Source organism: Manduca sexta, chromosome 3, assembly GCF_014839805.1.
Source record: "Manduca sexta isolate Smith_Timp_Sample1 chromosome 3, JHU_Msex_v1.0, whole genome shotgun sequence".
In the NCBI taxonomy this organism is placed as follows: Eukaryota; Metazoa; Arthropoda; class Insecta; order Lepidoptera; family Sphingidae; genus Manduca; species Manduca sexta.
The window spans coordinates 8,475,958-8,705,405 of record NC_051117.1 but is presented as its reverse complement, the minus strand read 5'-3'; the positions used below and the strand labels follow the sequence as shown (position 1 = coordinate 8,705,405).

The window sequence follows — 229,448 nt, the reverse complement described above, 5'->3', positions numbered from 1 at the left end:
ATCCCAGTGATACGTGCCGATGGCTCCTAAGTAAACTGTCGTATCTGGTAAAGTTGCTATGTTGACTTTTTAGCATTATCAAGGTATTGTTTACTACCAAACCCATTTAATTCAAGTCGTATCGTATCAGCCTACAAGTATAATGTGCCACTGTTGGGCAAATGCCTCCCCAAGATCCTTCCATGAATCACGAGTATCGTATCAGCCTATAATGTCCCAATCTTGTGCAAAGACCTCCTCAAAATCCATCCATGAATCACGGTCCTGCGATATGGTGAACCAGTTAATACAAAAGAAACGAAAAAAAGAATTTTATAAAAAAATATTTACTAATTTTTTTAATGGGTTTGGTAGTAAACAGTATCTAGATAATAAAAGTAAAAAAGTGAATATAGCTATATCAGATACGACGGTTTATTTTTTATTCCAGATATGATAGTTTACGTAGGCGCCATCGATATTTCTTCATTAGAAGCCAGTATAGTTATAGCGACTGCACACTTTCGTTGTCATTGATTTTTCAGCACAAAACATTTCCTTTGCCTTCAAAATCTTATAGAGCACAAATGAATTGATAGAATAACATGTTCCTATAATATACATATCTTGTAATGTTTAATGTTATTGGATACAAAGATTTTAACATTCGACTGTTTATTCCGTCGATATAAACTTGACGGAAGCGATCTGCACACTCCGAAATTCCTAAAACCTAATATATCATATGGCCGGACAATAATATATAATACAAGTCCTAAATAAACTCAGGTGTTTATTCTCATGTATTTTTTATCATAAACATCAGGGAATGAGAGTCATGACGTGTATTGTAATGATGTTTCTAAACATCCATTTGGATCTTTGACAGTAGACCCCTTAAATAGATTTCTCTAGTTATGAACGTCTTATGAATGTAATGTACGAATACCTTTGGCAGTGTGTCGTATCTGTTTTAGCAAAGAAATATTTAATTTGCTTTTTATTATCCAAGAGGTCGTTGGATGCAGGCCGCTTCCAATAGGTCGATCTGGAAGTCTTTGCAGGTGGCCCATTCTCAATGGATATCCTGTGGCTAATGATGATGATATTACCTTATGGCATATCACATTTTTATGTCATGTCCTGATTTATTTCGGGTTAATTTAGAACACATTCGTCTCTGGCTGGAATAGAGAAATATTAATGGCATTTAGTCCTTTTTTATACGTGACCGCACTGAATCTGATGGTTAGTAGATTAGTTTCAAATAGAAAGTCGACTGACGAGAGATGATTAAACCTCGGCAGTTGACACAATTATGCCGGCCTTTTGGAATTAGATATACACAAGCTGCTCTCAGAACGCAACACACTTACGTGGGCCACTGTGGGGGGTTTTGACACCTTGTGTACGGTGGTCGCTAACCGGGCGGATATAAAATATATCCTACCACCAACAAAGTGTCTAAAAGCGTAATTCATGCAATTATCAAAGATCGAAAGATTGTATCTTTTCTTAAAATTAGGATTTTTTGAGTTATACTATTTCCTGTCAAAATGGACACGCCATATTGCCTCTATTGTAATGTTATATAGATAGTTGAATTTATGTGGTAATAGTTTACTTAATAGTTATAAGTTACGTGTATTTGTAGTTATAATGTACTGGTGCATTGGATGCGAGTTAGCAGTTCGAACTTTCGTTCATTAGAAGGGAATTTGATGTTAAAAAAAATAATAAATCTTCCACAATAATGCCACGATTTAAACGTATAAATTAAGGGAATGTTGTGGTGTTTCGAGTGTATTGATCATGAGTGAAGAGCTGTGTGACTGATATTTTGGTAAAAATCAAGTGTAGGCATCATTCAAGTTGCGACTAATTAAATACAATTGAAACCTACATACTTGCTTCATTGTGTCTATTATACATCCATCATTTTCATGATTGTGAATTTTAGATAAACTTGATTTTTATAAAAATCTCGGTTATGCAACTTTGCGGCTCATGGCCTGTTTTCAAGTCGGTTATGTGATCGATTTGAGATTTAAATTTGTTTATCGTCCTGTTAAATGTAGAATTTGATTAACTTGCCACAATTTAACCGTTTAAGTGTTTGTGTGAATGATTTCAGCAGAAATAAGGCGAATTCAGAGTCTATGAGATCGAAAAAATAAATCAAAATATTTTTCGATGGATTGTGTTATGTATTGTGGTAATTTAAACCAAATATTTTTCCGTTTGTTTCCAAAATTTGACTCAAAAAGGTCAGCAGGTCTTTTCCAGTAAATAGGGATTTTTTTTATTCTTTTACCTTTACGACTATCAAATCTGTCTTTCGATTTGAAGACTTCTAATTGCTTACCGACGGATCCGCCTTCGTAGAGGGAATAGATCTGACCATACTTTTAAAAATGGGAACGATGTTTTTGGACTATGGCATTTTGGATTAGTCCTTGAGAATATAGAGAGGTCAAATTACATCTTGAAACTTCTGAATTCATCATATCACTGCAATTGGTATCGAATTTGTGATTTGTAAATATGTATGTTATTAATGAATTTATGTGAGTTTGCCCTGATTGTATTATGATTTGATGGTTTGAGATAATGTGAATTAAGAAAAATATCGATTATTGCAAAACTTATTAGGGTTGTCAATGAAGAATAAAGGTTAAATATAACACCAGTAATTATTAAAAATGTTTATCATATCAAACACCTGATGGTGCAGTGTCGTATTAACCTAGGGGAGTCTGCTAACTGAACACAATAAAATTGGCTTAACATGGTGTTTATTTAACGATTTAACTTTGAAGTTGACTCAGTGTTTAAAACTGTCTGCTAATCAATATTTAAATCGGATTAGGGTTGTCACGAATTCTCGCTTGATGAATATCCGCAAGACGTTTTATATATTTTTTGTGACGTGATATCCGTTTGACCTCTGCGTTCTACGTCTGTAGTATTGTATCCGAAAAATACCAAGGTTAAGATTTTTTTTTATCTTTTCATTCTAACAAGCAAAATCTGCAGTTTTGCTTGTAGTTTTAACTAAATGGTATTCCATATATTTATCAACTATTCGAACCAGTCTAAAAATGACAGGAAGTACGTGGTTAAGAATATTTAGGCCGGTTACAAGACACGTTTCCTTAATTTGTTTATTTCAGTGTCAATTTCATTTATTATATTACCTAGACTACGAATATGTTTTTGTATGAGAGGTCCGTGGATTCAAGCCCCAATAAGGCAATTGTTTAATACATAATCTATATGGCGCGTATCCAAAAATATCCGACACACGTGACAATCCTAAATTATTTTGTATTTAAATATTATAATACCTATTATCCCAATCGGATGTGGTGCCCAACTAGGTATCCCAGTTTGGGACCAGTGCTATTGGTAAAAAGGTATGAAAGGAACGTGTTTATTGTAAATTTTGATGTAATAGATGCCTGTGATTGTGATGGCTGTATAATTGTTTTATTTAATTTCTATTTTATTTTTGTAAAAATATATTTCTTAAATATTTTTATTGTAAAGTGGAAGTGTTAATATTATTTATATACTGTTATGTTTTCGATTTATGCTGCAAAGCGGCCAGTGTTTTCAAGTTCGGATATGATTTCCCAAATGTAATAGGATTAATCCTAAATATGAAAAATCTGAAATAAAAAGGCGAACTCATACAGATTCGGATATAATATCCCAATTTATATGAAAGTGTCTTTCACTCAAAATTATCTGGAAATTAAAAATGTCAAAGATGACATGAAAGTACTAAACAATGGTCATTTTCACACAGATCTTTTCTAGCCCTTGTTGAATTATACTAAATATTTTTTTTACTAAAAATATTTGGAAATTTAGCACTTCTACTTCCTTATATAAATGACAGAAAAATTTGGACAGTACATAAAGACGAATTAATAGTTACTTCAGAAAACATAAAAAATTACATTACAGCCATATTTTTTTATTGTAAGAAAAATTTGTCAAATTCAGCGGTTTTAAGAGATGATTTGATCCGGTTTTCGGCATTAGTGATTCGAGTCCTGAGCAAATCTTTCTGTCATGCTTACGTTGGTTACATTTGCATAAATGTTGAGATATCATCTGCCACCAAGTACAGCATCAGTATTAAAAGTATTTGTTTCGGTTTGAAGGATACTAACCAGTTTATTGGCATTATGGAGCCCAATTTATGTTTCAGAGTAACAAGCATAGGATAGCCTCTATTTTCATTCAGGCCCGGCTAAGTGACACTTCTGCAATTAATGGTAAATGGTAGTGTCAACGAGAGGTGATTACCCTTCAACAGTCGACATAATTGTGCCGGCCTGTTGGAAGATATACACAGGCTGACCCCGGAATGTAACGTAGAGGGCTATGGCGGGTTTGATAATTTGTACCGTGGTCGCAATCCGGGCGAATACAAATATGCTACCACCAGCAAGTACTTTGCGATTTCGCTTACCTATATCTTTGCTACTGTATTCTGGTAGGCGTAGGTTTATCAACGGGCCTTCTTTTGGAAGGAAAGTGGGTTATTAATATTACTAAGCCTTAGCGATGTGATCATGGATCAGTTTGCATGAGTTTGAAGATATGTGGCATTGTTTGTATTTATTTATTAAACAAAAAACAGTTTACTTTCGTGTATGCATCGTATGATAAAACAAAAAATAATTGCTAGACGATAATTATTATAATCAAAGACACGTGTTGCAGAAAGTATTAACTAAGAAAAAGGTACAGATTAGGTTAGCATTTATAATAGTTTTGAGTCAGGTGTGATCGCATCGTTCCTGCATCAGGCGAGTTGGCTTATTAAGTTTAAATGATATTTTGTCCTAATACTGAAAGAATATAGTTTAATGATCAGTTAAATGCTCAACCACCACGAAGTTCTAATACATTCGTAGGATCTCCATCATTCATACAAGTGCACCAACGTAAGTTCTTTATAATTTTGTATCCAAGAATGTAAGATATAATTTGTTATTTTAAGTAAAAAATGTACTTACTTTATGTTAAACGAATGTAAATTAATTTTTAAAATTAAATAACGTTATCGATTTTGAAAGTGTTAGATCATGTTTGTATAGAGGTAAAGGAATAAAATTTTCATTCTAATTCGTCAAAAAATTTACATTTTGAATAAATATTAATGTATAATGACAATTTTTAAATTGTGACGTTGGAGTAACTAGGAATTTCCCAGCACCTGTACAACCTGGGAAGGGCCGAGGCGTATCTCTTGTACCTAAGATCTTAGACCATAATGGGAATTGATCCTAAAATTGTCCTAGTTGCACCAATGTGTTGGGAATAATGCTCAAAAGTATTTAAAACGTCCTATATGTTTTTTTGGTGTGACTGTCTACCTATGTGGAGCGAGTCGTGATGGCTAACACTTTCGCATACCGTAGCTAGGGATGCGGGCAAAGTATAGAGAACACTGGATGTTATGGGAAACGCACATTAATTGATAATGGTACTGTGAAATATAATAGTGAAAGAAATCCTGCAAAGCTTAGGAAAGATGCTGTGTACGCACTGACGTATGGGAATATTACTATAATGGGAAATGACTGTAAAGTATGGGAACATTATTGCAAAATGTGGGAACAGCATTGTAAATTACCGCGACACTAAATTAAGGGTAAACATATTTAAGACCGGAAAATTGGACGGGAAATGTGCCGTATTATTGTTAGTATTGAAACCAATATAAAGTGTAACAATGTTGGGTATTTCCCAACATGGGCGCCCCGTAATCAGTATGGACTGACGATGATTTTGGCCCCAAAATGATAAACTTGGACCCTGGCTGCGGCTCGATATATGATCCTTTCTGTGTTCCTTAGGCTATGAAGTGAAAATACTTTCTCTGAAACGTTAGTGTTGTGAAACGTATCGACAAACGTAGGACCAACCTGGGATCTTCGTGTCGTCTAGGTACTAGTGGTGTGCGTGCGACTTATCGATATTAGTTTATAATTGTTTTTAATAGTTATCGATAAAAAATGTTTTAAGGTCCTCGGTTTTGAACCTTTAGCTTAATTCTTTGTTATTTTGAAAAGAAGAAAGAATAATAAACATTATTGTAAATATCATTGTGTTGTATTATTTCTAGAACTCCGATTCAAAGATTATATGCTACTAGTATGCTCATCAAATACATGCTACCAATGAGCATATATTTATTTATTAAAAGGAACAAGTCACAAAACATACATGGATGCCTGATAAATATAGAAAAAAATAGCTAAATGTTGTTTCAATCACGAGTCGTCACAGCATGCACACAATACAAAATAAATGAAAGAATAAAACAGGGTAAAAAGTGGGGCAGGGGGTGATTAGATAATTATAATAACAATGCTAATTAATAGGACGTTCGTAATATTAATATTTAACAGTATTGTAGCATGTGTAATTTATAATATCAGCCCTGTATTGTACACTGTTCCACTGCTAGGCATGGCCCTCCTCTACTACTGACAGATTAAGCCTTAGTCGACCACGCTGGCCTAGTGCGGGTTGGTAGACTTCACACACCTTCAAAATTCCTAAAGAAAACTTCTCAGGTATGCAGGTTTCGTCAAGATGTTTTTCTTCACCGTTCAAGCAAGTGATAATTCACAAAGAATACACACATCATTTTAGAAAAGTCAGAAGTGTGTGCTTTTTGGTTTTACAGTGTGTTATGTAAAACTCATAAAATCTTAAAAAGAAAGTAACATCTCGCTGGCTCACTATTATTAAGTTCTATGTTGTATTTAATCTGCAAATTGAATTATACATATTATCATATTATTCTTTTTCAGTGAAAATTTTAAAAACGAAGACAAATAAACGGGAACCATGACTTATCGTCTTTTCTAATATATTTTTTTGGTAGATAAGTTTGTTATAGTTATACACCGCCATCTCGTAAAAATCACTGGAATTACGAGTTGAAGTTGACAACTAAAAGACCGACGCTTATTCATCAGTGATCGAAGTATATTGTAATAATTGTGGTGATAATGCAAACAATCATACTAGATGGCCATAGTCGATTCCTAGTCGCGATAGCAACATTCAGGCATTTTTTTTTCCAAATAGGAACCGTCGGAGGGCCGCGACCGGTCAGCCACATTATCTGTCTGATAAATATTCCCCTTCATAAGAAAGCAACCATTTCCTCGAGAGTAACGATTTACCTGTACGTCGGAACAACAAGTAAAAACTAACATAGGACCTAGTAATAATGAGCTAGCGATATATATCTTCGTTTTTATAAAAAAATTGATTTCACAAAAAGTAAACCATTTTAAAAAATGCATGTAGAGTAACGCCATCTGTTAACTAATGTTAACAATAGAGTACATTCTGGTGGACTGACATAGTGACATCTATTAAAACTTATTCAAATCAGATAGACTTATTTGAGAAGTATGATTGTAACAACAAATATGAGAGATGACGCTGTATTCTGTCCTATTTTGTATAATTACGATTTTTGTCAAAAGTATGATGTTATTTCTTGGACATTTCACTAATATTATACTTAATATTTATAAAACAAAAATTATCCTAACTCATAATTTATAAAATGGTTTTAAGTCAATACAAGCAGTGTTGAGATCCGGTTGTATCAATATTAGATTAATTACAATAATTTTAATAACTAGAAGGGTAACATCGGACACTATTAAAAACTAAAAGAGGTTTTGAAACCCTTAAGTAAGCCCATAATAGTGCTCATAGAATGTCTTTAATTATGGACATATTTATATAAAGAAAACATTTACCCCTATTTAAGCACTTGCACACACGGAAGAGTGAATAATATTCATATAGAGGTTTACGGAAAAATCAAATTTATAAATAATATGAGTTACAAATACAAATTCGACAGTCGAATTTCTATCACTGAGTGACCATTAGTATCAAAGTGAAGAGCATATGAAACTAGCATTATTTACTAAACAACTCTACATTATGCGGGGCGTAAATATACTAACATAAAAACGAATAACATTGCAAAAATTGAACTATGCTATAATTAATATCTACGTGTGGCTATATAAATAGCAATAAAATATGATTGCGTATTATAATGTATTTGCTAAGACTGCACTGACCTGAAGAGTGCTGACATATATTAAAAATCAATAGTACTCTATCTTTTTTATTCGTCCATGGCAGAGTAACGCCATTGCACCTGATGGTAAGTGGTGTGTGGTCCAATATAATGTCGAATGACGAGAGATGATTATCCCTAGGCAGTCGACACAATTATGCCGGCCTGTTGGATATAGATGTACACAGGCTGATCCCGGAACGCGGCACGTACGTGGGCCCTATGGCGGATTTTAACACCTTGTGTATGGTGGTTGCTATCCGGGCGGATATAAAATATACCAACAATTTTGAGAAATATTCATTTTCGTCACAAAAATAAAAGGCATTTAGGTTATTTACTTCACATAAAGTTCAAAATATTTTAATTAAACAGATATAGGTGATTTGAAGCCTTGAATTTGTTTAATTATCTTCCATACTCCATACATGTGCTCATTTAATGTACACAACTGTTAAATTCATTGAAAATAAAACTATCACTCAAATGGCAAAAGGAACAGGTCTGGTTATATTGGTCAGGCTGTTACTAAGCGCCCACTCCCGGCCGCTAGCCCACTACTGCCCGATACGGGGACTTTTGGCTGCTGGGTTTCCCCCCTGGCCCGGTTCGCCCCTCCTTAGTGAACCTGCATCCCCCGGACTCCTCCAGGGGATCCATATTAATACCAGGCTTAGTGCGGACGTCCAGTCAACATGGGCCACTCAGCACCAGTGGATCCCGACCTCAAACCATCCTCTGAGCCAGACCTCCGAGTAGCCGGATTACAGGAGACGCCACGCTCCCAGTCGAAAGACATGTCGAAATTATTATTCAAGTGCTGTTAAATACTGTGAGTTCAAATCATAAACAATTTCAAAAAAGGTATTTAAATTTAGAACATAAAAACTACTTTTTAATTTATTTTGAAAAAATTTTGAATATTGTGGAGATTTATGTTAATAAAAAAAAAATAGTTTTCGAAAAAAGTATTAACGCTTTGCACGCCATCTGTATTAGAACTTTAGAACCTTGATGCCAATAACAAGAATGGTGATTTTTATTACTTACGGGTTATTAAGAACCTAAAAAAATATGACGAATTAGTAACCGTTTAAAGTAGGTTAATAAAATTGCAATCCACATTGCTATTTGTGTTATTACGATTGAAAAATACATTTTTAGTAAGTTACCGTCATAATATTGACTGACAACGGAGACTTGGAAATCTTCGCACATAGTTCAAAGAATGTAGGTAAGTATACTAACCTTTTGAAAATTCATCTCTTAAATTGGCTACTATGAGAGTAAAAAATCCTATAAGGCACCTGATTCAACTAATAAAAAATAATATAGTTCGCAAAGAACTCTATATTTACCCAATGTACTCAGTATTTATATAATCGAAGTTAAGTGGTTGTGCATCCGAAAAAAATATTACTCATTCGTTAATTCACCAGTAAAATTGTCGAACGATGATTTTCCGGCAAGCTAAGTACAAAGAGTATGTTTGCAGATAGGTAAGTTCATTTACTTTGTACTATATAAGTTAAACGGGCGAAAAGTTCTGGAGTGGAGACTACGAACCGTAAGACGCAGCGTAGGTAGGCCCCCCACGAGATGGACCGACGACCTGGTGAGGGTCGCCGCAGTCCAATTGATGAGGGTGGCCCAGAACCGGACCCTGTGGCGCTCAATGGGGGAGGCCTATGTCTAGCAGTGGACGATTCCCGACTGAAAAATTACGATATTAATTAAATTATATTGAGTTTGTTTGAGATGTTGGGTTTTACTAACTAACAGGTAAACTTACTAAAAATGTATTTTGAAATGTAATAACCCGAATGGCGATCTAGATTACAATTTTATTAACCTAGTTTAAACGGTTACTCAATTCGTCATATTTTTTTAGGTTCTTAATAATCCGTAAGTAACAAAAATCACCATTCTTGTTATTGGCATTAAGGTTCTTAAGTTCTAGTACAGATGGCGCGCAAGGCGTTAATACTTTTTACGAAAACTATATTTTTCTAATAATTATAAATCTACACATACTAACTTTGTATAAAATAGTTTAAAAAGTAATTTTTATGTTCTTTTAAGGAAATAGTATTTTGAAATTGCTTATGATTCGAACTCACGGTATTTAACGGCACTTGAACAATAATTTCAACATGTCTTTCGACGGGGAGCGTGGCGTCTCCTGTAATCCGGCTACTCGGAGGTCTGGCTCAGAGGATGGTTTGAGGTCGGGATCCACTGGTGCTGAGTGGCCCATGTTGACTGGACGTCCGCACTAAGCCTGGTATTAATATGGATCCCCTGGAGGAGTCCGGGGATGCAGGTTCACTAAGGAGGGGCGAACCGGGCCAGGGGGGAAACCCAGCAGCCAAAAGTCCCCGTATCGGGCAGTAGTGGGATAGCGGCCGGGAGTGGGCGCTTAGTAACAGCCTGACCAATATAACCAGACCTGTTCCTTTTGCCATTTGAGTGAAAGTTTTATTTTCAATGAATTTAACAGTTGTGTACATTAAACGAGCAACATGTATGGAGCATGGAAGATAATTAAACAAATTCAAGGCTTCAAATCACCTATATCTGTTTAATTAAAACATTTTGAACTTTATGTGAAGTAAATAACCTAAATGCCTTTTATTTTTGTGACGAAAATGAATATTTTTCAAACCACAACATTATAAATTCGTTCAGCTTATATGAGTGACTGTACAGCACGCGTAAATACAGTTATGTTGGTATATTTTATATCCGCCCGGATAGCGACCACCATACACAAGGTGTTAAAACCCGCCATAGGGCCCACGTACGTGCCGCGTTCCGGGATCAGCCTGTGTACATCTATATCCAACAGGCCGGCATAATTGTGTCGACTGCCTAGGGATAATCATCTCTCGTCATTCGACATTATATTGGACCACACACCACTTACCATCAGGTGCAATGGCGTTACTCTGCCATGGACGAATAAAAAAGATAGAGTACTATTGATTTTTAATATATGTCAGCACTCTTCAGGCCAGTGCAGTCTCGGCAAATATATATACACAATCATATTTTATAACTCTTTATATAGCGATACACGTAGATATTGATTATTGCATAGTCGCATTTTTGCAATGTTATTTGTTTTGATGTTAGTATATTCATGCCCTGCACTATGTAGAGTCGTTGAGTAAATAATGCTAGTTTCATTTGCTTGTTTACTTTGATACTAATGGTCGTTCCGTGATCAAATTCTATGGTCGAATTTATATTTATAACATATAATATATAAAGATTATTGCGTAATCCTTCGCTATATGAATATTATTCACACTTCCGTGCCTGCAAAGTGCTTAAAGAGGGGTAAATGTTTTCTTTATATCAATATGTCGATTATTAAAGACTTTCTATGAACATTATAGATTACAATAATAAAAAATATACCACAGCTTTAAAAGCTTTATCGTAGTGTTGTCTGTTGGAAAACCTAATTAACACTAAATATATTAAATATAATAAATTTTGTTATGTTTTATTTAGTGATTTTTTTAATGTAAATTTTGTTAATAATAAAAAAGCTATAAGACCATTTTTCAGTAATGATACAAAGATTAAAATTTTTATTTTCAACCGACGTTTCGAAGACTTATAGCCCTCATGATCACGGGGCAGACTGAGATATGTATGTCTTCCGAAAAGTCAACGTTACAATATCTACCTATACTTAACAGTATACTTCTTTTTTAAAATAGTTACTGCCGGTCCCATTTACGCAGAATGAACTGCGACTAGGCAACGCTTCAAGACATTGTGAGCAAGTGATAAGTCAGATGAAACGTCAGGAGAAATTTAGCATAAAAAAATCCGCTATAAAATTCAATAACTAGTTTTATTTCGAGGTATCTAGTTGCAATCATTCCTCTCTGTCCACTTAATCTTTGACAGCAAGTCGGAAGCGGTAGGATGTTAATGGCTGCCAATTGCATAGTAATGCGCTGCTTTGCCGGCCCACTGCGCCGCGGTGCAAAAACCACTGTAATATCTCATGATGGACGGGCTCGCCTGTCGCAGGATTCTTTGGAACATCACGCGCACTAAGGAGTGGACATCTGATGAAACAGCAGTCCAACTTTACAAGATTTCTCTTAGAGGCTATCATTCTCACACCCGCAATTGGTATTTCAAGCTGGTACTAATGGCACACAGTTAATAAAACCGAACGGTGTGGCTCAGGCGTATATACAATGAGTTTGATATTGAGTAAATAAATGAAACTATATGCTGGTCTTCTTGAATTTAATACTTTATCATGATGTCTTATGTTAAATGAATGTTAAACATAGAAAAAAAAAACTTTATGTGTATTTTGATTTTTTTTAATATATTTTATATATAAAAAAAAACATATCGATTAATTAAAAAATATATAATTGTAAATTTTAGATAGATCCGCTTCGTGGCCATGAAGGGTGCAGTCTTCTAAACGTTGGGAGAAAATTATAATATAAAAACCGCGATAAATCCTGCAAAATAGTTCAATTTCAGAATTTGACATTGCATAACTTAACAGCATATCCGAATTGAGAGAACGAAGTTTCTAGTTTAATATTAATGAACCTAATGTTTCGCGAAATATAATCCACTTTGGCTTTAATACTACTCAATGGATTTTTCCAAAAATCAGTACACGGGTAGACCATCTCCTGTCTTATCCAGGAAATGAAATATTTAATAACTTTAATACTTCATAAGTAAAATTTTTTCGTCGGATTTTTTTTCTCGCCTTCCAAGCAGCTGACAACACCTATATTATAATGTATACATGTAATTATAAATAATGATATATCTATGGTGTATTGCGGAAGCATTTCTCCGCCAGTTCATTCTACATATGGTCATCGTGTTTTAATAGTGGGCGATGGACCGTATAGTGCTGGGTTCAATTTCCTGGTCAGGCTTTTTTGTGACATTTATATAAATAAATTTAATATTATTATTATTAGCCCTGTATTACATACTGTCCCACTGCTGGGCTTGAGTTATACTACTAAGAGGGATTAGGTCTTAGTCCATCAAACTGGTCTATTGCTAATTGGCAATCCTCAAAATTACTGTAGAGAAATTTTCAGTTATGCAGGTTTCCTCACGAAGTTTTCCTTAACCGTTAAAGCAAGCGATAATTCACTAAGAAGACACATAGCTTTAGAAAAGTCAGAGGTGCGTTTGGGTTTTGAACCTGCGGACATTCGTCTCGGCAGTCCGTTCCATTTCTAATTAGGCTATCGGCACTTTACCTTATTACACTTGGGTATAGCAAACTTCTTATAGATTGGTGTTAGGTCTCTCGTATGCGAAGCTCCATCTGGATTGGTACCACCACAATCTCTATCTACCTCCAAACAGCTGAATCCATGCACTATTATAGTTTGGAGGTCATTGTAGGCAGTGTAACTACTGGACATAATGAGCCTTAACATCTCATGTCTCAGGATGGCGAGCGCAGTGGAATACCAAACAATACTTTGTAATTCGAGGTGTTGGATGGTATTTCTACTGTTTATGGGCGGTCATATCGCTTACCATCAGGCGATCGGGATGCGTGTCATGTTATTCAAGGCAATAAAAAAGTCTTGTATATATAGAAATTAACTTCATCTTTCTCCATCTCCTGGTGGTGGCATAATTATAGTTTTATGTATTTTATATGATCTTTAATAGGTTGGTAAATACTGAAAACTATTTAATCACAGTATAATGCAAATATAATATTGAAAACATAGAAACTCAATGTCTCAATGGTCGGTTTGGTTGTAATTATTATACCGGCCAGAATAATTGTTTTGAGGTAAAACAAACACCGCCGTACACAATTTAATGATATATTAAAATTGCAATACATAAATGGTATATTGACTTGATGCTGATTAAATTAAGATTCTCCAGAAATTCTGAGCTAACTGACAGAAAGTGGGCACCAGAGAAGGTCAATGGCAGAAAATCATATTCCAAAGGAAAATCGATCACTCTTGGTAGCTCTCACCAACCATGAACTATTCTTGACCAGAGAAATTACGCTGAAAATCTCCGGGGAGGAAAAGGCCAGTATTCTCTAGCAATCTCATTTATTATAACTTGACCAGGAAAATAAAAAACTATCCTTTTAAAGTTATAATGTCAGTACAAGAAAACGTGGCTAGGTTTTTTATTTTCCTATCTCGGCTTTACATCTATTCCTCCTTACTTAGTATTAGCTTAATCCCAGGTCATCGCCCGAGCACTGGGTTCAGTGTTTACAGAGATTTAAAAATCTTCACCACGATCTGAGTATGTAACCGCGGACAGTTAACTACACTCACACATGTATGCAGACGAACACATACTTACCGTAATTGTGGAGAGAATAAAAAAATTGCGCTAAGTGTGCCTTACTTGCTCGCGCCGAGGCGGGTACGCGGGCTGGGGAGTTTGGAACGAGATGGAAAGGTTATTTTTTAATATTCTTACTGTTTTTTCTTATCCTACTAATATTATTAATGCGAAAGTTTGAGAGGATGGATGTATGTATGTTTTTTCCTCTTTCACGAAAAGATTGCTGGACGGATTTGGATACAACTTTACAGTAATATTGGTTATACATAAGAATAACACATAAACTACAATTTATCATGATTTTGTGTAATTTTGTCATAATATAACGACACATATCAAGTAAGTTGGAAAAAATATCCCGGAAAATTCCTTCACCCGGGCAAAGCCGCGAGCAAAAGCTTGTATATAATAAACATATCCACAAAAGAAGCTTAACAAACGAAAATCTTTAAAATCTTTTAGATAAAGATAAATAATATAGTCGTAAGTAGACTCTGATGTTACTTAAGAAAAACGAGTGTTGCTAAAGCCACACAAAATAAGGTGATTTGAAATTTTGCATTTATTCAGCTACATATACACAGTCATGCTTTTTATCTCTGTAGAGCTAGAGAAAGGCTTAAATCGCGCACCCACTTTTCGCATTGTATGTTCCGTCCCATGACGTTGAAAGGGGTGAATCTATCGCCATTTCGGGCATAAATTCCTTACGTAGTGGTGTATAGGGTCGTACATATATACACACTGTCCGATATTAAGAGTGTCAATCACAGCAATACTAGAAGATCAGTGGATTTCTGAAAATCTTACTTATGTATATGAAACAACAATATATCGCTTCATTTGGTCGACTCATATATACAGTGGACGTATATATCTACATTATGAACAATATATATGTTACTACAATGGTTGAGTAACTTCAAACTCTACGTTTACGGTCCCAACTCATCTGCATAATGTCTTTATTTATTCTTTACTAATAGACCCGTAGACGTTGTTCCGCCACAGCACCCTCCTACATACACTACATTTTATGTCAACTATCTTTCATCTTCTCTACTACAACAGCCCCAAAAAATATCTTTTAATTTAAAACTTATAAAAACAATCCCAAAAATTTCATTGAAATCGGTTAAGCGGTGTCGGAGATCAGCATGTACTAAAAAAATACAAATTTCAAAGTTTTACTGTCTTTTTCCGTTGATTTCCTAAATTATTTTTTGATATAAACCTTATTCTGATAAGAAGGAACACAACAAAAAACGAATCAGTCAAGCCCGTCGAGCCGTTATCAAATGTTGCTATTACATATGATTTCTAATATTAAATAGAGTAATTCGGTTTAAATCCAGCGGTAATTCGGATTAAACGCAGTCCGAGCGTTTCAAACTAGTTTTAACTGTACGTCAACGTGAAAGTACATCATATTCCACTTTTAGTAGTTTACTTGGAGTTCCAAGTTCCCCGCTCGCTGTACATAGCGGGCGCCGTTCCGACTGGCCACAGTTGGCCGACAGAGCGAAAAGTTCAAATCTCCACCGCTGGTAATTGATAAATAAATACGGCACGTGCCTTCAGGTCATCCAACTTGTACGGGAAAATCCGGGACTTCTCGTATGTTAATAATATCGCTTGCAAAACATATGTTGGACACTGATTGATTCCATCTTGACCGAATTTCTGCTACAGCGGCCAATCTTAACGGAGATCAGCCAAGTACACAAGTATGTGCGTAATGCGCAGGTGTATTCTCTGTTCCTTCACTTTCATAGTTCGGTGAGACGGCAATCCAACATGGCTGGAGAGAAATCAGGCGCAGGATCAATTGATTTATGTGCCTCCCGAGACACGGGGGTAGAGAGCAGGCGTAGGACCAACGACTCTACATGTTTATAGAGGCACGGGGGTATCACACCGCCAACTTCCTGACTCCAAGCTGCCATAGTAATTTTTAAGGTGAAAAAACCCAGTCACATGTATTTTGGCCCAACCAGAGACTAAAACCCAGGTCCTCAGCGTGGTAGTTGTACTCAGACCGTGTACAATTACAACTACGCTACCAAGGCAGTCAAGACTGGAGAATTTGTAATTTTTTCAACAGCATTTATCCGTTCCCTTATTTCTACGAGAAATTCGTAGGTAAATGGTATAGCCATTCCAATCTAGACGTGACACACACACCATCACGAATTTTATCCCCGAAGGGGTATGCAGAGGTGCAACCAGGGCACCCACTTTTCGCCAAGTGTGTTCCGGCCCATGATGTGATAGGGGGTGAGCCTATCGCCATATCGGGCACAAATTCCAGACTCCGGGCTGATATTGAGCAGAAAAACCCAATTATCACTTTGCCCGACCCGGAATTCGAATCCAGGACCTCAGAGCGCTGCCGTACCGCGTATGCAGTACAACTACGCCACCGAGGCAGTCCAGTCAGTAAGATAAATTGCATATTAAAAAAAAAACATTGGGTGCCCTCGTTGCACCTCTGCCTACTCTCATAGAGATAGAGGCGTGATATGTGTGTTTTGTAAATAAAATTGAATGTTATGCTAACTTTGGGTGGTCACTGAAAACGAACGCTGTGTTGTGTTCACATCGCAACACACCATTGTGCTGAGCTGGTCACCTAATAGTCACATCACTGGCGTGTAGTGCTGCACTTCTATTATGAATTGCATGCACCAGATATGACAATAAACCTCTTTTCTTTCTTCTTTAGTAAAGAGGTAGCTCGTACACATAATATTAAACAACAAATTACCTATCTTAGATTTCGTGCAGATTTTCGCGAGGCTTTGGTAGGTATTAAAGAAGAAAAGCAATGCTGTAGTACATTTAACCTCATCAAGAACATGGTGGGTCTATCTTAACGCTACGAGGCCGTCCCGTATAGGCTGAAGAAGACCATCTTGCTTGGTATGCCGGTGTAGGGTATACAGAGGTTAGGGACTCGGTCCAACGCTCGCTCGGATGATGTTATACTCCCGAGTGTCGACATTGGTCCGTAAGACCGGTGAAATCAACATAACCGTTCTACTCACCCGCAAGTTGTGGTAGCGATAACGCGCTTTTTCCCACAAAAAAGCATCCAATATGAAATAAATACATATCGAACTGATAACCTCCTCTTTTTTGAAGTCGGTTAAAAATAGTGTCTACTGCTCAGTCACAGAAACCCAGTGTAGTTGCAGCTTACTGTTTGGTATACTAAAGAATTCCTAAAGTGTCATAAAATGCGTTTCGCTGATCCTGGCTTACAGGAGTTGCAGTGGTGGGTGTGTGGGCAAGAGTCTTGTAACCTTGTGGCTGGGAATGAGTTTTACGAGTGCAATATTTAGTTTTACAAGCGGCGATATCCTAGTTGGTTGTAGAACGGACTGCCGAGACGAATGTCCGCAGGTTTAAATCCCAAGGGCACACACAGAGGTGTGTGCCCTTGGGAGAATACACACATCATTTTTTAGAAAAGTCAGAGGACTTTTCTAAAAAATGATGTGTGTATTCTTTGTGAATTATCGTTCGCTTTAACGGTGAAGCAAAACGTCGTGAGGAAACCTGCGTACTCGAGAAATTCTCTATAGGAATTTTCGAGGGTATGTGAAGTCTACCAATCCGCACTAGGCCAGCGTGGTGGATTAAAGCCTAATCCCTCTCAGTAGTAGAGGAGGCCCGTGGCCAACAGTGGGACAGTGTACAGTACAGGGCTGATATTATATATTTAGTCTACTGTAGGGTGTATAACCCAATTCATCTCCAAACGTTGAAAAACCACGTAATTGCCATTTTATCCGTTCAAGATCACAATCAACTCTTCATAAATGTCAAACATTAATCATATGTACTAGAAATTTCCGTTAACACTAACACATTCGTGTGTGTATGGGTTTGTACATAGTGTGTGGATAAGTCTTGACTCACACGAAGTTATAGCTATATTTAAAAATTTGTTCTTACTTGAGGCTGTTCACGATTGAAACATCTTTCCCAAAATCTATCTGTATGGGTAAATTTATAACGTTTACTAACTCATCTCTGCGTTTACTTATAACTTCAACTAACCATCGATTTGTTGCGTGAATCTATCGCTATGGCGAGCACAAATTATAAGTTTGGCTTACCTGTATTTTTCGTATCGAAAATCGTAAGTTTTGAGATACTTCATCTGGAAATCGAATTAAGATTTCCAAGATTTACATCTTAGTTCGTTGGAAATCAATAATGCGTTTCATTCCGTACATATGTATAATATATTAAGTCCTTTGAAGCTCATTGGTATTTTTGATCACAATTCCAAATTATAGGCTAATACTGAGCTAAAAATCCTATTTTCATTTTACCCGACCTGGGTATCAAACCTCACATCTCAACGCGGTAGTCGTACGAGTATGCACCACTACGCAAATGAGGTAGAATCTACATTATAAAAATAAATGTATATGTTCTTTATGTCTATAGATTTTTATGTTTTTTTTTATTGCTTTGAATGACGAGACGAGCTTGCCATTCGCCTGATGGTAAGTAGTTGCACTGGCTACAATGCCCTTCAAACCGGAACACAGCTGTGACTAAATACTACAGCTTGGCAGTAGAAATAGACATTGCGGTAACCTACCCAGACGGTAAATTGGTAGTCTAGTAGCCCAGCGAGTGATCCTGTGCAGTTTAGTACCGATCAGACCTCCAATACAAATCTGGTTATAGATTATAGTCCTATTCAAAGCCGGGGCGGATCGCTAGTCATTTAATAAAATGCTGTAAAAATAGGTACAGGATATATAACATGCTACGTCTGTACCAGGCCTTATAAGAACCGGCGCGGCGTGTGCGCATATTCACATGTGTGGGTGAAATAAAAAGGCGCGTGCTTACTACATAACGTGTGCCGTCTCTCTCGCACTCGTGGTGCGCTATTTCTCTCCTTTTCTAGCGGTTAGACGTAATTACCGCCGTGCATTACCCGTTCGTGATGCCTTCAGTGAGCGTGTTTTAAAACTTTGTGGGGGCGTTCAGATAGTATGTTTTTGGGTTTGGAGTTGGTAGGATGCTGTGTTTAGATGTATTTGTAGTTATGTAAGTCTGGTAATAACTTATCCAAATACATTTAGAGCATTTAAAAAAATAATTGAATTGATAAAAAGAAATCATTTAAACTTAGATATACATAGGCAGGTCCATCGCTAGAATTATTTCTTCCAGACAAATTTTGTGTGGAAAAGATCCGAAGTCCTAATTAACATTCTTGCCTTTTGATGTAGCGTCCAATGTTACTCCATATATCAATGCATGAAAAAAACTTTGTACCCCTTTTTAAGACATTGCGCGCACGGAAAGATGTGATATTTCGTAATTAAAATTTACATAGAGGAATATAGAAAATAAATCTATGTATTTATATGTTATAACTATATTCAATTCAATGCTCGAATTTCGACCACTAGATGACCACTTTTTATTGTTAACTGTACTTAGGCGACCACTTATTATTGGCTGACCCAATTAACAGCTTACCACGCTATAAACCCAAAATGAACGAATTTGATTATTGGATCAGACCTTTATTTATATGCTATCAAGGTCTGTTATATATTGAGGAAGTTAATATGGGTCTGTTGTATTATTAAATATATTAAAAGCCTTATATTCTTAGCCATAAAGACACGAGGTTACCAAAATTGACGGAATGACGACTATCGTCCTATAATAATGAAGAATGAATTAATCGTAGACGCAAACTAATATTTTATTGATAAAATACAGTTCAATTGAGAACCTCCTCCTTTTTTTGAAGTCGGTTAATAAAACAGTTATACGAATTTTATCGCGGTTTTTATATTATAATTTTCTTTCGACATTTTGAATATTTTGTAGCTTTTATAGTCACGGGGGGACCGAGGTGTTGGTTGTCCGAAAAGTCAAAGTTATTATACCCATCTACCTACATTTTATAATCGTGAATAATTTTATCCGTAAACTAGTTTTATTTCAATGCGTGATATTCGCGTAACATGAGAAAACAATAATATTTTAACTTTATATATTTGGATTTCGTCAATGCAATATTTAAATTATTCTGTACTATTAGGTATAACCAAGAAAAAACTCATAAATAATTTCCCAGTAACAACACCTATTTAATTCAGTTTGCTAGATTATTTTCTAGAAACCAATTTAATTTATGATGCCTCGTTAGATCTCTACAGATTTTAAAAGATGCTACGGTTTTTGCCGGCTTTCATTTTAGTTAACATCGGCTTCAATTAGAAAAAAAAATGGAAAAAAGATAATTATAAAAAGCTGTTGAATTCTTTAGATTTGGCACTTTTTAGTCCTTTGTGATATCGATTGAAGTATTTTGTATTTGTTACATTAAATAACCGACAAAATGTTTTTGTATATGTGCACGATAAAGTGACCCCACTCCACCTGGTGGTAAGTGGAGTGGGGTCCAATAGAATGTCGACTGACGAGAGATGATTACCCCTCAACAGTCGTCACAATTATGACGGCCAGTTGGAACAAGATATACACAAACTGATCCCGAAACGCGACACACTTACGCCACTATGGTGGGTTTTAACACCTTGTGTGCGGTGGTCGCTATCCGGGGGAATATAAAATATATCCTACCACCAGCAGTATGTGCAGTGGTAGTAGATTAATGTTGTATATTGGATGATAATATTCTAAAATAAAATAAAGCTTTGATGGAGTTTCCTAGTGGCGCTACTGATTTTATATTCTAGTTCTAAATGATATTATTAAGATTTTTTTATGAAACACAACAGTATCTTTACATTATAATAAAACTATTTACGGATTTTATGAGGGTTATTCATTATGATCATTCTTTTTATTTGAATGTGTTTTATATTTATACATATATATTCTTTAATAAAAAAACATGCTTATAAAAATATAAAAAATGAATGACCCTCCGATGGCGAAGCTCAAGACTTATGGCGGTTATTTATATTATTATTTTCTCCCGATATTTCAAAGGCTTTGCAGCCTTCATGGTCATGGGGTGGACTGAGGTGTTAGTGGTCCGCAAGTTACAATATCTACCCAGTAACACCAGTATCTTTATACTATTGCGTGAAGTGAGATTAGACATCATATTTGTGCTTATCTAGATGGACTCGCATACGAAGTACTTCTGGTCGGTTATGACTGACCATCAGGCGACAAATTCGTGTTATTATTTACTTTTAAATAGAATATGAATGTAACCTGTTTGTCATTAACAAGTTCTTTCCGTACTTAACGTCCGGAGATAAGAATCGTAACCTTTATTTAATTCGTTTTTTTATAATTTAAGTACAATATGAATATATTCGAAAAAAATTTCATGTATACGTATTAAACATAAAAAATGATTTTAACCTTCTAAAAGCGGCAATAGCTTAGTTGGGAGGGGAACGGACTGACGAGACGAATGTCCGCAGGTTCAAAATCAAGGGCACACACCTCTGACTTTTCTAAAATTGTGTATATTCTTTGTGAATAATCGCTTGCTTTAACGGTAAAGAAAAACATCGTGAGGAAACCTGCATATATGAGAAGTTCTCTATAGAAATTTTGAGGGTGTGTTAAGTCTACCAACCCGCACTAGGCTAGCGTGGTGGACTACGGCCTAATCTCTCAGTAGCAGAGAAGGCCCATGCCCAGCAGTGGGACAGTATATAATACAGGGCTGATATATAATAATTTAATCTTCGTATTTTTTTATATTTAAAGAGCTTTGTCGTAATTCAACGACTATGTTGCTGTACGCCTTCTTTCCCGGTGTTCACTCAATTCCATGATTAGATATCGATGCTGCCGAGGGTCAGACAATATCGTGAGCTGTAGGCAAGCAGTGGATGAGGGTTGCAAAGAACCGGAAAGAGTAATGTAATACAGGAGACCTATACCAGTGGGTGGAGACGGTTTTTTTTAATTGATTTAAATGACGAGATGAGCTTGCCGTTCGCCTAATGGTAAGCGATACGACCGCCTATAAGTAGAAATATCATCCAACATCCGTATTCTACTGCGCTCGCCATCCTGAGACATGAGATGTTAAGTCTTATTATGTCCAGTAGTTACATTGACTACAAAGTTCTCCAAACCGGAACACAACAGTGACTACACAAGCTTGGCAGCAGAATTAGACATTGCGGTAATACCTATCCAGACAGACTCTCACATATGAGAAACGTACCACCAATAGGTAGAATAGCCAGATAGGTAAATTAGTAGATTCATATTGAACCTAACTGGCGAAGTTGTTACTCTGCCTACCCTTAAAAGTGCTGCGTATAACGCTATTGTGTCTAACGTAAATAGGCTACCGTGGGACGTCGACATTATTTTTTAAGTGCTTGTCCGTTGTTACTTTAGGGCGACATAATAATAATATCTTCCAGGCTAGTGAGGGGAAGACGCCGCACAATTATCGTACTTCCGTTCCAGGATGTTAGGGATGTGTGTCTGCTGTTGTCGATATCGATAATATAGTTTATAAGTCAACCGTTTTGTTGATTTATGTCGTATCTTGTCGGTGTAGTTAAAAGATTTTAGGAGTTGGAATCAAAAGCATATATAGTGGTATACCACTAGCAATCGGACCTACTTATGATACTACTGAGTAAATCATAAAATGAGAGAACGGATATTCGTTTATTGATCAATAAGGCGGTTGAGCGTATACCCCACCTCGCAAAATCGCACATTTACATACTACCACAATTTTTGTATCATTTATACATATCACGCCTCTATCATAGGGGTAGGCAGAGACTATGGACACTTTGCACGATTCTAGCAAACTTCCTGTTTCCTCTATCTTCATCAATCTTTTCATGCATTCCCACCGGTTCTGGTTATATGTCTAATATTATACCTGCTTGCCCCATACTCACAGGTTTATCTGATTCTCTATGAAAAATTAATGATACTCATTTGAACCAAGCGGGCTGTTGACTTCAATACTACTCTTAAAAATAACATATTAGGCAATTAGAAACTAACGCAATTAAAACATAAAAAAGTTCGTATAACTTTAATTAGGCGCAAATTATATTTATATTATGTTAATTTTAAAGACGGAATTAAGAAAAAAATTTAATATTGTTCACGGAAATATTCTATAGTCATAAACTTGAAAGAGCTATAAAATATATAAATTGTAACAATTATTACTGGCTATAACGGTGAAGGAAAACGTTCCAAAGAAACTTACATACATCATATTTTCAATTATGTTTGCCTAAATCCTATCAGTAGTATAGCCGGTATTAGTACATTATTATAAATAGGACTTTAAAGCATATAAAAATAGAGTCAATTATTGTCTACCTTCCACAAAACTCGACAACTTATGTAAAGTATCGATACGGGCACAACCCTAGCGTCCAGCCCCGGTGTTGCGCGCGGCGGACCGAGACGAAGAAAGTACCACGTAACCGCCAGTGGCAACAGTTTGAAGTCCTTAGTAAGGTGTTGAGACAGGCCGGCATAATTCTTGCGATTGATGATACACGCTGTTTTTACATTTAACGATAAGTATTCTTTACAGTAGCTTTCTCTTACGCTGGGTAGCTATCACATTGTATATTTTTGCCAAGCAATGTGTGCAAACATTGCTCATGAAGGGTATTTATTTATTTATTGTTTCGGATTACCAGTAGATAATGCAGAGTAAAAAACAAAAACACAAAAAAAATACACATACAACATTAGCTAAATTCTGTGCTCTTCAAGTAGGCAACCACAGCTTATATGTATTAACTTACACCACTAAATAGTTTACAAATTTTATAGGAAAACGTTCCGTTAGAGTGTATTACATAGGACTGAAATTCAATAATTAGGTATAGAAACTATTAGGAAGTATTACTATAATACAAAGTGAGAATTCATTTTGTTCTTAAATGCATGGAGTTTTTCGTGAAATATATCTATATTAAGTCTATTCCGGGTATAATAGGCAAAGATATTTCAAGTATTAGTGAGGTGAGAAGATTTTTTAATCTTTATTATGTCCGTCAAACTGGTTACAAACATTTAACATTCGTAAAATTCAGCTATACAGTACAACCTTTAAGATGTTTACGATTTGATTTGACAACCTTTAAGATTTGATTTTTATTTTAGATACAAAAAAAGAATATTTATATTGTTCTAAGTTTTGAATTTGTGCGGCTACTTTAACGACTGACTTTATATCGTACAGTCAATAAGACATCCAGCATATCATTATGAATGCGAAAGTGGGAAAATCTCTAGATATTTGTTAGAAGTTAACGCAGGAATAGCAGAATTTAGATGTGTACTACACATATTGATCGTGTCTTGAACTAATATAATAGTTTTTAATACGATTTAGGACTTTCAGGTAAGTACTATAACTTAGAGTCTGTGTCACAAGTTTCAAGTTTATATTTTACAGTTATTGTATTTAAAAAAAAATGTGTGTATTCTTTGTGAATTATTGCTTGCTTTAACGGTGAAGGAAAACATCGCGAGGAAACCTGCATACCTGAAAAGTTTCTGTAGGAATTTTGAGGGTGTGTGAAGTCTAATAATCCGCACTAGGCCAGTGTGGTGGACTAAGGCCTAATCCCTCTCAGTAGTAGAGGAGGCCCGTGCCCAGCAGTGGGACAGTATGTAATACAAGGCTGATATTATATATAGTACTAGACAATGTAGATACTCATTTTATTACTATTTATTTGGAAGCGTTGATTAGAGTGCGACTTGTTTTTCGTTGGCTTATACATTTGTGTGACGAGTAGCTTTTATTAATGGTGAAATAGACCTTCAGTTAATAAGATTAATTTATTATGTCGTTTATATATGAGTTTCATTGTGTATTAACAATATCTATTATTGATCGAAATTCGACCATCGGATTTATTTTTTTAAGGTTCTCCAACAGTACCTACATATATTTGTTGTTTATTATATAAAGTACTAAAGTCACATTCTGATGTGTGTAACAATTAAAGTATTACACAATACTCACAAAAATTGTATGTATTTATAACACAAATACACTTGCTATTGGTAGGATATGTTTTAAATCCGTCCGGATAGCGATCACCGTACAAAGTGTCAAAACTCGCCATAGTGGCCCACGTAAGTTTCGCGTTCCGGGATCAGCCTGTGTATATCCAGTCCAAACAGGCCGTCAAAATTGTATCAACTAACGAGGGATAATCATCTCTCGTCAATCACATTCTTTTGAACTCCACTTCACTTACCATCAGGTGCAGTAGGATCACAATACAGTACCCATATCTTCTACACTCCCCCATAACCTGACATTCTTCCGTGCTCACAATCAAACAAGGGGTACCAAGTTTTCTCTACATGTATTAATATATAGATTTATGCTTCCAAGCTGCAATGTGAAGCACCGTTGCACATGTTTCTAACCAGTCATGATGCTGCATCAGGAGAGAGGCTTGGTATTTCGTAATTTATATAAAAATACCTCTGTAACATGCCCTTCAAGAAATATGGTTAGCACACAGATTTCAGTTCGTTTCATCACTTCTTATTAAGATGGGGGCAGTTTGGTGAAACGGCGCGGCGCGTGCGTCGCCCGGCTCTTTGTTATGAGGCTACGGTGCTAAAACTTTCGCAAAAGTATTTTAACATAACATATGGAAAGATTTTTTATTTTAAAACTTTAATCTTGAGGACACATCCCATTGTGTAATGCGTATGAAAATTTGTGTCGGAAGAAAATTGTGTCTTAAGTCAATAGACTTAAGCGACATTTTTTTTGACACCGCCTTTTTAGCCTTTCAATCGTCGATATATATTCTTATCTTAATTTAGGAGGTTAGTCGTAAATTCACGATCATGTAGCTCCAAATGACTATAAATTAAACCTTTAGAAACACTAAGATGTTAAACAATGGAAAATTACATTAATTTATTTACGCCTTGGAATCTAACACTGGTTCTCGGCTTAAGATAGTGAAATAACATTTTCATCATATGTGATATGACGCAAAAACCATAGCTTTACATATTATAAAGCAAAATTTCAAAACATGTCTTTGTGTATGTGATCGATTTTCTCAAAATCTACTGAACGGATATTTATGAAATATGGTATGGAGATAGTTTAAGGCCCTGGGAAGGTTATAGGCTACTTTCTGGCCCAGGAAAATATATAGTGGTACTTTTATTTCGGAAGACTTCGTCATGCGGGCGAAGCCGCGAACAAAAGCTATAAATTATAATGTCGATTGAAATGTTATTTTTAAAATAAACAACATTAAGTAAATAGCCTTGAAATTGTAGACGGTGTCGAGGGTAAAACATTTACTTGTTTTTGCTTCTTTATAAAAACATTTGTGTTATTTATATTATTTATTCAAACTATGTTTTTACTAACTCGAATTATAATAAAGTCTTGTTTAAATCAACAATAACAGGTATAATAAAATCTTTATATAACAGTCTTTCGGGGAGGCCCATGTTCAGCAGTGGACATCCTGCGGCTAATGATGATGATGACGTCATCATGTTATCATTAACAATCATATAGTCGTGAGGACGGAATGACATAGAACATAGAAGAATGTACATAAGCCTCCTGAAAGGATTTCTAGAGTGATCTATTGAATGCGTACAGCATCTATTATTGTCGAGAACCCTTTTAAACAATAATAAAAAGAAAAAAAAACGTATTATTTTTCTCTATATCATGCACTGTAGTTTATACCTTAAACTGATTTATAAAGAGCAACACCAGAGTTTTTGCCATTCTATCGTGAGAACTGCTTTCCGAACTGATGATAGAGTTAATATTGACGGAATCTAAATAATGTATAATATTTTACAGGTTTAAATAAATTATATCCTTTCATTTCATTTAGTGACTCCCTGCTACCTTTGCATAAAAAACTATATTTACTTACGTAGATATTATTTTATTTTTTGGGTTCTTAACTATACCAGGACCTATATACACAACTAACCCCAAATATATATTTGTTTCAATATGGGAAACAACCCACAATCATAATCAACATCACAGCTATCAATAAAAGTATAATCACCAAATGTTGAACACCGCTGCCACACAAAAGTCAGTTACGACGAGCGGCCGTTACAGTTTATCCATCAAAGCCGCCTTCCGGTCGAACAGGACGGGTATACAACACCGCCGTGAGTGCGAGCGAGACAGCAGATCCACCTGTCTCTACGGCTTTTTAGTTTTGTTCTATTCCGCTTTTTTAGTTTCTAATTACGATTGTAATTCAATGGTGTAATATAGTTTACTTTATTGTATATTGCTGTATACATTGTATTTCGAATGGGGTATATAAGCATTGCTTATCGATGTATTTTTAGATATATATCCAGTCATTTTGATATTACTATAATAAATGAAAACACATAGTAGTTTGTTTCTGCTAACATTATGCCTAAAATCATTCATAAATAACAATATTTTTTTAAAGTCACAATTTTACTTTTCTGATTATTTTGTTGCTTAGTGCGAATATGGTGTGTGAGCGTATATTTCTAACTGAAAATGTGTTGTGGCTGCGACGAATTTTCTTATAGTAGTAGTAGTGGCATTAGGTTGTGTAACATTAAAATCACTTTTTATTGATATTTATTTTCTTCGAAACTCACTTTTTTTTATTTTACATCTACAGTTCGAGTAACTTTTGTAAAGTGTTATATTCAAGAATATGGTTTCATTGAGTAACGTAATTTGATAATTAACCTTAACGGTATACTGGTATCTTAGTAAATGACACATATCAGAATTAACTCAGTTGTTTTTATAATTACTAAACATGAATAAGCGCTGCAAGTATGCATTGATGATTAATGCGAACGCGTTGATGTCATTTACAAAGAAAGTCTGGAAGTACTGTGAAAGATAGAATGTTTTTATCTGTTTGTAACACTATATTTTGATCGTCTTTTGGTCTAGCTTAATTTTTTTTAATGTTGCTTACTGTTATAGAATAGTTAGAATCAATGCAGTGATTGTTGCCATACAAAGACTAAACGATTTATTTGGACCCACTTACAACTTAATAAATTGATGAAAAGCATTTGAATCCTGTGATATTTAGAAATGGAAAGAAAGAGTTTTTCTTTTATATTATAAGTTCCGAAGAGTTTGCAGCCTTCATGATCACGCGAGGAGTAAATGATCGTGAATTTATCCATCATGAACATGACGAATTAACTCTGTCTACCCCAAAGCGTGAAGGCGCTACAAATCCACAATTTTCATACACAACGTGTTTTCCATTAACCATTAATTTAAATTTTTAATTGTGAAACTTAATTATTCGAATTAATTAAAACTGAAGGTTGGTTGTATAATTTTCTCGTTTTTTGCGTATTAAGTTAATGTGGCACCGTGATATACTTTGGCGTCTGACTTTGTGTTTTTATATTACTGACTACGAAACGAACAATTTGCTGGTAGTAGGATATATTTTATATCCGCCCCGATAGCAACCGTACACAAGGTGTTAAAACCCGCCATAGTGGCCCACAATTGTGTCGCGTTCCAGGATCAACTTGTGTAGAGTCGGTTCCAACAGGCCGGCATAATTGTGTCGACTGTCGAGGGGTAATCATCTTTTATCAATCGACATACTATTGGACCCCACTCTAATTACCATCAGGTGCAGTGGAGTCGCTTTGCCGAGAAAAAAAAAATCGTTTGATGTTTTCTTATAATATAGTAATTACACTACAATGTATTACAAAATGATGCTTCACGGCAGAATTAAACATCGCTTTTACTCTAAATGATCATATTTGTTCCATGCAAAATAAGGTCTGTAAATTAAGGAGCTCTAAATTCGAACCCAGGAATAGGCAAGTATATTTTTATTTATAAAACTCTACGTAATCATTATTTTGTAGAATTACAAACAAGAATTGTTTTAAACACTTGATTTGGCTTTAATATCCTCGATTAAACACAGTTGGTGACAATAATGTTTCGGCTCTGCCTATCCTTAGAGTGGTGATGGAATAGCGGATATTTAATTTATTAACGCAAGGATTGTTGAGTATTGTCTTCCTTTTTAAGTGTTCAGCCTATATTTTATAGCCATGAAATACGTATAAGCAAAAAAAAAAATTCAGAAATTTTGATTTTTTTTTCATTATAATTAAATGAACGTCTACATTTTCAATATTAATACTTGTAGTGATATGCCTATAAAAACATACAAATAGACCAAGTGACAAAACGTTATATATATTTCTAAAAAACAAATTAAACTGAGTAGATCATAGTTGTTTACCATACAGCACCAGATCACGTGATAAATTCAAGTGTTTTGACGTCACGCTACTTATTATATAAAGCTATTTTTCATGGATGGAAATATGTTCATCCTTATGTACGTGGAGGGTAGATTTGTGCGCAATAAAGTCATATTACCGTTCGATAACTATAATTTCACATACTCTGTAGTCTAAAGGCAGTGTAAATGAATATTGGCCTTGTAGGTCGTAGATTCGATTTCCAGGTTGCGCAACACTACTATCCCGATTTTTTATACCGGAACGAAAAAATAACTTTTCTACACCTAATGATAAGTAGAGTAAGGTTCAGGTACATCGTTCAATTACGAAAGATGACTATCCCTCGCTAATTGATACAATTATGCCGGCCTGTCCGAAACCGGATATAAATATGCTGATTCTACATACACAGTATAAGGCCTCTGTCCCATAGGTTTAGATAGGGACTATGAATTGCCACTTTCTTTTTATTCTAGAACGCGAAAATCTTACCGTAGGAACCTAAAGTTGAAGTAAGAAGATCCACTTAAAACTGCCTTTGAGAACTCAATCCGTTCAATTCTGTTAGAAAACCCACATAAAGTATTTATTAAACAAACCTGGGATATTCTTGGTTGGATTTATACGCACTAAACAAATATCAATTCATTAAGAATTTATCACATGTCGCTTTAACGGTGAAGGAAAACATCCTGAGGAAAGCTACATACCTGTGAATTCTCCATGAGAAATTTGAAGGTATGTGAAGTCCGCAGAAGGCAAGCGTGGCATCCTAAGGCCTAAAACTCTTAGGACTTGGAGTTTCTAAAACCCTCTTAGTAGAAACACCTCATGTTAGCAGTGGACATATTAGAATATAGGGCTGGTATTATTGTATGACCAAGGATACAACATCTCCTCAACCTGTTGATAAAAATGTATTAATGAATTTATATTTTATATTTATGTACGTTAATGACTTTTTTAACTAATTAGAATCTTATTAGATTTATTAGTGATTAAAACAAAAAGCATAACAAAAGAGTAGCTCGGGTGATGGTACGCGCTTCGCTAGTTAATTTCATTTATCACCTAAAAACACAGAACTTGGTATTAAATATCTACAGTATATTCATAATGGTGGCCAACAAAAGCTATATTCCCCGATGATCGCTAGAATTATGCTGGCCTGTTATTTTGTATGTGTTTTCGCGGGTAAAAAACGTGTTATCGCGACTACCACTTGGGGGTAAGTGGAACGGTTATGTTAGTTCACCGGTCTTATGACTAATATCGACACTCGGGAGTATAACATCATCCGAACGAGCATTGGACCGAGTCTCTTTCTCCTGTACTCCCTATACCAGCATACCAACCGAAACCTGGCTTTCTTTGGCGCATACGGGACGGCCCCGGGGTATTTTGCTGCACTAAGGTAACTACGCGGAGCTATCCCTGATCATTTAGTATCTCTACCTGCTGACTGTGGTACCTACGTGGATATTTATAATGGGTACTATAACTAGGTTTTTTAATATGAGTACTGTCGCTATATAGCTAAATATAAAATACATTCACTATCCCATCAGTATGACAGTAACTATTTTATAAACAACGACATAGAAGCAGTATATAAGATCTAAATAATTCTACTCTAAAATAGGTACAATATTTCTGAGAAACAAACGAAAAAACCTAACAAGGATTAACAAAATGGCCGCCGGTGACGTCATCTTAAAAATCTCTACATATCACGACAATGACGAGCGGGCAAGCGTTTTTCCGTTCAAAAACTATATACTTTACATAAGGCTTACATAAGACGTGTGTGTGTGGTACATGGTTTCGGCCAGTCGCGACTCGCTGCGCAGGAGTCGGTGTTGTTCCACTCAAGCGCATTTGCGAGCTAGCCTTCTCGGCGGGCGGACGCGCGCGGGCCCCGTACCCAGTGCAGTGCCAGTGACAGTGTCCAAACTAGAAAGTTGGATTATTGATATTATTTTTATTTTCAACAACGAATAGAAAACTCGCGTGATTTTCGCCGCTTTTTAAATCAACCAGGTACGTTTTTGTTTGGTTACGAAAGGCGTTTTTTTACTAACGTTTTCGGCTCTTTTGTTTCTTATGTACGTATATTGACGCGAAAGTTGTAAACTTTCAAGAATCAATGTTGCTATTGATTCCAATTGGAATTACGTAATACAATTAATAATCACACAATAGATATTATCTTTTACAGTGGTAGAGCTTCAGGAATGTGTTTTCATAATGTAATAAATTTGTACAATAGAATTGAATACCTAAAGTTTGCAGCTTTCTTGTTTTCTAAAATAATATCATATTTATGTTAATTACATAAATGAACATTTATATTTCAAAAATAGAACAGCGTAAAATTTAAATTACAAAATGGGAATAAACTTTCTATAATCAGGCGGCAAACGATTTCTTATGGGAAATTAATGGGGAATTACGGTGTTCCGTAGTTTTTCTACAGTCAGTCATTTTTCAACACTTCCAAACTACTTAAGTAAGAGATTGCACAGTTTTTGTTTACGTAAGTAATCGATTACATTTTTTTACTCTTCACCGACGGAATGCAAGCACGAAATGGGCCAGACTCGTTCTGTTACAAAATTTTAAACAAATGTTTAGGAAACTTTATTAATACATTGATTTCTAGAAACTTCTGTGTGTATGTTATATTTAAAACCATGGATACATCAAATATCATAGATAGATACTTTATTATCACTATAGATAGAAAGAATTAGGGCTTTCAGTATATCTCTTAACGTGTTTTTCATAACTTCTAGGCCAACGTGGTGTACTAAGACCTAAACTCTCAATACTAGACAAGGCCTGAACTCACAATTGAGCAGTATATAAAGTGTTGGTATTATATCTTTTACCCTGTTGTGTCAATACCCAGAATATTTATAATAATAGCAATAATAGAGGAGCTTTACATATAATTATAATTATTTTTCATGTCTTGAATGCTTTCGTTAATTAAAATAACAATGCGTATCGTAAATTAATACACGTATATTATAATCAACTAATAGGTTTGAACCTACTTTTATCTATACTATTAAAAATATTTAGAATTTACATAATCTAACTGACTAGTGAGCTTTAGCTAATTGGTGTAAATAACCTTTCCAAGACAACGAGAAATGCAACTGATTTTAAAATAACTTGTGATATAAAAATTCCTTAATATTACAAATAAGGTATGATTATTCTTTAATAGATTTCAAAAGTATTCAATATTAAGTGTTTATCGGGGTTGAACAATCTTTCCCGAAACAAAAATCCTTCTGTATATATACCAGGATTAATCTTACATCTTGAGATGGTATTTCAAATTTTATCTTATTCCGTTTCGTAGAGTCGGCGTCTTCGTCTAACAAACACACAATATGCAAAAATCTTCGCAACTTTTGGCATTTACAATATTACTAAGGTGATGATTATAGTATTGCAATTAATCAAACAAGTATTCTAGAATCAATTTTAATTAATGTAATATTATTCTGTAAAACTACGTGACGATTGCCACTGAATGTGCTTTATAATATTAAATTGCAATATGTAGGTGTAGTTTATACATGAACAATCAGGGTAATAATAATAATTTCAGCCCTGTATTATATACTGTCCCACAGTTGGGCATGGGCCTCCTCTACTACTGAGAAGGATTAGGCTTCAGTCCACCACGCTGGCTTAGTGCGGATTGGTAGACTTCACACACCTTCGCAATTCCTATAAAAAACTCCTTAGATATGCAGGTTTTCATACGATGTTTTCCTTCACTATTAAAGCAAGATGATAATTCACAAAGAATACACACATGATTTTAGAAAAGTCAGAGGTGTGTGCTCTTGTCTTTTGAACCTACGGATATTCGTCGCAGCAGTCAGTTTCACAACCAACTAGAATATTTTTTTGCAATAATTGTCAGGTTACTTACTGTAATCTACTTTAAAACGCAAACGACACTAAGCTGACAATTCTTCGTAGAATATCGAATACTTTTGAAGTCTGATCGCACAAAATTAAACTCCAGATTTTACCGACGGTACAAAGAAATCCTGGTGTAAGTTATTTTGATAGAGTCACCTCATCTTTTTCTGACAGTATAAACTCGTTCAGACGGGAAACCATGGTATCATAAAATGCGTCATATCCTTTTATGACAGTGTATGCTCGTTTAAACGTAAACTATGGTATCATAGAAGGCGTAGTCGCAACCTTGCTGACATTGTTGATATCAGAAAGATTTTCGAATACTTTTGTTGCTTAATAAGCTGATGGAATCTCGATAATCGTCTTAATATAATAGTTATATGTATTTATATATTTATAATATTGTATTCGTTTATTGAGTGTCTTCGTGTAGTTATACCTTTTATGTGCTATATTATTTTTAGTTTACTTTTCTTCAGCTTATTTTATCAATTTATTATTTATTACATCTATTCGTAATATCATATATTGTTTCATCATTGTATTACCCAAAGGTAGGCTATTAGAGAATGCCAGCGTTAAGTCCGTCTTTATATGTTGTAGTAGCTAGGCATCCATATAAGTCGATTATTAACGGGTACTCTTTGCAAATGAATTAAAAAAAAAACCTAATAAAATTACTAGAACGATAATATATTCAAACAAACAATTTAATGTTTATTTGTATGAATCAATGCTTGAAGAATATCGATAATTCAAGTCGGTTCGTCAAATTGTAGCTCACGAGCAGTGCTCGCGTTGAAGTGTTCGAACTGAACCTTGCGCATAGCTACCTTCGCTATATTGCTGTCCCTTTGTACACGCAGCGCGGTATCTCTAACTGGAAGCTAGATAAAAATGCATATGTGCGTGCGTATATACTCAGGGTATTTCGAAAATTTGTGTCTTCATACGTAGGGTCATTGTGCCGGTTTCGCGATCAGCTCCAGTAAGTGACCACTTGCCTGAATAGATTTCATTAATACCATTTCATATTTCTTGAAGTGTTATGAGCTACTCACAGCGTCTTGAAGTGTTATGAGCTACTCACAGCGTTGTTGCGATTTCCTTGAATCGTTGTAGTAAATAATTATTGAAATAATTATTGCTCACTATTAGTCTTTTGAGTTTAATAATTTTATTATAACTTTTTAACACCTAATATTATATGAATATTACTCATGTTGTGTCCATCTGTTATTAGAGATGCAATGAAAATGTAACCATATGTAGATTTATGTTTATTATATATTGAAATCTCTGTTGATGGTCCTAAATTAATAATATAATATATAAAAATGAATCCCTATTTCCCTTGGCCATCGCATCACGCGTGAACGGGTGGAACAATTTCGCTAATTCTTTGTTGTGTTAATTATTGTCAGGAGATGGTTATTATGAAAGATAAAATTAAGGAATTTGAGCGAAAAATTAGAAAAATTCACAAAACTTAACGACAATATTAATTTTAAATTGTACATAACTATTGTTTGAAATAACTGTCAGCGATTGACAGAATGCGTGTATCATAGAGCATTACAATAATAAACACTATGTTATTGAGTATTATTTTTCTTAATAATAACAATTCACATTCAATATTCATAATTAAGACAGAAAAACACTTTAAGACAGGACAACGTCTGCGGGATCAGCTAGTACTTTATAAATTCAAATCATTTTTTGTCCTTTCAATAGGAATGTTTTTGTTTAATCAAAATCAACGTGTTAAACCATTGTTTTTACAAATAATTAAATATTAAACGATTGTGAGCGCTGTCCCACGTTGTTATCACTTCGTATTGTGATTAAAAATAACTTTTGTATTCAAGTTTGGGCCTTAAAATTTTTGTTTTAAATTTTGGTTATAGCATTGAGTTATAGTATTCATAAATATTTTATTTGAACCTGTTAAATATTATACATTATTTAGAATCGATATTTACTCTATGACCAGTTTGAAAAGCAGTTCTCATCAGAGAAGAAGTGGCAAGAAACTCTAGTGTTGCTCTTTTCGAAATCGGTTTAAGGTATAGCTATAAGCTTTATGATACTGAGAAAAAAAATATAATTTGTTTTTCTTTTTATTATTCTTTACCAATACAATTGATAACAAAATAGTCGCTATAATTTATAAGTGCAACAATTTCATATTGTATATGTATATAAGTACAACGTATTGTGGTATTTATAACTACCACGTATACAAAATAGGTTAATAATACATTAATATATAATGTTTGCTCCATTATAAACAAATTACCTCAAAGATATATGTAGCTTCTGTTTAAAAGTATCTTTAGAATGCCATCAGTTCCAAATATTAGTAGTGTCAAAAACTCTTCAGTTTTAAGTAACATAGTTGACTCATACTAGAATCACCATCATACCGTAAGAGACTAGAAGAAGGCAGGTTGTTAGATTTTCTTGAACGTTAAAAGATAAGACTCGCTGGTGGTAGCATTTCATATCCGCCCGGATAGCGAGCACCGTACACAAGGTGTTGAAACCCGCCATAGTGGCACACGTAAGTGTGTCGCGTTCCCGGATCAGCCTGTGTATATGTTTTAACAGACCGGCATAATTGTGTCGACTGTTGAGAAATCATCTCTCTTCAACATTCTATTGGACCCCACTCCACTTACCATCAGGTGAAGTGGGGTGAATGTGCCGTGCACATACGAGTATAAAAAAATAAGATAAAAATTGTCTCAATCTTTGAATTTAAACATACAATACATGATATTCATTTTACGCAAAAACTTGTATTTATTTGAAACTGACTCTGTAATAAAACCAATTTTCAGAATTTATCGCGGATTTTTATATTTAAAATTTCTCCCGATGTTTTGACTTCAGCCTTTATGGTCACGGGGGGGCTGAGGTGTAGGTCATCCGAAGAGTCAATGTTACAATATCTACTTATATTGTACAATTATTAAAAAAAAAATCATCCAAATAAAACAGACATTGTAGAGAAAATCTTTCTACTAAATGTTTGAAATATGCGAAATCTCCCAACCTTACACTAGCCCAATGCCTAACTTAATGATAAATACTTGAACTCTCTTAGTAATTGAAGCCCGTGTCCAGCAATGGGACAAGATAAACAGGGTGGGTATTAGCCACGTAATAAAGAGGAATGTTTAACAGTAAAGCCTCCAAGCTTACATAAGTGAAATCATAGTTTTTATCATTTGGTTTCAAGTGTGAGAACCCTACCGCCGGGTCTAGGTTACCGTCTTTGTTTCAAATTGTTTTTTCCCATGGCGTTACCGACGTTCCGTAATTGCTATACGTAATTCCCAAGTAGAAATATGTTTTAATCTGGATATTATGGATTAATAAATTGTCGACCAACGGAAGATCTTTTTTGAGATAAAATGTTTTTTATTGAAGTTATTTTTTTATTGTTTTGAATGACTAGATGAGTTTTCCGTTCGCCTGATGGTAAGCGATACGACCGCCCATAAATAGAAGAAACACCATCCAACCTCTTGAATTACAAAGTATTTTTTGGTGCTCCAAAGCGCTCGCCATGCTGAGACATGAAATGTTAAGTCTTATTATGTCCAGTAGTTACACTGGCTACAATGTTCTTCAAACAACACACAATAGTGACTACACACTGCTGCTTGGCGGAAGAAATAGACATTGCGGTAGCACCTACCCAGGCGGACTCCCACATATGAGAGACCTACCACCAACAATAAAAGCCACTATAAAATTTTCTGCGATAACAGTTGCTTATATTCAAATCAATTTGATGACTGAGGTAGGCTGGTCGTGTGAAAACTCAAAATTACAATATCTACATCTTACAATTATACAAAATTTGCAGTTTTCGCAATATGAGAAGTGAATTATAATATTATTATATAAAACCGCGATAAAATAGTTTTATTTCAATATCTACCATTCGCGTAAACAAAAGAAATCATTATGCATTTATGTTAAAAACTATATCACAATGTTTAATAGTTCCCGATACATCCTAAACAAGTAGCGGTGAGAGACAGCGGCACCTTTCCAAGTTTTTTGTGCGGTTAAAAAGAATATGACAAAGACCGTCCGGTAACACTTTCTAAAATGCTCTATAGGGATAGGTATTTGCAAATTGCATAGCTATTATTTGCTGACAAAGTAGTTAGATCGGGTTTTTTAGTTGTAGTTAAATTAAGATAGAGTTTTATGTTCGTGATGGACTTGTGGAATGCGTAGTGTTATATTTTTATTAAATTATATAATAAAAATAAAATTTATTGCTTTAACGTAGGAGAATATAGTTGCGCTTATGATAAGTTAAGGTACATGAGAATATTTAATTATTACTTAAATTAAATTGCTTATATAACTACAGTCATTTTATACGGAACATAATTATTAAGTACACAAAGAAAAGCTGTTTCATCGAGAACCGAAGGACAAAACATTTTTTTTTTTTAAGAACAAACACCAAACAGTTTATAACTTAACACAAACTTCTTATTAAATCAATACCACATTTTTTTTTGTTATTATTTAGTTTATGTATCAAGCTAGTGTCTTCTTACATTTGTAATATTTGAAAATGTTACTACGATTTATAAACAACCTTACAATCCACATAAACATAATTTTATAACTCCTAAAATTTTGACATTTCGCTAATATTTCTTACTAACATTTACTCGCAAACCTACCGCGTCTATATTTTCTGATATAAATCCGCTTAACATTTCTTCGTATTAGTTGTTTTTTCCGCCTCAGTTTCAATTCGTCACGATGCCCGCATGGCGTCGGTTACTCAAAACTAACGATAAATAACTAAACATTACATTTATTACGAAACGCTTCCCAAAACTATTTTAGGGAGACGACTATTTAATAATAATAAATATTACTATTAGAACTACAATACAGGGTAGGCAGAGAGTGTGCTCACACTGTTTTAGCTATACAAGGTAGAATTCAATTCACCGTTTTCTTGAAATCTATGTGTTTAGTCAATGCCACAATAAATCTACAGTGCAAAAAAATGGCGACGTGACGCAAATTTCACATCTAAAAAAGTCTGACGCTGAAGTAATTTTTTATTTTTATTTTGCTTCTGAACGCAACACAATTGTTCTATGTCGGGTATTGACGAGGTATGTTTGGCTAAAACAGTAAATAAAGTCCAGTCCAGCAGTGGCGAAAGATGTAATTTTCTTAAAGGGAACCCGAAACAACATGTACTAATATTATGCAGTAATGCGGTTTGCAAATTGTTCTAATGATAGTTATATTTTACATCAGATACAAAAGGGAAGCCGGAAGTTACGATAGGGAAGTCGGCACAAATCGGGTTATATAGACAGTACACCGCTGGAGTCCAGTCCATTACCATTTACCACAATTCTGGGCTGATACTGAGTAGGAATATATCAACCAGATTACAAGTTTCAAAACCAGATCCAATTGGATTTTGACAGTAACATGTTCTTATACAGTTAGTTCATTCAGCGAGAGTCACAGTCCGCGACGCTGGTCACTGGTTCGAATCCGTGCCGGCCCATGAGTACGGCTCCCGTGCATCGCCATTGAACTTGGTCACGTTTGGGTTGTGACCGGGTCAGTATGGGCCCTATTATATGGGGACCTTGAAGAGAGTATGGTCTTATGTGACATGATAGTAATTGGAGATGATCAGTTAACTAATGCTTAGCCTTTAAAATTTTTAAAATTTTGGATTAGTGAGAAAACAGTTTTTTCCAATCTCAGATTCTTGAAACGGATTGTTTTTTTGCAATGTATTTTAGAATTGTGGATGTCGGAAATTATAAAGCTAACTCACATGCCCTATCCACTATAAAAAATAAAGGACCATTGGATGAGAGGCAACTTAAAAGACGAATTAATATTATGTAAATATTGGTCCAAAAGCAGTAACTAACAAGATCAGCAAAACTTTCTCACTAGACACAGATGGTCAAATTTAACGAAGCAAATACAAAATCTGATGATATATACTGATAACTTAATAATATTATAAATGTGATAATAAATAAAGATTTTACGGTTTACAATCAAGCAGAAACAGAAAAAATACACGAATAAAATATATCACAGACCAAGTCCTGGGTTAATATATAAGCAACTTTCATCCTGAATGCAGAGGGTATCTCCCAAGTAAAGACTATGTACAAGTAAACGTAAAACCATATGCCAGTCCCCAAGGCCTAAGAAATGGAGCGTGCGAGGGTAGCACGTCACTCTTGAGGCAGTCAACCGTCGTGGTTCCAAACTACTGGGCTGCGACGTGGCCACTGCCCCAACTGTTTACGTTCGAGGCACTCACACAGAACTTTAAATAACGCTTATTAATATGTAACAGGTTCATCGTAGTTTTTTATCCTGGTGATACTGTTGAAATTGGTAACTACATTGTAAAGACAAAAAATATTAGAATTCCCGTATCGGACATAATTTGATCCAAATATTTGTGGAAATAGTACTCCTTTTACTTCTGCTAGTGCTTTTCCTACAACCTCAGATAGAGGCCATAGTTCCAAAGTATTCCTGCTATATTCCCTCTAAAAACGGCTAAGAATAGTCCAGACCTGAATCTTTACTGCAGATATAAAAACCAAGGAAACTAGTTCGAAAGCCTCAACTTCTTAGTAAAATCTAATCGCTCGCGTTTCGGTAAGAGAGAAAAAACAAATGGAACTTTGAATTAGAAAACACTGCACTTCACACGTCTAAGATATTAAGACTCATAACACCCACTAATAGAAGCCCTTATTCAGGTAAAGCTAGGTCCTTAGACTGCTGGTTTCACCCAAATCCTCTGGAAGTAACGGCCATGGCCCCTGGTCGAGTGGCTTCACGTGGGCCATGCTCCACTGAGTGACAGGACGTTTGTTACGCACGATGACTGCGCGCTCCGTGCCCAGCCAACTGGCCACTTGCATCCGAAAGTGAATTATTTAGGCTTCAAACGATTGAAGTATGTAGATTCATGAATGAGAGCAAATTGCTTGATCAGGTCTGGTTGTAAATAGAAGCAATGGATAAATTTTATATTGCAAAATGATGACGCTGATGTAATATCATTGGTAGAAACATCTATTATTGACATTTTGATTCTTCACGGACTGTTTGTAATGGTTACGTGATATTATATCGTATTGTTTATATTTTCTGCTCATAGCTCCATATCTTTTTCTAAAACTAAAGTAATCAATTCAAATAATATTACGCAACTTATTAATATTTTTTTTACAAACTGTTCAGTAGTCAAACCTTACTTCCATTTCCTAGAAACTAATCATAAACTTTATCTTCATAAGACTATTATAATTCTTTGTTTAAATGATTAGTACTTTTAGAAAAAAGATCACACATCCTAACTACCTTAAAATAATCAGAATTCTAGATTTGCAGGCTTTATTTTAAACTGTCTGGCTGATTTAGGTCTCGTTCTGTTTCTGGATTCTAGCTTAAGGTACATACTTCGTGAACCCATTAGAAACCTCCCATCATTTTTGTGTGTAATACTTATAAACAGAAGTCAAGTTGTGTAAACTATAGGTAATTTGGCCTTCACACAAAAACAACTTAGCCAACTATCGACCTCCGCGTTTTTTGTCCCTAATCGGGGATGTTCTGCGATGGCCGTGTTATTTTTTTTCCATCTCGTTTTGGGGTCACTCATTAATTTAGAGTAGGGCGGATCCTTGACTCGGATTAGTTAAGATAAGTAACCTTGCATAATAAATGTTTTGTGGAAATTCATCGGTTTTTTTTTTATTATGATTTATTGAAGATCTCAGTAGTAGAAGAAGCTCGTGCCCAACAGTGGGGCAGTATATGATACAGAGCTGATATTATTATTATTATTGAAGATCGAGATGGTTTGTAGCCAGTTCTGTCTATGACAGGAATGGGCAGTGAAATAGTTATTGCATACAAGCAGCAGATTTAGTAAGATCATTGACATTTCCAATTTCAAAATTGCTTTATTCAAAATTTGCTGATATGCCCCTGGGTTTGTGAGTGTTCATAGACAGTATATGATGCTTCTGAAATCTTTAGGGAGCGCTTGAAGGAGTTGATAACCTGAGGCTGATGATGATTTTACAAACACTAACATATACTCAGTTTTGAACCGCACATAGAAGATATTACGATAGGAATTATTACAATATTTGTAATTGATTGATGACAAGACAGATTAACAATTATTGGCTTTGATTGTCTATTGTTTTCTAATAGATCGTAATGGCGATAATTACTGATAATAATAGAGACATTATGAACAATCCAGTTCTCTTGAGTTTGTGATTTGAAATTGCTCCGTTTTAGATCAAACTGTTGAATATATAAGTATTGTTACTTCGAGGTTTTATTTTATACCTGGTGTTTTACTGAAACACATGATGTGAATCAGGAAACCTCTAGAAGTTTATGAAAGAATTTAGAAATGATCTATCTCATTTATTTACCTTTTATATAATACGTAGCTTCGGCACAGGCCTCTACTACTGAGAGGGATTAGGCTTTAGTCTACCACGTTGGCCTAGTGCAGATTGGTAGACTTCACACACCCAAAAAAATCCTATAGAGAATTTCTCAGGTGTGCAGGTTTCCTCACGATGTTTTCCTTCACCGTTAAAGCAAGCGATAATTCGCCAAAAAATCGCAAATAATTTTAGAAAAGTCAGAGATTTGCCCTTAGGTTTTGAACCTGCGATCATTCGTGTCGGTAATCTCTTTCTCAACCAATTAGGCTATCGCGGCTATTCAAAATATCAATGCAACTTACTAAAAGTAAATTCGTGTTTAAATCATTGGATAATGTAATGCTCATCACAATTTGTCTCGTTTTAAATAACTGCGCGAGGCCGATCCAAGATCAGGCGGAAGGTCGCGATCCGCCACGGTTCACTATGCATAGAGTTTTTACACCTGGCACAAATCATTTTAGTTCTGTTAGATTCTAGTTTGAAATATCTTTTGCTGCCTTTTAATAAGGGCGTGTTTCGTGTAGTACCAAGTAAAAAAGTCTCTCTTATGTATGCTCTCAAATATAATATTTTTATTTTTCATTTATTTAATATTCTCAAGAAAGTTACAATTATTTGTTAATAGATTTTCGAGAAACCAATAAGGTTTGCTGTTATGCTGTCAAAGTTGGCTTTGCCATAAAACAAATTAAAAGAGTACTAACTGATTAAATGTTTGATACAATAATATTATTAAATAAAATATACTTGAAACTTGTGAAACAGATCATAAACCTGGTTCATCATCATCATCATCAGTCACATGAAGTCCATTGGACATAAGCTCCCCTCAATATTTCCAGACGGACTATGTTAGTGTTTAACATATATGTATTTTACATTCAGTTACCAAATATTAAAAAATATTGACGAATTTTCTATATTTAGACTATTCCTATCACCGTTAGTTTTAGGTGCTATATCTAACCCTATGTAAACCAAAAGTAATGTAACTTAGTTACTAAGAGATCTTGTAAATATTATATAGAACCATTAGTAAAGAAAAGAATAAAATAAATAAAGCAATACGTACGTAAATACATGCCATAATATATCTAATACATTAGGTATATAAATTATTTAATTTAATTGTGATCATATTTCCATCATTCTTCCTTAACATGTTAAAATAAAATCATCCAGAGGAAAACAATTCGCTCCCATTTCCCATGGCACAATGGCCAGACGGCGACGACAAAATGGCGTCCATGACGTCACGCCGGAAACAGCTCCGTTTTGAATTTGGAACGGTCGAGCGAGCAATGGCGGAACATCCGGCGCTCGAAGACGTTACAATGAGTGCGCGTGCGACACACAGTTACAGATCCGTAGATCATTGTCTTGATCGATTCTGAGTTATGACATCACACAGATCTAGAATAAAGTCTTGCCTTTATTGAATGGGCTTGGTATGTAATAACTGCATGAAATAATTTCAGTTAGGAACTGTTAGATTCTATTTTAGAAGCGGTAGGCCGTTCTACCACTCTGTTTTCTGTTTGGAGGAAATAGTTCAGTTAGTGTTCAATATACCCCAGCGTCTACCAAGAATACACAGGTTCATATTAGCTATCATTTTGAACTTTATAGAATTTTCTTTTGTTACTGGCCAATGCAATAGTAATCTTTGAAAAACTTAAAAAGATCGTTATTGTACCATTCGATGTTTTACAAACTGATTACGTCACACAAAGATTTGTTTCAAAAAATTACACTTTGTGGTATTCTGCTTGTCATCTTTCTATGACATTAAATTATTATACTAGCTTTTGCTCGCGGTTTCACCCACGTGAAGGAGTTTTCCAGTGTGAGCCCAAAGTAATTTGTACTCGTTTGGCGATAATATATTCAGCCCTTACTACGTCATAGGACGGAACATATGGCTAAAAGTGGGTATAGTATTTGCACCTCTGTCTATCCATTCAGGGATCAAGCGCGAGTATGTATATAAGAACTATTAACTTAAATAAGAAGTTGAGCGAAGAAAGCGCTCGGTAGCTTTTACAAAATATCAAGTGTTTGTGAAAAGCTATATTTGCGGATAACATTGACATTCCGAAGTATTCCGATGATGGCCGAGGTTCGTTCGTGTGAACATTTATCGACGATGGAACGGTAGATGTAATGGTTTGGAAATGGTAAACAGACCGCTAATTGTGCGGTTAGAGTAGTGATGGGACGGCCTATCGATATATTTTAAATAATAAATTATGTTTTCACTACCATGTGTAAAAAATATTATTATGAAAGAAAGTTAGTTATTATATCAATAAAAAAAATGACATTTTTAACCTAGAGATTTCATTTTAAATTATTTATTATTTATTTATTTTTATTTATTTATTTATACATATATTATAACACCATAATAGTTTTAACCAATGCAATGTTATACAGATTTAATTTTAACAATCTACTTCAACACATCTATGAGCCATTTCAGTGAATTCTGACAGGTTACATATAAATATATCCAATATATATATATATTAGCATGACATGAGTGTACTAGAATCAAAATTTTACACAAAGATATTTCTAAAGCAATTCTCAACGATGTCAAGGTTTATGTTATCTTAAATTATAATTCAAACTGATTAGAGTTTATAGAATAAGATTTAAAATAAATTATACAGTATTATTGTAATACTGATTTATAATTCAAAAAACAATATCAAAATACTTCGCTGTGATTTTAGACTGGTGATTTATAAAATAAAATTATTGTTTTTACAAGTTTAGGAATATGTCATAATATTACTTTTCCGTATACAAGTATAACCACTTTAACAAAAAAATCCATTTATCGACAGCAACTATCAACCTACAAATTAACGAAAAAAAAACAACTATCAACCTACAAATTAACGAAAAAAAAACAATTTATCGACCGCAACTATCGACAAAAGTGACAGCACTATTCAATTGTCAGCGGCTACCGCTCCGAGCTAGAAAACGTAATATTGAATTTCGATTTCGATGGTTTAATGATTTTTATTAGCAAAAAAGGTAAAACAAAATGACATTGGGAACAAATTTTTACCTATCGCTTTGCCACCCGCAGTTAAATATATTTATGTAAGTATTTGCATTCGATTCTATAGAAATAAATGTAAAATGACTGCGTCGGTGGCGTAGTTGTACTGCCTGCGCGGTACGGCAGCGAGGTCCTGGGTTCGAATCCCGGGTCGGGCAAAGTGATATTTGGGTTTTTCTGCTCAGTATCAGTCCGGAGTCTGGAATTTGTGCCCGATATGGCGATAAGCTCGCCCCCCTATCACATCATGGGGCGGTACACACTTGGCGAAAAGTGGGTGCCATGGTTGCACTTCTGCATACCCCTTCGGGGATAAAATGCGTGATGTTGTGTGTAAATGTAAAGTTCACTTCAACCTTAAAGGAGTAGTCAAAGCCGTATATAGTGCATTAATATCTTAAATCAAGTGTATTTACGGACAATTAACTATATGTTGTGTTTAGTTCATTCGTCTAGAGTTATTAATAAGATTTTATTGTAAGATAGCTTGTGCTCGTGAAAAAGCTTTTCCGGAATAAAAATCCCGGTTTATATTTTTCCGGGATAAATGGAGTCTATATTTTAAGTTAGACTTCTAGCAATACATGGGTGAAAACTGCATTCAATTCTATGCAGTAGTTTTTGCTTGATGCGAGTACAAACATACAGACAAAAATTCTAAAAACTGTTTTGGCTTCTGTTAGTAATGTCTCATATTCGTTTTTCTTCAATATCTATAATGTACACCGACCTGTACCAATTTCATTGTATGTAGAGATTGGCTTTTGTTAACGGCTTTAAGCGTATAGTATTTCTTAATATAAAAGGTAGTCTAACAAAAGCTTAAAATGGTATATCCGTGAGCTAAATTTCATCCAAATGTGTTCAGCATTTTCTCCTTTAAAAATGTAACATACAAATTTTCGAATGTATTTTAAAGGATACGACAAGATGTGATCCCAAATGACTCAATTGTAATCTAGCCAGAGGGTCTAGAAGGTCAGGATGCGGTTGCGGTCGACACCACCTGCCTACCCTCAAACGGGTAATGATTTGCTCTATTTTACTACTTGAGTAACAAGATTTGAATGTTGGAATACGTGATAAGTCATTTAGGATATATTTGTATTTTAAGTTTTTGAATTCGATTTATCGGTCGGTCAAATGCGTAAATTCACACATTTAGAAAGAAAGAGAAAGAAAATATTTATTTGTAACAAGCAAAATTACATAATATAGGTAATTACAAATTTAATACACTTAAATCTATTTGCTCGTCACAAAAGCGAACCCAGCTCAGCATATGCTGATAAAAAACCAGCGCTGATCTTCCGCTGGGCCGTTTTGTGATGGCACGGGCGCCAAAGGCATAAATATTACAAAACTACAATCTAATGAGCATCATAAATGCCCCGTGCAAATCATGCACCAAAATGCATGGGGGAATGACGTAATTTTATTTACGTAATTCTATAAACTTATATCTTGATAGACTAAACCAGCCGTACTAAATCTTTTTTAATAAGGCAATACAGACGTTCTTATGATACCATACCATAAATTAATGCATACATGTCTAAAACGGAATTAAATTGAACATTCCTGTCAATAAAGTTTTCACAATCATTCTTATAGCTTGATCTTGGAAAAAGTTTCTATAGTTTTAGATTTTTAGTCATTCGGGCAAGCTGCAAGAGCTCCACGGACCGCGTGGTTCAGATAGAATATACCTGCTTTATACAGTCTAGTCGCGACAGTTAACATTTCTGGCCGTTTCAATATCACAAAGATGGTCTGTTATTCATATAATCAGCGGAGGACAGTTACTCGGTCCTACTTGTAATGTGCTTAAGGGGTAGACAGTAATGATTATTGATTTATTTAGTTTGAAATTATTGAATTTTTTAATGTTAAATGTAGTAATATTATGTTAGGTACACAGTCAGATTCACGCTTTTTCGCTAAAGGGATTGGCAGAGGCGTAAAGGTATTCACTTTTTGTCATATGTCTTCGGTTTTATAGTGTGATAGGAGGGCGCAAAATGTAGTCTTTGAGCTAATACTGAGCAGAAATACTTAATATCACATTGCCTGGGTTCTAGCCTATAGTATTTGGTTGACTGACTGCCTCGTTGGCGTAAGTTGTATTATAGTGCGACTGCTGCTAAGGTCTCGGATTCGATCCTGGCAAAGTGATATTGATTTTTCTTCTCAGCTCGGAGTCTAGAATTTGTGGCGATAGTCTTGCCTCCGAACATCATGAGATAGAATACACACGGAAAGTGGGTGCAACTGTTCCGACTCTGCCCATCCCTTCCGGATAAAAGGCGTGAGTGTATTGAAAGTATGAATAGCTGTGAATGTTTCTAAAAGGCGTAATTTAGGGTATAAGAGAAAAAAAGTTATTTAGGAGTTATACGTAATAAAAAATTTAACGTGTGATATTTTATAAATACAATATCTTAGATGTATGCTATGTTGTCATTAGTTTCATAGTGTATGTCTCATTTTGATACCATCAATACGACGCTTAACAATCGTTTATTACTTTTTATTCCTCACCCACCTTTCGTTACAAGGGGTCAATAAGAAAAGGTCTTCAAACAAATTGCCACTAACAAAACCAACGTCGACTTCACACCTGTTTCAAATTATAACGGTTTTAATTGACATAATTATATTTTGACTGAATTTTCTATTAATATGAATAATTGACCTAAATATTGCAGTAATACTTTCGCTTCGATAAGTGAAGCAAAAATGTTTATACGAAAAATAAGTAAAACTAGGTAAAGAACTGTGTACTTTTAGATACAGAATTCTTGTACGTTAAATAAACTACATTTATTCGCACGATTTAAGAAGTCTTCCGGGATAGAAAATAGCCTATAACCTTCCCAGGGTCTTAAACTATCTCCATACCGAATTTCATAAAAATCCGTTCAGTATATTCTGAGAAAATCGATAACATACAGACAGATAGAAAATGGGAATTTGTTTTATAATATTTATAGCTGATAGTAATATTTTAGAACGTTGATAAGAATTTTTTAAGTCCTGCAAAATAACGTTTACGCTATTTTGAATCGTAATTATATGATAATAGATTTTATATCCATCTACGGCAGTCGCTTACCTTATCGTAGTAATCATAAGGGTGATTTTACTATAGTTCAAAGACCTCTCCCCTTTCTTTCAAATTCTAAGAATTTTTATAATAAATTTATTACATTATTCATGATTTCTTCGCCTTAACTGGAAACAAAAGAAAGTGCTCGCCCGGAGACAGTGTTTGGGTAGTACTTAAATTGTAATCTAGGCTATCTAGCTGAGGTCTAGATACGCTCAGGGCTAAGGCGGGGCTTTAACATCTTTATTGGTTGGTCAGGTGTGTGTGGTTTGAAGTTTAGGGGTTCTGTATTTATTAATTATGTTAGTAGAATGTAGGGAAATGAGCAAATTGTCTAGATTGTATAGACTGGGGCGAAAACGTTGTCACAGAAACCTGACGTATTTTGTATAGTAGAACTATTTAAATGTATACATATTATAAAACAAAGTCCCCTTGTTAGTTTGCCTTTATTGCCTTTAGGTTATCTTCTGTCTGTCTGTATGTTTCCGATTTTTTCAAAATCTACTGAACGGATTTTTATGAAATTTGGTATAGAGATAGTTTAGGACCCGGGGAAGGTTATAGGCTACTTTCTATCCCGGGAAAATATATAGCGGGACTATTATCCCGGAAAACTCCTTCACGTAAGCGAAGCCACGAGCAATAGCTAGTTATAAGTATTATCTTTCATATAAAGACATTCTCTGTTGCTGAATCTTCACCTTCTGTGAAACTCCATTCCTTGTGTAAACATCTAGAAGACTAATATTGTTTACTGCTCATAGGATTTGCTCAAAGGTTCACGACCTAACAGTGTCAAGTTCGATAACCCAACAGGTGCGGGGTGGCGTTACAAAAACCATCCCTTAGACGTCACATAGGGAGGTCAGTACTACACGTGGTCACGCGAGCTAACGATTGTTTTAATGAGGAGTAATTGCCTTTATAATTTTTTGTCGTACCGTTTTTTTGTTGTTTTGAAGATTGTGAATCGTAGAAAAATATGTAAGGTATAAGAATTCTAATATGAAGGTGTAGTTTTGATATTATATGGAAATGGATGTATTTGTTTTTCTTTTAGGTTAGATGAAAATTGGTTAGTAAGTTTCATAGTATAATCAGTTAGATTCGTAAATGGTAGCCAGTTTTGTATAAAAGACGGATTTAATATGGTTAATAAATAGGTTTATACGGTCTGTTAAAATATCAAATAAAATATATCTAGTTAATAAAAGGTTATTTTTAACATTTTTCTAAAATAAATATACGTTTAGTTTTTTTTTATCTAAAACAAAGAAGTTCCCCTACTGTTGCTCCCTACGTCACTACACTAATCAGCTGTTAGACACAATTTTATGTTTACCATTCCACTATTCAGTTGTAGTTCTTATCACTGGGTAATGGAGTTCAAATTAGCATTAATTTTAATTTTGTTTCGCCTCAAGGTATCAAGGAAGTACATCTTGTTCCTGGTTTTTTGTCTAGATTTTTCAAGGCCTAATTAACTTGACAAATTATTGTAGTAGTTAGAATATTGACAGCTGATGTCTAGATTAGAACTTAGAAAAAGTTATAGGTTAGTTAAGGGCAAAAAATATGCACTAGGTTAGAAATAATAATAATATCAGCCCTGTATTATATACTTGCCCACTGCTGAGCACGGGCCTCCTCTACTACTGAGAGGGATTAGGCCTTAGTCCACCACGCTGGCCTAGTGCGGATTGGTAGACTTCACACACCTTCGAAATTCCTATAGATAACTTCTCAGATGTGCAGGTTTCCTCACGATGTTTTCCTTCACCGTCAAAGCGAACGATAAATTCACAAAGAATACACACATGATTATTTTTTTTAGAAATGTCAGAGGTGTGTGCCCTTGGGATTTGAACCTGCGGACATTCGTCTGGCAGTCCGTTCCACACCCAACTAGGCTATCGCCGCTTTTTTTTAGAAATAATATTCTTATTAATTTGTTTCCTATAGTTACAATACTTAGAACTATATTTTATAATTCGACACAGCCACTAGTATAGATCAGTGTAAATAAAAAATCTAGATTGTTTTTTCGAGCAACGCAAAGTGACCCCAATGCACCTGATCGTAATTGGGTTGGGATATATATAGTGCCGACTGACGAGAGTTAATTATCCCTTGCCAGTCGACAAAATTACGCCGGCTTTCAATGGATTTGGAATTAATACGATATATCTGTTCAAATAATTTCGTCAAAGGCTTCTTTCCTCGGAAAAGTTCATTCTGGGAATTGTCTTTAACTTTGAAATCTTTGAGCAACACCTAGCTTCTAAATGAACCATAATCTTTAACCAATCCGCCGCCCAACTGTCCTTACAATACAGGATGTGTTAAAATTACCATATCAATGTCATCGCAGGAAATGAGATCACCCTGTATTATCCACGTGCCGGATTAGAAAAAAACACCATGTGTTGTTAGGTTATAATGATAGTTGCATTGTTGTCTATTTGTTCCGCATATGTCTATTTTGGGGTTCGAGGTATCCTTTATGGATATTGAACTCATAGAGCATGGTAGAGCTGGACAGTTTTATCTGGAATATTTAGCAGTAGACTGAGTCTCTAAGCGCCCTCCATCTGGATGTATCATTTTTTTTATTAGTTTCACAAAACTGGTTACAAATAATTGGAAATTCCTAACATATAGTCTTACTAATATATTGTTGTAACAAATATTTGCAGCCTCCTAAATGTGAACACAACATACATAAATTACAGTAAAACTGATTATAATTGACTATCTAATAAGAAATGACACGTGACAAGTAACTGGTACATAAAAATAACAACTAAGTCATGCAGCTTTAGTTGCAAAGGCTTAGTGATTTGTTCACTAAATCTACTGTGGTCACGATCTTCAGCGTTGAGGGGACGACTGAACAGATCTAGATCTAGCATCATGGTCTTCAGAGTTCTGAGATAATAGACCTGTATTTAAATGTCATTAACACAGAAAACAGTTGAGTAAAAATAGATTTTTATTTTGAACCTTATTTCAAAAACCAAACGAAAATTGGAAGATGATAGTTTGCTGATGCAGTTTGTAGATATCATAATATTCAAAGGGCTAAAGATCGCCATTATTTCTTAATCCCTGTTCGTTTAGTTAATATTCGCAGCTCAAATTTTCCCTATATGAGCTCTCATTGACCACAGTCCACAGAACTACCATAATCATGGCCTAAATTAACAAAACTGTTTAAGATCTAACCAACTTTCCCTAACCAAGAACTGAAGCCCAAATGACACCTTGCACCATCTGAGCAAGATAATCTATACAATATTAACTATACAATTAGAATAATAGTTTTTTTTGCATCACACCAGTTAGGGTTGTCACTCATTTGTAATTTAAATGTTTAACTGTTGAAACAGGTGTTTGTACGTGGGAAATATATTTGCATATCTAATGTGTATGTTTATTACTGCAGTTAATAGTTAGTTTTATGGATAGTGTAATGCATTTATCAGAAATCTTGTCTTGATGAACGAAGTCCCGTGTAATACATAGCTTTATAATTCAATATTCTATATGACACTGGATATCAATGGTTTTATAATAAATATTTTAGATTACTATTTTTGCGAGAACTTAATTCTTAGTAATAAAATAAATACGATGCAATATTTTTTTTTACCTCAAATATAAATAAATTTTCTTTAATATTTTCACATACTTAAAAAAATATAAATGATTTCTTCAGCTTAATAAATTTGAATACTAACCACTTTTTTCACCGAGATAGCCTCACAAAAAAAATGACAATTAACATCACACTTGCCCTCCATAATTATACAGATAAAAAACAAGAAATCAAACAATTAACGACAACGGCCAACCCTAACGGCTTTTGGCGCGCGGCGCGTGCGCAGGATTCCGTTACGTCAGGTGTAGCCCCCCGGCCCCCGTTCACATCGCAGGTGGGTATAATGACCTTAGGGTAGTCACCCCCGCAACAGGTTCAAGATTATAGATAAGTGATTTTGTAACCGTTTTCTGTTGATATCTCTGGACATGAGTGGTTCTAGGGAATGGAGGTAAAATTTTCATTACTGGCATTTGAGAAGTAACACACATCATGCCCTCATTTTGAAGGTAGGCAGAGTTGCAACCAAGATCACTTTTCATTGTGTTTTCTATTACATGATGTGGTATGAGCGAGCCTATATCTAGTCTCAAATTTAATAACTAAGAAGCCTAATTAGATGAATATTCTTAGATATAAAGTTAACTCATAATATCTAGTAATTAATTACAATGTTTTCTAATATGACGGCAAATAATTCAACAGTTGATTTGAAGTGAACTCCATTACCCGTGGTACAATAATATGAGAAGAAACATATACGTTGCCCCAATAAAAGAAACTGCCCCAAAGAGAACTGTATTTCATCCCTTTGGACGTTTTAATATCACATTATATTGGTTCGCTGAGACAGTGGTATAACTCCAATTAAGTTGGCGATTTAACATATTATAATTTTATAAAATAATCCCAATATCACTTGTTGCTAAGTAGGTTCCAGATAGATTGACGAGTGATGCTTACTCCATAGTCTAATATATAATACTGGAAAAAATATATAATACTGGTTACCCTTCGGCAGTCGACACAGTTATGCCGGCTTGTTGGAGCCAAATATACACAGGCTGATCCCGAACGCGACACTTACGTGGGCCACTATGGCGGGTTGTAACACCTTGTGTACGGTGAGCGCTATCCGGACAGATATAAATATCCTACCAACATCTTAAAAATATATAACAATGCATGAAAAATGCTGGCTAACTACAAAAATAAAAGGATGATAGCGGCAAAACATCCCATCACTACTAACTACTTATTACTCTTTATAAAACAATAGGAAAACAAAAAGTTAATAATGATTGGCTAATTACGGACGGACAAAAAATCTACGCATACGTACTGATGTTATTGTCAAAACTACTTGAAAATGATTAAAATATCTTTGATGGCGCAGAGGTGTGTGGAAAAATAAAACAAATATACTTCACGCTTTGATCTCCAAATAGGTAGGCAGAGGTGTAACCAGGGTATCTCGTGACAGGTGCGAGCCTATCATCATGTCGGGCACAATTTCCAGACTCTAGGCTGATGTTTAATACCAGCTCTGTATTATATACTTCCGACTGGTGGGCACAAGGCTTCTCTAATATGAAGAAGGTAGGTCTTAGTCTACCCTGCCGTTCATGCAATCGAAATCCTTTTGCAGAATTCTTAGGTACTAGCAGGTTTCTTCGAAGTGTTTTCCTACACTACTACAAAATAGTCATAAAAAAACTTATTTCTAGATAATACATATTGCCACAATATTTTATGCATTGTAATAATTTGTATTTTGTTTGCTAAATCATTGGAAAACGTGTTCAAGGTCTTTGTTCCGTTAGTACTTAAGTAAATATTGTTAAAGTTCTTAGAAATACATATTTCTAGGAACTTTAACAATATTTACTTTGACGATAAAATGGTTTTGTGTAATGACAAAAATTTTTCATTTTTAACAGCTAGAATAAAACTTATATTATTATTTAAGCAGCAAACAGTACACTTTTGTACCCATACTAAAAAAAAATATTTCAATTTTTTTTTTGACCCAAAAATGTCTAGTAACTGCGTTAATTACTATAGGTAGAAATATGACAAAAAAATACATTAACCATCTTTAACATCTACCGAAAAATAAACTAAAAAGATGTTTATCCGATTTTTATAAAACTTTGCCTACTTGTCGAGTCCAACTATATAATAATATAATCTGCTAATTCGCATAAGTCTTCGTGAACAAAATTATTAGAACTTATGCTGGAAAATCTATTTTTTAACCTTCAAGGATCCCTTACACTGTATTAAAAAAAAAATACTTAATTTATCACGTAGGCGAACAAACTTGCACTTATGATAATATGTCAAAACAATGAATAGGAATAATTATTATTATTTCTAAATAACAATTGAAATTACTTATATAACTATGGACAATTAGGGATAAATATATAAGGAATAACAGGGTACAAACCAAAGTATCCACTATGATATTTTAGATCAAGGCCATCGGATGTCTGCTATACTAAAGAATATAATGTTAGAAACAAAAGCCTTCGAATATCTTCAAAGAATGTGAGCAGTGAGAGCATTTTCCTTTCGTATTCAATACGCATGACATAATGTTACATAAAGTGAGTTCACACGACGCGGCCTAGACATTGCCGCGTGGGAAACGCCTGTGTGAATTGGTGCTTACATTGTCTTCATTTTGTAGGTTATTTCCATCGTTAGGGGAAAAAGTGAATTTTAGTGTTGACCTGAGAATGGCTAACATTCTACGTAGATATAAAAGTCTTCGTAGTTTCTACAAGGACTTCGTTTTTAGATATTTTTTGTGTATAACCAAAATATTTATTTTATCTGCTTTGATTGTTAAACAACTATGTTTAAAAGTACCTTATCACTCTAAGACAGATGTATGGTCAGATATTTGGTCACGTGGAAAGGATGAATGGTAGACGGATGACGAAAAGTCCATACCTGCCGAGCGAATGTGAATTTTACGGCTGGTAAGTGCATCCGAGTAGAAAGTACATAGATGAAATAAATAATCCCAGAAAAGGGCAGATCGGGAGTACCCTTACCGGCGGAAATGCATGAGGACTATAAATGTTCTTCTTCTTCTTTGATTACTGGCGACGAGCTTGATCATGAAGCTATTCCGCCAATGTCATGTTACAGACTGCAGATTTCTGAGGTACTATAGTTGAATGTATTTATGTTGGACACTTGATAATGGGAGTAGATGAATAAAAGGGATGGGCAGTTCCAAAGAGAATATAACCACTACGTTAAGGTAGTTCTTGAGTGACTATGAATGCTAAAGAGGCGAAAGATATGTGTCAAGGTCGTAGCATGTGGCACTCATTAGCCTCTGCCTACCTCTATGGGATGAGGGCATGAGTATATATAAATATACTTCAAAGGAGAAGTGTTTCCCCATTGCAATCAGACCTCTCGCATACGAGATACTATGTTAGCCACCTGGATTTAACATTTAATATATCAGAGCATTAAAGACCTTAATATAATGAGGCTTTGGGTGACAGATGTTTACGAAGCCTTTTCGGCAGTATCATGGGATTCACGTTGCCAATACTTAATTAGTTTTTCTAATTTTGTTTATAAACGTTTGTGTGCATCCCAGTGAGGTGAATAAATGTGTTTTTGTCATTCTACTTTGTAAAGGAAAGGATCAAACAGAATAATGTAATCTAAGTATAACTAGAATTTCACAACGCCCTCACAACCGAACCGTGACAGATAGGATGGAAAATGTAAAAATGAGTTATTTTGTAAACAATGGCAATTTTACGGTAGATTTACTACGTACCCCTGCGTAAGCGCAGGCTTCCACTTTCGTAATTGGAGCTACCCTTTCAACTACCATCGGTTGTCGACAGGAATTTATTGATTTTAAATTATTGTTCTAAATCAAAACTTGAATTAAAAGTTTATTTTTAGACACTTATTTGTCGTAGGCTGGCTTGCAGAACCTGTCACTAAATATAATTTAAACATAGTGCTGTCTTCGTCAACTCTTAATAAATGACAGCTCGAAATTTTAAATGTGCTTAGCACTAAACATGTTTACTAAGTCGTTGCGCAAGCCAGCCTTAGTGTTATTTTATGTTTAGTTTGGATAAAAAAATGATTTCATAAAATTAAATATTAAATTCAATAAAGTAGTAAATATATTTATCTTTTAGTGCTTTTTATAACAATGGTCAAAGTACTATTATTTTAAATAAAAAATACTCCCACGTTGTCACAAAGTCACTTCGACATCCTATCGAGTGTTACTCAACCAGAACCGCTAGTACGGTGCATATTAAAAATGGGACTTGCTCACCCTTGCCCTAAATGAACAAATATTCACAAATTAACTCTCACATTCCGATAGTTCCCACCCCATTGCGTGCAGTGCATTGAAGGGTTTGTAATAATATGAAAATTACACATCATATCCGTTTAACTGCCTAATTAATTATATTAGATAAGTCGCCGTAATTATTTAGAAGTGTGAAATTAACTTTGAGGATTTAAGAAATACATGTTTTCCTAAAAATTAGTTTTTGGTACTATGTGTATGAAAGGAAGAAATAATTTATTCGAATCCATAAAACGTTGAATGATATTTATATTCCGTCAATATTAACTCTAAAACTGTCTAAAAGCTGAGGTAGCCTAGTTGGTTGTGGAACGGACTGCCTAGAGGAAAGTTCGCAGGTTCAAAACGCAAGGGCACATGCCTTAGACTTTTTGATGATGATGTTTGTATTCTTTGTGAATTATCGCTTGCTTTAACGGTGAAGGAAAAACGTCGTGAGGAAACCTGCACAACTGAGGAGATTACTGTATGAATTTGGAGGGAGTGAGAAGTCAACAAATCGACTCTAGGCCAGCGTTGTGGACTAAGGCCTAATCCCTCTCAGTAGTAGAGGAAGCCCGTGACCAACAGTGGGACAGTATATAATACAGGGCTGATATTATAGTATATTAAGTCAACCATTGTTTCGAAAACAATTTCCACAAACAACGGGTAAGAAATCCTGTATTACTCTTTTCGGGTTTAAGTTTTAAAAGTACATAATACAAAACTACAATTAGCTTTTAATTTTGAATGACCTGTTAATTGACGAGCGACGAGCCTTAAAATAATTCGAAACAAAATCATTCTTCGAACTGTTTAACCTCAACATGGCGTCGGAATTACGTGTGTATTTATAAAAACAGTGCGATAAGCACTTAACTTAGACAACGGCATTAAATATACGGTGACAATCAAATAGTGTTAAGGAAAACATTGTATACATATGGTCTTCCTTGTTCCTATATATATAAAAATGAATCCCTACTTCCCTTGGTCACGCCATACGCGTGAACGGCTGCAACGATTTCACTATTTTTAACTGACTTAAAAAAAAAGGAGGAGGTTATCAATTCGACGAGATTTTTTTTTGTATGTTTGTTACCTCAGAACTCGCTCATTTATGAACCGATTTGGAAAATTCTTTTTTAATTCGAAAGAATTTCTCTCCAGATTGGTCCCATAAAATTTTTTTCAACATCGCTTCGGTAGTTTGGTTATAAAATTAAAAAAACTAGAAAATATTTTTATAAATTAGGCACCAACTCCAAAATTGGTAACCAATATATACTTGTTATGTGAAATTATTTTTTGGTTTTGAGTGGTTTTTGAAGGCGGTTTAATTTTTTGTTAAAACTATTTTAATTTTTTGTTGTGTTTGTTATTGACAGGAGAAGGTTCTTATGAAAGAAAAAATTTAAAAAATTGCGCGGAAATTTTGAAAATTTAAGAATACTTAACGAAAATATTAATTTTATATAACTGTCAATTGTTTGAAATAACTGTCAGCGATTGACATATGCGCGCTGCAAATTCATAGTTAAGACAGGACAACGTCTGTTGGGTCAGCTAGACCTATAAAACCTATTTTATTTTGCTCTCCTACAAAGTCCATCTTGTATTACCTAAGATTATTTTTGAGCAGTACCGAAGGATCCATACAAGCCGATTCCTACCGGCTTCCTTTTCGTATGTCAAATTTAATCATCATAGAAATTTGCATATTCGTAATACCTATATGTTGCGTTTGGTTTCTTTCGGAAAATGTCACACTTCACCACTGCTTTTGTAAATATCCTTAAACAACAACGTTATCCGCCGCGTCAGTCCGAACGCGATAAACTCGAAAACTACTGAACGGATTTCTATGAATTTTTGGTTTCAGAGATAGTTTGACATTCAGAAGGACAAAAGTTTCTTTTGGAAATACACTCCACTTACCAGGTGTAGTGGGTCCTTTTTTCCGTGTACTTATATAAATAAGATGGAACTATGACTTACTAGTCTTTTCTATTTTTTACCAACAATTTTTTTTATTTATTTTCCAACAAGCAAACATTAACATAGAACTTTGTATTAGTGAGTCAGCTATACACCACTACCTACCTCTGAAAACGCTTAAAGAGATAGTATGTTCTGGAAACATTTATATTATATTGTATTCCTCTCAAGCAATGTTGTGTACATCTTTAATTGGTGCATGTATTAGTTTTTAAGCCTGTGGTGTATTAGATTGTTGAATATATGTATGTACTGTTGATGTTCCTATTATAGTAAACAAATAAATAAATTAATAAATTATTTTATTCGTAGCATTAACCAGCTTAGTCATTCAGGTTCGAAATGACGTGTAAATGATGGTCACACTACACGTTTCGGAAACCGGTCTGAGTCAGTCAAGGTCGCATCGCCAAATCCGATCACAATGGTGGATGGGGAAAAGGTGGGGGTATTCTGCTTTATGTTTCCCATGGGCCTGAATGTGTATAAATGATGCTTGCAGCTTCGCTCGCGTCATAGGATAAAAAAATATTATGCTATTTTTTACATCGGAATAGAGGGAATCTTATGGGTAAACAGTGGTTAATAAATTAACCAAGATAGGTCTACCTAAGTAACATTTTAAGATTATAAAAAAAAAAAATTATTCTTCTTTCCTGGCAGCCCGAGCTGGCTTCTTTGTTTACTTTGTACTCTTTCATATAATTTGTGTCCAATATAAAATGTTTGTAGTTATATAAGCAACTTATTTAGAGTAATAATTAAATATTCTACGTTCGCCTACGTGATGAATATATCATTTTATTGTTTAATTAAAAAAAATCATTCAAATTCCTTCAGCACTTTTAACCTTTACAAATATCCAAAAAAATATTAAAAATCCAACTTTGATCACTCACAACTGTCTCACGCACCACTAAACCCATCATTAACAGTAATTACATAAGGCAGTAAACACTAACCTTAAAACTATTTTAGTGTTATCAGAAATTTATTACTTCATTCATTAAACTGGTGATAAGGTTCATGAATGCTTTTAATTTGGGGCTCCTTCATTATAAGTGTGCAAGTTACGCGAGTTTATCCTTGAGACTACTATATCATAAACAGGCCTAGTTGTAAAGTAGAATAAACTAAAGCTGAGATTGTAGGTTCGAGTCCTGCCACCAATGTATTCAATTTATTATGACGGCTGGTCCGCCAGCTCAAAGTCGCTCAGCGAGTTATGGAACGTGCTATGTCTGGAGTTTCTCTGAAAGATAAACTTCGTAACGGTCATCCGTCAAAGAACCAATGTCACCAACATAGCACACAGGATTAGCAAACTGAAGTGGCAATATGCAGGGCATATCTGTCGAAGAACCGATAACCGATGGGGTAAATGAGTTCTTGAGTGGAGACCACGGCTCGGCAAACGTAGTGTAGGACGCCCTCCAGCTAGGTGGAGTGACGATCTGCGAAAGGTCGCTGGCAAGAACTGGATGCGACAGGCCGACTGGGTAAAATGGCGCATATTGGAGGAGGCCTATGTCCAGCAGTGGACAACGATATAGGCTAATGATGATGATGACTCGTTTTAGCAGTGAAGGAAAATATTGTGAGGGAACCTACATACCTGAAAAGTTTTCTACAATAATTTTGTGCGTATATGAAGTCTACTAATCCGCACTAGACCAGCGTGGTGGATCATGGCCTAATCCCTCTCAGTAGTAGGCGCCCTTAGAGTAGAGTATAATACAGGGCTGATATTATTATTACTAAGGTCTCATATATTTGGATGCTACCGTATAATTTACTGTGCCATCAAGTGACAAAGGGTGTAATGTTTTTTTTTATTTATTTGGTTTACTCTAAACTCCTTTTTTACATAATACCCTACAGCAAAGCTCATCATCAAATTATACTAGTACAAAGGTGCTAACGACTTTCTCACGCCGAGGTCATTACCACGGGATAATATCTACTAATAATATAAATCTGATGTCCATCGTTGACAAATGAGAAATGGTTGTTGGTATGTCTTAAGTATCATTTTGCAATGACGCTTCTGTGTAAAAAAATATTTTTTTTATTTAGATATTAATTTGTTACCCAATTATATTTGACTTCGCAATGAGAGTATTTTATAGTTTTTTTTTAGGTTTAAAAAGTATACTATAAATGAAATCATACTTTTAAGAGATATTACCAAAACATTGGCAAGACACATTTACTAAACTGTGCGATATTCGACTTTATCGTCTTCATTTCTCACTTTTTTAATTCGTATCTATTTCCTATGTTGTATAGCGTATAGAATATACTATGGATTGAATATACATAAATATAATCTTCACATCAAAGGACAGTCGTACAGAAAAGGTCAATTAACGCGACAATAAAATTTTGTTAAATTATTTAATTTGAACACAAATACGTCACTCATATATGAATGGCCGTGAGAACTCTACACACCGGGTGATAGAAACAAAACGTGTGCGACGATAACTCTGTTAATGAGTAAAATAAACTTGTTTTTAATACTGTTGTTAAAGTTCAATTTCTATTTCAAATGTGACGGTTTGTGGTAATTTTATTTTAAAAGATTATGTGCATAAGCTGAAAAGATACGAATGACTTATGACACACAGATAGAGAAAATTCTAATAACTTAATAAAACTACTTTTTACTAAGCGAATGTGTAGAATATTTATACGACTTCCACGCAGACGAATTTGCAATTAAACACCAATATAAAAATACTGTGTTTGATATGAATTTAGTTTACCTAACTCAGGTGCTAATATTATACAAATATTTTTGTTTTTCATTTGTAAAATAAAACAATCTTCACGTATATTGAAAGACAAAAATCTATTTTAACTATTTTATTAAATATTTGATCCGTAAACTTAATATACCTCCGTTCACACATAACCAACCTCGCCCCAGTAATTACCACGTCTGGAAGTTATCCCGGGACGTATCTGTAGATGTTTGATCGTGTGCGCCGGCCCATTGTCAGTTGGTTCCCACAGCCTTGCCGGCGCGTCGGGTAACCTTTTTGTATACACGTGTTATATGTATGGTTAGGTGTTTAAATCTACATAAGGAAGGATAGAAAATTTAATACTGTAGGAAAGGAATGATTTTTACAGGCTACGTAGCTATTCTACTGGTAGGTCTCTCATATGTGAGAGTCCGCCTAGGTACCACCGCAAAGTCTATTTCTAACAAGCAGTAGTGTGTAGTCACTGTTGTGTTAGTTTTGAAGAACACTGTAGCCAGTGTAACTACTAGACATAATGAGACTTAACATCTCATGTCTCAGGATGACGAGCGCAGTGGAATACCAAACAATTGTAATTCAAGGTGTTGGTGTGTTTCTACTGTTTATGGGCGGTCGTATCGCTTACCATCAGGCGAACGGTAAGCTTGACTCGTCATTCTAAGTAATTAAAAAAAAGCGTACAAGATGGCTGCTATATAAGAGCAGACGATAGGCATTACGTATTCTCATATATTTATAAAACAAAGTTCCCCACCGCGCCTGTCTGATCGCAATAAACACAAAAACTATCAAACGTATTTCGATGTTTGGTATGGAGTATATCTGGTTACAGGCCGGCATAATTGCGTCGACTGCCAAGGGGTAATCATCTCTCGTCAGTCGACATTCTATTGGACTCCACTCCACTTACCATCAGGTGTAGTGGAGTCACTTTCTCGTGCCCGAATAAAAAAGAAAAAATAAATTGTTGTCGTGTTTTGGTTGATAGTTTACAGATGCATTACAAGACTATTGATTGTTTAGCAGAGGCGGTCTTTGGTGGAGGCGTACCGGGCAACCGCGAGGGCTTCGCGCTTACAGAGGCCTCGCACGGTGCCTCGCAGGACCTTCTTTTTACGTTCTTACCGAAGAAACTGTTAAAACAAGGGAACGTTTTTTTCTCTGCCCGGGACATCGCGTCTGTTTCTTTTTGCTTTCGCCTGGGGCCTCGCGTCGTTTAGGGCCGCCACTGTTGTTTAGTTACTCAAGGATTAGCAAATGTTTGTTTTCATCCGTTTGATTGTCCATGATTTGAATGCTGAAGAATATACTTCCATAAATACTCTTCGCAAGTTTATATGATCTAATTTAAATATTTCCGGTCATGTTAATTATAACGATATTTGTATTCATAAAATTTTGCTACGAAAATTTGCTAAAACAAATGCATCGAAAACATTTGTTAGGTGAAACAAAAGGCGTCCTGTGGGAGCGGACGCTATGAGAAAACCGCAAAGTTGGGAATACATGCGCCAGGGATTAGGAAATTGCGATTTTTAATGGATGTGGTATATGCGGCAAAAAATGATGATGTAGCGTAATAATTTATTTATTGGTGAGTTTTCTGAAATATCTTATTGCGTAAATTTACGAGCAAAGTCATTGCTAGGTTTTATCATAATATCTAATTAGGTAAGTCGATGAGCATAGTTCGGTGCCGTATGGAGGTTTTTTATTTAACATCCTAAATGGTATTTTCACTTTATGATAGGCAATTGTGGTGCTTACAACTGGTCAAGAGATTTCTTTTTCTTATTATTTACTTGTGTGGAGTGATATTTGAGTCTTTTTGTTTAGTATCAGCCCTGAGTCTGTAATTTGTGCCCGATATGGCGATAGGCTCACATCATGAAACGGAACACACTTGGCAAATAGGGAGTGCTCTGGTTGCGGCTCTGCATACTCCTTCGGAAATAATGTGTGATATGTGTGTGTACTTATGGAAAATGGAGAAAGTGCATTCTTGTGTGATTCGTTGATCTAGTTCAAAACTTTAGTGACATGCTCTTAATAAAATATCGTTAATTCGATGTTTAATTCTTTTAATAATTAAATTGTTAATTTGCATTTGACCTTGATTATAATGTCTTTGTTGATATCCACTATCGTAGTTTACAATCAAGAGTATGTGTCACTAAAATTAAATTGATTCACGTTTTTTCCCATGCCACATCAAAACTGATTCGCACATCCGCGTACGTACAGAACAATGGCTGACCGGCGCGTGAACCCACGGACAACTGGACCTGTTTAACATATATGTTTTATTTGCTAAACGGAAGCTCGCTTTGATTTATATGGTGGATCTTCATGCCCTGGATCGGGCGGGGTGAAGTTGCAAAAATTATGAAATGTGGTTTGAGGTATGCTGAGGAAATTTCTTAGGATGTTGTGGTCTTTGCTTTGAAATATTACATATTAATGTTAATAAATATATTGGATATGATATACTTTTCACATCTGAATGCATTTTTTAAACACGACAAAGTCATCGCACTGCACCTGATAGCAAGCGTGATGCTCCAGATAAAGTATCGAATGACAACAGATGGTTATCTCAAGCCATTTGACATAATCATGCCTACTCAGATGTTTCTTTAAGGCGACAAGATCCAGGATTATATACCAGTGTCTGTACTCTTAACGGAGAATAATATGAAGCCACTCAATGATTTGTTATGTTTACAAAAATGTTAGACATTGAAATGGAACTATTTTTCGGATTTCATCACGGAACCCAAAGAGCGGCTGCTAGACTTCAAGACTGTGAGCTCATTCTGCGGTGATTGGACCGCCATTAAAATATTTTATAAATGTATAATTGTAAAATGTAGATAGATATTGTAACTGAATTTTCTGTCGATCTACACCTCAGTCCTCCCATTACCACGAAGGCTGCAGTCTTCATTCAGTTGTCAGTAACGTCGGCAGAAAATGAAAAGATAAAAAACCATTGATACTTATCCAAATATTTTTAAATACAATCGAGTCAATAATTGTTGTTATCAATTTTAGTTATAAGAATATGAAAATTCTAATAAATCTTTCTCTTGTTCCAGGTACCAAAATGCTAAAACTTTGCCAGAAGGTGCGCAAGAAATGCAAATGACACAAACATTAACTAAATAACGATGTGACATTATAATATTTAGTGAAGACGTTCTATAATACTCTACAAATTCTCCTAATAGTTGTAAGTGCCAAGTGAATTGACAACGAAGTGCCACTTCCATTGAACCATGGATTTACACGCGTCGTCTCTGGTCGTCCATGCTTACGAGCCTCATGCGCCTATGCTGGAGGTGGAAGGGTTAGACCCTCACAGTCCTCAGCAGAAGGTCCTGATCCACGCTCCAACGCTGCAGAGCCAGGAGCTGATTAGCAATGATCATCGGAACGGGGGTGAGTTGTTTTGGATGAAAGAAGATTATAAAATTCATTTGGTATTCCTACTCTCCTTTCAATTTATATTACTAAGAAGTTAATGAACCTCTTAATATACTTAATTATCGGCCAAAGGGGAGAAGTTAGATGCTTCCACACGGAATTCCAAGAGCAACTGGGTACTCCTGATCTCCTGGTGGTCAATATGAAACAGCAGCAATTAAAAGTATATACTGTATGGCAGTATTATAGATATTAGGGAAGAAGCTGATGGATCTTGACTATCTTAATATGCCATCGTGTATCAAAACCGAACATCCATTGAGTAAATGATAGTCATTTTCAGTCTTTAATGAGCCTCCATCATCTGCTTTGCAGCCCATATTTCTATGATGGACTGGCATTATCTACTAACCATGTACATCCTTATAAATAAAAACTAACACAACATCTCACACTGATAATTGTCCTCCCAGTAGTATAGGAGGCCCGTGTCCAATGTAAGTAAGGCATCAACTAGACGGACCGATTTTCTCGCCTCTACGGCGACTGAAATAGTATGGCTATTCTTCTTCGCATGGACAGATGAAACTTGCCTGAAGAAATATGCTGCTAGAAAATCCGTCTTTTGAAGCTTAGGTTACAATTAGCTCATAAGTCATTCAGTCTATGTATCGAGAGCAGATGTGCTTATCTGACGTAGAGTACGACTTTTCAGACGAGCAGTACCACGCGCACAGCAGCAACCAGAGCGGGGATGGTGAGTGTTTTTATTATTTTAGAACATGCTAGAAGTTACGCGAATTTTGTGAAGATTTTTTTATGCAGTTTCCACAGGTTCCTCTTTATACAATATAATTAAAAGAATATGGTATATAATTCGTTCTAAAGATTTTAGGTATTTATAGATAGAAATAAATAGGGTATACAATTGATATTCCGGTTAAATATAATGAAAATTCAATAGTAATCTTTTTGATAGAATTCCCGTAGGAATTAGAAATTTAAGAAAAACCTTTAGTTTGCGGAAGACTATTCTTTTATTCTACCTGGAAATAAGTACTGTAAAACAGCTATTAAGATATGGTTTCTCCTCGATAGACCATCAAGACGAGTACTACTACTCTGTCTACTTCCACAAACAAGCAACAAAGTGCGCAAACAAACATTGTTCTAGAAGATTTAATACTATGTCCATCTGAAAGTTGAACATAGTACTTCACGTTTGTAGCCAACCGTAAAAACTCACCCGATGACCCAATGTTTCATTTCCAAAAATACATTCAGACCAAAACTAGAATCCATCTTAATCTGATTTAATACAGTTACACAATTTTCACTTTCAACCAAATTAAATAGAAGAGATAACAATATTTGCGCTGACGGTTTTTGCTGTCCAACAATGGATCATGTAATTCGAGTTTGCATCATTACCTTTCGCGTGACAAATACATTTAAATTAATGTTTGTATGTCTGTTGTAGTCAATGAAATAGATTTTTATGAGTTTTCTAATATTAATCATTGATATTTATAACATGTTCACTTGTATATATTATATCTTTGATATCAAAGCTTTAGGACCCAAATCAATTAACGAACAATTTGTCTTGGTATGAGATCAGACCTACGCCTTCTAGTTTTATAATCTGGTTAATAAAAGATGCATTGGCCTTCTAAAACGACTAGCAAAGATTCAGCAATTTTACAGGAAAGTCCTCGTCGTCTACAAACAGTAAACACTAGCAATTGTGTCTGAAAAATTGATAACAGATAGGAAGGAGATAGAGGACTTTAACACTCTCCAGAAAAATATTTAAATACCTATATGTTCTCGAGGAAATGTCAGTTACTTTTTTTTATTCTGAGTTGTTGTAAGACTTTGAACACGATGGACTTGCCTTTCTAAGACAGAAATACATTAACGTATAGTGTATTTAGATCTTCCAAATCAATCTAGCCAGCTCTTTATATAACCACCTATTGCCCGGTCAACAATTACAATAAGTAGAAAAAAGAATAATTCCTCTTTCTGTCAACTTTGCATCTCGAACAAAGAACACAATGTAGCATAGAGTATAAGGAAAATATTAAAAATATTCGTTTTGTTAATGTAAAAATCACATTGCATCTGATTGTTGGTGAATGCTCCGAAATCGATTACTAACGAGCAGTGACAGTTCGATTACTTAGAAACGTCTACAGTTTTGGATATTCAGAAGAATTTGCTAGTGAGGTATAGTTTTTGCAATCGATATCAAAATGGTTCTTTTGAAATTTAGGTTATGTTTGGAATTGGAAATGTTTTATTGGATCCATAAACTTTATATTCAGACGTCATTATTTTGCGAGTAAGAAAGAAGTGCCTGCTGAAAAGATTAGACGAGAAATACTAATCTTTTCTTAGCAGATTATAATATTGACGGCCACATGAAAAGATTTTTCGGGATAAAACTTCCGCCTTATATTTTACCGGGATAAAATGGAGCCTATATTTTAAGTTAGACTTCTAGAAATATATACGTGAAAACCACATTCAATTCCATGCAGTGTTTTATGCATGATGCGTGTACAAACATACTGACAAAAAAAAAATCTAAAATCTGTTTTGCCTTCTGTTGCTTCAATGAATATCTCCATATTAATGTCCCTTCAATATCTGTAATTTACAGACATCGGCTGTAACAATAATATATATACAAATAGAATATTCCAAAAATGTTTGGTTCAATAATTATTTTTTACCGCATTTAACGTCCTACCTACAACATCATGGGATATCATTTCCCTGGATGTTGAGTTTGTACAATCTAATTCAATGATAACATTCTTAGAATTTTACAAATTAAAATATATCGATACAAATCATCTTACCTCGGTTGCGTAGTTATACTGCATGCGCGGTACGGCAGGGCTTTAGGGTCCTGGGTTCGAATCCCGTGATCTGGCAGTGATATTTGTGTTTTTCTACTCAGCATCAACCTGGATTCTAGATATGTGCCCGATATGGCGATGGGGTCGCCCCCTATCACATCAGGAGAAAACACTTGGCGAAAAGTGAGTGCTCTGATTGCACCTCTGCATACCCCTTCGGGGATAAATGCGTGATGATGTATGTAACAGATCAAAGCATATCAATAAAGGTCTATAGATACCGTTCAAATTAGTACACCATCAAATACACGATGAGTTTCTGTTATTAACTTTCATTTTCCTTTTAAGGCGATAATATTCTGGATGAGAAAAACTTGGAATCGATGGGAATGCGTGACACGATTGGTGAGCGAGCAAAAACAGCGGGTTTGGGTATTCAATATATGAGGCTGGAAATCTTAAATCCTTGTTAAGCAGTGGATATCCTGTCTGATTGTCTAGATATGGGTTTGATTCTAGCTTTTACATCTTACAATCAATACTTAGTAATGTTTAGGTTTTGAATTGTTATTTTTCGACAAATAATTTTAAGGAAGGCGAAAAAGTTGTTGTATGATATACTAGTTATAAAATATTTATATGTATGTTATTTATTTATATGCAACGATTTATCGTTAAATATGTCTCTTACAATAACAATTTGCTCTTTTATTGGTATTAGATTCATTGTTTATTTTATTTATTGCCACTCCAATTGTTACGTAACAACAAATATTTTTTAAAATATTAACAATGCCGAACTTGAGTTACGTATTGTATCTTTGTCTTCAAGTTATTGTTGACGATGACCCAGTACTCAACCAGTTAAAATTAAAAAGGCGTTATAAGAAAAATATTTATTCACATACGACGAAAAATTCTCGAAGTGACAAGTAAGTACAAAAACAACATTTTATCGAGGGATCGGAATTTAAATAATTAAAAGACAAAACTAAATTTTACTAAAAAGTATTTGCGTCGCCAACAGTTATATTGAGGACAACTTATTTGTATGATACGTACTTTGGGTAATCGGAAATTACTTATTACTTCAAATACATAACTAGTTATATCTAGATATCGATATATACATATTTTATTTTATATTGTTATTTTTAATCAAATTTCACATACGCCTTTTAGTCCCGAGGGGCAGGCAGAGGCGCAACTGGTACAACTTTCCGCCTTCATCATTTTATTTTAGATTTCATAACTGGGTTTCAAAGTTCCATAATTTAATGGTATGTTAATAAATATTTTTTTTTATAATCATAAGGAGCATTACTATACAAACATCTATACCATATTTTAGCGACGCAAATACTCCATAGGAAATGCTATTTGTTTTCTCAAGATGTGTAACTACAAAATCGCCAAATAGAATATACAGTCTGACCATAGAAATAAACACCTTCCTTCAGGCGCAATTTTAGCTTTTTCGTTTTAAAGTTATGTTGTTAGTAGAAGAAAATTAATTCCATATTTTACTGACGAGGTTTGCCTAATCATCCTCTTTGTTTTCCTAGAAAATATTTTTGTTGATTTTTTTGACTTTATTTTTTGATTATTTTTATTCAATAACCAGTCCAATATCAACAGAACAGTTAAATATCGCGTGTATCTCAGAATCATTTAATTTCGGGTCCATTCATCGAATTTCACTATGCAGTCGAGTTGCCGACGTCGGCGAGTACCGGCCAGTGAATGGAAAGAGTTTTTTGTTCAAAAACACTTGACTAAATCGGTGTGAAATTAGTTTGGCGGTTCAGTGTAGTTTGGTTTGTGGGGCGCGGTCGTAGTGTTCGCGATTATGGAGGTTTAGTGATATAGAAAGTTGATATTTAGAATATATATTTTAAATATATTATATTCAGTCTTATAGTTAGAATATACTGCACTTATTTATGTATTTATTTATTAACACTTTGTACACATGGTATACAGGCGGACTTAATGCCATGGGCATTCTCACCCAGTCAACCTTGGGGTGGTGTAGAGAGGACGGAGGTAGATGTATAATAAAAGAAGTGAAAAACAAATAAGAAGAGTAATAGTAAACAAATGTAATTAAAACATACTCGCATATATAAATATATATGCGATATACTTATGGTGCAGCCAATTGTTTATTGTTGTGTAATAATATGTTCATGCTGTGACAGTCTGTAATTAAAACAGCACTGCAGCAATTACTTACTGAATTGTTAAAAAAACTATGTATGGTGTATGTTTTGTTGGCTGTTCAAATAAATAAATATTGATGTTTTTAATTATGTTTTGCAGTGATCGGTTTAATCAGTGCATTGTCTATGCTGTATATGCTGACCCATATTTTTAATGTTATCGATTAAAATAATAAAGTACTTAATTTTATTAATATACTTTATTTTGATGCAATAATCTTAGCTGTTCCATTCAATTTAACGTATTGTTACAAACCCTACTAAATATTGCATTGAGTAAAAAATTATTGTATACAAGGTAAATTAACTTACACGCACACTCACGCCTTTTGTCCCTAAAGGGGTAGACAGAGGCGCAACTAGGCATCCACTTTCCGCCGTGTGTGTTCCGTCCCATGAGGGACGAGCCTAATGCCATATCGGATACGAATTCCAGACTCTATACTCTCTGTGACTCTGTGATACTGAATAGAAAAACGTAAGATCACTTTGCCCGACCTGGCATCGAACCCGAGACATCAGCACTGTCATACCGTAATGCAACTATGCAACCAAAGCATTCTAGCCGAGTTCCAATTCCAATTTGTTGTGATTGCCTGTATCGTTTTTTACAACAATTATTCTAATGTCAAGTATGTAAAGAAGCTTAGTATTTTTTTTTAATCTTTGGCACTTGGTCGTTATTTCACGACCATCGCTATATGTGTACTATGTACTAGATTTGGCATTCCGAACATTCACTGTGTTCAACTGAATTGAACTGTCATCCATTCAAACTGATTTTAGTATGGTATCAATATTGATGCTTGTGGTTGTGTACGGAGTGGCGCTCTTGATATAAAAACGCGAGTCTAAGTGCAAACCAGGATGTGAATAAAAAATATTAGTCAAATAAGTAAAATTATTTGTTGTTCAAGTGAATTAATTAGTTATAACAGTGACGTTTTGGTTCCCATTTTAGTTCAGGTATTGAACAAATAGTTTATATGGATGTGTGTCTATAGAATATACGTCAATGTTCACAACCATGTTACTTCATAAGTCCGCTTTAATGGAACACTCTCTTTTCACTATGTCAAAATATGTATATATTAAAACTCTAGCCCCTTCCAACGCAGGAACTAATAACTATTTATGATGCCCACATTGATACCTCAATTATGAGTTAATTACTTCAAATCACATCTTCAAATCTACACTTTACTGGTGGTAGGTCTCTCATATGTAAGAGTCCGTCTGGGTAGGTACCACCGGAATGTGTATTTCTGCCGCCAAGCAGCAGTGTGTAGTCACTTGTGTTCCGGTTTGAAGGGCATTGTAGCCAGTGTAACTGGACATAATAAGACTTAACACCTCATGTTTGAGGTTGACGAGCGCAGTGGAATACCAAACAATACTTTGTAATTCAAGGTGTTGATCTTTCTATTGTTAATGGGCAGTTGTATCGCTTGCCATCAAGCGAACAGCAAGCTCGTCTCGTCATTCAAAGCAATAAAATCGCTCCGCTTATCAACCCGCTGTCAACACCACCTCCGCACACACACAACAATAACACTAGTGTGTCTTCGTGTGACGTTCCTAACTTTTTCCGTCGCAACGTCTCGATGTCCAATGTTGACAGCCGTCATTTTGCTTTTTATAACATATTGAAGATCACGTTTATTATGATTTATCTGACGCACTTTTAAAGATCCGCCTATGGTCGAATTCTACGAAGTTGTAGATAGGTTTTTGCTTAGAATTTTATTAATTGTTAGGCTTTTGATATGATTGAGTTTGTATTTCATACAAAATTTGGTGGTTTGGTTCTCTAAATTGTAGAAAAAGACAAAATAAATTTGCGTCTAATGAATGTATGGTTTTTGTAGGTTCGTAGTAGTGTAGACATTATTTGGCTATGGGCCGCATGATCGCTCCATCCCTGTCACACTTTTGTGCCATATTCATTTGGCAATAAAGGACAAATCTCACGTAGATTTTTATGTCTTATAGATATTATAACAGTATTGTGTCGAATGTCATATGTGAGATATTTGTCTATTTTCTATGTACCAATATCCCATTGTATCCAAGGGTCCATCTTATATCACTTACCTAAATAGTATTACCATTTCATCGAGCTATTCTTTAAAACGACTTTATGAAAAATATTTCACAAATAACCCGCTACGTTATCTTCTTTCTATATTTATACAGTCATTTTGACATTGCGTTAATAAATGAAACCATGTTTATCTTCTGGAAAAGATCTACCATAAGTTATTCTAAGGTGTAAATTAAAAAGGGAGTTTCGAACAAAATAAATATCAATATAAAGTAATTTTATTTTTACATAACCTAAGGCTATTACTACACGAAGAGAGTATGTCGGAGCGGCAACACACTTCCAGTTAGAAAAGCACAACACATTTGCACTAAACTACAAAATTATCATAAAATCATAAATCTAAAACCGAGATTTTTGGTGAAATTCGTCATTCATGAACAAGTTTTGGCACAATAACAGAGGTTTAACTATTAGGTCAATAATTAAAAATTGAGCATCGATAGCCTAGTTGGTTGGAACGGACTGCCGAGACGAATGTCTGCGGGTTCAAATCCCAAGGGCACACACCTCTGATATTTCTAAAATTATGTTTGTATTATTTGTGAATTATCGCTTGCTTTAACGGTGAAGGATAACATCGTGAGGAAACCTGCACATTTGAGAAGTTCTCTATAGGAATTTCGAAGGTGTGTGAAGTCTACCAATCCGCACTAGGCCAGCGTGGTGGACTAAGGCCTAATCCCTCTCAGTAGTAGGAGGCCCGTGCCCAACAGTGGCACAGTTTTATAATACAGGGCTGATATAAGTATGTGGTTATTAACGATATAAAAATGATCCTATAGGCGTCAGATCTATGGCCTATCACAATAATTTCTTACTGTTAATGCTTGATATGTACACGTCAGGTCACGTACCGTCTTCACGTCCCGTTTTTTGTTGATCAGCTGGCGAGTTTCGCTTTCGACGAGCGTGACTTAATACCAATGAACTTGGGACGCTTTAAAGTTCGTCGTGGTTAAGAAATTGAGATTCCTTAGTATTTTTTCATGTGCACGGGAATATGACCCTACTGCACCTGACGGTGAGTGGTGTTCAATAAGACTGACTGATGATTACCCCTTGGTAGTTGGTAGAATTATGCCGGCCTGTTGGTACTGGATATTCAAAGGCGAATTTCGGAACGCGAAACATACGTGTGCCACTATGGCGAGTTTAATTCCTTGTGTACGGTGGTCGCTCTCCGTGTAGATATCAAATACATCGAAACCAGCAAAAATTACTTTGTAATCTTCGGGTTAAAATTTTATAAAACGTTTACTTTTTGTAATCAAATGTCATCCTTATGACTTGGAGAATTGGCAGATATCGAGTTATCCTAACGATCTATTTGGGATTCATATTGCATGTGAATTATATAAAAAATATTTAATTTAACCATTATGCCTGGTTACAACAAAGGCATTGTAACATACCTTGAAATTCTTATTCGACAAATAATAGTCATGGAGAAGCAGTATCTATAGTAATATATAGCTGAAGATTTGAACGTGATAATCTCAGGAATTACTAAACCGATTTTGAAATTATTTTTACTTATAGGAAGCTACATTAATCCTGAATGATATAGACGTTTTTATTTTGGGAAAATATTTATCCGAAAAAAATAAATCATTCCTAATTAAACTGTAAATCTCCCTTATTTGCTAACATCTTAACTAGTTTTAAGAAACAGTTGAAACTAAGTTATCTTATAGTCCCTATTCTTGTGAGTTAAACAATAAGTATATTGTAATCAACACTGACCACATCCCTGGGAATCGATCCCGCGACCGCTTCCACATATTTTTTCTCGTCACGCCGCAGCCTCAAGTTGTGAATGGGTTTTGAACGAAGGAATTTATACGCGGATTATTTGAGTGTGTTGGGGAATAGTTTTACTACACTCACTGAGTGTAATAATAATAATAACAGCCCTGTATTATATACTGTCCCACTGCTGAGCACGGGCCTCCTCTACTACTGAGAGGGATTAGGCCTTAGTCCACCACGCTGGCCTAGTGCGGATTGGTAGACTTCACACACCCTCGAAATTCCTATAGAGAACTTCTCAGATGTGCAGGTTTCCTCACGATGTTTTCCTTCACCGTTAAAGCGAACGATAAATTCACAAAGAATACACACATGATTTTAGAAACGTCAGAGGTGTGCCCTTGGGATTTGAACCTGCGGACATTCGTCTTGGCAGTTCGTTCCACACCCAACTAGGCTATCGCCGCTATTTATCACTGAGTGTAATAGGTACAATTTGAGTGCGAGTGAGTGTGTACTACTCGCTGAGTGTAATACACTCAGCAGAGTGTACTTTCAGCGTAATTTCTGTTGGTGATAAAAGTTTTTAAGACGGCCTTGATAGTGTAGTTGTGTAATGGTAGAAATGCATTGGTAAGGATCAGCTTCGATCCCAGGTCGGGCAAAGTAAGTTTCCGCTTCGTATCAGCATGGAGCCAGTCCTAATGAATGCCAGTATGCTTGTCTCATATTGCAAAAGATGTAATATAGCCAGTAAAATGTGGGTGTGGTACACTTCTGCCTAGCCTTGAGAGGGAAATGGTTGTGATCCTATATGTAAGGAATTTATATGTGGATGTATTCTCTAATATATTTTATGAGAAAGCATTGTCAGAATTTATTCAGTAATTTATATGTCTTGATTAAGCAGCAGCATACAGGGATTGGAGACCGAAGTCCTGGCTTCAAATCCAGACAGAACATCACCTTATTTTTCAAGCAAAACTTTCGAGTTTAGGTCGTAAAAATATCTTTGCAAAATGAAAACATTATGCTTATCTAAAAGTAAAATATACAAAATACATTACACCAGTTAAGGAACTTAATCAGCTCAATCGAGCCACTTCCGGCGCGAGGTCGCCGGTTCGGTTCCCGGCGCGTGACTAACGCGATGAGTTGCGATACGCGACCGGTTGGCTTGTGAGAAAATGTCTAACCAGTTATAACTATTGAACGCGTTTTGTTATGTTACTGCTTTACGATAGTTTTGAAACTATCCAGATCGTAATCTATCCTATCCCGAGAACGAACCAATCAGAACGAGTCATTTGTAAATGTCAAATAATGCTTTATTTTGATTGGTCAATTGTGGCGATCGATTGAGAAATGTGATTGGATTCATTTATTAAAATCGGCGGTTAGTATTTTTTTAGTGGTAATTGTTGTTCCTTATGCCAATTTAAAGTTTGGTTAATTTGTTTTATAAATAACTCTTTATTGAGCATCAGTGGCGAACCCGCCACAACATATTTAAGTACTTATGTGCATAAATGCAGAATCTGCAAATCGTTTACATAAATTACGAAAGTGAACCGTTCTACTCACCCCCCAGGTGACGGTAGCGATAATTCGTTTATTAAAAAAAAAGCTTTATTAATCACGTAGGCGAACAAAGTTGCACTTATGATACGTCTAAATATTCCTCGCGAAAAGAAAATAGCCTGTAGGAATCAGATTACATGGACCCGTCGTTGTTCTAATTGCACATCGAACAAATATAACATGGTAAAATATAGACTAAATAGAGTTATTGTTAATATATTATTGTTTCGTATAAGTCTGAGAATGGAGTGTGTCAGCGTCTATTTTCGCCGACTTCTAAAAAGAAGTTCTCAATTACACGTGTATTTTTTAATGTTTGTTACGTCACATCTCAGTAATTTATTAACGGAATTAGAAAATTATTTCTTTATTAAAAATAATATACTTTCAGATTGGTACCATATAAATATTTTAGAAATCCGTTAAGTAGTTTCGATTTTAAACTGAAATAACTGGAATAAGTGTATCGTCCAAGTATACGAAATTGCGTTTTTTTATGTATGTTACCACTGAAGTCAGTCATTTATTAATTTATATGGAAAACTCTTTTTGTATTACAAAGAATATATTTCCAAGTTGGTCCCTTAGTAATATTTTTAAAATCGATCTAGTCGTTTACCAATAGACATCATGTTTTGCTTCAGATAATATAGCCGGTATAAATGATTAGGCATAAGAAGGCATAACATCTAATCTAATGAATCGGTATTACTATGACGCCCAGAGCGCGTATTGCTCACTTTTCTCGTTTCTTGAGACGTAGGTAACCTTCTATCGAAATTCAAAGGGTTATAAGTTGTTTATTTTTTCCTGGTTGTTACAATTTAATATGGTTTATCTATACTTACTAATATATAAAGTTGAAAAGTATATTTGAACTCGAAATCTCATAAAAAAACACTAATAGGAAGCTACATTATTTTTTATCCCCGGAAAATGTTTATCCCGGAAAAAAATTCAAGCTAGTGTAGCCGCCAGCAAAAGCTATCTTAAAATATTTAAAATAACATCTATCTAACATAAAATGTCATTTTATAAAAATGAACTAAACAATATATTTTATCCAAACAAAAAAATACATGAATATTATGCAGAACCGTTGAACCATTTTCAATAACACCGGCGGATCTCCAAACGGTCAGCGTTGGAAAGAGACAAGACTACATCGACCGGTTCCGCTCGATTAGAACCGCCTTTGTACAAATTTTGACAGCTCAACCACCAATCAGAGCTTGCAGACAAATTTGCTTACAACGGCTAAACGGCGTATGTAGTCTATCCATGTATTGAAATTTGTACCTTAATAATAAAGTACAAGACTTAAATTTCAATTGACTAGTCATGGTCGTTTAAGCCAGAAAATTGATTTATTTTTAACGTAATAATCTTATGCATTAAATGCTTAAGGTTGTAAGTATTCCATGATGATGTAAACGAAAGTGAGCTTTAATGCATAGATCTTAAATTTGATATTTTGTTACATTCAAAAGTGTTAATGAAGGAGACTATGATTAAATGGAAGTTATTTTTTTGTACATTTTAGGTATTTTGATCTCTATTTGAGCTTTTTATTTGAAGTCTTCTGAATGGAGGTATAGGGTTCATATTTGATATTTAAATTAATTTAAAAACAAACATATTCATTGACATCTTTAAAAAGATAAATTCTTTTATATTGGATTTTAATTTCCTTGAACATTTAATTTTACGGAAAAAAATCGACTATAGAAATTACAATATCTCTAACTTTTTTTATTTATCGATCCTTACCTATGAATTAATAAAGACTATAATATAAAAATACAATAACAAAGAAAACACTGACTTAATCTTCGGACTCATCGCTTATTGTTCATGATTCCCTAGTACATTACCCGTATTTTCTGGTTCTCATATGCTCTCCTGGTACTTCCTAGTTAATCCCACATGGCTTAGCGGTTACTGAGATGACTCTACACTAGTCCAGATTCTTTCAAAGTTGTTATAACTGGTTTATACTACCATTAATCTCTACCCACCTCAGAATACTTTCTGTCATTCCTACCCTCAAACGACACGCCGTGAATATAACCCATTAGTACAGCATTCAAACACAATAAGTAACATATCGCGCGCTCTAAGCAGGGACAGGTAGAGACAAATGGTCTTGCCCGATGGACCGAGACGAGTGACGTCATCAATCATACACTATGTGGACTTGAGATGTTTTTGTATAGACTTTTATGCTTGTAGGGGTAGGTAGCACAACTAGTTTAAGCGTTTTCTGCTGTTGTTTTCCGTCCTATGGGATTGGAGGCAAGTCTATCGCTATATCGTATTAATATTATAAATGCGACAGTTTGTATGTTTGTGCCTCTTTCACGAAAAAACTACTGAACGGATTTGGATGAAACTTTACAGTAATATTGGTTATACATCAGAATAATACATAGGCTACAATTTATAATGATTTAGTGTAATTTGGTCATAATATAACGATACATATCAAGTAAGTCAGAAAAAATGTATTCCGGAAAACTCCTTCACGCGGGCGAAGCCGCGAGCAAAAGCTAGTTAGTCATAAATACCAGACTTCAAGCTGATACTAAGTAGAACAAAATATCAATTTAGCTCGACTCGGGGATCGAACCCAAGTCTTTACAGTCGTAAGTAATATAAATACGCCATCGAGGTAGATTTTCCAAATTTATAAATTGAACGGTTAAAGAAAAAAACTTAGGAATTGAATTATCGCTTGCTTTAACGGTGCAGGAAAACATCGTGAGGAAACCTGCATACCTGAGAAGTTCTCTATAGGAATTTCTAGGGTGTGTCAAGTCTGCCAATCCGCACTACAGCGTGGTGGACTAAGACCTAATCCCTCTCAGTAGTAGAGGAGTGACCAGCGGTGGGACAGTATAATACAGGGCTGATATTAAAATATCATAAGTTCAAAGTGTACGTGGTGTATTTAGCTGTTAAATTGCGTGGATACATTTATCATAGAAATCATTAAGCTATGAAATATCTATAAATGGTTGTATTATACAGGGACATTTTGATATTACGTTAACGAATGAAACTATATACTTATCTTTTTTACCTTGCAATACCTGAGCCGTAGATTTAAATAAAAAGGGGTAAGTTTCGAACAAAATAAATGTCAATGAAAAGTAATTTAATTTTACCCGCCCTAAAGCCCTTACTTCTATAAAAGACTACTACTGGTAGGTCTCTCATATGTGAGTGTTCACCTGGGTAGGTACCATAGCAATATTTATTTCTGCCGCCAAACAGCAGTGTGTAGTCACTTCTGTGTTCCAGTTTGAAGGACATTGTAGCCAGTTTAACTGCCGCGCAGTACTTTGTAGTTTAATATTTGAAGTTGCTATTGTTTTTGGCCGTATTACCATCAGGCGAGCTATTTGCTCGTCTTACACTTACATATCTACTAAATGTCAAGTAAAAAGTGGCGATAGCCTAGTTGGGTGTGGAACGGACTGCCAAGACGAATGTCCGCAGGTTCAAATCCCAACAGCACACACCTCTGACTTTTCTAAAATCATGTGTGTATTCTTTGTGAATTTATCGTTCGCTTTAACGGTGAAGGAGAACATCGTGAGGAAATCTGAGAAGTTCTCTATAGGAATTTCGAAGGTGTGTGAAGTCTACCAATCCGCACTAGGCCAGCGTGGCGGACTAAGGCCTAATCCTTCAGTAGTAGAGGAGGCCCGTGCCCAACAGTGGGCGAGTATATAATACAGGGCTGATATTATTATATTATTATAAATGTCAAGTACCCATCTTTCTGATCGAAACAAACTAAATAACCTCATTTTATGAAAACTTTAATCATACCATACTTATAATCAAACTATGATAAGCATTATCAGTATCTCAGTGGGAGGGAGATAGAGAGTGCGCGCGGAGAGGGATGCGTCGTGACGTCATGGCGACACGTTCCGAAATGTACGAGGATCGGGAAGAAACGGGAATTATTGGTTGTATTTATTTTGTATGAAGATTTTTAAAAGTGTTTGTGGTGTGAATTGATGAGATTATTGTATACCATAGATACATAATATAGCTTATTTTTAATACCGTATGACGACGTAGGCCGATATAAGTCATATATTCAAAGTATTAAACTTAATATGGCTTCAAAATTAATGAAAGCTCATATTAAGACATTAACCCATTACTAGATTGATCAATGATAAGCGGCTGCAGGCAGCACTTTGACTTTAATGGGCATGACATAAGGTCCATTTTTGATTAAAAATTATTTGGCAGCCGCACACACACAACAAAATCTCATCTGATAGATGCTTTAATTGTAGTATTAAAGTTTTAATTTAAGTGAAAATATAAATATCTACTACTCATTTCAAAACTATTGATTGTTATCAAAATGTAATTATTATCAAAATTAATTTAATTTCTATTTTGAAATGAGTAATTCATATTTATATTTTCACTTAACTTAAAACTTTAATACTGCAACTAGAACATTTTAAAGATGAGATTTTGTTCTTGGGGACCGTCGAAGGGTTCCAATAAGAATAATAATATTTCAAATAGATTAAAATGGTATTAATTCTTCATATACAAAGGCTTGCTTGTTATCTTCAAAGTAGTATTATTATTATTTATATTCTGAGTTGTATCAGTTACTATTATGAATGTTGGTCTCTACTATTCCATTAGACGAACTACTTAACAATTTATAATTTTTTAATATATTTTTATTATTGTAGCTGAATATTTTAAGCTAAATTACGGCTATATTCACTTTGTATGCACTTTATAATTATAAACAAATTCTAATTTTAAAACTCTTTCTTTACATCTATTTCATGACATATTCTAAATTAATTAAATTTAAAAAAAGAATCTCCATCTTTAAAAATCAATTTCACTTCAAAATTATAAAAGCAGTCTTCATTCTTTGCAAAATAAAAATCTGTCTCAAAATATAATTTATCTCGAAGGGTCGTTCAGTTTCGGGGTGCGCCGCGACGCGCAGCGCCACGTGTCCGGTAGAGAGTATTTTGGCGGCGGCGCGCGCGGTCTGCCGAGCGAAACGCGCGGGAAACGGGATACGGGATCTCGCGGGATTGCAAAAATGCGTGCGAGATTTGTGCAAATTCGAGAAAAATGTGTCAAGTTATTATAATGTGTGATCAGTGACGCGATTGTGGTCGGTGTTCGATATTTGAAATTGTGATTCGATTTATGAGTTGGCAAAAAAAAAGTGAATAAATTACTATTAAATTATTCTACCTAATTAAATAAATAAGCCTTTTTAAATTCGAACAGTAATTAATTTCGATGCACTAAATACTAGATAATATTTTTCGCAATATTAAAAACAAATTTTCCAGCCAGTCTCAAATTGCCGCCGGTACAAAGAATAATGGATTAAAAAATAAATCTTGCTGCATATAAATAGAAATTAAAGTAGGGTGATGTTAATGTTCGTAGCAATTATATAACCATCATTTAAAAAACATAATTACTATGAATCCGTTTTCATTCAAAAAATATTTTCGAATAAATAACGCATACAACAAATTAAAATAGATTATTTTTTTACTTGTCCTATACAAAACTTCCCATACTAATAATGTACAGGATTAATTCCTATCCAAGATATATAAACAGTACAACTAACCCGTGTGGGATTGTATGTCTGCGCGTTTGTAAAATAATACTGCATGTAATTCTGATACCCGGCCGTCTAAATAAGAACCGCGGTATCGTGTGACCGCTTGTGACATTATATGTTTTTATGTTATATAGTGTTTTTATAAACATTTCGAAGGACTATCCGTTGCTGTTCCAAATTTAAAACATCATTTGAAAAAAGAACTCGACAAAAATAAAAAAACAAAAAAATCAAAATAACATTTTAATCATTAAATTGAATCGATTAAATACCATTGCCGATGTTTCCGATAAAAAAAAATAATAATATGCAATTACATAAATAACAATCCCACGGCCGACGCATCTAAGATATCAGGAAAACCGACACTTGTCACAATCCGTCGATTGTGACAACCAACCGTAAAATGTACCTCAAAAACCGAACTATCCATCTGTATAGAACGGTCGCGCGATCGGTCAGCACGTACTCTAATCACAAGCACGAATTCGGACAAAATTGTGACGTCACGGGCGGAGTGAAGTGTGTATTCTAAATTCAAATTTAACTTTTTTATCGAATAAAAGGTCAAACAGATTCAGCCTGTCGTTAAATGTACCTACATCAATTACCGAACTATCGCGGAAAACGGTTGCACAATCAGTTAATACGCATTGTAATCGTAAATTCGGGCATTCGGCGCGACTCTAATGTGACCTCACGGGATAAGTGTATCGATAGTGCGAAGTGTGTTCTAAATTCAAAAGTAACTTTTTTTGGTTAAATAACAAGGTCAATTGGCTTTCAGCCTGATTGGCGCACCTGTTCTCAATTTAAACTTAACTTTTTTTCCGGAGACAATGATTAAAAGGTCAATCAGACCTGCCTGCTTGACTCTCATCTCAAAATATAACCTAGCTTAACTCTTTTAAACAAACTAATCTAAAATGTATATTGTGAAAAGTTACAAAATTTGTAGCATACAAACTGTTTAGTAGAGCTTTGTCGGTGGCATTTTCTCAAATACATAAACAAAATATTTCAATATTTTTTTCTTCTGCAACATACAACCTACTTTTTTGAAAACCTTAAACTATGATAAAATATTATATTTTATATGACAGAACATTTAATTCTTCAACTTAAATCTGTAATATATTTACTAATGTTATTAATATATAAAATAGTCCATTAAAAACAAATAACTTTGAAAATCTCCTAAAAGCATTTCTGATAAGAAATTTTAACTTTTCAACAATCAACGCCTTATCAGAGAATATCTTTATTTCTATATAACTACACTACAAAACCAACTAAAAATTAAAAACAAAAACAATAGTTAACGCGTTAACATCCCGATAATCCACGGATTAGTCGTGCCATTCTCGTGAGAAAGGGACCCGCGGGCCCACCTGCCACAACCGGACCGGAAAAGCACTGCCCAAATACCGGAAAATCAGAAAAAATCCGGCGAAATTGATCCAAACGAATCACTCAGAGCAATCGTCTCGGTGATTTTAAGCTTTTACAGTATCAAGTTTTTTTCGTTAAAACCATTAGTGCATTGAAATTAAAGAGCAAGTCGTTGACAAATAGGTGGTTTTTTTGTTCGAGTTTTCCGGTGACGCTATTGGTTATGTTTTTTCGTAAATCTGCGATGATTAGCGCGGGACAGCCAATCAGCCGTCGCGTAGTCTTTGTACCCTTACTTCGGTCAGATATTCGACAGTTCATTGGTTTATGCGTGTCGCAGTCGAGGTTAATTAACTAAATGGTTTTAAATTAATTATTTGAAGGTACACTGACAAGACAATAGATCTGTAAAATCATCTGTATTTTAAAAATGTGTTGTGAAGTGTCGATCAACTTTGATTAAAAATAAAAGGAATGAAAATCGATAATTTGTAATTTAGCGATGTCACGCACTAACTTTATAAATTAAAAACTGTGAATAAAACCCAATAAATTATTTATGGTGAAGTGATAATAAAAAATACTGGCCGCTTGTGATAAAATGTGTTCTAATTTTAAAATTTTAAATTAAAAAGACAAAAGTGCAAACATAAAATTCAAGTTATAAAATAATAACTATAAACAATAAAATCAAAGATGGCGTAAATTCCCGCCTTTTACGATGACTCTTTGAAAATACATAGGAATAGTGTTTTTATGTGAGAGTGCAGTGTTAGTGTCCAAGCTGGAGGGCCAGAGTAAAGCCACATTCGCGGCCCTCTTTGGGCTGAGGGCCGGCGGAGGCGTGGACCTCTCCGCCGCTTATCGATATAACCAGAATATGATGGAATATTACACATGTAAGTGTTAAAACTATGAGAGGATTTTTCTAACAGTGATGGAATTTAGATTTTGTCGTAATTATATCTCAACAAACTATATAAATAGGTAAAGTCTGTGAGTTAATGAAATTAGTTGCAATAATTATTTATTTAAACCTTTAAAATGTTAAACATTATTAAGATTAGGTTTATATTAACTCAACCATCAGTTCGGAAAGCAGTTCTCAATAGAAAAGAACGGACAACAAACTCTTTTTAAAATCTAATTTAAGATATAATGTACAGTGCACGATACAGAAAAAAAAATACCACTAGTTTTTTTATTATTGTTTAGAGCAATCAATTCATATACTCGGGAAATACGTATTATTATTATTCTTATTCCCATACGCCTCCACAACCTTTTCAGAAATTGTAAGTGTAGACTGTAGGTATACAGTAATATAATTATTTTTATTTCAAATATGAAATGTAAACTTTATTACAAGCATTTTGATACTTATAAGAGGTAGAGCGGGTTTTAAATCTATTTTGTCATCTGAATACGTACACCGGCTTTTCTAAGTTGCTATCAAGGTCCACCAGAGCACTAGCCTCCATTTTTCAACGTTGTTATTTATTTACGACCAATACTATAGCCTTAAGCTAGCCCTAAGCCAAAGCACCCTTTTCTTCCAAATTCCTCATAGAAGTTCCGTTTAAAACCACAATACCTTTGGCAGTGGCACTCTTTTTAGTAATACTATAAAAAACACGATTCTATCATTATGTTTATTGTAACTACACAGATATAATGTTCAGATGTGGTTACTAAATGATATATATATATATATATATATATATATATATATATATATATATAGAATATAATAAGTTTATGGAGTATGACAAATATTTTAATATTTTGGTGAACACGAGCTTGTCTTTTTCTATTGAATTGAAAAAAGAGATTAATTTCTAAACAGCCATACTACACGAAAATTATTAAATAAATACCCAATTTGTGGGCAAAGGTATTAAAACTTAGATCATTGTTTCTACAGCTGAGGAATGTTTGGTTGTTAATTTTGTACTTATTAGACATGATTAGGAAATGAAAAGGTCTTTAAAAAAATATTTTGATACTTCCTATCGGTATAAGTATCAAACTTGACTAAAAAATAAGTAGTTAACTTATAAAGCGCTAACAAACAGACAAATTTCGAGACCAATGTCCGCAGGTACAAAACCCAAGGGCACCTCTGACTTTTCCAAACTTATGTGTGTATTCTTTGTGAATTATCGCTTGCTTTAACGGTGAAGGAAAACATCGCAAGGAAACCTGCATACCAGAGTATAATGTAGATTGATAATTTAATTATTATTTTAACAACGCGGGTAGATTCAGATTGTACCGCCCCGCTAATTATAAGATAATGCTAAATTTAGTTTGCGAATAAACGGCTTTAATGCTGGACGCTGGAGTATTATTTTTCCCCACACGCATACAGTACTGAGAAGTTCTTAATAGGAATTTTGAGGGTGTGTGAAGTCTGCCAATCCGCAGTACAGCGTGGTAGACTAAGGCCTCATCCCTTTCAGTAATAGAGGAGGCTCGTGTCTAGCAGTAAAGCAGTATATAATACAGGGCTGATATAAAAGAGACAAATCCGGTTTATGTATAAGCATAGATTGTTAGAACAGAAATATAAAAAATTATCATTGTACAATACATTATCTAAGAAGTAGGCAAAATACAATGCAACCACGGCACGCAAAGCTTGTTTTAATTTATTTGTTGAAAGTTTGAAACAGAGTATGCCCATAATACATATTCTTATCACATACCTAAGGATCCATATAACCCGATTCATATCGGCTTCCCTTTATGTAGTATAAAAATTTTAACTTTGTACAATACACTATCTTAGAAGTAGGCAAAATACAATGCAACCATAATATGTGGAGGTTATTATAATTTATTTATTGAGGGTATACAACAGAGAATACCCATAATACATATTCTTATTACATACCATGGCAAAGGGTTCATATAACGGGATTACTGCCGGCTTCCTTTTATGTTGAATCTAATTATTAGAACGATTTGCAAAACATTTATGCATATTAGTACCAATATGTTGTCGGGTTCCCTTTTGGAAAATTTCCCCATTCGCCACTGGCACATATTGCAATATTACCTTTCTTATTTACTAAAAGATAACAAATGTTTTTATATTTGGTAGACATGACGTGATAATGTTATTATTAATATTTTTGGGGCGGAAACTATCTTTCCTTTTAAATTTGGGTAACAAATCCAAGACCTTACTTATTGCCTATATTCTCTATATTATTTATAGTAAGTAAGTATATATAGTTAGTTTAGTCATTAATTATACGAGTTAGCATCATAACATAATATAAAATGAAATCTACACACACTCTCACGCCTTTTTATCCCCAAAAGGGTAGGCAGGGACGTAACTGGTACACTCACATTCCGACGTGTGTATTCCGTTCCATGATGTGATAGGGGGCGAGTCCGTCGCCATTTCGGGCACAAATTATAGAATTCGATCTGATCATTAGTAAAAAAACCAGTATCACTGTTCGACCTGGGGTTCAAACCTAGGATTTCAATTCTGCAATCGAACCGAAATATAACTACGCCACCAAGGCTCTCATAGTGGAAACTGCCATAGCAATACATCTTTAATACAGGTCGGCATAATTCTACATAATATATACCTACTAAGTACATTTTTTTACACAAACGGACGCTCGCAAACCCTAATTAAAAAACCTTAGGTAATAAAATCTTATGAATGTAAAGAACGGAATTCGATAAAAAGTATTCGTGCAATTGTGAGTTCATGTGTGGAAGTGAGTAATTTAGTAATCATAGGGCTGTTAAGACGAGTTGTAATTATTATGCCCGTCTTGCAAGGACTCGACGATGTAATTGAGACTTGCGGTAGAAACGTTAATAGTCACATAACACCGAAAATATATAATAAAATGGGTATCTGAAGAATCAGTGTCTTTCACGCAAAAAGTTCATGTATAAAAAAATAAAATCTGCAATCTTTTTTTACTGTTGGAACAAAGATTTTATAAATCCCATACTTTTTGCAAAGAAATAACGTCAACTTATCCATTCAAGTTATAAAAACAAACGATGCAATCCACACAACCCAATAAAAAATGATATGCCCATATACAAAAATATGCTTCGAAAAAGCCGTTATGTAAAGTCGCGGCTCGTCCTAAAGCCGTTTATGGGACATAAAAAATACGCACAACGTACAAAAAGCCGTAACCGCCGGCCGTCGGCTCGAGACGTTCGAAATTCGAACGGCGAGCCGAAATGTTCCAAAATCAAGATCGTTACGCGGCTGGCCAATGGTGTCGCGCGGTGGTGACGCGACGGCGGCGTCGGGGCGAAAGCCGCGCTCTGATTGGTCGGCGGCGCGTAGGCGTACGCTAGCTCGTGGCACTTGCAAGCCGGGCATGCGTTGATTGTCCCGTGATTGTTGTGCCTGCGTATGAATGTGTTGAGCAAATTGAGCGCCGTCGTCTATACGCAATAGTTATGATGTTGATGCTCAAAGGCGGACTAATTGAGTCTAAAGGCTTGCGCTCCATGCCGTAATCTAATTTGAAAGCAGATTTTAGATGCCTTCATATTTTTTGTGTTATTTTTAGATGATTTATGGTTCTTTTAATTTATTTAAATTTGGAATATCAAATATAAAATCTTGGCTATTTATTTAAATTAAGACTGTATAATTAGTGCATTTTTCATTATATAAATATTAAGCAGGCGATGAATGATCATTGGATATTAACGGGTCGCCACCGACTATCAATAACTGCACTGACAGGAGAATGTAAGCGAGTTACTAATAATAAAAAATGTGAAATAACACGTTTTTGTTGAGCCTACATTCTGCAAATATATTCAAGGCCCTATTCCGTCTACGGGGTAAATTCGTCTTTTTACAATTACGGCTTTTCAAAAGACCACTTTGATAGCCATATAGATAAATAAAAAATATATGTTATAAAACAGAGTCACCGCCGCATCTGTCTGCCTGTCTAAACGCCATAAACTCCAAAAGTACCCAACGGATATCAATGAAATTTCGCATGGAGAGACTTTGAGACCCGGGAAGAACTTATGCTATTTTCTATCCCGAGAAAGTACCGGGAGGTTTATCCCAGAAAATTCTTTAACACAGGCGAAATCACGAGCGAAAGCTGTTGTTTATAAACATGAAGCCGCAAAATTATCTCGAAAAGATCCAGCCGTGTTGTATACAGTCAGAAGCCTCTCAAAAAGTAATCCAGTATACTAAGTTCATTGCCCCATAGTATTTTATTTTAGTTATTTAAAACAACTTTCAAAAATGTTGATTACGATCGCACACAAACACGACTTTGTATTGCGTAATAGTTATCTAATTATTTTTAATCAGATCATTATTTTAAGTCAAAAACGCTTTACATAATGATATGAAGAAGGTATCTACACAAACGCTCTTTTATAAGTAGGGTCAGGGAGCCCTATTCCGTCTTTGGAGCGAATGGTTGAATTCGAAGGTCAACTTTGATATCCGGATAGGCAAGAGTCAAGAAATCAATATAAGAAAGAATGAAGAAAGAAAATGAGTTTATTATTGGCATAAAATGCAGTTATAAAAAATAAAGTATTTTTTTTTACAATTAAATTAATGTGCCAACAATGGGCAACTCATTCAGCTTAATGCTGCAGCTGCAGAGCTGGTTTTCAATGAGAAGCCCAAGTATCGCACGGATATCAAAAATATGCTTCGATTAGTTCACCCGTGACTGCAATAAGACGGATATGTCCGCATAGACGGAATAGGGCCCGTTGACTTTATATTTAGACTGCCTCGGTGGCGTAGTTGTATTGCACGTCCGGTACAATAGCGCTCTGAGGTCCTGGGTTCGAATCTCGGGTCGGGCAAAGTGATATTTGGGTTTTTCTGCTCAGTATCAGCCCGGAGTCTGGAATTTGTGCCCGATATGGCGATAGGCTCGCCCCCTATCACATTATGGGACGGAACATACTTGGCGAAAAGTGGGTGCCCTAGTTGCGCCTCTGCATACCCCTTCGGGGATAAAATGCGTGATGTTATGTATGACTTTATATTTTAACCTTTGTGTCTCTTGTAATAGGTATATACTTGACGAAAGTCCCATATAACCAGATTCCTACCGGCTTCACTTTCCTAACCTATGTAAAATCTAATTATCATTACAACAATTTCTAAACCACATATGCATATTTGTAGTATTATATGTCGGGTTCTCTTTTGGGAAATATCAACCTTCGCCACTGGTAGATAGAGAAGTTTTAATAAAGATTAGAAATGTTACTAACACAATAAATATCCTATATCTTACTAATATTATAATTGGGGAAGTATGTAACATATTTCTTTGGTAGCATGTACCTGTCACCATGAATGAGAACTACGTCGCCATTTTCTTTCTGCCTCGTCTCTTTTTATCTCTCAAGCATCTTACGCGTTAGGCTTCGAAACCGTTCCATTTAAAGGCTTAAGTCTCATAATAACTGTATTAACAACCCACTTACATTGCTTTTAGACAGTAGAAATAAACAAAGCAAAGTAACCTAGTCTAAATTTCGCATGCAAGAAACCTAGCTAGTAATTAAAAAGCTAATTATTAGAATTATGATGACTTGTGTTAAAGAATATAAAGTATATACCGCCTGACTCACGCTAGTTGTCTGGACCTACGAATGTAATTTTATAATATAAATTCTCTTCTTTTTTATTCTTTTCTGACCGGCTGAGAGTTTATCGTAATCTTCCTCTAAAGATTTCTTATTCTTAAGTTATATAGGTATTAGTGGTGAAGAATCTATATAATCCGATTCCTATCGGCTTCCCTTTATGTAGAATTTATATAGAATCTTATTATCACTAGAACGAATTGCAGATCATATTTATGTATATAAATAGCTATATGTTACATCGGGTTCGCTTTAGGAAAAATTTATCTTTCGCAACTTGTAGGTATACCTAATACTCACCCGCCACTGTTAACCATTTTTATACTAGTTACTTCGTTTATTTTGTCATTAGAGTCTTCAAATTACATGTACCACCTTCAAAATCCGCCGCAAATATATAACATAAAAAAAATCACAAAGCGAACGAGAACAATGAAATTACACACAAAAAACACTTCCTTTTATATTACGTGTGACTAGAGTTACTAAAACAAACCATGTACCACAGCGATAGAGCATAAAATCAAACGTTTTCACGGTGCATACATAAACATCCATATATCACGGCGCGCACACGTCGCGTACGTGTATAACACGCACGCACACTGACAAATCTCGCACGCGATTGGCGGACGGTGATGCGCGCACGCAGTTGCGTTGCAGCCAGTTCATAATTGTCGGAGATTTTAGAAAGGCGGTCCGGTCCGGTTTTGAAAATAGGTCTTTTGTAATAGCAACGGGTTTTGTTGCGCCGCACGCTGGCCAATTAACATGCAATTGTTTATGTTATGTAAAATGGCCCGTGCTGTACCAGTTCCGCGTGGGCCAATTATATATAAAAAATATAAGCGATAATTTAATTCAATTATGGCGATAGACCTGTGATATGAAAGTAAATAATCTCGGATCGTAATTGCGTCAGACATCAGCCAATAATTTCAGTACTTTACTGTACAACATAACTTGAAATATTAAGGTAAACCAGAAGACCTATTTATTTACGTTCATAGCATACCTTTTGAGGAGTAGGCAAACACGTAACAAGAGTAAATGAGTCTAATAGAGGCTAGTATGAATTTCCAGAGCAAAATCATAGCGTTAGCTCACATGAAATAGAAAATACCAATGTCACTTAGAACCAGGAAACGAACCTAGGCTTCTGTATCGTGACTGAGGCCTTATTTATAAAGTAATTTGCCTAATCATTATTTTTATAGCATATACCAACTATAATATCCACTATACTTGAACATACTGAATGAGCAAGTGGGTCATTTAATATTTAATGATCTCTACATCACATAAAAATACAAATTCCTATTAATAGGACACTGTTGAGATTAAAAGAAATAATAGAAAAAAAGTAACAAAGAAAGTGGCTTAGGCCTTTGGTAATTTATTAACAAAGATAATAATCAACCCTTAATAATCAAACCTTAAAAATCAATCTAATAATCAAACCTTAATCAACCTAGCCTGACGCTGTGGAAAACTTATTATGTATAATACTTTGGTCGATCTAGCCCAATGACGCTGTGGACAAATACTATGTCTACAGAATGGCTGTACCACTGGAAATCCAGGTCACACGTCTGGTTATCAATTTAAAAAAAAAAATACTTTATTTATCACGTAGGCGAACAATGTTGCACTTATGATACGAATAATTATTATTTCTAAACAACTATTAAAATTACTTATATAATTATGGATATTTTAAAAATTCGCCGTAGCGTGAAGAAACATCTCAGTAGACCGGCATGATTGTGTCCAATGGTATGAGATAGTCATCTGTTGCCATTCGATACTTTAAATGAATCGCACTTACCATCAGGTGCAGTCGCTGCCATGCCAGAATAAAAAAGACATTCCTACTTTTTATTAAGCTATCAACTTAAATCTATCTACAGTACAAAATAATAAAATAAATAATAATATCAGCCCTGTATTATATACTTGCCCACTGCTGAGCACGGGCCTCCTCTACTACTGAGAGGGATTAGACCTTAGTCCACCACGCTGGCCTAGTGCGGATTGGTAGACTTCACACACCTTCGAAATTCCTATAGAGAACTTCTCAGATGTGCAGGTTTCCTCACGATGTTTTCCTTCACCGTTAAAGCGAACGATAAATTCACAAAGAATACACACATGATTTTTTTAGAACAGTCAGAAGTTTGTGCCCTTAGTATTTGAACCTGCGGACATTCGTCTCCCTTTGTAAATAAAACCCGTTTATTTACAAAGGGTCCATAACTTGCGAGATTCCAGGAAAATTGCGAATCTAAGTAGTCAAATGCATATTTGAAAGGATAGATTTTCATTTTGTACCTATATTATAGACAACTCGATCTAATAACTAGTCAAATGTATAATTGAATAATATATTATAATTAGGACTAGACCTATCGTGGCTTCGCTGTCATGAAAAGTCCGGAATAAATGTCTGATTATATATATTTTGGGATAAAAGTCTATATTATATTTATCCAAAATATAATACAGTATCTGTGTACAAAAGTTCTTCCAAACCCATCCCGCAGTCTCCTACTCCTGCGGTCAGACCTGTCTTTGAATTTAAGAACAATAATTTCATTTATAAAATAAAAAAAGCTTTCGAATATTTACGTGATATCAACATTTTTAACAGCCCTCTATTAAAACCTTATTATTTCTCAAGTGCCCAAACTCACCATAAAAAGACCGACGAGTGTTATAAAATAAAACACCATATAGAGTCGGCAATAAAAATACAATAATGAATTTTTTTCTGACTAAAAACCAAGATGGCGGCACAATGGCGTCGGGCGCGCATCCGGTCCTGTATGATAATCAGTTTCCTCTGATGACCCCAGTATTTTGTATATGCGATGTGGGTTTATGTTTTTGTTAGTTTTGAAATCACATGCTCGTCTTTACCTTTGGCAACATTGTGACAAAAATCTTTTATGAATAACGAATGTCCTCCAAAAAATCACAGTTTTACTTTTCTGATTGTTTGATTACTTCAGTTTAGTGGAAATAAGGAGTGTGCGTAAGTATATTTCTGACTGAAAATGTGATTTTTTCGCTTAGAATAGTAGTAATGGCTTTAGAGTATGTAAATTTAAAATTACTTTTTGTTGATGGTTATTTAGTTCGTAACTTACACTTTATTATTTGACACCTACGGTTTGAGTAACTAATTGTAAAGTATTATTTTCAAGCAGATAAGTACGTGGTTTCATTTAGTAATGCAATTTCAAAATGACTGTATACCACCTTACTGATAACCATTATCAGTAATAAAATCTCCACTGATGAATATGGGCTTCCCGAAAAATTCTATACCAATATGTGTAAAAGGGTTTTACTAAAGAATATTAATACTAGGTATTCGCTGGCGACTACACCCGTGTAATAAGCTTCTCATTACAAGAGTCCTAAAGACGCGGTAACGATTTACAGCGCCAGCAGAATGCCTCCAGGCCTATTTAAAAAACTAATAAAACTTTCATACTTTCCCGTAGGATTAAATGTAGCCTATGTATTAATCCGGGACTTTTTCTATCCGTGTGTTAAATTTCATCCATATCTGTTGAACTCTACGTTTATATCTTACGAACATCCAAAGATTTTCAATATTAAATTAATATAATATTTGTAATATAATTTAAAAACATTTTTAACTAGCATACACGAACTTATTTGACTCAGGTTCTTAGATAGGTTCATGCCTTTAACTATGAAGAGTAAGCAGAGGCCCAGCTCGATGATATGATAAAACACGAACCTACATCGTCAAACGTGAACTCTAAATACAGGAAACATACATGCAGTGTACGATTGACGTCAAATAAATATTTTGTTACCTTGGAATATGACCAAAACCCCATTGTTCATAGCACAAGTACGCTACCACGTAATGACTTCTCACCAAGTCCATTTAATCAACGTACGCCATAAAATTCCAACATAAATGTCATTATTAACATTTTAATGGTCCATCGCGATGAATCACGTCCGGGGGTCCAGACGGGGTCCGGGAGGGGGGTCAAGTGGGAAAGTCGCAGGTTATCGTCGACGTGTCGAGTGAACCTGGGGAGTGCGCCGGCGCATGACGTCCACACGTGTACAGGGTGTTTATTAAACGTATGTTTTATAGAAAGTTTGTCCAGAAATATTTAACAATCAAGCTATCATCAAGTCTAAATTTCAAGCTTGATATATAGAAATGCAGGTAATGATATTTTGAGGATACACAATGCACGCTTCACAGAGCTCACAAAGGGTTAACAGTCTTTTAAAAACTACAGAAAACTTTTTGTGATAAGTTGAATTATCAAAAACCTAAAGTTCAAATCATGCTCTAACTTTACTTGAGGATTTTCCTTTGATGGAAAATGGTTCGGGTCTAATAGTGGCATAGGATACAAAAATGGTAATATTACAATAATAATAATATCAGCCTTGTATTATATACTATCGGACTGCTGGTAACGGACCTCCTCTATTACTGCAGGGAGTAGGTCTTAGTCTACGACGCTGGCCTAGTGCAGATTGGAAGACTTCACATATCCTCAAAATTCCTATAAAAAATTTCTCATGTATGCAAGTTTGCTCATGATGTTTTCCTGCATCGGTAAAGCAAGCGATAATTCTTAAACATACATAATTTTAGAAAAGTCAAAGATATGTGCTCTTGGGTTTTGAACCTGCAGACATTCTACTCGTAATAGAATATTAGAATAAATGAAATAAGTCATATAATCCAATATTTAGGCCGTGTTTCATCCGTGGTCAAGTAAAGTTAACAGTGTTAACTGGACAGGCGCTCTTCGTTATGAATTCGCTTGTAATTCGCCAGTGTGATAAGAGTCAATTTTTAACCGACCATAGATGAATATTCGACCTTAATGACATCACAAATTAGAAAATCAAAGAGACTAATAACTAATTAAATCACCAATTAAAAATATTAGAATCCTCTGCAACATACGGAAGTCGAAAACAATGTACGTTCATTCTGAATAATGACTTTAAATAAATAACAATGATTTTAAACGCATTGATGGAAAGTTCAAATTCCCTAAGTGGTAAGGTAAACGGTAACCGGATATGGCGACCCCTCTGTACTCTATAATTTTTGTACCTTGTAATGCATGTTTATAATGGTTATTTGTAATGACAATTTGTTAGGATTTAATAGGTGATGTTTACCCTCGAATTTAGTTCTTGTTTCAATATATAAATGGTGTATTTTTCAAAAGCTGATGTTAAGAATATGAGAGTGAGATTCTTAAGAGAAAAAAAGTAATTTGTACTTCAGTATAAACAGAATTTGTATTTAAATTATGAATTATAAGGGATAATTACACCTTAGGGTGCTATTTTAATAATTATTGTTGTTAAAAAAGCTTAGTCTAATTAGTTACAAAAGCAGGTATTCGCAACTCCAGATGCAAATCTAAGTATTTTCATTTATTTTTAAATTCAGTGGTCATTTTACCAAAACTTCTTAAATCGAAAAAAAAATCCTCACCCCTCCCACTCTAGTCTGAAGGAAAATTAAGGGTATCAAGTCATTAAGTGAAAAGGCATATTTTCCTCCGAAGTTACAAAGTATTTGGGAAAGGAAAATAGAAAAAGGTAGAGGACACCTGCCGAGGCCTTAAGGTGAGTACAGTCGATCACAAAAAAATCAAATCAACAAAGTTAGCAATTGGAAAATTTTGAGTTCGATTTAAAAAGGTTTTTATGAATTCCATATGATGCAATAATACTGGTAAGCACTGATTTGTATCTGTTGAAATCGTGAGAATTTGGTGAGTAAATTAGATTCGGCAAACTTTTATATGAATTTTGGTATACAAAACATAATATTATTTTGTTTGCATTTATGTTAATATAGAACCAAAGTGGCAATATGTATCTAAAGTAAATGATCAAATTTTAAACATAGGTGCAGATCAGTAAAATCTAAATTGATCGTGTACAGTTCCGTTTATATAATTTAACAAAATAAATACCAACAAAAACTATTTCAAACCTGACTGTACCGGATTTGAGTCCCCAGTTTCCGGTCCGCCATCTTGTCTCCCATTAAGCTTAATTACTACCCGAAACAAGGGTACTACGACTGTTTTTTTGTTATTAACGTGAACAATTTGTTTAGAAACAGATTTGAAGTTTCAGGGGAGGGATGGCTTAGGTGGAACCATCCTGGATGACGTCATCATCAAACTATTCTAGTCTATGAATAGCGTAGTTGTATTTACGACTAAAGTATTGAGGTCTTGGGTTCGATTTTGCGTAAAGTTATATTAGGTTTCTCTGTTCAGTATCATCTAGGTGCCTGGTCTATGTGTATGTATATGTTGAGGAGCTCCTTTTCCGTACTTAGCCCGTAGTAGGTCGGGCCGTTGTGCGTGGAATGCCGGCTATGGGTCTATTCTTTCCAGAAGCGCAGGATCTTCCTAGGTGCCTGGTATTGAGCCTGGTAAATGGTAAATGGCAACAGGGTTCCCTAATCTATTCCCTAGACGGGACAAATTGTTATAAGTTACTATAGTAGGATTTTGAATAATAGTCGCTATCCAATCAAATACAAAATACGTATGTATAAGATATTAAAGATTTTCCTCTATATACTTCTGGAGGGAAGTGGACAATTAATATTTCCAACTCCTCCCTATCTTTATATTTATCGGTGTCATAAAATGCGTGCCACTGCTGATACTGGCTTACAGGAGTTGTAGTGGTGGGTGTAAGGGCGGAAAAGTCTTTATATGCTCTTGGGGTATCTTTAACATCCTCGTGAAACTTGCTTTATTAAATTTCTAGCTTGGCAGTGGCTTGGCAATGTCTCTAGCATTATTGATGTTGATGTAAGCAGCGGGTGTAGCATACCCTCGAACTGAACAATAGCTCGAGCGCCTACGTTCGTTAAATAATATAATTACGTATACATAAAGATATCTTTAAGTATAATTATTGAGACCTTACAACCCTCCAATAGGGTCATAACTTGTATTTCTGGCTATACCCGGATGTGATCATGTATTATCAGTTATTTGCGTATTCATTTATTTCTTGGTTTAGATTTATTTTGAAATGTTTTTTGTTGTAATGGGTTATTATGTTACATTCTACCCTTTACCAACGAAACTATGAAATATTTGTCACAATATGCTCTGTTACACAAACTATTATAACCCAATATTATTAAACAAATATAGTTCTGACATATTCTAACAATAACTGACGCATAGCAATTGTTTCAGCTGAGGTTATTTCGTCCAATAATATTAAAAAGCATAGATCTGGTATATTCCAATAATAATTTACGCATTTACTTCAATTGAGACAATTTCGTGTCTTCAGATAGTATACTATTGGCAAATCCTTACTCTGCATAATTGTTATACCAACCATTCATCTATATTCAATAAATGAAAACAAACAACCGTCTATAACCGGGTATCGATCGCGCCCGGGCAGGCGGGGCATGACCGATCGATGCGGCCGTCACGCCTCGTGCGCCCCCACCGTGACCCGGGTGGAACCGGGCTGCGAAAGTGTTTGGTGCGGCTGATGCTTTTATACGGCTGTTTGGGTATCTTGTTGTTATAAGATTGGATGTATATTAAATTATTGTAATTAAAAAGAAAAGTATTAATATAAAATACGTTTATCTATTTTATATACAAATTTGTTGATTGAAATGCGTTTGTCTTTATGTTTATTGATGAAAAGGTGTGAAAGAATTGATAGAGAAATTTATTAAGACAGAGAGATAGAGAAACCTTTATGAAACCAAAAACCAAAGGAACAATTGAATATTCAAAAAAAGTAAACGAGTAATTAAAAAAAAATTAAATAATTACTTTAAAAATAAATGGACTATAGAGAATAAGTAACTGACCTTAAGAAGCTAGAGGCTAACTAAAATATCTGGTGACTTTATCAAAATAGCAGCTTTTTATCAGATAACCTAGACTAATATATCATCGGTTATTTACACTGTCAATAGAATTTTGTATATGGTCCTGATCTAAGTCTAATAATATTGTTGCCTTTAGTCTAATGGCAGAGAGAATTGACTGATCCGACGTAAAAACTAACTCGAAGCGTTACGGCAACCAAAATGTTGCATTAAAACTAAATTGACATAAGGGCCAGAAGAAGAAGAGATGAAACAAATAATATGAATTTCTGAAAACTGGGAAACAATTGCTCATAATACTTTTTTTGTTCTAGGCATTGCTATTTAATAACTAACGAAGTTAAAGTGTACCGCGATTATTTCTTTAAGTCCAAAACCTCATTATCTTTTCTAATGCCTATTGGTTCCCTCTTCAATTCCAGGAACAAAATTATATATTATATATTTATAATATACGGTAGAAATTACCTTACATTAGTTACAAATTTGCTATAAAAATGCAATTCTAATCTGCTTTCTGATTCTCCAACCACGCACCTAAGCAATACAGGCTACATGTTCCGGTTATCCGGTTCCATCGATCGCGCTGTCTTGCTCGGATGCGTCGGAATGACCGGTCGCGCGCGTCCGCCGGTCGATAGCCGGTTCATGGCCGGACTTACGTTACATATCCGGATTCTACTTCCTTAATATTTGTGCCAAAAAATCTGGCCATGTCACTGTGTTGGTGTTGGATGCTGAATTGTTATTCGATTTACTGTAATTGGCTTATGGAATGCTATTCAGTTATATTGAGCGAATGCTGGCATGGTCCAAAATTTTTGCAATAACTTTTATGCTGCATTGAATCTACGATAAATTTAGTTGGAAATAAACGTGCACGCTTTTTAAGATATAAACCAACTAGCATTTAGTGTTATTTCTCTGTTATTCACTTTAGAATCGAATAATAAATCAACCAAGAATGGTAAAATTAAAACGTGGTAATTAATGATGTGATAAAACAAAACAGATCATAGTTAAACATTACTATATTAAAATTTGTAGAATGATCAAGATTTAAATACAAACAAAACCTAACCTATTATCTGTTCAAGGGGACTTAGAAAATTATGTAGTGTTTATTAAGGCCAAGAAGATGGTGTCTTAAAATTAGCAAGTAGATACAGATGTCAGAGAATTTATTAAATTGACCATATAAATAAATGAATAAATAATAAATTTTGATTAACATAATTTTGAGTGTATAATGTTATTTAAAAATGACTCCTGAACTTGTGTTTACTGTGTCTTGGAAGTCATAGTCTTCTCACAAACGTTATTGTTAATTTCCAATTTAAACCCCAACCACAAAAAGGAGCTACGCAGCACTTGAAAATCTACAGGCTCTCATGTTCTTTTAGGTCATGGCGGAGTGAACCAACTCGGCGGAGTGTTCGTGAACGGCAGGCCGTTACCCGACGTGGTGCGGCAGCGGATAGTGGAGCTCGCCCACAGCGGCGTCAGGCCTTGTGACATCAGCAGGCAGCTGCGAGTGTCTCACGGATGCGTCTCCAAGATACTGTCGAGGTAAGTAATAGTGGTCGGGGGGACGAATTCCGTATCAAATAGCAGAACCTCGCCCTTCCCCCTATGAGAAACACAAACTTCACTCCCTTTTGATTATTAAAATATACCAATTCGAAACATTAGGAAAAAGATGTACTAGTGGTCTATGGAGAGTGTGTGAACGGTCTGAGGAATATAGCATTATCTATCAGTGGCAAAGGGTGAAGGTTTCGAAAGGGAACCCGACACAACATATTTATTTATTTATTAGGTTTTCCAGCAGACTTAACACCACGATTACAATAATTTAAATATTATAACTTATAGCTATAATGTAAGCCCAAGTCAGAAAAACTCAACATGCACATAATTAAACTAAAAGTGACTTAAGCGCAGCAAATAAAGTACAATATAATTTGGAGACGTTCACGCAGTATGTTAACCTATGCCTGACTATATAAATCCTGTAGAGAAATTAAAACAAATATTTAAAAAAAAGTAACTTACAAAAAAGAAGCTAAAAACGTAAGTTCTAATATACATAAATGCGGTCTGATAAAACTTTTATGATAATTAGATTTTACATAAATTACGAAAGGGAAGCTAGCAGGATTCTGGTTATATCGACCCTTCGCTATTGTTGTCTACATCTGTCACAATTCAATGTCCAACAATTGTATTCATAACCACGTCTTATAGTATAGAACTTGCTGGTTCCGGAAAAAAATTTAAGCATCATTCATTATTCGTATAAATTAACTTCCATTTACAAAAAAATGTATTAAAAGTACTTCATATACGTCATTACTAACTAAAATAATATTCAAATGATGAACGGACAACTCAGTATCCATTCTACCAAAATTCATATCCGTAAAGCAACACGAGATTAGTAACAAAGCATCGTACATTAGCAAAGCGGAGTGTGGGTCGTTCCGCGCGATGCGCCCGCGCAGCCGCCGAGCCGCACGCGCCGACCGTCTCGCACACCACTTATGTCATTTCCATTTGTTCCACCATTTTGTGGACACGTTAGGGTACCGTGATCTTGTTTCTGATTTGTAAAAGCGGTTGTAGCGGTAAAACTATTTTAAAGACTGTAGATGTTTTTTTTTTAAGTAAACGCGGATTGTAAACCGATGGAATTTGGCACACCGCCAACCCATGTCCTGAATACATAGATATCATTTTACCCGGAAAATAAAAATGAGTTTGATACCGGAAAAGCTTTTTCTCTTGGCGGTTTACGTTGCTCATTTGTGCGACATCTTTGTATTCTCACATATTACGCTGAGGCTGTATACTTCGTATATATGCGCACGGAAAAATGGTCTGGGGTCCAATAGAATGTCGAGTCATCATCATATCAGCCACAGGAAGTCCACTGCTGAACATAGGCCTCCCCCAAGGATCTCCACGTCGACCTGTTGGAAGCGGCCTGCATCCAGCGACTTCCTGCGACCCTAGCCAGGTCGTCCGTCCACCTTGTAGGCGGGCGTCCGACCTTTCGTTTGCCTGTACGTGGCCTCCACTCTAGAGAGAGAATGTCGAGTGACGAGAGATGATTGACCCGCCCCTCGGCAGTCGACACAATTATGCCGTCCTATTGGAACCGGATATACACAGGCTGATCCAGGAACGCGACACTTACGTGGACCACTGTGGTAGAATTAACACCTTGTGTGCGGTAGCTATCCGTGCCGATATAAACTATATCCTACCACAAGCAAAACTATGCGGAACCCTTTAAAAACGCAAGAAATTCGCGCCCGACCATAATCTACTTTTAGCACACATAAAGTTTTTGTAAATGAGGCGGCCATTACACGTTCGTTAAATATAATTGCTGAAGTTTATTTCGAAATGAATTATTGTTTTTCGTGACATATACGAAATTGCTTGAACAATTTATATATTTAAACGTAATTTGCGCTAAAATAAACTATAACAGTTTAGATCATTAGCTTGCTTAGAAACTTTTAAATCTGTGTTTTTTAGTTTATATAAGTGATTATTTTGAGACCACACCAGTGTCTTATGGCATTCATTATAACGCAATAATTATCGCATTAAAATAAAGGCATCATCGATGCTATTTTTTAGATGTATCGCGAGACCAATTAGAATAGTTTGTTTGAATCATTTTGATTAATTTATTTTTGGAATGAATAGAATATTAAGTTTGAGTTTTATAAGACACAGATAGATTAATTCCTGGACTAAAATATAGGATATTTTTATCCTGGGAAATTACACAAAACTACTTTCACTCTGAAGGACATTCGTGTGGAAGGAACTGCAATGTAGCATAAAATATATTTTCAACTGAAAACCTTAACTAAATAAACTTAACCAAACCAAGTTAAACGTAATGAGTTAATAGCATGCAACAAATCTTGTGCGATAAACGCGTTTGGTTTGCGGTTACCCGATGTTTAACTGTACGACTAGAAGTTAACCAGACCGCAGTTTATTCGTAGACACGCGTTATATTGTTTGGTTAAAATGGTACTTTTGCCTTATACGAAGCAATGTTCCACATATATACCTCCAATCTCCGGAAGGGTGGACAGAGGTGCAACTAATCCACTAAAATTACAGCTTGCGTATTCCGTCAGATGTTATAGGAGGCGAGCCTACGGTCCATTTAAGAAAGATGATTAATATCACTGCTGTATGAATTCTTAAATTCATATTTTTGGAAGCTTCGTACGTCCTATAATACGTATGAGTTCTCATCAATATCTTTCTAGGGGTAAGCTCAAATGTAACTTGTTCACGTTTGGTTGAACTAATTTCCCTCATAATATATATTACACTAGCTTTTGCTTGTGGCTCTAGCCAAATTAAACAATTTTTCCGAGATTTAAATTTACTCGGGATGAAAAGTTGCCTGTAGCAGTCAGGAGTACTTAATGTAACTTCCTTTTAATATAAAAAAAATCGAAATCAGCTTAATAGTTTTTTAGATAAGCGCGTTCAATAAAACAAACTCTTCAGCTTTTATTAGTACAGATATCGGATTAAAATGCAACTCAATTTAATAATCATTCGTCACTTTAGTAGTGTGGAAGCGTGTATACGCTGTAGAACGGGAGACCCTAGGTTCAAATTCCAGATCAACCAACAATATGTGTAACCAAATAATAAACAAAAATTGTTAGGAACTGGAATTTGCCTACGACATAAATACAGACCCACTATCATATTAACATATGAAAATAAACTATATGTAAATCACATTTACAACTCCACCTACTGCGCTACAGAGAATTTATGTATTTTATTCATATAAACAACGATTTCAACATTTTAATATTCCCCTCTCGCGAACGTTTTTTATTCCGTCCATCGTATGAAAATGCGATTCAATATAAGCGCACAATGACAATAAAAGCTGCTGGCCCGCTCAAACACTATTGTCCGTTTTAAATTGGAAACTGACCTGTGTAGTGATGTGGTGTCCCGCGCCGGGACTAAACCGGGAATTGTTAGAGCAGTGAATGAAAGAGTCCGTTTAGTGTGCCCCTGATATAAGAGTATATTTTTATTAGTGGGAATGTTCCCGCATATGATGATCTTTCCTAACCGAATTTCGGTCATGGCGGAGATCAGCCAAGTACACAGAAGATATTATATTGCACAAGTGTATGCGAAATACACAGGTGCACTCTCTGTTCCTTCACTCTCATAGTCCAGTGAGACGGATATCCGACATGATCGAATCGAGATCAAGCGCAGGACCAACGGCTTTACTAGACAGCAAACACCTTATTCATGACTGTGTTTTTAACTTTAAGTAAATTGGTACAATTATCCTTAAAGGACGTAAAACATTTCCTTAGTTGTTCTTAGTTATATCTAGTTATAGTAGCCCTGTATTATACTGTCCTACTGCTGAGCACGGGTCACCTCTATCAATAAGAGGGTTTAGGCCTTAGTCCACCACGCTGGCCTAGTGCGGATTAGCAGAGTTCACATACCTTCGAAATTCTTATTAAGAATTATCAGACATGTTAGTTTCCTCACAATGTTTTCAACAAGGCGACAAAAAAATTATTATTGTTGATAAAAATTACACATATACCTTAGCAAAGTCATAGGTGTGTTGGGGTTTTGAACCTGCGGACATTTGTCTCGGCAGACCGTTATGTTTATACCTGAGGTATCGTGCACTTCGTTTCAGAGTTTTTCTTACGAATATTTAAGCCAGAGAAGTAAATGTTTTTTATTTCTCAGTACAAGATCTTGTAAAAACATTATTAAAATAACAGAAGAACTATCGTGCTTGGACAAACTAAGTTCCGCCTTTCCATACAAATATATTCTCATTCCACTATAATTATTTCCTTAAACATTTCCTTAATAAATCACTTTTGACACATTTAATCAACAAAAATCAACAACTAATTCCCACGTGGTCCCGTATCCCGCGATCCCGGCACTCGTGTCCCGCGGGACTCGGCGGACATCACTCGTCTAAATAGGAACAGTGGCTTTTGATTTTCAATTTATCCACCGACGGCCGGCATTGCTTTTGTTTTGTCCCGTTCGTTTGTGCATTTGTTCTGATATGATGGACGATTTGTGATGGTGTTTTTGAGATCGGATTTTATAATTCAGGATTAATATTTAATTAAACATATTTGAAAATGACCACTGGTCGGCGACGGGGATCTATTTTGATATTTTAGTATAGCAGGCATCGTTTACACGATCGTAGAGACTTAATATATCTAATTAGTTATTGTTGGACTACTCTGGCATGACAAAGTTATTCTGTCTATACTGGACTACTGATGAAGACAATGATCAAATAGGTGTTAAGTCGAACAACGATTATAGTCCAAATGGCATATTGACTTATGAGAAACATTACTAACTTGATCGCAAAAATTATGCCGGTGGAACTACTAAGTGGAACCTACTAAATATATAGGTACAATACAGGTCACAGGAAGACGTTCCTATTCAAACGTTTATAATTCATACATTTAGGCCTTATTCATGTATTTATTTGAGACTAATTACCTCTTTTGACCTTCAAATATTAATAGAGATAAGTCATTAACTCATGATGGAAACAGGTTACTTTTCATCCTGAAATTATACGTGGAATATAGCGATAGACTCGCCCCTAGCATCATAGGACGGGACACTGGCGAAAATTGCCTTAGTTACACCTCTGCCTACCCTTTCAGTGATAAATTACGAAATATCCTGCACCAGGAATACAGGCTGATGGATAAAACTACAAAACCAGCGCATGTTACAATTAAACTCTTATTTCAATGCGTAGAGGTACCGAGTGGGCCGCGCGCAGAAAGCGTGACCGCGCCGCGCTTCCGTCTGATCATGTCTGTGTGTTTATACGTGTGTGTCGCGCTAATCTAGAAACGTCTAGGAAGTGGTAGGTTCCGGTTAGGTTGGTTTAGGACTTGCCCAGTAATAGTCTATAGGAATCAGTGGCGAAAGATCCTTATAGCCCTATTCCTGCCGGCTTCTAGAATTTTATCATTAGAATGGTCCCCCCCCCCCCCCAAAGGCAATTCTTGTGCGCTCGGTCTTCACTCCGAATGCACGCCCATGCACGGGGGAACATTATGCCGCGACTCTACGCACATAGTGTGATGTGTATACCTCTTGGTTGCCAAATACACGTTGAGGCCTAATAAGGGTTCGCGATCATCTCCCCTCCCGCTCCCTTCCAACCATCCTAACATTAGAACGGTTTGAAGACCGCATTCATGCATATTAGTACCTATATTATGTCGGTGAATGATTATTATTCAACACATTTTTTTTGCCTGAGAAAATCTGCAACTACGGATTTTATATTAGACTTTAGAACGTCAGCCATCACTATTTTGTACTTTCAAAGTAGTACAGGATGCCTGGGCCCAGCAGTGGTTCAATATATGTTCAAATATAGGACCTTATTTCAGATAGCATATTTTATTATATCACCGTGTTAAAAGTGAAGAACCTCTGTGCACGTTAACAGCAGGGCCTTTATTCTGTATGATAGTGTAAACGCATAACGCGGCCATGTCATGTTATCTTCGAGTAATGTGCGTGGAATGGTATTCTGTAAGCCAAATTTCTATAGTTCTAAACATGATGCGTTGTGATACGTGCTTGTTACGCACTGTCAAAATAATGTGCGGGATAGAGAATAAGGCCCCTGGCCGTTAAAAGAAAATGACTGTTTAAATTTGACTTATAAAAACACATTCTTTTTATAAGTCAAATATTTTATAAATAGTGTATTATAGTAATTTTAATTCATTCAACTAAATATACTCTTCTTGAACATACCTAGTGGTTGTTTTTGTTTCGAGAGTCCACAATAACATTTTAGTTCCAACACACTGTACCCTCAATAGCTAGTTTGATTCGTGGCATAAGTCTTTGTATGGAAAAGTATAGTACAACACTTGTAATAGATGCTTCAAATGGTGAAATATCCGTCATACTAAGTCATGCTATTGTATTTGTATGAAAACTTGGTTATAGAGGATGGATAGTTATACGTATCGTCATACATTTGGAATTAGTAGTGACTCATTCTTAACATTTATGACAAGTTATATTAAGTATTTTGGAATATCATATTAATGTAGTGTGAGTTGTAAAATTCATAATTTCTTCAGTTCATCCTAATAATATAAAGATTAAAAGTTTGTTTCATTTGTTCGTAGGATTGTAAAGGTTTTCTCTGGAAATACTGAACCGATTTTGATGATACTGAAATTCTTTCACTAATTAGAAGCTACATTAATCCTGAGTGCTATAAGCTTTTCATCCCACAAAAACTTGTAGACGCGGGCGGCGTCGCCTCTTAGTCTTGAATAAAGAAAAGATCCAACAGTAACTATATATTATAGTTGCATAAATTAGTCTTTCATTATATACAACTAACGTTTAAATTAATTAAATTGATAGTAAAGTATAGACGACTTGATAAAAGTCGCAGTAACACGTTGGATTCAGGCCGCTTTCGACAGGTCCGTCTGGAAATCTTTAGGTCTATGATCAACAGTGGACTTTATGCGGCTGATAATGATGATGATGATAGTAAACCCTACCAGTAGAGAAGGGTCTGTACAAGCTGATTCCTGCCGGCTTCCTTTTATATATAATTTATTTAGAAACTAATTATCGATAGAACGATTTGCAGACCGCTTATGCATAGCATATACCAGCGTGGTGGACTAAGGTCTAATCCCTCTCAGTAGTAGAAGAGGCCCGTGCCCAACAGTGGGACAGTATATAATACAGGGTTGAAATTATTATATTTATGCATATTTATACCTATATGAACTCTACAATATTTTAAACACTTCAAAACCAATGAAACAAATCTAAATATATATAACTCAAAGGTGACTGACTGTCTGACTGACATAGTGATCTATCAACGCACAGCCCAAAGCACTGGACAACTCCTTCACGCCGGCGAAGCCGCGAGCAAAAGCTAGTCTAATATATAATTCAATAAACTTATTATATTATCTTGTGGACATCAATAATTCTCAATAAATCATAACGCGATACAAATTGTCCAGTGTCGAGTGTCGAAACATATCGGCGATCTAGATAGCGAACCGCTCGGGGCGCTTAATGCGCTTATCGGAGCTTACAAACGAGCTTACGACAGATTAGCGAGCTTACGAGCTTATTGGGTTTTCTATTACAGCGGCTTGACTGTGTTTTTGGTTGATGGCATAATGCTCAATACTCACCAAGCTGCTCAATACTTTTTTAGAGATGAAAATGGTGGTAGGTTCTAGTCATTACTGATTGATGGGGAATAGAACCAAGGGATTATGGAGGTGTCTGACTTAGATCAGGAAAATCCAGACATAAAAATAATATTTTGTTTGCTCTAACTGGAAGGTATTTTGTTTTATTGTGTGTTAGTATTTTTATCTTGTAATATTATAAATGCGAAAAAAATAAAATTTATCATCATAATCAAGAATAACTTTTTAAAGAAAATAACTTTTTTAAACTTTTTAGTTTGTGAAATGTTTAGATGTTTGTAAGAAGTAAATGCAGGGACAGTTGAATGGATTTGGATGAAAGTTGACACAAGGGTATAACCATGTTCTGAATTAATACATAGGTTAATTTTTATATTGGTAATTTTCTCCCATGGGATATAGTGGAATTTTTTAATCTGTTTTTTTTTCTAATTGGTAGTAATGGCGTCGTGCATTGTTTTAAGGCTTATTATTAAGGAAAAGAGTTTTTACGCGAACGAAACAGCGAGTACCACTTAGTTAAAATAGATGTGCTAAATGTTTAAAAAAATATTTAACATTTTTTTTATTTATTTATTTTCCACATACTATTTTACAGGTAATACCCAATACAATAGCGTAGTTCAATAGTTATTATAATATCTTATTATTGGTTACAAACAACACACTGAACAAAGTACCAATAACGTAAATGAGAACAATGTATTTATTTTCTCGTCACCTAACCCTAGAACATAGGTGCGGAACCCTCTGCATTACGATAATGTTAGCGGATTCCCGAAGGACCGACACGAGCGCCCTTGTTCCCAACCCCTCGGTACAGTCAGGTGCGAAAGTGAATGATTTAAAAAAAACTTCATTTATAAATATGTGCATATATTTTGTAGATATATTCGATTTATAATGTGAATAGTGATGATGGGTGATCGAATTACTATATTTGACAAGAAAATAATTGAGATTTTTACATGAAATGTAGAGCCACAGTGTATTAGTAATTTTATTTCCAACCTTTTTGTCTATAATGGGGTACATAAATTAAACATAATACCACTACAGATAAAGTTTATATTAACTAAAGTTTAGTATAAAATCAACCTTAAAGTCGACAACACGACTATTATATCTCTGACGGCTTTCTCAGCGATGGTTCCTTAGTTGACCCATTAAAACGAGGAAAATAACTATCATCATAATCAAGAATAACTTTTTAAAGTAATCAATTTTTTAATTCAGTTAATAGCAAATAAAAAAACAATAAAAAACCGTGTGCAAGCGACAGTACATCGATACAGCATCACTTAGGGTGTGATCACACTCGTAATTGACTTATCCCGGGTGCGTTTGTGAATAATTCCACAAAACACTCTACGTGCACGCGCCCTAATACCAAATTGAGTGAGTGCGGTCTTAATTCGCTTAAGATTTTACTTTGAGTTGATATGCCGTGATGTGATGGGATATTGTATGATAGAAAGTATTTTTGCTAGTACACCACTATATTATAAAAATTTAGTGTTATGTACACTTTAAAGTGTAATAAACAATAAAGTACACTTTAAAGTGTACATACAGTATCGGAATACTAGTTTTCAAAATTTTCTCCAGACGTTTCGAAGGCTGTTGTCTTTATTGTCATGGAGCGGAGTAAGGGGAAGTTTTTTTATGTGGCTAGGCAAAGTTGCTTTACTGCACCTGATGTTAGGCGAAGTAAAGTTCATAGAAAGTGACGATCGAAGAAGGTGTAGGTTCGCCCCGTGTCAGTTATCTACCTACATTTTACAGTTATAAATATTTAGTTTTAGCTGTTGACGGCCCGGTCTAGGCAGAATGAGCTCATCGTCTTGAAATCTGGTAGTCGGTTTTAGGTTTCAGTCGGGAGAAATTTAAAACATAAAAAAACCGAGATAAAATCCAAAAACTAGTTTTATTTCAATATCTAACATCCAAATATAAGAAATCATCATACTATAGCTCTATAAAAATACGACACAAAAACTGCATACTTTTTAAATATAAAAAATCCAATCAAACTCGACTAATCAAAAAGTAGCAACAATAAATCATCCATACTTTAAAGAGCAGAGAAGGGGTGAGCCAAATCGAATTGTCATAATACAGTGCCATTATTTCATTGTGAATTTAATTTTCGTCAGTGTAATGCCGGGTCCCGCGGGAGACCTGTGAGCGAGAGGGGCCAGTTTATGGTCAATTTGGGAATATAGACGATTCTGCAATATGTTGCGATTTCTTTGGTGTTATTTGTAGTTTTGTGATTTTATTGTTTGGTCCCTTAGTAGCTTAGTTACCTTATGTTAAGTGACAATTGTTTATACCAAAAGTAACAGAAGATCGTGTATGCTGATGACTGTATTAAGGGATATGTATTTTAGGCGGAACGTAAAGTCATAATTAGGCAGACTGGCACAGTTGTGCCGAGCTAGGAAAACAATATTTCTGGTTAAGATCATGTATGCTAATGGCTGGATTAAGCAGTAGGTATTTTATGCGGAATGTAAAGACACAATTAGACAGGAATAACTGTGCTGATCAAGGAATACAATATCTCTAGCTGGAAGATTTTTCCTTGAACTTAACTTCGTTTGACATCAGATACATTGAACTCACTTTGTAGTACTAGAAACAAAATAGTTCAGCAATTTCTGCGTATACTTCTTAGACTGAGAAATGTGTTAATAATCATAAAAAAAACATCTTTTTTTTCTACTTCAAGTACGATTAATTGACTCCACTACACTTGATAGTAGTATCGGCTGAACAGATGATAACCCCTCGCTATTCGAAATCGCCTGGTTTAACCGGAAATATGCATACTGATCCGGAATGCAATGCTTCGAGTGCTACTATAGCGAGTTTAACATCTTGATACAGTGGTCAACTACAAAATCCTAACACCAGCACGTCATTCATTAAAACATTAAACGAAATTTATTCTAAAGAAGTCACATGAGAATACAGTTTGCTTAGCAGGAGATACATAATATTGATCGGTGTTCGCATAAATGTGTTCTACTAACACATTCATCATATTAGTACTTAAATGAAACATCAGTATTATCCAAATGATTGAGCAAGTTTTACTTTGAATATATTGAAATAATTTTCATTTTTTAGTTATAATTTGTTCTTGCTTTGGGTAAAACTACAAAACTTGTGCGACGCGAACTTCTTTGGAATATTTTCTTTAGATGTGTAAAGGATAAGTTAGTATGGAGAGCGTCGCTTAATATTTTCCTAACAAGAATACAAACACTCATTAAAAACTCTATCACCAGGTACTACGAAACTGGCAGCTTCAAGGCGGGGGTCATCGGTGGGTCGAAGCCCAAAGTCGCCACCCCGCCAGTCGTGGACGCGATAGCAGCGTACAAGCGCGAGAACCCGACCATGTTCGCTTGGGAGATCAGGGACCGGCTGCTGAGCGAGGGCATCTGCAGCCAGGATAATGTGCCTTCAGTATCCAGTATAAACAGGTAAGGTTTTTTATTAAAAGTGGAAGCTATTTGTCTGGTAGCAAGCAACCATGAACAGTGACTCCACGGTATCCGATGGTAAGAGATATTCAGATTGAAAGGGATTTGACAAGAGATTGAAAGAAATAAATGGCCGGTGGACGCTGGATGAGGAGAGCGGAAGACCGAGCAACGTGGCGCGCTCTAAGGGAGGCCTATGTCCAGCAGTGGACAGTTGTAGGCTGATGAGATGAGATGACAGAAATATGCCGGTCTTTTCGAAACAGGATAAACACAGAGTGATCCCGATTGGCAACACATTTACATGAGTCACTATGGATTTTATACCTTGTGTACGCTGGTCGCTATCCAGGCGATACATAATACTAAAGTCCTGCTGGTGGTAAAATATATCCTACCAACCTAAGCCTAACCTAATGGAATACTGATGCAGTGTATAGTGTGTGTATAAGTAATCATGTAAACTATGCAATAGTTCATTAGAGTCTAAAACCAACCTCCGTCTAACACATGTATCTCAATCAATTCGACTGTGAAGTTTTTTGATATAAGGAAAACAAGACGCTATTGCTATATTAAAACAATGACAATTAATATTAATATTTAATGGAAAGGGAAGATAACCTTTATCCTAAGAATGCATTCGATATAAAGTAGTACCTTTACCATAACAAACGAAATGTATCTACGAACGGCAAAGGGGAACATCACATCAACACAATTACACATAAAACTATCAATAAAATATAAGAAAAAGTGTTTATCGGAAACTGAGCTCTCTTTCCCTTTTAGGGAAGAAATTTCATGACGCGCCATTGTAATTTGAACCCTTTCGCTGTCAAACAGTGTATAAGTTTGCGTGTTTGATTGAGTGGTGAGGAAAATGTATCGTGGTGGGCCACGAAATAATGATAGTTTTTATATGCGCTAGATTAAATACGATAGGTTAGTGTACTGATTCGTAGATTAATCCAATGCAGAATTGTAAGCTATCACCAATTTTTTGTTTTACAATTTACTAAATCACGAAATACATAAATTTATTATTCAAGTCTTTATGCCGATATGTACACACTACTACATCAAGGGTTTATGAATATTTTTCATTTTATACATAATAGATAGTGAGTCTAATGATGAAGATCATTGGGCACAAATTCCCCGGGCAACACATGTATTTTCAAATCAAATACACATTACTAAAAACATCGAATCAAAAATCACAACAAACCCAAACTATTCCCGCTCATTCCCCGACCTCGACGCTCCGTCAATGGGTTGCGTGACGGAACGGAGAGCGTTCACCGGATGTGGGGGGCGCGGCTGTGCCAAGATGGCGGACCGGATGCGAGACACGTGCTCCTCTCGCTCCGGACGTCCTGGGCCCGCGCCCCTTGAATTATCGTACGGAATGACGCTCTTAATATCACAATGTGTGGTTTTTGTTATGCCGACATGGTTCTTCGATTAATATTGGAAATGATGGATTCTTATCTTAATAATTTTATGAAATTAATACGTTAATTTTCCAACAGTAATATTAATTGATAGATTTGACTGATAGGAGAAAGCATTATGGTATCAAAGTAAAAGTAATCGTTTTTAATTGTGTTGGCATGAAGTTTGATAGTAACATTATCAGTATATTCAGTAAATATGTCTGAAATACGAAATCTTAAATACGATAATGCTTTAGTACGTTCAAAAGTATCTTAGTTGGACGCGCTTTAGAGTCATTCTTTTCGATACCATTTTCAACTGAGGACAAGTAAATATATAAACAATTTTAATATTGAAATATTTAATTTTGAATAAATCGAAATCCCATTCCTAAGACACATTCGTCGAAAGATAACATCATGAGGAAATCTGCACACCTTCGAAATTCTATAGAAGAATTTTAAGCGATTTAAGATTCGCAATCCGCACCACGGCCGCGTGGTGGACTAAAGCCAATCCCTCTCAATATTTCAAGGTGACGAATGAGTATTTAATACTTTAATTGAAATTTCCTGATACTACTGTTTATCCTGCTTACCATCAAATAATAAACCACCATTGTAATATAATACTACCCACAAAATACCGGAACAGATAACAGAAATTAATAATCGGTAGCAACGACAAACACTGACACACGTTTACAAACTAATAAGTGAATCTATCACCGATTTTATCTAATCTGGCAACATCGTAATTAGACGCGTGGATTTGTGAGCTTGCAACACTTGAGCTCGAGTGGGGGGGAGATAGTGATGCAAACGCATTTCCTTTTAATGGTACTGTTGTATCTATTGAGGATGAGATGGAATCAGCAGTAATAATGTTTGTGTATGAATTAGCCTTGTGCAAAGAGGAATTCGTTTAGGAATTTAAGTATAGCATATAAAAGTATAGTTAGAAAAACTGGTAATGATGATTGGTAGTAATAGATAGATCCAAAAGACGCCATTTTCAAAGATACCAATCGTTTTTCGATCCATCGCAAAAATAGCCCAATTAGAACAGTTTTTTTCATATTTACAAATTTAGTAGGTACGTATATACTATTGGTTTCTATTCAGATTAGGAACGAAGATTAAGATTGGGATCAGTTATTAAAAACAGGAGTAAATACATCTCAAAATAGACCTTTACGCTTATAATTTAAGGGTCTACCAATCCACATTAGATTGGTCTGATAACTGATATGTTGAGTCAAGATCATAGTCATGTGATTTTCTAGAATGTATATTATACCAAAAATGAGTTATGTAAATATTTGGAATTGCCAGACTTTTCTCCGTAATTTTATCAAGGTTTTGTATATCTTGGTAAATTTTTATATTATTAAACTTTATTTTTATAACGTACACATTTTAATAGTTATGATTTTTTGTATTAAAACAAAACTATAAATAGCTTGACTCAAAAGTTTGCTGTTGTCGCTTAGATATGATTGCCTTTGAAGCGTCGATACGCTCTACTATTTTATGAGTTACCAACAACAAACTACCTATGTCAACAAAGAATTTTAAAACTAGCAACACCTGACATTCTAAATTCAAAAAATCAAATTCATCTACACATTGGCAGTCGTAAAAATATATTCGCGGCGTATTGTCGTGTGGGGTGGATTTCAACTGCTCCCGTCGCGGGGTCCATTATGGAACAATAAACGAGGATTATTGGCCCCGTACGAATCATTTGAGAGGGTGGACCAAATTGTATTACTTTAAACCGATGCACATTGATATTGTACACCAGTGGATTGCTTATTGAGTAGATTTGCTCATTCGAGTAACATTGTACTTAAATTATTTTAGGTGACAAGCAACACAGGGAGACCGAGTATTTGGCTGCATTTTTATGCTATTCAAATTATTTGGTTCTTCGTCGTGATGTGGAGATATAGACCCATCAATTTTGACTTGATATTTTGTCTTTATATATTTTGCCTTTTTGAATTTATGCGGACTATATTAGGCCCTACAAAAAAGGAGCGAGCCAATTGCCTTTACCACAACCTCCTTTGAAAAAACAGATTATTATTACTATGTTTTATATATTTGTAATTACGAAACGACCCCAATGTTTATCATAACCTAATTTACCATCGAATTAAACCCAGCAGATACGATCCAAAGTGAAAAATGCCAGAACTCGAAAAGTCAATTTTAAATCCATTGCCTTGCCCAATACAAGGGTGTTTCTCACCGCCGCCACACGCACGCCACGCGTCCGCCACGCGCACGCCACGCGGCCGCCACGCACGCGCTTCCTAGCTACGGAACTCGCAAATGCGGTCGCATGACGGCTAAATAGAGAGCTATTTAAATGGAAGTGAGATTTTTGGCGAAATCGCTTAGTTTTGTAAAAGGGAGAGGGTAGAAGCTTTTAAGCAACGAGGCAGTCATCATCAGGGATTGTAACTGGCTTATATGACTTATTTTGTTTATAATAAACATCTATGTTTAAAGTAAAAAATATTTTGTTGTGATATAGTTTATGTCTTTTAGAAAAAAGGAGTTGATCTGACCATATTGTAATAAACTTCCGTCCAATTTAACTGTCATTCTCGTTATGTTGTCATTATGTTCTGTTTTTATTATTGTTTTATTTTTTTTATTTATTTATTACGTCTCTGGAAACAAGTCCATTAAGCCCGTCTTCCATATAATACAATTTCTTAAATTATTGTTTTAGCAGTGTATAATACAAAAAAGGCTAAAATAATTGCATAAAATTTAAAACTATAAATAATTTAAAGTAGAAATACGAACCGTTAAAATTAACAATTCTTAGCTCCTAACAATACTAGTAAAACATCAACCCGCAAACATAACTCAACACTATAACGTACATCATAGCAATCAAGCGATTTGAACAAAAATTAAAAATACGTACAGACAGCAACAAAAAGTCAGCAGAACCGACTCATAACCATAAAACAGCCGTTGCGAAATAATAAAAAAGCGAAATGGGAACGCGAAATGCGCAAAAAAAACGCTCAGTATCGCCACGTCAAGACATTTTAATCGGCCGCGCCCACCGTCCCGTAATTGAAGCTATAACTCTGCCAGCCCCTGTTTGACATTTGCGTTTTTTCACCCCCCCCCCCCCCTTCCCCTTCTCCCTGCCATCTGCACCCGCAAACTGGCAACGATGTAATTTAGGTTAGATTTTTGGTGACGCGTCATCATAGTTGATGATAATTTTTATGTGGAATTTGAAATTTTTTGGTGCTAGTGAAGAAGTGTTTGGGGTTTTAGAGGAGATTCTGGGATATTAGGAGTTTTTCTTTTGAGCTATATTACCATTATGTATTTGTTTAATATTAAATGTCATTTAGGTTTATCGTAAATTAATATTCTAAAAAATAAACCTTCAAAAACCAAAAAAATATTTAATATTCTGTGTATACTGTTTACAATCTGGAGGGATATTCTTTCGAATTAAAAAGCATTTTCTAAATCGGCTCTTAAATGACCGAGTTCTGAAGTAACCGAGTTTTTTTAAGTCGATTACAAAATATTTGCAATCAATAAAATATCTTTCACTAAGAAAAGTCATAACAATGATGGACTATAAGAGATCTTTACACACGATGCATCCCTACCAAACCTATACCGATCGTTCCCCCCTTTATATGCACCTTAAAAATTATTCTTTCCAAAATCCTTACAAGCACTCGACAAGCGTAAATCTAATTCCTCCACAAATATAAAGAGTAAAAAGCATCCCGTTGAATAAATCACACATTTACCAACATTAACGTCCAACGTTCCAACAGGGCAATAAAATATAAGGGTAAAACATGACCAGAGCAACCCTTGCAGGAAACGGATATCATAACCGGTCTTTTTGCGCAATTGTTCGCGTTCGTACTTGCATTTTTTTCGCGCATTTTATTTTTTGCGACAACCCTACGATGCATTGACTATTTATAGTGTAAGTAAATGTTTGTTGCGAATTTTATTAGATTAAAATTTTAAATATGGTTGTCACTGACTAGGTTATTTAATTTTTTACATGATTTACGTAAAAAGTTCATTAATGTTACTTATTCAAATAAAACTCAGGTTTTGATTAACTTTTAATCGGTCTAGCATTATTGGTTTCATTTATAAATAAATTGGTAACCATTTTCAGCTGAATGGTCACCCATGTAGGATGCAGGATTTTCGTCTGTTTTACTTGTTATAATATAATATTTTTTGTTTAATTTTGATACTTGTTGCTAATTGTACTATGCATGTCAAATAAATTACTTTTCATTCTTCTTTGAAATGCGCAATATGCAGTTTTTTAAGCAAGCGTTGGTTATGGTTGCACCTTATTTCCTCATTAAGAAAGTTAATGATGAAATGAAGGTGTAAAAAATGTTACGATGTAATCTTGACCAAGCACTGACGCACTACAAACGTTGATCAATAAAGTTATGACTTGCTAAGGTACAAAACTTTCTTCCGTGCGTAACCACAAGAAATTTTAAGCGATAATAGCCTCTAGTTCCTCTTTAAAAAGGGTTTTAATTGGACGTAGATACGCAAAAAGCATCCAACCCACAGTATGGTCGAAAATGAGCCGAGTATGCTAAATTAGTTCTAGTCTATAAGGTCTATATTTTCCATTAGTAAAAACATCTTAGTCAAAATATGTTGATTAAAACATTTTATTATTAAAATATAAAATAGAATATCAATGAGCAAAAATTCACTATTGCAAAAGTGTCATTTTGTGGGCTGGATCTTCTTTGCGTATCTACGCTCAATTGTATTTGCTGATGAATACTTACCAAAAGTTATACTAATTCAAAAAATCTTCCGACATATTTACGGACTAATAAGCTTCACAGCAGTAGAAACTATTGCTTCAATTATAATAGCAGTCAATATTGTTGTAACTCTTTTTATCACACAGTCAAAATAGATAAAATAAGTAATAACAGGTTGACTGACAGAGAATGCCTCTGGCATTATCCGCCTTTACGTGTTCTGTATGAAGTGAAATAAATAAATAAAATAACAAAGAGTTCCATTCAAGACTACTCAACAGTTGCTTGTTAATCATAAACTCCAATAATCCCCCGATCAGCTCCACATTCTAATTTCCCCCAAATTAGCTCGCGCGTCCCGGCGGTGCGGGCAGACAGTTCATTTCGCCCATGATGGATAGTGGCTCCGTTGAGTTATTGCCACCACCTCCAAGCTTGACATATGCAAAAATTGTTTCGCAAACTTATCAAAAAACGGGATTACCCTGTAATAGAGTCATCATTCCCGCGGTGAGGGACTGTTGGGTGTTTTGTTGAAGTTATTATGATGTTGGAATGATGGTGTTTTGAATGAAGGTATGAATGAAGTGGGAACGATTTTTAAATTAAAAGTTTTGATCTTACTTTTTGTAATTAGGACATGAAATTTAAATATGTATGTTTATCTGAGGAAAACAAAGTTTGTAGCGTGTACAACTATCTACACTATGATAACGACCATATAAAGTAGCTAGCATAATTATTGGGCATTATGAGACTTAACATCTTTTTTTTTTATAAGAGCACAGCAAATTGACACTGCACCGGATTTTAAGTGGAGTAGGGTCCAATAGAATGTCGACTGATGAGAGAAGATTACCTCTTCGCAATCGACACAATTATGCCGGCCTGTTGGAACCGGGTACACACAGGCTATTCCCGGAACGCAACACACTTAGGTGAGCCACTATGGCGGTTTTAACACCTTGTGTACGGTGGTCACTATACGGGCAGATATAAAATATATCCTACCACCAACATATCTTAAAGTGACGCAGTACTTTATAATTCAAAGTCCTATATGATTGCTGTTCATGGACGGTCGTATCGTTTACCAACAGGCGAGCTGCATGCTCGTCTCGTCACTCAACAGTAATAAAAATATAATTAAACTATTCAAAATTTTCAAATTTCATCCAGTACCCCACGCAATATTCTTCACCAATCAACAATATCCAATCAAACAATTATGATCCGGCGACATGAAAATTCCATTACCCACCCCAGACTCAAAAAAAAACCATTGACGGAGAGCACAATGATGGCAATGAGGGTATAAATCAAACGCCACGCGACCGCATCCGCAAGAACCGAGGATTTGTCTCGCTTCCGACGGGAGTTAAAAAATTTGCTGTATGACAAATTAGGGTAAATTTTTATCCCCCAAGTTGGTTGGGTTAGTTTGCATATATGGTAAACTGTTATACAATATATTTGTTATCAGGCAGGCAGTTTATTCAACTGGTATACTTGTATCCTGTAATTCTTGATTCTGGTTTCATTTCCCAGCAACATATTTGTCAAGTTTGTTCTTAAACCTGTTTTCATTGAGGCTGTTCCACGCTCTTACTACTCTGTTGTATTATATTTGAAGGTAGAAGTGCGAAAACCAGACCATTGTGTCAACAACATATTCACATTCATCTCCAAACATCAACAAAGCATCAAGCTTTTCCCTTTTATGGATAGGCAGAAATATAACGGGATAAATATAAACGTAACAACATTTAGTGCTAATACGGAAAAAATCCAATATTATTTTGCTCATCCTGAGGCTGGAACTAGAGTCACGGTGACAGTCTTGTCTTAATACAAGTGAACATTAAATTATAGAGCAGAAAATAAATTCACTATGTGTTGTATACAGGATCGTGAGGAACAAGGCGGCGGAGAAGGCGAAGCATGCACACAACCAGCAGCAGCAACAGCAACAGGAGCAGGAGATCAGCTCAGCGCAGGGCAGCGTCGTTTCTGTGAGTAAACATAGCATTATAGCTCTTACAAGTATAAGTATAAAGAAGAAGGTGGAATGGAACAGTGGCCAGTCAAATTTTAATAGCTTATTTTCAATTCAGTCAGAGTCAGATTTATTTTTAATTAAGATGACTACCGACAAACGCAGAAAGAGTCTAGCTTTCTTAGCAAGTACAAATGAATGAATAACTGATCATCTTCAAGGCCTTAATTGATCTACTAAAATCATGCCTTCATACAATTCTGAATGAAATGTTCTTCATTATCATTAGGTAATAACGCACGCGGGCAACGCGCCGGGCACGACGGCCGTCCTGTCCCCCACCACTGACCAGCACGTAACCAACACCGGCAGCTACAGCATCAACGGCATCCTGGGTATTGAGCAGGTGGAAGGCATGCATAACGGGAACGCCACGGGACTGAAGAGGAAGCGACATGAGGACCAAGGTGAGAGAAATTAAATTGATCATTGCTTTATTTAACCGACTTCAAAAAATGTTAGTAAAAATATTTTACGGTGTTGACGATGTTTCAAAGACTACAGTCTTTATGGTCACGGGTGGACTGAAGTGTTGATTAGCCGAAAAGTTAATAAAAGGCGATAAAATCCGTAAAATTATTTTAATATCTAACTTCGCATAAACAAACATAAGGAATGATTCCTTATGTATGACTTCAAAAAACTTCAATTCGATGTCTTCTATTTCTTTGGGGTTTTAAATCGAAAATGCGAGAAAGGTCGTAGGTTGCTTTCCGTAAAATTACAGAAAATAGATATCTAGATGTTATTTAAGAGAGGTAGTGGTGCCTCAAATTAATTTATTCTCATTACTACAATCTAATTATGCGATATTTTTCACAAACAAACATGGATTCCCGTATATTGTCTTTGTTAACCTTAGACACAATTAATTATCAGGATGTATTTCGCTCAGTATATTATTATTACAGAGTTAGTTTTCATCCCAAAAAATATATTTAAGTAGGTGGAACCACACACAAAAGCTAGTTTACCTCTTATATACTAAGCTGCCTACATAGAGGGTAGGAAAAGTTATCGTCGCTCCTCCAAACAGAGTGAAATGTAAGAGATCCCTTTAAGGCGAATTTTATGAGTGTTCAAGTTTTGTAGTGATGGGATCGAGTCGATGAAGTTTGTTTTTAAATATAAACAATAATAAAAGTCTATGTGGATGAAAATATTTTAATTCATATTCTTCTATAGCTACCCATGAAGTGACTAAAATAATTCCTACTAATATTATAAATGTGGATGTAACTTTATAAGTTTTCACGCCTAAGCCGCTGAACATGAAAAACAAAGAAATACGTCTACATAGGTTTAATGCTGACTCCACAATATAATAGTACTTTGTGCAGATTGACAGACTTAACTCAAAATTCTCTATGAGAATAGGGGTATGTGAAGTCTACCAATTCAGATTTCCACGTAATGTTTTCCTTTACCATTAAAGCGATTGATTCGATTGAAAGCGATAATTCACAAAAAATACACACACATCTATAGAAAAGTCCGAGGTGCATGCTCTCGGGTTTTGACCCTACAGACATTCGTCTCAGCAGTCCGTTCCACTCTCAACTAGGCTATCGCAATTTAATTCATATTTATATCATTATAAGAGGCAACTAAGCCTTCCCCTAGAGAGTATCAAGGCTAACAAATATAAAACTCTATATTAAACGTTTAAAATTACCAAATTTGAATGTTATATAAAAGTAACCCACCAGGGCGTCGTTAAACAACGCCGTGAACTTTCGCGTAACGTATCTTAGAATATGGAGTTAAAATACATGAGACCCCTTTGAGAGGCGTGTTTTATGATTGTCTCTAAGTTTTTGTAGGGAGGTGCTTTTGTCGATAGATTTAGGGTTATATGGAGTGAAGAATTTTATTTTCGGGCAGTTCATTTTGCTAGCGTACAAGGAATTCGCACATGATGGGAGATATTCATTAAAATAATCATAATATAAAATTTTAGAAAAGTTTAGCTACTATTGAGTTCATCAATAATGTATTCTAATAATAAGTACACCAGAAAAAAAATGCAAATACTTTTGAATCTTTTTAATTAAGTAAACATACCAGTTACTTATAGGCAATATAAAAATATTTTTTATTAAAAGTGTTAGAACATTGGCCTTCGACTGAATACTTCATCGATAAAACCGATCAAATCGATATCGATTGTCATCCCTACAATCGTTTTATTCTCGCCGCGCACCGAGCGTAACGTTCAAGATTTACTGAGCTATTAAATTTACTGCACAAATTGCTTGCATTATTATAACTTCTCTTAAATTCTACATCGAACTTGCAACTTTTGGAACTCTACTGTGAAATTGATCTAAGTTTTATGTATAGCTTGCATAAGCATCGGTGTCGAGGGAGAACCATATCCTTTAAATATGGTTGAATGTTCGGACATGATTGTGTTGTTAATAAAGTTTATATTATATTATATTTATATGTTAAGGGAGAGTTTCAAGTATAAAGTAATGCATTTTTTGATTTTTAAAAAGACCCCTCTTCCCCTCTAATACGGTATTTGATTTATTTTTAATTACAACTTTTATAAAATATGTACATCGTATACATTTTAAAACAAGAAATCATTAAAATCTGTTGGAAAATCCACAAGTTATAAGCCATTGAAATAAGATAGTAGGGGTGCGTGTCAAAAAACAGAAAAGGGGCGAAATACTTGCAAGTGACGTCAGCAGGTATTACGCTGCGTGCGAAAGAAAGAGATGGAACGATATCCCCTCTCCAAGCTCACTCCTGCACGTAGCAATATTTGAAATTTGAATTACTGCCTCAATTCGTATCGAATATTAATGCTGTTTTCACAGAAGGATTTGTATTTTGTACTAATTGCTGTTACATATTAAAAATGTACAAAATCAAACACAGTGAAAATTCATCTCCTATTGCGTTATATAATACTTGAATGCACCCTAATGTGCATTTCCAATAGCGCTTGGAGTTCTTTTGCCGATAATTCGTTTAAAAATGTATTGTTTTGACAGATGAGAACCGAGACTTCAACAGCCATTCGGAGGACGACGTGAAGAGACAAAGAAGCCACTATAACGGCGACCAGATATACTCAAACGTAAGTCTTTAAATAAATACATACATCGCATCTTTATCCCCGAAAGGATGGGCAGAGGTGTACCCACCAAGGCATCCACTTTTCGCCTATATCTTTCTTCCTATAATGTGATAGGGGGCGAGCCTATCGCCATATCGAGCACAAATTCCAGATTCCGGGTTGAAATTGAGTTGAAAACCTAATATCACTTGCCTGACCTGGGAATCGAAACTAGAGCCGTGTCGTACCGCGTTCGCAATACGACTACGCCATCGAGGCAGTTATAAAATTATAAAGACAGTATATTGTAATACTTTTTTTTTATTTATTTTTGAATAGCAAATGTTCATTTAGTACAAAATACCGGTGCGGAAATATCCCTAGATTTTAAAAGCATTAAGTTATTTGTAGAATTTTGAAAAATATGATATAAAGCATTGAATGATGATTGTAATAGTAGCTAATTGCACAATATAGTTACTGGTGCAACTCTAAAACTCCAAAATCCGCCGATTTTTTTCCTTTTCATGATACAACAAACGAGTGTAAATTGGTATTGGTAAATCTACATATTCCAACCTCGGGATATAAATCTATATTTTTAAATCGATAATAAGAAAATATTGCCTAAGAAACGTAGATTACAAAGCCAAACACTAAACAAATAAACCGACATCTCAAATCAAAACGTAATCTCAAAAACACAAACAGTAAATTTAAATTAACAATTAACAACCCGGCAGCCGGTTTAACATAGTGGTTTACGACAAACGGGCGCGAAACGCGTCGAATTGGCGCGTAAATTCGGCCGGCCATCTTGTCGTGACGGATGGCGGTCGCGGCACTAATGACGTCACTTCCAGCCCGCCATTGCGCTGCTGGGAGGTGAAAATGTCCGCCAGATTTATCGTGTACTGATTTTGTGTTGTCGGTTTTGTATGCGGTTTTGGCTGTTTAGTGTTTGGAATCTGAACGTACTAATGGTGTATGGGTGTATAGATAATGCATTAAGTAATGATACTGTTATACGATTTACACCTCTCTAGACAGGTAGCTAACGTCTCTCTTTTCTGTGCGTTTGATTCTTATGTCAGTTATTTCGTGTTATCTCCCTCACAATTTTCTTTTTATGATAATATTCATATTATTTCATCTATCAACATATATGTAATTCTTAGTCCATTCCTAGTCTTTGAACCTAACATAGTTAAATAATGCTAGCATAAAAAGGTTAATTTTGTCAACTTGAATATACTTATATGTAACCTCTCAAAGTTCACAGAAATGGCTCACAGATGTATTGAAATCAATTGTTAAGTTCATTAAATCTGTATAACATCGCATTAGTATTAACTGTTATGGTGTTACAATATATGTATAAATAAACAAACAAAAAAAAACATTTTTGTACAAGTCGTGTATATTGTGTTTATGTAACAGTCTGTGCTATACCTAATACCTCTTTATCTCCCATAACAAGTCCACTTCCATCACACCTAACCTCAATTCGTTTGCAGCTCTGGTCATCGACAAGTCCACTTTCATCACCCACACCTCATTTCGTTTGCAGCTCTGGTCATCGTCAAAATGGGGTCTAAAGGACGAGTACAAACTGCTGTCTGAGCTGGGCGGCACGGGCGCCGCGCCGGGCTACTACGGCGACCTGTTCGACGCGCCGTACGACCACGCGCCGCACGCGCACTACACGCCGCATTCAGGTGAGACTACCCTCATACCTGGGCCTTTATTCTCTATGATAGTGTAAACGCGTAACGCGGCCGTGTCATGTTATCTTCGAGGAATGTGCGTGGAATGGTATTCTGTAAGCCAAATTTCTATAGTCCTAAACATGATGCGTTGTGTTACGTGCTTGTTACGCACTGTCAAAATAACGTGCGGGATAGAGAATAAGGCCCCTGATGTATTTATTTATTTATTAGCTTCTCCAGTTGATTATACAAGAATATAATGATGGTCATTTTGTGATACCCGATCAACTTAATGGAGTGGATAGCACTCATTGAAGTAATGCGTACATTGTTATTATACTACATATTATGGAAACGTATAAATTAGATAATAACTAAAATTATCCTGTTTGCTGGTGGTATGATATATTTGATATTCGCTCGGATAGCGACCACTGTACACAAGGTGTCAAAACCCGCCACAGTAGCCCACGTAAGTGTCGCGTTCCGGAATCAGCCTGTGTATATCTGGTTCCAATAGGTCGGCGTAATTGTGTTGACTGCCGAGAGATAATCAGCTCTCGTCAGTCGACATTCTATTGGACCAGTCTCCACTTACCATCAGCTACATTGGAGTTCCTCTACCATGAAAATAATCTACTGCAACTCTTGTAAAGAGCGAGAGAAAACGCCAATTGATAACACCAAGATATGAGTCACTAGAAGCACTAGTCTTTGTTTGAAATAAACGATCTCAATCTTAATCTTTGGTCCGATCGCGAGAATAACCAATGAAAACAAATTGTAAGCATGTCGAAATGAACTTTACTCTGATTGGTCAATTTTCACGATGGATTGGAAAAGCGATTGGAATCGTTGATTGAAAACGGCGGTAACAAAGTTAATCTGTACTAATAATATAAAGTTGAAGAGTTTGTTTGAATGCGCTAATCCCAGGAACTGCTAAATCGATTTTGGATTTTTTTTCACGAATGCTCTTACAATTGTGGCATCAGGGTGTGTGAAATTAAAATGACTTTGCGTTTATATTTATATTGTTCGAAATTTACACTTTATATTTTACATTTACGAGTCGAGTAACTAATTGTAAAGTATCGTTTTCAAGAAAATATAGTTTTATTAAAGCAATGTCAAAATTACCCCGTATAATAGGTATCATATCGATTTCCCCAATTCCAAGATCTCCATTTCTAAGGACCCCAAAATATCGATTTCTAAAAACAAATTCCAAATCTCGGTTCCTGATATCTCCATTTCTAAGGACCCCATAATATCCAATTCTAAAATTAAATCTCAGTTCCTCAAACTCATCAATGAATCCAGAGAGTAAAACGAGTGAACAGGTGCCAGTGTGAATGGAGTTGCGGCCGATTCCCATGCCAACGGATGTCGGCGCGACGCCGCGACCACAAAACGCTTTGCGGTCAATGTCTCAACACTTCGATTGTGTTTCATTAATCCCGGGATTAGTATTGGGAAGGCTGGCTCTAATATTAAGGATGTTGTCATTTATTTATTCATTTATAATTAAGACATTGTTACATTATACATAGCTCGAATAAAATATAATAGTAATGATAGGTTTAAAACATTTTAAGGTGTCACAGCATGCATTAACAAAAAAAAATAACACCACACATATTAATATTAACTAGACATACATCATTAATGCGTACTATTTTTAATGTCATCGATTATATGTCGCACTCTTAATAAAATAATGACCTATTTCAAAATGGTTAATTTGTGGCAGTCGTTGGAAAACTAATTTTCGTTTACTACGTTTTTTTTTGAAGTTGCTATAAAATTGAGCTTATTAAAGATAGGTAAAAAAGGAATCCTATAGCATTAAAAAAAAGGGAAAATACTAAAAGGTCACAAACAGAAATTGGTTGTTTGACGATTACCACAAATTGGCAATATTGGATTGAGTCATTTTATTAAGAGTGCGATGTATGTACTACGTACTACATTTATTATTCACTGTGTTCAACTGAATTGAATTGCAATCCATTCAAACTGACTTTAGTATGGTCAATATTGACAACTTGTGGTTGTGTACGGAGTGGCGCTCATGATATAAGAACTCAAATCTAAGTTGAAAGCTGGATTTAAATAAAAAATATTAGTCAAATAAGTAAAATTATTTGTTGTTCAAGTGAATAAATAGGTTACAACAGTGACTTTTTGTTTGCCATTTTAGTTCAGATTTTGAACAAATTGTCTATGAGGACGTTCGTGTCTATGGCATATACGTCAGTGGATGTCGAACATTTGATTTGAACAGTGGTGTTACGTCTGCATTGTATCATTGCATAGCATTGTAGCATTGTATTTGTATTCCCGTCGGTATAGGGGCTTAAACGGAACTTATTTAGTTGGTTTTTCATCATGTTTACATATGCTTTCTGTTAGAGAACTTAGATCCCCTACTTTCCAACTGAAGAATGTTTTTAAGTTGGTGTTTAGATTCGGGGTTAAAAGTGTATTCTTTGCTTAGATTTCTGTGTTTTACGAATTTAATCATTGTGTTCGATCAATACTTTTTATTCATATTGTATTCATTTTGCAGTTAATTTAGATTTCTGACTGCCTCAGCTGCGTAGTTGTTTACTCGCGCTGAGGTCCTCGATTCAAATTCCGGGTCGGGCCAAAAGTAATTGTGACTGGGTTTTTTTATCTTCAAAATTACTCAGTCGTAGCTTAGAGATAGATTCATTACTCATTCTTACATTCATAGATTTCTTGGTCAATCTATTTATCGTAATATTTTCTCTTATATTGACTTCAATAAACGACAACCACAGACCAAAAATGCGAAGCATTATCCACAACATTACAGCACTTTGGGGGCAAGAAACTAATCCTCATTGACTGCTGGTAGGTCTCTCCTATATGAGAGTCCGCCTGGATAGGTACCACCGCAATGTCTATTTCTGCCAAGTAGCATTGTGTAGTCAGTGTTGTATTCCAGTTTGAAGGACATTGTAACCAATTGAACTTCTAGACATAATAAGACTTACATCTAATGTCCCAGCATGTCGAGCGCAGTGGAATACCAACAATACCTTATAATTCAAAGTGTTGGATGCTGTTTCTACTGTTTATAGGCTGTATGTCGCTTACCATCAGGCGAACAACAACCACGTCTCGTCATTTTAAAAAAACAATCTAGACAACAAAAAGTACATCTAACAGGAATCAAATGATAAAGTGGCCACACCACATCCCGGTGCGAACGTCGCTCGCTCCCACTCTCAGTAACACAAGACGGGTAACACAACACCGCGGCTCCATTGTGCGCTGTTGTTCTACCACTTTTGTCTTGGGTAGATTTCATGCGATTGTGTTCTTGACACGTATGTTGGTTAATCAGGTAGTACTGTTGTTTTGTTCAACCTTTAGTGCGACTGTTTTGATTATATGGCATGTAGATGGAAATAAAGCGAATGAGTGAAGGGATGAAGATAATTTTCGGACGGTAGAAGTACTTTTACTTAGATTCAATGTTAATTAATTACTTGCGCTTAAGACTTCGTCTAAAGATATTTTTGAGAACGTTGTTGCCGTTTCTCCATTATATCTATGTATTTTATTAACGATGTGCTTATATGGCTAGTGTGACTTTGTATAGGTACAAAGGGCCTAAAAAAAGATTATAATTGATGACAAAAATGTAAGCTCGGTGTATTTTTCTACGTTTCTTCTTCGTGTGGTCATCACTTAGGTAGGTAATGTAAGGCTGGTAAGTGAAAATGGCTAGGGCTCATCGTCCTCTCCGGTGAGGATCGCATTGTGTTTTTATTCTGACCTGCCAGCTCAAGCCGGCTTCTTCGGTTTACCGTGTACTAATTAAATTTATCCCTAATTTAAAGTGTCCGCGGTTATATAATTGAGGTAAATGGAATTTACTAATAATAAACATTCGTATATCTTGAGTTGACCGCAAATAGGTGATGTTTTTGACTCTCTTATCCACACGGCTATCGAAGCTGTCCTTCGAATAGAACGTCCGTAATTGAAAAAAGACGGATTCATCTCTATACATGTAATAGGCCCCCCTGACCTAATTACAACATAATTTAATTTCTTCTATCTTATGATCGTTATTTCATTATCACTTTCCATGCCTTCTAATTTGCTTTCTCATTTAAAAAATCACCGAGTTAACACCATGAACAAGCCACAAAAATCTGTGCCACCAGTACGAAGGGCCACAGAAACAGTTAGGCGTAATGTCACCAGAGGGGACGGGGAGGGGAGGTGACAATTTTTCAGGCCGTGACGAATAATCACGTAATGATGGTGATTGTGTTGTGCACGCGCTGAGTGATGTTGGTTTCGCGACTCCGATACTGTCGCAAATGTTTGTAAGAGATGTTTAGAATATTTGTGAGGATTCGATGACAAATTGATAGAAGAAATAGTCTGGGTAATGGATGGTAGTGGGAATCGTGGGCGTCTCTCTATAACATTTGAAAATATGTTGTTTGGAACTGCTATGGACGATATATGTCCCCCCCGTGACCATGAAGCTTGCAAAGTCTTCGAAATGTCGGGAGAAACGTAAAATATTAAAACCGCGATAAAATTCGTAAATAGTTTAATTTAAATGTCTAACATTCGCGTAAACTTAAGAAATCATTACGCTATGAACGAATTGAAACTTGAACAAGCAATGTCTTACTTAAACTGATCAACTGCTGCTACCGTATCTTAATAATAAAACGAATAACACTCCAACTCTTTATTATCCTATTCCTAAATCATAACTAGTAAAGGTATTCAGCAAACTAGACTTTATTATTTATTTGCTTTTGAATGACGAGACGAACTTACCGTTCGCATGGTAAACGACATGACAGCCCATAAACAGTAGTAACACCTTGAATTAAAAAGTATTGTTTGGTATTCCACTGCGCTCGGCATCTTGAGACGTGAGATGTTAAGTCTTTAATGTCCAGTAGTTACACTAGCCACAACGTAGTACTATTCCAAAATACCTTTTATTCATTATCGGACATCAATCTACATGATTACTTCAATCAACGGCCGTTGTTTTCCGAAACAATTTGTTTTATTGCCAGCATTTCAGTTTTCAATGGATGGTAGTTTTATTTTTTCTACCTCTGGCCACACCGCGCCGCAGTCGACGCACTCGTAAATCTGCGATAATAAACGCTTACACCAACCCGTTTTGTCAAGTGCATGCGATTTTTTTTTCTGTTGCCAATTGCGGACTTAATTTTAAATTGTTTGGGGATTTTTGGATTGTTCGTATGTAGTTCGATGTGTTTATGTGAGATCAAACTTTCTCAAGTATATTTGGGTTAATTGACGATGTTTAAAGGTTTATTAATTTAGATATTGGAGATAGTTGGAGTGATGTTATGATACGTTTTGGTCTTTTTTTTCATAAGTCATTCATGTTGTAGTAATGTTTATATAATTTCTTATAAAGTAAAATTACTCTATCTTTTTTTTGCGATTTCTCGTTTTATGTTTACTGCTAAAGTTACGAACTTTGCAGTTCTTGGTCACGCGGTGGCCAATGCTTATGTAAATTATGTTATTACCGCTTATCAAAAAATAAAGCAAAAGTCCGTTTAAAGACTTCAACCACAACCAACACACAATGAAAGCAAGATCCATTGATTATCGTCATAATAGCTATTATTAAGGAAACCCCACTGAATCCCACGTTTATTTCCAGCGACGAACGACTCGACGGGGTCGAACGGTGGCGCAGGCGAGCCCCCGTCGGCGGCGGCGAGTCCGGACGCGGCGGCGCTGGTGGTGCTGCAGCCGCCCGCGCCGCCCTACCCGCCCTACGCGCCCTACGACGGTAAGCTGTAGCTTTACTCGACATTAGGTTGCTAAACCAGCCATTATTGTAGGGATAGAACAAGCAAAGAAGAACATGTCAGCAAGTTAATAGCGGGTTTGACATAACGATTTTACTGGTGGTAGGTCTCTCGTATGTGAGAGTCCGGCTGGGTAGGCACCGCAATGTCTATTTCTGCCGCCAAGGAGCAGTGTGTAGTCACTGTTGTGTTCCGGTTTGAAGGACACTGTAGCCAGTGTAACTACTGGACATAATAAGACATCTCATGTCTCAGGATAGGGAGCGCAGTGGAATACCAAATGACACTTTGTAATTCAAGGTGTTGGATGGTGTTTCTACTGTTTATGGACGGTCGTGTCGCTTACCATCAGGCGAACGGCTAGCTTGTCTCGTCATTCAAAACAATAAAAAAATGACCGTCAAACATCACTTAACTACGACAATTAGAAGACTCGACGCTGATCTGTTAACCATCGGGAGGCTGCCACCGTTTAGATATAATATCCGCCTGACTGGATTCTTATTTGCTAGAGGAAGTCAAATATATGTTCCTCTTCAAGAAGTTTTTACTGATTGGAATCTCATGCTCACCCATCTTGGGTGAAATGTCCTCACAAGTTTGTTCATGTCCGTTCATTACCGTTCGCCCGCATTCGTACACTGAGTCTGTATCCGCCAAGACAACTGTAGAAGACTGGCTAGTAGTGATATTGCATTTTGGGTTAATAAACAGTAAATAATAAGAGGTAGCAAATACCATCACAACTGAGAAAAGTCAAATATTGATTAAAATTCAAAGGTTCATGAAAAAAGAATAACAGAGTATGAAATGATAAGACGTTGAATAAAAAGTTAGTTTTCGCATAACATGACAAAATGTTAAAGTCGAAGAGTCTAATTTCGATTGTAATACTTATGTCGTAAAGATGGAATGCAATAATTAGGTAATCCCCACTCATTTCACAAAAAATCTCTAACATCTTTTACGATGAATGATTCGCAAAAACAACAAAACCATGAAATGTTTTAGTTGAAATCACATAAGTAGCTTTTAAACAACAAAACACTGTATGTATGTATACTTGGATAAAAACAAGATATTAAACATCTCTGGAAATTATGCAGAAATCAGACGCCGACGCCCTTTCACGTGCCATTTGCATATTATACATTAACGAGTGCGCCTCATACGGCGTGTTTTCATGATAACTCTTCAAATGTTACTTAGGAAGTCTTTGGTTTAACGTATAGATGAATACTGCAAAGTTTATTAATCTCTTAATTTCTGAGCGGAATCTGTGGTAAGTTAAAGATGAAAATAACAAAGATTTTTATAAATTTAACTGATAGTACATACTTGGTAATGCATCTAAAAAAATAAAAAGATTCTTGTCTATAAATGTTTGATTTAAAAAAAAATACAATGTCAAACTACATATACTTTCAAAAGCATTCAATTCTAAGAATCCATCTCCAAGCAAATGCGAAAAGTAAGCAAGAAAAGAATGTACAATAAACCGTGTACATCGGCCTCTGCCAAATTAACGGAACAATCAAATCTAAAACAAAAAGAACGTTAAAACATCTTCAAACGAGTACATAAAGGAACGGAGGGTAACCCACACCAGGCGAACGCGAATAAAACAATGAAAAACAAAAGTGGCCGAACAGAAAAACAGTCAAGAATCACCGCTAAAGCTCGGTGAAAAAATTCGCAGAAAAGCTTTCGACAAAGTAGAGTACTCGGAGGCCGGAGCCACTCTGAAGGGAAATCTAATTTTCTCCTCGGACCGAACTGCGAACACGGCAGAACATCATATCTACCGCCCAAATCCAACGAATTTTGACACTTATGCATACATAATAAGTGCTGAAATAGCACGCCGTAGACTCGGGAGACGCTTTATGCTTTTGGTCTTTAATCCGCCACAATCTGCTTATCCCGAGTGGGAGGGGAGGCAGACATCTTTAATAGCTCATTCGGGGCTCTATGCAAATAATTTTAAGGGGGCTGTAGGGTGGAGAGTCATACGGGCTTTGTCTGTAGCGGTTAACGAACCGAAACACGACTCTGTGATGCGACCGAAGTGGCTTTGAGCTCTTGAAATGGTTTCGTAGGCCCACTTTGGTTATAAATATTAAACTGTCAGTCTTGCTTGCGGCCGGTGTTGCTAGCTTAATGAGAGATATATGAATAAAGTGTTTAGAGTTGATATCTTATGTTAAAAAGTATTAATTTTATGTATCTTATATTTTCACGTCTAATATGTATTGTGATTCAAACGTCTGATGTTGCGTATGGCACTGTTTTAAACAAAATTATTGTTAAATGAAAGCTAAGGCAGTATTCAACGATTGAATTTTAGTGCAACAAAGATAGTCAAGTCACATATACATTACAATCCTACGCCTTTATTCTCGATATAATATTATACTAAAAATCTAATGTTTTTACACGACTAGCCGAGTTTTCGTGCGAAATTGTGATAAAGGCGAGCAAATATCCATCTCAGATACAATTCCTAACATCAAACAACTCTAATAAGTTTTTATGGTATTAAAAAATCCTGAATATTTTTATAAGTTTTAAACATACATGTATCAAGCTAGCAACACCGGGGCTGTATGTTTGAACACGCTTGGGGGGCGGACACGCGCATAAACTTATTATATGGTAGGGGAGAGAGGGGATGTTGCGCCGTTTTACTCGTGCCGATTGGATCCTACGTGTTTAATATTTGGCGGTCTCGTCACGCGGCGCTGTGGGTGGGCCCCGATCAAATTTGGCGGTTTTGATGTTTAAAAACGCGGGTAGATATAAATATTAAATGGTTGTGATGGAAGGTTTTTGCATATTTTATGGAGAGGAATGTATATTATGAAATAGGGTTTGAAAACGGGAATAAAGCGGATGACACGTAGTTGTTTAAAGGCTATGATAGGCTATGTTAGATGCAGATGTATGTCAACTTACTGTGGCACATAATAAGCCTTGTATTCAATACCAGCTTTGTTTGCTCTGCCACCCGGCCCTATCAATTTTATAAAGCGGAATAATGCGCCCTTAGAACTATATACCTAACTCAAAATGATGTACCTTCTACACGATAACCACTGCTAAACATCGACAAGATATCATGACCGGCACTATTCATTTAAGTAAGGTGAATAATTTTATAACAAATCGAATTATTTTTCTCAAAAGCTCCAAGTTTATATAGAAAATATAGCTCCAAGTTTTTTGCTGATGGTAGGATACCACTTACTATCTGCGGTGGCTCGTAATTGGCTTATCTATTGTATTCATTTCGGCCTTAATTTGTTTTGATTTTGATAGCTGTGAGCCACTCAAATATAATAATAATAATATCAGTCCTGTATTATATACTTGCCCACTGCTGAGCACGGGCCTCCTCTACTACTGAGAGGGATTAGGCCTTAGTCCACCACGCTGGCCTAGTGCGGATTGGTAGACTTCACACACCTTCGAAATTCCTATAGAGAACTTCTCAGATGTGCAGGTTTCCTCACGATGTTTTCCTTCACCGTTAAAGCGAACGATAAATTCACAAAGAATACACACATGATTTTTTAGAAAAGTGAGAGGTGTGTGCCCTTGGGATTTGAACCTGCGGACATTCGTCTCGGCAGACCGTTCCATACCCAACTAGGCTATCGTCGCTTTTAAATATAATAAAATAAAATATATTTTATATCCTCCCGTATAGCGACCACCGCACACATGGTGTTCCGGGATCAGTCTGTGCCCGTTTCAACGGGTCGGCTTAATTGTGTCGACTGCCGAAGGGTAATCATCTATCGTCGGTCGACGTTCTGTTGGGCCCTAGTCCACTTACCATCAGCTGCAGTGGCATTACTTGCCCGTTGTTGGGGTTACTTTGGGTTACTTTATAAAAAAAAAATACAGTATGGTAGAGACTTGTAGAGACAGAATCAGCTGTAGCATTTTAGGACACCGAGCGGCGAAGCTCGGCGAGTCTCAGGGAACACTACGTCTTTATACCGCAATGTAATTAATCAAACAGAAAGATAAGAGAGAATTTGGAAATATTATTCGTATACAGAATATTATACTTGAAAATATTGATACAGAATGTTACTAATGTATTGTAATTTATTTGCAGGCACGGCGACGCTCGCCAGTGAGTACGCGTACGCGGCTCCCTACTCCCAGTACTCGCCGTACGGAGGACCCTACACACACTCCGCAGCCACCGGCCTGCTCTCCAAGTGGTCAGTATTACCATACCCATAGAGCTTAATGTTGTTCAGAAATAATTACAGACTTCGATAGTATTGTGAATGTAAGAGGAAATATTTTACAGTACAGGAATACCAGTAATTAGCAGTAGATATTATATATTGATATTCTACTTCCTCATTATTATGTTTTAGATTTTAATTCAATAAGTTGTTAGTGGTAAATGCTGTGTTCACCTATTGCACACATATTCTATTCTGTACTTTAGTGCTTTTTTGTATTGAATGATATATGTAGTGCTGTTGGTGTAGCTTATTACAAATAAGTATTCAGAAAAAATAACAAGCTTCAATAGTATTGTGAATGTAAGAGGAAATACTTTACAGTGCAGGAATACCTGAAGAATGCAATCAGCAGTAGATATTATATATTAAGTCTCTCCACTAAGCAAATGGCCTTGAGAATTCGTTCCATACATTTTCGGTGCACGAGCTACGGGTATATGTAAAGATTTACAAAAGAAATTAAAATTATGTGTACTTTAAAAGTCGGTGCAGGCAACGATAATGGCATTTTAATTACGAAATGTATTATCCACAACTAAAACTATTATCCACATTATAAAAAATAATAAACAGTCAAATAAAGATAACATATTGTAGAAATATAATGTTTATTCTTTTTATGTAATTAAGAAATAGATTTCTAATTTCTATAAATTCAATTAACGCAGGGATTTGCTTACGGGACCGCCTTATATAAAGATAATCGGTAATCGGATACAAAAGTCAAAGATTTCAATGACATGGACTCTATGAAGCCGAAGGTTGTAGTTCTTCTGTTTGCATTCCAATGCGTACTCTTTACTATATCTCATCCTATATATAGTTGAATAGTACTGCGGAGTAGATATTCCCAAATAAAGTAAACAAAAACAAAATCACTTCCAAACAAATCCCTTTAAAATTACTATCGAAAGCTTCCGATGGCGTCCATACGTTTAAAGGTTACAATCGCGTAACATCCGAGTGTTCACTTTGATCTATCGCCTTTGGGATTGCGAATGGAACACCTAATTTGATGGGATCAAAACAGTGGATTGTCGATGCTCCACCCTCGTTCAATTGGATTGTTTTTATCTTAAGGATATTTATTTGGGAGTTTTCACCTATAAACAGTATAAGGGCATAGGCAATAGTAATCTATAAATAAAAATAAATTTCATTGGCACTAAAGATTCAGACATAAAGTAAAGATAAACCTGCATAATATGTTATAATTAACTTGAATACCTCTATCTCAGCATGCAGCATGTTTCCCTACAATATTACAGTCGCCTTCTGAACTAAATAACTATTATTATTAGACATTACACAAAGGTTCAAAATATAAATAGGTTATTACTTTTTTATATTTTGAGAGTAAATTTTGAATTTGAATTTTCATTCTCTTGGCTAAAAAATATATTATTTTAAATAAACGATAGATTAGGTCTACAATTCTTTAGTTATGGATATAATATTGTCAGAACTAATAAGAGTTCTTTGCTAATAAAAGAGGATGTTAATGGATCTACCACTCCAATAGTTATCTGTAAAAAATGATACCCGTAGTCCACATACAAAACAAACAATTCTAAACTAACCTAAATCAAAGTAATCATACCATTTAAACCATTTATTTTTCTACACACACACACATAAAACAATAAAAATAAAAATATAAAAAAACACAAACACATACAGTTAACAATATAAGGCATACGATAGATTTCACTATGTGTGGTAGAAGGGTTACCAGTTCAGTATACCCTGTTAAACAGCACTGATTTTCAGCTGTACACCAATCTACCTTTAATTCAATGTAGTCCAGGTGATAACATAAATCCCTAAGGATAGATTGATAATGTACGAATCCCGATTCGGGATTAGGTCCGGTCATTCGTTTTACACTCGTTTAAAATGCCGTGAAAAGTGGAAGTTTAATGTGCTTGCGGTTTGGACCTTTCGGAGATATCTCGTGAGGATTGATGTATAGATGCGGAAATTATTGGGAAGTAATTTGAAATAGATAATTGATAATTGATCTAGATTTCTGAGTATAGAAGTGTAAGTTAAAATAATTTAATTTGGTAAATTTAGAATAAAAGATAAAACTTTATGATTTTTTAAAATAGGAGTTATGACGTAAATCCTTATGAACATCAATCAATTATAATTATTAAAAATAACATAATTTTGTCGTAAATCGTAAATCTGTCGACCATCGAATCCACACAATAAATAATACTAAAGCAGTACATACATTATTTTTATTTAATTCATTACCAACAAAAAACATATTATATTACAGATACCATTTACAAATAATATGCTCTGTTATAAAATGCATAAGTAACAAAAAATATCAAGTATTATAGGTATATTGAACATTGGTATTGGTGCTCAAATTAAGATTTAACTTGTATTATGGATACCAAGGTATTATAATTCGATATTAAATAGTAAAATTTCTATTGTCTATCAAACCCCCAATTGAATAACAACTAATCATCCATCATCGACATATTCAATTAAAATAAACACATAAATTAATCGACAAAAAATCTACAATAGACATACTCTCGCACATTTGTCGCGTTGTCCCCGCGCTCCCCCGGGATCGCTGACAAAGGCCAAGCCCGGTCCCGCGGGACGCAGAATAACTTACAGGGCATTAAACTTAAGTGATTCGAGTGGAGTGAACTTTAAAAGTTTCTGCAACTTGGACGAGGCAAAAACCTTTGGATTCGTAATGGATGATCGCGGAGTCGGATTTGAAAGGGGGGTCAGCTTGTGATACGCAAAGTTTTCCGGGGAGTGAGTAAGTTCCGATTGAGATGTCCCGGAGAATATTTAATGGTTAAAATCACATGATTTCTACCAATAATGTGACATTAAATACCTTTATAATAAAATTTGTTATAGCCTGCATTGACTGTCTAAATATCTCACGTCATTCCAAGAAATACTGCAAAACAGATTTTATCTACACTTATGTGTTTAAATTAATAATACATATTTTTGTTAACAATACATACTTACGCCTTATCCCATAGAGGTATGCAAAGACTTGAGCGCCACTTGCTACGATCACCTCAAATCTATCCCTCTTCCTCATATTTCTCATACCACCGATTAAAGGTATTCCTGACTTGCCCGTCTTGGAGTTTTTTGTCATTATGATGACCCACATTTAAATAACAATAAATAATAATAATAAATGAAACATAAAATGAAACCGTTTCATTTATTTCCAGATATCAACGGACGCCGTGCCAGCAGTAGCTGTCGGCGCCCACAACGAACAAAAATAAGTGATAATGGACACTATTTGTACTAACGATCAACATGTGAGATATTTAGTTAATTAATTACCTTTATTATTCGGTTAAGAATTCACATGGTTATGTAGATAAATGAATATGTATTATTGTGTACAATTTGGTTATATTAATTTTAACGTGGTCAGTACCGCTTCAAACTTTGCTTTCTCTAAATTGTTAAATGAAACGCGCAAACTTCATTTATACTCATTATTTTTTAATTAAATGAAAGGTTATATGAGAGAGCCAAAGTGTTGATAAATCTTCATTAAGACTAAGAATGTAAATAATGTATTTTAATGAAACTTAAATGTAATTCATTTAATGTCATTATTAGATGTAAGCGGATGATAATATTCTCGTTTCTTTTACCTCAACGTAGTTACAAAATAGCTTTTAATGTGACAGTTATTTTCAATCTATAGTTTCATTTATTTAAGCTGTCAGCGATGCACAAAATCTTTAATTTACATTTATTATCGTTATATGTATAAGTTGTGGTACATTTAAAAATGAAACAATCTTGACTCATGAATTCTAATCTACAACGTAGTAATATGCAAATTCTAAGATTTTTGAGTTAAATGTTAAATAAAATATATTTGAAAGTTGATAAATAATAACTGAGCCTATAATACAAGACATACTTTCAGGTATGGCCTTGTGTAGGCTTACATTGAGTCAAGTAACTAACCATTGTAAAAACTAAGGTTGGAATAGTTGGTAATGACCTCCATAGATTTTTTATCTCTTAACATCATTCATGAAAAACATAATGGAGCTACTACAAAGATATGATCTTAATAAACATAAACTCAAGGTTGCTTTTCGAATGATAAACAATATTAAATATGAAACTTAAATAATTATAGAAAAAAAGGGTCTAAAAAGTCAACTGTCATCTTTACTAATGGTAGGATCTATTTTATATCCGCCCGGATAGCGACCACCGTACACAAGGTGTTAAAACCCGTCATAGTGGCCCACGTAAGTGTCGGGTTCCGGGATCATCCTGTGTATATCCGGTTCCAACAGGCCGGCATAATTGTGTCGACTGTCGAGGGATAATCATCTCTCGTCAGTCAACATCCAATTGGACCCCACTCCACTTACCATCAGGCGATGTGAAGTTACATAAAAAAAAACGATGATTTTAAAAATTCGTGTAAATTATAAAAACTTTCATTTAAAGTCATTACAAACTATTCCGACGACATAACAATAATAAATGAAGTCAAACTATGTAGAGTTATTTTAGATTATTTTGAAATTACAATGAGATTATTCCTGTATTTTTTTTTTGTACTTTTTATATTAAAATAAAAAATGTTAAGTATACAGCGCGTTCCGATATCGTTGTATGCCATAAAATTAATATATACAATTTATATGTTCAAAAATAATGACTTTTAGATATATTATTGTTTTTTTGGGATTGGATTGTGTACAAATTATTTCAAATGTTCACATATTATTGGCAAACTGTTATGTATTTTTGAATTATTTTTTATTGATCAAATTAATGTGAATTTCATAAATATGATTTGTATATATTCCTATCCCTATTTTGTATATGAAAGTATTAGTTGAATATCTTATCATTTCCGTCCATTTATTAATTTTTAAGTATTTTTATTTCGTGTTATCCTGTGTAAATATTTAGCACTATTTTTTCATATCGAACCAGTGAAAGTATGCTTTTTAATGAATATACAAAAGTCATACAGTTTAGAGGAACGCCAAAGACTTTTTTGAAGCCCTTTGTTTGTGAAGTTGATGTACACGATGTTCCACGTTGTGTCAAATCCTCGTTAATTTTACAGATAACATAGCGGCACTGTATTTCGCAACTCAGTAGTATATTTTAACAGAAGCAATATTTTTTTGTCACCAAAGATGTCTGGCCTTTTTCGGATGTGAGTGAAACTATAGTAATATTAAAAATATTTAATTTGTTTCTACATCTGGATTTTGGAATACATATTTGTTTTTAACAAAGTTAAAGGGATAATTGTAGATATAATTAAAAAATTGAAATCAAGATTGTAAATTATAGTTATTTCAAATCATGATCTGAATTAGGCCTTGGCTATAACAACATTATTTTAACAATATTTTCGCATATTATCGCTCGTATTTACATTTTCAAATAATACAAACATAGAAAGAAAGAAAGAAAGAAAAGAAACTTTTCTTTCTTTCTTTCTTCTTTAAATAATACAAACATCTATATTAAATGTAATTATTAATAAACACAAGCATAAATATGCGAAAATACATTTTTTAAATGTAATCTAACGCGGAAACCTAAGACAGAATGTAAATAACATTACGCAATATCGTATTATTTCTTCATATTTATTTCATATAATTATATTTTGTGTAGATTTTATTGTTCATGTCGGAATGATGTGAAAACTCTTGCGTCGTTGTCAATGTTGAATCATCTAGATTTTTTTCGGTTTAATTTTTTATTAAGAGTATTTGTAAGAAAAACGCACCGGTACGAATAAAGGCATATGAATTTATAATAACTTTATGTTTAATTTTTAACGGGCAAAGTGACTCCATTATACCTGATTAGTAGATAAATAACGTTTATAAATACGGGCGTTAGACTTTATCGAAAATGAATCTTCCTCTTATAAGTCTTTGACATAAACAAAAAACTAGTTCTGAAACTAGTCATTGGTTTGTGCCTGTCAAAAGTGACAAGTAAATTAAATATGATCGGCTAAAATAATTTCAATATACAAATATATTCAAAATACCTATTCAAAATGTAACAGTGAGACATAGAAGTTATTTAAAATATTATGAATCCTCTAAATCTGGAATACGATGATTGCGACTTGCAAGAAATTCAAACAAGTTTGAACAAAGAAACACAGACCAGCGAAGCTATAATAATATGTGATTCCAAAACGTCCCATCAAATTCCGAAGACTTCTTCAAAAAACGAACTAAATTCTCCAGACAAAGGCTCTATAACCGTATTCGAATTTTGCAAAATTCTACAAGATCCTGAATGCCCCAAATCGGTGACAATCATCAAAGAAAGTGTCTCAGAAGAAGTGCAAAAGCATCCAAAGCAACCAACTTCTGAAGAAGGAGTCGCTAACCGATATAAATATTGCAAAGAAGTGATCACACCATACCTCCAAACCTACCCGACAGATAGTGCACCATCTGAAGAAAAATTGATCAAGGAAATTTTAGAGTCTGTCCAACAAGACTTCCCGGATTACAAACCCTGCCTTGAGAAATACCAGGACAAGTCATTAGATTCCAGACAAAGCAGTGTCAGTAAAGTCGACGCAGTCACATCGTACGACTTAAAACCATCGAACACAAAAATGAATAAAGACAATATCGACGAAGCTTACTCTAAAATAAAACAGAGACCAGGCTGTTTCCCGACAGACTTCGATACGCCTTCAGGCATACCAGACCCTGGCTGTGAAATTCAAAATGCTAAAATTAAAAGCGAGAAACCTGTAGAAACTAAGAGTGCGGAAAGCGTGAAATCTCCGTGCCCGCCCAAAAAGAAAGCTGCACCCATCGTATGCGACCCATCTTGTGAAGCAGAATGTGCCGGTAACAAGGAAAAGGTAAAGAAGAAGAAATCACCAATGGATGTAGCGGATGGATGCCCACCCCCAGTAGATTACTGCACAAGAGCTCCCAAAACTAGCGAGACACAGTCCAAAGACAATATCGACAAGAAAGTTAAAAAGTCACCGACTGTTAACGTAGCAGAGAAAAAGGCATCACTTACTGGGAAGATAGAAAAAGCGCCGGAATCTAAGGTAGAAAAGAAGGAAATCCCGAAAACCGACTCAGAATGTTCATCGTTGTTACAAATTAGGTGTGCAATGGAAGATTTCATCACAAAAGTGTGCACAACTACACACGAAACTGTAACAATGATCAGAAAAGGAAGTTTTTCGCAACTTGACGACTCGGAATCTCCGTGTGACCAAGAGGAAAACGATGAAAAGAAAAGTGAAGAGAGTAAAGGATTTTGTTTCTTCCGTAAAGTGGACGGCTTAAGCAAGGATAATGATTACTGTGAAAGCACAGCTCCTGAGGAAACAATAGACGATGTGGACAAAGTAGATTCCGCCTTTTCTAACATGAGCGATTCAATTGATTTTGACGATTTGCCTGATCCATCAAACCCGGATATTTTTGATTCATGCGATGAACCAACTTCACCTAAACAAATATCTAATATCATAGTACAGACGAACATAACGTATCCAGTTCCGGTACCGCAGTCGAGCAGCGTGTTTGCTGCCATCAAGACGAGGATCTACTCGCTGTTCAGCGATGAAAAGAAAGGAGACAGCGAATCCATTAGCTCGAATTATTCGCAGGAATCAGAGGGAAATGAAGATGCTGATGTTATGGAGAAGACGATTGAATAAAAACATTGATATTTGTCATTATTGTTGTTTTTCTTAGTCTTACCAGGAAAATAAAAAACCTTACCTTGTTGAAGTAACAAGGGAACTCATTTCTTGTACTGACAATTTTAACTTTAAAACCAAAAGCAAAAATTCGCCCCCCAATGCAGGTTTTTATTTTCTTGGTCAAATTATACAAATAAACTGTCACATGTAGGTTTTGATATCGGGATTCTTAAGGATTTATAAATTCTTAAGGTATAATATAATATTAATAAGTTACTTAAGACGAAGTTTAATATTAGGTACTTTATTAAAAAATTATGGGTTATAAAACCACAACAACTCACACTTCCATAATAAGCATAATAGCTTTTTTTTATTTCATAGTACTCGATCTCAAGGTCGACTAAACAAAAGTAGTTTAATTTGAGAAAAACACGAAAGACTCGCTTATGTCTGAAAATATTCATACTCCTGGCGCACTGCAAGTGCATCATTTCTCCTTAAAAATACACGTATAAATTGTTATTTTTGTATTAGAACCTTTTTAATAGAGAAGTCTATCACCAAACCTCTTTAACAGTATCGGAGATTTAACATAAATTCTCTTTTAAAGGCTGACCAAATAAAAAAATATCGACATTATAACAAAATCCATCGAAATGTCTTCAAGAACCCTCATCAAAGTTATGTAAAAATCTGGAAACACCCTTAAAAACCATAATGTCGGACAACGAGCCATGCGGGAAGAACTGCAAAAGGCAGAAGAACAAATGCCTGCCCTGCGTGGCGCCCTGCGCCGACGTACAAATGCTGCAGGACGAAGAGATGACCAAGCAGGAAGCCAGTCACACCTGCGCTTGCAAAAACAACACAACCTCTGATGAGCAGTCACACTGAATCACATCTCAGTAGAGGAGGTAAATTCTTATATTTTTCAAGGACTCGAGAAATTTTATTTATTGTGTTTTATAACTTCACAAGAGTGACTTAACGTATAAAATTACATGTCTATTGTGTAGCTCCTATTTGCATTTGGTAAACGAGCCGTGATAAGTATTGATTGAATTCATACAGAAGCCACTTACAGAATAATAATTATCTACTAATCTCATTACACCATCATTGTCCTTCATATTAAAGCACATTTTTTAAATGGCAACAAAACTATTTAAGACCACTTTGCCATGCAGTCCCTCATCTCCCAAAGTTGCTACCATTATAGGTAAAATGATATAACTTTGATGATAGTCCGACCAGAAACATAAAAAACCGCTATGTTAAGGTAAAAATTAAATTAATTTTGTGTACGTTAACTTTAAAACTTAGGAAAAAGTGGCGCTCCCAAGCTGATATTCTATTTTTCTGGTCAGGCTATAAATATTACATTATGTCTTAGCACCTGGAACATGGAATCGACAACGCGCATAGACGTGAAATCTTGCGAGAGAGTGGAACCTCCTCATCCTTGCGATCCTGTTGTGCCTTGTGATCCTCTGCAGGAGCCAGAGGGAGACTGTCCCGCCCCCTCGATCTGTCTAGAGAGGTTGAAGAATCCAGCGTACCCTGGAGAAATAAGTAAACCAATCTATGCATATAACATATGTACTTGCGCAGTTTTATTTATTAGCAATTAATTTATATGTCTCTGATTTTTATTTTTAAATCGAACTGCATTTTCAACATCATACGGGTTCAGCCATCCTTCCTTAAAGATATACCTTCATACTTTGTTGAACTGCGTAAATAAAATTCACTCTTTCTGCAGTATCTATAGAATTTACATTGTATTGGCCCTACGTTGAATTAATATGACTGCTTATTATTTCCAGCCAGGTGTCTTTCTGGGAGCTACATCAACGTGAAGTCATGCGCCAAGGTGGAGCCAAACCACCCGTGCGACATACTCCCTCCCTGCAGTAGTCTGCCTGTAAAGAAACGAAGACCTTGCAACGACCCGCCGTTGTGCCTGCACCGCATCAAGAACCCGGAGAAGAAACCTGAAATTAAAGACCCTTGTGATCCCAATAAATAGTTTTGAAGCTAGTTTTGTTTCTCTTTTTATTATAGAACTACACAAATTTGGGTGGCTCACCTGATGATGATTATTATCGCTCCTTAACAACCAGACAATTATGGGCAATATGGGTGCATTACCGAAGGGAAAATAATGATTTCAAAGGCTCAAGTTCTCGTAATATATTCACGAAATAGCAATACTATTTTAAAGGTTTTGATATTTATTGAATTCAAACTCCTTCTATGCAACACACTGGCTGATTTAAATGACATTCCCATTACGAAATGTACGAAATCGTATGCCGTCAACTTGATACCAACAGCAATGTCCGCAAACCCATCCGCCGACAAACTGAAATGCGATGAAGAACCCAAACCAGTCCAGAGCGACAAACCAAAGAAATGTAAAGTGACTGCAATCACAGAAGTTAAAACTAAGGTTTGCCATGTGGACCCCGCGCCCGAGCCGCCGCCGCCCGACCTCTGCCTGCTGCAGAAGATCAGAGAGAAGGAGAAGGCAGGTATCACAATATGTCCTCGGCCACCAGTCATACAACCCTCTCCCCCTCCGCCTTGTACCGCTATATGTATCGAAAAAGTAAAGAATCCTCCAGTACCTCCATCTCAAGACTTTCCTATAGTTTGTGTAGTAGAAAGAGAACAAACAACAACTGAACGCTGTGACGCAATATTAGACACAACTGCTGCACATCCTGATCTCCCGTGGCCTGGCTGTCCTCCTCCACCAGACCCCCCACCGCCCCCAGTAAGGGACCCATGTGAAGAACAAAAACGACGCCAACATATCGAAGAGTGCAAGGAACGGAAAAAGAGATATTTAGAGTGAAATGGATAGAATTATCAAGGCCGGTAGCTCGCAGATTGATTCGATAATTGAATGTATTCGCAATAAAGTAGAAAGTTTTAATGAAGAACCTGTTGTTAAAAAGCTGACGGTACACGCCAATGAAACCGAGAACCGAGAAGACTCTAAGCATAGAATCGACAGAGAAATCTCACAACTAGAATCGGTAATTAAAAAATTACAAAACGAAATAAATGAGATGGCTTCTAACTCTGACCAATCTAAGCAGGAATTCCGACCTGAAGTCACTGATGATATCGACAAAGATTTACTCATACCTGACGCTGATCCAGAAAAAATGATTCCACAAATAATAAAGAGCATAGATTTAAATGCGAGGGATGATACAAATTTTCCTGTCAAAATAAGTTACTCCAAAGATCTCAAAATAGCAGATAGTCAAAAAAGTATTGTAACAGTGAAACCAAAGGTAGAAGACGAAATACCAGACAGCGAATATTGGGACGACGGACTCGAACAACTAGTACGTGAGCTGAAATCCGAAATCAACGACAAAATGGACTCTATGGAAGACGTTGAACCAGGAGAGAGCTCACAAAAATGTAATAAGAGTGAAATGTCTTAATAAACCGGGCATTGCTGATTTTTTTTATTATTTTACCAACTCAAGGACCGATTTACCATTAGTATATCTTATTGATCCGCAATAAGGATCGATTACAACAGATATTGTTATGAAATTAGACAGATACTCTAAAGAATACCTATTGTACTGGTCGTACATCTAGTATTACATTTCCTATAGCTATGTTCTGAATTCTTTATAACATGTTTTTGGCATAAGTTATATTTATGTTCATCTTTTCCAAGTAAAAATATGACACAATCTAGCCGATATCTAGTTCTTAGTGAACCAAATACTTATTTATATATAAAAAAGGATCATCTTATGTTTGATTAAGTTCATTATTCTATACAATCTATACTATTATATAAAGCTGAAGAGTTTGTTTGTTTGTTTGTTTGAACGCGCTAATCTCAGGAACTACCGGTCCAAACTGAAAAATTCTTTTTGCGTTGGATAGCCCTTTGTTCGTGGAGTGCTATAGGCTATATATCATCACGCTATACCCAATAGGAGCGGGGCAGTAATGGCTAATCTCAGGAACTACCGGTCCAAACTGAAAAATTCTTTTGCGTTGGATAGCCCTTTGTTCGTGGAGTGCTATAGGCTATATATCATCACGCTATACCCAATAGGAGCGGGGCAGTAATGGCTAATCTCAGGAACTACCGGTCCAAACTGAAAAATTCTTTTTGCGTTGGATAGCCCTTTGTTCGTGGAGAGCTATATATAGGCTATATATCATCACGCTATATTCAATAGGAGCGGAGCAGTAATAGCTAATCTCAGGAACTACCGATTCGAACTGAAAAAATATTTTTGTGTTGAATAGTCCTTTGTTTGTGGAGTGCTCAAAGTTATATATCATCACGATATGATCAATAGGAGCGGAGCAGTAATGGCTAATCTCAGGAACTACCGGTTTCAACTGAAAAATTCGTTTTGTGTTGGATAGCCCTTTATTTGTGGACCGCTATAAGTTATATATCATCACGCTATGACCAATAGGAGCGGAGCAGTAATGGCTAATCTCAGGAACTACCGGTTTGAACTGAAAAAATCTTTTTGTGTTGGATAGCCCTTTGTTCCTGGAGTGCTATAGGCTATATATCATCATGCTATAACCAATAGGAGCGGAGCAGTAATGAAACATGTTGCAAAAACGGGGAAAATTATGAGTTTTGAGAGCTTCCGTTGCCTGCGCTGCGTAAACGGTTAAAGTTATGCAACAATGATGTATGACGGGATTGTTTCACTTAAAAGTTCTAAATAATATATCAAAGTCCCCCGCTGAATCTGTCTGCCTTAACGTGTTAAACTCAAAAACTACCCAACGTATTAAGATGAAATTTGGTATGGAGACAGTTTGAGACCCTGGGAAGAACATAGGCTCCCGGGAAACTACTATTTTTATAACGGAAAACTTTAGCCTGAAAAACTTTATAACGCGGGCGGAGCCGCGAGCAAAAGCTAGTATATAATAATAGTACGTCAAAAAATGCGCTTCTGCGAAACCTGCATTAATATTTAGTTAAGAAATAAGCCAGTAATTCATATTTTAAATATTACAATGTGGAGTAGTGTGCGCATCAGGGGTTATCGCTTCATCTCTTTCTTTGCTATTCTAGTAATGCCCGATGACGTCACATGTGGGTATTCCGTCTCTATTCTGCTTCTTGACTATCCTTCTACCGAAATTCAAAGGCTTATAACTTTGTTGATTTGTAACCTGATTTCAATGATTCTTACTGTAATAATTTATGCGACGTAAATATTTTATGAAAGTAAAAAACAAAAATAAATACAGTATCATATCAATATGGATTGCTCATGCTCAACATGCTCCTTATTCATGGCATGTCGACCATGATCCCAGGGCCACCCAGATCTGCCAGAAATCGACCAAGGCGAGATCGTGTTGGCTCTGAGACAACTTAAAAATGGAAAAGCCCCCAGTGAGGACGGAGTTACTTCGGAGCTCCTGCAGGCAGGTGGCCTTCCTGTCACACAGGAGCTACAAAAGCTGTTTAACACCGTTCTACACTGTGGGAGAACTCCAAAGGCGTGGAGTAGGAGTCTGGTGGTTCTTTTCTTTAAAAGGGGGGATAAAACCCTTCTAAAGAATTATAGGCCCATCTCACTCCTGAGCCACGTCTATAAGTTGTTCTCCAAGGTTATCACGAATCGCCTCGCTAGGAGACTCGACGAGTTTCAGCCCCCGGAACAGGCTGGGTTTCACGGAGGATATAGTACCATAGACCACATACACACAGTACATACATAACATCACGCATTTTATCCCCGAAGGGGTATGCAGAGGCGCAACTAGGGCACCCACTTTTCGCCAAGTATGTTCCGTCCCATGATGTGATAGGGGGCGAGCCTATCGCCATATCGGGCACAAATTCCAGACTCCGGGCTGATACTGAGCAGAAAAACCCAAATATCACTTTGCCCGACCCGGGATTCGAACCCAGGACCTCAGAGCGCTATTGTACCGGACGTGCAATACAACTACGCCACCGAGGCAGTCATACACACAGTGAGGCAGATTATACAGAAATCCGAGGAGTATAATCGGCCCCTGTGTTTGGAATTTGTGGACTATGAGAAGGCCTTCGACTCTGTCGAAACCTGGGCTGTCCTGGAATCCTTACAGCGTTGTCAAGTAGATTATCGCTATGTCGAAGTGCTGAGATGTCTATATAAATCTGCCACTATGTGTGTCCAAGTACAGAACCAGCAGTCGGGACCCATTCAGCTGCGCAGAGGGGTGAGACAGGGGGATGTTATTACCCCAAAACTATTCACAAGCGCATTGGAGGATTTGTTCAAGACTCTGGACTGGAAAGGTATGGGCATTAACATAAATGGTGAGTACATCTCGCATTTGCGATTCGCAGGCGACATAGTGATAATCGCAGAAACACTGGAGGAACTGCAACAGATGCTAAACAGCCTAGCTTCGGCCTCACAGCGAATAGGTCTAACAATGAATCTGGATAAGACAAAACTTATGATCAATGACCACCTAGATCCAAGACCTATCGTTGTCAATGGCCACCTTCTCGAAGTTGTTTCGGAATACACCTACCTTGGGCAGATTCTGCAATTAAGAAGAAACAGCCTTGAGAGCGAGGTTAAAAAGAGAATCTAGCTGGGCTGGGCCGCATTTGGCAAACTGCGTCGGGTTTTCTCGTCACTTCTACCACAATGTTTGAAAACGAAGGTTTTCAACCAGTGCGTCCTACCTGTCATGACCTACGGTGCCGAGACGTGGACGCTCACAGTACGGCTGGTCCACCAGCTCAAAGTCGCTCAGCGAGCTATGGAACGTGTTATGCTCGGAGTTTCTCTGAAAGATAAACTTCGTAACGAGGTCATTCGTCAGAGAACCAATGTCACCGACATAGCACACAGGATTAGCAAACTGAAGTGGCAATGTGCAGGGCATATCTGTCGAAGAACCGATAACCGATGGGGTAAACGAGTTCTTGAGTGGAGACCACGGCTCGGCAAACGTAGTGTAGGCCGCCCTCCAGCTAGGTGGAGTGACGATCTGCGAAAGGTCGCTGGTAAGAACTGGATGCGACAGGCCGAAGACAGGATAAAACGGCGCACATTGGAGGAGGCCTATGTCCAGCAGTGGACAAAGATATAGGCTGATGATGATCATTATGGATTCAGGTATAGAAATTAATAAATAGGGATTCAAGGTTATGATAGGTAATAAAAAAATCAGTTTCGATATCAACAATTTATTCCACAGTAACAAGTATACGTCTCGTATAAAATACATTATTTAAAATATATAAATAACATTTGGTTCTACATTTAACATCCATAAATAATACGAAGCAAGCAAATCTATGACGTTTGACTAGAAATTACTCAGCTCGGGAACACACAAAAATACCACAGGGGAAATGACTTTATCTAAAAAGTTTTTACACACGGGGACCTATTTACCCAATGATATTTAAAAAATATTTATTTTTTATAAATTTTGGGATACAGTGTTTTCTTTTTCTATGGAGGAAAGTACTTTTAGTAATCAAAAATACTATTTATATTAAAAAAGTGTGATGTGTATGCAATAAACTGCGTACTCGAAAAGCCAATTTTTCAATCAACAAATAAAACATTATAATCACTATACGAACAAATTGAACATTGCACTCGCATGAGTAAAATATATAATATATAGTATACTCCTATTCAACCTAGTTATAATATATTTGACGAAGAATTTTTATCTGAAGATTGAAAATCGATCGCCTTTCGTATAAAAAATCGCATTGTCGGTGTTTAAAATCGCAAAAATGTAGAAAAAAGTCTCCAGAAACTTAGCACAATAATAGTTGTTCTTGATTAATTAAAAACAAACTAACTTTTTCAAAGTGTAATGATTTGCGTGCTTTTATAATCAATAATATATTTCAGAATATTATATTGGCTAACGATTTGACATTTATGCAAGCAAATTTTTGCAATATCGACAAACTGTAAAAATGTTTTAATAATTGTATAAAAATAGATAGACTTATTTGACGAAATATGAAGTATTTAGAGCCTATTTCATAATTATTAATATTTCTTTTGCATATTTGAAGAAAAATAATTTTCCTATTTTATATTCAAGCTCAATTTTCTATTGTATGAAGACACTGCGAATCCACATCTTAGGTACATTTAGAATACATTTCTACTTACTTTCTAGTTGGAAAAATATAGGAAATACACAAACAAGCCGTTTATCAACATTCTAGCATTTCATATACTAAATACATCCACAATTTTGGTTGACGAACAAACCGAGCCATTTGCAACAAGTTTTACGTAAATTCCCCTTAAAATTTTCCACAATATATATTTTACAATGTTAAGAAAATGTTATATTACGTACAATACGTAAAAATGTATTTAGTTTCGTTTGCACACAGCTCGGCTACTTTCCCGCCAAAAGCAATAAGGCAAAAATATTTTTGGCACATTTTTTATCGAAAACATCTAACTCTATATCGAATAGATAAGGCACCTCGCCGCATTATATATTCGTATTATAAATATATTTTTGAACGTTCACAAATTACACAATCTAAAATTTTACCAAAATCAGTCACTCGGTAGGGCGGCCATCTTTAATTTTGGAAAATATATTTCATTAAAACTCTAAGTTACATTTACTTACATTTTTGTTTAGTGTATACAGATAATTGTATACAATATTTATTATTAAATACCGTTTAAATAAAGCTCAAAAGGACAAAAGGCTTTATATATAATTTTCATTCATTACCACTAGCATAACTTTACTAATAAAGTAAATCAAAAATTCCTCGAGAAAAATAATATTCCAAATTGATAACACCGAAATACCCTAACGCCAAAGATAGCACAAGCATCCGAAAACAAAAGAAAATGACCACCCAACATCGCAGTAACAAAAATACCAAACACATAAATATAAAAAATAACATATCCCGCAAAAGCCGTGAAGCATTCACCTTAACATTAAATATTTACAATATATTCTTCAAAAACTCGTTTAGCTGACCCCGGGGCGGGCGGCTTCGAACCCGGGACCGGGCGACAAACCCACGCCGGCTGTCAACCGGCGCGGGTGCACAGAAAACCAGAGGGGTGTGTGGCGTGGGGCTATTTTTTCCGAGGAGGGGGCTGCATCGGCGGCTGGTGGAAGGGGTGGTATTGACGGGACAATATGCTTTCCTGGAAACGCCAAGAAAAGTTTTGACTTTACAGCAGCTAGTCTTAATAAGACAGGTCCTAGAGGTAAACTACAGTAAAAATAGAAAGGGCAGTTTAAATTGTACAGTCAGCGACAAAAGTAACTGAACAACTTAAAAAATTCAAAATACTTTTACACGTTAACTACAAATGTTTTTTTTTTGTTTTTATCTGAAATAAAGTAAACCCTTTAAAGTTTATTTTAGTGATACGATTTGTGATACGATTTGAAATCTTGAATTTTTCAGCTACTTTCGTGGCTAACTGGACATTGTAATTATCACTACAGATAGATATGCTGAACGTGGCGATAAGATCAATGCATTTTGTAAACTTACACTAACAAAACTGTCACAAATATAAAATGACTTCATAATTACATCAGTGGAAATTTAAAGAAAAGCAAAAACATTTAATAGTATAGTTAGTTATAGATCGGACATCAGGACCAAATGTTTACTTATGAAAGTTATTACCAATTGATAAAAAGTCGCTGTCTTATTTGACATGTCCGTTAACAAGATGTCACGGCGTCCTTAGATATTAATACAAAAATAACATATTAACTAAAAATATTCTGATATGCGAATTAAAAACGTACCAATCTTGATATGGAAAAATTAAGTATTTTACATTAGTATTTCGCTATTTCACAGTAGATTGAGTAACCATCACATAACCTCAAAATTTTTGTATGACAATATTCCCAATGTCCGCTCTATATAATCTTAGAATTATAAAGAAAATTCCCAATGTATGTAAATAATATTCCACTCACCACGTTGGCCGGCTTGTTCTGCATGGCGTTCATTTTCCTCTCTTGCAGTATTATTTGATTTGCAGCGCTGGAAACAAATGCTCAGTTCATCATTTTAAAACATATCACAATATACTTTATATATAATTTATAATGGATTCTGCTAGCATTGATAAATATATGAAAAGAATTATCTGTTACAATGTTTGAGATAAAATTCGCTAGTTAACGTATTAAGTTTATTATGAATTATTTAGGAGTATTTGATGGTGTGAATGTTGTTTTTGTGCGGCTTATATTTCGCTGGCTCGCTATGACAAGGCCCTATGTTGTATTTTTAGCACAAATTGAATAATATATCGCATCATTCTGTGTTTTTTTTTTCAGTAAGAATTTCCAATCATCCAGAAAGATAAGTAGAGAAGGAACTATGAATATCTTTTTTTTAATTTTAATCAACTTGATAATTTTACTCCCCGTTTTTCCCAAAATAAATAATAACTAGCGACCCGCCCCGGCTTCGCACGGGTGCAATGCTGATACTAAATACACTACAGAAAAACTGTGAACGTTGTATATAAAAACATAGCGGTCCCCTCTGGCTTCGCACGGGTATAACATAACAAAATAACAGTATTTCTCCACTATTTAATGGATGTTATTATACATATAAACCTTCCTCTTGAATCACTCTATTTATTAAAAAAAACCGCATCAAAATCCGTTGCGTAGTTTTAAAGATTTAAGCATACAAAGGTAGGGACAGAGAAAGCGACTTTGTTTTATACTATGTAGTGAAGAGTTATAAGATCTCACGTGTCCATCTCGTCCTGCGTGAGGTCGAGCGCCTCCTGCATCTCACGCGAGGTACTCTGGATGAAATCCTTGTCGCAGTACTTGCCTAACCCCTGCTCCATCAACACCTGATATCGAACAAAAAAAAGATACTCAAAATGAAAGTCAACTAATCACAAGTGACAACCCTGACCGTGTACTAACATAGAAGATGGATTAGTTTCAGATAAAAAAAGAAAGAAACAGAAGGATGATCTAGATCTTGGACTTACTTATTCAATTCAAGTCAAATAAAAAATCCCACCTAAAATGTTATCATAAAAGATGTTTTGGGACTCAGAGAGTAGACACAACTTTAAAGAAACTTCGACTTACAGCAATTCTACTTAAAATACTAAATGCAATAGAAATGTGTAAAGGATTTTGGGCAACACCGTAGCAGGATGAGTAACCTTAATTGATAACACTGGTCGGCTCTACAATTGTTACAATTTACTCTTTGGCATCTTGCTTTAGCTTATCTCAAAGCTTTACTATATTAATTGCAAAAGACGGTAAAAAAAAATAATCAAAATTATTGAATAAAAAAGAAATAAGAATCTACAATGCAAAAAAATAAGTTAGTTATGATGACATACAAAAGATGGCGCTAAAATAAATACTATATAATTTCACGGTGTGTTACTTATGTTTGTTCATACGCACCCGTGTTATAAGGTTCTCCGCTGGATTCTCTACACAATAAGGCACGTTGTTGCTCTGTTTCGGCTCTTTGTCACGATCTGTAAGTTCCCAATCGACAAACATACATTAAAATAATTATTCCACCAAACATTATTATCTTCAAACATGCAGTCACAGGCCTCAATTGAATCATTGAACTCATGAAATATCACTATATATAATCAAACTCAGCAAATGCATGTGTAATGTATTGTTGACTACATCCATGCGAAACTCCATCACAAACGGTCAAGCGCTTACAGTCCACATGCGAAGTCATTAATTCAAAACTACATTAGTAACACGGCGTGTGCGTTTATCAAATATTGTGTTCTAATAAAATTCACACAAATTAATTTAAACATAATAAGTATATTGTATAGGTAGCAAACGAGCAAATAGGTTTTCTGGGTGATCACCACCAAGCAGAGATACCTTTGCGTATACTCAGAAATTAGAGGAATTATGATCTATAATAAAGATGGGAATTGGGAAATAGAAGAATTTCACCTCAATATTTTAATATCTTATCATTCCATCGTGCCTATTAGTAATTAGATGTAAATAAAACCATAAATAGATAAAATTAAACCAAATAACACAATCACAACACACTAAAACGGACTCACAGCTGTTTCTCATACTCTGCAATAAGTCGTTGGACGTTTTTCTGCAATTTTTTATAGTTTTCACTTTCGTGCTACATGACATCGCCATCTACCGAACTTTTATCGTACTACGTATAAAGCTACTAAATATACATGTATTAATATTGATGGCGCTATTCGCAACGAAGTTATTTATGTCGATCGATAGATGGCGCTTTTTCAAATTTAGCGGCATAAATGAATTTTAATGTGCCATGATTTCTGTATAAATATGTACTTTACGACATAGATGTTTAAGCTGTTTTTAGTTTGTTTTAAAGCAACACAACTCACTCTATAGCTTTGAAGATCTTCTCAGAGTCCTTTCCGTGCAGGAGTGGTTGCATCGCGATCTCTTCGTCGCTATGATTGCCGTCGTCGTATTTTCTGAAAAAAAAAAACAAATCTTAATTTATTTTTCTTTCGGGAATATATGATTTTTACTAAAAAGAGAAAAAAATATGTAATATATAATGCAATTGGCAATTTGAACGCGCTAATCTCAGGAACCACTAAACAGATTATGACATTGTTTCATTGATAGGAAACTACATTACTTCTGACTGATATGGACTCCTTTTTATCCCGGGAAAATATTTATACCGAAAAAACTATCATGTGGGCGGAGCCGCAGGCAAAAGCTATATATACAAAAGGATTTATCGATATGCACTTCATCACCATCATTCATTGATATTTGATGTAGAAATAGTCATTTTTAAACCATCGACGATAACAAGCAGGGAGCATATAGGTTGACTGTATTACAGTACTCACACTTCCTCTTCCGGTATTTTCCCGTCGAGTCCCAGCTCTCTCCTCATCATGGAACTTAGAGATGGGCCTTCTTCTTCAACTGCAAACATATCATCAGATAATAATCAATGTTCGGCAACATTATTATGATAACGAAGCCTATTATACTTAATCCGAAGAATAGAATAATAATATTTATTATTATATTATATAATAATGATACGCCGACTGTCTACAACTACTTGAATTTTGCCAAATAAAACTCTTTTTTTGTATTTTTTCGCAGTTTTCCTAAAATTTGCGTAAACTTAAGATATCATTAAACTTGAATTTTTCTTAAATACATTAATTTATTATTACATCTATTTGTTTTAATATTACACGCTGTCTCCTTAGATTTCAGATGCACATTGTTTTACCATATTCTTTTGTGTATATCGGTAATTATTTCTAGTGTGATCTTTTTGTAAAACTTATAATGTGTAATAAATATTATCGAAAACAAAGCAATGACGCCAAGAGTTATGGGTATATACAATTAAAATAGAATTCATAAAACAAAAATGTAACCGTTTCTTTACAAACTCGACGCCAATGCCAAGAATGTTAATGTGGTAGGATAGATGCAAGGCATATATATGGCTGAGCGCAGTGTAGAGAATTTTTTACTGTACAACTATTATCGAAAATCACAACTCACTATCATTCTGCGTCTTGGTCCGCGGCGGTGCAGCCGCGTGGGGTCGGTAGCGGCTGAACCCGTCCTTCCCGTGCTTCTTGAGGCTCGTCCACACCGCGCCGAATAGGGTGTGGTTGCGCTGGAAAATACACTGATCGTGATAGCTTCGAATAATACTACAAAAACACAAATTTAATAATTATGGAAATTTATTAAAGGGTACTTCATTTCCATTTTTGAGTAGGGCAGGTTGAAAAAACTCTGTGTTCACTCAGTTCACTAATTCAGCGTTTGTTACATCTAATTGCTGCTTCATTTAGACTCCATTGGACATTTTATTTTGTATGTATTATGTATGTGGTATAAACCTACCCTATGCATAGGCTCCACAGCTTCCACCACAATCTCGTCCAGGTTCCCGGAGATGGCTCGCTTGAGCTCCGGTCCTGCCTCATGCAGGGTCCGCAGGCCAGCCTGCAGCGTCATCTGGTTGCTCGTGACCGACGCCGCCGCCGCCTGCTCCTTTCTCTTACGGAACCTGGCATTATCCGTTCATTCCAGACAAATGTGTAAGTTTTAGAGTAAAATTTCTGTAGCTGTGCGAAGCTAAGGCTAGTATCAATAATAAAATGATATGCAAGTTTTGCTTGAGGATAAAACTGAGAGCATGGAGTTGCTCGCTTGATGGGAAGCGTCGTATCTGATTATAGTACTGCGCTCAAAATATATGAAAATTGAGTATTCAATTTCATCTTGGTATTAATGGGTCCAATGTGTCATACCCTAATTAAAATTTTCAAACTGATTACTTCAAATGTATTGCATTTGCTACAGAAATTTCACTTGAAGTGTCTAAGTGTCGGATTGGTGTTTTTCTTCATTTTTTTTTCTGTGCATCTACTGAGACCTAACCATAGTCTACGGGAGATAATTTTGAAAAGTGTAAGTATGTGAAAAAAAAATCTAAAACCAACAAAAGTGTAAAGATATATTGAATTGTTAGACGCTAAAAATCTAAAAACATGTCCTCGTTGTGTCGTTACAACCATTTGCATGATCTAACAAGCCAATAATCCATCTCATGCATCAACATCTTTACAAAAAAACACAAGGGAAAACAAAAAACTGTCCAACGCGTGTATAATGAATGCTATAAGCAAGTGATTGTAAAACATCGACAATGCGTTGAGGAGTCATGCTTTTGATTTTTGTGATGTCCAAAAATCATGCTGATTTTAAATGCTTGGCGTTTGAAATCGCCGAAATGCGTTGAAGCTGAAAACAAAATTCTCACAAATCATACAACCATCGTAAATTTAGAAAAAAAAAATGGATAGTTCTTTATTTTTTTTTTATTTTTTTTTTTGATACAATGAACTGAGAAATTTAACTATGTTTTTTTATTGAATAGATATTTAGCTGATTAAGCTTATATGGCTATTTAAGTCTGATATAGTTTTTATATAAAACAAGCATCAAATATTTTAATTTCTTTTAAAGCATATCAGAGCTTCTTCGAAAATATAATAAAAAAATACTAATGACCACATTTTGAGTCATAAAGGACTGTAAGTAGTAACAGTAAAGTCCAAAACAACAAAAAAGATGATTGTATGATCAAATGGATGGCGTCATTCAAAATCGTATGTAAAATGTAAAGCGAAGCTCAGCAGACCGAGACTCTATTCGGTGCTGAGCGAAGCGAAAATACAGCGGGACAAAAACTTCGGGAGCGGAGCAACTACTCGCATCGACTTACGCATGGTTCCTATAAAAATAGAAATATCACGGTTAATACTGACGGTTTGTAGTTCAGAAACGACCGTTTCTGAAATATATTTTTTTCATAATTAATATTTAGATTAACATTAGAAATTTATGCGTTTTGAGTGGGGTTAAAATACACGTGATTTAAAATCATATTTTAAAACAATAATATACTATAAATTTGAAAATTTTAAATACCCTTTAAAAAAATCGTTATCTCAGCTTCTATCGAAAAAACAAAAGTTGATAATTATAATAAAATTATAATTTTATCACGACCCGTGTTTGAGCATTTTTGCGCTGACGTTTTATTCAACAATTAAATAATTATAATTGCTTACATTCCATATTAATTATTACAATCTATCTACATATACCCTTATACTAAGAAAAAATATTCCAAAAAGGTGTTTTCATTTCTTACCGTGAGAAATAAAAAAAAAATACATTTAAATTTGGAACCCGTAAGAAATAAATAAAATTATTTAAATTTGGAACGTCATTTAAAAAAGTTTTTTTTATAATTTTGAATATAGAATGTCATTTTTATTTCAATGTAACAGTCAATAACATGTTTACTACCCACATTGACTACCTACGACAACGTCTATATATATAATCTGATCTCCTGACCTCCTGAAGTAGTCCTGTATGAGGAAGGTGGCGTAGAACTTGCCGACGGTGATCTCGTTGGGGTCCCCGGGCGGCGGCACCACCTGGTCCAGGAGTTTGGGGGACGTCCTCTTCCAAACCTTCTTTATTATTGCACGGAGTTCCGTGTTGCATTCGTCTATGACTCCTGAAGTTAGAAGTGTTAGCGTGTTGATAATTTTAACTGATATTAAAAAATTATAAATACTCTACTAGACCCACTTAAACTTCCTAATACTTAGAAAAAAAACATACAGTATAGTTAGATGAAAAAAAAAATAGATCAAATTTGTGCCAATATATTTAATTCATTTTTTCATTGTTTACCTTAACAGCACTCATCTATACCAAATATTAAGAATTTATTTAGAACTCTTCCCATCAATACTCTAGATACCTACTCATATATACTACAATAATTTATCAAATCCCGAATTTAATCTTTTTGCTATCGGTTCAACAAGCACATTACAATTTATCAATAACTCCTTCTGTAATGAACCTTACCCGTGGTCTTGATCTGAAGCTGCGTCCGGACCACAGCGAAGAGTGTGGCGTTGAAGTTGACGGTGCCGTCGGAGTTGAGCGGCATGTTCATCGACACGAGACGCTTGCACGCCGTACGATGTGGACACAGCTTGCCGAAACCTGAACACCAACAGTAAGTAAAAACATATTTGACACCTCAACAGTAATAATATCAGCCCTGTATTATATACTTGCCCACTACTGAGCACGGGCCTCCTCAACTACTGAGAGGGATTAGGCCTTAGTCCACCACGCTGGCCTAGTGCGGATTGGTAGACTTCACACACCTTCGAAATTCCCATAGAGAACTTCTCAGATGTGCAGGTTTCCTCACGATGTTTTCCTTCACCGTTAAAGCGAACGATAATTCACAAAGAATACACACATGATTTTAGAAAAGTCAGAGGTGTGTGCCCTTGGGATTTGAACCTGCGGCGATAGGCTAGTTGGGTGTGGAACGGACTGCCAAGACGAATGTCCGCAGGTACCTCAACAGTAAATAAGTAAAAACATATAGTTACTTACTAAACAGATAGTTACGGGTTTCAGTGTCTCAATGTAAGTATACTTGGAAACTGCTCTTCCATATCTATTGTAAACTATTTAATTAAAAATAGCAATACTTGGAAACTGCTTATTGTAAAGTATTAATCAAAATCAAGGCAGTTCCATATAGGTTAACGAATCTAAATTTCTCTTTAAATTGTTAATTTTGGTCAAGTATTTTTGTTTTATATAATTATAATTAATAGCTTGTAATAATTTTCAAGCCTTCAAATTCAAATCAGTTTTTTAAAACCTGTAGTGGTACAAGCCAAAAGACAGGACCCTTCATGGTTACCAGAATTATAGTCACAAAATTCATAATAGAGATTAAAGTTTATATTTACCCCTTTTTATTACCGTTTCTCTTACATGCCTTTGTGTTCCTAGTAATTCTTTTTCGATAATAATAAATAATACTATCAGCCCTGTATTATATACTGTTCCACTGCTGGGCTCAGGCCTCTACTACTGAGAGGGAGTAGGCCTTAGTCCACCACGCTGGCCTAGTGCAGATTGCCTTCACACACCCTATAGAGAACTTCTCAGGTATGCAGATTTCCTCACGATGTTTTCCTTCACCGTTAAACCAAGCGATAATCAACAAATATAAGATTAAATTTATTTTTCGATAACAGTTTTTAATGTTGTCTTACCTAAAGGTGGACTGATTTTCCTGAGCAACGTGACCACGTCCAGATGTTTGATCCTGCCTTTGGCGTCAGGGTCGTATTCACTCCATAACCTTAAGAAAATATTATAATAATGATTCCTTATGTTAACGAGAATGTCCCCCTCCCCCTGACCATGAATGCAATCGTCTAAAGTCGGTAGAAAAGTATGATACAATAAATGTCTAACAACAAATCTTACAGAAGATAATATTCAGTTTTATTTCTTTGCTATAGCAGTAACCTTTTCAGATATATTTTTTTATATTTTGGAACCTACTGTGTACTTAATCAGCACAAAAAGAAGCCTAACTTACTATGTTAATGCGAAACATGACCCATGTACTAAATATAATCTAAATTTAGCGGATTTTAAATTTACTCCAAACAAACATCCAAACTTCTTTACAAACTTTTGCATATAGCATGACCAATATAGAAAATTACGAACCTGATAAACTCGTCAAGATGATGCGGTCCCAAGATAGACCAGTCCCTAGTCAAATAATCGAAGTTGTCCATGATGACCGCCACGAACAAATTTATGATCTGGAAAACAAAGTTACAACTTACCGCCTGTTTGATTTTTAGCACGGGAAAATAGTTAAGCCATTCTAGTCCTTAAGTGATGATCACTATATCGATGTTCAGGGTCTCTTAGGGTCTTAGGGTCTATTAACTCTTTATTGACTATAACCGACTTATTAAGGCTAAAAATTTCCATTTAATGAATGAAAAGTCCACCACATAATAGTTTGTTACTAATAGCGTGGAAAAGAAAATAGACAGCTCATTTCCCAAAATTGATTCATTACAATGCTAGAGTGGAACATACATGGAGTGTTTTTAACACTTCCTTGTTTAGCCGTAGTCGGGTAAAAGTGGATGTAGACACTGGAGTCAAAATAAATTGATTCATTACAAAGGAAACTAAAATGGAACATACATAAATGAAGTATTTTTACACTTCCTTGTTTAGCCGTAGTCGGGTAACAATTGATGTAGACACTGAAAGCTGAAATTCCAACTCACCAAGAAGGTGCAGAGTAATGAGAACGATATGAAGTACGGGAACGCGAGCCAGTTGCCACATAACTCGTCGTCTGGTTGCGGCACGCCGTCCTTGTCGATGTGGGCGATGCAGCGCACTGGCTCCCCGGGACGCTCTAGGGTGTTGGTGGACAACGCCATCATGATCTCCTGCCATGCCTCACCTGGACACAGAGCGGGTTAAGATATAGGGATTGAAGTGGAACTACTTGTACTTGCTCTATCATGATGGGTCTCGTCAGCGTTACGTGAAGGAATTATGCCGGCATAATTATAAAATTGAGAATTAACGTCATACCTTGGTTGAAATTAGACTCTTAACATTGTGCCTAATGACGTCATAGCTGTGCGAGTTATAAAAAAATATGATCAAATTAAAATAAATTATTTCATAGTTTACAACCACTACCTACTTAACTATTAACATTTTAATTCATGAACCCCATTAATACCAATTTTAGGGATACCTAAAAATCAAATTAAATAGAATCTAGTCTTTTGCTATTGGCCAAAGACCAAGAGAACATTGTGCAGATATAGTGGACCCCTGGAGAAAATCAAAGTAAATACAATCTAGAACCTTCTGCTATTGACTAAGGGAACATAGTGCAGGTATACAGTAAAGTGTTTGGATAACCTGTAGCGGATCTGAACAGCACCATGAGGGCTCCTCCGAAGGTCTGGAAGTTGTTGTTACTGGTGATGATCTCGTCGTCAGGGAACGCCTTGCCGAACAACTGTAACAACCATAAATAAATACACATTCAGGTCTTTTATGCCTGAAGGGGTAGGCAGGGGCGCAACTGGTGTACCCACTTTCCGCCGTGCGTATTCAGTCCCATGTGTGATATACTATCGCTATATCGGGCATAACAAACTCCGAACTATTACTAAGCCGAAAAAGAATACCATTTTGCCCGCCCCGGGGATCGAAACCGAGACCAAACCTTATTCCTTCCAAAAATTCGGCAATACTTCCAGATAAATTACTAAACCTCATTTAGACGGCGAGATTAATTTCTTTTAAAATCCAAAAGACTTGTATACGTCTACGCGATATTGAATCGCCATAGCGCACGTTCAGAAGTTACTTTTGAACTAATAATTACTTACATATTTAAACTTAGAAAAACCCAAATATCACTGCCCGAATTAAAACCCAGGACCTCAGAGCGCTTCCGCACCGCGCATGCAGTACAACTACGCCACCGAGGCAGTCATTGACTTTAAAAACACCACATATATATACATATAACATCCACCAGCTGTATATAGTATATTGCACGTTCGTACCACACTCAACTGAAGGTCCATTTTATTGCTATCATAAACGTGGCTATTAATGGACTTCAGTATCTGCTAAAACCATACCTGCATCCCCACCACAGCATAGATGAAGAACAGAAGAACGATCAGCAGGGCTACATAGGGCAGCGCCTGGAAAGACTTGATGAAGGTCCACAGGAGGGTCCGAATCCTCTCTCCTCTTGATAGTAGCTTGATGAGACGCATCGCACGGAAGAGACGGAAAAAGGTTATGTATTTGAGGTTCATGCCCTGAAACAAAGTACCAAGTAGAAGATAGATTTTTCAGCAATATACTGTTGAAAGAGGAAATTGTTACAAAAGGGCATCGATATATGTGTACATACTAGATTTGGCATTCCGAACATTCACTGAGTTAACTGAATTGAACTGCAATCCATTCAAACTGACTTTAGTGTGGTCAATATTAACAGCTTGTGGATGTGTACGGAGTGGCGCTCATGATAAAAAAAAATCCATTCTAAGTGTAAACGTAGATTTGAATAAAAAATATTAGTCAAATAAGTAAAATTATTTGTTGTTCAAGTGAATAAATAGGTTATCACAGTGACGTTTTGATTGCCATTATAGTTCAGATTTTGAACAAATAGTTTATATGGACGTTCGTGTCTATAGAATATACGTCAATGTTAACAAGTAGATGTTAGATAAATTTCTCCAAAATATGCCAGTGAAAAAGAAAAGGGCTGTTAAATTTCTGAGGATAAATTATCCCTGAAATAAATTTGCTCATACCTCCATAGTTGATCTGGTCGCGCCATACTGAAACAATAAACATATAATATTAAGAATACATAATAGGCAAAAGACTCGGCAAACGTAGTGTAGGACGCCCTCCAACTAAATGGAGTGGACCTGCGAAAGGTCGCTGGCAAGAACTGGATGCGACAGGCCGAAGATAGGGTAAAATGGCACATATTGGTGGAGGCCTATGTCCAGCAATAGCCTAAGATATAGACTGATGATGATGACAAATATTTAAAATATTTTTAATGGGTAAAGATATTGTTTACTTACAATTTGCTCCGGTCTATTCTCGTTGACTTGAGTGACCACAATGTCTATGATACTTCCGATAACCAAAATAAAGTCTGTCGTGTTCCACGCGTCTCCAAAGTAATTCTGTAACAATAAATTAGCCATTAGTAATCGTAATCAGCGTATTCAAAGCGAGATTCTTCGTTGCTGATCTTTTATCGCTTGATACTCAAAAACATAACCATAACATTATCTACTTCTTAATTTGTATATAAAATTTATGGTGGGAAAGAATCTTTAATGACCTGTTTTATTACGAGCAACACGCTTCACGGAAGGTTGTAAGGGTAGTTTATACTAACCTCCGCCTATCAGACGTTAACTTCGCCCGAGAGATCCAGTCAAATCGTGTTAAACATCAACTTAAAATGTTGTCCAACCTCGGTTTCGAACTTAGACAATACTAATCAAATATTCGCTGCTACTAGACCAAAGATGCAACACCGAGCCTCAAATAGACAATAACATCTTACCTTAAATCTAAAAGCAGCTAGCTTGAACACAAACTCCAGCATGAACACCGTGGTCAACAGCATGTTGAGGTAGTCCAAACCCTGAAGACATATTATAATTATACAGTACTTGAAGAGCCATGATGAATATTATTTATCTAAATAATAAATTGACTGTTTCGTCCGTTATATTAAAGTCTCATAACAATGTTTCATGTATCATTCTATACTATTATATAAAGTTGAAGAGTTTGTTTGTTTGAACACACTAATCTCAAAGACTACTGGTTCGGATTGAAAAATTCTTTTAGTTTTAGATAGCCCATTTATCGAGGAAGGCTATAGGCTAACATCACGCTACATCCAATAGGAGCGGAGCACCAATGAAAAATGTTGCGATAACGCGGGAATTTTATTCGTATTGAGAGCTTCCATCGCGTGCGCTAATAAACTCTTAAAATTACACCACTACAATGTATGACTAAATTGTTCCCCTTAAGATCATTTATAATCAACCAATCCTGTCATAAGATGAGCTCAAAGTTCTCTCAATCTCTCTTGCTAAAATACTCCAAGAAAAGAAAGAGCATCTCACCTTCTTATACTCAGGAGAGGCACCATGGAACTTCATCATGAGCGCGATCGTGTTGAGAACGATGAAGAAGAATATGAAGTATTCGAACCGCTGTGACGTCACGAACCACCACGTCTTGTACTGGATACGGTGCTTTGGAATGTACCTGGATACAATCATTACCATTAACAGTAATGCTAGCAGTATCTTTTTATACGGGACGGCATAGTAACTCCCACTACAACTGATAGTAAGGGGGGCCCAATGGAACGTCGACTGACGAGAGATGATTACCCCTCGGCAGTCAACACAATTGTGCTGATCTGTTGGATTCGGGTATAACCAGAACGATCCCGGAACGCGATACAGTTACGTTGGCTAATATACCGGGTTTTAACACATTGTGTACGGTGGCCGCTATCCGGGCGGATATAAGATATATCCTACCACCAGCAAATATAATGAAAATATGGACAGTGGATAATCATCTAAATATGCATTATAAAAAAGGTTGTATACAAAATATTAACTAATTACTAGTAGAAAATATATTTATATATATATACCCTTTTATTAGCTATACTGTTATTATAAAATATATAGTTTCTATGCAGAGGATAATCATTAAAACCTCACCGATTTCAAAAAATATTTTAAGAGCTAAAAGCCACTACCCTCCTATATAATTGGATTTAATTACTGTTATTGTTAAAGCAAGCGGCGATGCTCAGTAGCAGAGGCCCGTACCCAGCAGTGGGACAATATATAATACAGGATTGATATTATTATATAATATTTTCCAAATAGTTGAATCGAATCTCTTACCTTCTTACCGGCTTCGCCTTCAAGGCAAACTCTATACAATTCCTCTGATTCTTGTCTAATTCACAATCTTTGAACTCCTGCTCACCCTCTTTCTGGAATGTCACGATAACGAAACCCACGAAGATATTCACCTGCGGATAAAATAATTAATGGTAAATATAATAAAATTTATTTCTTCACAATTTTGTCTGATTATCAACGTCTGTTTGCTTTCGTAGCTTTTACTTTAGATGGTTATTGAATGAAGGAACTCATTTGCAACGTACAAAATCAATATGACATTAAAAAGACAACTTTATAATAAGGCACTCGAACCGTTAATGTAATTTTTCATAATGTTAACAAACATAAAGACAATTTATTAACGCAATGTTAAAACGGTCAAGGAAAAATTATTACTTTTACTTTTACTTTTACTTTTACAGTTTGACTACGTCCATTTGGGAAATGAATCTTACCATGAAGAAAGCTATGACAATAATGTAACTGATGTAGAAGAACGCCACCAAAGGTCGAGAATTCTCTATCGGTCCGTGGTCCTCCTCATTCGAATCCATGGAGGTGGACAGTAATCTAAAACAAACATGATTTCAATATCATAAGTAACCTATAACAATACGAAAAATATTTTTTTCGATGAAAAGAGCTTCGAAATTGGTTGGAAAATGAAGTAGAAACCGACATTTGAATATTGCAATGAGTAAACGAATCGCAGTAACCATAAGCTATATAACCGTCTCTTTCATACGCCCGCAACAATATGCCGGTGACGTCTCACCTGAGTACTTTTCTCTTTCGTATATTTTTATTATTTTCCTATTTCATCTGAGTTTAAAGTTAATTATTTATTCTGAACGAACTTTGTTCATTATTCCCATGCACGAATTAATTAACATATTTTAAATAAAAAAAAATAAAAAATAGAGTCTATATTTTCTCTCTCGACATCGATTTTGGACTCTACTGTATTCACATGAGGTCTAGTTTACCGCAACAGGATACTATACTCACGACGGCCATCCCTCGAAGGTAGACACGGTGAAGAGCGTCAACATTCCGCTCAGGACATCATCGAAATTGAACTTATTGGTTAACCATTGGCGGTCGTGTATTGTGGGCTTAGAGTTCTCGTAAATTATATATGACCCTCTGAAAACAGTTATATAGTGTTAATAGTTCTTTGATAGATGTCTTAAGTCTAATTATTTCTTTATTTCTGAGTTTATTAACAACACAACGATTTATCGGTAGGTATAGGTATAAATTGAAATTTTTGTTTATCTTAGGGTAAGTTTACACTGTATCTAAGTACACACTAATCATCGAATAAATAAGGCGACCAAATATAATAGTCAAGATCCTAAACAAGACTGCATTCAGCATTAACTATATCAGAAACTGGCGAATATTTACTCGTACATTGTGAAATGCCCTTACACAATAATCACTGGAACTATGGCTACGATTTTGAAAATATTCTCACTATTTTGTCTAAGGATTGAAGTGTGACGTCACTGTCGAATCATGACGTCACAATAATCTAATACGCTTTCAAAATTTATAATGAATCTTTGCCAATTTTTTACTTCGACGATGCCACTACATACGTAGTTAGTAAATGGACAATTCGCACACTTATTAGTCTATATTTTGACATGAACGACATCAAAGATTTTAAAATCAACGAATCCTTGTTCCTGCTTGCCAAATCTAGTGCAATTAAAATTGCTTGCCTTCATTCAATTATAAATAAATATCGTAACTTACTCTATCCTAGCGAGCCGCATTACTAATTATTTATTTAATAAAAAATCTAACTTACTTGCACTCTAGCTCCGTTACTTTTGTACTGTCTGTACATTTGCAAAATCTTCCCTGAAATTTGAATCGTATTAAAATGATAAAACGTCTAATTTTACAATAACAATTGACAATTTACAAAAACGCCAGTTATTTTTGATTTCTATAGTGCAATTTGATTTTCTCAAAAAGAAGTCTTTAGATTCATATGTAGTACACGATGATCAGTCTTACTTATAAAAATTTGAAAAATGCTTAATTAAAACACAAATTTACTTGATCAGCTGTAAGTCAAAACCCGCCATATTGCCTCTTAATAAGGTTTGAACTGGATGATGTTTTGACAGCTATGCAATACTAAATCACCTCTTAACACTAAAACAAGTTTATAAGTAAGACTGGATGTGTTTATATCATCTGTATTAAAGTAAGTTTGATTGTAATCATGGTGTAGTGAAGTCACCTGACCTCGCTTCCATGCCAAATATATGCCTTATGTAAAACAATACATGCTTTAGTAACAAACAAAGCTTATTTCAAACTTTTTATATAAGGGAAGGATAGGGATTTCTTCTAACATAATTCCTTCATCGGGTCTTCCGAAGAAGTTTGACGTGTCGTCCTATAAACTAAGCTAAAGTCTCTGCAACATGTTTAAAATTGTTGCTTCCATCGCTTCTTACAGTGTTCATAAATCACAAAGTATCGACTTAACGCACACACATCACGCATTTATTCCCGAAGGGATATGCAGAGGCGCAATCAGGGCACCCACTTTTCGCCAAGTGTGTTCCGTCCCATGATGAGATAGGGGGCGAGCCTATACTTATATCGGGCACAAATTCCAGACTCCGGACTGATACTGAGCAGAAAATCCCAAATCTCTGCCCGACCCGGGATTCAACCCCAGGACCACAAAGCGCTGCTGTACTGCGCAAACAGTACAACTACGCCATTGAGGCAGTCGACCTAACAGTGTACCTACTACTATGTTTTTGTTTATTGAATATGTAAGTTGAGAGTCTGGAGAAATTTTTGACCTACCTTAGAACCACGAAGTCACCTGTTTAGATTTGTAATTTAAAGTAGAAAATTTAAGTCATAATTCATATAACGTAAGTTTTTCACTTTACACCAACATTTTCATAATTTTCATTAAAGTTACGAAGCTGATTGTTTTTGGCAAAAAAGCATAACTAATGAAAATTTAGTTGCAACGAAAAAACCTCGAATAGGTCTTCTACTTTTAAAAAAAAAAATAATCTTTAAAAATCGATAATTCTCACAAAAACTCAGAAAAATATTCATAACTCGAAACCTATAAAAAATTGCGGAACATACATGGGGGTGATTCGGATACCCCAAGAGGTGCTTTGTCTCTGGACCTCCGCTTGACACTATTTTCTGGGTACCCTGTATAGCCCTGTTATTTATTCTTTTTTGTTCAAACAATATAAAACATTCTTTCTTTTACTTTTACAGTTTAGTAAGAACAAGTTTAAAGTTAGATAATGTAATGTCAGAAACCATTCTCCTTTCAACTCCCATTCTTAAGAGTTACTTTGCCATTAGCATTATACTGGGGTAGACATAACTATCGATGACACACTTGAATCCTCTCTGAATTGAAATACTGTTTTGTATATACCAAAACTTACACACAAATGTAGTTTGTTATTTTAGTAATGCAAATATCTATACATATTATAAAACAAACACTCCTTTTTTGTCTGTGCGTGATCGTTTTTTTTTTTAATTTACTGAATGGATTTTTATCAAACTGGGTATGAAGATAGTTTAAGACCCTGGGAAGGATATAGGCTAACTTCTATCCCGGGAAAATATATAGCGGGAAAACTCCTTCACGCGGGCGAAGTCACGAGCAAAAGCTAGTCTAAAATATAAATATATTTCACACTAAAATTATACTTTCATGTACCCATCTTTAAATATAAAGGATTAGTTGACATATTAGCCCTTCTAAATCACAATGCTACACAGAATACAGAAATTCATACAATACCTTAAACAACTGTATGCCTACAACAGAAAACATGAACTGCAACATGTGGTTAATTATGAATATGTTCCCGATGGATTTAATGGAAGCGAACACGCACTTCACCACGTACTAAGCCAAAAACATCGCATGAACGTATTAAATAAGCGACAAAACACAATAACGTTACCAAAATTGCAGTGTATTATTTAAAATGTTTGAATTTCCACCCATTGTCCGTATGTGCGTTTGTTTGTGTATATCACGTTGTATTGTGTGAAAAAATGCAAAAGAACATGTTAAAAAATATGAAAAAAAAAATATAAACCAAAATCCTACTCACTCACATTGCGTTAGTCCTTTGGGTTTATTAAAAAAAAAACATATACTCTCATTAATCACTTAAACAAATGCCAGTGTCCCGGTCTGACTGTTTGGTAACAAAAAAAAAGAAAAAAATACTCAAAACAAGGGACCAAGTACCTCACTCCTAGAAAACGAGTGAAATGTCAAGGTAGGGCAAAATGTGCAAACAAATACTGAAGCTCTTGTATATTTGAGTCCAAAAAATCAATATAACCATAAACAAAAACCACACAACACCTTTGGGCAAATTTGGTACATGCATCCTATTTTTAAAAAATTTTTTGGACCCACGGGCAAAGCGCAAAAAAACATGTTAGTCAATAATTCTTACGTCACGCAGTAAGCATCACACAATGAAACGAAACCAGATGACTTGTAGTGCATGAATACACGAGTGCATACTTACATTAAGAATGATTGTAATAAATTGACCCAAAGGTGTCGTTTATAGAGATCTAATTCCCCTACCTTGAACATTTGCACTCCCATGACCGCGAACATGAATTGTAGAAGATTTGTCACCAATAAAATGTTGCCGATCGTCTTTATAGCAACAATGACGCACTGTACTACGTGCTAAAATATAATAACAAAAAGAATGTTTTTAATCATATATGCTGGAGAAACTTGACTAGGATGTATGGAGGTGGTACTGACCTTCAATCCTTTGGCTCTGTTGATGGCCCTCAGAGGCCTCAACACTCTGAACACTCTCAAGATCTTAATGAACGATATGCTGTTTGTCCTGCGGCAAAAAAACCTCAATTAAAAGAATTGTAACAAATATATTATATACGTGTGCTATATTCTATTCTAACATGAAAGTCATTGAAATTATGGGAGAGATTTTTGGATTTGGATGGTGTTTCTACTGTTCATGGACGATCGTATCGCTTACCATCAGGCGGATAGCAACCTCTCTCGTCATTTAAAGCAATAAAATAATAAAAAAAATCAAGAAACCACACACCAGCATAACTGATGTGTAAATAGTGAGAATAAAGGTTTTATTATGTGTTTTGTTACTTTAATTATAAATAAACCCACACCCCAACTATTCCGTACATAAGATTCTATCCTCCTATTGTCTGGAAGATATTTTCGTTGTTAGTGATAACACCATCTATTCTTACACTAACTGCAGTTACTAAGTATCTATGGTTTTAATTTCTTTTACTTATGTCGTGTTCATAAAGAATGATCTATCTTTTAACCGTAAACGTAAAGCCGTTGGTCCTACGCCTGATCACTCTCTGGTCATATCGGATTGCTGTCTCACCGAACTATGAGAGTAAAATAACAGAGAGTGCTTGTGTATTGCACATACTTGTGCTATAATATGTCCTGCGTGGCTGGGGTCCGTTGAGATCGACCCCGGTGGCCCAACTTCGGTTAGAAATAAATCAATCAATATCAGTCAATATCTACCTTATTTCAACTAATACATTAGATTTTTATAAACCGTTAAAAATCAGCATTAATGAGCGTTTATCATCACTTACTACTAAAATGCCTGTGATTAAGAAAACAATAGTAAATAGTGGCTTACTTTAAATCTAACAAAGAGACTAGTGACACGATGACAACGAGTAGATCAAGAAGATTGAACGCGGAGCGACAGAACGAATCCTTGTGGAGGATGAACCCGTAGGTGATGACCTTCAGCACCAACTCGATGGTGAACACCGCCGTAAAGAAGTAGTCGATCTTGCGGAGAATCTGCAATAATCATTTATATTTGATTGAACATAAGGTATTAAATCCAAAATCAAGGGATCAGCTTGTCTATATCAGGTATCGATCAGGCCAGCATAATTGTGTCGAATGATGTGGGATAATCAGCTATCCGTTATTACTTGCTACTGTGGTTGCCTGTAACATTTACCATCGAGTCTAGCGGAGTCACTTTTTTGTGCCCGTGTACAAAAGGCTTATTATATTAAGTATTGAACAAGTCTTCAAGAGCTATAATATGATCTTGGATTATTTATAGATAGAAATTGATCATTAGATGACGGAGTCATAGAATCACTATCTAGAAACAAAGTATTAGGTGGTGCTGCTTCGACTGATCACGATCCCTTTACCATTATTAGTGGTGGGTCTCTCATATGTGAGAGTCCGCCTGGGTACGTACTACCGCAATGTCTATTTCGGCCGCCAAGCAATAGTGCGCTGTCACTGTTGTGTTCCGGTTTGAAAGACATTGTAGTCAGTGTAACTACTAGACATAATGAGAATTAACATCTCATGTCTCTGGATGGCGAGCGCAGTGGAATACCAAACAATACTTCGTAATTCAAGGTGTTGGATGGTGTTTCTACTCTTTATGAGCAGTCGTATCGCTTATCATCAGGCGAACAGCAAGCTCATCTCGTAATTCAAAGAAAGAAACAAAAAAAGGTATTATTGTTCGGTAGTCTCTATTTTTTTACATTGTTTTTTCCATATCTTATACAAGGATCTGCTTATCGATCATGAACATCCTCTGCTATGAGATCTTGATCATTTTTATCACTATAATTATAACTTACTTCGACTGTACCCTCAGTGCCGGAGCTCGGGACGGGGTCTTCCATCGCCAGCATGAGCGAAGACGCCAGAATACACACCAATATCAGATTTTTGAACCAGGAATGATTCTGAATTGTGTAGCACATTACACGGAACCTGGTGTAATTTAATATGATTATATTTAAGGATACGCTTCATGATATTTCAGAATAACTGAAGAATATGCTTTGAGTATCATAAATATAATATATTTTTAAGGGTATAAAAACAAAATTATAAAATTGTATAAATGAATAATGCAAATAATATTTCACAGGGATAATAGTAATGAAGGTTTTTAACATTATGATAATATCAAGAATCATCTCTATTTTAATCTGAAGACTAACGGAAGATTTCAACATATTTTTCTATTTCCGCAAATTCAACATTTCATTATATGCATATACCACCAAACTTTGAAATTCATATCATCCTAGCATGTTACAATAGATTCCCTTACCAATTCGTTTTAGAGAATATGAAGAAGCTAGTGCCATCAGGTATGGGTTTCTCTTGCGTCTTGATCTCCACCTCCGACAACCTTCGCGGCCGAGCTGAAATACCGGCTGGGCGTTTTGGAGGTGACTCTTCTTTTTTTACGTCACCTGTAAAATCATCCTTTTAATCATCATCAGCATGGGCGCCGGAAAGGGAGTGCAATTAGGTGCATCCCCCTGCCGAGAAATAAATCACAAAAAATATAACTCACTGAATAGATTTTCAAGAATAGGAACTAACGACCACAGAGGTTTTATTATGATAAAGCATTTTTAAAAACTCGCGCGATTTGAATTTGAGAAAAAAAACTTAATGATATTAAGTAGAGTGGCGCGTAAGTGCAGATGCACCTCCCTAAAACTAATCTTGGCAATGAACTTGTCAAATACTATGATCAACTTAAGCAAAGCAGTGTTAAAATGCTTAGATCAAAAAGGATTTTCCATATTATTATATCACGTTCTAGGGACTCTTACATATCCAAAAACTATTATTTACTACTAACATTACACTTTAAACACCGTCTATAGAGTTTCTATGCTATTTAAGTTGTATATTTTATAACCGTCCACCCGTTTCCCTTATTTGCTTTAATTGAAACAATCTTACCATTCTGTTTCTTTTCATTATTAACGAGTGCTTCGTTTGCATTTTCTCTTTCCTGCTCCTGCTCCTCTACGTCTTCTTCTGAACCAGTCTCTTCGTATTCATGATCTGATCTGTATAAACAGTTACTGTTATTAAGACTCCTAATTTTGGTAGTTATTTTTGGTTCGGACTGCCTCGGTGGCGTAGTTGTATTGCATGTCCGGTACAATAGCGCTCTGAGGTCCTGGGTTCGAATCCCGGGTCAGGCAAAGTGATATTTGGGTTTTTCTGCTCAGTATCAGCCCGGAGTCTGGAATTTGTGCCCGATATGGCGATAGGCTCGCCCCCTATCACATCATGGGACGGAACATACTTGTCGAAAAGTGGGTGCCCTAGTTGCGCCTCTGCATACCCCTTCGGGGATAAAATGCGTGATGTTATGTTATGTATTTTTGGTTCAGTTTTTACATTTTTGCAGATGTATATGTGATTTTTAGAAAAGACGTTTACACTTACCTCGGAACTCTCTTATATTTTTTATAAGGCCGGCTGCGTCAAATAATGTGAAATAAATATTAATATTACTTAATAACACAACCACATTACGCCTCCAATACCGAAAGGTAAAGCATAGGAATATTACACAGATAGTCGTAAAGTGAAGAAAACGAAAACAAAGATTATTAACCAAGATGCCTTTCCACAATCATTAAAATTAAATAATTTAAAAAAGAATCTGTGGAAATGATAATATTATTTTCTGATGACAGACTTATCAATAGGACGTATCATTTCTATACATTTTTCGTTTCTATAAGCGTTTACGATTGTAAAATCTACTATCGAAGAATAGCCCCAGGATAGATATATTTGGACGATATTATGATGTTGATATGGTATTATTATTATTCGCCTTCGTGTCATCTTGGACATGGGTTATATTCTTAAGGTGTCTCTTACCCTTCACTGGAGTAGCCCTCTTCTTCATTAGCAAATTCATCATCAGTTTCTGGCCTCTCTTCATCCAATTGAGGGTTTCCTGCTTCAGGATTTTCAGCGTCCTATATAAAAAGGGAGAATCAAAAAGTCTATTGTATAATATATGTATAGTAAAGAGCGAACTAGTTTGTGAAGAGGCGTGGTCTGCGTGACGTCATAGTAGTTGTGGAAGGGAGGGAGAGCTCGGGCGAACGCCTGCGCCAGTACGAACTCACTTTGTCGTTGGCATTTAAACGATACAGTCGTTGCAAATCGTGTTAAATCTCTGTCAGTTATAGTAATTTAATGATAGTTTATAATTAATAAAAGTTTAAGATTAGGCTTGTAATAGTTTGTATTTTTTTTTAAATAAAATCGGATTAAACTCCTAAGTATATAGTTACATATTTATGTATTCCTCTATAAAAATATTATAGAATATACGCTACATTACTCTATAAATCTTTTATAATAATAATATCAGCCCTGTATTATATACTTGCCCACTGCTGAACACGGGCCTCCTCTACTACTGAGAGGGATTAGGCCTTAGTCCACCACGCTGGCCTAGTGCGGATTGGTAGACTTCACACACCTTCGAAATTCCTATAGAGAACTTTTCGGATGTGCAGGTTTCCTCACGATGTTTTCCTTCACCGTTAAAGCGAACGATAAATTCACAAAGAATACACACTTGATTTTAGAAAAGTCAGAGGTGTGTGCCCTTGGGATTTGAACCTGCCGGCATTCGTCTTGGCAGACCGTTCCACACCCAACTAGGCTATCGCCGCTTTATAATCTTTTACTTGTTATAAATTTACATTTTTTTTAATACGTCCAAACATCTCTTACCTCCTTTGCCTTCTCAATCTCGTCCATTTCTTCAGCATCACCCAAGTTGTCGACGGCGATAGCCAAGAACACGTTTAGTAAAATATCTGATTTGTCAGTTAGGTATATTATAGCATGTTGTTTTTAATCTAGAATAATTACACATGGGATGACTTCCCTTACGAGTACCACTAACGGCCGTTTTCAATAAACAATCCCAATCTTAACCTTCTGTCCAATCCAAATAATAAACCATTCAGAGTCATTTATAAACATGTCCAAAAAAGCTTTATTCTAATTGGCCCATTTTCACTATCGATCGAAAAAGCAATTAGGATCGTTTCCTGACTACGGGGGTAAGTTATGGGTGCATTGTGGATCTTGTAAAATGTTAAAAGTAATAAAGAAAGATAAGGAAACGTGGAAAAATTTCACTGGTCTTCAGCTATCTTCTACGATAATATTATCTTACAACAGCAAATCTGGTATTAGGCTAGTTTTTTGTAAACCTGGTACCACACCAAAAAATCACTTAGATAACACTTTCAATACCACTATTTGCAGTAAAATATTTATCTACATTGCATTAAATTCAACAAAGGATACAGTTGCCACAAATAAAGATGACGATGAAGTATATAGAGGCGAGCATTCCAGGAGTTCCCACGCCTCCGTACGCCTTGATACCTTCGTACATCACCACGTTCCAATCCTCACCAGTTAGGATCTGAAAACAAAATGTTATAAGGAAGATATTAAGAATAGACTTCTTGATTTCTATGAGTTTGACTATAGGTTACATACACACACACACAACATCACGCATTTATCCTTGAAGGGGTATGCAGAGGTGCAACCAAGACACCCACTTTTCGCTATGTGAGTTCCGTCCCATGATGTGATAGGGTGCAAGCCTATCGCCATATCGGGCACAAATTCCAGACTCTGGGCTGATACTGAGCAGAAACACCCAAATATCACTTTGCCCAACCTAGGATTCGAACCCAGGACCTCAGAGCGCTGTCGTACCGCGCATGCAGTACAACTACGCCACCGAGGTAGACTATTAGTTAGAAATATCTTTTAGTTTTTTCTATTTCTTTTTTTGGAAAAACAAGGCTTGTAGATTGTAGGCACGAGGTACCTTAAGTATATTTAGGTACTTAAACTTTCCATTTTAAACATACAATTATTTCGTCCTATGTTCATAGATCACATAAATTCACTTAATTCTACACAATAAAAATCTATAATATATTCTATGATCACTAATTTTAAAGATATGTGCAATACCTGAAACATAGTCAACACAGCCTGCCAGAAGGAATCGAAGTTGTGCCTCTCCTTCTCAGCTTCGGGTTGGTAGTCGAATCTCCCACCAAACACTTGCATGCCGAGCAGCGCGAAGATCATGATGAACAAGAACAGCAACAGCAGCAGAGAGAAGATGGATTGGATAGAGTTCAGCAGTGAAGCTACCAGGTTGGAGAGGGAACGCCAGTATCTGGATTTATTGGAAATTATTTTTATGTGAGCTTCGCTTAGTAACCTTGCTTTGGTGCGTTTGTCTTATATTGCATAAATTTCACTTCATTATATTATTCTACGAGTAAAATCATTACATGGTTAACAGATTAAGGTTACCAGGTTTTGCCACGAAACAATACACGGCATTTCATTTGTTAATACACTTTGCTTTACTTCAGCAACTTGAGCTACAGACTATTTCGTATATACAACAATCAGATAGCATTTGGTTGCCTATTATTTCACTAGATCATCGATCAGCATTTGGCTATATTCATTATATAGCCTTTATTCACCAGTAGACTTCCTATAACTGACGATGATGTTTGGCAACTATTAACACTTACTTGGTAACTTTGAACACCCTGAGCAGCCTGACGCATCGCAACACGGATATACCGAGCTGCGGGATGCTGCCTGCTGCCGTCAGCGCCAACTCGATGATGGAGCAGATCATGACGAAACAGTCGAAACGATTGAATAAGGACACGAAGTATCCCTGCAAATGTAAATTTTAAATTGGGAGTAGACTGTCAAGGTAGCAGAGTAGTGGGTAGAAAATGTGATATATTAAGGCGGAAGAGAAAGGAGAAGTAAGTTAGCGAGCGCGAAATTGATCTGGTCAAAAACAAACATCCAATTATCGCTATTAAAGAATTTATTGGTTTAAGTGCTAGCATCAATTATGAAGAGTGCGATAGTATTGAAGATATACACAATTTGTTGGTGGAATTTGTTAGATCTAAAGATTTCTGTGAAACTCTAAGAAGAACTCATAACATAAACTTTAAGGATATCGATATCATCCAAAGTATTCTTTCAGAGCCTCAATCTATATTCTTTACCTATTCTTTTATACCGTAAATTGAAAATTAGGCAAAAATGTTTTTTTTTTCCTATGGGGATGGCATAGTCTCCTATGAGACTCTAAGGCTCTAAACAAATAAATAAAAAAAAATCGCAAATGTTATATGGAATGCTGGTATTGCTTACCTGAAATCCCAGAGCGTACATTTTGACCAGCATCTCCATCGTGAACAGCACAACGAACATGTAGTTAGCGTAGTTCTGGAACCGGTCCAACCATTTGGGTTGTCTGAAACATCATCGTAATTGTTATAACAACGTTTATGCTTATGTTAGAAGGTTGTTAAAGGATACGAGAGTGCATTTAAATTGATTGCTGCTCACTCTATTTCTACTATTAGTCTCAGGTTTTCTCAGAATAAATGTCCCACAACTAACTATAATTTAAAATAAGTCTATATCAAAAGTATAATAATAATATCAGCCCTGTATTATATACTGTCCCACTTCTGGGCACGGACCTCCTCTACTACTAATAAGGGATTAGGTCTAAGTTCACCACGCTGGCCGAGTACAGATTGGTAGACTTCTATCTTGGTTCAAATTAATCCAATTATAATCTATTGGAGTGCCAATTTTATTCAATTCCGGTCTACATAAATTTTCTCGTTGATAATCATAAGAAATTACTTACTTGTAATGTTCGGTAGCCAAAACCATGGTATTCAGGAACACCAGTACGATGATAGTCCAGTAGAACGCCTGAGACTTCACCGCCTTCCTGCATGCCCTGCGCATACGCCTGTTCACCTGGAAGGTATAAAATAAAATCAATTAATGATTTATTAAGTTTTCAATCGTCAAATCACTGTTTCTTGAATTTATTCTAGTTCGTAGCCGATTGCAAATTTAACACACGAAGGTATATGTAGTATATGTTTATGATGCATACCATAATATCAAATATTAATAATGGTAAATGACGTTAAAATTACTATTATACGGAATTTTATCGCGGTTTTAATATTCAAGTTTTCTCCCGATGTTTCGAAGACTTTGTAGCCTTCATGGACACGGAGCGGACTGAGGTGTTGTTCATCCGCAAAGTCAAAGTTACAATATCTACCTACATTTTACAAATATACATCTTTTTAAATTTTAGCTGTTGGTGGTCCGATCTACGCAGAATGAGCTCACAGTGTCATGTAGTTTAATCTTAATGTCTAACATTCGCGTAAACATAAGAAATCATAACGGTAATTAGTTTCAGGATAATAGCAATTTAGTTTTGGTTCAAGAACAATTTAGATCAAATGAATTAATTTATCGAAACAAAAATATCCTTAAATTACAGATCGAATCAAGTCTAATTACAGCCTTTGACACCAATTGTCAGTACTAGTATTTGAAAACAACAAAATAACATGATCTGACCTCTAATTACGCTACCAGAGAGGAACCTTACCTTATCAAATCTCTTGCAATACACTTTACATGTAGACGACTGTCCTTGATCCCCATTCATATTCACATTCGTCTGTGAGCCTTCATTGCTTTTCCTTTCTTTTTTATTGCCTGTAAAGACGTTAAAAGTTAAATAACAAAAACATTAAGGGATAGGTGCAGTGAATAATCCTTGGTAGGGTTTAATTAGTGTAATTACTGGACATAATGAGAGATGTGTTCACCAGAAGATTATATTTAGGAAGGCGTCCGTCCCTCAGAAAAACAAAGATAAATGCGATGAATAAGAGAGAGATCACATTGTAGCCAGTGTAACTACTGAACTAATGTCTAAGCCTAAGACTTAACATCGCCATTTCAAGATGGCCAGCGCAGTGGAATATCAAACAATACTCTGTAATACAAGGTGTTGGTGTGTTTTTACTGTTTATGGGCGGTCGTATCGCTTACCATCAGGTGAAAGGCAAGCTCGTCTCGTCATTCAAAGAAATAAAAAACAGGGATGAATAAGATAAATTTAATGAATACATGAAAAAGTGTTTTGCGTTGATCCCGCATTATAATAAGATAAGGGATAGTAAAAGGATGTCACTTAAGAGAGTTTAAAATTCTACATTCTAGATGAGCATATTATTACTGTTTATCTGATCATTCGTAGGCGTTTGCTATAAGTATTGTTTAAAGTCGTACCCTGCGAATCCTGATCATCCTCTTTCTGTGCTTGATCATTCTCCAAATCCAGTTCCTCCGCCACCGTGATCCAGTTCAAGTATCCCTTCAAATCCTCTTCGAATTGCTGTCTCTCTCTGGACTTCTGGAAGTCACCGCGACTCTTAGCTTTTTCTCTCTCTTTTGAGAACTCTCTGCAATTAACATGGCATAGATATTACTGTATAGCACAAGTTTAGAGAATGTAGAATATTTTTTACACTTTGACTGCTCTCTCATTAAAATATCAGTGATTTGGCACTTTTTCGATGTGAGGTACTTTTACCGGAATTTTTATCTATGATCATCTTCACAATATTTATATAACTTGTATATCTTGAATTACACAGTATCAGGCAGAAATAAGACAATCTACAAATTGTTGAAAATTAAGTATTGTTAACAAACTTTGGAATATGATCTATATTCTCCCGTATTAAGGACTTATTTTGTTCTATCACGTTAGACCACTAAATACACAATAGAATACATCCAAAACTCACCCGGACAAAACACCAAGAATTAGATTCATCACGAAGAAATTGCCGAAGATGACCATCGTGACGAAGTATATCCAGGGCCACGTGTTGCCTTTGACGTTAGCGATCTGAAATAATATTGATAACATGCATTACTAGGCAGTGCATATAAAAATACAGCTTAAAAGAGGTTTGCAATATACGGCAATCAATATGACTTAGAATAAAAGATTACTAACGAAAATTCCCTTTCCTAGATTAAGGAAACTACCCCGCAGATTAAACGGGGCATGTTAGGCAGAATTAAATTAGGTGCTTTAGTACGTCCTTTTAATATACGTTTTATCAAAAAAATACTCACAGCGTACATAATATCCGTCCATCCTTCCAAAGTAATACACTGGAACACAGTGAGCATAGCATAGCCGATATTGTCGAAGCTGGTGATCCCATCGTTGGGCCCTTCCCAATCACCTTTGCAGATCTCGTCTGCCTTGCATCTGTAGCCCACATCACCGTCTTTTACGCAAGGTGTTGGATTGTCCATCATGTTACCTAAACACCAAAGTACAGTTGATTAGGTGGCTGTCTCTATCTGCCTTTAAGCAGCGGTATGTGTCTACTGCTATCATCATGCTATGAGATTATTATACTCAATGTAGATTTCCTTACTTAGCATTGGTCAGAGGTGCAAATGGGTTTATAAGTAAAGGACATCGACTGCCCAAAAGCAACCACAATACTAGAGTTAACATCGGTCTACATCAAGATCTCCCAATGTTTTAAGATCATTGCTCTTACCAGGTGTATCTTAAAAACAACTATTTTTATACCTTTGTGTTATTTTGGTTCACAAAGAGAAACATAGGAACATTAATAGCCGTAACGTCAGTTCCAGCTTTAGAATAAATATTTACAAACAATGGAAGACACAAAAATCTGAATGTTTTCAATCACTACAGCGTTTGATTACCTTTGAATGCATTGGCTCAACTACAGGTAACATTGTCAAATATACGAGAAGAGCACAAAAACCTAATACCTAATAAACTCCTACGCATTTCAATTCCTAGTCCTTAAAAGCCAATGCATTCACAGTGACACTATTATGACAGCTACCAGTTCGATTGTGCAAACCCAAAAATTAAACATATCTTCTTTTTAAACAACTGCTACAACCTATCATATTTAAGTATAGAATAGAACAGAGGTTCCCAAACTTTGATTCTCATAGATCACTTTAAAAAAATTACTGGTTCCCCTGTACCCTCCATAGCTAAATTTGTACCACATTCCCCAGAATATGCAAGGTTTTACATGTTAAAGTCACTGAGCTTCTTAAAATAAAATCTGCCTACATTGATTGGTGAAGACAAGCCAACATTTTAGGTCTTTACTATCAAAACCAGGTAAATTGTCGTGAACTCCCGCTTATTAATTGGGAACGCCTATTGTTTGGTCACGACAATATAGACCTCCGTCAAGTCTAACCCCTGAGGGCCCACGGGAGACCTTGACTATTTTGGGAATCAATGGAATACACAAAGCATGAATAAATAAGTACTACCTTACGAAATATTTTACAAGATAGAACGGAATGTGTAATGACACGTGTAATGTGAGGAGGCATCAATGATATTTAACGTTGTAAATGTTATTTTAATTTTAGTATCAAACTTACCTGTCTCATTAGAGTAGCAGGTGTCATGAAGGATGCCAGAGAACAGCTCCAGCCCAATAATAGCGTAGATGATGATAACAAACAGCACTAAAAATGCTATATGGAAGAGCGGCACCATGGCCTTAAGAATGGAGTTCAACACGATTTGTAGACCTGGAACAACAGTTTGTGGTAAGTAGGATATCATTAATGATGTCCGACTAGATAGCAGTCAATTCATGATCAATCACCATAGGGTATTCATTGCAGAACATATTTATTACGCTTTTTTGTACTAGCACCGACAAATGACTTCACTACACCTGATGGTAAGTGGAATTTAGATAGAGAATCACCTGACGAGAGATAATTATGCCTCGTCAGTCTACAATTACACCGGTTTGTTCAAATTGTAAAATTTTACTAATATCATATATGCGAAAGGCGGCGCAAATGTTTGGATGTTTGTTCAAAATCAACACAAAAACAGCTGAATGGATTTGGAAATAATTTGGCACATAGGTAGACTACGCCTTGGATTAACACATAGACTACTATTTATAATCGTAATTTGCTCGTAAAGGATTTTTTTCAATCTGATTTCTTAAGAATGTTCCTGGCATGTTACAGTTTTGTAGGGACTTTTATAACGGGAAAGCTATTCACGCGATTTAATCCGCGAGCACCACCTTGTTACACATAACGATACTGACTTGGTACTCCTGAGACTAGTCGAAGAGGCCGCAGCACTCTGAAAGCTCGCAGCGCCTTCACATCGATAGAGTCCTTCGAGATGATCTGGAGGATCATGCTCACTATACTGAAAAAGAAACATGGACAAATTAAAAATCATGATATTAAGGGTTAATTATTTCTTATGTTTACGCGAATTAAACTATTTTTTGGGATTTAATCGCGGTTTTTATATTACAATTTTCCCCCAACGTTTCGTAGACTTTGCAGCCTTCATGGTCAGGAGGCAGACACAAAACGGACTTTAAGGGTGACACAAAATATTGCTTTGTAACAGAGGTACCAAACAGAGACTTAACATCTACGAACGTCTACGAACGTTATAGGACTTTATTCTTGGTTTATACGTATAAAGGGGATTCTTATCTATTGCATATCCTGAGTAAAACACCTGCAGACATGAAAACATACTGACACACAAAATCTCAATTACTGTAACCATTTTCTCTAAATTATTCCAAATAATTTTATATTTACGACCTTCTCCGGCTGCTTTTCTTAAGTATTACATAATTTCAAAGTATCATTGCTACAACTTATTTAATTGACATACTGGTGTGTTATTCGACTGCCCTCGTCACCCTAAGATATTAGGAGTTGTCTCATAATCCCAAATAATTACATTAGTCACACTACCTCTTTACCTAAGTAGTACCAAAAGGGCCAACTTACCCTATAGTAACTATGGTGAAGTCGAGACTGTTCCACGTGTTCCTGAGGTACGCGCCGGGATGGAACAGGAACCCGTACGCTATGATCTTCATCACGCACTCACCAGTAAATATCACCATGAAGATCCATTCTACTTTTTCCTGAAACCAATTTGTGTTTCGGACTATTGGATATTATATATACATATTATAATACAAAGTCTACTTTTCTGCCTGTCTGTATGTGATCGATTTTCTCAAAATCTACAGAACGGATATTTATGAAATTTGGTATGGAGATAGTTTAAGACCCTGGGAAGATTATAGGCTTCTATCCCGGGAAAATATGTAGCGGGACTTTAACCCGGAAATCTCTTCCACGCGGGAAAAGCCACGAGCAAAAGCTAATTTATGTACATGTTTAATAACAATGCTGGTACTGTATACTGCCTCTCTGGGCATGGGCCTCGTTACTGATGAGGATTTATGTCTAACATTACGCTGGTCGAGTGCGGGTTAGTAAACTGCGTATAGTTTAAAAATTATTAGGATTTTAGCCTTCATACGCATTTTTCCTTCGTCGTAAAAGCGAGCGATAATACACAAAGAATAACTCTAATAACTGCCTTGGTTTTAAATCTATGGACTGATCTTGGTAGCATTGGCGAACGGTGAAGTATTCGAAAAGGTAACAACACAACATATAGGTACTAATATGCATAAATGCGTTGTAATATTTCTAATGATAATTAAGATTTTACATATTACAAAAGCGGCGATAGCCGAGTTGGTTCTGGAACGGACTGTCGAGATGAATGTTCGCAGGTTCAAATCCCAAGGGCACACACATCTGATTTTTCTAAAAAAAAATTATGTGTGTGTTCTTTGTGAATTATCGCTTGCTTTAATGGTGAAGAAAACATCATGAGGAAACCTGCATACCTGAGAAGTTTTCTATAGGAATTTCGAGGGTGTGTGAAGTCTACCAGTCCGCACTAGGCCAGCGCGGTGGACTAAGGCCTAATCCCTCTCAGTAGTAGAAGAGGCCCGTACCCAACAGTGGGAGAGTATATAATACAGGGCTGATATAATATTACAAAAGGGAAGCCGGCAGGAATCGCATTATATGGACCCTTTGCCATTAAGTGCTCTAGGAAATTGTTTAATTTGATCCTCTCCTCTCCTTTCACAGCCGGTAACTATAGATTTGTCAATGCTTTTCTTTGTCGCACTTTTCTACCCAACAACGCTATCACCTTTTACCAGGAAAAATGTACTTACCAATATCTGATTAGTATTATTCGTATCCCCAGAGGGGTAGGGGGTGAACACCGCCAGGGCGATGCAGTTGGCGAAGATCGTCGTCAATATCATGTACTCGAAAGGTCTGAGGGTTTGGTCAAGGAAATCGTGACATAGAATTTTGCTTTGGCCTAGGAGCTAGTCGGTAAAACACCATATGTATTTGTAAAAAAATACACGTCGAATTAAGAACCTCCTTTTTTTAAAGTCGGTTAAAATAATGCAGACCAATCATTGCCGTGGTACTGTCCTATAATATGTTTTTTTGTAGTCTTTATTTTTTACATATATTTTTAAAAAATAGTTGAAATACCAGAAATTTTTGAAAGGATTTAAAATGGAATTAATCCTCTAGAATTATCCGCAGAAAGTAAACAGTCTAACTTTATCCTGAAAAAGTTGTTTATTATACCGGCCTGCTGGAACGGCATCTACATAGGCTAACCCTAGAACGCGACACACTTACGTAAACCACTATAGCGGGTTTTAACACCTTGTATACCATGGTCGCTATCCGAGCAGATACTCTTATCCACTCCTTAAGAAGCTACAACTACATACATACATACATAACATCACGCATTTATCCCCGAAGGGGTATGCAGAGGCGCAACTAGGGCACCCACTTTTCGCCAAGTATGTTCCGTCCCATGATGTGATAGGGGGCGAGCCTATCGCCATATCGGGCACAAATTCCAGACTCCGGGCTGATACTGAGCAGAAAAACCCAAATATCCCTTTGCCCGACCTGGGATTCGAACCCAGGACCTCAGAGCGCTGCCGTACCGCGCATGGAGTACAACTACGCCACCGAGGCAGTCACCACTAGCTACAACTAGACATGTTTCAAAAGGATACTTCCACTCAACAATATCATAACACAATTTTCTCAATGGATTCTTCAGTCCAAGACACAGTAAACTTCGTTTGGGCCTCTCTGGCAGCGGCTTGCCTCGAGGCCGGCCCTGCTTGCGGGGCGCGGGGGTCGCTGCCGCCTGCGTGGGGTCCAACACGCTGTCCGCCCCAGGGGTCGTCGCCTCCGTCGGTGGAGGCTGCTCTAACGTCGCCATTTTGACCTGGAAAGTTAATCAAATCGTTATACCAATTGGTACTTGACTGAAATTCGTATCCGCTTCGTTTTTGTACTCAGTAAGGCGATTTAGTCTAAAAACAATGTTATGAACAGGTAAATACTGCAAATAAAATTTCATGTTCCTACAATTGCATTTAATAAGGAAATCTGTACTAGAATTTTACGATTCAAAAAGCTGAAATTGTTTTTGTTAATAATCTTTGCAAGTACTGAATCGATTCTAAAAATTTATTCACATACACAAAATATACACTATACCATAGTGAATATAAGTCTTTAATTTATACTAGTGATCGCCCACTGCCCGACATTCGGCAATTCGTAACTTTAATTTTTCAGCAAACTTTCTCTGTATTAATTTACTAGCTTTTGCTCGCAACTTTGCCCGCGTGAAGGAGTTTTCCGGGATAAAAGTCCCACTATATATTTTCCTGGGATATAAAGTAGCGTATAAACTATCTCCATACGAAAGTTCATGAAAATCCTTTCAGTAGATTATGAGAAAATCGATAACATACAGAAAGACTTTTGGGGACTTTGTTTTATAGTATGTATAGATTTACCAAAGCTCACGCTTCTCTGCGCACACGTGCTTAAAGAGGTACAAAGTTCTCTCAAGATAAGACTATGAGCGTACTACCGTGCAAAATATATTTAAAATCCTCTCTATTACTCCTAAAACCATCTAAATTGAACAATACGTCTACCCCCATGTCTAGAGAAGATGGACAAAAATAATAACCCAATGAATGGGTCATCCTGACAAAACAGTGTAAACACATTTTTGCAAATTTTTACGATCACCGTACAGCCGAAACGTTTACGCGTCGTCGTAAACACGTCTTGTAAAATTGAGTTATAAACTGCTACGTTTTACATCAACGGTGTTGTTTTTACAACTGATTGAGCTATTTGTGTGAAAATCGTACGTCAGCGGTGCAGTCACCTCTATATTATTAATACTAATAAAATTACTGCCTTGGTGGCGTAGTGGTACTGCGCGGTACGGCAGCGCTCTGAGGTCCTGGGTTCGATCCCGAGTCGGGTAATGTGATATTTGGGTTTTTCTAATTAGTATCAGCCTGGAGTTTGGAATTTGTGCCCGATATGGCGGTAGGTTCGCCATCTATCACATCATGGGAGGGAACACACTTGGTGAAAAGTGCGTGTCCTGGTTGCGCCACTGCATACCCCTTCGAGGATAAATGCGTGATATGTATGTGTGTGCGTGTAATAACGAGATATCGCGTCTTAAAAACGATATGGCCAATCCCAACAAATTTGAATTGGAAAGAAATATCGTAGGGAAATTATGACATCTATCCAAACTGAAGAATTATAGGTTTTGAATTTTGATACTATATTATCTATAGCTAATCAGAATATAATGCTACATGACTATTAAGCTTTAAATTTCCTACGTTAATTAAAATGTTTCAATTTATTTTTTTCTTGGCAGTGATTTTTTTTCTTTTATGTATAATTTACTTTTTTTAAGTTATATGGTTCTTAACCCGCGATATGTAATTTTGGATAGGGTTAATATCTGAAACTTATGATCAGGCTTCAAATCTCATTACATTAATGCAAATTAAAATATAGCGTTACACGAGAAAGAAAACGTTTTTTTTTTTTTAATAAAATCATTTTTTTTTAGAAGTGATTCTGTATTCGACATAACTGTACCACACAAACGAACAAACCTTGCCTGATCAAAATACTATGCACACGTAGAAAATAAAAGAAACAGGTGACATAATACAAGAACATGACATTCCGTATGTATATTTATTTATATTTTTTTTTATTAAGTTCACAAAACTGGTTATAATCAATTGAAAATTCCGAACATACAGTTTTACTAATATATTGTTATAACAAATATTTACAACCTTCTAGCTGTAAACATGACGTACATGAAGTAGTATCAGAGGTAAAACAAATCATAATTGACTATCTAATAAGTATTATCACGTGTAAAGTTTTTTTAGGAGGTAGTTGACTACTATCCGAGATAGTAATATTGGTAGCGGAAGAAGCAAGTTCAATTAATATAAACAATACATCCTGCAGACGGAAACCGTGGCCGGAACAATAACCGCAGCTTCTTGCATGACTGGCCACTGTTCAGCTGACAATAGATCAACTTCGACGACAATACATAATTGACTCAATCTCAAGTTACCGAAATGTTTTGAAAATAAATAAAAATAGTATATTCTTTTGTTTACGTGAATGTTAGCCTTCGTGACTACGAAGGCTATCAAATTCTCGGAAATGTCAAGCGTAAATCATAATATTAAAGCCGTGATAAAATTCGCAAAATAATTTTATTATAATGAATCAATATAAAAGTCGCGATAGCCTAGTTGGGTGTAGAACGGACTGACGAGACGAATGTCCGTAGGTTCAAATCCCAACCGCCCTGTGGAATGGGGGCGTTTGAAGAATTCCACCACGGTATCCCCGGCCTGTCGTAAGAGGCGACTAATAGGGGCCACGAAGGGGGTCGTCGGCGGGCAGCAGGGGGCTGTCCGCCCTAGTGCATTTTTGTGCATTCTTGCACATTTTTCACGTGCATAGGTTAGTTGTACTCGGCCCGGCGGTCGCCCGAAGGTCGTCATCAAATCCGGGCGACTCAACGCCGGGCCGTAAGGCACGGTTACCCCAGCATAACCGCTCAGTCGTCCCCCACGAAGGCTGGGCGGTAGTAATAAAGGACTTTCTCCGCGAAACCAAAAAAAAAAGGTTCTTTGTGAATTATCGCTTGTTTTAACGGTGAAGGAAAACATCGTGAGGAAACCTGCATACCTGAGAAATTTTCAATTAGAAATTTTCGAGGGTGTGTGAAGTCTACCATCCCGCACTAGGCCAGCGTGGTGGACTAAGGCCTTATCCCTCTCAGTAGTAGAGAAGGCCCGTGCCCAGCAGTGAGACAGTATATAATACAGGGCTGATATTATATATTATATATATGAATTAATATATCAAGAATTGTATAAATAACATTATTTTCTATACCATAGCCTAAGCAGTAATATGGTATCAGGGAGTTAAACCTTCCATCCGCCAACTCCTTATGTAGATTAATAGACTACACACTCAATTAAAAAACTCAGAATTCCCATGTATGCCTTTTTTAACAATGTCTTTACCGGTGAACATAACGATCCTCTTTTTCATAAATAATACTTCTTTTGTGAACATGTTTGGATGTTTGTATGTTTGTTAGAAGTAAACGTTGAAAAAACTGAACGGATTAGAATGAAATTTGGCAAACGGGTAGACTGTGTCCTGTATTAACATATAACTTTTACTCCGATAATTTTCTCCCATAGGGAATAATGGATTTAAATCAGATATTTCAAATTTGCGACACTGACGTTGTAATGTTTTAGAGACTGTTGTAATGGAAAAGGCTCTTCACGTGAGCGAAGAGGCGAGCAACATCTAGTCTTTAATGATTACAAATTATGATTGAACCTTTCGTTTCAGCAATACACTCTACTCATAATATTCTATTACTGAAAGTATTTTTAATACTCTGATTTCTATACGATAGTCAATAAGGGTGGATACCAATTATATATTTTAGTCACAAGCTTCGTTGTATTTGTTTTTTATACGATCACGCAAAGTGATCCGACTGCAGCTTATGGTAAGTGGAGTGGAGTCCAATAGAATGTCGACTGACGAGAGATGATTGCCTCTCGACAGTCGACGCAATTATGCCGGCCTGTTGGAACCGGATATACACAGGCTGATCCCGGACGATAAACTTACGTGGGCCAGTATGCCAAGTTTTAACACCTTGTGTACGATGGTCTCTATCTGGGCGGATATAAAATATATCCTACCACCATCATACCAGTTTAAAGACATTGTGTCCAATGTCAAGAGCATCACAATGATCAATACAAATGTAACAGATCTCCAGTCAAAACTCTGTATAATGTTACAACTGTTTATTGACATCGATCAAGCTCATTTCTCCTCTCATACACAAAATCAAAAACATAAGAGCATTTGTTATTTTACTTACAGATGGGACGTGAATCATGTCTGTTCTCCAGAGACACGGTTCAAGAGTTGTGACGTGGGTGTTGAATCACGCACGATCAACCGCGAACTTCTGTTTTTATTCTCACAATAAAATGTTAGTTGTCTAAAATTTCGACTGACTCACAGACTGACAATTGAACGAAAAAATTCGTTTTCAATCACCGTTTCATTTGCTTGTGTTAAAACGTGGTTAAGAATTTCTTAAATAACTTTCAAAAACATCACCTTAGTTGAAACCTTATTAAGAGGCAAGATGGCGGGTTTTGACACAGCTGATCGAGTAAATTTATATTTTAACTAATCTTAGCTTTGCGAAATTTTTATAAGTAAAACTGATAATGAACAACTGAATTCGGTAGATCTGTGGAAGAAGAATAGTAAAAAGGAAAGGAGGATAACAAAAGAAGAGACCTAAAAACACCTAGTCAATATTATGTCAGTAAAAATGATTTCTGTATTGCATACAAAAAATCAAATCTACATTTTCGCCGACTACTTCTAAAATTTAAACATATTTGCAAACTGTTTAACCGATTTCCAATAAAGAAGTTCTCAAGTCGTGTTTGTATTTTTTTATGTATTTATACAGATTTCTTCAAGTTTTGCGAATCGATTTGCGTAATTTCTTTTTACATTTATATCAGAAGGAATTAGATTTAGTCAATATTTACTAAAACATTTTCCACCAGTTTCATAATTCAAAATACTCAACAGCAAACCCATGCTCGTGGGTGGAACTAAAAACATTAGTAGGCGGGCCCGCATGGCATTTAAAATACAGATGCAAACACGATGATAAACAAACAAACGCGACGACAGTTACTGCTAGTTATTATTATTTATTGTGAATGCATTAAACATTAGTAATATTCTAGTCTTGATATGCTCAAGGTTTAAGTCTCTCAATCTTCGACTACGATTTAGCGTTGACATATCTTATTATGAAAATCTACATTTCAATGAAATTATTATTCGGATTTTATCGCGGTTTCTTTATAATTTTCTCCTGTGTTTTCGAAGACTGCAACCTTCATGGTACGAGGGATTGAAGTGTTGGTCATCCAAAATGTCAGTTACAATATCTACCTATATTTTACAATTGTATAATTATAACTGCAAACAAATCGAATGTCTAACATTCGCGTAAACATAAGAAATCATCTTCAAACAATTTACATACTTAGTAGATGTTTTCACGGCTTTTTCAGGGAAAGGCAGAAATTTTCTTGTCAAAGCAGACTCTGTCGCGCTTCGAGATCAGCCTGCGTATATCCGGTTGCTAACAGGCAGGCATTGTGTGGACTGAGGAGGGGTAATCATCTCTCTTCTGTAGACTATCTAGACTCCACTTACCATCAAGTGTAGTGGGATCACTTTCTCGTGCACGTAAAAGAATCTCTATGTTTTCCGATTTGTACTTCTAAACACATTGCCCTTATTAAACTTCACATTTCCCACTTTATACTTTTGAACTCCATACACTTTCTAAAAACGTAAGAGCTCAATTCTTCGCAATATTGACAATACACTAAACAAACAAAAACACGTCATTATTTTATCCACAAAGGAGTAGGCAGAAATGCAACCAGGGTAACCATTCTGCAACGTGTGTGTTCTGTCTAGTGATAAGGGGCGATCTTACCACAAGAGACACAAATTCCGACTCCAGGCTGATACTGAGCAGAAAAACTAAATATCACTTTGCCTGACCCGGGACTCGAACCAAGGACCTCAAGGCGGTCGTACCGCGTTCACTATTACGCCACCGAGACAATAAACTAAGTGAAAATAATGTAATGTGTGTTCTCTGTTGTAAACTCTCAAAATAAATAAGTAATTGATTAATCTTGAAATAAATTAGCTCGCACCTAACTATACTAACTATTTATAATCTATACAAAGAAATAATATTCAAAGATAATAATATAAACAATCAACACATTGAAGTTTGAAAGTAATTTATTTGTTGAAACAACATTTCAACTTTAAGGAAAAAGATTCGAATAAATATATATTTTATTTTCTTATTACCCATCTTTATAACAATATTTTCCATATGCATATTACTGCACTAAAGCAATTTTTTCTTTAACGAATGTATTCTTCTTAGAACCGACCTTTGACGACGTAAGAGCGAGCACCATTAAATTTCGTCCCAAACCTGACCTTTATTGACATAATGTATCTACATAATGTCAACTAAATGTTAAGTTTATACTAGAGATTTAAATTCAATTTGGACAGAAAATTTTTGCCGCCAAATTTCGATTCTTCGTGGCCTCGTAGGAAGAATCGAAATTTAAATTTGAATCCGTAACGGCTTCAATTTCATAAAATTTTACTTCTTTCTATTTTTGGTGATTTATTTTCGCGGTGAAACATCGCGTTTTGCTACTACCACTTGGGGATCAGTTAAGGTTATATTGGTTTCACCAGTCCTACGGTCTAATGTCGACACTCGGGACTATCACGACATGTACATACATACATAGTATCACACCTCTATCCCATTGCGGTAGGCGAGACCACGGATTGCCATTGCACGATTCTAGCATACTTCTCGCTCTTCCTCCACCTTCATTAATCTTTTCATGCCGCGAACCAAAGTTAGTATTTGTATATATCTATATATATAAAAATGAATCCCTATTTCCCTTGGTCACGCCATCACGCGTGAACGGCTGGACCAATTTCACTATGTTTTCTTGTTGTGTTTGTTATTGTCAGGAGAACGTTCTAATGAAAGAAAAAATCCAAAAAATTGCTCGGAAATTAGAAAATTTAAGAAAACTTAACGAACATATTAATTTTACATAACCGTCAGTGGTTTGAAATAACTGTCAGCGATCGACAGAATGCGCGCGTGCATACATAGTTAAGACAGGACAACGCCTGTCGGGTCAGCTAGTTTATAAAATATTATTCCAACATCACAAAGATGCATCGTTAGATAAATTGTTTGGATGACAGGCCTTTCACCTCACGTCAAAATGTCCTCTAGTCCAGATGGCCTCACGCGACGCGCCATATCATGTCAACAACTAAATTAGATTCCACGGTTATAAATTATACGAGCAAAATTTTGAAGCTTCTTTCTGATTATAATTAGTACAGGTCGGGTAATCTATCTATATATATAAAATAGAATCTCTATTTCCCTTGGTCACGCCATCACGCGTTAACGGGTGGACCGATTTCATTATTTTTTTTGTTGTGTTTGTTATTGTCAAGAGAAGGTTCTCATGAAAGAAAAATTTAAAAAATTGCTCGGAAAATTAGAAAATTTAAAAAACTTAACAACAATATTAATTTTACATAACTGTCAGTGGTATGAAATACCTGTCAGCGATTGACAGAATGCACGTGTGCATACATAGTTAAGACAGGACAACGTCTGTCGGGTCAGCTAGTCTATTTATAAAATGTGTGTAAGCATATGGCAGTGGTGAAAGGTGAAAATTTCTGAAAGGATACCCGACAAAACTTATAGGTACTAATATGCATAAATGCGGTTTTAAAATCGTTTGTTTATTGCTTCGAATGACGAAACGGGCTTGCCGTTCGCCTGATGGTAACCGATACAACCGACCATAAACAGTAGAAACACCAACCACCACCTTGAATTACAAATAATTGTTTGGTATTCCACTGCGCTCGCCATGCTAAGACGTGATGTGTTAAGTCTCATTATGTCCAGTAGTTACACTGGCTACAATGTCCTGCAAACCGGAACACAACAGTGACTACATACTGCTGCTTGCAGAAATAGACATTGCGGTGGTACCTACCCAGGTGGACTCTCATATACGTGAGACCCACAACTATAGAACCTTGTAATAGTGAGCAAAGGATATCCGGATCTTTTCAATATATTAAATGACTGCTTGAGATGCTTCTCAAAGATTAGATTGATTTATTAATACTACCTACTTACTAGTCCGCTGACTGATAAAAAAAGATATTATTATTATTATAAAACTTAAATGAAAACAATCCTACTAATATTATAAATGCGAAAATTTGTGAGGATGTATGTATGTTCAAATTGAAATTGAAAAAAATCAAATTGAAAAATTCTTTTTGGGTTGGATAGCCCTTTGTTCGTGGAGTGCTATAGGCTATATATCATCACGCTATACCCAATAGGAGCGGAGCAGTAATGACTAATCTCAGGAACTACCGGTCCAAACTGAAAAATTCTTTTGCGTTGGATAGCCCTTTGTTCGTGTAGTACTATAGGCTATATATCATCACGCTATGACCAATAGGAGCGGAGCAGTAATGAAACATGTTGCAAATACGGGGACAATTTATTAGTTTTGAGAGCTTCCGTTGCGTGCGCTGTGTAAACGGTTAAAGTTATGCAACAATGATGTATGACGGGATTGTTCCTCTTAAAAAGTTCTATAAAAATATATTATAAAACAAAGTCCCCCGCTGCATCCGTGTGCCTGAACGTCTTAAACTCAAAAACTACCCAACGTATTAAGATGAAATTTGGTATGGAGACAGTTTGAAACCCTGGGAAGAACATAGGCTCCCGGGAAACTACTACTTTTATAATGGAAAACTTTAGCCTGAAAAACTTTACAACGCGGGCGGAGCCGCGAGCAAAAGCTAGTAGTAATATAATATAGTAACATACGTCATACATTTTTACACCCCACTCGATTCCGTCATATAATTTATATGTTTTTTACTGCATCTGCCGCCCCTTACACGCTAAGCTTCGACTCAATCAAATATCTCGTAAAATAACTTTTGTTTAGGTGTACGATTAATTTGTTTTTTGTGGGACAAAAAGTTATTTTTTAACGTTTCACAAACTAAGTATAATAGTGCAAGTTGATGCAGTTTATCTTATGAAATATTATATATATATATATATATATATAATATTTCATAAGATAAATATATATATATATATATATATATATATATATTCATTGTTAATACGTAATGTTATGAAGATGTTTGGATGTGCGTTAAGAGGAAGCGCGAAAACGGTTAAATGGATTTGAATAATATTTTCCGTATAATTAGATCATTTCCTGGCTAAACAAATAAGCAAATTTTCTCCTGAAAAGTGCACAATGTCGCTATTATTTCAGTAAAAGTCCTCAACTAGGAGCAACACAAAACCTACATAAAGCAACAACAGGACAAAAAATTCACTAATTCCAATATGTCCCCTCTTCTCCCATTATATGGTCACCCTACCACCATTTGTTCCCGCGCCATTACCGTTTAATGAACAGAACATTATGCCAAATCAATTCGTCACTTATTTACACCGTATTGTTTGAGAGCGATCCCAAATAGTTTTTATTGCTCGTAAATTGATAATTTTGGATGATGGCTGCCTGGACACAATGTTAACCAATCTAAAACAAGATGTAAATGATATAGCGTAATTAATAGCTCGGTGGCTTAGTTATACTGCATGCGTGGTACGACAGCGCTTTGAGCTCCTGGGTTCGAATCCCGGGTCAAACAAAATGAATGGGTTTTTCTGCTCAGTATCAACCCGGAGTCTAGTATTTATGCTCGATATGGCGATAAGCTGGCCCACTATCACATCATGAGACGGAACACACTTGGCGAAAAGTGTGTGCTCTGGTTGTGCCTCTGCATACCCCTTCAGGGATAAATGCATGATGTATGTTTGTTTGTTTTTTTTGTACCGAGACAATATTTATTTTTTGTTTATTCAAACAAAGTGACTGTAGTGTACTTGATGGTAAGCATGATACCGTCCAGATAGAGTATCGAATGGTAAAGACGGATATTTAATGCCATTCGATATGATCATGTCGACCCACTGAGATGATTTACTTCACGGCGCAAGAATTCAGGATTATAAAAAGGAGGGAACACGCACGCCGGCAAACGAACAGTGCGACAAAGAAAGTGACGAATCTATAGTTTTCGGCTGTGATGTTTTATCCATCCAGCTATGGCTCCGCGTGCCAGGACGCGTGGTTGTGCCGAGGAAAGGAGATCTAATTAGATAACTTCCTAGAGAATTGGCCATTCATAACGAAGAGTCTACCATTGCAACGATTTACCAACCGCATCTTGCGTATTAGTACATGTATCTTGCAAGGTCCCATTTCGGAAAATTTCACCTTACATCACTATTGGCCATGATATAAACGGAAGAACACGCTTAAAGAAGCAACATCCACAACTGTAGCGACTCGAAGTCGTCACGTGAATAAGAAATGTAACCTTGACCGGCACGAGAAAGTAAAGATGACAGTACTGACGACGATTAAAAAACAAGAATTCTTGAACCGGCATATATTGGGATCGCGCCAAATATTAAAACAAAAACCCAGTGCGAATGTAACCATTGTAAATCTCTCATAATTACACAATACGAATAAAGGCGGTATAGGCGATATGCCAGGCGACTGACGTGAGAGATCAGTTTTAACCGACTTCGAGGAGGAGGATATCAATTTGATATGTATTTTTTTACCTCAGAACTCGATCAATTATGTACCGATTTGGAAAATCCTTATTTTATTTAGTTAGCGTTAGTTATCACCCTCGTTCCTGTGTGGATTGTTATTATTAGTAATCCTTGTATCATTGTTATTATAATTATCTAATTACCCCGCCTCCACCCCCCACTTTTTACCATGTTTAACTCTTTTATTCATTGTGTATTATGTGCATGCTGTGACGACTCGTAATTAAAACAACATTTAGCTTTTTATTTGAAACATTATATTAATCAGACGCATGATTTGTGAGTTGTTCCTTTCAATAAATAAATTAAAAATAATTTACTTCCAAATTCGTCCCATAGAACTTTTTCATAACAGGTTCAGTAATTTAATTAACTAAAATTATTGGAATGAGTATGTCGTCCAAGTAAACGGAATTGCGCATTTTGATTTCCTGTGACATTTTTAGTTGTGTTTTTGCGTTGAGTATTTTTATTACGATTCTGCAAAATGACCTCACAGCACCTGATGGGAATTGCAGTGAAGGTTTCACAGGTTGGGTAAAATAATTTATATTATATCCGAGCTAATATTCGGAGATTAAGATCGCATATGTTAAAGTACATCAGATTCGCCCATACATAGCACCCAACATAACATTTAACTTATAGGAAGCTACATTACTCATGCTATAGGCTTTTATCCCAGAAAATTTACACATATTATTAAATTCATAGTAAGTACATCGTACACATATCCACATATCCAAATCTAGAACATCCAAAACCAGGCAAAATCATTTCGAATAATTCACCATAGAGGCTATTGAAATTAAAAAACATTAGAATTTCAATAGCGAAGATGGTTGGAAGCTTGCACAAGCCTGGGATCCTGTTCTACATTTAATTAAATCGGAACCCAAAAGACCGGCTGCGAGACTTCAAGTCTCTGCCAGCTCATTTTGCATAGATCGGATCACCAACAGTTACGAATTAAAAAATAATATAATAGTAAAATGTAGGTAGATATTATAACTTTGACTGCGGATGACCAACAGTTCAATCCGCCCAGTAACCACGAAGGCTGCAATCTTCGAAACATCGAGAGAAAATTATAATATAAAAACCGCAATAAAAACCGAAAAATAGTTTTATTTCAATATCAATTCGCGTAAACATAAGAAATCATTAAAATTCACCAAAACTGTTACTACGTGTAATGACATGATCAAAGTAGAGATAGCACACACAATCGCGTGTGGCTTCCGAATAAACCGGAATAAATGTGTTCTATACTAAATATCATTTACCAGCGTGACTAACACTCATTTAAATTAGCCTTATTATTACAATTTAGATTAATAAATTCCGCATCGTTTGTAGAAAGGAGTGTTGTGTTGACCCCACTTTGAAGTAGGATATAGGCAGGTTAATTACACGTGGTTTTCATTTCTATATTTTTATTGCACACAACACTAACAATACAAGACAAGGAAACATAAAAGGAGTATAAATAACTTAAAATACTATAACAAACACAATATTACGAGCACTCTTGAGGCCGTTTTGATAAATCAATCTCATCTTTGAGTACTATCTAAAGTAGAGTAAACACAAATTTACTTGATCAGCTGTAACTCAAAACCCGCTATCTTGCCTCTTAATAAGGTTTAAACTAGGAAACCGGTGATGGTTTTGACAGCTATTTAAGCAATTCTTCATCAACTCTTAAACAAGTTTATAAGTAAGAATGTAAATGTACTGAACTATTCAGCTTAAGTTTTCATTTAAGAGCGTGTTCTCAGCAGCTGACATAAATATACAAAACTGAGCGGTCAAAATCCGTCATATACTTCGACATAAGATATAATTTGAGATGTTGTTCATCTGTTTATTAAATAGCGACAACTTGATGCTGACTTTAATTTGACAGCGTCTCAGCTGACATCGTATTAAGAGCGAAATTGAGCAGCAACTATTATTTTTTTATATGAGCATGGCAAAGTAACCTCACTGTTCTTAATGGTAAGTGGAGTAAGATCCATCCAATGATGACTGACAAGAGATGATTACCCTCGACAGTCGACATAATTGTGCCGGCCTATTGGATCTGGATATGCACAGTTTGATCCCGGAACGCGGCACTTACATAGGCCACTATGGTTTTAAGACCTTGTGTATGGTGGTCGCTATTCGGGCGGATATAAAATATATCCTATCGCCAAAGCAAGAACAGTGGAGACAGAAAAAATCGTAATAAAATATCGTAAAAAACTATTTCGTTACGCACATATATTTTAAGAAATACTCATGTATATAGCGATGAAGGGAAACTTGAAAACTTTTTTCACCGCCCGCTGACAAATCTCATAAAAACAGAGTTCGCTTAAAGAAACCCCGTTGAGTGTAAATCGGATTAAGGCTGTCGATCGCTTTTTTGCGGACTCTGTTTATAGATCACTAGGATTTGCTTACAGATCCGCCTACGAGGCTTTTTCTGTAAAAAAAACTCATTGCATTTTCAGTATAATATACTAGAAAGTAATAATAATAATATAAGACCTGTATTATACTGTCCCACTGTTGGGCACGGGCCTCCTCTACTATGAGAGGGATTAGGCTTTACTCCACCACGCTGGCCGATGCGGATTGGTGAACTTCACACATCCTCGAAAATTCCTATAGAGAATTTCTCAAGCATGCAGGTTTCCTCACGATGTTATACTAAATAGTATCTTAAATTAATGCATGATTTTAATTAATCGTGCGCTAAATACCACTGAAAAGCGGCGAAAGCCTAGTTGGGTGTGGAACATACTGCCGAAACGAATGTCCGCAGGTTCAAATCGAAAGGGAACACACTTCAAAATCATCAATCATGTGTGTCCATTGCTGAACATTATGAAAATTATGTGTATTTTCTTTGTGAATTATTGCTTGCCTTGACGGTGAAGGCAAACATCGTGAGGAAACTTACATACCTGAGGAGTTCTTTATACGAATTTTGAGGGTGTGTGAAGTCTACCAATCCGCACTAGGCCAGCGTGCTGGACTAAGTTCTAATCCCTCTTAGCAGTAGAGGAGGTCCGTGCCCAACAATGGGACACTATATAACACAGGGCTGATATTATTATTATATATTAAATATCATCAAACTCCATTCTGAAGTCCTCAACATTTATTCATTCAATCATCATCATATTCAGTTATACTACCTCGCACAGAGATGAATTTTTCGAAATCGAAGATGTCATGAGTCACAACAAAAGAATCTGCTCAACAGTGACAAAGCTTCCAATCAACCCGATTCCTACCGGCTTCCCTTTTAGGTATATTAATATTTGTCTTAGTTTTTGTTTTCTGTTAAATTGGCTGGTATATGTTGACTTGGGCTTTTATATTGCCTAGAGTTACCTTTTAAAAAATTTCACCTTCTGCACTGCTGCTCAAAACCAATTTAAAAAAAATCGTTTTGTAAAAACCTTAAAAATTCTATCTAGACATTCTTGATCTGGCAAAACTAATACATGCTATTCAGACATAAATGGCTAAGACACTTTATTTAATACAGTTGTGTTACGCAAACGATCGCGTGCCGCCCGTTTCATCAGGTAAAGAGTTTTTCCATTTACTCGGAAAACATATACGTTAACTGACCACCCAGTAAGCCTTGTTTATGCAAACTACCCACATGAAATGCCCCTTTTATAGAACACGCTTTACTAAATTCTTTAAAAAATTAATGACGTAACTAGTTATCCAACCGTTGAGCGCTTGGTCTCCACACCAAATGCACGCCCATGCACGGGGGCACATTTGTCGCGACCCTAGGCGCACAGCTCGTGCGTATGCCTCTTGGTTGCTAAATTCACATTGAGGTCTGTCTAAGGGTGCGTGAACATTTCCCTTGCCTTCCTTCCAACCATCCTAAGAACTCCTTCCTCTTCTCTTCCTTCCCTCTATCCCTTCCCTTCTTCCTCCCGGGCCCTAAGACCGCCTAGCTGGAGGCTATCGAACCTCCAGTGATAGCGGTAGGGCCCACCAACTCATCAAGGGGCTGTCGTAGTTGCTAAGCCGGGGGATCGCCTGTACATCATTAGCGGGGTAAACCCGGTGATAACCACGGCAGTTCCCCAAAAAAAAAAATAGTTATCCAACCATCAAGTTTCCTTTGCTCATAATCATGAAATACATACATACATAACATCACGCATTTATCCCCGAAGGGGTATGCAGAGGTGCAACTAAGGCACCCACTTTTCGCCAAGTATGTTCCCCATGATGTGACAGGGGGCGAGCCTATCGCCAAATCGGGCACAAATTCCAGACTCCGGGGTGATACTGAGCAGAAAAACCTAAATATCACTTTGCCCGACCCGGGATTCGAACCCAGGACCTCAGAGCGCTATTGTACCGGACATGCAATACAACTACGCCACCGAGGCAGTCAATCATCAAATCATGAAATGCCATCCAATATTATTATTATTACATGGCAATGCACTCTCATGAGCTTGAGCCATTTATTTTCCGCAGTCTCATCTGTTGGAGCTCGTTTTACGCATGGACACCAAAACCACCTACTTAATTACAAGGCCCCGTATGATACTAATTGCGCTCGTTATCATAAAAGTCCCTTTTGTTTGCACAGTCGGATAAATTAATGATACCAGATCTACATTCTTACCGATATTTGACGCAAACACATAAATGTAATATAAAAGTTCCTACAATTTCTAATTAACAGCCCCGATCACCTAAAAAGTTATAGCCTTTAATAACCCCCCTTAATCAGAGCACCCTGTATTCAAAGTGATACTATATCGCACAAAATATATTAATTACTGTATACACATTACACGCTCACGCCTTTTATCCCTGAAAGGGTAGACAGAGTCGCAACTAATCCACTCATATTCCGCCGTGTGTATTCTATCCCATGATGTGATAGGGCAAGCCTATCGCTATATCGGGTACAAATTCTAAACTTCTGGTACTAAGTAGAAAAACTAATATCATTTTGATCGAACCCGGGAATCGAACCCAAGACCTTAGCATTACAATTCTATCGTATTACTACTGCGCTATGGCAGTCATATCTTATAATACAGTAAATATCTGAATAACCTCTGTACAGTATATTTAATTGCCTTAAAATAATTCTACTTCACACCCTGTATTATTTAAGTCTCCTGTATCACCCTGTATAATTAGAGTGCCGAGTCTAGACGTAACCGTGGGACGTCCTTGCACCACTTATTCAAGTTAGGACGCGGTCATACTGCTAGCGTTTCGAAGTAGATATAATTACAACATAAACCTACATCAGACTAATTAATTAAAGTTCCTTAGAGCTTTCATCAGTGGTTATTTAAATGGGCATTTTTGCTTACTTCTTCGTAATATAGAAAGCTAAATTCATGCTTCTTATATTTTACGTATCCGAAACGCAACTCTATTGGAAAAGAAAACAAGTATATCACATGTAACGACTCTATATTGGAGTTGAGTAATGGCGGATTAAAAAAAGTAATAATTAATTGACAAAATTCCTTCCCAAGACCACCCACAAACTGACAATAAAAATTTCACTCGCAATAAATTTTGTTCTTCACTGAACGTTAATATGACATTCAAACCATCTCATTCTAAACGCATAAAACTTGACGATATCCCATAAACTCAATGGTATTTATTGCTAAATTTTCCAGATTTTTATAGTATTTGTGTAATATGTTTATGTATATAATATTTATTACACCACCTGGCGAATTATGGACCCAGTGACAACGAACGTAATACTGATTAATGTATCTACATATATGTAATGTGCATGTTTATTCATTTTTTTTTTTGTCTTCCGTGACATCAAACTAACAAACGGCTCAACAGAAGACCAGCGCTGGCTTCACTGTCAACATAATGCTGAGTTGGAGCCTTTTTTGTGACAAACATAAACATAGTTTTAAGAACTTTTTGTCTCTTTTGTTTGTTATGTGTATATTGAGTGTTGCAAAATATTTTTTTTTTCTCTTCTTTCTATCCTAGAAATGGTTTTAAGATCGTTTTGTTTTACGATTTAACAAATACACTGAATAGAACTGAAATTTGTATCAGATATGACAATAGGATCACTAGGAGGTCAATAGGAGCAAATGTAATCTGTGGAAAATAGATGTATTATAGGAAGTTGAAAGTAACATTTAATTTCTTATAAAACTAAAATCCGAATCAAAATATTATACTTCATAGTCCCATGCACTATCAGCCACAAAAGTAGTTGAACAAAAAAAAAAGTCAAAACGCTATTATAGAGAAAATATATATTTTGTTTTTCTAAAATAAAGTCAATCCTCGGAAATTTATTTTAATGAACAAATAAAGATTTTTGATACGAAGACAAAAGTTTAAAGGCAATTTGCAACTTCAGGTACTTTTGTGTCTGTAAATGAATAAATTACGTCACATTTTACGAGCTCCTCTCTCCGCTGGCAGCATAAACCCGCCCTTATATTATTAAAATGAGCCCTACGCCAAACGATTTCATATCGGCCAACATAATAATGTTATTTTAATCCCGGCCACGTACAAGCGCTCCCCGCGGCTTTCCCCACATATGACTTGTTATTAAATTCTGTACATAACTCCATTATTACAGATCAATGAACTTTATGAGATACTAACATTAACCCGCGGAGGCGCTTGAAAGCTTTTTCATGAAATTGAATTCACTGTTTTTAGTAGACTTTTTTTTATATTGCTTTGAATGACGAGACGAGCTTGCCGTTCGCCTGATGGTAAGCGATACGACCGTCCATAAACAGTGGAAACACCATCCAACACCTTGAATTACAAAGTATTGTTTGGTATTCCACTGACATCTTTTTATATTATGATTGCCTCGATGGTCGATGGCGTAGTTGCACGACTGCAGTGCTGAGGTCTTAGGTTTGATTCCTGGGTCGGACAAATACTAGGTTTTTCTATTTATCAACCCGGAGTCTGGTATTTGTAGCCGATATCGCAATACTCGCCCTTCATCATATCATGGGACGGAATAAACAGCAGAAAAGTGTAATCAGTTGCGGCTCTGTTTACCTCTTCGCGAATAGGAGCTGAGATGTGCACGGCAGTGACTCCACGGCAACCGATTGGTAGATAGACATCTACATATCGATTAATAAGAATCGATTATCCCTCGCCAGTAGAGACAACAATGCCACCCTGTTTGAACTCTTATCTCAAGTTTATAAAAGATTAATGTGTACACAACAAAGAGATTCCACGGCGACCGATTGGTAGAGCGACATCCAGATATCGATAAACAAGAATCGATTATCCCTCGCCAGTAGACATAACAATGCCTTCCTGTTCAAACTCCTATCGCAAATCAACCGCGTCTGCGCAAACTACACAGACGAGTCGACATACCGTTTCACGTAGGCCTAACATCAAACACATTCCTGTCGAGTGAGATATATCGGAACATTAAAACATCGCTCGTTGCATCTCGACGAACGGCAATTAGTTCCGATTTTAGATTGCAATTATAATAAATTAAACGCGAGGTAACTCGATTGTAGTGCAGTGCAGTCAGTACAGAAAAACATTTTATAAATGTTTCCCGCGTGTTTGCAAGCATGAAAGTTATTATAGATTAAAAGTCCCGCTATCCCCTTATGTGGAAGGTGGATATGTCAGCGCACGGATGATTGTTGGGGCAGTCAGGTGCTGGAGTGAAGACTACGATAAGGTAAACGTAGTGAAGGACGCCCTCCAGCACGACGGGCTTGGGTACGGGCACGGATTGAAAATCGTGGTGGGTAGGGGATGGATGAGGGTTGCTGAGGATCGGGAAGATTAGCTCTCGCTTCGGGAGCCTACTTTCAGTGGATGGCGATAGGCTGACTGACTTATATTTCATTTTCCAGAATAAAAAGCAGTTGAAGTATAAGTGCCTAATATTAATATTTTCTTATGGTTCAAGTTCACTTCGTACCAAATGTCATCACAATCAGTTTAGTCGTTAACCAGTGCAGACGTGACAAAATGGAGTTACTTTGATCAAGTGAAAACTGACAGTTAATAGTAGCAGGATTATTTAATCAGACTGGATAGTGACCACCACACACAAAGTGAGACCCACTATAGTAGCTTAAAAGCTTCGCGTTCCGAGATCAGACTGTGTATATCTGGTTTCAAACAGGCTGACATAATTGTGTCGACTGGTGAGGGATAATCATCTGTCATCAGCCGACTCTATCGGAACTCTACTCTACTAACCATCAGGTGCAATAACGTAATTTTGCCGTAAATCAGTTGACACTTAACATCAGGTCTCTAATGTGATCTTTAAATTCAAAATCAAAGTTTATTGCACTCCACAATCATTTTATACAAAACATGTTACATTTTAACACACGTAACATAATCGTGGACCCTTTGCTGATCTATGCAATAAAAATATCTATGGGGACTCTAACACTCCCACTGCTTTTACTGTCCGGACTCTTCACGTATGTATTCTTATAAACAAAAGCTGCAATTTACCGTAGCAACTTCTCTCGTCATCATCATTAGCCTATATCTTTGTCCACTACTGGACATAGGCCTCCTCCAATATGCGCCATTTTATCATTTTTCCCTTGCCAGTTGACACTATATCTAAAATTACTGCGTTGGGATCCATAACCATTAACAATACGAGAAAAATCATTGACGCGTTACCGGTCTTTGAGGTACAAATAATATGCGTACAATTGAAACGTTAGAGCGTGACCCACGCTGACTAAAAATACCTGTCCATTGCCTAACGCTAGAGCAACAGAAATGCATAAATCTATAAATACAGCCGCCCCTCTGACCTGCTTACGGCTATTTATGGTTAAAACGTGCTCGTGGTTTACGACTTCCCATACACGAGGAACTTGGGCAGGTCTGGTATCAATTAGACGTCTCGGAACATCGATAAATTATAATATTAATAATGATAATAATATCAGCCCTGTTTTATATACTTGCCCACTGCTGAGCACGGGCCTCCTCTACTTCTGAAAGGGATTAGGCCTTAGTCCACCACGCTGGCCTAGTGCGGATTGATAGACTTCACACACCTTCGAAATTCCTATTGAGAACTTCTCAGATGTGCAGTTTCCTCACGATGTTTTCCTTCAGCAAACGATAAATTCACAAAGAATACACACATGATTTTAGAAAAGTCAGAGGTGTGTGCCCTTGGGATTTGAACCTGCGGACATTCGTCTTGGCAGTCCGTTCCACACCCAACTAGGCTATCGCCGTTTTAATGATATTGTTAGGAGCTAAAGCGATTTTTATTAGAATAAAAAGAAGTATCACTGACTACAAATATACTTTCACAACAACAAACCAAACGACCCATACGACTGAAACGACCAACTGCCACGATCTGTTCTCAATGTTATTATAGCAAAAGGTGTCATAAATACCCTCACAAGAATATTTTTATCCCAACAATATATTACCATTCTTTCTTCTTGATCATGTTCTTCATTATTGAAGGTCCATGAAAGGCCTACGTGGTTTATGTTAAAATCTTTCCATTTTGTTCGGTTTTCGACTTCTTTTACAGCAGTCGCAACTGGCAACCTAGTGAGCGCAGTCTCTTGATCTACCTAACGGATAGGTGTTCGGCCGCGAGGTCTTTTTCCTTCTACTTTGCCCACCACAAAGAACTTGTAAAGGTTTTCTGTCTGATCATTAATGCCAACAATAAATTCCAGTATTGGTGATAGACCGCTCCTAACAGGTCCGACTGGAAATGTTTAGGGGCGGCCTATATTGTGGCTGACCATGATCATAGAAGCGAAAGGTTGTGAACATTTGAATGTAAAAATTCAACGCAAAAACTCCTGAACGATGAATGTTGTCATAAGAAAGACAGGCTCACAATATCTATCATATTTCTCCAAGAAACCATTACCATGTTCTGATTTGAAGGATATACCAATGATACTGAATTAGCTATCTGAAGTTTTTTCAGACGGGCTCAACAAAGTGACCGCACTGCACCTGATGGTAAACGAAGTAGGGTCCATTGGGGGGTTAAGTGACAAGAGATGGGGATAAATGATTGTAGAAATGCCGCTTGGCTTCGGCCTCTGTTGCATCATTTATCGTCAGCTAGCGTCTCATCACGTCATTCAAGACATTTTAAATGTTTATGCAAAGTGTTTTGTGGTTAGGGAGTACAACAAAATTACCTCTAAAAGACCACGAACTGGTACATTTAATTAACACAAGCATTAAGTAACTTTATGTTCTAGAATGTAATCTAGGTTTAACGCAATACAATAAAATACGTGTTAACTTCACATAATTTACTAGTCAAGGAGCTTGTAACTATGAAATTTAACGGTAGGGATGGAAATGAAATCTACCTGATCGATTTCCGCTCTGAGGTCTAGGGTGCGAATCCCTTGTCGGGCAAAGTGATGTTGGGTTTATCGTCTCAGTATCGACTCGGTGTCTGGAATGTTCGATTCGATAAGTTCGTCTCCTATCATGTCATAGCACAGAACACACCTAAGATATTGAGTCTCATAATAGCTAGTAAATATACTAGCTATATACGAACGTTTATATAAACTATTTGTTCAAAATGTGAACTAAAATAGCAACTAAAACGTCACTATTTTAACCTATTTATTTACTTGAACAACAAATAATGTTACTTATTTGACTAATATTTTTTATTCACATACAGGTTTACACTTAGATTTGAGGCGTTATAATATAAATAAAATGAATATAAAGAGTGCCTGAAGGATCGGCGTATCGATCGGCAGCGGCCCCGTCCTCACGAGCCCTTATTGATAAGATAACAATTACCAGTTAGCATGCGGCTATACTACTCGTTTATTATGGGACGACGTGTATTTCTAATGGGTCGACGCGTGATAAACCTTGTATTACAATATGCCTACTTCTTCTTTTACTAAAAGGATTTAGGCCATTACGAAACTATTTGACTGCATTATGCGGGATTATGTTCGCAAAAATATTGAGTATTAAAATAATTATTTTATAGATTTTATCACGATTTTTATATTATTACTAGCAGGGCCCTTATTCTGTATGATAGTGTAGCCGCGTAACGCGGCCGTGTCATGTTATCTTCGAGAAATGTGCTGGGAATGGTATTCTGTAAGACAAATTTCTGTAGTTCTAAACATGATGCGTTGTGTTACGCGCTTGTTACACACTGTTAAAATAACGCGCGGGATAGAGAATAAGGCCCCTGACCCAACAGACGTTGTCCCGTCTTAACTATGAATTTGCAGCGCGCATTCTGTCAATCGCTGACAGTTATTTTAAACAATTGACAGTTATATAAAATTAATATTTTCGTTAAGTTTTCTTAAATTTTCAAATATTCCGCGCAATTTTTTGATTTTCTTCTTTCATTAGAACCTTTTCCTGACAAACACAACAAAAAAAATAGTGTAATCGGTCCAGCCGTTCACGCGTGATGACGAGACCAAGGGAAATAGGGATTCATTTATATGTATAGATTTTCTGCTGATGTTTCGAAGACTGCAGCCTTCATGTTCACGGGGGGAGGTGTTGATCATCCAGTCAAAGTCAGTTACAATATCTACCTACATTTTATAGTAATACAATTTTGTTTTTTCAAATTAACTGTTGACAGTCCGATCTATGCAGAATGAGCTGACAGTGTCTTAATTGATAAATAATAAACTTTATCTTCGAAATTCAGGTGTGTTTGGGTTTTGAACCTGCAAACCGTCGTTTAGGCCCCGTTCCATTCCCAACTACGCTATAGTGCTTAGTGAAGCGACAGGTTATAAATTATTGCTGGTAGGTTTGTACCCGTTCAGAGAGAACATAAATAAGATCTGAAACTATCTATAATGGCTCAAGTAATTGTACCGGATTCCTCGATAAACTTATATACATTCCGTTTCATACTAGTTTCTTAAGTTCCATTTTGTACATTATTTTATTTGTAACAGAAATAATACGCAAACAAATATTGTTGTGACTAATAGTAAAATCGTGATGGGTTATCGCGCTACCTCTTTCACACGCACGCCGCATTATGGCCGGTAATACTCGGTGACGTCACAGTCTGCTATTACTATTATTTGACCGCTCTTTTTTCCACCGAATTTCTTAGCTTTATTACGTTTTTATTATAGCCTCGATTTAGATTTCTCATCCTTTAAATTTTTGATAACACGCATTGTTAATAAATATCTTTTAAAAAAACTTAACTAGCCTATTATACAAATTAACAAGTGATTCGCATGATTTAAAAGCAGCGATAGCCTAGTTGGGTGTGGAACAGACTGCTGAGACGTATGTCCGCAGGTTCAAATAACAAGGCCACACACCTGTGACATTTCTAAAATTATGTGTGTATTCTTTGTGAATTATCGGTTGCTTTAACGGTGAACGAAAAAATTGTGAGGAAAACCTGCACACCTGAGAAACGTAAAAAGTCAGGATGGTGAATTAACGACCAATCCCTCTCAGTAGTAAAAGAGACCCATGCCCAGCAGTGCACAGTAAATAATACAGGGCTGATATTATTATTTATTATACTATATATGCGTCTCTCGTTCATTGTCATTCGATCTAGATGCAATTCAGCTTAAGATTAAGTAAAATGGCCTAAACCAATTAGCCTAGTTTATATTATCTCTACACTAACTTCATATTCATCAAAATAACCGACAAAAGGGCGAGGAATGTCAAAGTGTAAAGAGCATCGACCCGCGCGCCGGCTGGCCCGTCTCAGCGCTGAAGTGACAGGTAAACACACGAACTATGCTATAGCTAACGAAGCTATATATTACAGTTTACCGGGTACCTATATATTGTAGTTTATATTTTAGTTTAACGGTGCTGTGCGTGCATTAGCTTATACAGCGTCATTTTGATATTATGTTAAATATGGAAACTACTTTTCTTATTGCGTATTGAATGACGAAACGAGCTTTCCGTTCGCCTGATGGTAAGCGATATGACCGCCCATAAACAGAAAAAACACCATCCAACGCCTTGAATTACAAATTATTGTTTGGTATTCCACTGCGCTCGCCATCCTGAGACATGAGATGTTAAGTCTCATTATGTCCAGTAGTTACTCTGGCTACAATGTCACTAGTCATACATACTCGCCTTTACCTTTACTAACAAGGTGCCTCAAATTATTAATGAATAACAAATATTTTCTCCAAAAATCTGGGTTTTATTTTTGTGATCTAATCATTTCGTAGTTTAGTGCACAAAAAGGAAAGAAAATAAAATTAATTTTAAACCGAGAGTAGTTTTTTATGAAAAACGTATTTTGCAATAAAGGCATGAACACCTCACGGTTATAGAGCTCAAGTACGCGGCCACAAGCGGCAACTCCAACTAGTAGTAGTGCGCATAATCATCAAAAATATGGAAATGATCTTTATTATAATTACTATAAAAATTATAATCGAAAAATTATTACAAACTAAATTTTTAACACAAATCCACACTCGTAGCAAAATATTTAAATAAAAGTATCATATCGACCACACATTTTATGGACACTAAAATAATTTAATTATATTAACAATCTAGGCTTGTATCTTTCCACCAAATCTAAAATAAATAAATAAGCGAACTAAGTTGCACTCATGATACGTCAAAATAAGTTATAAGAATATTTATTATGATAAAATTACATTTAAATCAATTATATTAAACAACGTACATTTTAAATTAGGAATAAAATTATTTAAAAAAACGTTCTACGTAAACCATAGAAGCCAGCTCGGGCTGGCTGTTTAAGGTGGTAGCTCAAGGTCCATTTTCATACATTATGTTTCGGCTTTAATCTGGGTAACTAAACAAGTATTGGCAAGTAAAGAATTTAAATTCACGTCTAGTTAGTGATTAGTTCTCGCAGTTGAAAGAAAAATGTAAAAATAATTAATAATCATGGATATTTCGGCCAATATCCGATATGGCGTTTATGCCAATACTTGTTTAGTTACCCAGATTAAAGCCGAAACAAAATGTATGAAAATGGACCTTGAGCTACCACCTTAAGAAAAATAAAATAAAAATAAACATAATAATATTTGATTATCCAGTTAATTTTAATTGAATTAATAAATTACGAAAATAATTATCTAATGATTTATAACATAATTAACAAACCGTTATAAATAAACTTAATAATCTAAATTCTAATCACATTTCCGAATATAAAACAGTGGAGTTATTGCGTGCCTGCGTTGGTTGTAACAAAAATATCTTGTACTTGTGAAACGCACTCGTGACGTCACGATGACGAAATAAAAACAGATATGTGAATGGAACGTGGAACACTTGACGGCTTGGTTTAGTAGATCAAATATTCCTTCATTCTTGAAGTGGTAGTTCCGTACAGATGAAATACCTGAGGGTGAGGAATACAGCGCCACGCAGTACTCAATTTGGCTGGAGTTTTTTATCAGTGCACAGCAAATTGACCCTACTGGACCTGATCGTAAGTGAAGTGGGGTCCAATAGAATGTCGGCTGACGAGAGATGATTATCCTTTGGCAGTCGACACAATTCTGCTGGCTGAGTGGGACCAGATATACACAGACTGATCCTGGAACGGAACACTTACTTGGGCCACTATGGCGGGTTTTAACACCTTGTATACATTGGTCGCTATCCAGGCGGATATAACATATATCCCACCACTAGCACAATAGGTGTTGCTAATCTGAGTTAGTCATGTCAATTACCATCGAAGGACGTAGAATGTCAAAATGACATTTATGGATATAAAAATATTTACAGTCACGCCTTCAATCTCTAAACGTGTAGGCAGAGGCGCAACTAGTACAACATCTTTTCGCCGTGCGTATCCCGTCCCATGATGTGATAGGGGGCAAGCCAATCGACATATTGGGCACAAATTCCAGACTTCGGGCTGATGCTGAGTAGAACCCAATCACTTTACCTGACCGGGGATCTTACAAATTCCGGGCTAATACTAAATAGAATCCAATATCACTGCCTGACCCGCGGATTGATCCCGAGACTTCACTCCACTCGTACAACTACACCACCGATATAGTCTTTTATTAATCAACAAAATATTTTACACACACGTCTATCCCAGAAGGGGCAGGTAAAGGTGCAGACCACTTTTTCCCCACATATCTTCACATAATATGAAGTCGAGTTGCGACCAGGCACAAATTCCAGACTCCATTGAATATCTACCTAAACAATACAGTCAAATGTACAGTAAGATACTCAAACAATCAACAATCATGTCAAAACAATCAGCCAGTGATTTACCCTCGCCAGAATAAACAACCATCACTCCAACAATAATACTCATAATTAACCAAACATGTCACTGATTATACTCTTACGTAACCTTTAAACAATTATAGACGCAATTACTGAGCATTAGATGTACCTGCGGCGATAGCCTAGTTGGGTGTGGAACGGTCTGCCAAGACGAATGTCCGCAGGTTCCAATTCCAAAGGCACACACCTCTGACTTTTCTTAAAATCATTTGTGTATTTTTTATGAATTATCGCTTTTACGTTCGCTTTAACGGTGAAGGAAAACATGGTGAGGAAACCTGCACACTTGAGAAATTCTCTATAGGAATTTCGAGGGTTTGTGAAGTCTACCAACCCGCACTAGACCAGCGTGGTGGACTAAGGCCTAATCCCTCTCAGTAGTAGAGGAGGCCCGTGCCCAGCAGTGGGACAGTATATAATACAGGGCTGATATTATAGATGTACCCGCGACTTCATACGTGTCGACAGAAATGGTACCTCGTAAAAGTATCTGAAATATTGACAAGATACTGAAATAGTGTAAGCGATTAGGGGTAAGCGATACGACCGCCCATAAACAGTACACACCAACACCTTAAATTACAAGGTATTGTTTGGTATTCCACTGCGCCATCCTGAGACATGAGGCTTATTATGTCCAGTAGTTACACTACAATCAGATAAAATATACTTTTGGATATGGTATTTAAAATACTAGATATAAAATATGTATTATCATTATATCTTGTATCTAAAATTAACAGCGACAGCCTGGTTTGGAGTGGAACGGACTGCCATAAATGTCCGCAGGTTTAAAACCCAAGCACCTCTAACTTTTCTAGAATTATGTGTATACCTACCTATTCTTTGGTATAAGTAATTTATCATTTCGTATGTTGACTTTGGAACTCATCGACGTGTATCAGGTTACTATGATGGGTGGATTTTCGATTGTCAAGTCTTTATTGAACTTTAACGTATTTCTATAATCGTATATGATTTTGTACCATACCATGTCGATCTCAATACAACAATAAGTTCAGAAAGTTGTTACGTTTGCCCTAGCAGTGTAGTGCGTCTCATTAACCGAGTTCAAAAAGGAGGAGGTCACGAATTCGACGTGTGTTTTTAATGTTTGCGGCAGCGCGAACGAATTCCAGCCAAAATACGTAAAAAGGCGTCTTCAATGCTGCAACGCCTACAAAACAATAGTAACAGCATCCCGATCGTGATTACTGGGCGGTTTGACTAGGAAATATGGAACCTTTTAAATTGTATCGCCTATACTCACAATTGAATTTAATTTTCAACTCTCTTCAGCGAATGCAACAATGATTTTTATGTAATCTAAAAGAAATTATAATATATGTTATATGTTTATAAGAAACTAGGTAGTTCTCACCGCTTTGCATTCGTGGAATTCCTTTAAAAATACATTCTTTCCAATGGGAGCAAATTATCGGGATGAAAAGTAACCTATATGTTAACTTAGGACATTGTCTACCTGTGGGCTAAATATCATCTAAATCCGTTCAGTTGTTACTACGTTTACTTCTAACAAACATTTTCACAAACTTTCTTATTGTATTAGTAAAAAGTAAGATTAAAGCTTAATTAACATTCCTTAATTCTATAAAAGAGCCTATACGTTAATCATAATATATTTAGTTAACATATTTATATTATAATTAAGCATTTAGCTTATCTTTGCTATAGCTCACATGTTGACATTGAAATTCTGAGCATTGTTTTCATGATTTGTACGACGATATATAAATGATTATAATTAGAAATGCGTTCATTACATTATTAAAAAATATTTCTTTTATTATAGTATGGTGGTGCTCATTTAATTGTTTTTAGATCATATATTTTTGATAGATGCAAAGAATATATCTACCTACATTTTACAAATACTACTTTTACCTGCGGCTCCGTTCGCATGAAAAAGTTTTTCCGGGGTAAATATTTTCCTGAGATAAAACGTAGCTTATAGTACTCAGGAATACTGTAGCTTCCTATTAGTGAAAAAAATCAAAATAGGTTAAGTACTTCCTGAGATTACCGCGTTCGAACTCCTCAGCTCTATAATATTGGTGTCATATTATAATTTATTGAATTATTTTGATAGATTGCGCATAACAAACAAATTAATCATTAAATTAGGGTAGGACTCCCCGTTCCATTTAGTTGGGGGAAGTTTTACAAAACTGGGTCAGTACAAGTCTACCGAAATGAATTCGTAATAAATACATATATTCGAGGACTATTTATTATTAAGTAAGTTTCAAAGTTTTGTAGGACTTGTAAAATCTTATGACTACAATTACTGGCCTAAATGGAGTCTAAATAAAATACAAATGTTTATTAACTATGAACCAAAAGAAAAAAAGTGGCCTAATCAGTAGATTATTGAGAAATGGCCATAAGGTTTTTAGTCTCGCTTCATTAAGTATCAATTCTTGGTCTTTATTTTCATTAATATTAGGAGGTTGTTGATAGGATTCTAGAGTCAATCAATTTGTAGTCTTATTACTGAGAAATAAGGCTTAACATTAGCGGCGATGGCCTAATTAAGAATGGAACGCACTACCGAGACAAATGTCCGCAGGTTCAAAATCCAAGGGTACACACCTCTCTTTTAAAGTTATGTGTATATTTTTTATGAATTATTGCTTGCTGAACGGTGATGGAAAACAGCACTAGGAAGCCTGCATACCTGAGAAGTTCTCTACAAAAATTCAGAGCGTATATGAAGTCTGCCAATCCGCACTAGGCCAGCGTGATGGACTAAGGCCTAATCCCTCTCAGTAGTAGAGGAGGCCTGTGCCCAACAATCAGACAGTACCTATATAATATAGGGCTGCTATTATTATATTAAGACTTATCATCCAAAATTTTGGAACCACGAATCCAGTATATTCAAAAGTAGATCTTAAAAACGTCTTCTGCTAAAGAAAACGAGACCTAAATAACGATGAGTGAAAATCGAAAACTATTTTAAATCTATATTTACTTTAAATTCAGCATGAATAAATCGATTCCATTTAATCAGATTGTGTGTTTAGCAGTTAATTTATTGTACGTAGTAATAAGTTCTTTAGGATTGGTAATGAGCCTAAAGATCCGGCAAGACGCTGGTTAACAACACCGGATGTGTTACGTCTATAATAAGTATTCTTAAGCCATAGGTTTAGTACTGATATTTCCGGTCGTTCAGATAACTGATAGCAACATCTATTATATTCAGGAAACAAAAAAATAATCCTAAAAAAATTCTACCCACTTTTCCCTCAGGTGTAGGGTCACTTCCGCCCTGTGGAATGAGGGCGTTTGAAGAATTCCACCACGGTATCCCCGGCCTGTCGTAAGAGGCGACTAATAGGGGCCACGAAGGGGGTCGTCGGCGGGCAGCAGGGGGCTGTCCGCCCTAGTGCATTTTTTGTGCATTTTTGCACATTTTTCGGTGTGACCCCCGGGATGGACAGCAGTGTGTACTTGGCCTCATGCTGCCGTAAACGCCGAGGGCGTCTTTCGGTGCGCGGGAGCTTCTGAGCCCCCCCCCCCTCTCCCTTCCATAAGAGACAGGCCGCAAGGCGGCACCGCGCAGGGGCGGCTGCGGACGAAGACTTAGACAATTCCGTCAGAGGAAGTCCGCAGCCGTTCCTAAAGCGCCGAAGAGGGCCACCGCGGAGTTTTTTAGTTGTACATAGGGTTAGGGACTCGGCCCGGCGGTCGCCCGAAGGTCGTCATCAAATCCGGACGACTCAACGCCAGGCCGTAACCACACCATAACCGCTCAGTCACCCCCCACGAAGGCTGGGCGGTAGTAATGAGGGACTTTCTCCGCGAAACCAAAAAAAAGGTGTAGGGTCACTTTCCCGCGCCCATAGATAAATAGCTCCTTAGATAAACTGAGATTTGACATCAGGTTTCCCATATGCTAACCTCTTGTTCTATGCAATAAAAATGTCTAGAGTGACTCTACCATACCCACAGATTTTACTGCCCGGTTTTTTCACGTATATATTCTTATCAACATAAGCTCTAATTTACCATAGCAACTCAATTTGTCAACAATAAAATTAAAAACAATATCCAAGCCAACTATGAGTCAAGCCTAGTACGTGGGCGGCCCATCCGGGACCCGAACCTGCGTCACCCGTAAACGAATTGATTGCAGACAACATTTTCGTAAATAAACGTTCATTAGTGTTCGATATTTATCTTTTTATACTACTACTAGGAGATAAGGAAAACGCTTGCTTGATTTTAATCATGACCGCCTAAAACAGCAAGTTTAGATAACGCACCCTTAGAACTAAAGTGACTTAACTCAAAATTTATATGTTTTCTGATTTTGTTAAAAATCTCCCAGAGCATACTTTATAACCCTATGACTACCCAGTGGTGCAAGGGAAGTATAGCTTGAGTCCGGAAGGCTAGGGAAAAACTTTTCGGGCAAAAGAAGCATCTAATTTATTGCCTAAATCTTATATTAAAGGTTTTTTTTGGCAGCAAGGAAGCATGTTGATATCGCCCAATATGACAGACATGATTAGATTTCAAGTCCCAATATTCATCAATGACATTAACTACAATGTTAGCCAGATTCTCGCATAGAGAAATCTATATAAAAAACCATTATCTTTTCTACAGCAAAAGCCTTTATTAACACAAATAAATCAGTTTACGGATTTCTGCCAAACTCGCTGGTTTAAACCGTCCTGCCGTCTAAAAGCCCGCCATACTACTCTTTATCTTTACATTGAAAGTCGCGGGGTGTGCATGCGCAGCGCAACTATCGCAGGAATCGACTCTAGAACCGGGCATCTCTCAGATAGCAGAAGCCTGTGATAATGGGCCACTGGTGATCACTCACTAGTAGTCTAATCGAAAACGAGGAGGTGGGTTGACTAATTTAAATAAGTCGTTGCTAGTGGTAGGATATATTTTATATCCGCCCGGACAGCAACCACCGTACACAAGGTATTAAAACCCGCCATAGATACGCAAGTATGTCGTATTCCAAGGTCAGCCTGTGTAGATCCTGTTCTAACAAGCCGGCATAGCTGCTGAGGGGTAATCATCCTTCGTCAGTCGACATTCTATTGGACCTCACTCCACTTACTATCAGGAGCCGTGGGGTGACCTTGCCGTGTACACAAAAAAAATTGGCCCATAAACAATACATCATGAATGTGTTGCCTTGAATGGTGATTCTTTTAGGGTGTATTTGGTCTTTCAGAGTCGCTCTTAATAGCTCACTCCTTCCCCGAACCTGGTTGAACAGTCTAATTAAATTTACCCAGTTAATCTCCTTGATATCATAAAGAGTACGTCATAAATGCTGGGCAGACATGTATGTTAAGTATTGAAAACATAGTTATTCCTTGATAATACCTGACGTGAAATCACGTCACAGTTTAAGCTTGATTTCGAATTATACTAATGATTTGATACTCAAAAGACTATTTTTAATATATTGTCGATCTCTACTTAGAGATATTGTGAGAGATTTTAGACTATTCTGCAGTTTGCTACTGAATTAGTCTTAAGGAACCTAAACTACAGAAAATTGAGTAAACTCTAATGGTTAATCCGAGATTCATCTTTTCGAGATTTTATATAGTTTTTTTTTTTTATAACACACGATTTTAAGAAACTCAATGGTAAGAACGTTGGCTTACAAAACAATTAACAACCAACAAGCTTCCCTAATTTCCTCATCCATTCCAAACTAGACAATAATTAAAATGATCTCAGAATCCGCAAAGCTGATTGCGCGGAAATAAAAAAATAAACACTAAAATAACAACTGCTCATTTAAAATATAATCACTTAAATAATTAAAATCGATGCAAAATCCAATCTATATACAATTTAGGAATCGATCAACATCAACCCTAGTCTAAAATTGCGATAGAGATGTCAAATCTACTGCAATACTTCCAACCTTGAGATTTTGTTTAGTATCTATAATAGTCTAGCAGCAGATAGCATCCTTACAAGATAATTACTGGTTATAGGCATCAAGCCAGGATGGTTCACAAATATATGAAGATAATCAACAAAGATCGAAGAAGAGAGTAAAAAAAGAATGAAGTACTATCCATGTTGAACGAAGGTCTTCTTAGTATTTTTTAAAAAACGCACGCTTACAAATTAGCAAGGAATCCACATCTCTCATTAAAAATGTACACGCGAGATAACTGTATCAAATGTTTACTAAAATAAATTACGTCTTGCGTCACAAGATCTGCAAAACATCCATTGTTTTCCATTAATTAATGGCCAAAAACCATGGCGTCCGAGTAAACCGAACCGACCGCATTATACAGCCTCTACGTAATACTAACACATGTATATTATAATGATATAACATAAAAAAATATATTAAACTGTATTTTTACCTGTTTTTTTTTTCTAATCTACGTACAAAATCCGCGCACACATCACTTTCTTCGTTTCATCACTACACTTTATAAAGTACACTAAAAAAATATATAAATCAGGCCATAGAGACCGCCAAAATACCGCGACCCGAGGTCGGGATTTGTCACCGAAATACGAACAGCTTATCTTCACGTAACGTCAAAATTCTATTTTTAAACATTTCACAAAACACCACCGCCACAGAAAAAAATACTTTTTTATTTAAAAAAAAATATAGACAATAGTCAACACTGGCCGCAAGAATGGTCGGTAGAAAAATAAAGATTTATTTTTAAATTTTTGTTTAGCGCTGGCCGGGCGCGAGCGTCCGCGGAAAGTGAAGCTGGAATTCAAAATTAGGTTAGAATCTGCGAGTAATCGGCGCCACGCACACATGCGCACTGCTCGTGTTGATACAGCCAAAGATTATGGCGGCCGAAGGATGGCGCGGCGGGCGGCCGGGTTTGGGCGGCAAGCGAACGCTACGCATGTTATGGACGAATTTTCTCACATAACAAGGATTAATATTGACATTGGAGATACTCGTGTGCGTTTTTGGCGCCTATAATGATTTCTAGAGTATAACCGACACTGAATGACGTGCATCGTATGATGTACGATTGCAACAATATTGAAAAGTTATCCCTTAATCTAGAACTTTTTAAATGTTATGCGTAAAGGGCATAGTTTTGTAGATTGTTCTGTAGAGTCAGGAGTGTGTGATTATGTCATGTATATCATATTTATGTACTAGGTTTAATTTCAAGTCACTTATGCTTGACGTAATGATTTATTTAGTTTACGTTTAATTTTAATTTAAAAAGGATTTCTCACTGTAGACATTTTCTCCAATTAAATTTGCCATATGACTGAAACTTATGTAAATAAACTATATAAATAATAAAAATAATAATAAATTTAAAATAAATTATTTATAACAACGAAATGCTTAGCAATATTGATCCCTATTGATACCGCCATAACAGCTCTATTTTCAACCGTGCACTCTACGGCTAGCAATTAATGCTCTAATTATAGAAATTGAATGAACCTTGTTAAGAAGGAAAAGTGAAAGTATCTTTATCTTATCTTGGAGCGTCTGCGCGGTGCCTTAATTTATGTATTTATAATATCTTGTCAACTTTTTCTAAGCTAAAGTAACTATTAATTTTTTTTTTATAAAATTACTTTACAGCAGGAAAACACTAATAAAATGTTTGCACCTTTATTGATTACAATGTAGGGGCGATTCCATGCGCCTTTTTGAGCATTTTATAGCAATAATTTGACTTAGTTTTTACGGCGGATTGCTTGACTAATATCTGCCTTATCTGAAAGATCCAGTATCGGACATATCTTGTTGGAAAGAAGGATGCAAAACGTAGCATGCTGGCTGGTTAAAAGCTGTTCCTTTTTCAAATATCGTAACGTATTTATGTTTCATAGAGTTTCAATTCAAAGATTCTAAAGAAGTTTCATTTCAAAAGCCCGCTCAAACTGTTTCCATATCTAAAATTCTAACCCAGGCCTTTTAGACCATAGTCAATGTTGTACTCCGTCGCTAGACCAAGGAGCCGACATCTGATAATCAAAGGATTTACCAAAATCTAAACATAGGCAACTAATTTTGAGATTTGAATGTTATGGTTAATTATTAGTATTCGTACTAGAGTTACGTTATAAAAATATAGTAGATATATTTTTATTGCTTTGTATGGACGAGACGAGCATCCCACTGATAATAACCAATACGACTGCCCATAAACAGCAGCAACACCAGAACTATGAATTATAAACTGCGTGGCGTCCACTACGCTCGTCATCCTAAGACATGAAATGTTAAGTCTCATAATACCTAGTTATTATTAAGTTTTTTGATTTCATCATAATCATCAGCCACATGATGTCCTCTGCTGAATATAGGGCTCCCCAGATTGCCAGACGGACCTGTCGAAAGTGGCCTTTTATAATGTAATACAATGTAATTTCGCTGGATCACACAAGGTACTATGTTAATTCTACTTATACCGGAAAAATTTAATTAACAATTTTCATGATGATAAAAATTATAATTTAAGGCGATACCTCAAGGTCCATTTTCATACATTTTGTTTCACCTTTAATCTGGGTAACTAAACAAGTATTGGCAAGTAAAGAATTTAAATTCACGTCTAGTTAGTGATTAGTTCTCGCAGTTGAAAGAAAAACGTAAAAATAATTAATAATCATGGATATTTCGGCCTTTAAAATTTAATATGACGAAATTTTAAAGGCCGAAATATCCATATCCTATATAGTTAATAGAACCTTGTAATAGTAAGCGAGCGATTTCTGATTAATTTATACACACTGCGGTAGACTATGAACGGAGTGTCGCATCTGCCCGCGTGTAATATCCGTGACACACGGCCGCTACGTTCTTCTGGCAGACTCGACGGCGTTTACGTACTCCGCCGCCTCGAAAATACTCGCTCGCCTGTACTACTACCGTACTAATGGACGAAATGTCGGATATATCTCGAAAGTTTGTCACTACATCATAGAGATACATTTGGGTGTATAAAAACTTCCATACGTATCGTCATATTACTATTGATATCATTAGCGATTATTTTCTTGGTGCATATTTATATTTGTGAAATCTTGTAATTAGCTATATAATTGTTTCCTACGCTATGTTATTTCTTAAATTATTACCCCCTTATTCATGAACGTTTTTTATCTAAGGACGGAGTAACGCTGTGATAACAAGCCTGTTTCTCAGTGCCCAACGGCACTGAGACATAGACATAGGACCGTTGTGATTGGTTATTATTGTTGTATTTCAATATTAGCCAATCACAACGGCCCTACGTCTACGCACTGCGAAGACTGTCATGCCGTCAGCACTGAGAAACAGACTTGTTATCACAGCCTTACTCGGTCGTTAGATAAAAAACGTTTATGAATAAGGGGGTTAGTCTGTAAACTTTCCTTAAAATATAATATAAAAATGTTTAGTGTTTAATTAGTCTTTGTTATTTATTATTTACTTATCGAATTATTAAACTACGGGAATGATCGTCTTAGTGCGTGATGTATGCATTTTAATAAGTGTTATGTTGGCAGTTATATTTGCAATGTTAATAATCCAATAAAACCAGGTACTAATTAGCGTGTCTTTCAAAATCATTATAACTTTAGTGTCCTAGGCAATCAACTTAACCTCAAAGGTAAAACACCTCTATAATTCTTGATAGAATTCATAAAACTCTCTCACTTGTCGCTTTCTCGTTGTACCAACTCACGGCCAACTCGATCCGATATCCCATTAAGATCCAATAGCAGTGGCCGCCACGTTCGTCTGGTGAATCAGTCAGTACTGACATTTTGACTGCCATGACGGATGGACCTGCGTTTGACGAGCGAGCTTCAAACTGGCATGTTCGGCAGAAGCATACGCTCAAATAGGGTGCATAGTTGTTATTAACGATGAAATTTGCCTTGTAATTATCACGCACACGCATTGTTTCCTCAAAGAGGTAGGCAGAGAACTAGTGCACCTATATTTCACCAGATGTTCTGTCCCATGATGCGATCAAAGCGAGTGAGTCGCCGTATAAAGCATAAATTCCATACTGACCTAGTACTGTACAGAAAAACCTAACATCACTTTCCTGGGATTCGAACCTGGACCTCAGTGCGATGTCGTACCGCGCAGTACAACCAATGACTCCAAGGTAAACAAAAATAGATTGTCATGATTAACTTAATTATTGTGATGATTCTACAAATCAATTAGGTAAGATTGGAATGCGTGGATCTGTAATTAATTCTGATTATCATTGTCTCTGTTCACCCCTCATTCTATCATATGTACTTGAGGAGCTGTAGCCAATAGCATAGCTACCAATAAGTCCGTCGTTAGGTTATGTCATTCTCATACATAAAGAAAGCGTTAACGGCTGTAAAAAGGCATCTTGGATATGCCCCAGCGGACGGTAGACCCGATGAATTCTGGATATGAGGTGAATTATAATCCAAACATACTAATATTATACATATGAAAACAATTACAACTGTCTGCTACGGCATCACCTCACCAAAGTAATCATGAAGGCTGTAGTCTTCGAAATGTCGGGAAAAAATTATAATATAAGAAATCGCAATAAAAACCGTAAAATAGTATTATTTTTAATTGCTCACTTAACCAATTTTGATGAAATTTGGTACGGAGAAATATTCTACAAACCTCTACGCGGACGTAGCGGCCACTGAAAGTTAATAAGGTATAAATATGGTTTCTATATCAATATGAGAGTAAGTGTAGTACATTGTAAATACTGGACATAATAAGACTTAACATCTCATGTCTCAGAATGGCGAGCGCAGTGGAATACCAAACAATTGTAATTCAAGGTGCTAGATTGTATTTCTACTGTTTATGGGCGTATCGCTTACCAGCAGGCGAACGGCAAGCTCGTCTCCTCATTCAAAGCAATTAATAATAATATCAGCCCTGTATCATATACAGTCCCACTATTGGGCACGGGCTTCCTCTACTACTGAGAGGGAATAGGCCTTAGTCCACCACGCTGGCCTAGTGCGGGTTGGTAAACTTGACACACCCTTGAAAATTTCTATAGAGAATTTCTCAGGTATGCAGATTTCCTCACGATATTTTCCTTCACCGTTAAAGCAAACGATGATTCACAAAGAATACACATGTTTTAAAAAAGTCAGAGGTGTGTGCCTTTGGGATTTGAACCTGCAGACATTCATCTCGGCAGTCCGATCCACAACCAACTTGGCTATCGCAACGCAAAGCAATAAAAAAAGTCATTATTAATTTAACGCGCCGTCAGTTTTCAGATGACTGTGTTATTAATAATTTTTTTAATTACTAAATTTATCTAACTACCGATGCGAAAAGAAGGGTTTTAAGAGTTATAACTGTATTGCTGTCTTTTTTTTTCGCGGGGAAAAAACGCTTTGTTCCTACCACCACTTCGAGGGTCAGTGGGATAGTTATGTTGGTTTCACCGGTCTTACGGACCAATGTCGACACTCGGGAGTATATCATCCGAGCGAGCATTGGGCCGAGTCCCTAACCCCTGTATACCCTAAACCGACATACCAACCAAAACTAGCGGTGGCCTTCTTCGGGACATACGGGGCGGCCCCGAAGTATCTTGTTGCACTAACCCAAAATCCTGTTGCACTAAAATAGCTGCTCAGAACCGTCCCTGCAGCTGTGTTGCTGTCTGGCTTCATAGCTTCCAAACAAATGAATCGATTTTGATGCTGATATTAGTTAGTTATTTTATAAGACTATCCATAAGTGTTATTTTTAGGGTATCGGGTCCTGCAGTCAACTGTGGGCAACCTGTGAACGAGATACTGGAGTCCCCCGGCTTAGCATCTGCAAGGCCCTGGAGGAAAGTTGGAAGGAATAGTTAGAAAGGAAATGCGGGGGAAGGCTTATCTATCTTAGGATGGGAAGTGTGGAGAAGGCTAGGTAATGTTCGCGACCGTTTATAAGACTCAATGTGAATAGGGGACCGGACTCATTTTTGTTCTTTATTATTATCAAATATTTACGTTATGTAAATTATAACACAGAAAGAATTATTTAAATCTGGTAAAAAATCAACAAGTTATGTCTTTCAATTTCGGTAGAAGGGGTAAGTAAAGAGAAACAGAAAAGAGGCGCAATACCCACGTGTGACGTCATCGGGCATTACGACGCGTGCGAAAAAAAGGAATGAAGCGATTTCCCCACTTCGCGCCCACTTCGGCACATAGTAATATTTGAAATATGAATTACTGACTCATTTATTAACAAATTTTAATGCAGTTTTCGCAGGAGGGCTTCTTTTTCGTATTATTAACCATTACATATAGAATAATGTACAAAATCAAACACAGGCCGGTCCCCTATTGTAACTATGACATATACACACTGAACTGTGCCTAGTGCCACGACAAATGTCCCCCGTGAATTCATTCGATGTGGAGACCGAGCGCACAAGAATTGCCTCAGGGAGTCCCTATAGCTGTTTTTATTTCCTAATATTTCTCTGAAGGGTTTGCGTGATTCGCGTATGTTTAAGGAAAAATCGTGTTTCGCAATGGGGCGAGGGGGGGTTCTAGATAATTAGGTTCTGCTATTTGATACGTTATTCGTCCCCACCCCAATCCCTATAGGTGTTGAGTTGAGGCTGATCATAGCTCTAATATAATAATACTAGCTTTTGCCTGCGGCTTCGTCCATGTAAAAAAAATCCGGGATACAAAGTAGTCTATAGCAACCAGGTGTGTAATACTAGCATTTGCCTGCGACTCGCGTAAAAGTTTTTCCGGGATAACAAAATAGCCTATAGCACTCAGGAGTAATGTAGCTTCCTATTAGTGAAAAAAAATCAAAATCGATGTAGGATATCCAGAAATTAGCGCGTTCAAACGCACTCTTCAAAATATAATAGTATATATTAGACTTAACTGCCTTAGTGGCGTGATTGTTATTATGTTGCGATGCTGAAGTCTCGGCTTCGATTCCTGAGTTGAGTGGTGAGATATTGGGTTTTTCTGCCTCGCCTGTTTTAGCTCGCCTCCCATCATGGGTCGGAATACACATAGTAGCGAAAATTTGTGGTACACTAGTTACCTCTCTGCCTACTCTTTCGGATAAAAAGGACGTTTGTATTTTTTGTACATAAATATAAAACAAATGACAAAAGGTGCGCTTCTTACATGAAATACATAGATTGCTGATATGACGATTTGTATGTTTAGATTGACCATGAAAATAAAAAACCTCAACATGTAATTAAATTTGGAACTCAATAATTTCTTATTATACGTATGACAAGATAACTTCACAATTAAAAAGCAGAAGTTGCGTCCTCAAGCAAAATTAGTATATTCCTGATTAAACTATAATAATATATGTATTGTTCTTAAAAACTATTTCACAATCTTCAAGTAAATATTACAAGTTAATGTAAATTCAGAAGTAGACACTAAATATTCATTTGATTTCCATTAAAAAAATCATAATCAAAATTCGACCGCTAGACAACCTCGAATAAATAAATTAATATATTATAACAATATTTTCTCATGCCTCGTAATCAGAAAATATGTTACGTAGAAAATTATTAGTCCTTGGAACGCATGATCCAAACCGGAGGCTTTAATCTTGGCTTTTCCTCATGGCAACAACGTCCTGTAATTATTTTTAACTAGATATTTCTCGCTGCTTTATTTGAGTAAAGATATCCACCATTTTAATACAATAAAATGTGTATTGATTTTGTAAAATTACCTGAATTAATACCTATGCCTTTACAATGTAAAACTAATTTAAGCACTCTATCTATAACCTATTCTACTTACTATCTAATATGTGTAAAAGGATCACCTTATAAAAAAAACTACAGCTAATGCTTAGGTATATTATATATAATAATATCAGCCCTGTATTATATACTTGCCCACTGCTGAGCACGGGCCTCCTCTACTACTGAGAGGGATTAGGCCTTGGTCCACCACGCTGGCCTAGTGCGGATTGGTAGACTTCACACCCTCGGAATTCCTATAGATAACTTCTCAAATGTGCAGGTTTCCTCACTATGTTTTCCTTCACCGTTAAAGCGAACGATAAATTCTCAAAGAATACACACATGATTTTAGAAAACTCAGAGGTGTGTGCCCTTGGAATTTCAACCTGCGGACATTCATCTTGGCAGTCCGTTCAACACCCAACTGGGCTATCGCCGCTTTTTTTTAGGTATATTGCAGTAGGAATAATATTAATTATCGTCACTGTAAATATCCCTTTTATTACTGTAAGTGAAATATATTTTTATTAATAATAAATAATGAAGTAAGTGCTTTGAAGTTCAATTTTGTGACAGTGTTTTAGTTGATTCCCTACGAAATGTTGTTAACTCAACACAAATACGAAAATACTGTAATAATATAAAGCTTTACTTGCAATCGCAATTAATATGGTAGGCCTACCCGTGACTATCGTTGCCACCGTAATTGTCACCACGGATGACATCACAAAACAATATAAAAGAGGGATTTAGCCGAATTTAACGCTTCGTCTAGCACAGAAATGTTTTTTCGATAGTTTAATTATAATTTTACTGCCTCCGCATTCATAAACCATATAATGAATTTCGTAAATCGTTTTAACATGCAGCACTCGTAAAAATGTCATTCGCTGTAATGAAAGTCCGGAAAATTAATCGTAAAAGTGGAATTGTTAGCGCTGAATAGTCTTCATTTTTAAATAGCGCCATCTTTTGACACGAATACAAAGTGTAAATGCACCGCCATCTGTCATTTTACTATAGAGCCGTGACATGTAGTATAATAAGAAGCCATCTTTTTTACAAAGTGATTTGCAATAAGAATAATAGATGGCGCTAAAGCAATTTTTATATCGTTGTGTATTATGAATGTAGAGACCTAAGATATACGTTTGATGTCTACAAAATATTCAACTTATAAAAATAATGTATATTTAACTTATTATCTCATTAAATTTATTAATCAAAGTGTATGTAGTAATCAAATGTCGTTAAACTATTTAGTTGCAATGAGCATTATGACCTCAGGGGTACATTTATATTTTGAGTATTTTTTTTTATTAAAAAAACTTTTTACTAAATTCGTCAAACAGTCTATTTCATTATCTGTTCAAACTACTGCGGAGTTCCTGCAGCCTTTTAAATTCCAGGATCTTTTAACTTAATACTTTACAAATTCCGCTAACTTGGGCATGGCGTAGAATCCTTTTTAAAGCAAAAAAAGACGTAGAACCATTGCCAAAAGCTGTACCGTTCTCAATAGACTGGCACAGGGACGTAGCCAGAATGTTAGGGACAAAACATGGGGGACAAAATATATAGGGAGATTATTACAGAATTTTGCTGTAAAGATCGTGTAGTGAAAGTAGTGGCCTTCTAAAAGGTTTGTATTTAATGAAAATTGGGTCTAATCCTTTCCTTATAGAGTGGGAAAGCCTTTGCTATCTGAGATATAACAAAAAATAATAAGTTTACAATAAAGTTTTAAAAAGATATCTTACTAAATAAATTACTTCCATCTCCGCACTACTTTTAAGTATCGTAAGCTTAACCTATACTTTTTTGTTCCTTTTGTCCCCCACACTTCCACCTGAGTACGTCCCAACCACTCTCGGAAATAAATCAAAACTGATTCTCATATCGGGAACGTATTTTATTATAATAACTTTTCGTCTTTATGACGCTTGTGTATTGCAAATAAACATACCTTTTTCATAACGCAAGATATTACTTGCCTGCGCCTATTTCACAACTCGCAGTTGGACCTGCGGAGCGTGCAGCGTGGCGTTTTGAGTTTAATTTAAAATCTATTTGAATATGCTGATTAATTTATGGTCTAAATTCTATTTAAAATTACTATGTAATAAAAAAATACAAACACACAAACCTTTATCCCCTAAGAGGTAGATGCATCCACTTTTCGTGCGTATTCCGTCCCATGATGTGATAGGGGGTGAGTCTGTCGCTATATTAGTTTAGAAAACCCAATATAATTTCACCCGACCCAGAAATTGAACCCGAGAGCACTGCAGCCGTACCGCAATACTACGCCACCGAGACAGAATTTGTGTAATATGCAAACTGCTTGAGTAAGAAGTATAAGAACATCATAATAATTTATTAGTTAGTCACAAGCCATGTTCTTACCATGACATAGCCCTCTCCACTCCATTCGACTACGTAACTCAAGCGTCGTGCAGACTCCAGTAAATAAGATGCTATAGATTTATTATTCTTCAGAACAGCGTGCATGCTTAACATGACGGCAGCCTTTCAAAAAGATACCAAATGCCAAATTTTTGGTACTTAAGTTGTGTTGTTGGTGTAGAGATGCAGTCAACTCACCGCGTAAGGGCCAAAGAAAAATGCTAGGCTTCGGTATTCCTTCACCCTTCTCCAAAGTTCCCCACTGCGGCAATATTTTGGCACACTGTTCAATTGTAGAGGAATTTTCCAACTGTTGTGCTACTCCCCCGAGGTAATCCTTGTGCGCTCAGTCTTCACACCGAATACACGCCTATACACGGGACATTTTCCGCGGCCCTTGGCACACAGTTCATCATGTATACCTCATTATTGTAACTACACATTGAGCTAAGGACTCGCGAACATTCCCTAGCCTTCTCCACTCCGCACATCGTAAGAGAGTCCCTTTCCTGCCCCTACACTCAGATATCCCCTCCCAACTTTCCTGCAGGCACCTGCAATCGCCAAGCCAAGGGATTCTATTATCGCAGCAGGTTCTCCGTGTCTTTTCCACTCCGCCCATCCTAAGTGAGTCCCTTTTCTTCCCCTACACTCCCAAATATCCCCTCCTAACTTTCCTCCAGGCCCCTGCAGCCGCTAATCCAATAGATTCTAGTATCCCATTTCCCTAGTTGTTGACTGCAGTTTTCGATACACAAAAATATGCTTAATGCATACATCATTCAAGCTCAAAGCGGTGTGTATGATGAAATCGCTATACACTACGTCCAACTAATAACCGTTTGCGTGATGAATTTCCAGGTATTTAACTATGCATGTCTCAAGTTAAAAGGCTGCATTAGTTTTTGTATGATTGTATAACCAACGAAGTGTAACAGTTATATTTAACTGAAATGGTTAACAGTGCGATCAATGACCTTTGTTTATTTGAACGGATACCTCAATGAATTATATCACGATGTTCATAATTGTAAAGTTAAAACTTTGTATTTTCATTGTGCATAGATTTTTCATGTCAAATAAATATTGTAAATTTTAAATTATAACAATTAGTAAACTGGAGAGCTATAGATTGATACACCTATGTGTGATCGGAGGACTTTGTCCAGAAGTGGGACGGGAATGGTTAATAACCAATCTGTACTATGGACGCCCCTCCTTCTCTAATACCTTTTCTTTCCTCTCAGGTCGATTAAGCATCCTTTCGTCTAAAATTCTGGTTTTTTATTATCACTGGATAAAGGTCTTAAAACTTAACAATTCTGCTGTCCTAAAAACTATTGATTTCACATTCTTTTTAATACCAATCTGAATGTAAAAATAGGATCAAAGAGGTCTAGATCATAGTAGTTTCAATTTATTGAAAAACAAATTACACTATATCGAATGGTTTAAAGATGACGCAGTGCCCTCCAGCATGAAGAGCTCCAATACTTTAGAACTAAACAAAGAAAACGTTAAATACCTTTAGATCAAACAAATACACCAAGTCAAAACACAAAAATATTTACCTTTATCCCCAAAAAAACAGCGTGTTTTACTAGAAACTTCCAGCCAATACAATTTGTAATATAAATAAAATAATTCATTATTATAAACCTACTTATAATAATTCTTATCACAATTAGATAAGCCAGCCCGGCCAAATACCTCACTGCAGCCAAGTAATAAAAAGTTTACTGCATTGCGTCAACGCTGGTACGAAACTAGAAGCCATTCACCTCTACAAATTGTTTCTTAAAGATCATTTCTAATTTATGACATCCCGGTATTAGTTTCAGGAGGTTTTGAATTTTTAATGACGTCACCTTGTATTCCTTTTTGAATGGAAGGACCTGTAAGCTTAGAATATGGAAAACTCGACACGACTCTTTTACAGGGAATGGTTGGGAAACTACCATGACTGATGCTTTGGTCTCTCGATCACAAATATCAAAATTAAACATCAATTTACGAGTCGCGTATTTTGAGGTATTCTAAGAGAGCTGTTAGTCCATTCTATTCTTGAAAAGGTGGTTATACATGACTTGCAAGGCTTGTTACCATGTCATGGAGCCTATAACCACATAAGGCATCGGCTCATAATTTGACGCAATCTCAGAAGCTCATGGTTCATTGCCTTGGTGTGACGCTTCTAAACCAAAAAGACGGATGAAGGGACTATATTCATATACCCATGGTACACTTTAAGTAAACTCCATTCTAAAATTCAAAATCCTACGAAGTACACACACACACACATCATCACGCATTTATCCCCGAAGGGGTATGCAGAGGTGCAACCAAGGCACCCACTTTTCGCGGAGTGTGTTCCGTCCCAGTATGTGATAGGGAGCGAGCCTATATCGGGCACAAATTCCAGACTCCGGGCTAATATTGAGCAGAAAAACCCAAATATCACTTTGCCCGACCCGGGATTCGAACCCAGGACCTCAGAGCGCTGCCGTACCACGCATGCAGTATAACTACGCCACCGAGGCAGTCATCCTACGAAGTAACTTTTTTTTTTTTTTTTACTATGTATCTTTTATACGAAGTTGAACTTTTATCCTACGAAGTAACTTTTATAATATTGGTAATATTTTAGGTTATCAAATTATTATATGTTTTCTGAAAGGGTTGTGCAGTCTAAGAGAAATAAAAAAATATATATTTTGCGTTAAATAAATTAACTGCTCTATTGAAATTGAAAACGAATATTAAATATCTTTGCATCCCTTTATCTGATTTTGAAAAGAGCAACACTAGAGTTTCTTGCCTGTTTCTTTTTTTCTTGGAAACGTCTTATAGTATAGACATTTTTCTCAGCATCTAAAAAAAATACCATTAATGGATTCAAAAAATATTTCATTTCATATATGTACCTAGAATAATTTTCAAGGTTATTCAGCAGAGAGAAATTCCAGTGTTTATTTAGATGGCCAAATCAATACCACAAAAAACGACCTGACCGTCACCCACATGTGGCCCACTTCGCTAACGACCACCAGCATGCAATTATTTTGCCATTTCAATATTGGTTGCATTTATTGCCTTACTTGACCAGGAAAATATAAAACCAGCACTGAGGACGTCAGTTTTTTTTAAAGTTACCATTGTCAGTATAACAAATTACTTTGATATTTTACCACAACATGACCAGATATTTATTTTCCTACCTCCTAACATAAAAAAAACTTGAAAAAAATAAACTTAATAGTTATTATATTCGAACTACGTCAACCACCTCTCCCCGTTTTTCCGGGAGAAAAAGCAAGCCATGTGTTATCCAGAATGTGTTGTAATTACATCGAAATCCGTCCAGCGGTTTCCACATTTCATACTTAAATCCAAATATTAACTTCCGTATGTAAGTAAAATACGATGAAGGCTTGAGTGCGGTCAGGCAATACTTTACTATCATGAGTAACCGATGATTGGATTTCGTAAATGGAATTGTAGAGCATGACAATATGAGCTCATTGCACCTAATGGTAACTGGAGTCCAATAGAACGTCGACTGACGAGAGATGAACACCCCCTCGGCAGTCGACACAATTATGTATTACAAATATGGCTACCAAAAACCAATATCTTTTTTCTCAGTCAGATAAGGAACTGCAGTTCTTGCACAAACATATGGGCAAATAGATAAATCAGTTTTAATTAATCGCGGCAGTCCGTGTGACCCATTTTGCCGGCCGAGAATTCGTGCCGACTTTACATTGCGGAAAATATTTGTCACTCGTAGTAGTTGTTGGATGTGGAAGCTCACGCTATTACTCTTGAAGGGTTAAGTAGAAACGTAACTTGTACATATAAAGGTTTGGCTTATATGCGGTTTATATTTTAAAGACTGGCAGATG

The 229,448-nt window shown here is 35.9% G+C and overlaps 6 protein-coding genes across 11 annotated transcripts; 5 read left to right on the top strand and 1 right to left on the bottom strand.

Annotated features, from left to right (window-relative positions):
- Window positions 1-31,652: 31,652 nt before the first annotated feature.
- Window positions 31,653-138,591, top strand: LOC115442975 (paired box protein Pax-5). Of its 2 annotated transcripts, none has more exons than XM_030168227.2 (12): window positions 31,653-31,807; window positions 64,257-64,599; window positions 65,300-65,341; window positions 98,128-98,293; window positions 109,335-109,532; window positions 117,695-117,800; window positions 118,074-118,251; window positions 120,853-120,938; window positions 122,488-122,635; window positions 128,340-128,471; window positions 132,617-132,725; window positions 135,992-138,591. In XM_030168227.2, coding segments are annotated over exons 2-12 (1,329 nt in total). In that variant the 5' UTR covers window positions 31,653-31,807; window positions 64,257-64,436; the 3' UTR covers window positions 135,993-138,591. The 2 variants fall into 2 exon arrangements, with proteins under 2 accessions (XP_030024087.1, XP_030024086.1); XM_030168226.2 differs by having other exon boundaries at window positions 65,285-65,341.
- Window positions 138,592-138,725: 134 nt separating this feature from the next.
- LOC115442965 lies at window positions 138,726-140,505 on the top strand. The gene has a single exon (XM_030168207.1). It carries the CDS (start codon window positions 138,874-138,876, stop codon window positions 140,485-140,487), a length of 1,614 nt encoding a protein of 537 aa, XP_030024067.1. The 5' UTR covers window positions 138,726-138,873; the 3' UTR covers window positions 140,488-140,505.
- A 531-nt stretch (window positions 140,506-141,036) lies between these two features.
- On the top strand, window positions 141,037-142,515 carry LOC115442971. Its single transcript, XM_030168214.1, has 3 exons — window positions 141,037-141,389; window positions 141,869-142,047; window positions 142,302-142,515. The coding sequence occupies exons 2-3, from the start codon at window positions 141,879-141,881 to the stop codon at window positions 142,502-142,504; spliced, it is 372 nt and encodes a 123-aa protein (XP_030024074.1). The 5' UTR covers window positions 141,037-141,389; window positions 141,869-141,878; the 3' UTR covers window positions 142,505-142,515.
- Window positions 142,516-142,773: 258 nt separating this feature from the next.
- Window positions 142,774-143,355, top strand: LOC115442968 (wiskott-Aldrich syndrome protein family member 1-like). The gene has a single exon (XM_030168210.1). It carries the CDS (start codon window positions 142,814-142,816, stop codon window positions 143,333-143,335), a length of 522 nt encoding a protein of 173 aa, XP_030024070.1. The 5' UTR covers window positions 142,774-142,813; the 3' UTR covers window positions 143,336-143,355.
- LOC115442967 lies at window positions 143,319-143,957 on the top strand. The gene has a single exon (XM_030168209.1). The coding sequence runs from the start codon at window positions 143,337-143,339 to the stop codon at window positions 143,937-143,939; it is 603 nt and encodes a 200-aa protein (XP_030024069.1). The 5' UTR covers window positions 143,319-143,336; the 3' UTR covers window positions 143,940-143,957.
- Window positions 143,958-147,681: 3,724 nt separating this feature from the next.
- LOC115442963 (muscle calcium channel subunit alpha-1) lies at window positions 147,682-216,208 on the bottom strand. 5 transcript variants are annotated; one of them, XM_030168191.2, is made up of 48 exons: window positions 215,794-216,208; window positions 183,294-183,511; window positions 182,415-182,520; window positions 181,156-181,295; window positions 180,444-180,550; window positions 179,752-179,904; window positions 178,432-178,625; window positions 178,095-178,198; window positions 177,574-177,746; window positions 176,885-176,994; window positions 176,114-176,229; window positions 175,606-175,708; window positions 174,960-175,111; window positions 174,379-174,589; window positions 173,692-173,812; window positions 173,107-173,192; window positions 172,237-172,337; window positions 171,298-171,407; window positions 170,651-170,795; window positions 170,169-170,304; window positions 169,184-169,353; window positions 168,292-168,379; window positions 168,103-168,210; window positions 165,292-165,344; window positions 164,481-164,618; window positions 163,928-164,042; window positions 163,470-163,600; window positions 162,666-162,810; window positions 162,092-162,172; window positions 161,598-161,702; window positions 161,316-161,342; window positions 160,626-160,811; window positions 159,892-159,991; window positions 159,237-159,418; window positions 158,656-158,753; window positions 158,190-158,278; window positions 156,970-157,110; window positions 156,445-156,610; window positions 155,804-155,812; window positions 154,417-154,582; window positions 154,066-154,183; window positions 153,387-153,465; window positions 152,904-152,996; window positions 152,592-152,632; window positions 151,945-152,021; window positions 151,261-151,367; window positions 150,466-150,532; window positions 149,598-149,669 (listed from the first exon to the last, which is right to left on the bottom strand). In XM_030168191.2, exons 2-48 carry the CDS (start codon window positions 183,503-183,505, stop codon window positions 149,598-149,600), a joined length of 5,532 nt encoding a protein of 1,843 aa, XP_030024051.1. In that variant the 5' UTR covers window positions 183,506-183,511; window positions 215,794-216,208. The 5 variants fall into 5 exon arrangements, 4 of the variants coding, with proteins under 4 accessions (XP_037295361.1, XP_037295362.1, XP_030024051.1 ...); XM_037439464.1 differs by lacking the exon at window positions 215,794-216,208 and having other exon boundaries at window positions 147,682-149,669; window positions 183,294-183,505; XM_037439465.1 differs by lacking the exons at window positions 155,804-155,812; window positions 215,794-216,208 and having other exon boundaries at window positions 147,682-149,669; window positions 183,294-183,505.
- Between the last annotated feature and the right edge of the window lie 13,240 nt (window positions 216,209-229,448).

Bases quoted from the DNA above. Each gene is read 5' to 3' on its own strand.
- LOC115442975 (XM_030168226.2), top strand. From the start codon at position 64,437: ATGGATTTACACGCGTCGTCTCTGGTCGTCCATGCTTACGAGCCTCAT. The intron at 64,600-65,284 runs GTGAGTTGTTTT...TATCTGACGTAG, and splicing joins CAATGATCATCGGAACGGGG to AGTACGACTTTTCAGACGAG. The intron at 118,252-120,852 runs GTGAGAGAAATT...TTGTTTTGACAG, and splicing joins GAAGCGACATGAGGACCAAG to ATGAGAACCGAGACTTCAAC.
- LOC115442965 (XM_030168207.1), top strand. From the start codon at position 138,874: ATGAATCCTCTAAATCTGGAATACGATGATTGCGACTTGCAAGAAATT.
- LOC115442971 (XM_030168214.1), top strand. From the start codon at position 141,879: ATGGAATCGACAACGCGCATAGACGTGAAATCTTGCGAGAGAGTGGAA. The intron at 142,048-142,301 runs GTAAACCAATCT...TATTATTTCCAG, and splicing joins AGCGTACCCTGGAGAAATAA to CCAGGTGTCTTTCTGGGAGC.
- LOC115442968 (XM_030168210.1), top strand. From the start codon at position 142,814: ATGTCCGCAAACCCATCCGCCGACAAACTGAAATGCGATGAAGAACCC.
- LOC115442967 (XM_030168209.1), top strand. From the start codon at position 143,337: ATGGATAGAATTATCAAGGCCGGTAGCTCGCAGATTGATTCGATAATT.
- LOC115442963 (XM_030168191.2), bottom strand. From the start codon at position 183,505: ATGGCGACGTTAGAGCAGCCTCCACCGACGGAGGCGACGACCCCTGGG. The intron at 170,796-171,297 runs GTAAGATTGTTT...ATGATTTTACAG, and splicing joins TAATGAAAAGAAACAGAATG to GTGACGTAAAAAAAGAAGAG. The intron at 158,754-159,236 runs GTGAGTTGGAAT...TTTGTTTTCCAG, and splicing joins CATTACTCTGCACCTTCTTG to ATCATAAATTTGTTCGTGGC.